This window comes from Astyanax mexicanus, chromosome 2 (genome assembly GCF_023375975.1).
Source record: "Astyanax mexicanus isolate ESR-SI-001 chromosome 2, AstMex3_surface, whole genome shotgun sequence".
Classification (NCBI taxonomy): Eukaryota; Metazoa; Chordata; class Actinopteri; order Characiformes; family Acestrorhamphidae; genus Astyanax; species Astyanax mexicanus.
Genome location: NC_064409.1, coordinates 71,987,591 through 72,273,870, shown reverse-complemented (window position 1 = coordinate 72,273,870; position 286,280 = coordinate 71,987,591). Strand labels below are relative to the sequence as shown.

Sequence of the window (286,280 nt, the reverse complement as noted above, 5' to 3'; positions counted from 1 at the left end):
CCACCGGACCGACAGCTCCGCTCTCGACTTCTTCACCAGCAGGAGCCCCTCCCACCTCCCTCCACCATAAGGGAAGAGGCCGCCACAAGTAATCCAGCAAACTGATATCTTTTGGGTCCGTGCTGCTACAACGGTGAAGTCAGCAGTACATGTTTTCAAATAAGTACGGACCCTGTGTGCCAGTTATCTCCCCATTCCAGTTCTTATCAGAAGCAGAAAGAACAGGGAGTATAGGTCAGATAATGTGAATATATCCAACTTGCAGTATGTAAATTGTAACCCACAGGCTTTGGAACAAAACGCACAGGTTATTAAGTTAGCTCTACTAAATATCAGATCTCTTACAAACAAGTCCTATCTAATTAATGATTTTATTACAAATTATGGGCTTGATTTTCTGTTTTTAACAGAGACATGGTTAAATTCTTGTAGTGCTGAAAGTGTATTAATTGAGTCGGCTCCACCAAACTTTAACTTTTTAAATGTCTCACGTACCGGCAAGAAAGGTGGAGGTGTAGCTATGCTGTTTGATGATACTTTCCAATGCAAGCAGTTATCACTTGGTGACTTCACATCTTTTGAATATTTAGGCGCAGTTTTAAAAGGGACACCAAGAATATTACTAGTAATTGTCTATAGGCCTCCAAGGTACAATGCTGATTTTATTGATGATTTTACAGATATGCTGTATTTTATTTCTACTGAATTTGATCATTTTATTGTTGCTGGTGATTTTAACATTCACATTGACAATCCCAATGATAATTATGCCAGAGAACTCTACGATGTATTTGACTCTTTTGAACTCTCTCAGCATGTGACTGGAAGCACACACTGTCATGGTCACACTTTGGATTTGGTTATTTCGAAGGGTCTCAACATATCAGCCTCTATTAAGGATGTTGCACTGTCAGATCACTACTGTGTATTCTTTGAAATGTGGACTTCAATACACAGTGAAACCAGACAGATTAGGTACAAGAAAAGGCAGATAAATGACATGACAGCTGAACTTTTTGTGAGCAAAGTGTGCTCTGCACCATGCAAACCATCAGACTCTGTAGATACTCTGCTGGATAGTTTTAACTCAAAAACTGCTAGAGTTTTAGATGAGATTGCACCAGTTAGAGTTAAAACCATGCCATGCAAGCAGAAAGCTCCATGGAGAAATGATGCTGCAGTTCAGCTCCAAAAGAGAGAATGCAGAAAGGCTGAGCGCAGATGGCGTAAAACCAAGCTTCACATTCACAAAGAAATTTTTAAAGATAGACTGCGTGATTACAATAAAATAATGTGCACATGTAGACAATCCTACTTCTCTAGCATTATTAACAATAATATTAACAATAGCAAAGTTCTTTTCACTGTGGTTGACAGACTAACTAACTCACCTACATACATGACCCCTGAGCTAGTTTCAACTAGAGAGATGTAATGAGTTTGCTAAATTTTTTAATACTAAAATCCACAATATCAGAGAAGCCATCAGTACATCTATATCCTCCAACGAGCCCATGTGCTCTCCAAAACCATGCAAAATCATCATAGTCAGCATGTCCCAGTTTAGCACTATTAATGAAGTTTTAATTGATACAGTGAGTCACCTCAAATCATCCACTTGCAGTCTTGATACATTACCAACCAAGTTTTTAAAGAATGTTTTTTACTCAATATCAGCAGACATTCGTCAAATAGTAAATACCTCACTGATGTCGGGTGTTTTTCCAAATGCATTAAAAACTGCCGTTGTGAAGCCTCTCTTAAAAAAGAAAAATTTAGATACAAACTTATTAAACAATTACAGACCAATCTCTAATCTACCATTCATTGGAAAAATAATTGAAAAAATTGTCTTCAAGCAAGTTATGCACTTTCTGTCCACAAATAACTGTCTAGACCAATTTCAGTCAGGTTTCCGGCCCAATCATAGTACTGAGACTGCGCTAATTAAGGTTATCAATGACATTCGCTTAAACACAGACTCAGGAAAAATGTCTATTCTACTACTGCTTGATCTCAGTGCTGCCTTTGACACCATTGACCACAACATTCTCATAGATAGACTAGAGAACTGCGTTGGACTTTCTGGAACTGTCCTAAAATGGTTCAGTTCATACCTTCAAGGAAGGAAATACTTTGTGGAAATGGAAAATAATGTTTCTGAGACTGTGCCAGTGACCTGTGGTGTACCCCAGGGTTCAATTCTTGGGCCACTCTTATTTAATTTATATATGATTCCTCTGGGTGAAATTTTCTGTCTAAATCAGACCTGGAGAAACTTATCCACGCCTTTATTTCTAGTAGGATTGATTACTGTAATGAACTCCTAACTGGACTCCCAAAAAAGACCATCAAACAGCTTCAGCTGATTCAGAATGCAGCAGCTAGAGTTCTGACTAGAAGTAAAAGAAGGGAGCACATCACCCCCATCCTTAAATCCCTACACTGGATACCAGTCTGTTACAGAATAGAATTTAAGGTACTGTTACTGGTCTATAAATGTCTTAATGGTGCAGGACCAGCATATTTATCTGATGTGCTCCAGCAGTATGAGCCGAGCAGAACTCTCAGATCATCAGGAACTGGTCAGTTAGAGCTGCCTAAAGTAAAAACTAAACACGGAGAGGAAGCTTTTAGCTAGTATGCTGCTCTTAAATGGAACCAGTTAACAGAGAGTGTTAGAAGAGCCCCAACAATAAACACTTTTAAATCCAGACTAAAAACCTATGTTTGATCAGGCCTTTAGCTCAGCTTAAAACACTGCAGCTCCGCCCACTTTTATTCTGTAACGGCACTTTTATATCATGTTTTATTCATGCTTTATTCTTTTTTTTTAATGATTTTTAATTCCTTGTTGTTCTTTTACATGATTTTAATTTTACTTCTCTTTGTTTTAATCATGTTTGAATCAATCATGCTTTAATCTTATTTTAGTTTTTATTTCCATTTTTACTGTTATTCTTTTACATGTTTTTTTAATTTGAGTTCTCTGTGTATTTTCTAATTTGTAAAGCACTTTGAATGACCGTTGTGCATGAAAGGTGCTATATAAATAAACTTGCCTTGCCTTATATGCAGATGATTTATTGTTATATGTGACCGATCCTATCCGTAGTCTTCCTTCAGTTTTTTCACTTTTAAAGAAATTTGGTCCATACCTGCCATACCTTTTTCACTCTTCTCGCCTTTGCTTAATAAATTTAAATCAGATTTGGAGAGATGGAGATTTCTTCCCCTTTCATTGGTTGGGAGGATAAATGTAATAAAGTTGAATGTTTTACCTAGGTTTCTTTTTTGTCTCAAACAATCCCCCTATATTTACCCAAAAAGTTTTTTAAATCACTTGACCAGCTTATCTCCACATTTATATGGGATGGGAAATCACCCAGAGTGAAGAAGGCTCTTTTACAAAGATTCAAATTCGATGGTGGGCTTGCTTTTCCCTATTTTTTATATTATTATTGGTCAGCTCATATTCATAAGATGCTTTACTGGCTTCACTCTCCTGAACTATTCTGGTGTAAATTGGAGAATTGGACTTGCTTTACTTACTGCCCCGATTCCTGTTAAATGTAAAACACTTACAAATAATCCAATGGTTCTTTCATCTATTCGTATCTGTTCTCAATTTAGGTCCCATTTTAAATTTACATTAGGTTCTACAAAGATGCCCATTTTAAATAATCACTTATTTCTTCCTGGTCTAAAGGATACAGCTTTTAAATTATGGCATGGGAAAGGCATTAGGTCCTTTGTTGACCTTTATGAGGAAGGTTCCTTCTGTAGTTTCACCCAATTATCAGAAACCTTTAGCTTACCTTCCTCACATTTGTTTTGCTATTTTCAAATTAGGCACTGTACATCTTCATTATTCATAAATTTTACCCATATTCCACTGAATCAGACTTGGGAAGATCTGTTGGATTTAGATCCTTTCCAGAGGTCACTTATATCAAAGATATATTCCTACCTCATGGATATAAACATACATTCCCTTACTAAAATCAAACAGACGTGGGAGGCTGAACTGGGTTTCCAATTATCTGAGAAATGTTGGGACAGGCCAGTTAAGGGGGTGCGCTTTGTTGCACCTTGTGCCAGATTACAGTTAATTCAGTTTAAAGTACTCTATAGAATTCATCATTCTAGATCTCAATTATCTAAATTCTATCCTGGATCAGTTATTGACGAATGTGAGAGGTGCTCCACTTCTCCATGTGATCTAACGCATATGTTTTTTTCGTGTCCCAGTATTCATACATTTTGGTCAGATTACTCTGAGAAGTTATTGGTGCCAGTGTCGCTATTTGTCCACTCATAGCAATGTTTGGTCTTTCCTCACGGTTGCCTACAATTTCACAGGCTCAGTCAGAGGTTATTGGTTTTTCATCATTAATAGCAAGACTCTGTATTCTTTTGCTTTGGAGGTCTTCAAAACCTCCCTCAATTTCAATATGGCTTCGTGATATGATTCATTTTCTTAAATTGGAGAAAATTTGACTCACTCTGAGAGGTAACATTTCGACATTTTTTAATAAGTGGGATTCCTTTTTGACCTATTTTGAATCACTAAAATCTTTGCCATCAGATTAATCCCCCCCGCCCCCCTTTTTTTTATTTTTTTTTTATTATTATTTATTTATTTTTAGTTTTTTGTTTGTGTGGGTTAGTGTGAGTAAATTGAGAATATGGGAGAGAGGGTAAGGGTTAAAAGACCAAGAAAAAAAAAATAAGTTGAGGTTGTTTCTGTTCAGCGATTTATAATTTGCATTGTGTCTTATGGCAACGCATGTATAAATTTTTTTTATTTAGTCTTTCTTCTGTAAAGAACTCCTTACTACAATTATAATAAAAAAAATAAATAAATAAACAAGACTCTGCCACTGGTGTTTCTTAAGTAACTGTATCAGTTTTTTAATTTAAGTTATTTATTTTACTGTAATAATAAATATTATGATAATGCGTGTTAGCAAATTATTATTTTATTAAGAAATACACTTAAAACCATTACTGTGCAATACAGTTTTCAGCTTGTCCTTAACTGATACATTCAGTCGTAATAATAATAATAAAAATAATAATATAATTCTTCTTCTTCTTCTTCTTATTATTATTATTATTATTATTATTATTATTATTATTATTATTATTACGACTGAATGTATCAGCCCTCTGAGTTTGTGAAGTAAGTCTTTCTTCAGTTAAAATAAAAGCCCCAAGTGCTTCAATTCTCTGCTTCAATGCCTTTTAATAAATCAAAAATAGGGAAAAGCACTCTCCCGGCGGCCGAGAAAGGTTATAACCAAATTTTATGTGATAAAAAATCAATAAATATTTTACATTTTGTAGTCAGATCATTTATTATTTGTTATTTGTCCACCCTGTTACGTCTGCCCTGTTACAAATAAGTTTTCTGTTTATAATGTAATCAAGATAATACAAATGATTTTATTTGTAAGGGAGGCCAAATCATGCATCCTTAAAAATAAACAAAATACTTATAGAATCCATTTTTATCTAAATATAAAAAGTGAAATCATGTACTGCTGAGAATTCAGACACAAATTTCATAAAATATCTGTAAACAATAAATAAAAAAAATACTTCAAAGCTAAAAAGGGACATGCTGGCTCTTCATCATTAATGTGTTGTACATTTACATAAACAGTTATGCATATGTCTGTAACACAGTGGACATACTAGGTCAAAGACTTCATACAAATGTTTAAATAAATGCTACAAATTGTATGCCTGAGCTTCACCAATAAAGTAATAAAATAAAATGTATTAAAAAATGAAAATAATAAAAAAAATAATTAGTAAAATATAATAATATTTAATTTTAAAAAGGTTTAAGGTGGGTTGATGGTGTGTCACCCAAAGAACGCCGAGCCTCGCGGAAGCAGCTTGATGTTTCCGCCTTGTGAAGCGAGGAACCATGGATTGGTCTGAGGTGCCGGAGGATGGTGCGGTGTTTGAGTCAGGAAGTGAACCTGAAAGTTTGAGTGGGAAAGCTGCGGCTGCTTCTGAGTGGAAGAAAGTTGAAAATAGGACTGCTAAACGGAAGAAAAGTTGGGGATCAGCCTCAGATGGGACTAATGACCAGGAACTTAATCAGAGAGGTGACAAAGAGTTCAAAGTGGTGATCAAGGTTTTGTCTGAGAGTTGTACAAGTTTGAACCCTATTAAACTGACAAAGGATCTGAAGAAAGCACTAGGAGATGTAATCTGGGCAAAGCCGTTAAGGGATGGGAGGGTCCTGCTAATGTGTAAAGACAAAAGACAACAAGATTTAGCTTTAAAGATTAAGATGTTGGCAGGGCAGAAGGTAATGTGCTCTATTTTTTCCACTAGAACATGGATTAGAGGAGTTATCAGTGGGGTTTCTACTGACCTGACAGAAGGCATGATTAAATCTGGAGTGCAAGGGGCCAAGGTGAGAGAGGTGAAACGTCTCAAGATAGGTAAAGCTGGGGAAAAGGTTGACAGTTTGTCTGTGATGATATTGTTTGATGAAGCTCAATTACCTGATCGCGTTTATTTGGGTTGTTTGAGTTATGCAGTGAGGGCGTATATTCCTCCACCCCTTAGATGTTATAAATGTCAAGCATATGGTCATGTTGCTGCAGTTTGCAAAGGGAAATTGAGATGTGCTAGATGTGGGGGAGAACACGAGTATGGGAAATGTGGAAAAGGAGTAAAACCCAAATGCTGTAACTGTGGAGGTGAGCATAGTGCAGGATTTGGAGGATGTGAGGTTTATCAATCTGCCCAAACCATCCAACGTGTAAGGATTACTAAGGGTTTGTCATATGCTGAGGCTGCAAAGGAGGTCAAGTTAGGTACAGAGCATAAGTCAGCACAGGAACAGTTGAAGAGGAGGGAACCTCAGGATGGGCAGAGCTTGGTCCGTAGGGACGTACTAGTCCTGGACAAAGTTAAATTTCTTGCGTTTATGGTGGAAGTAGTTAACTGTTCAGCGCAAACAGATAGCAGAACTGAAAGGATTAGGATTATTCTTAGGGCAGCCGAGAAACATCTGGCTATGGAAGGTGTAACAGTTGACCAACTAAATGAGTCCTTAATGTCCCAGTTTGCTACTTCACAGTCTATAAGTGGCATGTGATGGTGGCCCTTACTCTCCTGCAATGGAATGCGAGAAGTTTGATTGCAAATGGTTTGGATTTTAAGCAATATATTAATAGTAGCAATGAACGACCTAGTGTTATATGTGTTCAGGAAACGTGGTTAAACCCACGTCTGGATTTTAGGATACAAGGATATGAGGTTGTCCGACGGGACAGGGTGACGGGCTCTGGAGGGGGGGTTGCAATGTTTATTAAACAAGATTTGAGTTATAAAATAGTAGAGGTGAATGCAGAATTTGAAAGTGTGATGGTGGATGTATGGGTCGGTTCCTGTTTTGTGCGGATTGTAAATTTTTATAATCCTTGTGACAAACTGAGTTTGGATATTCTTGAAAAAGTGAGTGGCCAAGGGTATCATAGATTTATATGGTGTGGTGATTTTAATGCACACAGTACTTTGTGGGGTTGCAAGGAGTCTGATCATAATGGTAGGGTGGTGGAAGAAATGTTAGAATGTACTGGCCTGGTGTGTCTTAATACAGGTGAGGGGACGAGGTTTGATGTGGCACGGGGGCAATTTTCTGCATTAGATTTGACCTTGACGTCTGGTGATTTGGCTGGGATAGCTGATTGGATGGTTAGGCAGGATGTCCTGGTGGGTAGTGACCATTCTCCAATTTGGTGTAGAATAGGTCTGGACCTAGTTCATGATATAGAGAAGGAAAAACGTTGGAATTTTAGGAAAGCAAATTGGGGTATGTTTTTGGATTTATGTGAGGCTGGGGTTAATGAGATTTCTTTTGAGGATGATGTGGAGATTTTTAATAATAAGATTCAGAATCTTCTGTGTAAGTCTGCAGTCCAGGCTATTGGGAAAACGAACAGTGGGAAGGGAAAGAAAGTTGTTCCGTGGTGGACGTCTGAGTGCTCAGCGAGTGTTAAAAGTCGACGTAAAGCGTTTCGAGCTCTGAAGTCCCTTCATACCTTTCAAATGTTAATTGAATTTCAAAAGGCAAGAGCAGTAGCTCGGAATGTTATTCGGAAGGCTAAAAGAAAGTATTGGAGGGATTTTTGTTCTTCTTTAGGACGACAAACATCTGTTGCTGATGTGTGGAGTATGATTAAGAAAATGGGGGGTAAACGGGTTGACTGTAGTATCCCTGTTCTGAAGAGTGGGGCTGAGATAGCAGTGTCAGATCGAGAAAAAGCTGAGATTTTTGCGAAGACTTTTATTGCGGTTCATAGTAATAATAATTTAACTGAAGAAGCAAGGTTGTACAGGGAACAGCAGAATAGGCTAAATCAGTGTATTATTACGAGATGTGAGGATGGTGGACACCCTTTGGACGTCGAATTTAGTCTACTGGAACTGAAACAGGCATTAGAGTCAGCTAGGCAGACTGCACCTGGGAAAGATGAGGTCTGCTACATTATGTTGAGGAATGTATCAGATACAGTTCTTCAGTGTGTTTTAGCTTTATTTAACAAAGTATGGAAGGAAGGAAGCCTACCCAATTCTTGGAAGCATGGTGTGGTAGTTCCTATAGTTAAACCAGGGAAAGACAAATCAAATGCATCTAGTTATAGGCCTATTGCTCTGACTTCAAATCTGTGCAAACTTATGGAGAAAATGATTGTTAGACGTTTGTTGTATGAACTAGAGAGAAGGGGATTATTGTCTCCTTACCAGAGTGGATTTCGGAAAGGTCGTAGCACTATAGATGCTGTATTATACCTGGAATCAGACATAAGGAAGGCTCAGGTATCCAAAGAGTTTGTCATGGCAGTATTCTTTGACATTGAAAAAGCGTATGACATGATCTGGAAAGAAGGTCTTTTAGTTAAGCTGTATAACATGGGAATTGGTGGTAGACTATTCAATTGGATTCGGGATTTTCTTTTTGGGAGGACTATCCAAGTTAGAGTAGGTGCTAGTTACTCTGCAATTTATTCTGTGGACAATGGTACACCGCAAGGTAGTGTATGTAGTCCTGTATTATTTAATATAATGATTAACAATATTTTTTCTATGGTTGATCCAGGAATTGGAAAGTCATTATATGCAGATGACGGGGCTTTGTGGAAAAGAGGCCGTAATGTAGGGCAGGTCCAGAAGAAAATGCAATTGGCCATCAATGCGGTAGAAAACTGGGCATTTAAATGGGGTTTCAAATTTTCAGTGAATAAAACTCAGGCAATTTGTTTCACTAAAATGAGAAATGTTCCGAATGTTCAACTACAGATGTATGGACAGACTTTGACACAGGTCTCAGAAGTTAAGTATTTGGGGGTATGGATGGATGGTAAACTAACTTTTCAGTCTCACATTAATAGATTGGTATCAAGATGTAAACATAGTATTAATGTAATGAGATGTCTAGCTGGACTGGACTGGGGTGCAAGTAGGAAGGCGCTAATGCAGATATATTTCTCTCTCATTCGCGCAGCAATAGACTATGGTAGTGTTGTTTATGGGTCTGCCTCAAAAACTGTGTTGCAGAAGGTAGATAAAGTTCAGTTACAAGCATTGAGGGTATGCTGTGGGGCTTTTAGATCTTCCTCAAACCCAGCGATTTTAGTGGAAATGGGTGAACCACCGCTGGATATTAGACGTCAGCAGTTAGCCATGTCCTACTGGGTGGGAATAAAAGGGCATGATATAGATCATCCTGCTAATATAGTTTTAAGGGATTGCTGGGAACATGGTGATAGCAGAGGTAAAAGTTTTGGGTGGATAGCGGGTGAATTGGCTCAGCAAATGAATCTGGAAAGTCTCAGTTTATGTAAAACTGTGATTGCTGCACCAATTTCTCCTTGGCTATTTCCGATGCCGGAAGTTGACTTAAAATTGCAAAATGAGTTTAAGAAACATGGGAAGCAGGTGATGAAAGATCAGGTAACACTATCATATTTAGATCTCTATTATAAATATGACCTCAAAATTTATACAGACGCATCTGTGGATCCAGATTCAGGAAGAGCTGGAGTATCAGTGTATGTTCCTGCCTTTAAGACGGAACTTATTAGGAGAGTGTCAGATTATGTGGCAGTGTTTACAGCTGAATTGGTGGCCATTATGATGGCCTTGCTCTGGGTCGAGGATGTACGGCCCTTGAGAACAGTAATATGTTCTGACTCTCAGTCTGTTTTGAAAAGCCTAACGAACAGTCAAAAGTCATCAAGGATAGACATTATTTATGACGTCCTCATGATCCTTCTCAGATTACAGCATTTGGGTTTATCAGTTGGCTTTCTGTGGGTACCAGCTCATGTGGGGGTGGAGGGCAATGAATGTGCTGATATGTTGGCAAAGCGAGCCCTTACGCTGGACTTTATTAATGTTTCAGTGCCCTTAAGCAGGCAGGAGGCTAAGCTGCTCATTAAAAAATATGTAACTAGGACTTGGCAAGGTATGTGGGATGGGGAACAAAAAGGAAGGCATCTTTATAAGTTTCAAAGGTTAGTAGGACAGAGAATAATTGGAGGTAAAAATAGACAGGAAGAGTTGGCTCTTACCAGGGTACGTATAGGACATTGTGGACTGAATCAGAGTCTGTTCAGAATTGGTAAACATCCGGATGGCAATTGTCTGTATTGCTCTCAACCAGAGACTATAGAACATGTCTTAATACAGTGTGTGGCCTATGATATACAAAGGGAAGAGGTGTTTGGAGGAGTTCGGGCAGTAGGGAATCTATCTATACATAGTATGATTCAGGACACATATAAGTTGATTAAATTTCTTAAATTATCTGGGCTGATTAATAGGATTTAGAATTCAGCATTTCATGTTCTATCCAGTAAGTGGCAGTAATGCACCAATGACAGGAGTGCTGGCTGCCATTAATTCGACAGAAGAAGAAGAAGAAGAAGGTTTAAGGTCGAAATGGCACCCAATCTCAGGCCGCTTAGTCTTTTCGCTCCGTCCCTACGCCTCTTTTTATTTACTTTTCACCTCGGTTTAATTTCTTTAATACAGTCTCAACATCGATGTAATTATGGCTGATACCCCTGGGGACAAAGATTTTACAATTTTTTCATCTACGCGGTCCCAGAGACTCAAAGAAAAGAAAAAGCAAGTTCCGGAATCTGCTGAGGAGGACGAAGCTAGCGACCATGCTAACACTCAAACAAACATGGCCACTCTCCTCGCTGAACTCAGATCTATCGACTGGATAATATCGAGGGCCGTCTTCAAGATATCGCTGGCTCCGACTCCTCGGTGGAGGATTCGTTTTCCACTTTAGTGTCACGAGTTACTGCCACCGAGGGCAGACTGGAGGAAGCTGAAAACCGACTCTGGGTGGCGGAGGACTCGCTCAACAACCACGATGCCCAAGTCACTAAACTGTCCAAGATAGCGGAGTTCCTACAGGCGAAGGTCGACGACCTGGAAAACCGTGGAAGAAGGAAAAACCTTAAAATCGTCGGCTTACCGGAAAATGCAGAGGGGAAACGTCCCTCTGGCAGAGTTTCTTCAACTCCAGATTCCCTCCTGGATGGATCTTCCCATGGGCGCCCCACCCATTGAAATTGAACGGGCTCATAGATCTCCAGCTTCGGCATCCCGGTCCAGAAGCACACCTCGGAGCGTGCTGGTCCGCTTTCTTCGGTTCACTACCAAAGAGGTCATCCTACGAGCTGCGTTGAAGAAACGCTCAATATCTCACAATGGGCCAACCCTGCGCTTCTACACTGATCTCTCGGCTTAAGTTCTACGCAGACGGCGCGAATTCGAGGCTGAAGTGAAAGCCCTGGCTCAGCGAGGCATGTACCGCGGATTCGCCTACCCAGCCAAGCTCCGGTGTGTTCGCGATGGGAAGGTGCAGCTGTTTGATAATCCAGAATCAGCACGCAAGTTCGTTGCTTCCCTTGATCACAACACGGACTGAACTCATTTTAATGCAAATTTCTTCTTTATAGAGGTGGAATGCTTATTTAACTGGTGGGATTTATTTGGATTTAGATGCAGCGAGTCAATGCTAATTGTGGCCAGGTTTTGGCCGTATTCAGAACTCGTTATTTGTTTGACTTAGTTATATATATATATATATTTCTCTTTCTCTCTCTTCCCCCCTATTTTACGTTTTTTTAACGGTTTCTCGTATTTATTTTACATTCACCATTGAGTTTACATGCGGGTGTAGGGGACTGTAAGCCCTGAGCGGCGGTTGTGACTCTGAGGTTGCCAAATACGTTGATTTTCGGCACCATCCAGCTTCCACACCATATCGATTGTGTCTTTGCTGCACGTACCTCATAATCCCTAGAAGGAAATCAACTCCCTTTTTTATTACTCCAGCAACAAAGACAAAAAATCTTATTGTTTTTGCTGTAGTTATAAGTCTGTCCGCAATTTTATTTCCTAAACTTGTTGCTCTTCCGATGGCGTCTGATATCATTCGTAGACTCTCCATTACTAAAATCCGTTAAAATTATGGCATTTAAAAATTAACAGCTTAAAAATAAACAAGACTCTGCCACTGGTGTTTCTGAAGTAACTGTATTAGTTTTTTTAATTTAACAGTTATTTATTTTACTGTAATAATAAATATTATGATAAAGCGTGTTAGCAAATTATTTTTTTTTAAAGAAATACACTTAAAACCATTACTGTGCAATACAGTTTTCAGCTTGTCCTTAACTGATACATTCAGTCATAATAATAATATTCTTCTTCTTCTTCCTCTTCTTCTTCTTCTTATTATTATTATGACTTAGTGTATCAGTTAAGGACAAGCTGGAAACTGCATTACACAGTAATGGTTGTAAGTGTATTTCTTAATAAAATAATAATTTGCTAACACGCTTTATCATAGTAATAATAATAATTTCTCACCTCATGAGCTGTTACTTTAGAGCAATGGATTATATATAATCATAAATGGGGAACCGAAAGTTGGTTCTGGATAAGGCACTACATGAACAATGTGTGGTGTCTTTACATTTCATCATGAAAATACAATTATAAATCTTTAGAACAATTAATAAAGAAGATTAACAATTAGAATATTAACAATTAACAATTAAGAAGATTAACAATTAGGTCCCTGCACAAGCTCCATCAGCTCCCGATCTATTGTCTTCTTTAGCTCCCGCTCCATCCACTCACTCAGCTCCCGCTCCAACTTCTCCCAGTTCTCCAGCTCCAACCTCTCCCTCATCTCCTCCTCCAACCTCTCCGTCAGTTCCCTCTCAAACCTCTCATTTCTCTCCCGCTGGTTCCTCTCCTGACTAATCCTGTTCCACTCAAGCCACAGAATCATATCCTCCACCACACCAAGCCTTTCTCTGATCTGCTGCTCCATCTTCTGCGTCAGCACTCTAGCCTTTCACGTGAAGTACTGCGCCCTTTAATAGACATTTTGGTCATAGCCATAGGTTTATTAAGCTCATTAGCACCTCCTAACTAAATTGCTGCACGTACCTGATAATCACAAGAAGGAGATCGATTCCCTTTTTTTACAATTCCAGCAACGAAGACAACAAATCTAATTGTTTTTGCTGTAGTTATCAGTCTGTCTGCAATTTCATTTCCGAAACTTGCTGCTCTTCCTAACGCGTCTGAGAAAACTTGTAGGCTCTCCATTTCTAAAATCCGTTAACATTATGACATTTAAAAATAAACAGCTTAAAAATAAACAAGACTCTACCACTGGTGTTTCTCAAGTATAACATAATAATAATAATAATAATAATAATAATACAATTCTTCTTCTTCTCATTATTATTATTATTATTACGCCTGAATGTACTATCACATTATATTATATTATATTATATTATATTATATTATATTATATTATATTATATTATATAAAAGTCTACATCGTAAGGCAGGGAGACCTCACTCAACACAGCTCAATTTCTCTGCCGAATGCCAGAAAAAAAAGTCCTCCGTGATTAAAAAGCTCATGGATGTCAATAAATATATTAGTCAACAATTAATGATTATTTATATTTCTTAAATGTCAATATAATAAAATACGTGTAGTGTGTATGTATTTATAATATTATTGGCTATGAATAAACAACTGCCTTTATTATTTAGATCTTTACTATTTTATAATTTAAAAAAATCGCTACTAAGCAACAGACAGACGCAGAAACGGAGCGGACAGTGAGCCATCATGGTTGCCAGATTGTTAGTGTAATTCAGATAAAACCAATTCACTGGGTAAAAAACGTGTTTTAAATCCGCCAAAATCCTGAGAAAACCACCCAAACAGCTGATGTTCGTCATATTAACAATATTACAGGGTTTATTCCAACATGACCTTAACTAAAATACCTTCAATATGTGACGAATCACTGATTACAAAAAAATATCTTTAAATTAGTTTATCTGCATGCTTGTATTATGTGTTTTTTGCCTTGTATCACAGGACACACGAACCAAAAAAGTAAACAGTACATAAACATAACCTTGCAGCGTTTCCTACAGACAATTTCAGACACAACTCGACATTTGGCATGAAACCACCCAATCTGGCAACACTGCGAGCCGGTGTACGCTGTTAATTTCAGTTTTTCTTCATGTAGTTCAATAATATTAATATTTTGATCAGCGCAAATATAACAGGCATATAAATTACTTCATGATCAGCTCAGAGCTTCACTATCTTTAATTCAGAGCTCAGTTGCTTTATGGAGTTTTAAACGCGGCTAAACCCCTCTCTCACCTGTGTGTGTTTATGCGACCAGTGCTGGCGCATGACAATGATGAGTTAGTGTCCGAATTCACTCCTGTTTTACCACTAGTTAGTGAACTACATAGTGTCTCCCTAAATAGCGCAACACTTATGAGGGAGTATTAAGCCATTTTGGTCATAGCCATAGTTTTATTAAGCTCATTAGCACCACCTACCTACATTGCTGCACGTACCTGAGAAAGAGATCGATTCCCTTTTTTACTATTCCAAAAATGAAGACTACAAATCGAATTTTTTTTGCAGCACTTATGAGTCTGTCGGCAATGCTGCTCTTCCTAACACGTCTGATACCATTTGTATGCTCTCCATTTCTAAATCCGTTAACATTATGACATTTAAAAATAAACAGCTTAAAAATAAACAAGACTCTACCACCGGTGTTTCTCAAGTATAACATAATAATAATAATAATACAATTCTTCTTCTTCTTCTTCTTCTTCTTCTTCTTCTTCTTCTTCTTCTTCTTCTTCTTCTTCTTCTTACGCCTGAATGTATCAGTTAAGGACAAGCTGAAAATTACTGTTACACAGTAATGGTTTTAAGTGTATTTCTTAATAATACTAATAATAATAAAATAATAATTTGCTAACACGCTTTATCATAGTAATAATAATAATTTCTCACCTCATGAGCTGTTACTTTAGAGCAATGGATTATATATAATCATAAATGGGGAACCGAAAGTTGGTTCTGGATAAGGCACTACATGAACAATGTGTGGTGTCTTTACATTTCATCATGAAAATACAATTATAAATCTTTAGAACAATTAATAAAGAAGATTAACAATTATTAAATCAAATTGAATTTATCAATCCAAGTGATTTTCCTTAACCCTTTTATCTTCTCTTTATTTTCTCTTAGATAAAGTCACCACGTTTCAAATGAAAAAAACTGAGAAATCACTTACGCCCTCTTTCTCCAAGCAGTTCAGCCATAAGTTCAGCCCTCTGAGTTTGTGAAGTAAGTCTTTCTTCAGTTAAAATAAAAGCCCCAAGTGCTTCAATTGTCTGCTGTGTAAAATGCCTTTTAATAAATCAAGAATAGGGAAGAGCACTCTCCCGGCAGCAGAGAAAGGTTATATATTTTGTTAAACTACATATTCATGAGATTTTCTGTGATAGATAATATATTTATTGTTGCAGAGTAACAGCTCATGAGGTGAAAAATTAGGTTTGTAAATCAGTAATCATTATAACAGTGCTTGTCTGTGAAAGGCTGATAATTTTATATATTTTTTATTTTATTTACTATTTTATTATATTTTCACATTCATATTTTTGCTACATTGTATAACACTACTACTACTACTACTAATTATTATTATTATTATTAGTATTATTATTATTATTATTATTATTATTATATGATAATAATAAGAATAATTGGTTTATTAAAATTGTTTGACATTTAAAATATACAACTCAACTAAATGTATCAGTTAAGGACAAGCTGGAAACTCTATTACGCTGATCTACTCTATATTAGAAATGGGGTCACCAGTTTGGTAGAAACTTTAAATAACATCGCTAGGAGGCTTAACATTGTTTTAGTATTCACAGATGAAATAATTAACTCATTTAATTTTATTGAGTCACATCATATTAAAAAAACATTTTAAAGGCTGTCCTTCAATGTGAAACTCATTTACAATAATAGGCTGCCTGACTGGTGAGTTTTTGTGTGTACTTAATGTTTTGGCTCCTCTGGCGTACTGTCGTCATATAAATGAGTGATATTTGTTGAATGCCTGTACTTGTAGGAAAATTAAGCATTGATTGCTGGGTATATTATATATTTTTGTGGTTTGTAGCTGTATTTGTGGGCTGTTTATGTGTATTAAATTCATGTAACTCGGGCAACACAGAGAATATGTATTGTAATGTTTATCTATATGTTGCTTCATGGCTGCTTCAATGTGGTGTGGCATGGAGGCAATCATCCTGTGGCACTGCTGAGGCGTTATGGAGGCCCGTTTGCACACTCCGTTTTTATTGTGGTTTCACTCTGTTTTATTGTGGCCGTTACGCACTTTTCTTACTGCTTTTGTCAGAAACTAGTCGAGATCTTGCTTCTCTGTGTTACTGAAGTAGTGCTTTATTCACAAGCTCTGTTTTTGTTCAGTCCTGAATTTTATGTCTTTCTCCCCCTCAGATTGAGAACAGGTTAGACTGTGCACGCACCTACATTCCACCACGTAGGTAATTCATTGTATAAACACATTAGATTAAAAGGGCGGGTACCAACATATGTATTTTTGTATTATAAGACTAGTGTAGCTAGACAGGTTTTTGTTTGTTTATTCCTTTTCTTTTGGGTAGTTAGGCTAGTGTCTTAAAAGAGCTTAGTGTGATTTTGTTTTGTTCTGTTCTTTTCTTTGGTACCGTTCATCTTCTCTTTCTGAGGTGAGGTTAATCCAAATCATGTCTGTCTCTGATGTTTCCCCTGTTTGTTGCTGCATAAATGTAAAGTAAAGAAAAGCCTAAATAAATCTAAATTACTTGTTCTGCTTTAAGCTGCCTGCTCTCCAGTCAATTCACTCCTTAGATACCAGTTTCAAGTTCCACCTTAAGCGATCCATATCTTAATAATGTTACTGGTTCCGCTCTACACCCCTAGACCATGGCCTATTAAGTATTGGGACAGTAACACAGGCCAATTGAGCACAGTAATACCATGGTCAGTAAACCATTTACCAGTGGTTTTGGCACTGTGAGCAGGTGCCAGATCGTGCTGAAAAATGAAATCTTCATCTCCCTAAAGCTTTTCAGCAGATGCAGAACAATGTTAAAAGAAAGTTACGAGGCATAATTAAAACAATATACAAGTAATGACAATGGCAATACAAAAATAAAGTACTAAGTTTTATTTACTACAGTTTTATGTATTTCTGACTAGATTATATAGATTATATTTTCAAAGATGCTGGGTTTCACCTCATTTGCTGATTTATAGGTCAAGAAAGAAATCACACAGTGTTGTACGGAGGCGAGTCATCCTCTGCTGGTTCATGTTATACCCTAACAAAGAAACCAAGATCAGGGATGAGTTTGCCAGTCATTTGTACTGGTCCTAATAATATGCAAAAAAAATAGTATTCGTTGCATTATTAACATGTGGAAGGCTAAGAAGTAAAGTAATCTATATAAATAACTACACATTACATGACTAGGTGATGACGTGTGTGTGTGTGTGCATCAACATCTTATACGTAGACGCTGCATAACCTGCCTCCTGGCGTGTCAGCATGGCTGCCATATTGGCGGAGGCAACTCTGCGCTCCCAGTGCATTAATTTACACTGAGGAAGGTGATTAATACACCCATAATAATCACAACTCTACCAATTTTTACCCGATTTACACGGTTTTGTTTGTTACAAACAGCAGAGATGGAGTAATGATTCAGGACACTGTTATACATTAGAAATACCTGCTTTCATGCTGAAATACTTTGTTTTATGCTTTTTAACAAAGACAGACATATGGAATGGCACCTTAATAAGTGTATAAATTAATGAATTTTATGTAGGAGTTATTTATGTATCTTTACAATTTGTTTATTTTGACACTTTCCACTTACAGTGGTGTGAAAAAGTGTCTGCCCGCTTCCTGATTTCCTGATTTTTTGCATGTTTGTCGCACTTAAATGTTTCGGAACATCAAACCAATTTAACTGTTAGTCAAAGACAACACAGGTAAACACAAAATGATATTTTCAAATGAAGGTGTTTATTATTAAGGAAGAAAAAAAATCCAAACCTACATGGCCCTGTGTGAAAAAGTGATTGCCCCCTTGTTAAAACATACCGTCACTGTGGTTTCTGACACATAAGTACACTGTCTCTAGCCACACCCAGGCCTAAAAATTGCCACGCCTGTTCTCAATCAAGACATCACTTACATAGGACCTGCCTGACAAAGTAAAGTCCACCAAAAGATCCTTAAAAGCTACACATCATGCCGAGATCCAAAGAAATTCAGGAACAATTGAGAAAGAAGGTAATTGAGATCTATCAGTCTGGAATGGGTTATAGAGCCATTTCCAAAGCTTTGGGAATCCAGCGAACCACAGTCAGAGCCATTGTCCACAAATGGCAAAGACATGGATCAGTGGAGAACCTTCCCAGGAGTGGCCAGACGCCCAAAATTACCGCAAGAGTGCAGCGACAACTCATCCAAGAGGTCACAAAAGACCCCACAACAACATCCAACAAGAACTGCAGCCCTCACTTGCCTCAGTTAAGGTCAGTGTTCATGCCTCCACCATCAGAAAGAGACTGAGCAAAAATGGACGAAAAACCACTGCTGAGCAAAAAAAAACATTAAAGCTCGTCTCAATTTTTCCAGAACACATCTTGATTATCCCCAAGACTTTTGGGAAAACGTTCTGTGGACCGATGAGACAAAGGTGTGTGTCCAAGTACATGTGGCGTAAAAGAAACACTGCATTCCAGAAAAAGAACATTATAGCAACAGAAAAATATGGTGGCGGTAGTGTGATGCTCTGGGGACTTGCTGTGATAAATGGAACTATGAATTCTGCTGTCTACCAAAAGATCCTGAAGGAGAATATCGACCATCTGTTTGTGACCTCAAGCTGAAATGAACTTGGGTTCTGCAGCAGGACAGTGCTCCAAAACACACCAGCAAGTCAGGGCAGTCCAGAATGGCTGAAGAAAAACAAAATGAACACTGGAGTGTCCTAGTCAAAGTCCTGCCCTGAATCCGATTTGAGATGCTGTGGCATGGCCTTAAAAAGGCTGTTCATGCTCAAAAACCCTCCAATGTGGCTGAATTACAACAATTCTACAAAGATGAGTGGAGCCAAAAGACTCATTACAAGTTATCGCAAACACTTGGTTGCAGTTGTTGCTGCTAAGGGTGGCCCGACCATCTATTAGGTTTAGGGGGCAATCACTTTTTCACACAGAGCCATGTAGGTTTGGATTTTTTTTCTCCTTTAATAATAAACACCATAATTTAAAAATAGCACTTTGTGTTTACCTGTGTTGTCTTTGACTAATATTTAAATTGGTTTGATGTTCCTAAACATTTAAGTGTGACAAACATGCAAAAAATCAGGAAATCAGGAAGGGGGCAAACACTTTTTCACACCACTGTATATAGTTATAAATATAACAGCTAGCCAATGCCAATGTTAAATGGGGAATCTGGAAATAGCATGGTGTACTAACCTTGATAGCTACATACACAAGATATCTAACTAACTAGTATAAAACAGAACTAAATTGATTTTGTCAGTGAATAATAAACCACTGAGAGAACACTCTACATAGCCATTAAATAGCTCATTTACCCACTGTTTATTTTTCGTCACCCTGTCTCAATGCCAGCTACTTAACATCACATAAACCAAGCTAAGCTTACATAATCTTACCTCTTCAAAGCTAAACTAGGCTAAACTAGACTGAGATAACGTAACTTCACCTTACCTCACATCACCTAACCTAAACTAAGCTAAACTAGGCTAAACTAGACTGAGATAACGTAACTTCACCTTACCTCACATCACCTAACCTAAACTAAGCTAAACTAGGCTAAACTAGACTGAGATAACGTAACTTCACCTTACCTCACATCACCTAACCTAAACTAAGCTAAACTAGGCTAAACTAGACTGAGATAACGTAACTTCACCTTACCTCACATCACCTAACCTAAACTAAGCTAAACTAGGCTAAACTAGACTGAGATAACGTAACTTCACCTTACCTCACATCACCTAACCTAAACTAACCTAAACTAAGGTAAACTAGACTAAGATAACATAACTTCACCTTACCTCATCTAATCTAAGATAGACTAGTCTAAACTAACGTAACCTCACCTTACCTCACATCATTTCACCTAAACTAAGCTAATCTACACCAAGATAATGTAACCTCACCTTACCTCACCTAAACTAAAATAATCAAATCAAATCAAATTTATTTGTATAGCGCTTTTTACAACTGGTGTTGGCACAAAGCAGCTTTACAGAAACATGATTACAGGACAAAGAATCAGGCAAAACATTACACATAGAAAATACAGAATACAGAACCCCCAGTGAGCGCGGAGGCAAGGAAAAACTCCCTCAGAGCTGCAGGAGGAGGAAGAAACCTTGGGAGGACCAAGACTCACATTAAAGGGGGACCAAATGGCTTTTAAATTAATTTTAAAAAGTCTTTCATACATCCACATAGGTTTTATATATTCAGGTGTATAGCAGCTCCACTAATGGCTTATAGAGTAAGATGGATGATGAGCAGCTGATCTGTGGTGGTGGATGGAGAAGAGCTGACTTCAGAAACTTCCAGTCTGGCCAGACAGAGGACATGAGAGCCTGAGGGTCCAACATCCCTCGGTATCGGGTCAGACAGGTGGGCAGTCAGTAACTCGGAGGAAGGCAGAGAGATGGAATTAGTTTTGACTGGATTTATGTAAAACAGAGAATATAAAACATTATCAGAGTGTGGCAAATGACTCCGGCAGATCTAAATAAAACAGCCTAACTAAAGGCAGAGAGCCAGAAGGTAACATAGACATGGAGGCACCCTGAAACACTGGCATCCACCCACTCCACCGTCCACAAACCTGAGTGACCGTGTGCAGTGGGAGAACAACAGCACCAGCATCTCAGTTTACCACAATTTCCTCTATCCATGAACCCCTGAATCTGCAGCCTTATCTAAAGGGAAAAACATTATTTTTTTCCCTTTATAATCTAGACTAAGATCAGGGCCGCCGCTCTGCATACGCAGACAACGCAGCCAGCGTTAGGCCTCAACCATTTTGCAGTTGCAGGGAGCCAAATTGACTGAGAATGAAATGTGTTGAAATTATGACATTATTAAATTTAAAACCCAATGTGAATTATTTATGATACGCTCATCTTTTTTTGTCTTTAAACATTGCATGGGGCACCTACTCTACTACTTAAAAGCGGCACGTTATTATTTTTGTGCATAATATAATGCCCCCACCCCTATTGCCTGAAATGGCACGGCTCGGTTTGCTCTGTTGGTTGTTGCCAGATGTGACATTTTCCAGTCAAATAAATAATCAAAAAATGCATGGAGGCGCTAAATCTTGCACATGTTTAACCATTTTTAAAGTGTATGTGGCCATTCTATACAAAAACTTGTCCAGTGCAATATTTGTGTAAGTTAAAAACTTAAAATAAAATAAACAAATAGGATGAAAAATCGTAACTTATCTGGCAACCTTAGTCCTAACTAAAGTAGCAACGCTACTTGAGTTTGGCAGGAGACAAGTTCACCGCGCGAAGTTGCTACTAAATGGTAATTCAACTATGAAGCGACGGTTTGAGTCTGGAGCTGAGAAGAAGAAAAAGAAGCAGAAAGATGAGGCCCATGCATCCCTTTCTGGTGAGTAACTTCGATGATAAAGGTTTAAATAGTTTTGATTACTTCATGTTCAGTGGTGTTGCCTGAGCTAGTTACGTTGGCTTTGCTGATTTGGTAGCTTTAAACGCTTAACTAGAAACTAATCTGGGTATTGCAAGGCACGTGGCACGTTTGCAAATAGTAGTAGTGTAGTTTGAAGATTTTTAGTGACTGACCAGTTATGCTTAGGGCCTCCAAAACCTTAGCAGCGGCCCTGACTAAGATAACGTAACCTCACCTTACCTCACGAAAACTAAGACAATCTAGACTAAGATAACGTAACCTCACATCACCTCACCTAAACTAAGCTAAAATAGGCTAAACTAACATAACCTCACCCTACATCACTTAAACTAAACTAGACTAAGATAATGCAACCTCGCCTTACCTCTGATCATCTCACGTAAACTAAGCTAAACTAGACTAAGCTTACCTAACTTAACCTCACCTAACCTAACAATATTTTTCCGCTCTGAGCCACTTCCATTTATGAACAAGCAACCATTTCAAAAAAGATGCTGCTCCCATAGGCTTCAGAGCTGTGTTGTGATTGGCCAGCTGTGAGCCCGATTAGATCTGTGCTGGATTGGTCATTCTGTGTACCCCGGATGTTTCCCTGAAGTTTTTCGACCTGAGTTTTTACAATCTGAATTTTTACAACCTGAATTTTTAATCCCTGATTTTTTTTGCTACAATGTAATGTAATGTAATGTACCTGAATTAGTTTATTTAGCTGAAATTTGGTCTATCATTTTAAAACCGTTCTAAACTGAAGTAGAGCTGGAGCCCCCACCCCCATCATGACCACCTTCTACAGAGGGGCCATCTAGAGCATCCTGACCAGCTGTTTCACCGTGTGGTACGGGGCCTGCACAGCATCCTGCCGCAGGACCCTTCAGCGCATTGTGAGAGCAGCTGAGAAGATTGTTGGCACCTCTCTCCCCTCCCTTCAGGACTTGTACAGCTCCCGCCTCACACGGAAAGCCCTCCGTCTGGCAGGAGATCCCTCCCACCCACTACACAGCTTCTTCAGCCTGCTGCCATCAGGGGGGAGACTGCGGAGTCTCGGGGCGAGGACCAGCAGACTGCGAGACAGCCCCATCCATCAGGCTGTGAGGATGCTGAACTCTCTTTCTGCTCTACCCCCCATCCCACACACTCACTCAGCATCCAGACCCCCCCCCCCCCCAACACACCCCCACCCCCCCAACACACCCCCACCAATACAGTACTGAAACTCTGCACTACAATACACAAAGTATTGGTCCCTTCCAATGGACCTGCACTACTGATATACTTGCACTGTCAATACTCACTTTAATTCCCCAAAAACTGTGAACTTTTAAGAACTTTACCACTCATTCACTTTACCAGCCTTAAGCTATATACCATATTTGCACTACTGTTATATACTATTTATACTGTCATCCCATCTCAATCACCATCAATATTGCACTATTGTCTTCCGTCTTACGTATGTTTATTGTGTCTTGTTGTATTGTACATATATAGAGAGTCCCAATAATGTGTCTTATAAGGCTGGATGGCGGTTAGAACGCTGTCTAGTTAAACAGCTGTCTACGTAGTCAGTGCCTACATAGAGAGCTCACTAGTTTTTGGGACAGACCCATAGTGTCTCCCACTCTTTTATATTATATTTCTTTTTTACTCATATTTATATATCTATTTCTCCCCCTCACTACTGCACCTTGTTTTTTGTCTCATGTATGTCTATTGTGTCCCTGCTGTATTGTACCCATAGTGTCTCCCATTCTCTTTTATTATATCTATTATCTGTACTTGCTGTAAAATTGGGAAGGAGAGTAACGTAATTTAAATTCTCTGTATGTCCTGTACATATGCAGTATTGACAATAAAACTACTTGACTTGACTTGACTTAATGCTTAGCAGTTACTTACAAAACAGTGCCTGCCAGTAAAACTCTTTGCAACATTGTCTTGTATAATGGAACGTTCTGTACTTGTGACACAGAGGTGAGGGAGTCAGTCAAGGGTATAACATTAAATTGCCTTTATAAAATGTGAGCTCAATGTTTTCTAATAACTATCAGAGATATGCTGTGACTTAAAGTAGCAGTAGCAGAAGTTTTATAACTTTTCAGTAAATAGGCTCATTGGGTTTGTGTAAGGGGTACTTTTTAAACATGCTTTTTATAAGTCACATGAGTTTTGTAAGCATCCTTGGCTTAAAACCCTTGTAATAAATTAAGTGAAGCTGCCAAAGCTGCCTGAGATTGACCAGTACATGTTTTGAGTATTTAAATACATGTGTTATTAGATTCAGAGTTGTAAAATGTTACAAATATTTGGTGGCATGGCTAGTCCTTTGTAATTATGTAAAACCATATGTTATTTAACCTAATATTTATCTACTTTACCATATCATCAATACATTTGACAATAATTGCAAAAATGCTTTGTGTGTGATGATTGATATTCAGATGTCATTTTGAGAGTAAATTTTACTGAATTTTAGAATTACAGAGTAAAGTATGTGAAGTGTGGAAGTTTTCCGACTGGTGAAAATAATATCTCCAAGTCATTTGCTTCCAATTACAGAAGACACATTTGCTAGTATGAATCAAAGCCCACCCTATAATGACTTTTTGTGTAATTACTTTTAATTACAAATACATTTTTTCTGTACTTCTGTTTATTATTAGTTACATCCAAGTAAAGGTTACTTTACAACCTAAACATGTTACTCCACATTACATTCAAAAATTATGTATGCAATGTCTGAATTATATGCATACATTACAAAAGCTGAGTAAAATGAAGTTAAGTTTTTTTTATTCAGTAGTATCATTAGTTTTTACTAAAGGAGGATATATTCCATCAGTGAATCCACTCCTCAATAAAGTATGCAAAACAGTATGTCAACAATGGATTTCATGTAAGAATGTAAACAATTCACTTGTTATGGTTGCGCCTTGCTTTAGCATTATTAGTGTGATTGCAGTATGCAATCACAGTACTGTTATTCTTAAGTCTTATTAGTGTGATTGCAGTAATGCAATCACAGTATTGTTCTTCTTAAGTCTTATTCTTCTTCTTCTTCTTCTTCTTATTATTAGTGTGATTGCAGTAATGCAATCACAGTACTGATCTTCTTAAGTCTTATTCTTCTTCTTATTATTATTTTTATTATTATTATTATTAGTGTGATTGCAGTAATGCAATCACAGTATTGATCTTCTTAAGTCTTATTCTTCTTCTTCTTCTTATTATTATTATTATTATTATTATTCCACCTGTTTTTTGTCCGGTTAACTAGTGCCGCAGTTTTCGAAATATCGACTTCGTTCAAAAGAGAAAACGTGCGTCCATATCGGGAATGGTGGGCTTGTATACAGCTTTCCGATCGGACTTACGTTTTTCGTAAAAACTTCGTAAGTACGCGTTTTTTTGCCCATTGAAAATGAATGGGCAGAACTTTGCACGCCCGTGGACGTCGCAATTTTTGAAATATGAAGATGAAACCAATTGAGGACCTGTAGAACTTATTGAGCTCTTTCCGAAAATATGCGTTACGAAAAGTTACGACGTACGGATTTCGTACGAATGTCGTACGAAGTGGCCCCATTGGAATGAATGGGGCCAATCGGAGGACGGCAGCTAGATCGAAGGACAGGTAGCTAGAACTCCAGTACTGTGTGTAATGGAGCAGCTATGGGATTAATCAGCGTTAGGTCAAAAGTTTGGACACCCTGGCCCCCCCCAGTACTGTGTGTAATGGAGCCATGGGTCAAAAGTTTGGACACCCCGGCCCCCCAGTACTGTGTGTAATGGAGCCACGGGTCAAAAGTTTGGACACCCCCGAACGGCCAGAGCAACCTAGCGTGCATAGCTGATTGATGTATTTGCACGTTGCGTAGCAACGTGCAAACACCATTTAATCTAATTTATGCATATAAATCACCTAGCAACCACCTAGAAACAGCATAGCAACCACCACAGATACCATAGCAACACCTTAGCAACCGCCTAGCAACACCTTAGCAACCACCTAGCAACCACCTAGCAACACCTTAGCAACCTCCCCGGATACCATAGCAACACCTTAGCAACCGCCTAGCAACACCTTAGCAACCGCATAGCAACCACTTAGCAACACCTTAGCAACCACCCCGGATACCATAGCAACACCTTAGCAACCGCCTAGCAACCACCTAGCAACACCTTAGCAACCACCCCGGATACCATAGCAACACCTTAGCAACCGCCTAGCAACACCTTAGCAACCACCTAGCAACCACCTAGCAACACCTTAGCAACCACCCCGGATACCATAGCAACACCTTAGCAACCGCCTAGCAACACCCTAGCAACAACCTAGCAACCACCTAGCAACACCTTAGCAACCACCCTGGATACCATAGCAACACCTTAGCAACCGCCTAGCAACACCCTAGCAACCACCTAGCAACCACCTAGCAACACCTTAGCAACCACCCCGGATACCATAGCAACACCTTAGCATCTGCCTAGCAACACCCTAGCAACCACCTAGCAACACCTTAGCAACCACCCCGGATACCATAGCAACACCTTAGCAACCGCCTAGCAACACCCTAGCAACACCTTAGCAACCACCCCGGATACCATAGCAACACCTTAGCAACCGCCTAGCAACACCCTAGCAACCACCTAGCAACCACCTAGCAACACCTTAGCAACCACCCCGGATACCATAGCAACACCTTAGCAACCGCCTAGCAACACCTTAGCAACCACCTAGCAACCACCTAGCAACACCTTAGCAACCACCCCGGATACCATAGCAACACCTTAGCAACCGCCTAGCAACACCCTAGCAACAACCTAGCAACCACCTAGCAACACCTTAGCAACCACCCTGGATACCATAGCAACACCTTAGCAACCGCCTAGCAACACCCTAGCAACCACCTAGCAACCACCTAGCAACACCTTAGCAACCACCCCGGATACCATAGCAACACCTTAGCAACTGCCTAGCAACACCCTAGCAACCACCTAGCAACACCTTAGCAACCACCCTGGATACCATAGCAACACCTTAGCAACCGCCTAGCAACACCTTAGCAACCACCTAGCAACCACTTAGCAACACCTTAGCAACCACCCCGGACACCATAGCAACACCTTAGCAACCGCCTAGCAACCACCTAGCAACCACCTAGCAACACCTTAGCAACCACCCCGGATACCATAGCAACACCTTAGCAACCACCTAGCAACACCCTAGCAACCACCTAGCAACCACCTAGCAACACCTTAGCAACCACCCCGGATACCATAGCAACACCTTAGCAACCACCTAGCAACAACTTAGCAACCACCCCGGATACCATAGCAACACCTTAGCAACCGCCTAGCAACACCTTAGCAACCACCTAGCAACCACCTAGCAACACCTTAGCAACCACCCCGGATACCATAGCAACACCTTAGCAACCGCCTAGCAACACCCTAGCAACCACCTAGCAACCACCTAGCAACACCTTAGAAACCACCCCGGATACCATAGCAACACCTTAGCAACCGCCTAGCAACAACTTAGCAACCACCTAGCAACCACCTAGCAACACCTTAGCAACCACCCCGGATACCATTGCAACAGCTTAGCAACCACCTAGCAACACCTCAGCAACCACCTAGCAACCACTTAGCAACACCTTAGCAACACCATAGCAGATACCAGCCAGCACTGCAATCACACTCGCAGTTTCTGTAGGAACTGCAATCTAGTTATTATTATTATTCCACCTGTTTTTTGTCCGGTTAACTAGTGCCGCAGTTTTCGAAATATCGACTTCGTTCAAAAGAGAAAACGTGCGTCCATATCGGGAATGGTGGGCTTGTATACAGCTTTCCGATCGGACTTACGTTTTTCGTAAAAACTTCGTAAGTACGCGTTTTTTTGACCATTGAAAATGAATGGGCAGAACTTTGCACGCCCGTGGACGTCGCAATTTTTGAAATACTAAGATGAAACCAATTGAGGACCTGTAGAACTTATTGAGCTCTTTCCGAAAATGTGCGTTACGAAAAGTTACGTCGTACGGATTTCGTACGAATGTCGTACGAAGTGGCCCCATTGGAATGAATGGGGCCAATCGGAGGACGGCAGCTAGATCGAAGGACAGGTAGCTAGAACTCCAGTACTGTGAGTGTATGGAGCAGCTATGAGATAAATCAGCGTTAGGTCAAAAGTTTGGACACCCCGGCCCCCCCCCCAGTACTGTGTGTAATGGAGCCATGGGTCAAAAGTTTGGACACCCCGGCCCCCCAGTACTGTGTGTAATGGAGCCACGGGTCAAAAGTTTGGACACCCCCGAACGGCCAGAGCAACCTAGCGTGCATAGCTGATTGATGTATTTGCACGTTGCGTAGCAACGTGCAAACACCATTTAATCTAATTTATGCATATAAATCACCTAGCAACCACCTAGAAACACCATAGCAACCACCCCGGATACCCTAGCAACACCTTAGCAACCGCCTAGCAACACCCTAGCAACCACCTAGCAACCACCTAGCAACACCTTAGCAACCATCCCGGATACCATAGCAACACCTTAGCAACCGCCTAGCTACACCCTAGCAACCACCTAGCAACCACCTAGCAACACCTTAGCAACCACCCCGGATACCATAGCAACACCTTAGCAACCGCCTAGCAACACCTTAGCAACCACCTAGCAAACACCTAGCAACACCTTAGCAACCACCCCGGATACCATAGCAACACCTTAGCAACCGCCTAGCAACACCTTAGCAACCACCTAGCAACCACCTAGCAACACCTTAGCAACCACCCCGGATACCATAGCAACACCTTAGCAACCGCCTAGCAACACCTTAGCAACCACCTAGCAACCACCTAGCAACACCTTAGCAACCACCCCGGATACCATAGCAACACCTTAGCAACCGCCTAGCAACACCCTAGCAACCACCTAGCAACCACCTAGCAACACCTTAGCAACCACCCCGGATACCATAGCAACACCTTAGCAACCGCCTAGCAACACCCTAGCAACCACCTAGCAACCACCTAGCAACACCTTAGCAACCACCCCGGATACCATAGCAACACCTTAGCAACCGCCTAGCAACACCCTAGCAAACACCTAGCAACCACCTAGCAACACCTTAGCAACCACCCAAGATACCATAGCAACACCTTAGCAACCGCCTAGCAACACCCTAGCAACCACCTAGCAACCACCTAGCAACACCTTAGCAACCACCCCGGATACCATAGCAACACCTTAGCAACCGCCTAGCAACACCCTAGCAACCACCTAGCAACCACCTAGCAACACCTTAGCAACCACCCTGGATACCATAGCAACACCTTAGCAACCGCCTAGCAACACCCTAGCAACCACCTAGCAACCACCTAGCAACACCTTAGCAACCACCCCGGATACCATAGCAACACCTTAGCAACCGCCTAGCAACACCCTAGCAACCACCTAGCAACCAACTAGCAACACCTTAGCAACCACCCAAGATACCATAGCAACACCTTAGCAACCGCCTAGCAACACCCTAGCAACCACCTAGCAACCACCTAGCAACACCTTAGCAACCACCCCGGATACCATAGCAACACCTTAGCAACCGCCTAGCAACACCTTAGCAACCACCTAGCAACCACCTAGCAACCACCTAGCAACACCTTAGCAACCACCCCGGATACCATAGCAACACCCTAGCAACCACCTAGCAACCACCTAGCAACACCTTAGCAACCACCCCAGATACCATAGCAACACATTAGCAACCGCCTAGCAACACCCTAGCAACCACCTAGCAACCACCTAGCAACACCTTAGCAACCACCCCGGATACCATAGCAACACCTTAGCAACCGCCTAGCAAAACCCTAGCAACCACCTAGCAACCACCTAGCAACACCTTAGCAACCACCCCGGATACCATAGCAACACCTTAGCAACCGCCTAGCAACACCCTAGCAACCGCCTAGCAACCACCTAGCAACACCTTAGCAACCACCCCGGATACCATAGCAACACCTTAGCAACCGCCTAGCAACACCCTAGCAACCACCTAGCAACACCTTAGCAACCTTCCCGGATCACATAGCAACACCTTAGCAACCGCCTAGCAACACCCTAGCAACCACCTAGCAACCACCTAGCAACACCTTAGCAACCACCCCGGATACCATAGCAACACCTTAGCAACCGCCTAGCAACACCCTAGCAACCACCTAGCAACCACCTAGCAACACCTTAGCAACCACCCCGGATACCATAGCAACACCTTAGCAACCACCTAGCAACACCCTAGCAACCACCTAGCAACCACCTAGCAACACCTTAGCAACCACCCCGGATACCATAGCAACACCTTAGCAACCGCCTAGCAACACCCTAGCAACCACCTAGCAACACCTTAGCAACCACCCCGGATACCATAGCAACACCTTAGCAACCGGATAGCAACACCTTAGCAACCACCTAGCAACACCTTAGCAACCACCCCGGATACCATAGCAACACCTTAGCAACCGCCTAGCAACACCCTAGCAACACCTTAGCAACCACCCCGGATACCATAGCAACACCTTAGCAACCGCCTAGCAACACCCTAGCAACCACCTAGCAACACCTTAGCAACCACCCCGGATACTATAGCAACACCTTAGCAACCGCCTAGCAACACCCTAGCAACCACCTAGCAACCACCTAGCAACACCTTAGCAACCACCCCGGATACCATAGCAACACCTTAGCAACCGCCTAGCAACACCTTAGCAACCACCTAGCAACCACCTAGCAACACCTTAGCAACCACCCCGGATACCATAGCAACACCTTAGCAACCGCCTAGCAACACCTTAGCAACCACCTAGCAACACCTTAGCAACCACCCCGGATACCATAGCAACACCTTAGCAACCGCCTAGCAACACCTTAGCTACCACCTAGCAACCACCTAGCAACACATTAGCAACCTCCCCGGATACCATAGCAACACCTTAGCAACCGCCTAGCAACACTTTAGCAACCGCATAGCAACCACTTAGCAACACCTTAGCAACCACCCCGGATACCATAGCAACACCTTAGCAACCGCCTAGCAACACCGTAGCAACCACCTAGCAACCACCTAGCAACCACCTAGCAACCACCTAGCAACACCTTAGCAACCACCCCGGATACCATAGCAACACCTTAGCAACCGCCTAGCAACCACCTAGCAACCACCTAGCAACACCTTAGCAACCACCCCGGATACCATAGCAACACCTTAGCAACCGCCTAGCAACACCTTAGCAACCACCTAGCAACCACCTAGCAACACCTTAGCAACCACCCCAAATACCATAGCAACACCTTAGCAACCGCCTAGCAACACCTTAGCAACCGCCTAGCAACACCTTAGCAACCACCTAGTAACCACCTAGCAACACCTTAGCAACCACCCCATATACCATAGCAACACCTTAGCAACCGCCTAGGAACACCTTAGCAACCACCTAGCAACCACCTAGCAACACCTTAGCAACCACCCCGGATACCATTGCAACACCTTAGCAACACCTTAGCAGATACCAGCCAGCACTGCAATCACACTCGCAGTTTCTGCAGGAACTGCAATCTAGTTATTATTATTATTCCACCTGTTTTTTGTCCGGTTAACTAGTGCCGCAGTTTTCGAAATATCGACTTCGTTCAAAAGAGAAAACGTGCGTCCATATCGGGAATGGTGGGCTTGTATACAGCTTTCCGATCGGACTTACGTTTTTCGTAAAAACTTCGTAAGTACGCGTTTTTTTGACCATTGAAAATGAATTGGCAGAACTTTGCACGCCCGTGGACGTCGCAATTTTTGAAATACGAAGATGAAACCAATTGAGGACCTGTAGAACTTATTGAGCTCTTTCCGAAAATATGCGTTACGAAAAGTTACGACGTACGAATTTCGTACGAATGTCGTACGAAGTGGCCCCATTGGAATGAATGGGGCCAATCGGAGGACGGCAGCTAGATCGAAGGACAGGTAGCTAGAACTCCAGTACTGTGTGTAATGGAGCAGCTATGGGATAAAACAGCATTAGGTCAAAAGTTTGGACACCCCGGCCCCCCAGTACTGTGTGTAATGGAGCCACGGGTCAAAAGTTTGGACACCCCGGCCCCCCAGTACTGTGTGTAATGGAGCCACGGGTCAAAAGTTTGGACACCCCCGAACGGCCAGAGCAACCTAGCGTGCATAGCTGATTGATGTATTTGCACGTTGCGTAGCAACGTGCAAACACCATTTAATCTAATTTATGCATATAAATCACCTAGCAACCACCTAGAAACACCATAGCAACCACCCCGGATACCATAGCAACACCTTAGCAACCGCCTAGCAACACCCTAGCAACCACCTAGCAACCACCTAGCAACACCTTAGCAACCATCCCGGATACCATAGCAACACCTTAGCAACCGCCTAGCAACACCCTAGCAACCACCTAGCAACCACCTAGCAACACCTTAGCAACCACCCCGGATACCATAGCAACACCTTAGCAACCGCCTGGCAACACCTTAGCAACCACCTAGCAACAACCTAGCAACACCTTAGCAACCACCCCGGATACCATAGCAACACCTTAGCAACCGCCTAGCAACACCTTAGCAACCACCTAGCAACCACCTAGCAACACCTTAGCAACCACCCCGGATACCATAGCAACACCTTAGCAACCGCCTAGCAACACCTTAGCAACCACCTAGCAACCACCTAGCAACACCTTAGCAACCACCCCGGATACCATAGCAACACCTTAGCAACCACCTAGCAACACCCTAGCAACCACCTAGCAACACCTTAGCAACCACCCCGGATACCATAGCAACACCTTAGCAACCGCCTAGCAACACCTTAGCAACCACCTAGCAACCACCTAGCAACACCTTAGCAACCACCCCGGATACCATAGCAACACCTTAGCAACCGCCTAGCAACACCTTAGCAACCACCTAGCAACCACCTAGCAACACCTTAGCAACCACCCCGGATACCATAGCAACACCTTAGCAACCGCCTAGCAACACCTTAGCAACCACCTAGCAACCACCTAGCAACACCTTAGCAACCACCCCGCATACCATAGCAACACCTTAGCAACCGCCTAGCAACACCTTAGCAACCACCTAGCAACCACCTAGCAACACCTTAGCAACCACCCCGGATACCATAGCAACACCTTAGCAACCGCCTAGCAACACCCTAGCAACCACCTAGCAACCACCTAGCAACACCTTAGCAACCACCCCGGATACCATAGCAACACCTTAGCAACCACCTAGCAACACCTTAGCAACCACCTAGCAACCACCTAGCAACACCTTAGCAACCACCCCGGATACCATAGCAACACCTTAGCAACCGCCTAGCAACACCCTAGCAACCACCTAGCAACCACCTAGCAACACCTTAGCAACCACCCCGGATACCATAGCAACACCTTAGCAACCGCCTAGCAACACCCTAGCAACCACCTAGCAACACCTTAGCAACCACCCCGGATACCATAGCAACACCTTAGCAACCGCCTAGCAACACCTTAGCAACCACCTAGCAACCACCTAGCAACACCTTAGCAACCACCCCGGAAACCATAGCAACACCTTAGCAACCGCCTAGCAACACCTTAGCAACCACCCCAGATACCATAGCAACACCTTAGCAACCGCCTAGCAACACCTTAGCAACCACCTAGCAACCACTTAGCAACACCTTAGCAACCACCCCGGATACCATAGCCACACCTTAGCAACCACTTAGCAACACCTTAGCAACACCACAGCAGATACCAGCCAGCACTGCAATCACACTCGCAGTTTCTGTAGGAACTGCAATCTAGTTATTATTATTATTATTATTATTCCACCTGTTTTTTGTCCGGTTAACTAGTGCCGCAGTTTTCGAAATATCGACTTCGTTCAAAAGAGAAAACGTGCGTCTATATCGGGAATGGTGGGCTTGTATACAGCTTTCCGATCGGACTTACGTTTTTCGTAAAAACTTCGTAAGTACGCGTTTTTTTGCCCATTGACAATGAATGGGCAGAACTTTGCACGCCCGTGGACGTCGCAATTTTTGAAATACGAAGATGAAACCAATTGAGGACCTGTAGAACTTATTGAGCTCTTTCCGAAAATATGCGTTACGAAAAGTTACGACGTACGGATTTCGTACGAATGTCGTACGAAGTGGCCCCATTGGAATGAATGGGGCCAATCGGAGGACGGCAGCTAGATCGAAGGACAGGTAGCTAGAACTCCAGTACTGTGAGTGTATGGAGCAGCTATGGGATAAAACAGCATTAGGTCAAAAGTTTGGACACCCCGGCCCCCCAGTACTGTGTGTAATGGAGCCATGGGTCAAAAGTTTGGACACCCCGGCCCCCCAGTACTGTGTGTAATGGAGCCACGGGTCAAAAGTTTGGACACCCCCGAACGGCCAGAGCAACCTAGCGTGCATAGCTAATTGATGTATTTGCACGTTGCGTAGCAACGTGCAAACACCATTTAATCTAATTTATGCATATAAATCACCTAGCAACCACCTAGAAACACCATAGCAACCACCACAGATACCATAGCAACACCTTAGCAACCGCCTAGCAACACCTTAGCAACCACCTAGCAACCACCTAGCAACACCTTAGCAACCTCCCCGGATACCATAGCAACACCTTAGCAACCGCCTAGCAACACCTTAGCAACAGCATAGCAACCACTTAGCAACACCTTAGCAACCACCCCGGATACCATAGCAACACCTTAGCAACCGCCTAGCAACCACCTAGCAACCACCTAGCAACCACCTAGCAACACCTTAGCAACCACCCCGGATACCATAGCAACACCTTAGCAACCGCCTAGCAACACCTTAGCAACCACCTAGCAACCACCTAGCAACACCTTAGCAACCACCCCGGATACCATAGCAACACCTTAGCAACCGCCTAGCAACACCCTAGCAACAACCTAGCAACCACCTAGCAACACCTTAGCAACCACCCTGGATACCATAGCAACACCTTAGCAACCGCCTAGCAACACCCTAGCAACCACCTAGCAACCACCTAGCAACACCTTAGCAACCACCCCGGATACCGTAGCAACACCTTAGCAACCGCCTAGCAACACCCTAGCAACCACCTAGCAACACCTTAGCAACCACCCTGGATACCATAGCAACACCTTAGCAACCGCCTAGCAACACTCTAGCAACCACCTAGCAACCACCTAGCAACACCTTAGCAACCACCCCGGATACCATAGCAACACCTTAGCAACCGCCTAGCAACACCTTAGCAACCACCTAGCAACCACTTAGCAACACCTTAGCAACCACCACGGATACCATAGCAACACCTTAGCAACCGCCTAGCAACACCCTAGCAACCACCTAGCAACCACCTAGCAACACCTTAGCAACCACCCCGGATACCATAGCAACACCTTAGCAACCGCCTAGCAACACCCTAGCAACCACCTAGCAACCACCTAGCAACACCTTAGCAACCACCCCAGATACCATAGCAACACCTTAGCAACCGCCTAGCAACACCCTAGCAACCACCTAGCAACACCTTAGTAACCACCCCGGATACCATAGCAACACCTTAGCAACCGGCTAGCAACACCTTAGCAACCACCTAGCAACCACCTAGCAACACCTTAGCAACCACCCCGGATACCATAGCAACACCTTAGCAACCGCCTAGCAACACCCTAGCAACCACCTAGCAACCACCTAGCAACAGCTTAGCAACTACCCCGGATACCATAGCAACACCTTAGCAACCGCCTAGCAACACCCTAGCAACCACCTAGCAACCACCTAGCAACACCTTAGCAACCGCCTAGCAACACCCTAGCAACCACCTAGCAACCACCTAGCAACACCTTAGCAACCACCCCGCATACCATAGCAACACCTTAGCAACCGCCTAGCAACACCTTAGCAACCACCTAGCAACCACCTAGCAACACCTTAGCAACCACCCCAGATACCATAGCAACACCTTAGCAACCGCCTAGCAACACCCTAGCAACCACCTAGCAACACCTTAGCAACCACCCCGGATACCATAGCAACACCTTAGCAACACCATAGCAGATACCAGCCAGCACTGCAATCACACTCGCAGTTTCTGTAGGAACTGCAATCTAGTTCTTATTATTATTCCACCTGTTTTTTGTCCGGTTAACTAGTGCCGCAGTTTTCGAAATATCGACTTCGTTCAAAAGAGAAAACGTGCGTCCATATCGGGAATGGTGGGCTTGTATACAGCTTTCCGATCGGACTTACGTTTTTCGTAAAAACTTCGTAAGTACGCGTTTTTTTGCCCATTGAAAATGAATGGGCAGAACTTTGCACGCCCGTGGACGTCGCAATTTTTGAAATACGAAGATGAAACCAATTGAGGACCTGTAGAACTTATTGAGCTCTTTCCGAAAATATGCGTTACGAAAAGTTACGACGTACGGATTTCGTACGATTGTCGTACGAAGTGGCCCCATTGGAATGAATGGGGCCAATCGGAGGACGGCAGCTAGATCGAAGGACAGGTAGCTAGAACTCCAGTACTGTGTGTAATGGAGCAGCTATGGGATAAAACAGCGTTAGGTCAAAAGTTTGGACACCCCGGCCCCCCAGTACTGTGTGTAATGAAGCCACGGGTCAAAAGTTTGGACACCCCAGAGCCCCAGTACTGTGTGTAATGGAGCCACGGGTCAAAAGTTTGGACACCCCCGAACGGCCAGAGCAACCTAGCGTGCATAGCTGATTGATGTATTTGCACGTTGCGTAGCAACGTGCAAACACCATTTAATCTAATTTATGCATATACATCACCTAGCAACCACCTAGCAACACCTTAGCAACCACCTAGCAACCACCTAGCAACACCTTAGCAACCACCCCGGATACCATAGCAACACCTTAGCAACCGCCTAGCAACAGCTTAGGAGTGACCTACCAACCACTTAGCAACACCATAGCAACCACCCTGGATACCTTAGCAACCGCCTAGCAACACCCTAGCAACCACCTAGCAACCACCTAGCAACACCTTAGCAACCACCCCGGATACCATAGCAACACCTTAGCAACCGCCTAGCCACACCCTAGCAACCACCTAGCAACACCTTAGCAACCACCCCGGATACCCTAGCAACACCTTAGCAACCGCCTAGCAACACCTTAGCAACCACCTAGCAACCACCTAGCAACACCTTAGCAACCACCCCGGATACCATAGCAACACCTTAGCAACCGCCTAGCAACACCTTAGCAACCACCTAGCAACCACCTAGCAACACCTTAGCAACCACCCCGGATACCATAGCAACACCTTAGCAACCGCCTAGCAACACCCTAGCAACCACCTAGCAACACCTTAGCAACCACCCCGGATACCATAGCAACACCTTAGCAACCGCCTAGCAACACCTTAGCAACCACCTAGCAACCACCTAGCAACACCTTAGCAACCACCCCGGATACCATAGCAACACCTTAGCAACCGCCTAGCAACACCTTAGCAACCACCTAGCAACCACCTAGCAACACCTTAGCAACCACCCCGGATACCATAGCAACACCTTAGCAACCGCCTAGCAACACCTTAGCAACCACCTAGCAACACCTTAGCAACCACCCCAGATACCATAGCAACACCTTAGCAACCGCCTAGCAACACCTTAGCAACCACCTAGCAACCACTTAGCAACACCTTAGCAACCACCACGGATACCATAGCCACACCTTAGCAACCACTTAGCAACACCTTAGCAACACCACAGCAGATACCAGCCAGCACTGCAATCACACTCGCAGTTTCTGTAGGAACTGCAATCTAGTTATTATTATTATTATTATTTGCACTTTTATCGCTGTGCTTCTTCTCACGCAGTTTTCGAGATTTCGACACCATTCCAACTCCAGATTGTGCAGCCTGATGGTGTTATGCGTGCTTGTATACAGGTTTTTGATCGGACGTACAGTTTTCATAAAAACTTCGTAAACTTACGCATTTTTTCCCATTTAAAATGAATGGGGAGATTTTTGAAAGCTCGTGTACTTCACATTTTTGGAGATATGAAGATAAAAATCAGCCTATAGAACTTATTGAGTTCTTTCCAAAAATATGCTTTACAAAACGATACGTCGTACGGTTTTCGTACAAATGTCGTACAAAGTTTTCCCATAGAAATGAATGGGGGGCCCAGAGTTCCATCTCACACACGAGCAGCTCTGCGCACGGAACCCCTTCTCTCCCCTGCTCCTCCAGTACTGTGAGTGTATGGAGGAGCTGCTGTATGGAGCAGCTATCAGTCAAAAGTTTGGACACCCCGGCACCCCAGCCAGGGCTTCAGTATAGTGAGTGTATGGAGGAGCTATTGGATAAATCGGTCAAAAGTTTGGACACCTCGCACGCCCAGAGCATCCTAGCGTCCATATCTGAGCAATGTGACACCTTTAAATCTCATTTATGCAAATACATTGCCTAGTAACCACCCAGGAACAGCTTAGCAACCACCTACCAACTACTTAGCAACACCATAGCAACCACTACAGATACCATAGCAACAGCTTTGCAACCACCTAGCAACTGTTTCGCAACATCATAGCAACTACCACAGACATCAAAGCAACACCCTAGCAACCATCTAGCAACGCTTTAGCAACCCCCTAGCAACTCCTTAGCAACCACCTAGCAACTGCTTAGCAACACCATAGCAACCACATGGATACCATAGCAACGCCTTAGCAACCACCTAGCAACACCTTAGCAACCACCACAGACACCATAGCAAGCACCTCGCAATATCATAGCAATGACCATAGTGAGCCATGGTGGGAGCCATTTTAGCTGCGCAACCATCCTGCGTTTCCTACAGGAAATGCACTTTTCTAGTTTATAAATTGTTCTTTTACCTTTTATGACACGCTGAAAAAAAAGAGATATTAATAATTATTAGTCCTAAGAGAGCTACACTGCTAATACTCTTTAAGAATCGACTCATACATCTTGTACATACATTCATCTTGCTTCTCTTAACCTGTTCATTCTTTTGATTAGTTCATTTCAGTCCTCTCCACATTTTCTTTCTCCAGCTCAACCATATCTTCTACCCTTTCTCAATAATACATTTCACCAAAATACTTGAGAACAAACTCTAACAGACCCTAAAACTAACCCTGAACTATTAAAATAAATACAATGGTGTGGAAAGTCCCAAGTTCCTGATCAAGTATTCTGTTTCAGTGATTGCTGTCAGAAGGCCCTTATTTCAACAACCTTTCATTGAGAATACACATATCATCCCACCGGTCACAATTGTGACCAGTAATAAAACACACTTTTTCATCTACTTTTCTTAGTTTTTTGGTGGAAATAATTCTTGATTATTTCAAAGGGTTGCTAATTACACATGATTTGCATGTCTGGGAAAAATTTGGGCATAAATGGGTTAAGAGAGTTTAATAGTGTTTTTCGTTTTTTACTGTGGTCCGTAATTGTGCCACGGTCCCTAAGAGAGCAGCACGCTGTTGGGAAGAGAAGCGGGGTGAGAGCGCTCTCGTTGCGGCTGTATTTTTGTTAAATATGATGTAAAACATAACATCTTCAGTAAAAACTGTGCTTGTAGTTTGTTGTGTTCCCTCATTATAGCAAGAAACCACAATTACATTGATGAATCTCCGTTTTGATTAACGGGGAGGAAGTCCGGAATTCCGAATCTCTCACGAATGTCAAACATAAAACTAACCTTACCGCAGTATTTTACTGAAGGCATAAAGAGCGGTAACACACCCTGTAGCTTTCAGTGTCCTCCTAAGGTGTTGTTCTTGTCACTCCCCGATCTGTACCCCCTGCCCGATTTGTGCCGCGCATGCGCACGCATGCGCACTGCAAACTGAGCGAGATGAGCAGGGGCACAGATCGGGTAGGTAATGCCAAGGTGTACTTCCGCCCACACTGTCGCAAACAGCTCGTACACTGTGGTGTCAAAATTAAGGATTTTAAGTTTTACAGAGCTGTGCAGAGTACATTTTCGTTAAATTCAGCATTCACGCCATCCTCCAACGAAGGAATGGGCAAGGAAAGTGTGTGTGTGTGTGTGTGTGTGCGTGTGCGTGTGTGTGTGTGTGTGTGTGTGTTGAGAGAGATATGGGTTCGCTCTCATGCTTTTTCTGAGAGTAAAATAAACTGATATTTTGATGAATGTGTTGTACCTGTTATTTATAATAATTTGCTGTGTATTTTAAGAATAAAAAGAATTTTTAAATGTGAAGTAATTTACAGACTTGGTATATGTAATAAAAAATAAATAAAAACACAGCAGGCTCACACATTTTAACAGATTATTTTCGATTTTTAATTATTTTAAACACCTATCTGTCTATCTAGAATTCAGAAAACGGAAGTTAAGCTTGATCAGCGATCTCACAGCGCCGACAACTGTTGACAGCCGTGGCTGCCCGATCTGCGCCCCCTGCTCAGTGTGCAGTGCGCATGCGCGGCACAAATCGGGCAGGGGGTACAGATCGGGGAGTGACAGTTCTTCCTCCTGAAAGAAGGACAACCCCCACTCCCCAAAGATCTCCAAACAATTGCCCGTTTAAAAAAAGGAGTATAGAGCGTCACACCATGTTTTAGTTAATGGTGGCTTCAAAATATTCTGCCCAATTTTTTTAGCCAAGCAGACTCACAAGTAGACATCTTGGTTGTAAATATACGATTAATTATCTTAGAATAAATTTATTCTAATAAAATTAGGGACTTTATTAAACAATTCTTGGACTAGTGGGAAATTATAGCATAAGAAACCTAACACACCACAAAAAGCAATATGGGCGGAACAATTTAAAAGCCATTCCTTGTGACTACTCTGCTTCTTTAGTTTCTCTCTCTCTGCCCTCTCCTGCTGTAGCTCATGTCTCAACTCACTAATTTCCCTCTCTGCCCTCTCCTGCTGTAGCTCATGTCTCAACTCACTAATTTCCCTCTCTGCCCTCTCCTGCTGTAGCTCATGTCTCAGCTCACTAATAGCAGTTTTCCTCTCTGCCCTCTCCTGCTGTAGCTCATGTCTCAGCTCACTAATAGCAGTTTTCAGCTCGCAAATAGCCTTTTCTTCCTCATGCTGTAGCTCCAGTCTCAGCTCACTAATAGCAGTTTTCAGCTCAAAATTAGCCTTTTCTCTCTCATGCTGTAGCGCCAGTCTCAGCTCACTAATAGTCGTTTCCACGTTCGTGCTCTCCCGCTGTACGGGCAGTTCCATTCTGTACCTAGACTGCAGCACACGTGAAGGAATGCGCCTTTTATAAGGGCTCGCGCCGATGACGTCACTCGCTGCCACGTGACGTCACGGTCGAGATGCCGCGTGACCTTAAAGCAGTGTCCTGCGTTTGTGGCAGCAGGCCCCCAGCTGCTGAGAGATGAGAGGAGATGAGAGGACCATTTGAGCGGAGCTGTCCATTCACTTCCATTCATTTCGGGGTGTCTTTGAACCAATAATAAATGTATTTCCTAGCCGTTTTCGATTATGACACGGCCCGTGTTCTTTTTTTTTACAAAGAGCGGATTTTCTGTCATTTGATCCATAAAATTAATAATCTGTTAATAGCTTTAGAAAATAACGTTTTTATACAAAAAAGGCTAACAATGACGTGAAAAAGAATGCGACCCAAAATACCGTGCTGTAATGTTTGTAGAAGTTGCTCCTTATAATTCAAAAGTACGGAGCTGGGTCAAAGTAACCTCTTATTATGCAAATATAATACTACTACTAACAGTGATAATACATTGTAGATAGTAAGTAGTAAATAGAAGTAAGATAGGCCATGAGAATTATAATGTATAGATAGAACTATAGTTTATATTACACATTTATTATTATCATTACAGAGGTTCTAAATGCTTGCTGTATAGACAAACTATGAATATTCTTCAGTAAATCCGTGGACATTTAGGTAATCAGTAATTCTAAATGAAAGACCATCCTTTTATATATAATTTTTTCTAATGTCTTTGAGAAAAATGTTTTTGGCAAAATTGGTATAGGTCTATAATTGTTAAAACAACATGAATCATCTGCTTTAAACATTAGAGTAACTATGGCTAATCTGTTACTAAATCTGCTGGCACATTACCAGTTTTCAAAGATAATGAAAAAATATGTGGTAGCAATATTTCGTGCTTCACCTGTTTAACAAGACATGCAGAAATATTGTCATGACCAGCTGAAGATACTTTTAATTCATCAATTATATCACTTATTTCTTGGATATCGACAGATTTAAAAGATGATATAACAGGAGATGTTCTGGTTATAAAGTCCAGTGGGTTACCATGTGTTACTATGTGTTAAAGGAGTAGGATTTACAACATATTTTCTATACAAACCATTTTTGTTCCTCAACATCCTCAGTAAATCTTTGGTGAACCAAGGCTTGTTTAAACCATTACTGTTTTTCTTAGTAAAAGTGCAGATTAGAAAACATTAAAACTAATACTAATCACATAAACTTTTGATATGCAAGTTCAGCACTGATTTCATTATATAAATCACACCATGATGTACTAGTAAGCACGTCCCTAAATTTACAAATGTTTGACTCACTCATAATTCGTTTATTAATTTTCTTCTTAGCATCTTTAACTTTATTAGAATTAGTTAAAGAATACTGAAATATCGGAACATTATCAGATAGATCTGCAAACAAAACCCCTGATTTTATTCCTTCATTAAGAGAATTTGTTAAGATATTATCTATCAAAGTTGCTGAATTTCCTTTCACTCGTGTGCGTTTATAAATAAGAGGAAAAAAAAATTGAATAAAGAACATTAAGAAAATCCTCTACTTGAGTATCTAATTTATTAAAAAAAAAGATTTATGTTAAAATCACTTAATATACACTGCTCAAAAAAATAAAGGGAACACTCAAATAACACAATAAAACTCCAAGTAAATCAAACTTCTGTGAAATTAAATTGTCCACTTAGGAAGCAACACTGATTGACAATCAATTTCACCTGCTGTTGTGCAAATGGAATAGACAACAGGTGGAAATTATTGGCAATTAGCAAGACACACTCAATAAAGGAGTGGTTCTGCAGGTGGGGACCACAGACCACTTCTCAGAACCTATGCTGTCTGGCTGATGTTTTGGTCAGTTTTGAATGTTGGTGGTGCTTTCACACTCGTGGTAGCATGAGACGGACTCTACAACCCACACAAGTGGCTCAGGTAGTGAAGCTCATGCAGGATGGCACATCAATGCGAGCTGTGGCAAGAAGGTTTGCTGTGTCTGTCAGCGTAGTGTCTAGAGGCTGGAGGCGCTACCAGGAGACAGGCCAGTACACCAGGAGACGTGGAGGAGGCCGTAGGAGGGCAACAACCCAGCAGCAGGACCGCTACCTCCGCCTTTGTGCAAGAAGGAACAGGAGGAGCACTGCCAGAGCCCTGCAAAATGACCTCCAGCAGGCCACAAATGTGCATGTGTCTGCACAAACGGTTAGAAACCGACTCCATGAGGATGGTATGAGGGCCCGACGTCCACAGATGGGGGTTGTGCTCACAGCCCAACACCGTACAGGACGCTTGGCATTTGCCAGAGAACACCAGGATTGGCAAATTCGCCACTGGCGCCTTGTGCTCTTCACAGATGAAAGCAGGTTCACACTGAGCACATGACAGACGTGACAGAGTCTGGAGACGCCGTGGAGAGCGGTCTGCTGCCTGCAACATCCTTCAGCATGACCGGTTTGGCAGTGGGTCAGTAATGGTGTGGGGTGGCATTTCTTTGGAGGGCCGCACAGTCCTCCATGTGCTCACCAGAGGTAGCCTGACTGCCATTAGGTACCGAGATGAGATCCTCAGACCCCCTGTGAGACCATATGCTGGTGCGGTTGGCCCTGGGTTCCTCCTAATGCAGGACAATGCTAGACCTCATGTGGCTGGAGTGTGTCAGCAGTTCCTGCAAGATGAAGGCATTGAAGCTATGGACTGGCCCGCCCGTTCCCCAGACCTGAATCCGATTGAGCACATCTGGGACATCATGTCTCGCTCCATCCACCAACGTCACGTTGCACCACAGACTGTCCAGGAGTTGGTGGATGCTTTAGTCCAGGTCTGGGAGGAGATCCCTCAGGAGACCATCCGCCACCTCATCAGGAGCATGCCCAGGTGTTGTAGGGAGGTCATACAGGCACGTGGAGGCCACACACAATACTGAGCCTCATTTTGACTTGTTTTAAGGACGTTACATTAAAGTTGGATCAGCCTGTAGTGTGTTTTTTCACTTTAATTTTGTGTGTGGCTCCAAATCCAGGCCTCCATTGGTTAATAAATTTGATTTCCATTGATGATTTTTGTGTGATTTTGTTGTCAGCACATTCAACTTTGTACAGAACAAAGTATTTAATGAGAATATTTCATTCATTTATATCTAGGATGTGTTATTTGAGTGTTCCCTTTATTTTTTTGAGCAGTGTATAACAAATTTTGCCATCTACATTTTTATAGTCAAGTCACCTCGACAAACTTCCATTAAAATCTTTAACAGCTGTATCAGGCGATCTATAAACACCAATAATTACATTTTTCCCATTAAAGGCACCAGGAAGTAAAAAAAAAAAAAACATCTGACTTTAAAATAAGATAATTCCTAATTTTAACAGAGATACTCCACTTCCAGACCTTTTTTCTCTTATATAATGAACATAATTTTAACTGGGAAGTTTAAATGTATCTTTAAGATCCTGAGTAAGCCATGTTTCTGATAAAGCAATAACAGAAAATGTATGTTTAAGAGAAGATAGGTAATGAATAAATTTGTCATAGCTACTGGAAAGACTCCTTATATTCAAATGAAAAGTAGAAAATACACTAGAGGACATGGAAGAACATAAATCTCTAAACTGGATTTCATTATAAAAACTGCAGAGGTTAGAAACATCAACTGATGAAAAAAATTAAATCTGGACAAGATTTAAAGTATAAGAATCAACTGTAGCATGATCAAAAAGTTCAAAGATCTGATTTTTTCAAGATAGTAATTAAAATTTGTGTTGTAAATGTGTAAATAAGATAAGTAACTGGCCAAATCTAATGAAGAATCAGTGGACTAATTTCTTCTTATTCGCTGTGATGGATTTTAAGGTGGATGGAAAATAAGGATTCAAGGAGATTTTATTGTCATTCGCATCACATGAAGTGGAACGAAATTGTTCCAAATAAGCCTGTTGTATCTCAAGTACGCAATGCCACCTCTTTCTCGAGCTGCCTTCATTTCTGGAGCCAGTTCTTTTCTTCTTTGCCAAACAGCTTCAGGAAAATCCTCATTGATAAAGATGTTGGAGCCTTTTAAGTTCTTGGCTTTATCCAGAACAGCAAGTTTGTCCTTCAGGAAAAGACAGAGGTTTCACTAATCTGCAGTGTGAAACCAAAACTAACCATACCAAATGTACACAATGTAAGAAAGACATGACCCATGGTGCGGATTCTGGTCCGGACTTACAGGTCTGAAAAGTTGTTATTGACCACCGTTTGAAGGAGAAATTCAGCGCGAAATGGAAATGGTGTAGTAAAACAAGATAACGCGTTTGAGCTTTTGCTGACTAGCCCAGTTCTGTTTACCACCAGCATTCAGAAAAACAGAACTTGCTGCTTCCAACAGGCTTACGATGCTATTGATAGGGGTATTGTGTTGCCCATGCAAATAAATAGCTATTTTTACACATCTAACAAGCTCAAAGTATTCCAGCTATAGCTGAAAATATCTCTATGATATCATGCATTTCCATTACCTGAAGGTACTGTCTGTATAAACAGTGTTTTTAATAAACTATGTGTGCACTTTCAAAGCTCTCATTGCTTTGTTTTAAATTTCAGGGCCCTCAGAATTCTACTAATTAAGTTTGAAGCTACTTTGAGTTTGTTAATGGTGTAAAAATAGCCTTCATTTTGCATGGGCAACACTATGTCCCTATCACTAGCATTGTAACTGTTCAGAGCATAGACTGAAAGCGCTGGGAGTAAATAGAGGTGGGCTATTCAACAAAAGTTTGTACTTATCATGTTTCACTGGAACCCAAGTCCATTTTACACCAGACTTCTACTTTACTGTGGAAGAAGAAAGTTCCAACAAAAAGCTAACATTACCAGATTTAAACATAAAGCACATTTACTGACTATTAACAACTAAACTTAAGATTTGTTTTAAATAAACTTGAAAAACAGTTGTAAGCTAGCCAGTTAGCTATTAAGCTAGTTAGACATAGCTAACTTTACAGTTGCAAAAGCGTAAATTAGCTAGCTACTTACTGAACCAAGACGGACTAACTCCCTAACTAACTAACCCCAGACTGCATACTAGCTAATGAGCTACCTTGTTAGCTAAATGTTTAGCTTGTGTTTACAGAGCAACATATAAGAATAATAGACTGTTTTTAATTTTTACCTTTAATGAACAAACTATCATTTTGAGCAATAAAACAACTAGATAACTAGCTTGGAGAAAACGCAAAATAAATTACTTGCTATGCTAGCTAGATAAAAAAAAAAACTAGATCAGTAGCTAACTTTAGCAACTTTCAACTTTAATTAGCTAACGATACATATGCATTTGCATGGTCATTCTGCCCCAAATTATACCAGTATTGTTTACTCAATATTATAATATATACAGAAAAATAGAATACAAGTAAACATGTTTGTAATATACTTTTCATAAAATGCATTGGGGAAACTTTGAATAAGGCTGTGCAACATTTTTAGAGCGTTCCATTAACGCTATCGTAAGAACGTCTTATATTAATATTGCTGGAACTTTGAACAAGGCTGTATAATGTTTTTTTTTTTCCATCAACGTTACTGTGGTAAAGATTTCTCCATACAATATGGCAGCATTTAGAGAACGTTTGCCAAAGTACAACAAATGCACAACTTCTGTCCAGAGAGCTGCACTTCAAACAGAAAAGCAGAGCTGAGGTTTAAACTAGATTCTATGAGCAACAGATCTCACTCATGACATTGTTCCCTGTATTAGGATTACAGGTAGCACACAGGTCATTCACACTAGTGCAACTTGGTTTAAGTCAAGCGTTCCACAGTTTTGCACAAGTACAAATATTATATTTTAATGCCCCATCTACTCTTAAAGAACACAGTACAAGCTAAAATAACACAAAACAAACAAGATATGTAAGTTATATATATTTAATATTTGTTAGTAAAGTTTAAAGTATACAATGCATGTAAAACCACAGGATAAACAAGGTAAATATAACATTGAATCAATAATGAAATCAACCTAAAATCAATGTTCAATAATAAATCAATTCTGACAATGGGGATTAACATTTTTCTATGTATTAGAATCTGATAAAATGGGCGTTGATTCAAGGTACTTGTGTTTCTTAAACCTGATCCTGGGGCAATCTGCCCTGCACATTTTAGCACTTTTTCTGTTTTTTATACACCCACTTCAGCTCAAGAAATTGTCTCTTAATGGGCTGATAAAATAAAATTAAATTAAAGCATGCAGGTCAGTGTGCCTCCATTATTAGAGTTGAGAAATACTGCTCTAAACTATCTGTTCATCTGTTAAAGCTGAGAGACAAAGAACCATCACTGAGAGTGAAAGAAGCACGTGGACTGAGGTGGTAAAGTTATATCACTTATAAGACTCAGACTAATACGGTTCTCATGAGCGTTGTGGCGCCCACTTCACCAAAGTTTCATAGTAGTTGGAGCCGTGCTGATCCTGCAGTAGAAACTCTCCCTATTACAGTCAGTGAAGCATCTATTTGATTTTGAAACTTTAATTTTAAGGTAAAAATACTAACTACACAGTGCTGCCCTAATTAAACACAAACTTGGAAAAAATACTGAACAATCTGTTCAGTATTCCCATTTTAATCCATATACAGGAAAGGGGCTCTAAAGAAAATACAGTACAGTCCAATAGTTTGGACACACCTTCTCATTCAATGTGTTTTCTTTATTTTCATGACTACTTACATTGTAGATTCTCACTGAAGCATCAAAACTATGAATGAACACATGTGGAGTTTTATGTGCTTAACAAAAAAAGGTGAAATAAATAAAAACATGTTTTAGATTCTAGGTTCTTCAAAATATTCACCCTTTGCTCTGATTACTGCTTTGCACACTCTTGGCATCATTCTCTCAATGAGCTTCAAGAGGTGGTCACCTAAAATGGTTTTCCAACAGTTTTGAAGGAAGGAGTTCCCAGAGGTGTTTATTAGCACTTGTTGCCCCTTTGCCTTCTTCACTCTGTGGTCCAGCTCACCCCAAACCATCTGGATTGGGTTCAGGTTCTGTGACTGTGGAGGCCAGGTCATCTGCCGCAGCACTCCATCACTCTCCTTCATGGTCAAATAGCCCTTACACAGCCTGGAGGTGGGTTTGGGTTCATTGTCCTGTTGAAAAATAAATGATCGTCCAACTAAACGCAAACCAGATGGGATGGCATGTCACTGCAGGATGCGGTGGTAGCCATGTTGGTTTAGTGTGCCTTTAATTTTGAATAAATCCCCAACAGTGTCACCAGCAAAACACCCCCACACCTTCACAGCTCCTCCTCCACCATGCTTCACAGTGGGAACCAGGCATGTGGAATCCATCCGTTCACCTTTTCTGCGTCTCACAAAGACACGTCAGTTGAAACCAAAGATCTCAAATTTGGACTCATCAGACCAAAGCACAGATTTCCACTGGTCTAAAGTCCATTCCTTGTGTTTCTTGTCCCCTAAAAATCTCTTCTGCTTGTTGGCTCTCCTTAGCAGTGGTTTCCTAGCAGCTATTTGAGCATGAAGGCCTGATTTGTGCAGTCTCCTCTTAACAGTTGTTCTAGAGATGGGTCTGCTGCTAGAACTCTGTGTGGCATTCGACTGGTCTCTGATCTGAGCTGCTGTTAACTTGCGATTTCTGAGGCTGGTGAAAAGCAGAGGTGACTCTTGGTCTTCCTTTTCTGGGTCAGTCCTCATGTGTGTCAGTTTCGTTGTAGCGTTTGATGGTTTTTGCGACTCCACTTGGGGACACATTTAAAATTTTTGCAATTTTCCGGAATGACTGACCTTAATTTCTTAAAGTCATGATGGCCACTCGTTTTTCTTTAGTTAGCTGATTGGTTCTTTCCATAATATAAATGTTAACAGTTGTACAATAGGGCTGTCGGCTGTGTAGTAACCTGACTTCTGCACACCACAACTGATGGTTTCAATCCTATTGATAAAGCAAGAAATTTTACTAATTAACTCTGATAAGGCACACCTGAAAACCTTTTTTTTAGGTGACTACCTCTTGAAGCTCATTGAGAGAATGCAAAGCAGGAATCAGAGCAAAGGGTGGTTATTTTGAAGAAACTAGAATATAAAACATGTTTTCAGTTATTTCACCTTTTTTGTTAAATACATAAAACTCCACATTTTTTATAGTTTTGATGCCTTCAGTGAGAATCTACAATGTAAATAGTCATGAAAATAAAGGAAACGCATTGAATGAGAAGGTGTGTCCAAACTTTTGGTCTGTACTGTCCACTAAAGTAGCAGAAAGCACACCATCAAAAAGTACAAAACACAGACGACTTTAGACATGTTTAAACTACAATTCTTCCTCAGTTCCTTATTAGAAATCCTGAGTAAGTCTCAGTCTCTGTAGTAAAACATTGCACTTAACGAAATACAAACACATTAAAATCAGCATGCACAACATAAAAAACACCACAAATCGGAAGATATAAAATGTTTAAAACAATATAAAATTTTCTGTATCAGTACATAATACATTAATTAAAATGCTTCTTTTCTAACAGGCTTCATGATTGCAGAAAGATGCAAATACTAACAAATCCACTTCTCAGTTATGCTCTCACACCAGACCTGTGAATAAAAAAGAGCATTAACCAGGACAGCAATGTGCAAAATGAATGTGATCAAGAGCCCAACAAAAGCAGCTTGGCGAGCCCAGGTTGGTTGGTTGGTTGTTGGGGCTTTATTGCCACTCCAGCACAAATTTGGCTATTTGTGGCATACACTTGGTTTTAAATGTGGAGATATAGTACAGTTGATTCAAATATTACATAAGCCTCTACATGTGTGTCAAATTTGATGTTTAAGATTAAGATCCGATAAAAACTTTAAAATCTTCCCTGTTGGGTTTTTCCCAAAAAGGTCCTTTATGTTCTGTTCTTGATAGTAAAATTTTCTTATATGGTTATGGGCTGGACAGTCGATGAGGATGTGTTTTTTAGTTAGTGGGGTGTTTTGACAAGATGGTATTTCAGTGTTTGTTAAAAGGTGTCCATGTGTTATTTTTGAGTGGCGAGCCCTGGTATAAAAACCCACAGCCTTGTTATTAATAACCCGGTGCTCTAACCAGTGGGCCACCTGCACCTGCCTCTGGCCACACATAGCTGTGGCATAACATGGAACTGGGGCCAGCACTTAGACAGTTGTTGCATTTGAGAGAATAAACCACATTATTGAGGCCCGGCATGCTTTAACTAGTTAAACTAGTGGTGTTATTCTCTATCTCTCTATCAAACTGGAATCAGATCTTATGGTGTGTTTATTATATAAACAGTATGCATAATCTGATCTTGTATCAGCATGGCTAATAATAGGAAATTCTTACCTGCTGCCACTCTGCCTCTCACAGGCTTACTGTGCTGTTTCACTCTGTGAGTCAGTGGCTCTTCGTCCGAGCTGTCTGCCTCACTTTTCACATCTGTAACAGACAATGCAGGTGGAGGCAATGAGAGGAGCCGAAGAGCTCTCTGAGGCCTTCAGAAAGAAGAGTGTAGATGCAGAGGAGTCTGAGAGGAGATCTCAGATTAATCAGCACTTCCAACGTCTACTAAATAACTGGAGAATATTTTAAACAACTGCCAACATGATTAGTTCAGGATGTCCTGGTAAGTTTAGCCCGATAGTAGAGTGTTGCAGCAGTGTCCAGTTTCAGGATATACCATGGTATGTAAATGCACAGTTATCATATGGTGGACCTTTACTTATTAGCTGTATTGGGGGTAAAAAAACAAGCAGACATAAGTATTTCATGTACACTCAGATGCTCAAAATAAAGAGAGCTAACCCATAATAATTATGATTATCTTAAATGATAGATAGTTCTAGGTAATGTTCATGATACCACTTAAATCTGTATTTACTGATCTTTAATGAGTGCTACAAATAAATGTACAAAATAATTTGTATTTATAAGATACAGGCACTTGCCCTTTTAATCATATTTATAATCCTATTATCATTATCATTCTGTTAATGTGTTTGGGTAATACCAAGGTACAGTGGCTTGCAAAAGTATTCACGCCCCCTGAACTTTTCCACATTTTGTCACCTTACAAGCACTAAAACTAAAATGTATTTCATTGATATTTTAAGTGATAGACAAACACAACAAATTGCATAAGAGTGAAGGATGTATACTTATACATCCGCCCGATGTATACAGTATACATCCAGGATGTATACTGCCATCCGCCCGATGCTGGCTGGGATAGGCCCCAGCCCCCCCTCAACCTTTGATGGATAAAGTGGTCGATGAGTGAGTGAGTGAGTGAAGTGGAACGAAAATGATACATGGTTTTCAACATTTCTATCCAAAAAAAAGAAAAGAAAAGTGTGACGTGCAAAAGTATATCAATACTTAGTAGAGCAACCATTCACTGCAACTACAGCTGTAAGTGTTTTGGGGTTTGTCTCTGCCAGCTTTGCTCATCTAGAAACTGAGACTTTTGGCTGGATGGAGAGCTTCTGTGAACAGCAATTTTCACATCTCGCCACAGAAGCTTAATGTGATTTAAGATAGGCCATTCTAACACATGAATATTCTTTGATTAAACCATTCCACTGTAGCTCAGGCTGTATGTTTAGAGTCACTGTCTTGCTTGAAGGTGAATCTCTTTTCCTGTCTCAAGCCTTTTGTTGCCTTCAACAGGTTTTCTTCCAGGATTTTTCTGTTTTTATCTCCATCCATCAGCTCTGACTAACTTCTCTGTCCCTGCTGAGGAGAAGCATCATCTCATCTACAGCATGATGCTGTCACCACCATGTTTCACAGTGGGGATAGTATGTTTAGGGTGATGAGCATTGTAACTTTTCCTCCCCACATAGCAATAATCTCATTCTGTTGCCATTTTCAATTTCTCTAACAGGAGTCAGACCTTCCAGTGTGTTGATTAAACAACAAACATAATCTGACCTTATTCATTCTTACCTGTGGTTGCTCTGCCTCTCACAGGTTTACTGTGCTGTTTCAGTCTCTTCACTTTGTGACTCAGCGGCTCCTCGTCTGAACTTTCTGCTTTACTCTTCTCATCTGCAGAAGACCATGCACGGTGTTATTACTCTATCATAACAATGCAGTCACTAGGCAACAACCATTAGCCCTGCACTTCACACACTTTCAGAGAACGCTTATTTATTTCTCTACATTTTGCAGAATAAAAATAAAAAGTCTATTGGATTATTATAGTGATTATGTGTTGCACACATATGTAGTTGTTTATAATATTGCTTATTAACCCTATGTTTATTATTTTGACAGTAATTATAATGCAACACTCTAAATAAATAATCTGGTTCAGCCTATTTTGTGCCACAAGATTCTGCTGGCACTCTGTCTATTGGTACTTTACACGGTAGGTTAAGGTAGCCTAAATGTGTTTTCCTATGTGACACATACAGTGCATCCGGAAAGTATTCACAGTGCTTCACTTTTTCCACATTTTGTTACGTTACAGCCTTATTCTAAATTGTATTAAATTAATCTCTTTCCTCAAAATTTTACACAAAATACCCCATCCTTATGACCATGTGAAGAAAGTTTTCTTGAGAGTTATGAAAATATATTAAAATGAAAAAACAAAGAAATCTTATTTAAGTATTCACACCTTTGGCAGCAACTACAGCCTCAAGTCTTTTTGAATATGATGCCACAAGCTTGGCACACCTCTCTTTAGGCAGTTTTGCCCATTCTTCTTTGCAGTAGCTCTGAAGCTCCATCAGGCTGGATGGTAGACGTCTGTGCACAGCCATTTTCAGATCTCTCCAAAGATGTTCAATCGGATTCAAGTCTGGGCTCTGGCTTGGCCACTCCTGGACATTCACAGAGTGGTCCTGAAGCCACTCCTTTGAGACCTTGGCTGTGTGCTTCGGATCGTTGTCCTGCTGAAAAATGAACCGTCGCCCCAGTCTGGTCAAGAGCGCTCTGGAGCAGGTTTTCATCCAGGATGTCTCGGTACATTGCTGCATTCATCTTTCCCTCTATCCTGACTAGTCTACCAGTTCCTGCTGCTGAAAAACATCCCCATAGCGTGATGCTGCCACCACCATGCTTGACTGTAGGGATGGTATTGGCCTCGTGATGAGCAGTGCCTGGTTTCCTCCAAACATGACACCTGGCATTCACACCAAAGGGTTCAATCTTTGACAGGCAGGCTGCTTTGTGCCTTTTACTAAGGAGTGGCTTTTCCCTGGCCACTCTGCCATACAGGTCTGATTGGTGGATTGCTGCAGAGATGGTTGTCCTTCTGCAAGGTTCTCCTCTCTCCACGGAGGAACGCTGGAGCTCTGACAGAGTGACAATCAGATTCTTGGTCACCTCCCTGACCAAGGCCCTTCTCCCCCGATCGCTCAATTTAGACGACCGGCCAGCTCTAGGAAGAGTCCTGATGGTTCCAAACTTCTTTCATTTACAAATGATGGAGGCCACTGTGCTGATTGGGACCTTCAAAGCAGCAGAATTTTTTCTGTATCCTTCCCCAGATTTGTGCCTCGAGACAATTTTGTCTCGGAGGTCTACAGACAATTCCTTTGACTTCATGCTTGGTGTTTGCGCTCTGACATGCAGTCAACTGTGGGACCTTATATAGACCGGTGTGTGTCTTTCCAAATCAAGTCAAATAACATGGATTTACCACAGGTGGACTCCATTTAAGCTGTAGAAACATCTTAAGGATGATCAGTGGAAACAGGATGCACCTGAGCTCAATTTTAAACTTCATGGCAAAGGCTATGAATACTTACGTAAATGTGATTTCTTATTTTTTTTATTTTAATACATTTTCAGAACTCTCACGAAAACTTTTTTCACATGGTCATAATGGGGTATTTTGTGTAGATGTTTGAGGATAGAGATTAATATAATACAATTTGGAATAAGGCTGTAATGTAACAACGTGGAAAAAGTGAAGCGCTGTGAATTCTTTCCGGATGCAGTGTATATGTTGTATGTGTGTCAGTGTAAATAACAAAAAAAAAAAAAAACATTGAATCTGACATTTTCATTTGTACTATTTGTATTTATTCCTAACTAATTCTTGCAACTTTCACATCAATATATTTGGTGAGGAAAAAGGAAAATGGATGACAGCAGTGAGGGAGGTTTTCAGGGGTGGGATGGCAAAGCAAGACTTCATAAATACTTGGGAACAAGTAAATCAGTTTAGAAACATAAACTGCTGAAGCAAATGTCATATGTGGGCCATTCCCCTGAATCAGTGGCATTTCGGTCCTCAGGAAATTACATGTATAAATGTGCACACAAAATAGCTTTAAAATACATTTTATTATTAAGCATAGTGTCTTGTATATTTACCTAATTGCAAAAGTAAGATATGTCGTTAAAAACATTAATAACTATTTAGAACACTGAAAAAAATAGCATTTGTTACCTGTCCCCACTCTCTTACTATAAACTTTACTATGAAATTTAATTATTAAAATCCCTCAGAGATGTATTTTTTTGCATCGTTTGGACTCCAAATCCCATTTGTTTTAAAAATATTTATTTCATAATAAATTCAGTTAAAATTCATTTTTGTTGTGTCCCTGGGTTTTACTCAGTCCTGTTACCTTAAAACATTACTCCATTTGAAACATCAGGAACATTCTACAAGTCACATCTAGAACAGGAAGTGACATCAGCTGGTTCTTCTGAAGGTCATGGGAAGACCACAATTAAGTTCCCTCATTAGTTTTTCTGTATATTTGATCTCATTGTAACTCTGACTGATGAGGTCAATCTCAACACTCATTCCTGTTACCTAAATACATTTTTTTATATGTTATTTGGTTATTTTTAAAATAGAAAAATTTGGGTAAATCACTAGATGTGCTCAGTGTCCTCATGCTATTAGCAAAAAAGTAACAGGAACGAGTTCCAGTGACAAGAGTGATTTTTTTTTGTTATAAATATCAGTTATTTGAACATGCAGTCAACCATTTCTTGAAAATGAAGGAATTAGTAGACTTGCTTTTAAACATGCTGTTTATAAGTCACATGAGTTTTGTAAGCATCCTCGGCTTGCAAACCTTATAGAAAACTGAACTGTGGGTAAATGTAGAGGGTTTCAGTAGTAAAGTGAGATCTTAGTCCAGTGTAAATGAGCTTATTGGAGCTGCTGTGGTTCTTACCCACTTTGACTGTGCTCTTCTGCACTTGGCTGCATTCGTGTCCCTGTGTAATCATGTTAATAATGTCTCTGTTAGACATCCGCTTCAGCAGCACCACCGCCCGCTTCATCTCCGGCTGCCTCTTCTTCTTCACCAGCTCAACCAAAGGCTCATTATCAGAGCTGTCACAAGAGGGCGCTGTGAGACAGTGAGATGTTAATGATGTGTATATACTGTATGGACAAGAAAAATGGAGAACTTAAAACTAAATTAAAAGTAACTGTCTCTTCTCTCCAGAAAAGGCTATCCATTAGATTGTGAAGCACTGCTGTGAGCATTTGATTGTTCTTAGGGACAAAATGTGTTAGTGAGCTCAGGATGTTAGATTGATCACCACCTTAACTCATTCCATCCTAACTCATCCCAAAAGTCTTCGCAAAGGGATGGTGCTTTATCTTTATGTTTGTATGGAACACAGTTTCACTGCTCTACAGCTCAATGCTGGGGGGGATTTATATATCTAGCCCACGCTTGGCAGTCAGCATGGTGAGAATAGGTTCATGTTTATCTGCCACAGAGGGTCTTATTCTATTGGCAGTATGTTTTTACAGGGTCAAGTAGATTACATTGAAAGGTATGAGTAACATACTGTACCTTGTCTCTGTGTGTCCTTTTGTTTAGCACACCCTCTTTTTTTAGGTGGTGCTGATGCCGTTTTCCTTGTTTCCCGTTTACCTAAAATAAAAAATATACTGTTTATTTATTTCCATTACAAATAGCTCAATAATTTGCCAATTAACATAAGCTAAACCGAGTTTCCTAAAAGCCAACTAACTACCTGACAACCTACCATAGTTAGCAATGGGTACATCACAAGCAGATCTATTCTCTCAACAGAACAAATACCTGATTACTTTTTTCTGATCCTCAATGTAAATGTTTCATCCATTACCTTTTCTTGATCTTTTTTGGGAGGTCTTTTGTGATGGTGATGCCTGTCTGTGCTTTTCGGTCTTTACTTCTGTTTTTTGCTTTCTTGGACTTCTTGTCTTGTTGGAATCTGCAGGGTGGAAGCATGCCAAAAAACTAACTACAAGGAAAAATATTCTTCCTACTAGCAACATAAACAAATGCATGAAGACTTTCTAGGCATGCACTGAAAACCTGGCAAATGGAAAATGACACAAAAAAATCATGAATAAATGAAAAGGCTTAACAATGATTTTTTAAGGGGAGAGGCAAAAACTGTTAACACATTGTTTTATTTTATTTGCAAAAATTAAATGAAATAAAGCTTTTATTAAAAGCTTTATGAATGCTTAGTATCAGTTTACTACCTCTTCACAAACTGGCTTTTCCCAGCTGAAAGACATGAACAGAACTGTACAGGGCAAGGATAGTGATAATGCTAACTGAGCTAACTTAGTCTTAGTTTTTTTTTTATTACTAAAAGAACAAAAACTGATTCTTTCTATCTTCCTGTGTAAATTTTACACACATTTGTAATCAAAGATAAAGGCGGTCCTACCAAATATTAGTGTGTGACCTTTTCTTTGGTGGTGTCTTTTTTTTTGGCCAGACAGTGTATGTTGGGATACTAAAATGTGTTTAATAGTTAATATTGGTGCATCCCTATAACTTACCTAGCACTGCTGTCTCCTCTGTGCCTGTTTTTTTGTTCTTCCTCTTCATCAGCGTCAGGAGCGATTCATCATCCTCTGATTTGGAGAGCTCTTTTTTATCTGGTAAAAAAACATTTATTTGATTATTTTTTTACATTTGTTTTTGATTTTGTTGCACAACCTTTTGAGGCAATCACTGCAATCAAACGATTTCTGTAACTGTCAACAAAACTTCTGCAGGTATTTTTTCCCCACTCCTCATGATCAAACTGCTTCAGCTCTCTCAGGTTGCTCAATAGGATTTAGGTCAGGGCTCATAGAAGACCACTTCAGAATAGTCTGATGTTTTCCTCTTAGCCATTGGGTGTTTTTATAGCTGTGTGTTTCAAGTCATTGTCCTGATGCAAGACCCATGACCTGCGACTGCGACCAAGCTTTTTGACACTGGGCATCAAATTTCTCTCTACAATCCCTTGATAATCTTGACATTTCATTGAACCCTGCACAGTTTCAAGACTCCCTGTGCCATATGCAGCAAAGCAGCCCGAGAACATAACAGAGCCTCATCCATGTTTCACAGTATACGGACAGTGTTCTTTTCTTGCTTTGCTTAATTCTTCCGTCTGTAAACAGGGAGCTGATGCGCCTTGGCAAAAAGTTTTTGTTTCATTTGTCCATATGACATTCTCCCACAAGCTTTGTGGCTTGTCAAAATGTAGTTTGGAAAATTCCAGTTATTTCTTGTTTTCAACAATGGTGTCCTCCTTGGCCATCTCCCATTAAGTAAGTAAGTAAGTAAGTAAGAAAGAGAAAGAAAGTGCAATGACATTAATTATGAAAGTGACTGATGTGCCATAAAAATATAATATAAATATGCATCTGTAACAAATATAGTTCTAAAAAGAGAATGTGAATATGTGAACACCCAATCATGAGTAAAGTGTACTTGAATGTAAGTGAGGTTGGGGAAGTGTTAGAATGTGTGATAGTGTGATAGAATAGAGCCATTTCAGTGATTTGAATGGAGCTGCTCGACCATGTAAACCCATTCCCTGAGTCTCTCTATTGTTCTCTACTGTCCTTGCTCTAATCTGAAGCTACATGAAGTTTGGAGGTCTTTAGTGCTGCAGTGACTCTGCAGAAAGTTGGTGACCTCTGCGCACTATGCTCCTCAGCATCCGCTGACCCTGCTCTTTTACTTGTTTAGTGTTTACGGTGAAATACCCAGCCAGTATTAATTACCACTCGAAGCTCCACTACAATCTCAACTTGGTCTTACGTGCTTCCTCTGAATATTGAGTCTTCTCGGGTGCCTTTTTCCTCTTCGCCATTTCACTCAAAGGTTCATCATCGTCTGAGCTGTTTCCAGCTGACCCTACACACAGAGTTACACACATTAACAAAGTAAAGATCTGCTCCAAACAATGCATTCATGGTTAATAATACAAGCAGGTAATAACTGGCATGATCTATTTTAGGTTATAATAAATTGGACCTACAAGCTTTTGTTCAGTATACTGTTCTGCTTGATGACAATTTTTATAAAATTTTCATATTTTATTTTTACTTAAATAGTTACTACAAAGTCATTTTAGAGTAGTTGGTGTAAAATGGCTTATTTTAAAGAAACTTAAAATCAGAATTGTTAGTGGTTACAGTGGAAGCCATTTAATTCTAGTACCCTCAATTATAGAACTACTACACTGTCGAGGTTGGCCAACCAGTAGCACATTTGCCCAAAGATGTTGCAGCTGGGCCTGTAAACCCTGCACACATGTAGGCTTTCAGGTGGTGCCATAAATGCTCGATCGGTGATAAATCTGAGGACCAGGCCAATAAAGAATGAGCTGTAATCTGGTGGAAACATTCCTGAGAAACCCTGTCTGTGTGTGGGTGAGCATTATCCTGCTGAAAGATTGCTGTTGACAGCCCTGCCATGAGAGGCAATTAATGGGCAGGTGTTTAACGCTTCTTGCAAGAGTTATGCACAGGTAACCAAAACAAATGTTTGATCACTATGTAGCTGCCTGATGGGTGGTGTAGATGGTGGGCAATTTATTGAAATATAAAGAGTATATATTCTCTCACCAAGAGGTACACTACCTAAAAGTAGCCTCTGGGAGAGTCTATTTCTATAACAAAGTAATGGAAGATTGCTACACTCTCTTGTGGCATCAGATCCACGTATGTGGAGTTTTTCACCAATCTGGGGTATGCTATTTTAGTTTTGTCAATTAATATATTTAGAGGGATGTGTTTCTTTAACCCAGAAAAACACAAGAGGCCTGGTATGACGTAGGCTTCTAACTACAGTGCAATGTACAGTGACGTAAGAGCAGGCCTATGCAGATGACATGAGCTATCATCCTATAATGTAAACACTGGGATTATAGGAATAAACATATTTTAAAGCCGTTTTCAGATGAATTCGCGTTAAAAACAGCTGTATATGTCAAAACGCAGAGCTGAAACAGTGTGATACAGTCAGCAGCACATTATTACCATCTCTGGGCTGAGTGTCAGTCATGGCAGCAGCTCCTGCTCTGGGACCTACAGCTGGTCACCTAGGCTGGGGTTCCTCAGAAGCTCCTCTCGGTTTAAAAACACAGATGATTAAAGATGGATCAGCTGAGCCACAGCATCCTCCAGCCCAGCTCAGGCCATCAGTGCAGCAGCTGTGCGGGTAATAAACACAGCTGTAGTAAAGCAGGAGATGTACAGAAGACCCCACAGCCTGACCCGGAGCTCCGGAGCGGAGTTAGGGCAGCGGGGGGCCGGCGGCTCTGTGGCCGGGGTGAAGTGTCTGCAGTCCGGCCTGATGCAGATGTAGCAGCCGGCTAGTCACTTAGCCTCTCCCCAAACATGCTCCTGCGCGTATACGCCGCCGCCGCTGCAGGTTAAACCCGGGCTTTAACCCAGAACCAGAACCGCGGCCGAGACCCGGAACCCCGCCTCTACCCCAGACCCGCACACCCCGAACCCCGCCTCTCCCCCAGACCCGCACACCTTACTGCAGCCAAACACCGGGCCACGTGCTCAAACAGCGCGCTGCTGCGCGAGACACTCCGCACCATTTGCGCAGCTTAATATTTTTATAATAAAAAACGCTAAATAAACAAATAAATAAATAAATAAATATAAGTATTAAATATTAAAGAACGTTTCTGTTATGTCAGCCAAAAAGGGAAAAAACTACAAATTATAATAATAATAATTTAAGTGAATTTATAATTTACTTACTTAAAGGCAGCATGACAAAAACAAGATACTATATAAAATAGATATAAAAAAGAAAATAGCAAAAACACTTTTAATACTAAATATTAAAACATTTTTTTAAATAAACAGCTGTATATACAGCTGTATATATATATATATATATATATATATTTATTATTATTAAGCAGAGTGTCTTGTACTTTGACCTAATTGCAAATGTAATTAAATGTAGTGTAATTTAAAAAAAAATAATAAAAACTACTTAGAACACTGAAAAACTGCATTTGGTACTTGTCCCCACTCTCTAACTACAAACTTTACCATGAAATATAATTATTAAAATCCTTTAGAGATTAATTTATCAGTGTGAATATTAGTAAATGTAAACCAATACATTTGACCAAGTTCAGGTTTGGGTCTTCTTGAAAAGATAAAAATAGTTTGCATTTTTTTTTTTTTTAGAAAAATACAACATGCATGCATATATAGTGATGTTTTGTCATAAATATCAATTATTTGAACATGCAGTCAACCATTTCTTTACAATAAAGACTTTTTGAGAGAAAATCAAAGGAATTATTGGACTTGCTTTTAAACATACTTTTTAAATGTCACATGAGTTTTAGTAACAGGACTGATAAAATGTAGATTCAGATTAGAAACCTTGTAAAACATTAAGTAAAGCTACCTGAGTTTGACCAGTACATGTTTTGAATAGATAAATACATGTTATTAGATTCAGAGTTGAACAAATCTGATAAAATAAAAACAATACACGTTTTTTTTTGTTCAGATAATTTATGTAGGAAAAAAAGTAAAGTCAATGTAAGACAAATACTTGTATAATTTACAGTATGCATATATTACATTTGTTTTTTATGTTTTTTTTCACCATAAAGAAAAAAATGTCCTCATGATTAGAGCAGGTAGAGTAAATTACTGAACTTGTCTTCTTGCACTCTGAATACAGAATGATACTTTAATGCGGATCCCACCATCACTACAGTGCTTTAAGTTAATAAATCAAATCCATGCAGAGTGCTTTCATAATTCATACCAAAGTTTCCCTCAAAGTCACGGTGAGGGATGAACAACAATACGTTTTAGCCTTCAGAGGAACATCATCATACTTAACGTTCATACTAAGACTTGTCCTGACACTTTTCTCTTAGGACAACGCTCCCAGTGTGGACCAAAGCAAAATCTTCTAGGACCTTTAGGGGACCAAAAGAAAGAGAACACAGTAGAGAACACACATACACACATAATTCACTAAAGAATCATGAATGAGTGAACCATCCTTACATCATAGCATCGCTGTCCAAAGAAAACTCTCTCTCCAAAATGGCAGCTTTACATTTTCAACACAAGTTATTATTAGTGAATTATTATTATTATTTTTTTTTCCGATGTTATGCTAATTCATTTTGGAGCATTTCTACTGGTCTTTTCATTAAGAAATGTGGAGAACCTGTGAATGACATCTTCAAAAGGTGCATGAAGCTAAACATCTAACATCAACATAAATGGAGGTACATGTTTTTTTTCAGATAGCAATAACAGAATCCATCATACTACAGTGGGAGGTCCTGGTTAACACAGTATCAGACAGCTCAAAAACCTAGTTTGGATTTATCCTTCTATATCTTCTACATCTTCACCAGCTAACAATACGAACATGCAGTACCCAAACAACACAAGCTTAGGTGTCTTTAATTCCTGATAGGTGGTTTTTAACACATGATCCAACATGTCATGGAAGCCCCGACTTGACGTTCCAATCCATTCGTTCGTCCATCCATCAGTCTGTCACCTGCCCGGAGCCTTACAGTGCTGCGATTTTACTGGCTTCCCGTACTCCGCTCAAATAAGCACCCGTTACTGTCTGAGGAAAGTGCCGGTTTGTGGCCTGGAGTAAAAGAAATGCAAGCACAGAGGTACAGACCATATCATGGAAGTATTTTAACTTCAGCAGAATCAAAAATCTGTTAAAGGGAAAGTAATACATTATTGAATCCTTAAGATGTGAACAGTAAGAGTGGGCAATATAGCCCTAAAACAGTATAACACACATATATATATATATATATATATATATATATATATATATATATATATATATATATATATATATATATATATATATATATATATATATATTTTTTTTTTTGTATATACTGTATATATATATATATATTTGAATAATTTCAAGAATAGGGCATCTCACGATATGATATCACGGTACGTTGACCACAATAACAATATCACATCACAATACTGTGATTTAGTGATACTTGATATATCACAAGACAATTCTCTTTAATACTTTACAGCATCTGTGTTACTGAAGAGGATAAAACAAAAAAAAATATGGATAGAGTGGTGTCAGTTTTTTTAGAATTTAACAACCAATATTTTTATTTGCAGGAGATTTGATTTGATACGACACCAAGAATATACAAGTGCAACAAAATCAATAACAAAAATACCAGGAAGGTCAGGGCAAGCAAATGTCTGCAGAATCCAGAAAGTGCCTGATAACCAGCTCTGATACTTCCGCTAACAGACGCCTGCGTCGGACAGCTTCACAACAGGAGTTATGGAAGGAGAGAGAGAGAGCATAGCCAACTGTGCTCTCTCACATTCTGGCTGCCGATGGAGGTGTAAGTTAATTGGCAACAATAAAATGTATTTGTGTGGCATTAATTTCATCATCATCCAAACCAACTTTTGTTTCCGAGGCTTCACTTACTTTTTTCCCCACTATCATTCTCAGTGCTGAAAAGGTGTGATCAATAAAGACCTGTTGTTGTTGTTATTATTTAAGGCACACTGTATTTGTCAATAACCTTGACCTGGATGAAGATCAGATCAAATTTTATGACAAATTCATGCAGAATAAAATTCCAAAGGGTTCACACATACTTTTTCTTGGCACTTTAGTTTGAAATAGAATCATTTAATTTTCAGGGGGTTAACGGAGAATAAATTAGCCTTATTCTGATGAATCAGGATTACCTCGCCGGCGAAGAAAACTTTGCCCTGCACATCTTCAGCGATGATGTCATAGGCCTCTCCACTGCCTCCAGTCTTCACAAAGCTGTAGGACATCTGAGACCACACGTCTTTACTCCAATGAGTCATGAAGAACTTTAACGGATCTGGAACCTCCTACAGTTGAACATTACACAAACTAAATGTATCAGAGTTTGATTCTTATATTATCGCACATTCTGATGGCCTCATTATAATGAATTAATGAATCACTTTCAATAAAAAAATAATTAAATAGTTCTGTCTTTATCATCATGATTATGTTAATTTTATGATACAAATAAACAGTAATTATGTAAAACATAGAATGTGTTACTGTAGAGAATGTAGACGAACTTATTAGCACTTAGAAAACAAACACCAAACTTATGAACTGAAACGTATGTGACTGTGTTTAGAATTCTGGTGCGTCGCTAGTAAAATAAGTCAGTGTTACTAAAGCTGCTGTGTTCGGGCACCAAATAAATGTTTTGCACATCACTAATTGTGACTTTATTTTGTTTTATTGAAATATAAAACTTAAGTCCTCATATGTGGACATCCTTTTTCTGAGAAACTACATCATGTAAAAAGATAATTTTTGTTTTCACACTAATCAGGTGCCAATTAGCCCAAACAGCAAAGACAAATAAAAATGAATGCCATGCAAGAGTTCGGGTCTTAGGAGGATATTATAGTCAGTGTACCTGTTCCTTGAAGAGTTCCCTGAGGACATTCATGCAGAGCTGAACCACTGCTTTCTCCTCCAGATCCTTCACTAATGCCACCGCTTCTCCCGTTATCACAGACATTAGCACACACTGCCCTCCCTATGGAGACAAGCCACACACACACACACGTATTGGTTTGAAACACATGATCCAAACTGTCACAGAAGTTTAGATTTGATGCTCCAGTATACAGATATTACACTTATCAGCACAAAAATTATTCACTGCCTCCTCGTTTCTACAAAATGTCCAAAGTATTAGCTCAAACAGAGCAGCTATTATTATTATTATTATTATTTGGGTCATGGTTATTCTTAGCACTGCAGTGATTAGCAGTGATTAGCATGGCGGTGGTGGTGTATGAGGTGTTCGTGTGTGTTGAGCTGTTGGTACAGTGAGTGGATCAGATACAGCAGTGCTGCTGGAGGTTTTAAACACTGTGTTTAATCACCACTCACTCTCCTCCACTCCTATTACACACGCCTACCTAATAATAGCTGCTCTGAATGACAGGGTGAAAGTAGGACAATGAAGTATATAGAGAAAACAGATACAGGAACACGGTCTGTAATTATAGAACTATAGAGAGATCCTGTATGGTCGGTAAAGCTAATACAATGGACAGGGAGTGTATATGTATGTGTGTGTGTGTGTGTTTGTGTATCCTATGATTGAAGGAATGATGAATGAACAGATTTAGTTAAAAAAGCACAAAAAGAAGCACAAGGGAGTCTAACCTTTGGAGTCATGTCATAAAACACGCTGAACAACCCTCTCTTCTCTGGACTCGGGGGAACATGACCAAAATAATCTGCACCCTTCACTTTACTGTCCCAGAATCTGTAAGGGAACTGCAGAGCGATCTGAAAGAGAAGATCAATCATCTCAACCTAGTACAGTGAGGCCTACTGGTAAAACATCATGCAACATGTTTAGTTTTATGCAGCAACTAAATCCAGTCATAAAATTTCACTACTTACTATATTCCACAGCCAACTGTCAGTGATATTATAACACAGTGGAAGAGACTGAGAACAACAGCGACTCTGTGCTCTGTCAGTGTAAAATAACAGAACCGGGTCAGCGGATGCTAAGGAGCATAGTGCACAGAGTTCATCAACTTTCTGCAGAGTCACTACACCAATCACTACACACCTCCAAACTTCATGTAGCTTCAGCAGAGTTTATCACTACACACCTCCAAACTTCATGTAGCTTCAGAGTTCATCACTACACACCTCCAAACTTCATGCAGATTCAGATTAGATCATCACTACACACCTCCAAACTTCATCTAGCTTCAGATTAGATCATCACTACACACCTCCAAACTTCATGTAGCTTCAGCTTAGTTCATCACTACAAACCTCCAAACTTTATGTAGCTTCAGAGTTCATCACTACACACCTCCAAACTTCATGTAGATTCAGAGTTCATCACTACACACCTCCAAACTTCATGTAGCTTCAGATTAGTTCATCACTACACACCTCCAAACTTCATGTAGATTCAGATTAGATAATCACTACACACCTACAAACTTCATCTAGCTTCAGATTAGATCATCACTACACACCTCCAAACTTCATCTAGCTTCAGAGTGGATCATCACTACACACCTCCAAACTTCATGTAGCTTCAGATTAGTTCATCACTACACACCTCCAAACTTCATGTAGCTTCAGATTAGTTCATCACTACACACCTCCAAACGTCATGTAGCTTCAGATTAGTTCATCACTACACACCTCCAAACTTCATGTAGACTCAGATTAGATCATCACTACACACTTCCAAACTTCATCTAGCTTCAGATTAGATCATCACTACACACTTCCAAACTTCATCTAGCTTCAGATTAGATCATCACTACACACCTCCAAACTTCATGTAGCTTCAGATTAGTTCATCACTACAAACCTCCAAACTTTATGTAGCTTCAGAGTTCATCACTACACACCTCCAAACTTCATGTAGCTTCAGATTAGTTCATCACTACACACCTCCAAACTTCATGTAGATTCAGATTAGATAATCACTACACACCTCCAAACTTCATCTAGCTTCAGATTAGATCATCACTACACACCTCCAAACTTCATCTAGCTTCAGATTAGATCATCACTACACACCTCCAAACTTCATGTAGCTTCAGAGTGGATCATCACTACACACCTCCAAACTTCATGTAGCTTCAGATTAGTTCATCACTACACACCTCCAAACTTAATGTAGCTTCAGAGGTCATCACTACACACCTCCAAACTTCATGTAGCTTCAGAGTGGATCATCACTACACACCTCCAAACTTCATGTAGCTTCAGATTAGTTCATCACTACACACCTCCAAACTTAATGTAGCTTCAGAGGTCATCACTACACACCTCCAAACTTCATGTAGCTTCAGATTAGTTCATCACTACACACCTCCAAACTTCATGTAGCTTCAGATTAGTTCATCACTACACACCTCCAAACTTCATGTAGCTTCAGATTAGTTCATCACTACAAACCTCCAAACTTTATGTAGCTTCAGAGTTCATCACTACACACCTCCAAACTTCATGTAGATTCAGATTAGATCATCACTACACACCTCCAAACTTCATGTAGCTTCAGATTAGTTCATCACTACACACCTCCAAACTTCATGTAGCTTCAGAGGTCATCACTACACACCTCCAAACTTCATGTAGCTTCAGATTACAGTTCATCACTACACACCTCCAAACTTCATGTAGCTTCAGATTAGTTCATCACTACACACCTCCAAACTTCATGTAGCTTCAGAGGTCATCACTACACACCTCCAAACTTCATGTAGCTTCAGATTAGTTCATCACTACACACCTCCAAACTTCATGTAGCTTCAGAGTTCATCACTACACACCTCCAAACTTCATGTAGCTTCAGAGTTCATCACTACACACCTCCAAACTTCATGTAGCTTCAGATTAGTTCATCACTACACACCTCCAAACTTCATGTAGCTTCAGATTAGTTAATCACTACACACCTCCAAACTTAATGTAGCTTCAGATTAGATCAAGAACAGTAGAGTGTAGAGAGACTCATGGAATGGAGAGTTTCCATGGCCAAGCAGCTCCATCCGCAATGCAGGCGGGCGGATACTTTTGGCAACAATGTCTCTCTTGTTTGGTTCCTAATACACTTATGCAATTCAGTTCTGATTCACACAGAACCTACATGGAAATGGTAGATGTCATGGGGCAGGAAATAGTCTCTTGTCCCATGACTTTTGCCATGTGCTATGTAAGCTAAAATGCACTCAATTAGGATGTGATTTGCGCCACAGAAATGACTTCTCTGCTCGCAATATTAGCAAGACACTGCATGTCACAATCCAACTGCACAGTCTACTGTGGGTGATAATATTAGCCTTCTATGATGTATTCCCTGTACACAACACACAGTATGTATATTGATATATTCTACAGCCATAAGCCAGAACAGGTTATGTGTCACCATTAACACTTCATCGGATGTCAATTTGAAAGAGCAGAAACAGTCTGGTTAGAAATTATCCTTTACCTTCTCTATGATGCCTGCTCCCAGGCTGTGAATGGCTTTGAGCTTCCTCTCTGGGAGAGAAGGGTTGAACTGGATAATGTTCTTCTGCAGAAGAGCTAAAGGAGCAGTCACCAACACCTGCAAAAACAACTGCATTTCATCAAATAGGGCTAAACTGTTTGTAGAAGACATGTGGATGTATAAAAGGCTTTTTAAAATTAATTTAAAAGCATTTTGACCAGTGGTAGGATGGTCCCCCCTTATATGTAAGTCTTGGACCTCCCAAGGTTTCTTTCTCCTCCTGCAGCTCTGAGGAAGTTTTTTCTTGCGTCCGCGCTCACTGGGGGTTCTGTATTCTGTATTTTCTATGTTTAATGTTTTTTCCTGATTCTTTGTCCTGTGATCATGTTTCTGCAAAGCTGTAAAAAGCGCTATACAAACAAATTTGATTTAATTTGATTTGATTTCAGTATAAAACAGACATTTAAAAACTCTGATTTTGCTCAGTTGCTTCATATGAACTCACTCATTTTGGATCCACTGCAAGTGCGTATTCTCCTATATAGAGATTCTCCGGCACGGCATCGCTAGTTTTCATGTGCGCTTAGTTCAGGTGTGTTCTCTTGACGAAACGTGTTTCTGGAGAGCTGTGCCATTTCCCACGACGAGAAATCATGTAATTTGTGACCCCGTGTCGCCGATCATTCATGTAATGTGAAAGTCTCAACAACTAAAGGACTTATGATTACAGCCCAACCAGTCGTGTAGTGTGAACAGCCACCTTCAGACAGCCTGTACCAGTTTTACTTATTATTATTTATTCTTAGCTTTTATTTCTTGTTTTAGTACTTTTCTTAGTTCTTTATTTCCTTTTTATTTCTTCATTATTTTATCGTTTTGTATTGTTGCTTTTCAACTTTTAATATTGTTATGATTACTATATTCATTATTTTTAATACATTATTTCTTTTTTCATTCATGTATCTATTTGTATTTGGATTGTCATCTTTTGATTTTAATATCTTAATTAAACCAAGTTTTATAATTTATTCTGTTATTATCTATTTTTTTATATTTTATTAACTGTTATTTTAAAACGATTAAATGTAGTTATCATTTTCTTTATCATGTCAATCCCTGTGTTTGTAAATGCTCGGCTACACTGAAAATTAGTCAAAATAAAGGTTGATTGATTCTTGCCTTTTAATACTTCATAACTGATTTCTGTATACTGCATTACAGTTGTATGTTGATGTGAAGTGGTGTTCTGTACCTTCTGCGCAGTAAACTTTGTTCCACCTGAGGTTGTGACCACCACAAGATTTCCTGAGTAATCAATAGACTGCACCTATAAAGAGAGACTGAGTTTAGTTAATCTGCCAACAGTGGAAAAATGCAGAATCTGGGTCCCAACAGATATCAACTAAAACTCAGAAAACTCAAAGTTTGAACCAAGGGCATCATATCTATATTTCTGTTTAATCAATTTGCACAGGAAACTTGCCGGGCTGTTGAGGTGGATGTCGAGCCCTTGGGCCAGTTTGTGCAGCAAAGTGGAATAGCCCTCGGTCAGAAGTGTGTGGTCTCCAGAGAACTGCGCAAAGAACTCGTTATGATCCCAGGACTGAGCAGACACCTCCAAAAACAAGAATAAACAGCATTAAAACAGTGGGAAGGAGTTCAGTGCCACACTGACATCATTTTATTGCTTAACACAAATGGTTTTAGAGATACTATATAGTTAGCTACTATATACTACAGGTGCTGGTCAACGAATTAGAATAATTTGAAATAGTGCTATCATGAAATTCTTTGAATGCATTTTTTGTGCAGAAAGCAGATCAGGTGTTCACCGCACCTGTCCTACTCGTTAGACTAATCACAGAACTAGTTACCTGGAAAAAAATTTGCTCAGCTGAGCTTTCCAAAAGGCCCATTTAGGCCATTTAACTGTGACACTGTTGTTTTATTGAATTAGAATAATGGAGAAACCGTTTCATTGAATTAGAATAAATGCTCGAATTTTTGTTTTCTGTGAAGAGTGTTCACTGTGCAGTATAAAGTCAGGGTTGAGTAGAATTTCTAAGTTGTAAAATCAATCATGGGTAAGCAGCGCGACCTCTCAACCGGAATAGTGGCTCAAATTCAAGCCCTTGCCAACAAGGCTTGACCCAAACTAAAATTGCTGAGCAGCTCGGCATCAGCCAGTCTTCCGTCTGCAAAGCTCTCAAGAAAAACTGCAGCAAGCGCACCAACTGTTCCGGCGTCCGAAAAACTTCTGCTCGCGACAACAAGCAGCTGAGAAAGATCGCAGTCAGCAACCGGTTCAAGTCCACTTCCGAGCTCACCGACTTGTGGAACAAGCAGACCGGCGCTGACGTCTCCAGATCAACCACTTACCGTCGTCTGCGCGAACTCTGCTTCAAATCTCGCGTTCCAGCAGTAAAACCGATGCTGAACAAGAAACAAATGGAGAAATGGCTGAAGTGGGCCAAAGAACACGGCGAGTGGACTGCTGAAGACTGGCAGAAAGTGGTCTTCAGTGACGAATCACGCTTCTGCATCTCCTTCGGTGACCAAGGTCCTCGTGTCTGGCGTCGTGGTGGCGAAACCTACAATCACGAGTGCGTGAAAAGATCCGTCAAGTTTCCCCAGAGCGTTATGGTCTGGGGATGCATGTCCGCTCGAGGTGTAGGGAAACTCTGCTTCCTCAAGAAGACTGTCAATGCTGCCGTATATCAAGAGGAACAGTTCGGCGAAGACTTCATAGGATCTTGCACCGGCTCATGCGGCAAAGTCGACCAAAGATTGGTTCACAAAAAAACTGCTTGAAGTTTTGGCATGGCCGGCAAACTCGCCTGACCTCAATGTCATTGAAAACCTTTGGGCCATCGTCAAGCGGAAAATTCGCGACAGAAAGCCTACTACGCTGGACCAACTGAAGCAGAACATCGCCACTGCCTGGGAAGCTGTGAGTGCGGAAACTTGCGACAAGCTGGTCAAATCGATGCCGCGGAGACTTCAGGCAGTCATACAAGCCAAGGGGGCAGCCACAAAATACTGAGAAAGTGATGATTGTAATTATAATAAAAATTATTCTAATTCAATGAAACAGTTTCTCCATTATTCTAATTTAATAAAACAACAGTGTCACAGTTAAATGGCCTAAATGGGCCTTTTGGAAAGCTCAGCTGAGCAAATTTTTTTCCAGGTAACGAGTTCTGTAATTAGTCTAACGAGTAGGACAGGTGCGGTGAACACCTGATTTGCTTTCTACACAAAAAATGCATTCAAAGAATTTCATGATTGCACTATTTCAAATTATTCTAATTCGTTGACCAGCACCTGTATAGTCAAAGGCCCAATCCCATTTCTATTTTGTATCCCTACCCCTTGTTTGAGTGTAATCCTTTCCCTAAAAAACAGAGTTACAAGGGGAAAGGGTTAAATCTTCCCCCTAAGAATTGGCACAACCCTTTAAGATCCCAATACAGATATAGCGTTACAGCAGTGGAGCGCTAAACTTGCTGGTTAACTAATTAACTTTAGGGCATTGTATGTCCTCAGAAAGGGGGCAGGTGGTGCAGCAATTCATTATTATTGTTCATTCCTTAATTTCTCTGTAATATGGAGCTGAAATGAGCTTTTAATAAGTTTTATTTAATTTTTCCCATTTCACCTTAAATCCTGCAGCCTCTGTTGCACCATTTATGGTGGAATGGGAAAGTTACCTAACAAATCAGCTACTGGGATAAACTACTAGAGACTTTATATCATTGTTATGAAGAAAAAGTCCATAAAACATTGAAACTACACATTGAACTACGGAAATATAGCGTTTATTGTAATTTTCCACAAGAAAAATACTCCTGATAGTGATTCTCAAGCTGTTTGGAGTGTGCATCTACCCCTACAACTTCCCCCTCCTTCCTGCCTTATAATAATTAGGACACCCTACCCCTAGACGTGCACGCACAAAACAGAGGGGGGAGGGCTGAGGGGTAGGGTCAAAGGGGTGAAATGAGATTGGGTCTCATAATGAGTTTGAAGTGATCAGAAAGGTGACATAATAATGGAATTTCAGTACTTTCAGACTGGTTTGCATTTTCAAAAACGCAGGTCACTTAAGAAATCAAATGACATCCATCTGACATCCACTGTCAGGCCTCACTCAAACATCCATAATTTACACTGCCTTGCCATGAGCATGCTGGCCAGTGTTTAGCAGCACTCACAAGATAACACCTCACAACTTATACAGGTTTGTGTGTTTTAAAGCCTTTCCGAGGCTCACACTCACCTGGTCCAGGGTGCTGGCGCAGGCATACTCCAGATTGCTGAGATGGAACTGAAGTACTTTTTCTTCCAGCTCGCTGAACTGAATGGTTGATTCCTGCAGAAACGTCTTGCACACCTCCTGGATCTTCTCTGAAAAGGAGAACGAAGATAAAATAACAAAGTGACCTGACAGTTTTTCCAGAAGCTGATAAGAAACTTACTTAATAGGAAATAAAGTCAGAAAACACTGCAATGTTCTTAGATTAACTATTAGTAAATGCCTATATCAATAAAGGCATGAGAACAGATATCTTGAGAAGAAAGGCAGTATAAGCAGCAGCAAGCTCCACTTGTTTTAGTTAGGAACTGGTGTTTTTATGTTGAGTGAACTTAACTTCAATTTGAATATCTCTGTTTCTATATAAAAAAGGGTTTTGAACAACTTAAACAACTTTTAGTAAACTATGCATGTTCCAAGGCTCTTTCAACAATGATGCTTCATAAAATATACATCTTTCCCGTATATTTACATATTGGGCTTGTCTTTTCCCTGGCGCTTGAGTGATCATCTGATTTTCTATATTGGGGAGCTGTCAGGTCTTAGTGTTGCAGGCTGTAAGAGCAAGTTACTTTCATTTGTGTTGCTGATGTGGTGCTGTGTGTTGGCCTGGGTCTACAGTGTTCACTGTTGTGTTATCACAAGGTTATCATAGGATTATTCTGTCAGTGTTAGCAGTTTATAAAATATAAAAAATATATATTTTGATCTGTTTGTGATTAAGCCAATTTTCCTCTCAGCACAGCAAACTAAAGACTCTGTGACACTTTTTCATTCCAGCCATTCAATGGTCACTCAATGGACACACTTGCCAAGATGCCCTATTTTAATATTTTTATAGTTTTTACAGTATTCTACACTAGTAGTTTATTTATAGTCCAATGTTGACGAATTTGCACTGCTAAATTATTATATAACTGTGTATTTGCACTGTTTGTACGGTTGACATAGGTCATCAAAAGACTCTACTTTTATACTTTATATTAACTGTATATTTATCTGTATTATTAGACCTTATCCCTGTGTACTATGTATACCTGCTACTGGACGTCCAGAATTTCCCTTTGGGATCAATAAACTGTCTATCTGTCTGTCTGTATATGAAAATGAGCCATGTTAAGTGAATTTACTGCACTGTTGCAAAAACTGAAAAAAAAAAATGAAAGTATTAACTAAATAACTAACTAAATTATTTAAACCCACAACATTTAAAAAAATAGTTGAGTACATTTACAGATTGTTGTATGAAAAAACAGTATTAAATAAAAATAGTATTAAATAAAATTAACATGTTATGTCTTTAAAACTTAATTGAGAACGTTTTCTGAGTTAAGTTGAATCAACATTTTTTTCCCCAGTGAGGACACTTCAGCTTCTATCAGACAAACCTGAACTGTGGCTTAAATAATAAGACAATATGAGAATCAATGTGTTTCTGATACTGGTACCTAAAGATCTGCATTTAGTTTGGTTCTACAGATTTGTCTAGAGATTGCTTTTCTCTTTGAAAGGCCAAGTACCCCCAAGAGGAGCATCCATGTGCTGCGACTTGTCCTTCCTCCAATCAGAGACAACGTCCAGTATAGCGTTAAAGTGGAAGTCCATGCGCTTGTCTATGGCAGGGTCAGTGATGTGGCCACCCTCCTGGATCAGGTCACATCGATCACGTAACTTATGCATCTTCACACCCAGCTAAAGACAGAGGCAAAACACATGAGTGTCAAAAGGGTATATATATATATATATATATATATATATATATATATATATATATATATATATAGTAACAGCATAATTTAGGGTTATTAAATATGCTATCTTGTTTCGTTTACATTTGTTTTCAAGGGAGTCAAAACAGTGCAGCATAAACCCAATATAAACGCAAAGTATTACAGTAATCTACAGAATTTGTATATATACAGGCCGCACCTGACTATACGCCGAAGTTGTTCACGTTATATAACAACATGATATATTTACACAGAAAGATGTTACAGAAAATTTGAATTAAATAGGCTGTGTACACGGTACTGCTGAATTTTAAGCATCATGTGAACATGTGGGCGCTAGATGTCTGTTATAATGTTTTGCTAAATTATTTAATCCAAGTCTTTCACTCAGCCGGGAGCGCCACTTTAAATGCACGGTTCAAACCGATGTCGAGTAGCTGCAAATACTTCGTTGTCCTGACGAGCCCTGGATTAATGTTCACACTTTTATCTCCTAAAAAGGTTTATTTAGGTGAGTAAAGCACTTTAGTTTATTTAAAGAAAATTTTCCAATGCTTAAATTAAACTAGCGTATTTTGGCAGCATGAAGCTGATTAGCCCGTTTAAAATAAAATAAATGAATGAATTAATGAATTAATTAATATCTATATCTATATATATCTAGCGGCTTATATCCCAGAAATTACTGTAATGTAGTTATTTTTTATGAATAGCAAGCAGCTCCTTTCAACCTTAAAAACAGCTTTTATATTAAACACGGAGCAAAAATAACCTCCTTACATTAAAGTTAAGGACAATTTCTTTATAGGTTTCTGACAAAAACACAAGCCTATCTACTGAGAATAAAACAATGAACAAAGTCATAAGCACTGTCAGTGCTATTACAGACTTGTTTTCGCGCAAGGGCGAATATAAAGAGCATACAGCTCTGGAAAAAAATAAGAGACCACTTAAAAAAAATGAATTTCTTTGATTTTACCAAGTTGAAAACCTCTGGAATATAATCAAGAGGAAGATGGATGATCACAAGCCATCAAACCAAACTGAACTGTTTGATGTTTTGCAGCAGGAGTAAAGGCATAAAGTTATCCAAAAGCAGTGTGTAAGACTGGTGGAAAAGAACATGCCAAGATGCATGAACACTGTGTAAAACCAGGGTTATTCCACCAAATATTGATTTCTGAACTCTTAAAACTTTATGAATATGAACTTGTTTTCTTTGCATTATTTGAGGTCTGAAAGCTCTGCATCATTTTTGTTATTTCAGCCATTTCTCATTTTCTGCAAATAAATGCTCAATAAATTACAATATTTGTATTTGGGATTTTGGAGAAATGTCTGTTGTTTATAGAATAAAACAACAATGTTTATTTTACTCAAACATATACCTATAAATAGAAACTGAAGTGGTCTCTTAATTTTTTCCAGAGCTGTTTATAAAAATAAAATCAGTACACTTCTTCCATGCTGATGCTCAACTGACAGGATGATGCGTCTCTCTCACCTGTTCACACATCAGAGCGATGGGATTGTTCACACAGCCATTAACAATCTGAGCACCTCGTCCCACAGTGACACCAAGTGACTTGTCGTCCCAAACTCGTCCTCCTATTCGATCCCTGGACTCCAACACCACCACCTAACAGCCAATCACAGCAGTGCAAAGCTCAAACAGGAGAGTCTTTCATTGTTTATATAGTACTTTATATTTGTGCATCATGCAGTACCACTATACTAGATCTTGCACTACTGGTAAAATCAGTCATGTTTGCTGATCACAACACTGCTCACTTTGTTTTTCTGTTTTCTTAAGCAAGGAGAGATCATTTAACTTGTGTACTTTTATATCAACTTTGTTTGCATAGCATTATTATGCTATGCCTTTTTTTTTAAAGCTTTGCTTATCGAGTTTTTAAAGTACTTGGCATTTACATTAATATGTTAATAACTTGCACAGTAAAAATGCATAACCATACATCAAGAATTAGTGATAAACTACTATTACTACTATTACTACTACTACTACTAATAATAATAATAATAATAATAGGCCAAAGTGCAAAGGACCAAGTATCGCAAAGGCTAACAAACAACTAAAAATGTGGAAAGAAGAAAAAAGGAAGTAGGTCAACTAAACCAAAAACAATTTCCTAAACAAATGTCAAATATCTTCTCCACCCATTAACTTTCCATTATCCAATTATGCGTCCAGACTCTGATATTAAGAACAAAACCCAAATCATTTAAAAGAAATATTAGTTATGAATAAAGAACCTTTTACATTCTGGAATTGCAGACAGGTCCAGGTGTTTTATATAAGAGAAAAAAAGTGGGCCCACACTGCTCATTTTCTTGTAGACCCTTTAATATCATTGGTTGATTTAGAGGTTTTTCAAACCTGTAGTTTGTTTTCTGGTCCGTATCAGTTGATGAGTTTGTTTACTTGGAGCATTTTCTCCCTCTGTTTGGTTTGGTTTCACAAAGACATAAATGTAATGCACAAAAATGCGCACCAATAAACACGCGAGCAGGCTGTGTCCTCTGATTGGTCAGAGCTGTCTGGTTTGGGAGTAAATATACATAAGTAAATATAGCAAAAGGATTCTGTGTTCCAGCGTGAATATTTGTGCTCTAACACTGAACGCTGAAATGCTCCGCTTTCAAACACAGTGATTGGACATGTAGCGCAGATATAAACATAGTAAACCGAGTCACACAGCTGTGAGCAGTGAATGCAGCACATACCATGCGTGAGCATGAACACAGCGTTTGTTCATAGCTGTGGTAACTGGTGTTATCTGGCTGATATATATATCAGATTAAACTGCGCCTGATCAGCAGGTTAGCTCAAATAAATGGACTATATTTAATAGCTGGGTCGGACCGAGACCGCATTACATATTTAATTATTTAATGACAATTAGCAACATCTACTGCACTGTTCTGTTTACAGATATATCTTTACCATTTATAGTAAGTTTTTTATAGCCTTATATATTTTATAGCCTTATGTATTTATTTATCTATCTATCTATCTATCTATCTATCTATCTATCTATCTAACTATCTATCTAACTATCTATCTAACTATCTATCTAACTATCTATCTAACTAACTAACATTCCTCACCCGAGTGCGATTACTGTTTTCACACCTGCTCAATCGAACCACACTAAAATTACAAACGGACCACAGTTCTTTTAACCGGACCAAACAGTGCTGGTCTGAAAACGCTCTTAGTCAACTGTAGAAAAGAATCCAGATTATTTTATAATGCAATAAAAGAATCTGGAATAATCAATTTATCACTTACAGCTGATAGCGTACTAAAATTTCAGTTAGGATTTACGTTATTATAAATTTTGGATAATCTTCCTTCGGTCCAGTAAGCCCTGTGTATAGCTGTAAGCTTTAACTGACCTGCATGCCGAAGTTCTGCAGCTGTCTGGCAGCAGCAAGGCCTGAAGGTCCTGCTCCAACCACCAACACCTTCTTCTACAGACAGAGAAAACACAGAGAGAAAAGTCTGGGGTTGAACAAAAATATCCTACAAAGCGTTTAAGAATTACAACCATTTTTCTACAAAGTCTCCTCGTTTCAGAGGCTCAAAAGTAAGTGTAAAAAATATCACCAAAGCTGTTTTATGGTCTGAGCTATTTCCTACGGTGGCCGAGAAAGCCCAGCGCAGTGCAAATTGAAAAGCGCTGCAAAAGCACAAAACACATCCATCAAAATTACAACACAGGCGCAGCAAATAGAAAAACGCGCTGCAAAAAGAAAAACGCGCTGCAACTAGAAAAACGCGCTGCAAATAGAACCACAACACAACGGAAGTGAGTCACAACACAACGGAATTTTCCCGGGGGACCTTAAAAGATGCTGTACCAGCTGTATACAAAGGACAATAAGTGGCAAACAAGCTTCTGAAAAGTAAGTTATGTTTATTACCTGTGATTACCACGGTTGTGTGCATATTATTAAAAGTTCTGCTTCACAAAACGCCTTGTTTTCCACTTATTGTCCTTTGCACACATAGTGAAGTCCGAGACGTTACTGAAGATGCAGCTTAGCTGGTACAGTATCTTTCAAGGTCCCCCGGGAAAATTCCGTTGTGTTGTGACTCACTTCCGTTGTGTTGTGGTTCTATTTGCAGCGCGTTTTTCTAGTTGCGGCGCCTGTGTTGTAATTTTGATGGATGTGTTTTGTGCTTTTGCAGCGCTTTTCAATTTGCACTGCGTTGGGCTTTCTCGGCCACCGTAATTTCCTCATTAATCAATCATCAGTTAAGCAGGTAAAATATCTGGAGATGATTCCAAGTGTGGAAATTGCATTTGGAAACTGTCAAAGTGAACTCACAACATGCAGTTGAAGATGCTCTCAATAAAAAAGAGAAACAGAGCATCATTAGCCTAAAGAAATAAGGAATTCATCAGAGAAATAGCATAAATTTGATCAACAGTGGCCAAATCAACAGTTTGGTGCATTCTGTAAAAAAAAAAAGCACAGTGTTGAGCTCAGGTACTTAAAAAAGTCCTGGACCTTTACAGAAGACAACAAGTGGGGGATAATCGCAGAATCCTTTCCATGGTGAAGAAAAAGCCTTTCACAACATCTACCCACGTGAAGAACACTCTCCAGAAAGAGGGGTATTAATTTTTCAGTCTACCATACAGAGAAAATACTTAATGAGAGCAAATACAGAGGGATTACCACAAGCTACAGATCATTAACAAAAAGGCCAGAATAGACTTTACCAAAAAAACATCTAAAGAAGTCAGCCCAATTCTGGAACAGGGTTCTTTAGACAAGTGAATCTAAGATCACCCTGTACTGAAATGATGGGCAAACGAAAGTGTAATAAAGGCTTCTAACAACTGGTGGTGGTGGTATGGGTGTGCATGGCTGTCAGTGGCACTGGGTCGGTAGTGTTTATTAAAGATGTCAAAGAAGACAGAAGCAGAAGGAGGAATTCTGAGATGTACAGGGATTTTAATTCTGCTCAGATTAAACCAAACGCAGCAAGGTTTATTGGACAGGGCTGAACAGTACAGATGGGCAATGAGAGAAAGAAACCCAGGAGTTTTTTTAAAGGTAAAGAAGTGGAATATTGTGCTGTGGCCGAGTCAATCACCAGATCTTAACCTGGTCTTAAGTATTAATAGTATTAAGACAAAACCAAAGGTAGAAAGACCCACAACTAGCAACACCTGAAGCCAGCTGCAGTAAAGACCTGGGAAAACATCATAAAAGGAGGAAACCAAAGGACTTTGGTGATGCTGATGGGTTCTAGACTCCAGACTTTAATTGCCTGCAAATGATTCTCATCAAAGTACCATAAAAAATGATAATTTTTAATAAAATTAATTTGTCCAATTACTTCTGAGCCCTTGAAATTAGGAGGCTTTGCAGAAAAATGGTTGTAGATTATAAATGCATCATAGAATATTTTTGTTCAACCACCTGAATTAAACCTAAGTCTAAACTTTAGTAACATCTCATTTGTTTCATTTTAAATCCAGTGTAGTGGAACACAGACACCAGAATTGGTTATTTAACTGTCCAAATATTTATGGGACTAACTGTTTATAGCAATACTGTAAGCAAGGTATATTTAAACTATTTTTTTTATTATATTTAATAAAAAAATATCATGGTATAAGCACTATTGTTTTAAAATAATCTAAGTAAAAGGAAATTTACTTTCTATGTAATCAGACAACAACAATGCAACACTGCTATCTAGTGGGCAGGGTTCAAACACAACACCAAATCAACCACTTGATTAAAAATCAATACATTATCGCAAAACAATAAAATACAACACAATATCTATATTTTCTTACACCCCGACCACTTATACCTGGTCACTTCATTAATTTTAAGTATCCTGCTAAAATGAGTCTGAACTATTTGTTACATAAACCTTTGAGAACTAGTGGTGTTAATTGTTAAAAAAAACAGATGAATCACAATTTTCTGTGATGTATCATGATTAATTACATCTTTTCCATCTTTTTAAGATGTAGAATTATATTCATAATTTAAAAAAAAAGATTGTACTACATCACAATAATAGTCTGTAAATAATAATTACAATTATGATAAAAAAATTGTATTCTCATTTTCTTAATCAGGCTTCACTGCTTCTTTCTTAAAGCAATGCAGAAACTCCAGCAACTCTCTCTGATAAGGATAAACTGGTTTCTGATGCGATGTGCGTGTCCTTTGTGATTTCTTGAGTGTCTATTGGTCAGTTTCACACAAAACATAGACTGAAAGCATCAATTATAGAGAGAAGACAGGCGACAGACACGTGACACCACCAGTCAGACCCAGTGACCCAGTATGTGGAGACTAGAGCCTTTTATATTAAAGTTTAAATGTTAAGGTTATAAGATTAATGTCATGCATTAATACTGTTGGTGCTGATGGCACTACTGAGAATATCATAATGGACTTGCTATTGGTTAGTGGTTGCTAGTGCTTACATTACGGTAGGGCTCAGGCAGGAGAGGCTGCTTGGCCAGCAGAGCTCCGGTGTTGATTAAACCTTTCCGGGTCATGAAATGCAGAACTCTGTCCAACTCCTGCACGCAGCGTATTCTCACCAATCCGCGCACAATCACATGAGGGGCACACTTCTGAGGGGTTAACGCCTCCTGAAGAGGGAAAACAGAACAGCAAACACTTTACTTTAACTGTATTTAATTATTTATTGTACATAAATTGTATTTATTGACATTATGAGCCATCATTATTTTCCATCATCTATACCGTTGCAAAATACACGCTTTACAGCAGGCTTTTTGTTACCTGGGTGATGCGCTAACAATGTGTGTCCACTAGCAATTTAGCCCTGATGTATCCTATCTATTTCAATAATAATTATTTTAATATTATATATACATATATATATATATATATATATATACATATATATATATATATATATATATATATATATATATATATATATATATATATATATATATATATACATATACATATACATATACATATACATATATATATATATATATATACATAACCTTTTATAATCTTAATTTATCTTATTTTACCTTTTATGTTATTTGCCCCTTTTTGTAGTTTTACATTTCAATTATAATTTTTTATTTTCATGTTATTATATTTTTATTGTTTCTTATCTTAATGATAAATTCCTTAATTTGAATCTTAGTTGTTTTAATTCACTTTTTTTTCTAAACTTTATTGGTGTTCAGTTCACTTGTTTGTATGTATAGTGCTTTGAGCTGCATTTAAATGTATGAATAATAAAAAACTATATTATTATTATTATTAAAATTGTCATCATTTTTATTTCTTGAGTGTAATTTAAAACAAGAAATAGGTCTCACATGGTTACTTTATTTTAAAAATAACTGAATTTACAGATAATAGAATATGCCCATGCCACCAGGGAAAAAAATCCATTAATGGAATAACCTGGTCATTTAGAACATTTTGGTCATTCAGTATATATATATTTTTAGTATGTTTTCTCTGCTTGATGCATGCCAATGATTCGACCCTTCTCAAATAGATTGACATATTTTGAACGACCCCGGCATGTGTCGTTCCATATGGTTGTTTAAGAAATAAAAAGCAAGTTGGGGTTAAATGCCAGCTGAAAGATAATTGCCCATGCAGTGATTATCCAAAAGGAGGCTCCTACCTATTTGCTTAGTTAAATCCAGGTGGCTACTTTTTTTTTTGGCCAGGCAGTGTATATCACTGAAAAAACACCAGGAACCACTGCTTTAGCATGACTGCCATGTAATATAACTGCATAATGTTGCCAGATGGTTTGTTCCCTGAGGGTAAAACCATGGCATAGAGGGTTAAATTTTCTCTGTAAAAGCCAAAAAAATGCCCACAATCATTTTAAAAAAAAAGCACCAATAAAAAATTAAAGCTCCATTTTGAGCATTTTAAATCCATTCTAGGCAATACAACTTGAAATAATCAACATTTAACCAAATGCCAACAAAATTGGCTACGTTTTCCAAGCAATCTCACTTTACCGTACTATATATTGCAAGAGCAAGTCTGGGTGGGTGACTGACATCATAGCCACAGTGTAAGTGCAGATGCCAGTCTTGCTAATGAGACTTTTCCACTTTTGGAGAGTCCCAGGAGCTCACACCCACTCCTCTCCTGCACAGGCCCGGTCCTGTACCCGCCCGCACCTCAGGGGCCCTGCAGGGAACATGCGTTTGGAATTGCATGCATCTGCACTTTCCACTGAGCTTAACAGTCAGTGGAGTTCAGCGTGAGCTCTGGGGAACATGTTAAGGGAAAATATACCTTCTGCTGTCAGAAACCTACGCAAAAGTTTAGTCCCACCGCTACTCTCAATTAGCTTATGATTGCGCAGTAACAGCTGGAAAATGCAGAGTCATAAGGCGCATTCAGACAAGCAGAGTGCTTATTGAATTCATCCTTCAGCTCTTTTGCTCGAGTTGTTGGAAAGGAATAAAACATATAAATGCAATGATGATTTACATAATAACAATATTAAAGTGAAATGATAAGTTTACTGGACTGAAAACTGTACTGTAACAGAAAGGAAGCCCTAGGTCCCTGTTAGAAACCTCTAGCCTGAAAACAAGATGCGACACAGTTGGGTATGGCGATGTACAGGTTCTGTATGGCATCCTCCAGCACATTTACATTTATTTTATTTACATTTATTTATGTTGCTGCAGCTGGGCCTGTAAATTTTGCACTCCACTTGTAGGTTGTCGAAGCTGGCATCTCAGCTGGTCTATTAAATGTTTGATTGATGATAAACCTGGCGACTGCTGTGTGTGAGCGAGCATTATCCTGTTGAAATATGCAAGTTGGAGGCCCTGCCATAAGAGGATAAGATCTCTGAGCTTTTTGTGTTCTTTATCCTACTACCAGGGTTCATACACTTTTCAACTTTTCCATGCTTTCACAACTGTACGTCAGTACAGACATGTCAAAAAATAAAACTTAAAATCCAAGTCAAAACTACTTAAATATGCCTATATCTCACCTAAAAATAAATTGGAAACACTTTAAAATGTCACGTTTTACTAGCTGGAAAATGTTTGCACATCTTTGCCTTGTATGTGTCTGAATGAAGCCAGACAGCATTAAATCAGCATTTTTCTCTCACGGCGTGAATTTACAGTTATAGTTGAAGCTGAAACTCCAGTCTGAATAGGACCCACAGAGATAGCTAATGTGACGCGATGTGACGAATTTACCCAAACATTAAATTATTTTTTAAAACCAAAACAGTCAATAAATGGAAACAAATGTTACAAATGTCCATGCCTTTTCAAAAAATTACTGGGATTTTTTTTTTCCAAAACGTATCCAGGCCTGGAAACTACCGGTACTCATTTCAAACTTCATGACCTTTCCAGGTTTTTCATGACCGTATGAACCCTGTATTACGGTACGCACCTGTTGTATGTGATTGCTCCCCAGATCATTACAAATCAGTTGGGGCACTATGTCTCTACACAGCAAAGGCAGGATTGAAGCGCTCTCCTCTAGGCCTCCATACTTTATAAACTATAGACTGTATATAAGTATGAGGAGGACAACAGTAGTTGAACGTCTCTTACGCCCTCTAGTGGCTGGCTCCAGTACAATTTTTAACCCCGCCTATTTCTATTTATTTGTAGGGAGATGACAGAATTTTTTATCTAAAATGTCAAGCAAAATAAAATATTTTCACTAAAAACGTCCGTTAAAGGATGGCCAAGGAGGCAGGCAATTACTTGAAACAAGCATTCTGCTTCTCTCAGTAAAGTGATGTGCCCCCTCTCAAGTTATGTTAGCCAGGCAAGATGTGTTCGAGAGAGTCATAGAGACATGTGTAAAAAATCTACGAGATTTCACTAAGAGGTACAGAGATACCCGAGAGTATCTGAGAGCCTCTTTACAGGGCAGTGGTGGAAGAACTATTTTGCCCTTTTGTGGCAATACTCAGTTTTACATCTAGAATGCATTTTTTTTGTTAATGATTGTTATATACAAGTTAGGGGTGGGCGATATGGCCCTAAAATAATATCACAATATTTCAAGGTATTTTTTCGTGATAACGATAGTCTTGGCGATATGACAAAACACTGAATGAAAGAAAAATAATAATAATCAAGAATGCATTACTGCAACTGGAAAAAATCTATACAATTGTTAATGCATACGATATGATATGGCACAACCCTTAACTGAGATATTAAAAAATAAAAGAATTTTATCAGATTTGTAACAGAAGTCAAAGATTCAGAATGTCATGATACTAATAATGCACTCAATATATCTCTATATATCCAGGAATAAAGTAAAATAAAATATACTGAACTGGAAATAAATGATAATCTGTCTCTTTTTTCTTTTGCTAAAACAACGTTGTTTTTTTATACTAAAATAGCGCAAACATGAGCAGAAACCACATAAAAATGTGGCATGGTTTTGGCAGATCAATTCCATTTAGCTTAAGTTTTACAAACATATATTATTACTATTATTATTTTAGATTATGCTATATGATATGTTCTCATCCTAAATATTCTCCACCAGACTAATTTCTGGTTTCATATGTACAATAAACGGTACATTCATTCATTTATTGTGTCTTCTGAAATCAAGGGGATTAAATAGTTCATCCTGTTTCTGTTTAGTAACCTGTAAGTGGATGTTAGTACCTTGCAGTCTCTGTGCCAGGCAGCCAGGATGAGGTTACGTAAAGCGAGGTACATGGTGGGATCCCTGGAGAATTCTGGGAATTCATAGAGCTCATCCAACTCCATCATGTCCGGCCGCACGCAGAGGGCTTTTCCGCACTCGTTGGGCTGGTAGAACGGCTGGAAGTATGGGCACAACCCTGGAACTAAACACACATATCCCTGAAAACCTTTTTTTAGCACTGATGATGTTACATTCACATACAAGATGAAGCAACATCAGTTAGTGATGTAGAAAAAACTGCTAGAGCCTAGTTCAAATCATGAGCAAGAGCAGGATATGCGGAGTGGTCGAGACTTGTGACAGACCAGTCAAGTCTTTTTTTTTTCTTTTTTTTATTAAAAGAAGACAAAAGAAGTGAAATTAACTAGTTCTTAAGTCATTGTGCAGTCATTATTATTCATTACACATTAAATATAATAATGCATATATTTAATACTATTTTTTTTTATAATATAACATAAAGTAAAGTTATATTTTCATTTTGGCTGGTCTCAGCAACAATTTACAAACTCAATTCACCTCAATCAAGTCCAAATAAGGTTGAGACCGAACCACTTGTTTGTGATTTTGAGACTCAAGTACCAAAACGGAAAAGCTATTTTTGTAGATCTGTACAGTTAAATGAATATTTTTATATTTGTATGGATGCACAGCAGATGGTTCTTCTGTACTAACTCTGAGGCTGGATATTGCGGCGTTGCTCGGGCCGTAGGTCACCATGAGAACTGGATGGACTCATGCCAACGCAGTCGGGGTAGTAAGCAGTGAGGAAAGGGCTAGCTGGACTCTCCTTAAACAGCGGCGGCAGAATCAACATGGAGTACCACCAGCTGTCTCCTATACTAGCCACTCTCTAAAGAAAGAGAAAAACAGAAAGCAATAGCAAGAGAGAGATAGAGAGAGAGAGAGAGAGAGAAAGAGAGAGAGAAAGATTATTCTACTATACAATTTGAAAATCACATATAAATAAATGTAAGCAATAATATATTCACAATTATAAATCCTCAGGATTATAATCCAATTTAACTGATTGGAAAATCCTCTCTGGAAATTAAGTGGACTCACCATGTCTTCAGGCTGAGAACACTGATCCGGTCCTTCAGTCTGCAATAAAACATAACAGCATTTCATATAGGACAAAATAGTTATGGCACACCACAGACCTCAGAAAATAAAGGTTCTTAAAAACAAACCACAAATAAATTAGATTACTGTATGTAAGCCTGTCGACGGGGTGACCGTGGTAGAGAAGTGAAGACACAACATCTCTTATGCCCTCTGGTGTCTGACTGTATCCAACTTATAAGGATGTTGAGTTTAAGATTAAGATTAAGATTAAGGTCCAATCCTATTTCACTACTTGGGGGAGTGGAAAGGGCTTGTTAGCCCTCCATTAAGAGGATTTCCAGATACACACTTCAAACCGAGGGGTATGAGAATCACTGGTAAGATGGTCGAAAAAGCGAATAAAGAAACCCACAAATATAAGCTAAAACAAGCTAAAAAAAAAGATTGCTAGTAGTTTGTCTCAGTATTTATCTAGCTAGCGTCCTTTCCCGTTCAACCTTAAATGGTGCAACAGATGGCAGGAGCTGCAGCATTTAAGGAATTGGAATTGAAAAAGAAAATTAAATAAAAGCTAATCAAGGATAATTTTAGCTCCCCATCACAGAGAAATTAAAGAATGGACAATAACAATTAATTTCTGCACCATTTTACACCCTTTCTGAAGACATACAATGCCCAAAAGTTAACAAGTTAAGCAGCAGCAGCTACGTCACTGAACTTTAGCGCTCCACTGCTAAAGTGATAAAAAAAAATAATAATAAAGTATTAGAAAAAAAAATCTAAAGAAATTTAAAGGATAAGATAATTGGTTTCTTACTTTAACATTGTTGAGCTTCATTCCACAGCGGTACGATGCAGCAAGTGAAGCCGTTAGCTGGATATCTTTAGTTAGCTGCCTCCATTTCCCACAGTCTGGCTTTGTACACTGAACCTACAAATGAGGCCAAATTCAAGAGAAAAGGAGAAAAAACAGATGGGGGGGGGAAAAGCACACTTTCAGTATGAGTGTGAGAGAAGTTCAAAATGTCCAGAGTGAGTGAATTAATGATGAAAACACACCTACAGAGATACAACTGTCAAAGGCCTTCAAACATTTTACATACTTCACTAAAGGGCATGCGTTCAGGGTTTTACTGTGTTGCAGCTGGACTCACAGCTGACACTGTGCGATACAACAAACACTAAATATCACAGAACAGTGCCTTAGGCATCTCTCACCCAGTAAGGGAGCTGCTGGTCAGCCATGAAGGCCTTCAGACTGGGCTCACTCTTTCCATTTCCCGTCCACAACCTCTTCCATGAGGTGAACTTCTCATAACCGTCCTTGTGACTTACAGAACATGCAGATACACAGAAATAAAAGCAGAATAAAAGAAGTGTAAATGTCAAAGCTCATTATCATTTGTTTTAAATATGACTGTTTAGTACAGGTGAAAGAAAACATCTATATTTGATTGAGTATTGATTGTTAATTAATACTTTTATAGTAGACAGTGATTCATTTAGTGTTGTGTTTAAACCTAATGTATAGATAGCAGTGTTTTACTCTTGTGTCTTCACTGCAGACAGTAATAGATATTTTGTTTTATCTAGTTCTAGTGTCTAGTAACTTCATTTAACTTAACATAATTTATTAAAATACAATAATTCCTGCAGTTTAGGTGATCTCCTGCATTGTTCAACAAAGACAATGCAAAATCATATTTTGCACAAATTACATAGACATGGATGTAAAGGAAGAGAGTTTTGGTACCAGACTTTCCTGCCTGCAGTCCTGTCTTATCTGCAGTGGACATTGTTGTGAGAAATTTCAAACAAAAATGTGATGAAGCTCAAGACATGTTTGAAAAGCAATATTACAAAGTGGTAACCAATTTATTGTCCGAACATTTTTGGAAATCACAGGAAAATTACTTACAAACTACATGACTAAATGCTTATTTGCCCCACTGTACAATATATGTTTACATACTGAATCACCCCCCCTGTATTCTGATTACGGCATTCCATCAGGTCCTCACCAGTGCACAACCATATTGTTTATTGTGAAAAATATGAGTCTATACTCAGCATTATAATTGATTATAACCAATTTATAAAATTCAAAAGTTGCTGAAGAAAAAACACCAACTTTTTTCTGCACACCTGCAAACTGCCTCCAGTTATAACTTTTCCAATAACATAAAACAAATGCTGATAGAAGACTCTTATCATCTCTACTCAAACCTCACCTTCTGTAATAGTGGTCGAAGCACTCATTACAGAAGTGCTCTCCACAGGATAAATGGTACCAGCGGGACGTGTAGCCATTTTTTGCACACCTTTAGAAGAGAAGCATTAAAAAAGATCAGACGTCCAGGTGATATCAAACTAAAACCAATTTAATTTAAACATTTGAGGTGAGTTAAGGTGCAGCACCTTTCTGATGCACTGGCGAAACACACGGGGTATGTGGCGGGACAGCCAGCCTTCTCACACTTCCGGAACTTCTTCTCCATCTGGTCCTCCTCCTCCTCCTCCTCTGGCTCTGGGGCTTTTCTTTTGGTCTGAAAGTACAAAGAAATGGAGAGTGACAGTGCTGGGTCTGGAGTGCCCCTCAGTGCCCCAGTGTTTTACAAAGCATTTTCAATCACTTTTCAAACATAAATCACACAATATAAGCGTATTTAAAAGCCTCTTTGTATAAAGTGGTTTTCCATAATGAGCATACTACTTAACATTTGGTACTTCACACAATGTGTATTTGTGCTGTTTAAGCTCTTTATGTCAAGCGAATAACCTGAAATGGTACAAATCCAAAAGCTCACTGTAAACTGACAGGATATTTAAGGACATTTCAGAAGAAAATGAAATAAAATAAGACAACGCCTTCAGTTCAGCTTAACGTTTTACTACTTCTCAGTTTCAGAAGTGAAGAGGAGAATTAGAGATCTCACAGGTGAATTGCCGTAATAAAGTAACTGCTAAGATGACAAACTAAAAAAAAAAGCATTTGGTAAACTTACAGAATATAGAATTCAAACCTATCATAACAATGTACAATAACTAGATGTGCAATGAAAATAATCTTAATGTCTTTCTGTTTAATGTAAAAATTCTTCAAAGATTTTGCATACATGTATTGTGTTTATAGCAATAAAAACTTAGTTTGTTACCTCTTTCCTATTTTGAGTTCACTGCTGGAACACTGTACATTTAGTCACTGTAGAATTATCTTTTATTTTGTAGGAATGTTAAAATCTGATATAACAAGGTATGCTGTATTGATTGATGGATCCAATATCTTTTTTAATTATTAGTTCACATGTAAAAGTTGGTGTCAGATCGTGGTTCATTTTGTGTTGCAATATAATCTACTACAATATTTTGAATAACAAGCCCTGTATCATGATGTGTATCACACTGACAGCTTGACTCTTACTGTCAAACTGTGTTTTCTCTTTGCCTCATCAGATAAAATTCTGTAAATGTGAAACATAAACATGATCATATCGAGATAATTTCAGGATCATATCACCCTTTAAGTCTGATCAAAGCTGTTAGAAAACAGGCAAACAGTGTCATATTGTCATTATCTTGGTTATCTATTGGTTGTACAGTTATTGATGCATGCCTTCTGTGGTGACTTCCATGTGCGTGTTTAGTAGGGATTGGAAATATGGCCCCAATTTAATATCACAATATTATATCAGGTATTGTTCAAGACCAGACATTGAGAAAAAGCAGAATAAAAGTGCAGATTGTGTGGAATAATGGTACATACACTGGCCTGTGCCACTGGAGGGTTGGTGCCCCTTTTAGCCCGAGCATTCGGAGCCTGTCTTCCTGACGGCACGGAGCTCCCCTCCCCTTTTGAAGGATCCACCGTCACCGCTGATCCAACTCTCTTCTTTCCCCTCGAACGGCTACCGGGAGCCGTCCCACCATAATCTGTTGTTAAGAGATGATTACAGTAATAAACCACAGCACTCTTTTGCTAGCTGCTGATGTGTAAAAAGAACACATTCAACACAGCCAACACTGAAAAACAGCCTTACAATTACTTTTAATCACAAATATACTACTAATACTAACATTTTACTTTCATCCTTTGATATACTTACATTATCACGTATGATACAGAATAAATACTGACCCAAAAACAGAGATAATTTATAAGGAGACAGGCCCCTGACTTCTTCGCTGTGGAGATCTGCACGGGCGCAGCAGCCATAATAAAAATAAATAAGTTTTCGTGCATTATTGAGTCGAACTCACATTTTTGGATTAGCCAACTGTTTCTTTCATAGACTGTTCACAGCATTAAAACATCTTTCTTAAATTAAAAGGTTAAGTAAAAAAATAGATCTATTGAATGTAATAAAAATAAAAAAAACTTGCTTAACCCTCTTGTTATATTAAAGTTTGAAGATCTAGGAAAAATAGTTAAAAGTATTTTTTCACTATAAAACTTCTTCTGCTTGGCTAATTTAATGTAATCAGCATATAACATGAAAATTGTTCATCTCATATATTTGCAACCAGCCCCTACAAAAACTATCTAAAACTATTGTTTTATATGTTGGTCTTTTAAAAGTAACAAAATAAGGAAACATTAAAAAAAAGTTTGAACATGTATTTTTTAATGAAAAACGAGTGAATTATCATAATTGAACTATTACCTGTTAGAGGTAAGGAACACAATTGCACTAAAAATTGATAGAATAATTAGCAATGGAGTTAAAATATAAAATATTAAAATATATTTACACTGCTTGTAAGTATTTTTGGGGGTTTCAGACATCTTTTGGATAATTAAACATGAACCGTGTCAAATTAACCCCAGAACACCATTGCTGTTCCTGACAAATGAACATAACAACAGGGTTAAATCAATAGATTTTGCAGTAGTGCGGCCAGTGTCGGCCAATTGTAGATGCGCGGCCAGCATCGCTTGGATTTTTTCCGCTATACAATAACATACTTCAGCAAGTATCAGTTAGAGATATCATCCAAATGGCCTCATGCCAATATAATTCATCATGCATCTCTAGTTTTATTTTGGATCATACTACATTACCAGTAAAAGTTTGTACACCCTCTTCTCATTCAATGTGTTTTCTTTCCTTGTATATTTTTTTACATTGTAAATTTAATATTGAAGACATTAAATCTGTACAAGGACACATGCAGAATTATTTTGTTAACGAAGTGTTAAACAAACCAGAACATGTTTAATACTTTGATCCTCTTCTAAGTAGCACATTTATCTTTGAGGAAAGATCTGCACACTGTTGGTCTTTAAATCTCAGTGTCTTTATCAGGGAGAGTCACCTGGAATAGTTTTCTCAGCGTCTTGAAGGAAGAAGTTCCTGGAGGTGCTGAACAATAGTTGCAGCTTTTCCATCACACTGTGAAGCTCCAGCTCATCCCAATTAAATCACCTCAAATCACCATCTCAGTTTATCAGGTTTAGATCAGGGAATTAATTAGTACGTCTTTCTACTGTTTACTACATACTTTCATATGTGTCCTTTACTTGTTTTGATGGGTTTAATATTAATCTACAATGAAAAAAAAAATTTAATAAAGAAATAAAGGTAAACATTAAATGAGAAGGTGTTTCCAAATTTCTGACTGGTACTGTATGTCTGTAGTAAATGGTTATACTGGTCCATTTCTACAGGATGTTTCAGGTGGCGCATTGAGGAAATTATTTATTTAATATAGGGATTTTTTTATTATAGAAAACTGCTTATTGAATCTAGTGAACAGTTTTTTTTTTTTCATATCACCAAATTCGTCACAAACGGCTCCCTCTTTGACCAGTGTTTTCTTTTGAGTTGTGCTACATTGTCAAACCGTGCTTCCCTAGTGTATATTTAAGGACTCTATAAAGCGCTGAATCCACCGGAGATCCAATTCAAACCTATAGTTACTTATGCAAGCTAGCTAACGCTAACTAGCCTGCTGTAAACAGAGCTGTAAGCTCCTTCTTAGCTAACGAGACAGTGTCAGTTCTGCTGCAGCCCGGCTTCAGCTCTGTCTGTGGGCCGTCCTGAGCCAAGGTGAGTGAGGCCATGAACTCATAAATTGACTTAGCTACGGTGCCTTTCCTGATCTGAGTATTTTGCTCCAAACATCCAGAAAAACTAGACAATGTTCTTATTCAGAATATTTTTAAAAAATCTTAAAAAGCTCTTGCTAAATACTTTTCTAATAAAGCAAATTACATAGTGGATAAAAAATGTAAAAATGTTATTTTTGGTTTTAACTGTAATGTCTCTAAATGTATTATTTTAAATCTGATGATTCTCTTTGGGAAACATCATTTACACAAATTAAAATTTGGCATGGGTAAATGTTTTTTTTTTTTAAATGTGTTTCTTGTTCAATTTAATTTGTATATTGGGTCTCTTAACTGCCTTAGCAACATAAACGCTGTGTATAGGGTTGGGCAATATTATATTGTATACAATATATCGTGACACAGAAATATCATGATATTAAAAACCCATATTGTGATAATAGGGCTGTTCTGTCTTAAAAGTAGTCTATTATTTACTGTGAAGCTTTAGGTGTATTTAGTTTATAATTGCTTTAGTTTGCAGTTTATATGCATGCACTAAATATTTTGCAATATTATTTGCTGCATTATATTATTTTATGCTATATTATTTATTTTGCCACATTATGATTATTCTGTTATACTATTATATAGTATAGTCCTGAAATGAATTAATTATTTTATTTTTTCTATATCGCCAAGTATATCGTTATCGCAAAAATACCCTGAAATATCGTGATATTATTTTAGAGCCATATCGCCCACCCCTCCACTAGCTATAAAGTACATGAAGGAGTTAAATTTGCTGGTTGATGAATGAAATAGTTTTCAGTATAAACGTTTTGTTTAACTTGTAAAACCTTTCTGGGTTGTATGTTTTTTTAAATTATTATTATTTTGGATGTGGATGTATTGTGATGTTTTGTGAAACTTAATTTAAAGAATCATTTTTCTGAGTATTTTCCAAAGAACAAGAAAAGGTGGATTTTAGCGGAAAGAGACCTTTAAATAGACGGAGATACTTTAACAGGACTTCATTACCCAGCAGCTATCTGCCTAGTTTTGTGGGTTACAGTGAATAAAGCACTCAGGAGATATTCCCTATATAACTAAAGAGTACTGTAGGTGGTCTGTATGCTGTTGTTGTTGGTTATAATAATAATAATAATAAGCAGCAGCTGTAAGTGAGAGTACAGGTTATAAACCGAAAACAAACCAGCAGCTATCAACTAACCTGCGCCCGACATCACCGCCCTCCTCCGCTTCTAAATCACAGCTCCGCGGCTCCTCTGAGAGCAGCTCAGCGCTCCGCTGGGGTAAAGAGGTGGGAGATTATTTATAAACGGCTATATTTAATATTTTAATACAAATAAAGAAAAGCTCGCCGTCTCGAGGCATTTAATCCAGCTTCCGTTTTAGCTCGCTGGACGAAGTGTCAAAATAGAAGTCCTCACGGATTTGTTGCATTGCAGTGTACGCTCATTCCACGAAACTCAGGTAGAAAAATAATATTTATGGACCAAAACCGCTGTTTCAGTTTAATAAATAATTGCTTTAATTTGAATCAATATTTTTATTTTTTTATTGAATGAATAAATCACTCTCTCGACTTAAATTAAATGGAGGGAACTATTTATTAAATCTAGAGAACAGAGCTTTATCTGGGGAATTATTTTTTTAAAGAAATTATTTATTAATTCTAGGGAACAAATATATATAGATATAACATATATACCTATCTATTATTTTATCCTAATTTTTTTACAATGTTTTTATCATACAATGTTTTTGTACTGGATGTTTTTTTAATTGAGGACATTAAGAAGTTTTTTATTAACTGGAGGAATGATTTAATAAACTGATGAAATTTTAATTGTATTTTTTAAATCTATACAATGGCAATGGATTGCTTAACTGTTATTAAGTTATTAATGTATAAATAAATAAATAAATAAATATTTTTAAATATATATATTTTATTAAAAAATATATTTGTTTTATAATATATATATATATATATATATATATATATATATATATATATATATATATATATATATATATATATATATTTTTTTTTTTTTTTTTTTTTTTTTTTTTTTTTGGCTCTTTGGCCCGTTTTCTGACACCTAGCGTTCAAACTTTGAATTATTATATGATTATAAAAATCTTTTTAATAGCAGGCCGTAGTTTGGACGAAGATTAATAATGGGAAATGAGTGTGAATTTTTCTTTTGCTAAATACGGCAAAAAATTAGTACCCTGATGTAATTCAAATCGATATTCAAATATTTTGCCAATATTATTGGCTGTGTAAATTGGGGAGGAAATGGGATAAAAAATTGAAATAAATTAGAAAAAAATATTAAATATTTTAGTTAATTTAATTTATTTGCTATATAAATTTTACAGTAGAATATAAGAGCCTTATTTTATGTGCACTACAGACAGAAAACAGCATTTCTTACCTATTTTTCCATCATTGGAGATAATTCAGGTGTGTAAGGGTGGAGATATTTCAGGTGTAAGGGTTCAGAGATGGAGATATTTCAGGTGTGTAAGGGTTTAGAGATGGAGATAATTCAGGTGTGTAAGGGTTTAGAGATGGAGATTTTTCAGGTGTGTAAGGGTTCAGAGATGGAGATATTTCAGGTGTAAGGGTTCAGAAATGGAGATATTTCAGATGTGTAAGGGTTTAGAGATGGAGATAATTCAGGTGTGTAAGGGTGGAGATATTTCAGGTGTGTAAGGGTTCAGAAATGGAGATATTTCAGATGTGTAAGGGTTTAGAGATGGAGATAATTCAGGTGTGTAAGGGTTTAGAGATGGAGATTTTTCAGGTGTGTAAGGGTTTAGAGATGGAGATTTTTCAGGTGTGTAAGGGTTCAGAGATGGAGATATTTCAGGTGTAAGGGTTCAGAAATGGAGATATTTCAGGTGTGTAAGGGTTCAGAAATGGAGATATTTCAGGAGTGTAAGGGTTCAGGGATGGAGATTTTTTAGGTGTGTAAGGGTTCAGAAATGGAGATATTTCAGGTGTGTAAGGGTTCAGGGATGGAGATTTTTTAGGTGTGTAAGGGTTCAGGGATAACGCGGTGTGGACCGCGCGGGGCTCCGTAGGCTGGTGCAGGTTGCTAGGTTACTGTTGTGTATATGGGTTGTATCTAGCGGTATAAAGCGGTACTCGGACAGAGAGCTGTGTTTTAACTCCGGTTTAACTCGGTTATCTTCGTTACTGCGGGTTTTTAATGCGGTTTAAAGTGAGAACAGCGCTGTCGGGATGTTCTCGGTGGAGGCGCGGGTGACGGGCAGAGCGCAGAAAGGCTTCAGGACCGGGAGAGCCGCGCCACACTTCCCCTCCATAACCCAGCTCCACACCCACACCTCCCCCGAGCAGCCGGAGGTGAGCCTCACACTGGGGGGCTCTCTCAGTGTGGAGCAGCTTCAGTTTATTTATCCTGAATTAAATCAAATCTGATCTGATCTGATCGGCTGTGTGTTTACAGGCTGCTAGGCATCCAGACCTGCCTCGTGTGATTCGCCTGCTGGAAGAGCCAGTTTCAGTAAGTAGCTAAAACCTCAGATCAAACCAACTTTAGCACAAAGTTTATGTACACACCTCTTCTCATTCAGTGCTTTATTTAATTATTTTTTACATTGTAGTTTAATATTAAATAGATGGAAACAATTAAGGGATGCATGTGGAATTTTGTAGTAAACAGTAAATAAAAGTGTTCATCTTTCACAGTCCCCTGATCTAAACCTGATCAACTGAGATGATTCAATTCAATTCAATTCAATTCAATTTTATTTATATAGCGCTTTTTACAACAAAGTTTTTCACAAAGCAGCTTTACAGAGAAAAACAGGTCTACACCTCTTATGAGCAGCACCACAGAGATGCCAATTTTATGGTGACACAGTGGCAAAGAAAAAAAACTCACTTTAAGAGGAAGAAACCTTGGAAGGAACCAAGACTCAGTCAGAGGAACCCATCCTACTGGGGTTGACCCGCTCAGTACAAACAAATAACAAACAACAAACAAATAACAGAACAAAACAGTACAGAGAATTAATGTGAACTATGGGTAATATAACAGGTACTAATTTATGAATATAAAAATGTGACAAACTATAGAGCTATGGCTAATACAGAAGCAGATTCTGAGTGTGTTAATGGTAATCAGTGCAGGGTTGCAGAGCCGGAGAACAACACAGCAGGCAGTGGAGAGCCAGGCTGGGAACATCAGGAACAGGGCATCTCCATACATGTAAAAGAGATAGATAGAGAAAACAGAAAGGAAAGAAAGAGAGAGAAAAAAGCAGGAGTTAGAAGGGTTGTGTAATAATTCTGATGAGTAGAAGGACAGGGCTGATTCCGGAAAGCTGGAACCACAAACGGACACATCCAGGCAGGCAGGCCGGCCGGCCAGGCATCTCAGCACATGTGAGAGAGATAGAGAGAGAGAGAACAGAGAGGGGAGGGAAGAAAAATGGGTTAGAATGGTTTTATAAAACTCTAGGGCTGCAAGGATTAGTCGATATAATCAACAGTGTCAATTATTTAAATTTATCGACTACAAATTTCACTGTTGACTAATCATTAATTTGTAACAGTAACTGTTACTGCATTACACAAAGTGCAGGGGACAGGAGTGCAATGGGAGATGGGTAAATGACTCACTCACACAGTTTACACTTAGACTTAGACAACTTAGACACTCAAGTCTGTGTCTCCAAAAGTGCCCAAACACAACAGATAATTATCAAAAATATCAGTACCTTTTCATGTTAAACAACATCTAGACGTTTAAATAGCATTTCAAGTCTTATGTTCAGCTGTTTCTATCGTTTTTAGAGATGGAGAACATGGCTGAAATAATCACTGACTAATCGACTAATCGAAAAAAAATAATCATCAGAGTAGTCGACTACCAAAATAATCATTAGTTGCAGCCCTAGAAGGAAAAGCAGCAACTATTGTTCAGCACCTCCAGGATCTCCAGCACCTCATTAAAGACTCTGAGAAAACTATTCCAGGTGACTCTCCCTCATGAAGATACTGAGATTAAAATCACACCAAGAGTGTGTAGATCTGTCCTCAAAGATAAATGTGCTACTTTGAAGAATCTAAAATATAAAACATATTCTGGTTTGATTAACACTCTTTGTTTACTATATAGTTTTACATGTGATCCTGTGCAGCTTTAACGTCTTCAATATTAAATTTACAATGTAGAAAATTATACCAAGATGCTGTTTTTGCATTGTGTAACAAATTTCGACCGTGTAACATTTATCTGACACATCCATATCAGAATCTAAATTTCATAAAAAAAAGAATAAAAAAAAAATCTAATTAGAGAATTTATTAGAGAATATCTGAAATTCTGGTTGTGAGGGGAAGAAATAAAACCACATATAAAACAACTGTCAGGCAGTGGTGGACAGTAACAGATTAAATGTGTGACTATTCATACAAAAATGGTGGAATGTTATTAAATATATGGATGCAAAATGGAAAAAAAAAATGTATTGATGAACCAGTGATTATAGCATTAAATTTAAATCTTAAACTAAAACATTGCTTGCTAACAAAAAAGTTATTTATAGCTATCTGGTTGTGCCTAATGGAAACGGTTTTCCTTCAGTGTTTTATGTTTATGTCAACAGTGCACAAATGATTACTTATAGTCTATTACGAGATCAAGATTTTTAATGCAGGAGTGACACTGGAGTCTATTTATCTAAAATAAGCGGAATAACCTGAAAAAAATCTTTTTTTTAAATAGAAAAATCATAGTAGAACATTATAGAGCCATAATCCATAATAACTCATGATTCTTTTACTTTTGATATTTAACTGCATTTGAAGGTAAATACTTTTCTACTCCCCACTCAAGTGGAGTGGACTTTTTCTTGAGTAATATTTAACCCTGACTAAATCTATTTAACTCAACTGCATGTTTTTTTTTTGAGTAGCATTTATTATCTTGTTACAGTGGTGTGTCTACAAGGTGTGGAATCTGCAAGTGAACAGTCAGTTCTTAAAGGTGATTTGAATCAGCAAAACTTGTTAAGCATAAGAATCTTAGCCACTTTTACAAGAGCCAAACTATAGTGGTTAATCGAATGGGTCAGGACATCTGCAGAACATCAGGCAGGTCTGGTGTGATGTTCCTGGTATGCAGTGGTCAGTACCTGAGACGGACAACTGGTGAACTGGCAACAGGTTCAACTTACAGGCCTTGCTCCTACTAAATAACGTATCCTCCTGCTAACATCTTAGTACCAGATACCACAGGACACCTTTAGAGGTCTTGTGGAATTCATGTTTTGATTGTAGGGCATATTAGGCAGATGGTTTTAATGTTATGGCTCATTGATGTATTGGTGTAACCGAGAACTCTGCTGAGTATAACCCTGTGTATTGTCTGTTTATTTTACAGAGCTCACTAAAGGAGAGGCACATATTTGCGTTGAAGAAAGTGGTGAAAAGATGTCAAACAGGATTTGTATCCTCACTGAACTGATGAAGTCTGGTAAAATTAGATAATAATCCTGATCGGAGCTGAAATTCTTATTTAAAAAGTGTGCTCCTTGTACCAGCCTGTGGATCTAATGATGTCAGTTGTGATAAAGGTACGGTAGGTATTATGCCAAGCCCTGTGGGAACCCAAGCTGCCGAGCTGGTTCTCTTGAGCCTAATTACAGCCAATTTGCCTTCTTATGCTGATTCTTTTTAATATTCCTGTATAATGGATATTGTCAATGCTTAAAAAACACTGACCCAACTGTACATGTAATTACACAGAGTGTAATTAGTGCAGTTTAAATCAGACAAAGTGCTATATATTTTGAAAAAAAAAGAAAGATACAGTACTCAGCATGTGTAAGTATTTAAATAGCATTTTTATCTAGTCAAATCAGTGAAATCTACAACACTGTTATCTAGTCGGTGGGGTTTTATACACAACTCTAACTAAACTGCTGTCTGACACCAATCTTTACATGTAAACTAATAATAAAAAAGCAATACTGTGTTTTTGAAAATCAGTACAGTAATTGCAAAGCAGATTTTTGTGATACAATATGATATCATACATTTCCATATTTCCTACAGCCACAATGTGCACGGCGATAAATATTATGTATTGTGAAAATGTCTTCAAATATTTTGATACAATTTGTTTTTATATTAATATTTTTATATTTTATTAACATTGCCCTATTTGACTTCTACCTTCTTGTATAGTTCAGATGAACAAAAAGCCATCCAGAGATTTTATTTAGTGTGTAATGCTAGTGTGAAAAAGCCATTCCTAAAGAACCATTGATTGTTGATCATAATTTGAGTTTTTACAGAGGTTCTATAGCATTATTCCAATTAAGCCATAAGTGTCCCTTCATCATTTACTGTTCTTGTTGTACTTCTTGTTTTACATGGATGTTGAACATGATTGTGAGAGTAATAAAGGCTTCTTAAACACTTTCCTTAACTCATCTGTCCAAAGCTTCTGAAAGATCTGGCAGATCTTTTCAGAATTCTGAACATCTGTGCTGAAAGATCTAAAGATCATCCTGAGTATGCTCCTGTACTGTGTGACCTGCTACATATATGCAGGTAGGACCTTCTTCACAGTGTAAATAATTAATACTTTGAATCCAGTGGTGTATCAAAGTTATTTAATACATTATTTTCTTCCAGGCTTCCTTTCTTGAAGGAGAAGGCTTCTGATGAGCCGAACTATGCCAGCGTTGTGACAGACTCTCTGTCTCAGCTGGGTAAGTGAAAACTCTCTAAAACTCTGGCTGAATGTATTTTATAACAATGCTGCTGATTAGTTTGATACAAATAATTTGGTAAAAAGCAGGATCCTTAGAGCAGGTATTACTATTTAAGTGGTGGGTCATTATTCTCAGCACTGCAGTGATTAGCATGGTGGTGGTGTATGAGGTGTTAGTGTGTGTTGGGCTGGTACAGTGGATCAGATACAGCAGTGCTGCTGGAGCTTTTAAACACCTCAGTGTCACTGCTGGACTAAGAATAGTCCACCAACAGTGTCCTGTGGGCAGCATCCTGTAAGCACTAATGAAGGACTGGAGGACGACCAACACAAACTGTGCAGCAACAGATTCAGAGCTTCTGTCTCTGACTTTACAGTTTTTTAAAACTCCAGCAGCATTGCTGTATGTAGATCAAAAGAGTAATCAACAGAGAAATAAAGAAAGAGGTGAACTCTAAAGAACACATTATAAGACCAATCATACCATGACGGATTTAATAACTTTGTGATAATGGAAAATTGTGCATATTTGAAATGTATAAATTGGTAAAATTGTTGCTTGTATACCTTGTGGGAGTCTGCTGATAATTGTTTTTTCATGGTAGGTTTATTCATGAGGGTGCCAGACTGTAAAATCAGAGAGCAGATCTGCACTTCCATCATATCCCTGTACAGCACAGACAAGGCAAGACAATATGATGGTGAGTCTTTACAATACACCGTAATATTGAGGATTTTGAAAAGGATATTTTTTGAGTGAGAACCACCAACTGCTACATACTAATTCACATTAACAGATGCACACACGTCCATTAAAACATGATATTTAATGGAGCTAAAAGTGGTTCTTCTGTGGCATTAAACAATTCTGTTTTCTTACACAGCACTAATATCTATATGCATGTTCCACTTTCTTCATATATCAGGTGTGTGTCCCATAAGCCTGGGTTACAGGCAAGAGCTGGTGGAGTGCAGTGGTCTGGCAGAGACTTTGACGATGTCTCTGGCTCTTCTGGAGAACCAGCTGCCTGCCAAACATCAGGTCCTAAGGGCTCTACAGATGCTCTCCAGCTCCTCTTGTGAGTTCTGCATCTATCTAAATTCATATGCTTACTGTTTTTTTCTAATGAATCTAATTATTCATACAAAATTGCCCTTGTAGCAATTATTCTTAGGACAGTTCCTGGGTTTTGTTTCCTTAGAGCTTTGAAGCTAATGAAGCTAATAAATAAAGAATGCCTGCTGTTGTGGGTCTCACATGGGTGTAAAATGGGCTAGGTAGAAGGTGCAGACTTCAGACAGCAAACATATCTTGGCCATTAACTCCACTTGGTCTAATGAAGCTTACACAACTGATGGACATGGTTTATTATGTTAATGTCCTGCATTATGTGGCTTTTTTGGCAGTCAACTGTAGCTTGATCCTGAAGGCAGAAGGAGCCCAGAAAATCTGCTTCCACATGAACGAGCCGGACCCATCCGGGCAGGTGTTGTTTCGCTCCTCCGAGATCTTGTGGAACCTTCTGGAGAATGGCTCCAGGGAGGAGGTCACTAGCCAGCTCAGCAACATGGACTGCATCATGTAGGTTTACGTTACTATTGTTTATTGATGATTTCTCCAAGAAACTGGGGTCCTACAGGAGCTCCACCACAGCTCCACCACTTTTAATTTTTTGTGTTTCTTGCAAATACTGTGAGTGTGATTGCAGTTCAGAAATGTTGCTGTCAAATAGATGTTTGCTGCTAAGGTGTTGCTACATGGTTGATAAGATTTTAGTATAGAGTTTTTTTTGTTTGTTTGTTTTATACTAAAACTTTTGTGTAAATGTTGGAGTCTGCCAGCATTTGACTAAATTGTGGAATGTAAATACATCTGCAAATGAAACTCTCAGCTAAAAACGGGTTGCCAATGTTTTTATTTTTATTGGATAGCACTGCTAACTGCGGCTGGATAGCACTGCTAACCAGGGCTGGCTAGCACTGCTAACCGTGGCTGGATAGCACTGCTAACCGCGGCTGGATAGTACTGCTAACCGCGGCTGGGTAGCACTGCTAACAGCAGCTGGCTATGCTGCTAACCATGGCTAGCACTCACCTCTAGACAAAATACTGGAAATCTAAGCTTGATGTAAATGAACAGAAGTGCTTTATTTACCCATATAAACAGTTTTCATTTGACTTTGAAAGAAAATGTGTTCTTTTTTTAAACAGTTACAGTTTTGTTTACTTAGGCACTTCCCCCAGGATCCCCATTAAAAGGGAAACATGGCGACACCCTTGCTCACTTCGATGTAGGCATTCTTACTAGTTTTGCTTAATGTGCCTTATAATCTGGTGTGCCTTATGTATTAAAATAGAAAATAGACGTTCATTGATAGTGCACCTTATAATCTGGTGCGCCTTATAGTGGGAAAAATACAGTAATGTTTGGACAGTGCAGTACATTACAAAGTGTATGTCATATGTTTTTATATAGGTTTATGTTTTAACGCCAGTCTTGTTGTTTACTACTTTTTTATATACCAGAGGTTTATAAGTGGAACTGCTTGTTGATTAAGTGTTTTAAATGACAGTTTCTTGAAAGAGGCTTTTTTGCATCATCTTCTTGATGGCTACCGTCATTATGACCAGCAGCTCCGAAATGACCTTCTAGTGATTATAACCCTGATTGCTGAAAACCCCAGTGCCCCACTAATTGTAAGTACGCTGGATTGAGATGATGTCCTTCTAATTCAGTCATTATCCTCAGTGCTTTCAGTACTGATTGTTTTATTCTCTCTTCATATTTAATCAACTTTAATGTCCTTTTAACAGGAGAGTGGATTTGCCAAGCAACTTATTCTTTTTGTCACTTTTCCTGAACGTAAGTTTATTTATTTTCTTTAGATTGTAATTTTTGAGATGTTTGCAGAATTTACTGACTTATTTTCTTGTTCTGCAGTGAAGAGCCACAACCCACTGATCCGAAAACTCAAGCTGGCCTTCACCAATGAGGACTTTGAGATGAAGAAGTTACTGCTGAATCTGGTTGTGGTTCTGTCCAGAGACCTTTCAGCGGTTCAGGTGAGGAGAACGTCAAGTGTAACAGATGTGCGCAATGAAGCTGAAACTCTTTTTATATGTATTTACCTGTGCATGTCTGTGTTTTTGCTGAGTAGCTGTTTAAAGAGAGCCGTGTGATGCTGGCCCTGATGCTACTGGTGCGGCCCAGTTCGTCTGACAGCCGGCCCAGTGGAAAGGGCAGACGCAGCTGGACTCCTGTTCAGCAGGAGGAGCTGCAGCTGCAGGCTTTAGCCACCTTGGCTACGGTGGCACCGCTCATGATAGAGGAGTATATATCGTGCCAAGCCAACGTCTGCCTGCTGATGCTGCTGGAGTGGTGCACTCAGCAAGGTAACACACCTGACTACAGCAAGTTTACTTGGATGTGCGCAGTTTTAACTGTTATATACCGTTTTTTTTTATTACAGTACGGGTGTGAGAGAGAGACAAGTCATGGGCCTAATCTATGGCAAGCTGTTATCTACAATGGTTAAAAACCCCAAATCAGATTCTCTTAAATGCATGTTTTGCTACTAACAATTGTCAAGTGTAAAATTACTGCTAGTAAAAAGAGTATTATCTTACATTTTTTACAGATTAATAAACACAATCGCTAAATTGTCTTAAAAAGTCTTAACAGTCGTTAGCCTTCTAGTGGTTAGAGTTCTAGCGATTAACCTGCTAGCCTTCCAGCGGTTAGCCTGTTAGTTTTGTAATGGTTCGCTTGTTAGCGGTTAGTGTGTTCACCTTGTAGTGGTTAGATTGTTAGTGGTTAGCCTGTTAAGCTTTTAGCGGTTAGCCTTCTAGTGATTAGCCGGTAATCCTTTTAGCGATAAGCCTTGTAGCATTTAGCTTTTAGCGGTTAGTCTGTTAGCCTCTTAGCGATTAGCTTTTTAGCGGTTAGCCTTCTAGTGGGAAGCCCTGTAGCGGTTAGCCTGTTAGCGTTGTAGTGGTTAGCTTGTTAGCGGTTAGCCTGTTAAGCTTTTAGCGGTTAGCCTACTAGTTATTAGCCGGTAATCCTTTCAGCAATTAGGCTTGTAGCATTTAGCTTGTTAGCGGTTTAGCCTTTAGAGGTTAGCCTACTAGTGATTAGCCTGTAATCCTTTTAGCGATTTGCCTTGTAGCATTTAGCTTGTTAGCGGTTAGCCTGTTAGCCTCTTAGTGATTAGCTTTTTAGCGGTTAGCCTTCTAGTGAGAAGACTTGTAGCGGTTAGCCTGTTAGCGTTGTAGTGGTTAGCTTGTTAGCGGTTAGCCTGTTTTAGCAGTTCGCTTTTTAGCAGTTAACCTTCTTCCGGTTTGCCTGTTAGTGTTTTAGCGGTTAGCCTTCTAGTGGGAAGACCTGTAGCGGTTAGCCTGTTAGCGTTGTAGTGGTTAGCTTGTTAGCAGTTAGCCTGTTTTAGCAGTTCGCTTTTTAGCAGTTAACATTCTTGCGGTTTGCCTGTTAGTCTTTTAGCGGTTAGCCTTCTAGTGGTTAGTCTGTTGGCAGTCAGCCTTTTAGCATTTTAGCAGTTAGCTTATTAGCCTTTTAGCAGTTAGCCTTCTAGAGGTAAGTCTGTAGCAGTTAGCCTTCTAGCAGTTAGCCCGTTAGCCTTTTAGCAGTTAGCCTTCTATTGGCTAGCATTTTAGTGGTTAGTCTTTTCCAGTTCTCAAGGATATGAGCATGTCTGAAGACAATAAAGGCAACAAAACATTGTTATTTTTTTCTCTATGCACAAATATAGATGGTTTGTCAAGACTTGTTTGGATTGCTTACAGTTTTGCTATGACGCTAAAACGAGTAGAAAATTTTTAATTAAATTTTGTTTATTTTTTTAAATAACAGTAAGCTAGAAACCTCATGTATGTGAATATATTCGATTATTTACAGCTTAATTCAGTTTAAGGTAAAGGTGTCATGATTTGGGCAGGCAGTTTGTACAGTGCTAATTGCTTAAGTGTAGGGCTGCACAATATTGGAAAATATTGACATCCCGCATGCCATAATATTCATAATTCAATCTGCCTTAGATGATTGGAGTGACAAATATTCAAACACCTTTTAAAATTGTAATTTAACATTGCATAAAATGTTGCATGTCAAGTGATGTGAGTATCGCACTAATGTTCACAGTGATGCAGGCATTGCTGAGAGGATGTATTGTGCAGCCATAATCGAGTATAAGCTTTCTTTACTTGTTGGCTGCATTAGCCTCATCACTTTTTTTTTTACACCTGTGCAGTCATTATTGCATTCCTTTCGCTGTGTTTGGAACAGATGGTTATTTTGGCCAGGGTCATGCTTTCCACGGGGCTGGAGGACGGGGTGGGAAGAAGGCTCAGATGAGGTACTGCGTTCGCCTCCTCAGGTGCATGACATCCCTTAGCAACAACATCATCAACCAGGATCTCTGTGACCAAGGAGCCATCAGCCAACTTCTTGGTAAATGTTGCAGGATATTTTATAGACCTTATAAGTTTATTATACCTAATCAGTCATGTAAAAAAAAATATTTGAGTATCTGTGCATTAACTTGTGTTTTGCTTAGGGTTGCTAAGGCGATTCCAGGAAAGAGAGGAAGAGGAAGATGCAGTGTGTGTTGAGATTCAGACAGACGTGCTTCTCACCCTGACTACCCTCTGTGAGGAAGACATGCACAGGAAGGTGAGACACCCGGAGGGTTCTTTTCCTCCAGTGAAGTTCAGCTGCTGACGCACTCAGTTCTGGGCTGTTCCAGGTTTTAAAGAGCCCATGTCATGGATTTTCAGAATTTTAGAATTTTCAGAATGGTTACCACATTAATTACATGTAACCTTTTAAAATAGCATCTACAGCGTCCAATAATGCTGAACACAATTCCACTGCTCCACAGCTCTAACCCACACCATAGTGTCATTAGGTTCATGATTATGTCCTGTGTGGACTTGCACATATGTGTCAGCTATGGATGCAAATTAAAGTAGATTAATGTATTCATTAGAAGCAAAGTCCACAAGCATTTGCACATGGTGTACATAGTGTATTTGCACCTTTTAACAGTAGCAGCCAACTATATTCTTGGCCAGTAGATGGTGCGATAATACTAAACCAAAGTATCAAATAAACTCTAAATGTAAGCCATATGTAATTGCTTAAATAACCAAGGGGGTGACAATTTGTGCAGTGATTTGTATCATTGTTTTTTTTGTGTAAATTCTTGTTTAAAAAAATAATTATATTAACCAAAATTTAATGTATAAAATCAATAAAAGGTAAAATAAAAAATCCAGTTGGGTGAATACTGTTGACAGATATTGTTTCTGATAATAATATATCTGTGTTTGTGTGATGTATGTGCAGGAGCTGTTTGGTTCTGAGGGAGTGGAGATGGTGATCCGCTATCTGAAAATGAACCCGGCTCAACTCCAAAGCGGCCTGGGACACAACAGACTGTTTGCATCCACAGTGGACTGTGTGTGGTGAGTTACTCACAAGCTCTACACATCCAGTATTCAGACAGTATTATCACCTCGGTCTAACTGAGGCAGTTTAAGTGAGGGTTTTTTTTCCACTTTATTTCAATCTTTTCCCATTTTTTCCCCAATTAACATGGCCAATTATTCAACCCACTCATTAGGACTCCCACTGTCACTAATAATGTCCCAACACCAGGAGCGTGAAGACTACTAGCACATGTCTTCTCTGATACATGTGAAGTGAGCAACCTCCTCTTTTCGAACTGCTGCTGATGCAGCATGGCCGAGTAGCATCACAGTGCACTCGGAGGAAAGTGCAGCGACATGGTTCTGATACATCAGCTCACACATGCCTTGTGCTGATCGACATCACCCTTTGAAGTGATAAGGGAAGAAAACCCCATCTACCCACCCATAGAGAGCAAGGCCTATTGTGCTCTCTCAGTGCTGCAGTAGCTGATGACAAGCTACATGAAGAGGATTCGAACTGGCGATCTCCTGGCAGTTTAAGTTTGAATTTACTAAGCTTTGGTGTTTCTTACCCTTTGCCTGAGGAGACATTATTAGAAAATTTAGTAGTGCATTTAGTAACACTTACCTCACTGTATGTGTTAAATCATACACAAATATATTACATGACTCCACCCTGTCCTGTAAGCAACACTTAAAAACACAGAGGCAAGTAGCTTGTACTAAAGATGAATACTGTGTTCACAAATGTTTTTTAGCAGCTTGTGTTACTGATCTGAGGTTGTCTTACCCACTACAAACTATTGACATTATTTTAAACATTTATCTCAGAAATAAGAGCTTTTACTGAAAAACTCCATATCACATTCCAAAGCAAGTTGTTGGTATATTCTAGATTTCTCCTGGAAGTGTGTGTGCATTAGTGAAAGCCTAAAAGACTCTAACTATGCTTGTTTTTCTTGTTTTGCTCACTCATGTAAAAATCTACAGGTCCTGCATTGTTGGCTGTTACTTAACAGAGGATTTATTTCTGGAGAAGGAAGGAGCTTTTCTCTTACTTGACTTTCTCCATGTAAGTAACACCAAAAAAATAACCATAAAGATTCTTGTATGTGTCTGGTCTCTACTGTTTAAAGAGACTTTCTACTAGATTTGGAGCATTCCCTTGTAAAAGAAACATGTTTTAAGTATTTTGTTTAATTAAAATATGTACTTCAATACATACTAAATGTACTATTTTGGAACAACCTATGGCAACTATGGTATATTTCAGTTGTAATTAAGTTGTCTTTAAACACAACATTAAATTGTGCTTTTTAACTTCTTTGAACTTGAGCAGATTTAAGTATGTGTTTTTGAACACCTTTTTTAATACACCTAAAGTATATTGTGAATGTACTACTTTGCGTATTGATGCACATACTGTGTACACCTTAATGATACTGGGAAAAAAATACACTAAACAGAATTTAATGCCTGTATATATACTCCATCAACACAATGTCCAATTTAAAGCACATTGCTTAAAAATATAATTCATGGAAATACAGAGAAAGTATATTAAATTGAAAATGCACTTTTAGTATTCTTTACCTAATTTGACTGTATTTTTAATGCTCTTAAGTATACTTTCTTTTTACAAGGGTTGCTGTGTTGATTTGATTGCATGAAGTGACAAAAATGCTTTATTAAGCATCCTAGCCCTTCAACTCAGCCAAAAGTATTGGCTGGAACTCCATCATTCCAGAGAACACAGTTCCACTGCTCCACAGCTCAATACTGGGAGCCCTTCACCCCACTAGCCCACACTTGGCATTAGGCATAGTGCCGATAGGTTCATGTGCATATGCTTCAGATAGTCTTATTTTATCAGCAGGAGTCTCTACAGGGACTACAGGTGCTGGTCAACGAATTAGAATAATTTGAAATAGTGCAATCATGAAATTCTTTGAATGCATTTTTTGTGCAGAAAGCAAATCAGGTGTTCACCGCACCTGTCCTACTCGTTAGACTAATCACAGAACTCGTTACCTGGAAAAAAATTTGCTCAGCTGAGCTTTCCAAAAGGCCCATTTAGGCCATTTAACTGTGACACTGTTGTTTTATTGAATTAGAATAATGGAGAAACCGTTTCATTGAATTAGAATAATTTTTATTATAATTACAATCATCACTTTCTAAGTATTTTGTGGCTGCCCTCTTGGCTTGTATGACTGCCTGAAGTCTCCGCGGCATCGATTTGACCAGCTTGTCGCAAGTTTCCGCACTCACAGCTTCCCAGGCAGTGGAGATGTTCTGCTTCAGTTGGTCCAGCGTAGTAGGCTTTCTGTCGCGAATTTTCCGCTTGACGATGGCCCAAAGGTTTTCAATGACATTGAGGTCAGGCGAGTTGGCCGGCCATGCCAAAACTTCAAGCTGTTTTTTAGTGAACCAATCTTTGGTCGACTTTGCCGCATGAGCCGGTGCAAGATCCTGTTGAAATATGAAGTCTTCTTCGCCGAACTGTTACTCAACAGTCGGAATCAGGAACGTTTCCAGAACATCTTGATATACGGCAGCATTGACAGTCTTCTTGAGGAAGCAGAGTTTCCCTACACCTCGAGCGGACATGCATCCCCAGACCATAACGCTCTGGGGAAACTTGACGGATCTTTTCACGCACTCGTGGTTGTAGGTTTCGCCACCACGACGCCAGACACGAGGACCTTGGTCACCGAAGGAGATGCAGAAGCGTGATTCGTCACTGAAGACCACACTTTCTGCCAGTCTTCAGCAGTCCACTCGCCGTGTTCTTTGGCCCACTTCAGCCGTTTCTCCATTTGTTTCTTGTTCAGCATCGGTTTTACTGCTGGAACGCGAGATTTGAAGCCGAGTTCGCGCAGACGACGGTAAGTGGTTGATCTGGAGACGTCAGCGCCGGTCTGCTTGTTCCACAAGTCGGTGAGCTCGGAAGTGGACTTGAACAGGTTGCTGACTGCGATCTTTCTCAGCTGCTTGTTATCGCGAGCAGAAGTTTTTCGGACGCCGGAACAGTCGGTTGCTTGCTGCAGTTTTTCTTGAGAGCTTTGCAGACGGAAGACTGGCTGATGCCGAGCTGCTCAGCAATTTTAGTTTGGGTCAAGCCTTGTTGGCGAAGGTCTTGAATTTGAGCCACTATTCCGGTTGAGAGGTCGCGCTGCTTACCCCTGATTGATTTTACAACTTAGAAATTCTACTCAACCCTGACTTTATACTGCACAGTGAACACTCTTCACAGAAAACAAAAATTCGAGCATTTATTCTAATTCAATGAAACGGTTTCTCCATTATTCTAATTCAATAAAACAACAGTGTCACAGTTAAATGGCCTAAATGGGCCTTTTGGAAAGCTCAGCTGAGCAAATTTTTTTCCAGGTAACGAGTTCTGTGATTAGTCTAACGAGTAGGACAGGTGCGGTGAACACCTGATTTGCTTTCTGCACAAAAAATGCATTCAAAGAATTTCATGATTGCACTATTTCAAATTATTCTAATTCGTTGACCAGCACCTGTAGATGAGGGGTGTGTGTGTGTGTGTGTGTGTGTGTGTGTGTGTGTGTGTGTGTCAGCAATGGCTGCCACTAAAAGTAGATGAATGCATTCATTAAAAGGTGTGTCCACAAATATTTGAACATATAGTGTATTTACAGCATTTACAAACAACAGCCTAGTTTTTGTTTGCTTGACCAGCAGATAACACTGAAGCAAAATGTCAAGTGAAATTAAGCTAGGTGTGGTGCCAAGCAATAAAAAACACTGCTTCACTGTAACATCACAACATGAGCTTAGATAACCATAGCTTCACCACTAACCTCTGCCTCGCTCCACTTAAATTCACAGTTAAGCCCCAGGAGCATGAAGGGGGTGCTGCTGGGGACCCTGCTGGAGCTGTGTGACAACCCCAAGACCCTAGCACATGTCACAGCCTGGAGGGGAGAGAAGGAGCTCACTGCCCCTGCACTGCTGCTTCAGATGTGGCGGCAGGAGGAGGCAGAGCTTGGAGTTAAAAGAGACCAGCACAGCAGAATCACTGGTAAAACTTCACAGAGTTGATTGAGGATTGATCTTGGTCTGGAAATCGTTTCCAGTGCAGGGGCAAAAGTAGGGCACCTGATGCACAATCAAGGGGCTGCATAATCTAGAGAGGGTGTGGCTAAAACTGAAAACATAAATGGATGCAGTAAACCTTTAACAATGAGAGTGATGTTTTTAAACTTTGTACCATCATTTACTCTGTCTTATACCATCAGTTTATCCCATTTTGAGAGCACCTATTGGATACCAGATCACATTTAATTTACTGGGATGGAACCTGAATGAGAAATACAACTATACAGCACCGCATCCCATTTTGTCTACTGTAGAGGGCACCCTGTGGACACTGTATAGTAGGGGTGGCATAGAATGCACTTGAAACTCAAATACAAAAATACAACAGACAATGACACAACAGACAATTAAAAGAATATCAGGCAATATCAGACCTGCGACAACAGCATTTCTCATTTAAAATGTCTGTGACAGTTTTCTTAAAACTGACTTGGGGATAAAACGATCCAGCTTTAGTTTTTTGCAGTGAATTCCAGTGTTTGACTGCAGCAGCTTGGAATGCGGTCAAACCTTTCATGAGGGGTAAACCAGCATCCACAGATGGGCACTCATTAAGTCACATTATCAAAGTTTATAAAGTCTGGTGATTTATTAGCACATTTTTATTCTAAAATTTATGCTTTCTCCTTATCATTCACGTGCACACACCCAAACACACGCAGAGCTGCAGGCACATTTTATGTTTGCAAGTTGTTGAAGGTGCAATATAGAGCTACACTATTGTTTATTTTCTCCATTAAGGTTCTCATTTATACTGTTCTCAGTAACTGATTTAAAAATATTTTTAAAAATTTAGAATAAAAAATACAGCATATTGTTGTAATTAATATCATTATTTCTTTAACCGATTGGCACCACTTATACAGCTCTGAAAAAAAGAGACCACCTAAAAATTTAGTTTCTTTGATTTTACCAAACTGAAAACCTCTGGAATTTAATCAGGTGGAAGATGGATGATCACAAGCCATCAAACCAAACTGAACTGATTGAATTTTGCACCAAGTGTGGCATGAAGTTATCCAAAAGCAGTGTGTAAGACTGGTGGAGGAGAACATGCCAAGATGCCTGAAAACTGTGATTGAAAGCTCTGCATCTTTTTTTTTTTTGTTATTTCAGCCGTTTCTCATTTTCTGCAAATAAATGCTCTAAATGACAATATTTTAAATGTTGTCCACAGTTTATAGAATAAAACAACAATGTTCATTTTACTCAAACATGTATACCTATAAATAGCAAAATCTAAAACAACTGATTCAAAAAACTGAAGTGGTCTCAGAAAGTGGTCACAAAGCTGTATTACACCACTTATACTTTATTCTGGCCATTCTAACATTGATTTTTTTATTTACATTTAAATACCCATTAATAAAAGCTTACTCTTAAGGAGAGGAAAAGGTGCAATGGATAATTTTTTTAAAGGATTAGAAAATTGCTTAGGAAAGTAAAGGAACAAGCACTTACAGTAATACTAAGATACTGCTGTGTTGAAAGATTAGTGTGTGGTAAATAGTGTTTGGTGTTTTTTGTGTAATCTGCAGATGTGAAGAAGCCTATTCTTACACGGTATCAGGAGGAGGAGCCACTAGTGTCTGTACCTGCGAACACACCAAGTTCCGCGGTTATCGATGTGTCCGAGAACCTCCGCTCAAAAATCTACGCTCTGTTCCTCAGACTGGGTAAGATGAGAGTATTTAGGAGGAATTGGGCAGGGAGTGTGAGACTAAAAGAGAAAGAGAGAGATTAGATTTGATGCACTCATTCTAATGAGAAATAAATGCGTTCCAGGCTTTCAGGACCTGCAAGGTTTAACTGCAGAGGACTACATCACCTTAAGCATAGTGAGCAGATACTTGGACTTTAAGGTAATAATGGCAAATTTTAACTTTAACCCTTTCAGACCTGATTTATGTTTCAGTGATGAAAAAATATAAGAATACTGTTTTCTGTATGTAAAGCATTCTAAAAAGACACTAATATTATAATATAAAATCCAATAAACTAAAATATTTAAATGCTTTTTTGAAGTGTTTAACATTATTTTATATCTAACCTTTCTATCTCATAAATAATCTCTAAAATAATCTCTAAACAGTAAAATAAATACAATTCAAAAAGCGTGCTAAGCCGCTGTTTCAGTGGCTTGTAAACTTGTTTTTTTCAAAATGGAATACTATGATGACATTCCAATAGCTATTTAGTTACTATGCAGTTATTGTACACTGGTTTATGTTTGTATTTGTCTGTGTTCAGATAGGAGAGGTGTGGGCTGAGATTTCAGCTGAGCTGGAGTTGGAAGGGGTCAGGCCCATTACTCCGGATGCAGAGGCTCTCAGAACCATCATCCAGGCCAGTGAAGACACGGCCAAACATGTCTGCTCACTGCAGCAAAGCATTCTGGGCCAACAGGAACAGGAGGAGCTCAAAGAAGAGAAACGTGCATACGAAGAGGTAAATATTTCATCTAATATCCAGTTTCTGAAATGCACAATTCCTGCCTGCACAAACTGTTTTTAGTACTACTCTAAATCACATGGTCTTTGTTAAGTACTTGAAGATGACAGAGAATAAATGTATTTAGTATTTCAATATGTAGAAACAGTAAATATGTCACTTTATTATTTGACATCAGAATGAAACTTTTTTTTTTTAGGTTTTGATAAAAATAACATCTGCTTTTATTAACTGATAGAGCCCAGTGTGAGTTTGCCTTCTGTGGACACATATCTCCATAACTAGCACAGTCTAGAGGGTATTAGCTGTACTCCAGTAATCAGCTAGCATTATCTTGTATCACATTGGATTAGGACTTTCTCTAGTGTGCTAGGTGAATTCAATATTGAGAGTGTAAATACAGTATAATCAGTCAGGATTGTTTCATAACAGTTTTGGAATTGTGGAATTGGTCTGTTTTACAACTCGGCCTGTTTTTGTTTGCTGTATTTTAAATTAAAGAGGCAACAATGTAAACTATTGTTTAACCGTGCCAATAAAAATATACAGTTTCACAATCTATCAATATACTATTTCATTATTCTATTCTAACTTCAAATGCCATAAATATCTTTCATAAACTATCTGACTGTACCCTAACATTTAATTGACTATAGGTCTATCGTATTGTACACAATAATATCGCCAACTTTTTTTAATATTGTGAACGATATTATAACCTGAAATATCTTGCCCGATCACCCACCCCTAATTATTACATCAGGGTGCTACTATTTTACTGTTTTTAGCAAATCAAAAATTCACTGTTCACTGTTCTCAAGTATCATTATATATCTACTAGAGACAGATTATATCTGTCCAGTATCATTTATTTTACTTTAATCCTGGATATATGGCGATATTTGGAGTGCATTATTAGTATCATGACATTTTGCAACATTGACTTCTGTTACAAATCTTGTATTTTTTTTTTACTCAGTTAGGGGTGTGCCATATCATATATGCAATAGTAAAATGTAATTTTCATTTTGTTGCAGTAGTGTAAATATTTTTTTTTAATTCAATGTTTTGTCAGATTGCCAAGAGTATTGTTATCAAGAACATACCATGAAATATAGTGATATTATTTTAGGGTCATATCACCCCCTCCTAATGAACTATTCTGGTGATTATGTTGAACATACAGATGAGCCTAAACCGCAAGCAACATGAGCTGACCATGAAGTCCAGGCAGCATTATATCGCTAAGACATCAGACTATGAGATCTTAAAGGTGTGTGTGTTTTTTTTTATTTTTTATAATTTTAATTATTTTGTATGGTCAATACAGAATAAACATAATATCAATTAATTTCAAAGCAACATATTTAGCAAAACGTTACTTCATTTCCAACACTGAACTCTTTTTGGTTTCCCTCAGGAGTCGAAGCGACTGCAAGAAAGGTCTATTGAATCTTCACGGCCGAAGGACAGACCAGAGGGATTTATTTTTCACTCCACTCAAATCCAAGGCCTGCAGACCACTGTAAGAGCTGTGTGAGATATAATGACCTTTCACCCTCTTTCATTCGCTATAACAGATCAGCTACTCTTCCCAGGCTCTTCGTGTTTATCTGAGTATATGTCTGATTAGTTGGTGAGGCAGTTTGGATGATCAAGGGTGCTGGACATGTTGCCTGTTTAAAACATTGCTTATTAAATGATGAAATAAAATAAGTGTTTCTTTTAATGTCAGTCACTAGCGCAACCTTAACTCAAAGCAGCCTGTCTATTTTGGAATGTCTGTTGATTAGATGCAAAGAGCATGAAATGTAACACCACAGATGAACATGACTCAAATCTGAGTTTCTCATCAAATCCAATGTTTATCTTTGGCTGTTTACACTATGTTTTAAATGTGACCCATATCTGACATTCGTCTAAACAGTCCACACTGTGTAACTGATGTTCGTTCTCTAAACAGCTATGCTTCACGTTAAGTTTCGGTTTTATCCTTGCCAGAATCACAGGAGATATAACATTTTTTTCATGATAGTTTTTCCTGCTTTAAACACACCCATTTAACTCAGTAATGGGTTGTTAATGAGCTGACTAGTTGTATCAGGTGTGTTGGGAGCAGGAATAAAATTAAAAAAGTACAGAACAGTAATCCTCAAAGACCAGGGATGAGAAAAAATGCTTTAAAGAGCTTTTCTATAACACAATGACTCTTCTCACTACTATATAGTCTTCTTATTTTCTTAATAGATAATGTGAAGTTGAGATGGCAGTTTTACAATCCAAACTAATTTGTAATTCTGTCATAAAAAACTTCATTATTTGTATGATAATTGTACTGTAAAATATTTGTTGAATATTGTCTAATGCATATTTATGTGTTTGTGTGTGTTTGTGTTTTTTATAACAGAATTTCTACAGTCGTGTGGTGACGATAGAGAGCACCCCTGCAGCTCTGACTGGAGGACCTCTGGCAAATACAGATTTAGCCCTGGAGAGGGTCCCTATTCAGGGAGGTGCACTGAGAAAAGTTAACCCTACAAATGCTGAGCATGAGCTTCCCAATTCAGTCACTGTCAAATAAACACCATAGTAAAGACTATTAACCTCAAATACCCAATCCATCAGCTATGAAGCCTCCTGGGAGCAGAGTGTACTCCTGTGCACTCTGACTGACTGACTGTGTGTAGAATGATTGTAAGTAACTGTGAGTAGATCCTATAGAGATTATGCTCATCTCTCAGGTGTAGCCCAGCATTCCTAAAATAGATTATATATATTTTTGTTAAGCTCAAAAAGTGTCCAGTGAAACTGTTCATGTTTATTTTATGTAATAAGCTTTTTTCTTTATGCTTTAGTCTTGCAAATACCCATCTCCATTTTTGTCATGTTTTGCTTGTTGACATCATTTGAATCTGTAAATTGTGTGGAAATTTAATAATACATTGAATTATTTTTATTTAGTTGTAATAAAATATTTTATAATATAATATAATATAATAGAAACCCATCAGATTCGCGTTATGTCAAAATGTGAAAATCAGCTAAATGGAGTTACAAGGTTTTTGTCTGACAGGGTCATTATGTACACTGTGGCACAGCTCATCTATAATTAAAGTAAAATGTGACATAGAACTGTTGTAGCTGTCCTTGTAAAGACCGAATTGTCTGAACAGATTTAGTACTGAAATAACAAAAAAATCATTTTAATGGTATTTTACTACTACTACTACATATTTTCCTGTGTGACATGACATTTTATGACAAGATGGATACTGGAGTGCACCCATTGTTTCTGCCTAAACTCCTGAATAATGTACACTACAGTGCCCAATCCCATTTAGTTAATTTTTTTTGCCAGTATACACTTAAATTTTCTTTGCTTTTTGTTAGGGTTCCCCTTATGAAAGATACATTTTAAATGAAATTAATAACAGCACAATAAAACAATTATAAGAGGGTCTGCATTTTTACCATGTACAGATATGAAGGATATTTGCCCAAAAGAATAATGATAATGACTTTATTTTTATATTTAATTATTTTACATTAACATATGTGGCTGTAGATTTTGCCATTAAATTCAAAATAATATTTGATATTCAATACATAATTAGAGACAAACAACTGTGTACACTGCTAAACCTAATATATTCATTCTAAAAACTGGGGTCGGGTTGCTTTTCACGGGAGTTCTGGTCACGTCACAGGTCTTCACGTGCTTACATTACATATACAGCCTGTAAAAGAGGATCCAGCTCAGCTCATGTTAGAATGACCCAGTCAAAGTCCTGATCTAAATCCCACTGAGCTTCTGTGGACATGAAATTACATGAAAATTGCAGTTCACAGACGCTCTTCATCCAACTTGGTTGAGGTTGAGCTGTTTTATAAAAAAGAATGTGCACAAATCTCAGTCTTTAGATGCACAAAGCTGGTAGAGATAAACCCCAAAAGACTTACAGTTGTAATTGCAGCGAATGGTAGATGAATACTTTTGCACGTCACCCTTTTTTTTAGATTTTTATAAGAAACACATTTTGAAAACCATGTATCATTTTCGTTTCACTTCACACATATGCAATACTTTGTGTTTGTCTATAAAATACATTTAAGTTTGTGGTTGTAAAGTGACAAAATGTGGAGAAGTTCTATAAATAAAATTATATATTAATTTTAGGCATGTGCCCAAGAAGTCCAGGTCCAGGTAAGGAGGCAACTCAATAAAATAAATTTTTGCAACTTGGGATTAGGTGTGGGCGATATGGCTCTAAAATAATATCACAGTATTTCAGGGTATTTTTGCGATAACGATATACCTGGCGATATAGGAAACAGAAAAGTAATTAATTAATTTCAGGAATATAGTATAAAAGTATAACAGCATAAACATAATGTGGCAAAATAAATAATATAGCATAAAATAATATAATGCAGCAAAAAATATTGCAGAATATTTAGTGCATGCATATAAACTGCAAACTAAAACAATTATACAATCAATACACATAAAGCTTCACAGTAAATAATAGACTACTTTTAAAACAGAACATCTCTATTATCACGATATGAATTTTTAATATCACGATATTTCTGTGTCACGATATATTGTATACGATATAATATTGCCCACCCCTACTTAGGATGTCTTGGATTAAATGAACACGTGAAAGTGCGGCGTATGGGCTCTTTAAGGGACTCTTAGTTTGAAAAGTGGTGCTTCTCCTTTCGTGTATGAATATTCAATGAGCTGGGGAGCAGCTGGAGTCAGTGGCAGGGCTGTGATTGGGAGGACTGGGTGTGCTGGACTGGTACTGTAGGTGAGTGAGCTGCTGGATTTGGTTTGATACTGGTTTTATATGGTCTGTTACTGTGAAGCTGGGTCCGCAGGGGTTATTACAGAGAGGGTCTGCTGGGGTACAGGTTGCCCTCCTGTGGCTGAATGTGTGTGTGTGTGTGTGTGCGCGCGTGTGTGTGTGCGCGTGCGTGCGCGCGCGTGCACGCTCGTGGCTGCACAGCTGCACAGCTGCAGATTGTGTGGTTAAATGCTGAGGGCTCAGGGTGGGCGCGCGCTGCAGTGTTATTATTAATGATGCGTGGGTTACATACACGTGGGTGTCCAGTGGATCTGCTGCTGCTGCTGTCAATGTCTCTCCATTCAGCTGCAGCTCCTCCAGTGCTGTAGCTCTGTAACCAGTACTGACTGGTTTGGGGCCAACCTCCATTGCTATGTGCAGACGGAATGATGCAACTGGCGTGGACGGATTGCACACGACGGCTCGTGCGGATGCACAGCTGACTGTTCATCTTTATCTGCTTTATGTTGATCTGACAGCCAGAGATGCAGCGAATAGATCACACCGGTTATAATTAGCCCCTGTTAATCGATACCTTGTGGGGAGGGGGGTTGTGTGCATGCTCCTTCTCTCTCTTTCTCTCTCTCTCTCTCTCTCTCTCTCTCTCTCTCTCTCTCTCTCTCTCTCTCTCTCTCTCTTTTTCTGTCTGTGTATGTAAGCAATATAAGCCACTCTGAACATCTTTCTGATCAAAGTTCATCCTGTCCTCAGACACCACCACCACGGTCATTGGCTGATCTCTGCACCCATAATGAATGATCCAATAAAATATTTAGCCAAAATTATACAATTATGCAATGCATGGATTGAGTGTAGATTGCATGAACTCAGCATTTTTCATAAATAGGTTCTGTTGTATGTCAGTGGTAATATCAGCTCAGCTCCTCCAGACATCTTTAGTGCATTTGGGTTCAGGAGTATAATCTGTGGTGTTACACAAGACTAGCTCAAAAGATTGTTTTACATGTGCTGACAAGTGTATGCTAGGGGTTGGACAATACAGCTCTGGAAAAAAATAAGTGACTACTTCAGTTTCTGAATCAGTTTCTCTGATTTTGTTATTTATAGGTTTATGTTGGAGTAAAATGATCATTGTTGCTTTTTTTTAGACAACATTCTTGTCATTGTCATTATTTTCATTGTTATTATAGTCTCAATTTTACAAGGCCAATTACCCAACCCACTCATTAGGACTCCCCCTATCACAAGTGATTCCCCAACACCAGGAGGGTAAAGACTAGCACATGCCTTCTCCGATACATGTGAAGTCAGCCACCGCCTTTTGAACTGCTGCTGATGCAGCATTGCCAAGTGGCATCACAGCGCGCTCGGAGGAAAGCACAGCGACTTTGTTCTGATACATCAGCTCACAGACACCTCGTACTTAGCGACATCACCCTTTGGAGTGATGTAGGGAGAGAGCGCCATCTACGCACTCAAAGAGAGCAAGGCAAATTGTGCTCTCTCAGGGCTCCGGCAGCTGATGGTAAGCTGCATGAACAGGATTCGAACCCTGTGAATTCTAAATTTGATTTTGTAATAGAAGAGTAGTTGCATTTGTTTATGTGTGGACACCTTAAATCTAGTGCTATCTGTGTGTAAGTGTTGTAGTTTTATTACTTGTAGTTCACTATAAAGCTAGTACAGATGTATCGGCGTCAGCGTTTTCATGAAGCTCAGTTTTTACCATCCACACGAGAAATCTCCACATTGGAGAGCTCTGTTTTTTGTAGCCAAGAATGTTAAATTTGGGTGGGTCATCAGTTCCAACCCAAGTATGACACATTCCATTCAGCCAATGAAAGGCTTCTGAAGGCAGTAATTAGTCAGGATCAGTTTGTGCAAAATAAGGTTGAGTTCAAAGCTTGCTTGAAGTTTTTAACCCCTCGTTCACAGGCTGTTTTGAGCGAGTGTTGAAAGACGGAGACATGAACTTAGTTCCATAACTTAACTCAAATCAGCTGAATATTTAATCAAATTAGCTCCTCAGCTTTCAGAGACACAAAGGAGGCATTTTGCTTTCGGGTGCAGTCGTTCCTGACATCATGTGATGTATGTGATTGCAGTAGTTAAATAATAAGGAAATGTAGAGTCTGTAATGCTTTCTTATTATTCAACTTATATAGAAGTCAGTCTAGTTGCCTTAATAGTGGCCTAGATAATCAAACAGGATTTCCCTTGGCAAAGTTGAATAATGAGAGTTCAGTAAATGAGGTGAGAAACCATGAATTTAAACGCTTTTGTAGCAGAAGCTGTAAAATGGTCCAACTTTAATTTACTTTAAATCCCTTACATTAACCCATTATACGAGCAAAAGCTAGATTGTTTTTGGTAGATTTATGTTGTCACATTTCTTTGTTAAGTTACTGTTTATGAGCAAGGCATACATGTTAAAACCCTGAAATATTGTGATATTTTGTTATGGCCTTTTCACCCATCCATAAAAACATTACACAACCTTGTTCCTGATAACTAAAGAGCTTACTAAAAGTAACAACACTATATATTTTTACTATTTTAAGTGGCGGTTGTGTTTTACCATGTTACCAGCTTTGATCTTTTGATTTGGCTTGATGATGACTATACTGACATATAGTTATGAGGAACTAGACAGACTCGTGTCTTCTGAGAGGAGCTTCAACTGGTTTTGGGATGCTCTGATACAAGTTGTCTCAAAGTAAAAGCTTTCAGTAAAGCTTTTGTCAGCTTAGTGTGAAATCTGACCAGATCCTCTCAAACACACAGTAAAGAGAGACAGAGAGAGAGAGAGAGAGAGAGAGAAAATACACAAATTCACACAGAGTACACCTAAAAAGGTCCAAAGTCTGGAAGAACTTTTCACAAAAAGGTCAAAACAGCAGCACACTGCTTCAAACAGTCACTGGAAATACAAAACTATTAACCTCAAAGTTATTTTACCTCAGAAATAAACATGCTGTTTTCCCTCACTATAATGAGGGGCTACTCTCTAGTTATCTAGGTCTATCTGCCTTACTTGAATAGTGTGTTCTCTTGTTTTTACCATGTTTAAGAGTGAGTAAGAGAAATAGGCCTCTGTGTAACGCCATATTTATACCCCAGGGGTACAGGAAGTGGTGAATTACTAATTAAAGGTTCCTAGATACTTTGAGCCACTTTATCCACTACAGTAGAAATGACATGAATGATTCAAATACATTTATTTCCAAGAAATTGTTAAGAATGGCAATAATTGTGGACCAGGTCATTTTATGAAAAATAATTATTTCTTAGTCAGAATTTTTTTTGTTGAAGGTTGCTTTTTTCAGGCTGAGATTATGCTTCTAAAATAGAATTAAACTTATTTTAAGGCTTTTAACACATTAAATTAAATTAAATAGGGCTGCCAGTAATTATGGGGGCACTGTATGTAGGCATACGTAATGTCAGCTTATAACATACATTATAGCACAGCTTAGAATACAACAGTATATCAGCAGTACAGGTAGAGACTAGGAGCATAAAGGAGCATACATTTGTTGTGCAAAATCCTTTGTAATTCCATTTTTGTTGTTCTCTTTTTGACATAATGGGAATTGTGCAGTTTTTCTTGTTGTTGTTGTTTACATTGTATCCAAATGTCATGGTGAGTGGACCAATATGAATGCAGCAAACAAACTGGATTATGGGTCAGTTGCTCCAAGACCAAGACCACCTCTTTTGATTGGCTATAATTTTGGTCCTTTGGCCCAAATCGTGGTTTTCATTTTTTTTACTTTTAATCAGGGTGGAACAAAATAACAGTATTGAGATTTATATCATTTTTAATTATTTACATTTTAATTCATTATCATATAGCACAGTAGCATTAAATCTTAATATATATTTTTTTAAATACATAGGAGCTCGAAGCTCCATAACACAAGCCCCCAATTTGACTTAATGACTTATTGAAACCTGTGGTGAAGCATATTGGTTGGTAAATTCTTTTAGTTTAACACCAATATTCCTTGTATTTGCTTATATAGGAGTATTTTATCCTCTTCGGTAACACAGATGCTGTGATTAAGAGTGATTGTAGAGAATCACTGTATCGTTGTAATATCGATATCGTTTGCTATCCCTAGCTTTCATATTTCCTACTCTCAATATGCAGGTGGTTTTGTTGGATTTAGGGCTTCAACTATTGATTGTTTTGGTAGTCGACTAATCTGATAATTTTTTTTCTGAAGTGTCGATTATTTCTGCTATGTCCTCAATATCTAAAACAACAGAAAAACAGCTGAACTTGAGATTTAAAAAGCATTTAAATATCCAGATGTTTTTAAATGTGGAATATACTGATATTTGGTGATAAAATATGTAATCTGTTGTGTTTGGGCACAGAATAAGTTGAGTGTAATCTGTGTGAGTGAGCCATTTACCCATCTCCTATTGCGCTTCTGTCTAGAGCACTTTGTGTAATGCAGTACTGTTACAAATGAACAATTAGTTGACAATGAAATTTGTAGTCAACAAACATTGTCGATTATATCGACTAATCGTTGCAGCCCTAGTTGGCTTCTGAGTCCCTCCGTCAGGCTCCAGGCTGCTCGTCCTTCCTTCTGCTGGTCATGTTTGCTGCTCTGCTGCAGTAGCGTGGTGTTCTTGGCCTGCTGCCCGTGTTTCTGCGTTTCCCCGTGTAGATCAGAGCAGCTGTTCACGTGAGAGAACACAGCCTGGTTAAAAACTGAGCTGTCTGCTGCTCCACCGAAGCGCTTCAGAGGCGGTGAAGCCGAATCCGCCGTGATTGGCTGGTCAGCTGTTTCCATAGCAGCTTGGTGCTGATTCAGCAGCGGCTTGATCCGGGGAAGAGGTTCCTGTGAGCATTGTTCTGTAGGAGGAAAAAAAACACGTTCATGTCCCTTCCTCCAGTGTTAGTTTAGGACACGGACGGTCAGCATGGTCATCAAAAGGGCAAAAAGTCCACCGTCATGAGACACAGCCCTGTGACAGACTGTAAGAAGCCCCAGGTTTCCCACATGAGCTCATTTAGCATTTGACCCCAAGCTCTGTATTTGATTGCATGTGACTCGTGTACGAAACGTGTTTAACCTGCTAAACCCCCACTGAGCTCCAACCTCCAACTTCTCTCCTGGTTTTTGATCTCCTGTAGACACCATGGCTGCTGAGATCTCCACCTCCATAAACATCAAAGAGCCTCGCTGGGATCAGGGAACCTTCATAGGCCGAGCGAAGCATTTCTTCACCGTCACAGACCCCCGCAACATCCTCCTGACCAATGAACAGCTGGAGAAAGCACACAGGATCATTCAGGATTACAGGTAACTAAGCAAAACCTCTGGGCATATCTCGAAACAAGGCAGTGAACCATCAAATCCACATGATTGAATGTTGACCTCACTTCAGCTTTACAGGTCTTTTCAGATTATTATAGCATTTTGGGATATTGTAGGATTATATATTTTTGTAATAATACATAAAGGTGGTGAAATAAACATTAGTTAAACAAGTTGTTTATACATGGTTTGTATTGGACCATATACTGGCCTAAAATGTTCATGATGAACAATATTATGGTCATTTAAAGACCAATTGATTCCACTGATATAATAATGATGTTCAGTGGCTTGCAAAATTATTTATACCCCTTGAACTTTTTTTTGTCACCTTACAACCACAAACTTAAATGGATTTTATTGAGATTTTAAGTGATGGACCAACACAAAGTATTGCATAATTGCGATGTGGAACAAAAAGGAGACATGCAATTTTCATGTCTCGTCACAGAAGCTCAATGTGATTTAAGACTGGGCCATTCTAACACATAAATATCATTGGCTCTAACCATTCAATTGTAGCTCTGACTGTATGTTTAGGGTCATCGTCTGGTGACTCTCCTTTCCAGTCTCAAGTCTTTTGTTGCCTCCAACAGGTTTTCTTTTAGATTTGCCCTGTATTTATCTCCTTCTCCCCTCTTCCCATTCACTCTGACCAGCTTTTCTGTTCCCGCTGAAGAAAAGCATCTCTACAGCATGATGCTGCCACCACCATGTTTCACAGTGGGAATGGTGTTATCAGGGTGATGAGCAGTGTTACTTTTCCTCCCCATGTGCTTGGGCAGTTTCACCACATCAAAGCCCCAGAGTCTGCTCTACATCATAAAATCCTAAAGCTTTTATTTTACTAGCTACTACAGACAAGGGAGACTGAAGAACAGTTTCATGTGCAGCATCATATACAACTCAGAAGGACCTATGGTATTTCACAAAGAACAAGAAAAAATTGTTTTAGCGGAAGGAGACCTTTTAAGTTAAACGGCTGTTCAGGTGCAGTTTAATTTGATTTATTACCCAGATCATTTCTACAGCTATTAACTATTCCCCTTTCTGCCACTGCTCCATGCTATGCTAAACGTTTACACACTAAACGCGGTATGTGTATAGCTTACTGATTCAGATTATGTTTTTTTCCATAGAAAGGGGGTGGTGTCTCCAGGTCTGACGGAAGATGAACTCTGGAGGGCGAAGTATATTTTTGACTCTGCGTTCCACCCGGACACAGGGGAGAAGATGCTGGTGATCGGCCGCATGTCTGCTCAGGTCCCCATGAACATGACCATCACTGGCTGCATGATGACCTTCTACAGGTGAGGAGCAGAAAGACCCAGCAGTCAGGGATCACTGCAGCAACCTGAGTCTTTCAGTAAAACTCTGTATTCACTAAAACCAAACGTGTCAACTCAGCAATGAGCAAATAGATGGATAAAAGAGAAAAAGGATGGATTGATTCCTGTAAGGGTTCTGAAATAAAAATGATACGAACTGTCATGGTACGGGGTTACGGTTCAGTTCACACAAATGCATGCAGAATAAACGGTACAGGCAGTCTACAGGAGATTTGTGGAACCAATGAACGTAATGCGGAACTAATGTTCTGAGGAGTGTTGCAACCGAGAAGTATAGCTGTAACATTGTTGTTATTAGCAACTTTCTACTTTTAGCCATCCATGAGAAGTAAAGCTCTGAGCACACGGGCTGAGAGTGTGTAGTTGAAGTGAAGTTTCTGACTGAGCTCTCTCTCTCTCTCTCTCTCTCTCTCTCCCCCTCTCCCTCTCTACTGTCACTCGTTCTCCCTCTCTACTGTCACTCGTTCTCCATCTCTCACTCGAGCTGTCTCTCTCTCTCTCTCGTTCTCACTCTCTCTGTCTCTCAACCTCTCTCTCTCTCTCTCTCTCTCTCTCTCGTGGGTGCTCTCTCTCTCTTTCTCTCTCTTTCTCTCAACCACTCTCTCTCTCTCTCTCTACTGTCTCTCGTTTTCTCCCTCTCTCACTTGCTCTGTCTCTCAACCACTCTCTCTCTCTCCCTCTCTGTACTGTCTCTTGTTCTCCCTCTCTCACTCGCTCTGTCTCTCAACCACTCTCCCCCTCTCACTCTCTCTGTCTCTCAACCACTATCTCTCTATCTCTCTCTATCTCTCTCTCTTTCTCTTTCTCTCATGGGCGCTCTCTCTCTCTCTTTTTCTCTCTTTCTCTCTCCTCTCTCTCTCCTCTCTTTCTCTTGTGGGCGCTCTCTCTCTCTTTTTTTCTCTCTCTCTCTCTCTCTCTCTCTCTCTGAGATATTATAGCATGTAGTACAGCACAAAATGATCTAGTCTGCTAGACCTAAAACACACTACACTATTCGTACTGTCCCCTCACAATAATACAGGGAAATTCCAGCATAAAAAAATAATGATTTTAATTCATAACCCTAAAATTGATTGACACCAATAATATAATTTAATTTTGACAATCTAATGCTGATATTTATTTTTTTTAAATATGCTTAAAAAAATTTGTAGTTTAAACAGTTAAAATAATGCTATTGTTCTTAATAAAGCACCACAGTTATACTCATTGTTTTAAGATTCAAGATATATATTGTCACATCACAGAGTACAGGTGTACAGGTGAGTGAGAACTTGGGTGCAGGTTCCTACTAGTATGAAAAGAATTATATTTGTTCCAACAAGATCCAAAAGATGGAGCCTTTCATGTTGGCAGTAGGAGAGAATACATTTGATTTCAGAAGAAACAGTGCAGGTGTTCCAATGCTTTGTCTGTATAGTGTATGCCAACTATGTAAACTGACCATGTTCATATATATATATATATATCTGTCTGTTTGAGTTGAACTGTTTGTAATGTTAAAAATCTATAAGACTGTAATAGTAGTTCACTTCCCTCAATGATAGACTGCATGTGTTTTTTTTTCTTTCTTTCTATAACTTCAGGACAACCCCAGCTGTTCTGTTCTGGCAGTGGATCAATCAGTCCTTCAATGCAATAGTCAATTACACAAACCGTAGTGGGGACGCTCCCATTACAGTAAAGTAAGTGGATTAGTCCTTTCAATTCTAGAATTCAGATTTTTTTTCTCATCCAAAACTGCATTGCTAATCGTCTTTAATGTCTTCTTGTTCAGTCAGCTCTGCACAGCGTACGTATCAGCCACGACAGGAGCTGTGGCCACAGCTTTAGGACTGAACGCTCTAGCAAAGGTAACAGATTCCACATTCACGCTAATATTTACCCAGTCACCTTCTCTTCTAGTAGTGAATCAGTGACTGCCACATTGCATAAGCACTCCAAGGCCACAGTTTATCTGTTTCTGTGTATCTGTGTTTTTTTAAAACCACTTATCTTTTAACCTCATGACAGTGTTCTTAATATTTACAGTAAAAATATCTGTGGTGAAAGGCCGGAGAAAAATGAGCAATTCTTGATTATATTTATATATGATATTTTTTGTTTATACATTTTCATTTTTTTTATATTTTTTATTATATATATATATATATATATATATATATATATATATATATATATATATATATATATATATATATATATATATATATATAAAATATAGCAATTTTAATGGCACAGCTACCTGGAAGTGTTCAACGCTTCTCAGCGCACCTGTGTTGCCAAGATAGCACTGTTGACCACCACACTCATCAGCATAGATACAGCTCTAGAAAACAATGAGACCACTTAAAAATGAGTTTGATTTTAACAAATTAAAAACTCTGGAATATAATCAAGAGGAAGATGGATGATAACAATCCATAAAACCAAGCTGAACTGCTTAAATGTTTGCACCAGGAGTGGCATAAAGTTATCCAAAAGTAGTGTGTAAGACTGGTGGAGGAGAACTGTGATTAAAAAACAGGGTTTTTCGACCAAATATTGATGTCTGAACTCTTAATACTTTATGAATATGCATTATTTGAGGTCTAAAAGCTTTGCATTTGCTTTGCTCTATATTTTTTTACTTTTCTAAAGAAGTTTATTTGAAAGAAATTAAGCTTAGATAAAGAGTTTTACTTTAAGGACTGATATTAATTTCCCCAGCGTCATCATGTGATGTCAGGGAAATTAATTAATCAGATTAATTCAGATAATCTCCATTTGTTGTAGAGATCCAATAGTATGTTTAAACTTTCCATTGCAGGATGGACATTGATTTTCTTATGTATTAACATTAAGATGTGTCTTTTCTCTAGCATGTCTCTCCACTTCTGGGCCGCTTTGTGCCATTTGCTGCTGTAGCTGCTGCTAACTGTATCAATATTCCTCTGATGAGGCAAAGGTAAGTGACAGGAACTTTTAAACCCCTACATGGTTGCTTGTTAACTTATTAAAGTAGTTTGTTCTGTGTGTATCTGGTCTGATTGTGTTGAAAGAATAGTGAATTTGAGTATCTGTGTTGTATCTCTCTGACAGGGAGCTGAAGCACGGTATTCCAGTAACAGATGAGAATGATAATCGGTTAGGAGAGTCGACGAACGCAGCACAACAGGCTATCTCACAAGTGGTCATCTCCAGAATCCTCATGGCCTCTCCTGGAATGGGTCAGTGTTTCAGTTTAAATAGATAAATCCATAAATGGGCTGATAAATAGATAGCATAGCAGAAATATGTCAGATGGCAATATTATATCATGTTGAATTCCTCATGATGTATGTAAAATGTTATATTTATAGTGGCATTCTGTATTATTTTGTTTATAAACTGAAAGCAGAAGTATTTCTGAGTGAAAAAGAGAGAAATGTTGTGTTTAATGGTACCAGTGTTCTGGAACGACCATCCCTGCTAAGCCTGATATATTCATTCACAAAAAGTGGGGTGTCTGGTTGCTTTTCGCGAGGGTTCTTCTGGCCACGTCACACGTCTTTGCGTACCTACATCACACGTACAGCCTCTAAAAGAGGATCCGGCTCGATTTTACTGAACGCGAGCGGCTGGTGGAGCAATGGAGACTTCAGAAGAGGAAACTCAGAGTTCAGTAGCTCATTTACTCAAAGTAAAATCAGAGTGTGTAGTTGAAGTGAAGTTTCTGACTGAGCTCTCTCTCTCTCTCATCAGATTCATCCACTCTGAAAGGAGAACGCATCACACCCGCCTAGTTTAAAATAATTCCTCTGCATGCTCGGTGCAATTACCCATTCTCACCAGAGAGGGCCATAAATCCTCCAAATCCCAAAACGTATAGATATCTTTAGCTTTAAGTACATATAAAATGATACATATTATTGTACTCGCCTGTACCGATACCTACTTAGAATTATGCAGTCAGGAGCATTATGTAATAATATAATAATTGATGTGTAGTGGCAGTTAATTTGTTAATGTGACAGTATATAAATATAAAAAGAAAAAGCTAAATCCATTGAGATAAGCTGATAATAAATTAATAAATGGATAGATAGATAAACCTCCAGCTAGATAGTTAGATAGTAAAATGGCTGGCTAGATAGATAAATAGATAAATAATTAATCCATAGGTAGTTCGATAGTAGGCTTAAATCATAGCTTGATGGATGGATGGATGTTATATATAAATAAATGAATGGCTTGATGGATAAATTTGTTGATAAACTGATGGATACTGATGTATGGATCAATAAAAAATGTATGGATGGATGATAGGTTGGATGGCTTAAACTATAGATGGATAAATTGATGGATTGATGGTTGGATGGATGATATATAGTAGTGCCTCTCAAAAAATGTAAATGTCATTGAAAAGTTACTTTATTTCAGTAATTCATTCAAAAATGTAAAACTCATATATGCTCATATTTTATATAGATGTATTGCTCACAAATCATGTATTTCTTATATTTTTGATGATTATGGCTTACAGCCAATGAAAACCCAAAAATCAATGTCTCAGAAAATTAGAATATTATGTAAGACCAATTGGTACTTTTGGCAGTGTGGGCAGTGTGCCAAGTCCTGCTGGAAAATGAAATCCTCATCTCTAAAAGTTGTCAGCAGAGGGAAGCATGAAGTGCAGTAAGATTTTGTGGGAAAACAAAACTGCACTGACTTTAGACTTGGTAATAAAACACAATGGATCAACACCAGCAGATGACATGTCTCTCCAAACCATCACTGACCATCAGTAAATTGTACATTACATTTAAAACAAATCAAGAGAGCAGAGTCTGGAGGAAGAGTGGAGTTGGGAAGTATTGTAAAAGAAAATTCTGTATCTAATATTTTTTGTGTTTTATCTTGTAGCTATTCCTCCGTTTTTAATGAACTCATTGGAAAAGAAAGCGTTCCTGAAGGTGAGCGTTCCTCCAGGTCTGGTTTGTCAGGCCAGTGTTTTACACTGTAGTTGAGCAGTTTGGACTGAGCATGCTCAGTAAGACCCTCAGTGTTTCACATCTCACTGCGTACATTACTACTCACAATAGCCCCACAGAAGCGCTGCCGTAGTTGCTGGGCTGATTTCTGTTTCTGCTCTTTTCAGAGGTTCCCATGGATGAGTGCACCCATTCAAGTCGGCTTGGTGGGATTTTGGTGAGTTGCCAAAAATGGATTGGTGGTGAACTAAACAGCTATTTACAGTGTTTCTTACGGCCTGTGTACGACAACTGTGTGTGACTTTGTGTCTTTTTGCTGCTGTTTAGTTTGGTGTTTGCCACTCCACTGTGCTGTGCACTGTTCCCACAGAAGAGGTAAGAACTGCTCCAAAGAACTGTTCCATACATAAACTCTGCACTGTTGAATGAGCTTTGAAGTGCCTCCTCAATGCAGAATATTAAAGAAATACTGTATTTAGGATGGGCAGTGGTGCAGCTGCGCAACGGAGGGGAAAAATAAGTGAAAAAAAAAGAGTTGGGTCCCAAAACTCCAATTTCCAGAATCCCCAGCGGTGATCAGTGGCAACCAGCTACACCTGTGCAGCACTCTATATAAACCCCAGTCAAACCACTCATTCTCGTCGCACCTTTATAGAGGGGTGACCAGTAACAGAGGGTGAAAATAAAAGGAAAGAAAAGATCTTAGAAGAAGCAAAAGGCTCACAAAAAGAAGCAAAGAGGTCTAAAACTAAAGCCAAAGAAAAAAAAAAATATATATAATATCTCAAAAAACAGCAACAAAAAAGTTTCGCACCCACCCATTTTTCAGTCTCCTCTGTGGAGAACCAAACCAACAAGCACACCCTTTTTAATATAAACACTATTAAAACATATTTACAAATAATTAATCAAATAAACATATATAATTTAAAAAAAAAAAAAAATTGTAAATAAATATAAAATGTCCAAAATAAATGTCCATTTTGTTCTGCACCTCCCTCTCCCATAACAGTATTGACCTCAAAGGAAATTACAGTATTTACTGAACATTGTTACAGTAGATACTAGGGTTGCAACGGTATGAGATTTTCACGGTATGATAACCGTCTCGGAAAATACCGCGGTATCACGGTTATCACGGTATCACAGTTTGTTACATATATTATTAAACTGACCCTTAAAGAAATTACAACAAAGTTTTTTTGTTCAATTAACTATTTATTGTAGAAACTACACCATCAGGTGAAGGAAACCATGTTTTTCCACTACTCTTAAGGGCATTAAGAGTGTATATATATATAAAAAAAGTTGGTATATAACCAGATACTGCAGAAAGAGGGGATTTATTTCTGACATGATCCTCACAATAGAGATTTCTATTTTAAGGCTTTCACACCTTAAAACCTTCAACATATGAAAAACAGGCACGTCAGAATTTGAAAATTAACGCATGTAAATGAATGGCGTCTTTCACATCCAGTCCGGCCAGGACCTTTACACGGACACGTGAATCCATCGTAGCACGCACTTCACGCCTGTACCTGCGTGCCCAAATTTCGGATAACTCAGCGCTTTTGCGGGCGCTTACCGCATGGGTTGTGCACGACTACAAAGAAGTTTTATTTAGGTTATTTAGGTAAAATTATAAACTGAACACATAATTTGCGCTGCACAGCGGGGTGGTGTTCTCGGAGATGGGAGAACAGGTTTGATGTATTTCCTCCTTTAGCTGTGACTACGGCCACATTGATTACAAGCTTGTTGATTACAAGATTACAAGTCTGTTTTCAGGCTGTTTGAATGAGCGAAATATGATCAGAATTATGTTAATTAACACTAACATAGAAGCATAGAACTATTATTTAATAAAAATGATTTTTAAGAACAGCTAAACACAGTGCGGAGAAGTTCACGTGCGAGAGAGAGAGAGAGATTTGCGTGTTCTGATGTGAGCTACTCACAGGTAAAGGTTCTCTTTTATCTCCTCGTGGTCATTTTAGTCCAATTCATAATTCTGCAGTTTCTCAGTGTTTTCTGTTGTATTTTGCGGCTAGCGCGAGCGCTTACAACTAACACCGCGGACCGCGAGGTGCAGCCGCGCTGCCGCTGTTATGCCGAATCCGACTCCCTGCTCAATCCGACTCCCGCTTCGTGGACAGAATCGGCACAACACCTCCCGCTGTAGAACTGCGGGAGTGAAAACAGCGCTTATAAATAAGTTAGTTAAGTTTCACTTTCAGTTTTCGTTATTTGGTTCGTTTTCATTAACAATAATAATTGGTTACTTAGCATTAACATTGTGATTATCACACCAGAGCTTTATTTAAAAATAAAATATATAATTAAAAAACAGATGCCTACATCTCAGACTATTTTCTGGAGCCCAACCCGACCCAGCCCGAGGAATGTGGTGGGAAATCTCGGCCCGAACGGACCCGATTTCGGGTCGGTCCTCGGGTCAGGTCTGGTTCGGGCAGAGAATCTAAGCTCTAGTCTGATGCACTTTCTGCCATTCTCACCGCTGTGTGCTGAGTAGCTGAAGCGGAGCAGAGTTGCGCATGCGCGGGTGACTTTCTCCGCTGGCTTGCGTTTTACCGGTAATAAGCAAACACACACGGTATGATAACCGTGCATTTTAATACCACGGTATACCGTGAAACCGGTTACCGCTGCAACCCTAGTAGATACATATACTTTTACATAAGCAGAAACATTTTAGACAGATAGAGGAAAAGGACAGAGTTGAGCACACAGTCTGAACTCTGTACATATAATATGCCTTTATAATTAACATCAGTTTTATAGACTCTAAAATAGAAGTCTTCATCTGCAGTGGCCTCATTTAAAACCCTCTGAAAGCCACTGACTCATTTCACAGCATTGAATGGTCAGGTAGATCCTTTATGTATGATGTGAGTTTGAGAATTAGCTGTGTTTAACTCCTCTGTCCGTGTGATCACCCACAGCTCCATGGCCCTGAGCCGCCTGGAGCCCGAGCTTCAGGAGAAGATCCGTGCCAGTCATCCAGGAGTGGAGAGAGTCTACTTCAATAAAGGACTATGAGAGGAAAAGCCCCATGGCCATGGCCACACTGCCATGGCCATCCCACTCTCCGCCATTATAAAGCCACCTTCAGTGTGCCAAAGTTAAGTTTCTCCACCTCATCTCAAGGACATCCCAACTCAGTCGTTTTTTTGTAAGACGTTTTACCTAGTGACTTTTTTTATCATGAAAGATTTGTTGGTTTTCTTTGATGTCGTTCGTGTTAGGAGAAGACTTGTCATGAAGGTGCTCTTTCAGTATTTTTTGTCATTTGTTGAAAACAGTGCAGTCCAGAAGCAGTTGGACAGTGATGTGATTGGGGTTGGTGTTGTTTTATTAAGAATAAAATAATAACAAAGGCAATGATTTAATCAGCAGACAGTTTGGTGCCATGAAACTACTTACATTTGTGAGGTAGGGCCAAGTGAAGAAATGGAATTGGGCCTTTTTCACCAAAAAAAAACGGTAGAACAGTAGGTTCTTCAGCATGAACAGAGAGCCAGTCTGCAACTCCATTTATTGATGATGTATTCTGTGATATATTTACTCACTGTTCAGCTACGTCAGGACTGCGCTGTTATTGTGTTGGCTGCCAAACCATTTCATCATGTGCCATACAGAATCATATTCAGTGAGGAACAAAGATGGGGGAATGATCCTGTACTTTCTGTTAGTGTTTTTATTGCATTGCTGTATTTTTTGTGATCAGTGTTAGTGTGACTCGAAGGCTGCTTCTGACACAAAACTGCCAAATACGTAAAGTTCACGTTGAAGGTATGCTAAGCAGGGCTTTCCAGTAATCCTGGCAGTGTGAAGGTAAGCATGGTACTTTGTGATAGGTGGTACGCAGTAAATTGGTAGTCCAGGTATAGAACATTTTATAAAACATCCAATATGGGGGTTAACGGTTCGGTTCACAGTTCGGTTGACACCACAGTTTAGACCTCATGGTTTGGTACTATGAAAGAGGAAAATGCTATTTCCCTCTTAGGATACTATTGAGTAAGTCTAGACTGGATAGCACTGATTCTGGTGACTAACTGCCTTTCTAATAAATGCAAGTGATGGTTTTAAGCCACTGGATGCCATTTATTTCAGATAGTTTCCCATGTGGCTTTCTAACAGTAGGTATAGGTTGCTTAGCAACATGACTACTACTTATTATTTGACTAACAGCATGATAAATAGAGAGATAGATAGGTAGATAGAGAGATAGGTAGATAGAGAGATAGGTAGAGAGATAGGTAGATAGAGAGATAGGTAGATAGAGAGATAGGTATTGATTGATTGATTTGATAGACCGGTTTGACGATAAACCACAGTGTGAAAATGCACAGCTACCTTACTGTGGCCATTTGTGGGAAAGGCAAGCAAGCAGAGAATAAAAAATATAAATTTTAAGGGAAAAGACCCAATCCCAATTCACCCCTTGGCCCTACCACTTACTCCTATCCTTGTTTTCGAGTGTAATCTAGCTGCTGCTGGTTAACTAGTTAACTTTAGGGCTTTATTGTATGTCTTTAGAAAGGGGGGAGATGGTGCAGAAATTAATTATTTTTGTCCTTTCATTAATCCCTCTGTTGAAGGGGAGCTGAAATTAGCTTTGATTAGCTTTTATTTGATTTGATTTTATTTTGCCATTCCCCCTTAAATGCTGCAGCCCCTGCCATCTGTTGCACCATTTAAGGTTGAACAGGAAAGTAAGATAGCTAGCTATCTAGCTACTGAGACAACCTACTAACGACTTTTATATGCTTGTTATGAAGAATTCGGCCATAAAACATTGAAACTACACATTAAACTATGGTAATATAGTTCTAATCATCACTTTTAACAAGGAAACTACTTACATTTGTGAGGTAGGGCCAAGTGAAGAAATGGGATTGGGCCTTTTTCACCAAAAAAAAAAACGGTAGAACAGCAGGTTCTTCAGCATGAACAGAGAGCCAGTCTGCAACTCCATTTATTGATGATGTATTCTATGATACATCTTTTTTTCTCTCTAAAACTGGTGCAAATAAAAAAGCAAGAAGCTTCTTACCATTCTGAGTGGAACCAGGTCAGGAACTAATGTTATTTAGGTAAAAAAGTGGTAAACCGGGAAGAAAAAGGATCTCCACTGATCTTCATCTGTTACCGAAACAAACATGGGGTTACTATGGAGTCAATATAATAATAATAATAATAATAATAATAATAATAATAATAATAATAATAATAATAATAATAATGTATAATTCTGTTTATTGTAAGAATAAAATTATGAGACTCCTAAAATCTCATACTCCTCCTTAAATAGTGTGCAAATCCAGCTTTTACTTCAACAATAAACAAAATATTACTAAATAAAATAACATTGCTGTTCCCATAAATTACTTTAAATTACTGGTGTACCTTCACAGCATTAACACTATGTGCAAAGAGCTGCGCTGTTAAGATACCAATGCGCCAAAGCCAGAGTGCACCTGGCTTTTTTTAAAGGTAATGGCAACTGGCACACTGATTGGTTTATTTCCTGTTCTGCCCAAAACACACCCACGATTAATTAAGAGAATTAGTTAATGCTTTTTTGTGCATTTCAAGCTGCACAAGGCATACTTTTTGAGCCCTCACGATACAAAAGACACATGGACATGCCCTAAATTCAGCTGCGTGATGCGCGGGTCACTGCTCGCATATAGATTGCTAAAATAGGGCCCTCAGTCTCAGTTTTTAAATCAATTTTAACCATTTTATCCCAGTGAGTAAGCTTAGTTTAGCTTAAGTCAGCAGATTAGCTATTTGGTGCTTTACTGTAGGCTAAAGTCTACAATTCAGACAGGGACAAGTCCTGTTCCACTGCCAGGATTATCATTACTCTGGACATTAGCTCCTGCTCTAAAACCCTCCAGGTCACTGTTCTCCTCTCAAACCAGCAATAAATGACTTATAAGCACAGTGGAGGAGCTGCTTAGTGTACCTTTAACGCTGAACCACGTCTACGGGACCTCTAAACGAGAGCAGTGCAATTAGTCTGAAACGTTGCCAAATGAGTTCTGACCTCTCTGTTCTAGACCAGCCTGCCGAGGCAAATCCGAGCTGCTCAGTTCTGAAATAAAACTGTACTAGTAAAGAGAGGGAGGGAGGCTGCAGTGTGTGGGTACAGTAGTTACAGTATACACAGTGTTTGGATAAAAATGAGATGTGAAAAGTGAAATGTGTTTTCATTCTGCTTGTCAACCATGCATGAACAAACTGTTATGTCGAGGGGAAAAAGAGTCTTGCGTAAGATCTTATCCCCATGTGTTCCCATTACGTGTGATAAAGTCCATTCAGATAAGCAGAGCCAGTGATAATCACTGATAGCTCACCGCTCATCACAACGAAGGACTTGGAGTGCTGTTCTGTCTCTGTCCCAACAAAACCTCACAGCTTTTTTTCAAGGAGGTGTGGTTTATTTTATTAACTAGTTCAGTGTTTCTCAACCAGGGTGCCGCGGCACCCTGGGGTGCCGTCTGGCTTCATCGGGGGTGCCGTCAAAATATTGCGCCTCACGTGCATATTTCCTTTCCAGAGTCATCTCGTGTCGGGGTGTGTCCCAATTCACAGGCAGCATACTCTGAAGGATGCGACCCACAGAGGCGGTGTATTACTGCGCAGCTGTGACGCAATCTGTCTTCGAATACAGCCTCTGAAGGATGCAGCCCCTAAATTGGGACACACTGTAAAGTTTTTGTCCCCCACGCGATGCACGCGCTATTTTATTTCATATTCCGCCAGCAACACCCCTCGTTCTCACCTGAAGTACTGCGCCAGCACCCCCCGTCCGTACACTGGGGTGCCTTGACATCTCGCATATATTTAAAGGGTGCCGTGATAGAAAAAAGGTTGAGAAACGCTGAACTAGTTTATTAACTAGTTTATTCACTGTATTAAAACCAGAAATTTCATAACGAGACAATTAAACTTAATCTTTACTTTTACAAATTTTATTTTCCACAGTTCACTGTTTAGATGTCATTTCTGCAATATGATGTTTTATTTTGGTTCACATCATTTACTTAAAATCTATAGCAACGTTTAAGGCTAGTACTAATTTAATTTTAGGTAAAAGCACAGTAGGGCTGGGTATCAGAATTCGTATACTCAAAGTTGTATTATTAAAAGATTTAAAGATTAATTTTCTTGTTGTAAAACAGAATACTAGAAAATAATCTAGTATATACTATTATCCTAGTAGAATATTTAAAAAATGTTTTCAATTATAGATCTATATGCAACATGCTTATATACAGTTCTGGAAAAAATAAGAGCGCACCTAAAAATGATCATTTCTTGGATTTTACCTAATTAAAAATTTCTGGAATATAATTAGGAGGAATATGGATGATCACAAGCCTTTAAACCAAGCTGAACTGGTTGAAGTTTTATCAAAAAGCAGTGTATAAGACTGGTGGAGGAGAACATGCCAAGATGCATAAAAAATGTGATTAAAAACCAGGGTTATTCCACCACATATTGATTTCTGAACTCTTAAAACTTTATGAATTATTTAAGGTCTGAAAGCTCTGCATCTTTTTTGTTATTTCAGCCATTTCTCATTTTCTGCAAATAAATGCTCTAAATGAAAATATTTTTTTAATTTGGAATTTGGGAGAAATGTTTTCTGTAGTTTATAGAATAAAACAATAATGTTCATTTTACTCAAACATATACCTATAAATAGCAAAATCAGAGAAACTGATTCAGAAACTAACTTGCTCGCTTAACTTTTTACAGAGCTGTATATAAGATATATTAACAATTTGTTTTTATTACATTTACTAGATTCAATAGTAGTGTGATTATTAAATGTTTGATTCACCTTAAGTATAGAATCTTAAACTAGCATTGTAAATCTAGTTGATTTAGCTTATGTCACATTCTGAGATTGTTGTTGGTCATTTAATCTGTTTTTATTTGTTTAGCTTGTTTTACATTTGATAAAAAAATTGACTGCAATTTATTGTGCACTATAACTAAATATTCACTTCAAAATCAATGTCTTTTTAAAAACCTAAATTCTTAAAAATCATGGTATCAGAATAGGTGTTAATGATACCCAGCCCTAGATAGATGTCAGATAAAACAGTGTTGATTTAAAACATGAATTATTACCTCAGAAATCTAGAGAAAGTATCATGCAGCCTGAAACTAAACTTCATAATAATTTAATGCTGTTCATTTCACTTTTTCTCTACTCATTTAAACAAACTGCAGCTGGTATGCTAGTACTTTTATCATTCTGGTAATAAAGTAATAAATAAAGTACAGAAAACTGTATTGAAGTATTTTTATTTTTATTTTATTTACTTTTTTGATAGTATGACCTGCTGTATTTTTTTTTTTTTAATTTTGCAAAAATTGTACCCTGACTACTTTATTTCAGAATCCAGTCAGTCTGTATATCTGTGATTGTAAATGGTGTTTTTTTTCCAGCAGTGCTCATTTTTGTGCCCATTCCAGTTGATTGACAGTGTGATATTTTATTAATTGTTTTACTGTATTGAGCCTTGTGTGTTACATTGTACTTCAGTGGTTCTGTATGACCTGTTCCAGCATATGTACTTTATATGTAAGTCCCTCAGGCTGTTTGATACTGTAAGTGAGGGAGGGGGACTTGGTGTAAAGTGTGCTCTGTAGTTTTGGAAGCTCTAATTGTGGCTCTAATTTGTGTTTAAACTCAGTAAACATACAGAGAAAGAAAAATGCTTTTGTTTAGTTTAGTTAGTCTGGACTCAGGGCCAAAATACCTTTTTCTAGAATCACAGCATTTATTATGTATTACAATACATTTTGGTGAGCACTCTTAAGAGTGCAGAAGGAATACCCCATGATTATTCTACATAATATTTCTCTATCTTTCTTTGTCATATTGCTAAGTTTGTGCTTTGGACTAGCTGGACTTGGTAAAGTGATAGATGCTGCTTTATTGTCTCTGAGTGGCTCAGTAAAACAAAAAAAAAATTATAACACCAGCAAGGATTGCAAGTTTGAATCACAGATCATTCCGCTTCAGCTTCAGCAGCCAGAGTCAGAGCGAGCACAGTTGGTTGTTCTGTTTCTCTCTGGATGGGTAGTTAGTGCACTTTCCCATTAACCCTTCCACTGTGATGCTGGCTGGTACATGCTTCTGTTAGCTAATATATCAGAGCTGGGGATCTGGCACTTTCCTCAGACTGCACACTGGCTGCTGAGCGAAACTGCATTCACATGTATCAAAAGTGTCTGTAGCATTGCTACAAAAAAGTAATGGGTGAGTCCTAGGCTTAGTCTCATTCTCGCTGGCTAATGATCAAAACAGAGCTAATTAAAAGATATTAGATTAGATACCCAATTGCAAAATAATAAAATAAATTGTGTGGTTTTCATGCCAACTACCAGCCTTTCCCCACATTAACACTGGCATTATCTTGCTTATATGGCATTTATTAACATGCCAGTGACTGGGCACGTCAAAAAAAGCGAGTGCAGTGTTTGCATGCCGGTGATGTGCCGAATTTAGCACCCCCGCCAGGAACGGCACCCAATTTCAAAGCGTATTTCTAAGTAAAGTTAAAGTGCTTTTATCAAGAAGGTGGTGCGTATGCGCTACCAAGAGGGGGTGCTTTTCATGGCGGGGGTGCAGATTTCAGACCTCCGCCAGAAAAAACACTCCCCCTCAGGAGTGGCTGCAGGTGACTTGACTATTTTTTCATTATTTCTTAGGAGTCAGCATAGCTTAGAACAGCATCTTGGGTATTTTTTTTATTTTCTAAAAAAAGTTAAAGCCAAGAGAGGGGGTGCTTTTCGTGGCGGGGGGTGCTGGCAACCAGGCTTTTCCAATATCATTCATTTCTAAATTATTATTCCTCTGAATTAATCTTTCAAAACAGATCCCAGTTTCCCCAAAAGCGTAAAAGAACCCAAAAGAACATCTGATTTCCCAAAGAACATCTTTACAAGGAGAGAGACTATTTAGTGTGGAGCTTGCACAACCATTTATAAATCATCTTAGTGCTAAGAACCTTGTGGGTAAAAGGAATCAGAAACAGTTAAATAGTTAAATGTGTTTCTTAGCCCAGACCCGCATCAGAATGAACTTGTAAAACCCTTTTATCACACACTGAACTGGAAATATTCCCATTAATTTTAGCAGCTCAAAAAGTGTTATAAGTATTTTCCAAAGCTGGATTTTTTAGCCAGCTCTGCTCTTTGTTTTTCTTTGTTTAAATGTAATTTTATGTGTGTTTTGTTTGTTTGTTCTGTAACTTCAGATTGTGATCAATATGGAAAGAAAGGCATATTACAGAACAAAACCAGCACATTTAAGAACTGTAGATGAGGGATGTACTTTGTCGGTTAATCAATTAATTACGTCATCGGTACGATAAGCAGTGTATCCATGGATACAAATAAATAAAAGAATAAATAAATATAGAAATAAATCCAGAATTAATCACTACTATAATTGTTGTTTACAGTAAAGGAGGTGGGTCAGCTATTTTTGAGGAAGTTGTTATTATTATTTTTTACATTTAATGAGGGTGTTGTAATGTGTCGGTTACCTAGAAGAAATAAAGGCTGTTTGAAAAGACGCTCTGTCTGTATCCTTTTTTATATGTTTGATCTGAAAGACGAAAATGGCAATGTTTTAATATACCTTATATGGTTATATGGTCCCAATAAACTTATTGATTTATACAGATGTAACAAATAATTAATCAAATACACACAACAAAAGATACAGATCTTTTTAATACATAATCTTCAGAAACACAGTGTTATCCAGTGTGTGTTGTGTTAAACAGTGAGCCAGTGCTGGGTTGTGGTTCAGAATGGTACAAATTGGAGTTTTGTTTGAAGTCCTACCAAGGCCTGAACTCAATTATATAGGGAGGTAGGACCTCTAGAGGTTTATTGTTGCAACAGCAGTATCAGTATGTATTTTTTTAGCATGTGTAATATTCCTTTAATGCTGTATTAATCTGTAATTATTCATAGTAGCTGTGAAAAATAGTAATTTACCATATGATTCCAGTATAGACCATAAAGTCCTACATTTCCTGTGATACAGCTATAATTTATTTGCAAATAGGGTAAATTAAACGTATAAATTCCTGCAAGACCACACTAGATGATCAGCATTACATACAATGCTCTGGTTAAGCACTGGTTAACCAGTTAGCTTACCAGTATACGGCATGTTTCCTCCTGAAAAAAAAAAAAACAGCTTATAATCGTATTGACCATCAAAGTGCAACTTGGCCGATTTAAAACCAGCTCCCAGCTAAAGCTAATCTTGAGCTAAACGTTACAGCGGACATATGCAGTCTTTTCTGAAAAGATTAAGACAGTAAGGTTATTTTTGCTGTAGACTGAAAACATTTGAATTTGGCATTAAAAGATCAGCATTTCAGCTTTTATTTCCAGGTATCTACGTCTGAATTTGATACACAGTTCAGAAGATATCACCTTCTGTGAGAAGAAGTATTGGAACATGTGACTCTCAGGTCTGTTATGTTGCCTAGGTGTATCCTGATATATTGATTATTTAAATAATAAACAGCCATGAATAACTATGTCCAGTTTCAGATTATTGTTTTACCTGTTAAGACGAGAGAGCTATAAATCTATGGCTAAAAAACAAGCACATATATTGGCCATAGCCTCTACAACATTTTGGTATGTCCTGAAGAAGAAAGTTGTCACTGGTGTACTACAGTGTTATTGAGTATACACTGTTACAGATGTCCCAAGTCTCCTGGAAGACGCAGGTCAGGTAAAATGTCCTGGAATCTAGCATGCAAAACAGAGAGGTTTCTGATTGGCCTGTTCTTTGCAAAGAGTCTGTGAGTCAGCCAATCAGTTTTTAGTGTAGGTCTGCAGTCTTTTGTTTCCCCTCCTGGACAGGATGATGGGATACGTTCAGTAGCATCATGGCTCCTATCAGAACTCATTTCACCTCTGACTACTAAGTATATCCATGTCTGGAAAAAGGAAAAAAAAAATTAACAATAAAAGTTTTGCAAAAGGCATTATATTTATATATACAGGATTAAACACAAGGTAACCGCATGGCCTCTATCCACATGGCTGGGCACGTGTTTGTAAACGCACGTGTCGAAAGCTTTGCATACCTCAGGCGACTGTTTGTGGCGTGCTTGCAGAAATGGCTTCTTTCGCATCACTCTTCCATACAGCTACTCCTTGTGCAAAGTGCGCTGTATTGTTGACCGATGCACAGAGACACCATCTGCAGCAAGATGATGCTGCAGCTCTTTGGAGGTGGTCTGTGGATTGTCCTTTACTGTTCTCACCATTCTTCTTCTCTGCCTTTCTGATATTTTTCTTGGCCTGCCACTTCTGGGCTTAACAAGAACTGTCCCTGTGATCTTCCATTTCCTTACTATGTTCCTCACAGTGGAAACTGACAGGTTTTTGTATCCTTCCCCTGAACAACTATGTTGAACAATCTTTGTTTTTTAGATCATTTGAGAGTTGTTTTGATGAGCCCATGATGCCACTCTTCAGAGGAGATTCAAATAGGAGAACAACTGGCAATTGGCCACCTTAAATACCTTTTCTCATGATTGGATACACCTGGCTATGAAGTTCAAAGCTCAATGAGGTTACCAAACCAATTTTGTGCTTCAGTAAGTCAGTAAAAAGTAGTTAGGAGTATTCAAATAAATAAAATGATAAGGGTGCCCATACTTTTGCACCGGTCAAATTTTGGTTTAATGCATATTGCACATTTTCTGTTAGTACAATAAACCTCATTTCAATCCTGAAATATTACTGTGTCCATCAGTTATTAGATATATCAAACTGAAATGGCTGTCGCAAACACCCAAATATTTAGAACTAAAAATGATTAAGATTAATAGGGGTGCCCAAACTTTTTCATATGACTGTATGTTGTCCAAAAAAGAACATTTGCAATGTTCATTTTTTTTTTCAATATGGTGTAGCTCTAGCCCTAAATCTCAGTGTCCTTTAAAGCGTATGCTTCATTCTAAAATTAAACATTTCACACCAAACACTTTGAAGGAACTTTTCACATCTCATCATAATGTAATTGAATTGTGCATACTTTTTAAATGTTGTTGGACTTCTCTTAAAGTGAGTTCAGAGTGCAGATCTCTTCAGTGTGAGGAAAAGTGGAGCTGCCAAGTTTGTGGAGGATGGCATGTAAACTGCCTGATCTGCATTCTAATTCAGAGGGTGGTGCCATCGAGCGGCTGCAGTGAGCGACACAGAGAGAGTTTCAGTAGCAGGACAGATAGAAACCTCCACCTCCCGTCACTGACAGCTGACTGTCCTGCATCAGAATGGCTGCACTGGACGTGGGCCTGCTCCCTGTAAGTGACCTCTGATTTTTATCTCTGTGTACAGTGGCGCTGGTACAGTGTATTTAGTCTGTGAGTCTGTGTTTATTGCCTGGAGACGGATTTCTGATTCTTCACAACATTTCTACCTGTTCAGAACAGCTGACCCACTTTGAACTTTGTGTTTAAAGAAAGAAAAAAATACTTTTTTATATATTTTGTGTTTTAGGGACCACCTAAAAATAATGAGTTTCTTTAATTTACCAAATTGAAAATCTCTGGAATGTAATCAAGAGGAAGATGGATGATTACAAGCCATCAAACCAAACTGAACTGCTTGAAAACTGTGATTAAAAAAACAGGGTTATTCCACCAAATGTTTATATTATAGATAATATTAATATTAATAATAATAATAATAATAATAATAATAACTTTATAGCACTTTTCATGCATAGAAAGCAGCTCAGAGTGCTTTACATCATAATAAATAATGAAATAAACAATTATCACTAATAAAAACAGCAAGATCTATCTGGCAACATTGTCTGATTAATTTAGTTTTGTTTGTTAATATATTGTACTTATATTCCTGCATTTTAGATCTGCAAAAGATAAAAGATAAAAAATCGGGATGGAAACAATTTAAGGCTCAAAATGGTCTGATTTTAAACAGGTGATGCCAACAGATAATTGTTATCATGATCTGATACAAGAGCACTATCCACTGCTAAGGAGCAAAGATAGGGATAGGATTTTCAGGATAAGAAGAAGATGAGAAAAAAGTATATAAACAACTGTATAATGTAAAAAAAAATATGAAATATTATAGCATATAAAAACCCCAGTAAACAAGCTGTAAGTGACAGTAGCAAGGAAAACTTCCTCAAAATCACCAAGCTGGAAGATGAAATCATTAGAGAAACCCATCCTCCTCTTTTCAAAACTGCTTTTAAATAAATAAATAAATAATATATATATATATATATATATATATATATATATATATATATATATATATATATATATATATATAACAGCATGTTTAATTAACGTCTCAATGTATTATTATTTACAACATTCTTTAGCATTAAAATGCTTAATGTATTAACTAGTGTCAAATAATAATTAGTTAAGACATTAATTAACCATTTATCAATATCTATGTTGTAAGTACTGTATTGTGATTTGTGTTAAATGTTACATTAAAAGCTTCTCAACTTTCAGCAGAAGTTAGTGTAAAAAAAGGTATTTTTAAATATTTCTATTAATCTATTCGTTAACAAATTGTGAAGCAGTGTAAAAAGTGTAAAAAGCAACTTTTGTGGGACAGAAACAATAAACCTATGAACATGGTATATGTTTCCTATATAACCTGACTTTTACAGCAGGGCAGCTGTAGCCTTTCTTCCTAAATACACTTTTCAATCACAATTTACACACAATTATTTACACTCAGCACTTAACCACACACACACACACAGGAGAGAAGCAACATCCGATCACACACAGTATACTCTCAACCGGAAACCACCGTCCACCTAGAGGACTGCATTATGCACTGAGAAGTGGACCCAGCACAGAATGCCAGTCCATATCTGTTATATATCCATATATTTAATACTCACATTTTTCACATAGATATATACTTACACACACACACACACACACTAAAATAATACAGAGAGGGGGGCCGGCAATAGGCGACCCACAGGCCAGATGTGGCCCGCAAGCATGAAACATCAGGCCTGTGAGGTTGTTTAAACTATAATGAACAATAATGTAAAACAATAAAAAATAAAATTCTTCCCTGGTGAGCTTTTGTTTACATTCCTCTCCTGTCTCTCTCTTTTGCCTAGTTTCCACCCGTTCTCGTTTTTCCTCCCGTTCTTGGGCTCCCTATCTTCTTATAAGGGCGCTTTTTCCCAGCCGTGTCCCAATTCACTAGCTGGGGCAGCGATAGTGTATTGGACCACGACCTTGACGACAAGGGTTCGATCCCGTGTGAGGAGTGGCGTGTTTATTAAATTATTTATTTATTTCCTTTCTTCCTGGGTTTACCTGCTTTGAGATCAACTGTTCTGCAATTGGGTTCAACAACCCTCTGGGCTGGAGAGCTACTAGTCTGTAGCACTCCATCCTATTACACTTCATTTTCCAACACAGAATGTTTTTTCATATTTAGTTCATTTATTTCATATTTATTTACCTTTCTCCTTCATGCCTGTGTGTTTTCCCCCACATGAAGGCATGGCTGTGGAAGAAGAGAGTATGCTGTAGGTACTGGACTGGTCTGCTGATGACTTCATGCTGTTGCACAGCTTGTCTGTAGGAATAATGGTAGAAAATAAGACCTGATACACTTTAGCGCTTTGTATCCTCTTTGCCAAAACATCTTTTCTGTGTTGTAAGAAGGAATTGCACCATTACAAAGTGGTAAATGCTTTACTGTCCCAACATTTTATGGAACGTGTTCCAGGGCTGAAAGGCAAGAAAGGGGGTATGTAATAAATTAAACGTTGAACAGAAAAAGCATGAAATACAGGGGTTGGACAATGAAACTAAAACACCTGTCATTTTAGTGTGGGAGGTTTCATGGCTAAATTGGAGCAGCCTGGTGGCCAATCTTCATTAATTGCACATTGCACCAGTAAGAGCAGAGTGTGAAGGTTCAATTAGCAGGGTAAGAGCACAGTTCTGCTCTAAATATTGCAATGCACACAACATTATGGGTGACATACCAGAGTTCAAAAGAGGACAAATTGTTGGTGCACGTCTTGCTGCCGCATCTGTGACTGAGACAGCAAGTCTTTGTGATGCATCAAGAGCCACGGTATCCAGGGTAATGTCAGCATACCACCAAGAAGCACAAACCACATCCAACAGGATTAACTGTGGACGCTGTAAGAGGAAGCTATCTGAAAGGGATGTTCGGGTGCTAACCCGGATTGTATCCAAAAAACATAAAACCACGGCCGATCAAATCACGGCAGAATTCAATGTGCACCTCAACTCTCCTGTTTCCACCAGAACTGTCCGTCACCACAATAAATTATTGTGGTCTAAAACCAGGTGTTTCAGTTTCATTGTCGAAACCCTGTATACTGGCATGAGATCATATTTTCTGCAATCAAAATAAATACAAGAAACATTTTTTTTGCATTATTTATTTGCAATTTTCATGCTCTCTCAACCTTTTCTGATTAGATGTTGCAGTAGCTTAGAAAGCTACTGATGGGTTAGGGCAGTTAAGCGAGGGGCAGCGAGTGGGGGAGGGTGTATGGGAGTAATAAAGAGGCCTTTATTCCCTTTGTATGTGTGTTAAGAGCAGTGGGACAGCGCAGCAGATGACGGCTGTGTGTGAAACGCTGTGTTTGTACAGAGGCTGGTGCTGTGAAGCCCTCAGCATGCTGTGTGTTTATAGGGCTGGTCACATCACTGCAATGAGCCATGCATCTCAATACAGCCAGCTCACTGCCAGCTTCACTGGCCTGCAGTCCTGATTGGGTCTAAATGCTGCCTTTATGGGTTGACAGTGGAGAATTTCACCAGAGTTGTGGTGTAGTAGTGTGGGTGGTGCTTGTTTGAGTGTATGAGACACAGTGGTGTTTCTGTAATGTTTACACAGTTAGTTTTGCTGTGTCGTCAGGAAACCGACCATCAACAAGGACTAGATGCACAATTAGACATTACCTACCTTTCTACCCAGCAAACAGAGAGCGTTATGAGAACATTTTGCAATGTTTTATAAAGCAACATGTTCCAGGAACATATTGAAAGCATGTGAAATAATAACTGTCTGCATCAAAATGTAATTATTAGAAAGTTTCTCATGTAACCTTCCCAGATAGAGGAATACTAACATCGTGTAAACGTTAAAAGTAACATTGCCAAAACAAAAATAATTTAATTTTGAGACGAGTGACGTTGCAGTGATGTTGCCAGAATGGGTTCCACTTTAAAATAAGACTACCTTTATAAAGGGTTTATAAATGTTTACAATTAGTTTGTTAATGGTTACTAATTAGGTTGTAAATGCCTTAAAAATCATTAATAATCAGTTATAACACATACGTAGAAAGGGCAACAATATAGAAGGCTGTGGATTCAGTATTTGCCAAACAACAGGTCATTGTTGCCCTTTCTACGTATGTTACAACTGATTATTAATGATTTTTAAGGCATTCACAACCTAATTAGTAAACATTAATAAACTAATTGTAAACCATTTATAAACCCTTTATAAAGGTAGTCTTATTTTAAAGGTACCCCAGAATGTTTAAAAGCATTTTAATTTAAAACATTCCAGAAAACTTGACTGATTGTAAAGTTCAGAAAATTGTTAGCTGGGTACCTCTGGGTCTCTGACATCAACTGGGAGAAGGTTTTTGCCAACTCCTCCTTGCAGAATTCTTTCAGCTGAGTGATATTTGTGTTGGATTTATGGGATTATTTTAGGTCACTGTCATGTTGCATGGTCTACTTCCAATCTCGCTTCAAACGGCTTCATATTTTCTCAGATTTAGTTACAGATGACAATATCTCTGTCACTGCTGTTCAAAGAATGTTCAATATTCACAATGTTCACCTGTGAGGTAGGTGTTTCAGGTAAAATAACCTGAATATGTGTAGAAGGTATGAGCTTAAAGAACTAAACAAAGCTGGAATCTCAGTGTTAGAGAGTTGTATCATAAATATGCACGTTATTTTGTGTTTAATATTATATTTTTCACTCAGACTGAAGAGAAGAGGACGCTGACCCTCTGTGGCCATGTTGGTTTTGACAGCCTTCCTGACCAGCTAGTGAGCAAATCAGTGTCCCAGGGCTTCTGCTTCAACATCCTCTGTGTAGGTGAGCATTGCAACTTGAGGTGGAATAACACAGAATAAACATGTTGCACAATATTTATTCAGTGTAATCAAGTTTGAGGATCAACTCAGTATGTATTGATGACCAAACCGAGACGCAGAATTAAAACGTTTGGAGAACATTTACTTAACCAAGACCACAAGGTCTCATTCCATTGTTTTTTATTTTTATTTTAAACAGTCTAGTTGTGGTCTCTAGTATGAATGAATGCCATGTGAACTGTTTTTGTGGAAAAAATAGTGCTCAGGTGTTTCTACTTAGCCCTGTTTTAGATCACTGACTTAGAGGTCCCTGAAGAAAGACAGCATTTTGGCTCTTGCTCATGAATATTCATACATGCAAATATATCACCTCTGATTGGCTAACAGCACTGCAGCAGAGGACGCCTACCTGCTGTCTTCCCCCTACAGTAAATTTTACAGCTCTAAAACTCAAAGGACACAATGTTTTTTAAAGAAACAGCCTTAGTTGTAAAGAAATAGCATACAGTGCTATATAGGTAAAGTTAACCCTTAAACTTCACTTAACGTCAGATTCTCATCGTCGCTCGGCTGCGATGCTGAGAAGAAATGTTATCATGTTAGGTTTCTTTTAGATAAACTAACGCTACTAAACTCTTACCTCAGACTTGGTCCGCTCTATATCATAAAATCTGACGCAAATGGCGCCTGCTTTGACCGGTGTTCTGTCGAGTTGTGCTGCCTTGCCAAACTGTGCTTCCCTAGTGTATATTTAAGATCTCAGTAAAACACGGAATCCACCGGACTAACTAGCTCTGTAAACAGAGCTGTAAGCTCCTCCTTAGCTAATGAGACAGTGTCTGCTCTGCTGCAGCCCAGCTTCAGCTCTGTCTGTGGGTGGTCATGAACTCACAAGTTGACATAGACTTCAGAGCCTTTCCTGATCGACTTGTTTTTTTATGCTTTTCTATACATAGCTACTGCAGACAAAACATGCTGAGAAACAGTTTCATTTGCAGCATGCATATACAAAGTGGATTTTAGCCTACGAGTGCTATTTTAAAACAGTTTCAGTGTAATCCTGCAGGTAATCACACTGTTTCTATGACTGTCCTGATTTCATTATGCCTGTTAACACCCATGCTTGATGTTTTGGTACTTGTTTCCATTCAGGTGAAACAGGGATCGGTAAATCCACGCTGATGAACACGCTCTTCAACACAACCTTTGAGAACGAAGAGGCCAGCCACCACCAGAACACTGTGTATTTACGACCCAGGACCTACAACCTGCAGGAGAGCAATGTGGACCTCAAGCTGACCATAGTGGATACCGTGGGGTTCGGTGATCAGATCAATAAAGAGGAGAGGTGGTGCTTCTAATGAATTTTCCATTCAGCTACATTGTGTTGCGCCCATTGTTAACTAGAACCTTCTAGTCCCTGTGGCGAAGTATTGCCAACAATAGAGCTCTCTAGAGCACTTAAAAAAACTTGAACATATTGGCACCAATGGGCTAGAGGGATATACACTGAAAAAATGATGAGTAAAATTGAATAAGTGAACTGAACTTTATTCAATCCTTTCTTTTAGTAACCTTTACTTAATTTCTGCATACAATATTACCTAATTTCAATTACTTAATTTATACAATATTACTCAAATAATGTATGATACATACTATATTATAATTCCTGAAATGTAAATATATTTAGTTAAAACACACATATTACACTGTCTCAACACATGGATGGCATGTAATATTTTTTTTAGTATAGTTATGTATCATTTTTTAGTAATTTATGTATCATAAATTATTTGAGTAATATTGTATAAATTAAGTAATTGAATTAGGTAATACTGTATGCAGAAATTAAGTAAAGGTTACTAAAAGAAAGGATTGATTCAGCAAAAATAAATGAAGTAAAGGATTTACTTATTTACTCTATGTAAAATTTAAGTCTTGAAACCGAGTTGAAGTTCCTTAAATTTATCTGAAATTAAATTTACTTAAAAAAAAGCAAATGCAGAAAGTTGTGAAACATTTTTTAAGTAAAAAATGGGGTGGTAATCATCCAATATCCTTTAGTCTTTAATGCTTTTGTGCCTGGATGTAATCAAATCCTCACAGCATTGACACAACAAAACTTATAAACAGTATAAACAGTTACTCAAACAAAAGCAGAATAAACACATTTTAATACATTTCATTTAAGTAGAAATGAACAAGAGTCCCTGTACTTTTTTGTCCTTATAGAGTATAATCTGTATTTCTTCTCTTATGCAGCTACAAGCCCATACTGGACTACATTGATAACCAGTTTGAAAACTTCCTCCAAGAGGAGCTGAAAATTAAACGTTCGCTGCATAATTACCACGACACCAGGATTCACATCTGCCTGTACTTCATCTCCCCTACGGGCCATTCACTGAGGTCTCTCGATCTCGTCACCATGAAGAAGCTGGACAGTAAGGTAATATTAATATTATAGCAAATGCATCCTTTAACATACTGCAAACAAAAAAATTAAGATTAATATTCTGTTGTTAGTGTTAAAGGAGCTAAGGTTTATAGGTTTGATCATGCTGACAGATCAGCTAATTACATTTACAATTACAATCACATTAATCTCCTGCGACCTGGACTTTTTCTTGATGTGCATTTTTAATTTCTCCTAGCTATTTGCGATTAATAGGACCTAGCAAGTATAAAAACTAAACTTTGTTTAAACTTTGTACAGGAATGTCCTCATATGGTGATAAAAGGCCCCAATTAGTCAAAAAACTAAATTTTAGCTTTTTATAGTAAGTAAATAAACTCAATCAAACAAAAAATTGGATGAAAATCTTTACATAGTCCCTGTTTTTGACTGGACTGGCTGTAGAAACTTTTGACTGGGATTCCTAAGTATTAGAAAAATTCAGGTGTAGAGAAGCAGAAATGTAATATCCCCATCTGAGCACATGTTAAAGTATGCCTTCTTTATTTATATTTTTTTGTATTCTAAATGTCTACAGAATAACAATGAAAAAAGTAAAGTATTACAAACTCTATAACCCTGCTCTTCTTCTTTATTCCTGCTAGGTGAACCTTATTCCCCTGATCGCGAAGGCAGATACCATCTCCAAGTGTGAGCTTCACAAGTTTAAGATTAAAGTCATGAGTGAGCTGGTCAGTAACGGCGTTCAGATTTATCAGTTTCCAACAGACGATGAAGCTGTGACGGAAATCAACTCCACTATGAATGTGAGTACACTCAAGCACAGGTTATGCTATATATTTATACAGTGGCGTGCACAGACATTTTGGGGGGCAAGTGCTCAGGGGAGAAAAAGGGCACCTAAACATGTTACTCCACTTTACATTTACTGTTGATAAAAAAATATGCGTGCAATGATTGAACTATACATAAATATATGAAAAAAAACTGATGAGGTATCACCTAATGTTTAAAAGAATATAACAGATAATATTATTATTACTATTATTATTATGTATTGGCATGTCAATTCTGTTATATATTCTGTTCATATTTGTATATTTACATTTACGCCACACGTTTTTTTCGACTAAAAGTACCTATGAATGTGGTCTTTTACGTTAAAAATGTAACCTTATGTTTCATAGAGATTTTTGGCAGATGTTAATATAAACTTTAGATGACCCAAACCCTCCTAGTCTGTTAGTTTCATGAGCTTTTACTAAAGGACCAGATATATTCCATCAGTAAATCTAAGGGGATTTTAACAGGTAAACTCAATAAATGAGAGTTTATTAGCTGATCATATGGATGGGTTAAGAAACTGCTTTAAACTACCTACATGAAGTATTGTACTAAATTCTGTCTATCCACTACATACATCTTCTAGCTAACTAGATAAGCTAGCTAAAATAATTTTCCTTTATTATTATTTACAGTAATCCTAGTCTACAAGTCACAATGACTATCACAAGCTCACAGACGGTTTGATCTGTGGGTTTTGAGTCGTTTATTTTTAACCAGCTATCAGAAATAATCTCATAACAGTGTACATGGTAAGCTCCGTTACCTTTTAGAAAAATCGCCGTACATCCAGATCTGTTTTAACGTCGGCTCGCTGCACCCCGCTGCTGAATCTAAAAAAAAAAACTTTACAAATCCTCCACGGCGAAGGGGGGGCTTCCCCAATCTCCTCCGAGCTACGCAAAACCAGCGAGCTGATTGGCTGTTTCTATTGAGAGGCGGGACTTTCTTCCTGAACCGGCTTCGTGATTGGCCTATGCTTGCACGACCGCGTGGGGTCACGTGATAGAGGAAGAGAGAGGTGTCTTGTGTGTGAGCTGATTTCAGGGCATTCTGTTTTCACTCGCTTTTAATCGCACAGGTTTTCAAAAGATCATTTCAACACGGCTTCAGTAAAATCTTAATAATAATAATAATAATAATAATAATAATAATAATAATAATAATAATAATAATAATATTTAAACAAAAAAAACCCCGTAATTTCAAAAGGGCACTTTGGTTAATAAAGAGCAGAGTTGGTGGTGCCACCTGATGTCTATGTGTGCACACCTATGTATTTATATCTATATTACATTGATTATTGGTGTCAGAAAATTTAGTCTACTTGGTTCCACAGGGGTTTTTTTTGTATTTTTTTAGGCTGTGATTAAATGACTGTAGTGGGAAACCCTTGTGTTTTCTTTAGCAAGTTATGCTATTCTGTGGAATAAGACCCAGCAGGCTAGTCAGGTTGTTAGTCCAGGTTACTGAAGCACATATGATAGGTTCTAAATATTGCAGTATGATAACACCCCACAACACCTGCCTGAAGTTTTGAAAATGTTACAACCCAATCGTCTAACCACCCAGCCTATGTTTAAGTATGTATGGTCCTTGCACTTGTCCGTTTTTCCTACTTCCAACACATCCGCTTTAAGAACTGACTGTGCACTTGCTGCCTAATATGTAGCTCCTACACACTAAAAAACACTGGTACCATACAAGTAATTTAATGTATTTAAATGTACATTTTTCATAATTGTACCCTTACAGGTATAATGTTGGTCTTTAGAGTGTCAAATGTCAGAGGTGTTCCTTCTGAAGCACAGTAAGTCTTAGAAAGTACAGATTTGTACCATTTAACCAGCCAAAAGGTACATTTAGTATTCTGTATCACTGCATTAATAAACAATATATATTTTAAATTATACATTTTTCATTTGAAAGCTAGACCATTTTGAATCATCATGTTCTTGACACATATTCAGCTGATGATAAAGTTTATAATCTTTATAATATTTACTGGTACAAAAACATGGGTACAAAAAAGTTACTCTATTGTATCTCAACAGAAGGTGCAGCCCCAGCAACAAGCTTTGTACTCAACAAACTTTGTACAAATCTGTATTATTTTTCTTCGTGTGCACCCAATCAGTTTTACAGTCACTTCACGTCAGTGGTTTTATTGTTATGGCTGTTCAGTGTTATAAACAATGGATGGAGCCTGTAAAGGTGAGTAGGTGGTTTCAGTGAGTGGATCTGAGTATCTCTGTATTATAGGCACATCTGCCGTTTGCTGTGGTGGGGAGCAGTGAGGAGGTTAAAGTTGGGAATAAGATGGTTCGAGCCAGACAGTTCCCGTGGGGAGTGGTGCAGGGTGAGTAGCTGCTGTATGTGCTGTCAATCACTGTCAATAACTGTCAGTTACTTTTAATATATGAGGTAAAATTTATTTCTATAACATTTACAAAAGTGTACAGCTCTGGAAAAAAATAACAGACCACTTAAGACTGATGAGTTTCTTTGATTTTACCCATTTGAAAACCTCTTGGAGATGGATGATCACAAGCCATCAAACCAATCTGAACTGCTTGAATTTTTGCACCAGGAGTGGCATAAAGTTATCCAAAAGCAGTGTGTAAGACTGGTGGAGGAGAACGTTCCAAGATGAAAACTGTGATTCAATCCAGGATTATTCCACCAAATAATGATTTCTAAACTCTTAAAACTTTATGAATATGAACTCGTTTTCTTTGCATTGTTTGAGGTCTGATAGTTCTTCATCTTTTTATTATTTCAGACATGTCTCATTTGCTGCAAATAAATGCTCTAAATGACAATCATTTTAAATTTGGAATTTGGGAGAAATGTTGTCCGTAGTTTATAGAATAAAACAACAATGTTAATTTTACTTAAACATATTCCTATAAATAGCAAAATCAGAGAAACTGATTTAGAACTGAAGTGGCCTCTTACTTTTTTCCAGAGTTGTATAATTTAAAAAGGCATTGCCAAATACCTTTAATATTACTGTGGAATTCAGTCTGGCCCTCATGAAGCCTCTCAGTTGTGTTGTATTCCAGCTTTCAGCACAGAGCAGCCAAAACACTGGGGGCCTTGATAATTTCAGAAACAACAGAACAATGAGTTGTGCGAGTACTCAGGGGCTGCATTGTGATTCGTGTCCTTCAGATTGTAAGTATTTTGTGTGTGTGTATGTGTGTGTGTTTGCGTGCCTGAACACAGTGGAGAACGAGAGCCACTGTGATTTTGTAAAGCTGAGAGAGATGCTGCTTCGGGTGAATATGGAAGATCTGCGGGAGCAGACGCACACACGCCATTATGAGCTGTACCGCCGCTGCAAGCTGGAGGAGATGGGCTTTAAAGACTCGAACACTGATGCACAGCCATTCAGGTACAGATGCAGGGTTTCCACACTTCCTCCAGTTTGAAGGAAGCATTAGTTATCAGTCTTAGCTTAAATTTTCATGTTGATGCTCCACTGACTGAGAAAGAAGTCTGTTACTGCACTATGTAACTTTGGTGGACCTGCACAACAATCAGTAACATTGCATACTGGGGTCGGGTGGTATGTGTAAAGTAATACAGTAAAGCTTGGTATTAAAACATTTTAACACTATCTCCAATGAGGACAGCCTGTCATAAATATGGCCTGTCTGACGTGCCAGATTTCTGCACTGTCTCAGTAACACAGGCCAAAATACCTCATTCATTCACATGCATTTAAAATGGCTACAGTATGAAAGTACTCACTCAATTTGATGTCACTCTCTGAAAACAGGTGGAGGAAAAACACAGCACCACCTTAGTATAGCAATGTGCTCTTTTCAAATAAAAGGAAAGCCATGAACCCTGGACCCAGGACCCTATTAAAAGCAATGTACATTAAGTATATATTTTTTTAAATATACTTAACTTTTAAGTTATAACTTATCCTGGAAAAGTGCATACTTTTTCAAATTAAAATACGTACTTAAACACATACTAAATGTACTATTTTGGAACAATTTTTGGCAACTTAAATATATTTCAGTTCACAACATAAAAGTGTCACACCTTAGCCTGTGTCTGTCCAGTGTCTTTCCTTTTTTGGTTCCTTCCTGCTCCTTTCCTCTGTTCTCTTGTTTTGTTTACCTGTCATGTTTCCCAGCCATGTGCTACTGTGTTTTGGTCCTGTCTCCTCCTTAGCCCCGCCTTGTCATCTGTAACCCCTCCTGTCTCATTTGTAACTCCGCCCCCTCATTACCTCCACAGGTGTCCCTAGTGTGTGCCTGTGTATAAATACCTCATGTGCTCCTTTGTTGTTTGTCGTGCTTTTTGTTTGAACTTATCTTGTTACTCTGTTTGGATCTGCCGTGTTTTTTTTGTCTACAGTGTTCTGGTTGGTTTTCTTGAATTTGTTTATTTGTTTGCTTGTTTAAGTCTTTTAGTTACCCTTTGTTTTTTTAGTGTTTGTTTCAGTAACCTTTTTTCTTTATAGTTCTTCCTTAGTGTTTTGTTGTTAATTTATTTAGTAACAATGGAGAATAAACCTGACTTGCGTTTACATCCTGCCTCCTCCGTGTTACAAAAGCCTTAAATTGTGCTTTTTTTTAAACTTCTGCGAACTTAGAAAGTAGATTTATTATGTATTTTTTAAACACCTTTTTTATATATTTGAAGTATATTGTAAATTGTAAATTCCTTTGCATATTGATGGACATATTGTGTACATCCTAATGCTATTGGAAAAAATACACTAAAGTGCACTTTAAGCAGTATTTAATGTCAATATATTTATTTCGTTCAACACAACATTATGGAAATACAGAGAAAGTATATTTAACGTGTATTTTCCTAATGTATTAAATCGAAATTACCTAACTTAACATACTTTTAATGCTCTTAAGTATACTTTCTTTTCACAAGTGGAGTCTAGAAGGTGTGCCTCAAAACACTCCTAAGATCATTTATTCAACTGTTTGTGCAGCTTTAAAGCTTTATCTTCTAAACATATGTGATATAAGCCTCGTTTAGCTGGAACATGGTGTGTGCTGTGGTGTCAGCTGTTAGCCTGTTAGCTACAAAGGTGTCAAAAGTATCTCCATTCATTACTCTGTAGGTAGAAGTATAGATACTAGGGTTTAAAATAAGGTGAAGTATGAACTCAAGCTTTTTACTCTTTAAGTAAAAGTGTAAAAATACTGGTTTCAAAACTACTTAAAGTATAAAGTTAAATAAAGTAATGTAAGGGGGAAAATGCTGCTAAGGACAAAAGCTTAGTCCTATAGTGCACTAACCCTGTGTACTTTGTTACTTGACACCTTTGCTGGTGAATTTCAACAAAATAGTACACTAAAAGGAGAAATTTTATACCTTTGCTCATCTGATTGCTCTCCCTCAGTCTGCAGGATGTTTACGTGGCCAAGAGAAGGGAGTTTGTGGCTGAACTGCAGCGCAGCGAGGAGGACATGCGGCAGATGTTTGTCAATAAAGTGAAGGAGACGGAGGCGGAGTTAAAAGAGAGAGAAAGAGAGGTCAGAGGTCGGGGAGGGTATTGTCCTTCTCCTGTTAAGTTATAATTTTGGATATACGTCGATCAAGCATAACTTTATGACCACCTCATTGTTTCTACACATACTTTGTAGTTTTATAATTACAGACTGTAGTCCTGTATCTGTTTCTCTGTATACTTTATTACTATCCTCCGTTCACCCTGTTCTTCAGTGGTCAGAGAACACTCCAAAGAGCAGCTATTATTATTATTTGGGTGGATCATTATTATTCTCAGCACTGCAGTGATTAGCGCTGATTAGCATGGTGGTGGTGTATGAGCTGTTAGTGTGTGTGTGTTGTGCTGCTGGTACAGTGAGTGAATCAGATATAGCAGTGCTGCTGGAGTTTTTAAACACCTCAGTACCACAGCTGCTTTGAGAATAATCCAGCAATACCATACAATTCTGCTCTGTGTCTCAGTAACACAGGCCAAAATAGCTCATTCATTCACATGCATTTAAAATGACCATAGTATGATGAAAGTACTCACTAAATTTGATGTCACTCTCTGAAAACAGGTGGGGGGAAAACAAAGGACCACCTTAGTTGTATGTTTAGCACTGTGCTCTTTTTACATAAAAGGAAAATCCATGAACCCTGGATATGGGAGTCTACAATGGATGCCTCAAAACACTCCTGAGATCATTCATTCAACTATTTGTGCAGCCTTGAAGCTTCATCTTCTAAACGTGTGTGATATGAGCCTCATTTAGCTGGAACATGGTCTGTGCTGTGGTGTTAGCTGTTAGCCTGTTAGCTACAAAGGTGCCGAAAGTATTGACACTTATTACTCCAACAGTGTCCAGCGTGTAGTGTCCTGTGGGCAGCGTCTTGTGGGCAGTGTCCTGTGGGCAATGATAAAGGACTAGAGGAAAACACAACACCAACTGTCCAGCAACAGATTCAGAGTTTCTGCCTCTGACTTTACTTTATAAGGTGGAGCAGCTGTAGGTAGGAGTGTGTAATAGAGTGGAGGACAGTGTTCAAAAACTCCAGCAGCACTGCTGAACCTGAACCACGCATTGGTGTAGGAACCGGGGGGGGGGGGGGGGGGTGAGAGGGTGGGGGGTGTTTAGAAATGTCCTGCAGCAGCTTCACTGACTTGAGCTTTTGCCTCATTAGGCGGCAGGAGTTCACGTCAGCTTCACACGCGAGGTAAATATTAGGCTATAACTGATCATTTTTTTGTCATATATGTATTTGTCATATTTATATAATTCAGACATTGCACGCATATTTTTTGGGATTAACTGTAATTCCACAAATATATATATATATATATATATATATATATATATATATATATATATATATACTTCTTTACGGTGGGCTTTGATTTATATGGATCATATGGACCTTTGGATCCACTCATACCACTGCAACACACACTAACACCTCATACACCTAATCAGTGCTAATCAATGCAGTGCCGAGAATAACCATGACCCACCACCCAAATAATATTAATAATAATAATAATAATAGCTGCTCTGTGGGGTCCTGACTATTGAAGAAAATAGGATAATAGGGTAAAAAAGGATAATAATAAAGTAAAAAATGAAACAGGTACATTACACTACAGTAGAATCATGCATGTTTAGCGAGCTAACAAAAAGTTTAATGGGTGTTGAAACAAGGTTATGGTTTATTGTTACATATTGTACAATACATAAAAGACCCAAATGTCCACACATTTTGCCATACTGTGTTTTGTGTGTGTATTTGTGTGTATATACACAGCTGCATGAGCGTTTTGAGCAGCTGAAGCGTCTGCATCAGGAGGAGAAGCGTAGTCAGGAGCAGAAGCGGCGAGAGCTGGAGGAGGAGATGAACTCGTTCAGCAGGAGGAAGGTGGCGGCGGAGGCGCTGCAGGCCTGCACACTGCAGAGCTCCATCACACACACCATCAAAAAGGAGAAAGACAAGAGAAAGTGAGTTGTCTCCCCTCCTCCAGTGCTGGCCTGTCTGCTCCTATCTGTGTTAGGCTCTGTCTGCCTCTCTGAGAGTATATGTGTGTGTGTGTGTGTGTGTGTGTGTGTGTCGGGGTGTCTCTGTGTCCTTGCCTCCTCTCTCTGTGGCTCTCTCAGTGTGCTCAGTGCGTCTCTGTGGGCTTTCTGTTGTCTCTGCGTGCTGCTGCTACTGTTGTTTGTATGTGCTGTGCAGGGAGAAGCGCTATGACAGCACCTTGCCACTCAGGGCTCTGGCACACTGCCCCCACACACTGCATCATGCTACAGGCTGCCTAGGGCAGCTGTGTGTGTGTGTGTGTGTGTGTGTGTTTAAAGCTCTGGAAAAAATTAAGGGACCACTTCAGTTTCTAAATCAGTTTCTCTGATTTTGCTATTTATAAGTTTGTGTTTGAGTAAAATTAACATTGTTGTCTTATTCTATAAACTACAGACAATATTTCTTCCAGAATAAAAAAAAAGAGAAATGGTTAAAATAACAACAAAGATGCAGAGCTTTCAGACCTCAAATAATTAAAAAAAAGTTCATATTAATAAAGTTAATAATTAATAAAGAGTACAGAAATCAATATTTGGTGAAATAATCACAGTTTTATGCATCTTGGCATGTTCTCCTCCACCAGTCTTACACACTGCTTTTAAATAACTTTGGTTTGATGGCTTGTGATCGTTCATTTTCCTCTTGATTATAATCCAGAGATTTTCAATGTGGTAAAATCAAAGAAACTCATCGTTTTTAAGTGGTCTCTTATTTTATTTTCAGAGCTGTATATATATACATGAGATAAAAAACTACTTTGTGTATTTCAGAACAAAATTAATGATATCTTTAAGAAATATTCAAATGAATGTAGTCAAATTATAAATATAAAAAAGTCATTTTATGGACATGGATATTCGGTCTATGTCAGATGTATTGATTAATACTTAATAGTTAAGGGCTTGGTACAATAAATATTTTTCTATAAAAATTATATTGTAGATTTTGTCATTATAAACTACACATTAAAGTCTATTTATAAAGTGCTTTAATGTACTTTTTCAATCGTTAAAAAAGTATTTTTATCTATTTTATGTCACATACTATTTATTTAAATATAATCCACATACACTGTTGCTGTCTTTTGCTATCTTGTCATGTGTCTCAGTGTATCTCTGTAACCCTCTGTCTGTCTCTGCGTGGTTTCCTTGTTTGTCTGACTGATGATGTCAGTGCTGGGGGACGCAGTATTGGCAGTTACACAGCCGCAACAGCACTGCAACAAGTTTACTAGCCCAGAAGAATGCTTGTATATGTATCTCTAGCACAAAAAGGTGTTTCACACCTAAAAGCCCGAAGCAGAGTCTGCCCCATTGTCTGCACTAGCTAATAAAAAGAAAATATTCAGGTAAATGAGTCAGGCATTTTGTCTATGTCAATCCTGTGAAATATTATTCATGGCCTCACCCACCTTAGCACGGGACCGCCCACAGGCAGCGCTAAACCCGGGCTGCAGCAGAGCCGACACTGTCTACAGCTCTGTTCTTACCAGCTGGTTACCATTAGCTATCTTTTGTAAGTAACTATTGGTTTAAATCGGATCTCCAGTTGATTCTGCGTTTTACAGAGACCTTAAACATACACTAGGGAAGCACGGTTTGACAAGGTAGCACAACTCTACAGAACACCGGTCAAAGCGGGCACAGTTCGCATCAGATTTTATGGTATAGAGCGGACTCTGGGGCTTGGACGTGGTGAAACTGCCCACCAAGTCTGACGTAAAAGTTTAGGAGCATTAGTTTCGCTGAAAGAAATGTAATCAGTGCCGCTCGGTCGTGGGGAGTGGTGTCGCACCGTGACGTCGATCTAATTGCTCGCTGACACTGAGAGTCTGACATGAAGTGAAGTTTAAGGGTTACCTTAACCGAGCACTCAGTGCTGTATCTTTATAACTATGTCTCTGAAAACATTTTGTCCTTTGAGTTTTAGAGGCGAAGGCAGATTGTGTTCTCTGCTGCAGTGCTGTTAGCCCATCAGAGGTGATATGTTTGCATGTATGAATATTCATGAGCAAGACCCCAAAACCTTCTTTAGAGACCTCTAATTCAGTGAAATAAAGCAGGGCTATACAGAAACACCGGAGCATTTTTTTTCACAAAAACGTCATACATGGCATTCATTCATACTAGAGACCACAATTAGACATTTTTAAATGAATAAAAAAACTTTGGAATGAGACCTTTAAACAATAAATGAAAGAAAATAACTGGTGTCGATGTGGTCCCGCTAGGTTCAGTGTTGAGCGCATATGTTAAAGAAGAGGCAGTGTCGAGAAACAGAACCGCCAGAAAGGGGTGCAGAAAAGTTTGTGAAGTTTGTGGCTTGTGACAGAGAAACCGAGGGACAGACTGAGCAGGAAAGTGTAGTACATAAACAGGTAATGTTAGTATTATTGGGATTACACAGGGACTTTGGATGTTGTTGGATGAGCAGCAAGTGTCCATTTTAGGCTAAATCATAGCATTTTAGATATTTAGGTTAAATGTGTGTTAAAGGCTGCATAGTAGTTTGAATTTGTAGCCTCTATGCTGTGGTTCAACATGTTTTAAAAATCACTTAAACAAGTGAAATAACAGATTTTAAAACTGATAAATGATCAGTAAAAGCTTTGCAATTTAAGCATGACTAAAGTAAGTGTAAAAAAGTATAAAAGTAATATTAGCAAAAGGTATGCCCACACTGAATAAGAGTAAAACAGTGTCATACACATAGTTGCGTTGCATGAATTCATAGAGCAGCCCTGTTTGTAGCCTGATACAAATACATGTTATAGCTGTTTAAGGAAGGAAGCACCTTTAACCTGAAGAATTAGAGTTGAGTTATATCATAGAAATTTAGAAAATACATATTAGAGATGAATTTAATAAAAAGAATTAAAAAATCTATTGAATTACGCAGAGCAGACAAAAATGGTGGAGTTAACAATAGACACTAAACCTTTTATATTTAACATGTTGATGATACATTATGCTTCTCTGTAACCTCATCCCAAGTTGCCCCGGCCAAAAAAAAACAGAACAAAAAAAACTTGCACACACACCAAAGGATAACGAACCTTTACTTTTATTTTAATTAATTTTACTTTTTTTAATTAAATTTAGAGTACCTCTTTTTGGAAGGCCCTGCCTCTGCTTTCCCTGCCTCCGCCATGATCTGCTTTCTCTCACTCACTGAACAAATCCCGTCCGGGAGGGGGGGAAAAACACTGCCCGCCCACACTAAAAACTGATCAGAACCCTCTCTGTTTTCTCTCTCATTCCCACACGCAATTAGAGAAAAAAGTCTGTGGCCTGTGTGCACGTTTGGGGCACTCGTTCTGAATTCCGGGAGATTATATGTGACTCGCGGGCATCAGGGAGCCTCTACTGAAATGCGGGAGACTCCCACAGCTTCAGGGAGGCTTGGTTTGTCTGCTCACATACATAAATTACAAGTCGGTTGTGCTCCGCTAATTTTGAGGGGCCGGTCTGAACCAAAAATGCCAGGATCATTTTTTGTCCCAGTCAAGCCCTGATCTACTGTAACTGTAGATTAGCTCATATTTATAAATAAAATGTATGAAATCAGAGGGGAATCTGTTGCAAGTTGCCAAACTGACTACACTGTACAAACTGATCAGCATCAAGTACAGAGACACACAGCTCATGTAGGTGATTATAACAGGGTGGGTGTAGTAAAGTTTTTTAGTGTGCTAGCTAAACTGCAGTGTAACACCAAAACTAACCTGAACAAATATATAAAATACAATATAACACACACACGTGAATCTTGAGGCCAGAGCTTTAGGTGTATATTCACTGTTTCGGTGTGGTTCTCTCTCTCCTGTGCTTTAAATGCGAAAAATGTTCATTTTGGGCTCAGGCTGCCATAATGCTGCCATACAGGTTTGTTCATAGAGATGACAGTGATGAAGAGAAAAATAACACTTCACATAACATCACTGAACTTAAACACACTGCATTTATACAATGGAAAAAAGAGAGTTTCTTGTTTGACCTTTTTATGTTATTCTGAGTGATTTTCAATAGTATCAGCTCCTTATCTCTGCTGGCTGTTGAATGTAGAGCCCTCTGCTGAAGAACAGAAACATTAGCCGAGAGAAAGGGTTATTTTAAAGGAAAGATTCTATGAAAAATCCCAAATTGATCCTGGATGAATTATTTATTTATTCTTGTTAAGTGATTTGCTTTAAAGCTACGAGAATAAATGCAAGTAAAATGTGCAGCTTTATGTCTGTCATTAATCAATCTTTTTTTCGTTCTTTTAATGATTGTTTTTTGCCTGTGTAATTTAACACTGTGTCAACTGTCTTTTCTTTTTTCTGTTTTGTCTTTCAGTTGATTTTTGCACGCTTTCTAAGCCCTGCTTGAAGCACTCCACACACACTCACGTGGTTTACAGTGACACCAGCACACAATGGACCAGCTTCTGAGAGGGCAGCGGATGGGTCGTCATTAAAAATGGAATTTAAATATGGAATTTAGTTACTTTAGTATGGACAGGCTTACAATTCAGCGTACACATCAGGTCTGTGGTGCCGCTATGCCATCAGTACATTAACACAGTGTTTACAAGGCCACATTTGCTGTAAAGAAGTCATAGGACTCGTTATCAGGGGCATTTCTTATTTACCTATATAATAAACCTTCATGCTAGTGGAACAGACAGCAGTGAGCAAAAGACCATCCTTCATCTATTTCATTTACAGTCTGAATTTATTCATTTTTGTTTTAATAACATAGACAGTTGTACACTAAGAGCCCTCAGCAATACCTGGTAGACCAGGCCACTTGCTCCACTTACAGCGTAATCAGCAAGCTAATTGGTTCTTTTTGTTGAAGGGTGGGAGTTTGTCTGTAAACAGATCCCATGTTGAGTGTTATACAGCTTTGGAAAAAAATGAAGAGACCACTTCAGTTTCTGAATCAGTTTCTCTGATTTTGCTATTTATAGGTTTATGTTTGAGTGAAACAAACATTGTTGTTTTATTCTATAAACTACAGACAACATTTCTCCCAAATCCCTTATAAAAATATTGTCATTTAGAGCATTTATTTACAGAAAATGAGAAATGGCTGAAATAGCAAAAAAGATGCAGAGCTTTCAGACCTCAAATAAAAAATAAAACAACAACTTCATATTCATAAGGATTTAAGAGTTCAGAAATCAATATTTGGTAGAATAAACCCTGATCACAGTTTTCATGCATCTTGGCATGTTCTCCTCCACCAGTCTTACACACTGCTTTTGGATAACTTTATGCCTTTACTCCTGGGGCAAAAATTCAAGCAGTTCAGCTTGGTTTGATGGCTTGTGACCATCTATCTTCCTCTTGATTATATTCCAGAGGTTTTCAATTTGGTAAAATCAAATAAACTCAACATTTTTAAGTGCTCTCTTATATTTTTCAGAGCTGTATATCAAAGAAAGTGATCGGTCTCCATGCCACTTCACGCTAAGCTAGGTTTGTGTATGTTGTTTTTCCACTGTAAGAAGATGACCTAAAGCCGTACATCTGAAATTATGTTCTGGATGTGAGGAGCGGATCAGGATTCTCTTACTGAGAAACAAATACAGTGATAGTGAGTCAGGTAGACCTAGGAGACGACACCAAGATCATCCTTTAACCTTTACACAGACATGCCAAAAAATCATGGGATAGAAGTATTTAAATTTGTGTTAGCTCAAGGGACGACTTGGGAATGCCCAAACTTGTATACGTTGTGAGATGTTATCTTGTGAGTGAGTTTGAACACGGGCCAAAAGTTTGAAAGATAAAAAATCTACTGGCAAAAACCTCACAAAATATATACAAAAAAATATGATGTATATGTAAATTTTCTAAGGAAGATTCTTAAAATAATATACAAATCTGTAAATGCTTGAAGTGAGACTTGAATCAAGTAAAAGTTCTTGATTTTATATTTAAATTTTTAACACAAGAATCAGAATAACCTGGTGAATTTGTTTTTATTTTAAGTTGTGACAATTCTAAGTGAGACTGCTTAAGGGCATTCTTCCTAAAATAAGCAAAAAATATTTTTTTGCATACAATACATGGTATGAAAAAAATACTTATCCCACAAATGTATTGACTTAAAATGGTGATAATTTCACTTTCTTTTTTCAAATTAAGTTTCAAATACCTTCTTACTCCCTAAATAGTAAACTACATTATCACATTAAACTACAGCATCTTCACACAGATAGCACCATATTTCAAAATATTAAGAAACTGTTTTATTACACTGCCTGGGAAAAAAAAAGTTCACACACTCTAATATTTTGTTGGAGCGCCTTTATCTTTGATTGGTTTGACGCGTTCACTGTGGCTTTGTTTCAATAAGCTTCTGCAACGTCACAAGATTTATTTCAATTCAGTGTTGCTGGATTAATTTTTCACCAAGATCTTGCAGCAGCATTGATGATGGTAGAGTCTGACCAACCGCTGCACAAAGTCTTCTCCATCCAGCACATCTCAAAGATTCTCAATGAGGTTAAGATCTGGACTCTTTGGTGAACTCTCTCAATCCATGTGTGAAAATGATGATCTCATGCTCCCTGAATCACTCTTTCACAATTCCAGACCCATGAATCCTGATATTGTGATCTTGTAATATGTTCGTGTTCATCAGGGAAGAAATATAAAATCCATTGATGGAATAACCTGGTCTATATTCAGTATATTCAGGTAGTCAGCTGACCTCATTCTTTCAGCACATACTGTTGCTGAACCTAAACCTGCAGACCAACTGCAGCATCAACCCCACATCATTTACTTACTTAAATCCAAGTGGAGACTTTTTTTTTTTGGGGGGGGGGGGGGGGGGGGGCAGAGTATAATACTCTATTCAGAATCTGTAATTTTGTGACTTGTGCAATGCACTAAAGTAAAATGTGGAGCTCTAAACACTCTGATATTAAAGTTATTGGTAAGGATTCTCTGCTGTTTTCTGGTATATAAATACAGTATGTTTTTCTGCTTTTCTTTGATTTGAAATGAAGTAAATGGAGGATGGTCTCTGACATTTTCACAGTATTACACATAATGTTTTATTCCTTTTTTTGATGCCAGTTACAGAACATTAATTCATAGTGAGAAAATACAACATTAACACAAATCAGGTTTTAAGACACAGTGGCTCAGTTCACAGTGCAATGAGTGAACTATCAGTGTCACAGTGATGTACTGTATGATGTTGCATGTTATTGTGTTTAATACTGAATGTCACATTTTGAAGTTTTGAATCATTCAATGTAGTGTTATAACTATGTCTAACTATTTTATACAACAAGAGGGAGCAGAACATCTCTATTATATATTAATATTTCTGTATTTTTTATGCTTAATTCAATAAAACTTCATTTATTTGGAGAAACCAAGTGACGAATTCCTGTGATTTTAAACTACATAAAGTATAATATTGTAATGTTATGACCACCTCTTGTTTCTACACCTATTAGTGTGTGTTGTAGTGCTGGAGTAGAGTGGATCAGACACAGCATTGCTGCTGGAGTTTATAAACACCATAGTGTCACATGCTGCACTGAGAATAGTCCATCAACAGAGGCTACATTCACATTACTAAAATCACATTGCTCTAATCAGATTTCGTGCTCAGATTAGATTTGTCTATGTAAGTGAGCTGTATCTGTGCCTAGACTGTCTGACAAAATATGTTCCATTTGTCCTTTGCACATCATGTCAAGACATACGTGCATTGAAATGCTTAGGGTGAGGCTCAGATAATCACTTTACAGTAATAAAAACAGTGCAACATAAGTGCAAATCAGTCCAATAAAATAAATATATTTAAAGTGACTAAGTGGTGTTAACCATTGCAGCAATATATAATTAATATCAATATATTTTTTTTATTGCCGGTAATGGTCAAATAAAAGGTGTGGGGATCATTTAATGTTACAATCTTACAGTTTAAGATCATCAGGAGCTGCTTTACTGAATATTCCCAGAATGAAGCACAAAAAAGACGGGTGAAGCAGCTTTCTGTTTTCACACTCCAAAAATCTGACACTCTTACTCTCATTATGATTCGTCAGTCTTTACTTAAAATCTTTACTTTTTACTTTTTAATTGTTTTTATTACTCATTGTTTAATATTACTCATTGTTTTGCATTTTCCTGTTTTATTTAATTTTATTGTGATGCATTTGAGCTGCATTTTTTGTATGAAAGGTGTTATATCATAGACTGTGTCTAGCTGGATCCATTATTTAAATGCAACAGCTAGTGTAACCTCTGCTTATATTGTTAAATTTTTGTATCCCCACTGAACTCATTTTTTAAAACGTTATTCAGCTCTATTCAAAAGGGTGTGGTTATTGTAAAAGGGCTGGTTATGGGCGGGACCAATAACAGACCGTCAGCTCCGCTCCACTCCACTCTGCAGCCTGTGACCTCGAGGCAGCCCTCGAGGGGCGGGGTTATTCAAATGAGTAGTCTGTCTCTCCACAGTCTTTCTCCCTCCTCTGGTCTCTACTGCGCTCTACAGACTCGTGTTTCAGGATCGGCAACATGGCGGAAGATTTTGGCTTCATTTTCATTGAATTAATGGGAACAGCGACACGGCGTCCATCTTTTTTTACAGTCTCTGTGTTATATAAATAAAGTTATTATTATTATTATTATTATTATTATTATTATTAATATTATTATTATATTAGTTGGACATCCATAGTGAAGGCTTAAAATACGTTTTTGCTCGTTCGGAACACGTCATCAGCTGAGTGATTATTGTGAGGAGAAGAGAACTCAGAGAACATTTTGGGCTGGAGTTCAGGCAGTAGGAAGCCTGCCCCCCTCTCTGATAGTCAGTTAAGAGAGATAACAGAGGGTCATGAACATGTGAATTAGGTAACAATCCTATTTTAAAGGATGTTTGATGAAAAGGTGGGGCTTCAGCATGTTCCTTCTTCCAAAATGTAGTTATTTTCATAGCGCTGCCTTTTTGGCATTTTGATGTCTACGTTGAACATTGAAAAGACTTTCACAGAGAATCTGGAATAAACATTTTTGTGATATCACAAATAGATTTTTAAAAAACACTCAAAAAAAGAAAACTCAGTGATAAAACTCATCCCAACTGTAATTAAAAAACAGGAGAAGCAGTGAGTTTTTTGGCTTTCTCGGTCACATGACATCGCGTTCAGTAGCTCCTCCATTTCCACTCGCTGTTGTGGTTACGTGAATCTCCGTGGAAACGTGCTCTCAAAGTGTAATTACGGTGTGCTGCAGTGGACAAATAGCTTATTTATTAAACGCAAGGTAATAAAACTCAGAGATGTGCGTCCGGACAGGACTAAAATTACCGGAGGACCACAGAGTTCAGCGAAAAACAGATAGATAATTCAGTCTGTCATTTTCTCAGAGGACATCTGAGAAAAGCACATACATGGTCGTTCCGGACGGTAATAAAATCACAGAGGACCCCCATAAAAGAGAAAATTACCCCAGGACCCCCTGCAAAACTAATCCCATCCAGATAGGGCTTTTGTCTTTAAAACATGATGTGGATATCAAAATGATGTCTTTTTGATGTGTCTGCTCGCTGGGTTAGTAGTAATGTTAGGTCATAATGTTATGGCTGATCAGTAAATTTCACAATTTAATCCCCAACAGAAGAGATTATTAACAACATTTATCTTCTTTGTCTTTCTTATTGTTTGTCTGTTCCTCTGTTTTCCTGTCTGTTTGTCTATGTTCTTCTTTTCTTCCTTCTTTTCTTTTGTGTTCCTCTTTCTCTCTCAATCTGTCCCCTTTTCTTTTCCTTTCTTCCCTTATTTCTTCTCCTCTTTCACAGCTTCTTTAGTCTTCCGTCAGCTCTCTCCTTCACCACAGAGAGGAATGTGAATTAGGATCTGAATCTGAATCAGGATTGTTGTGTGATGTGTAACTAACAGGCTGGTGTGGAGTCTGGTCTCATTCAATCGTTTTGACCTTTTTTTAATCTATTTTAATCTATTATTATTTATTTTTTTATGAATTGTGATCTTCTTATTTCATGTTATGATATTTTTATTTGCATTGTTTGTTAGAATTGTAAACATTCAAATCTAAATATTTCAATTTTAACTTCAGTTGATTTATACACTTATATTTAACATTATTGCATTTTCTGCTTTTGTATTCGGTAGCCCCAGGTTTTAATGTTTGTGTCATTTTTTCTTTGTTGTAATTTTTTATACGGACTTGTTTTAATTTCCCTGCTCTACTTTTGAATCTTATTTTTTAACTCACTACTATCAATCCCTTCTTCTAAATGTGAGGGTTTTCATCAATCTATTCAGAGTGTGAATAAAAAAATGGATTTAATAATCGATTAACTGATTCATTTATTAATTTAGTCATTCATAGATTATATCAAACAATTCTAACAAATTCAAAGGTTCTACACTCTACAAGCCGTAGATTTCTTCATTATTATTATTATGAATAATCCTACTTATTCATGTATTTAATTAGTTAGTCTGATAGTTAGTTTTATCTGTTATTATGCAAAATATAGAGTGATATATAAAAAGATTATACCTTTATAATTATAAAATTATGTATAATTATTTCAGGCTATTTTTGCTAGAACAATATTCTAGGTGGTATGCTAGTTTTTTATCATATAATATAATACTGTTCTTAATAAACATTTAATTTACTGTAACATGCAGTGAAATCAAAATAACTGTAACAATGTAACAAAAAAAACACAAATTAGAATACCGCAGTTGTTACAATATACAGCTCTGGAAAAAAATAACAGACCACTTAAAAATTATAAGCTTCTTTGATTTTACCAAATTGAAAACCTCTGGAATATTATCAAGAGGAAGATAGATGATAACAAGCCATCAAACCAAACTGAACTGCTTGAATTTTTGCAACAGGAGTAAAAGCATAGAGTTATCCAAAAGCAGTGTGTAAGACTGCTGGAGGAGAACAGGCCAAGATGCATGAAAACTGTGATTAAAAAACAGGTTTATTCCACCAAATATTGATTTCTGAACTCTTAAAACTTTATGAATATGATCTTGTTTTCTTTGCATTATTGAGGTCTGAAAGCTCTGAAATGCTGTTTGTAGTTTATAGAATAACACAACAATGTTCATTTTATTCAAACATAAACCTATAAATAGCAAAATCAGAGAAACTGATTCAAAACCTGGTCTTTCAGAGCTGTATATCTGAAAGCTGAAAGTCACTGTGTGGATGGGCCTGGTCTGTTGTGGCTGTAATTCTCTGAACCACAGTGTGGCGCTGGTGCCGCTTTAGACTTTAGACTACACTCCACACTGGAGATTTGATTTGTTTATTAACTCTATTTATTTATTTATTTATCCAGAAATTGCTTTCTGGTGTGATCCTGATCATCATGTGGATTCCCTTTAAATATTAAATATTCCCCTGATAAGCTGCAGTATTTGGTTATAAATAAACTGCCCTTGGAAATTTCTCATAGCTCACTCTGTTGTGGAAAGCATATAATCTTATTTTAAGTTTGTTTACGGTTAATAAAATCCCCCCAAAAGAACAATTTAAGATATATTTATATAGCAATTAGGGTGTTCATTTAAAAGGCCATACTGTACTTCCAGTTTTATGACATGTCATTCTCTTCTTAGTCTATCCATCAGGACTCCAGACTAACTGTCCCACTGTCCCAGGGTTAATAAAAAAGCACATGGTACTAGACTAAAGCTCTTTTGGGACACTTTAGAGACGAAAAAATTGTGATTATAAGCCGTTTTAGAGGAGACCGCCTGCTGATTTAAATATGATTGGGAGTTTCCTGTTGCTAAGCATATAGTCTGTTTACATATAATGTAAATAATGTCCCACCATTTACCATAGAGCCAATCAGCTTGCTGGTACCAAAAAATAAACCATATAAAGTTAAAATAATCTGCTTGATTGCGTCAGTGTGTATTAGATTAGGATATGTTACTTAACTCTCATTTTATCCCACATCCCACATTAGAGCAGCCACATGCTTTTATTTTTTCTTTATACCAGAAGACATTAAGCTGCTCAAAAATGTCATCATTTGAGATGTAAATGCTTCCAGAATTTATGAATCCTTTTTTTTTTACCCTTTTTTATGTACAGACATCAAATCAATTCACACAGGAGTTTACTTTTTTCAGTAATAGGTAGATTAGAGTTTATATTAGTTGAAAGCAGGGCCGGATTAAAAGAATGGGCTGAAAGGGCTGCAGTCCCGGGCCTCGCCACTAGGGGGGCCTCCGGTCGCTGAATGTCAAATGACAAAAATTAATTAAAAAAACGAAAATTACAAGCAATAAAAAAGGAAAGAGCCACATAATTATTACAGAAAACACCCAAATTAACCAACGTGGAGTAGTCAGCCTGCTGTAGCAGTATGGAGTCAAAAAAGGGTCATAAAGATTTTGAGTTTGTAAAACAGAAGTCACAAATGTACTGAAACTTGTAACTGCGTTTAAACAACTGCATGCACGAAAATCCAAATCCACAAATTAACTGGAATGTGCAAACTTGAAACAGAAAGTAATATTAATAATAATTCAAATGTACAAATGTGAAAAAAATATTTTAATTATATATAAATATATATTTTTTAATTTGTAAATCCAATCTCTTGAATGTGTGAATCAGTACTGCTCAAATGGCTTAAGCTGGATCAGACCAAAAATCACATGGAATTTGTGAGGTTGTAAATGTGACAGTGGGTGTTTTTCACTGTGGAGCTAAAAATCCTCTCATTCATCTTCTCTGCTGCGTGTGCGAAGCTCTAGCTGCAGTTGCGAATTTTGACCCTGTTTTGACGCCTGATTGATGGACCAATAGGAAAGCTTTATCCGGACCAATCAGATTACGGGGTTTGTTTAACCAATCAGAACAATGGATGGGTCTCTGCAGGTCGGAGTACTGGGCGTGTGGAAAGGTGTGGGCGTGTCGAAAGTGTGGCCGCCATTTTGGGGTCGGCCACCATGCGCCCCCCAGTGGATCAATTTACACTGAGGAAGGAGTTTAATAAAACAATAATATTCATAACTCTACCAATTTTTACCCGATTTACACACGGTTTGGTTTGTTACAAACAGCAGAGATGTAGTAATGACACAGGACGCTGTCACACATTACAAATATGTGCTTTCATGCTGAAATACTTTATATTATGTTCTAATAATATGAATTAATTTTATATTACACACACACACACACACACACACACACACACACATATATATATATATATATATATATATATATATATATATATATATATATATATATATATATATAAAAATTAATTAATTAATTTATGTACTTATTAATATGCTATACCATATGTCTGTCTTTGATAAAGAGCATAATATAAAGTATGAAAGCACATATTTGTAATGTGTGACAGCGTCCTGTGTCATTACTACATCTCTGCTGTTTGTAACAAACCAAACCGTGTGTAAATCGGGTAAAAATTGGTAGAGTTATGAATATTATTGTTTTATTAAACTCCTTCCTCAGTGTAAATTGATCCACTGGGGGGCGCATGGTGGCCGACCCCAAAATGGCGGCCACACTTTCGACACGCCCACACCTTTCGACACACCCAGTACTCCGAGCTGCAGAGACCCATCCATTGTTCTGATTGGTTAAACAAACCCCGTAATCTGATTGGTCCGGATAAAGCTTTCCTATTGGTCCATCAATCAGGCGTCAAAACAGGGTCAAAATTCGCAACTGCAGCTAGAGCTTCGCACACGCAGCAGAGAAGATGAATGAGAGGATTTTTAGCTCCACAGTGAAAAACACCCACTGTCACATTTACAACCTCACAAATTCCATGTGATTTTTGGTCTGACCCAGCTTAAGCCATTTGAGCAGTACTGATTCACACATTCAAGAGATTGGATTTACAAATTAAAAAATATATATTTATATATAATTAAAATATTTTTTTCACATTTGTACATTTGAATTATTATTAATATTACTTTCTGTTTCAAGTTTGCACATTCCAGTTAATTTGTGGATTTGGATTTTCGTGCATGCAGTTGTTTAAACGCAGTTACAAGTTTCAGTACATTTGTGACTTCTGTTTTACAAACTCAAAATCTTTATGACCCTTTTTTGACTCCATATAGCAGCTACCACCAGCAAAGATGCGCTGCGCGCTCTCTCTCTCGCTGTCTCGCTCTTCCGCAGCGCGGAGCCGAATTCAGCGCGAGGCTACAAATATTAAACACAGTTTAGTTAAATAAATGAAGATGAGTAAGGACCTGTAAATTTAATCGAATATTGTCAAATATAAAGGAAAGGTTGAGGTTTTGATAAGCTATTTCAATGACTTGAAACTGAAACTAACTGAAACTGAAACATTTATTATTCTGCGCACTATCAAAAAGCCTTTGATTGTGTTTTAAATGAGTTTTTATTTCATATTAATTATTGTTTTATTCATTTGAAATATTTTTTATTATTTTATTGAATATTTTTTTTTCTTCATAAGATATACATTATTTATTTTTTATGTATTTTAATGATCTTTTTAAAGTGTCCTATTTTTCCTTTTTTGCGTATATATTTTATTCGTCTATAGTAAATGCCAGTTTTTAGTTATTTCTAATCAACCCACAACCCACACAATATCATAGTCCATCGCGATGTTTCCCACCTGTAGGATGCAGATTGCTAAAACCTTGACAGTCATAGCAGGCTTAGAGTTTGAGTAATTTGGGTAAATATGGCCAATATTCCTACTTAATGAAAGTTAGTGATTTAGTACACTGGATATTTACTATCAGCTGCTTATAATGAAAGAATAAAGCATGGGAATATGAATGTTAGCCTATTCTTTAGTTGTGTTTCACAATAGATTTATTAAAAAATGCTTCAGATCAGTGCAAGGTCAATGATATATTTGAAACAATAGGGTTCCCTTTTTGTCACAATATATGAATTATGTTAGTGCGTTGACGCATTCCTGAGTAATTAAGCTGTATAAACAATGCACGATTTTGGACGCAATTTGCGTCAATGGGTTTTTAGGGTTAATGGGGTTAACAGGATCCTGGAGAACAGGTGTAATGTGTTCAGCAACTATTACTGAACAATAGTTGCTCATACCAAGTCACCATCTCCGTTGATCAGGTTTAGATTAGGGGATTTTATACTGTAAAATGAATTAGCAACATTACATGCGAGCCATAATGCACCAAAAATGTAATATAAAGTTAATGTTCCAGTATGATTTTAAAGGATTTTTTTCATCTTGGCCAGACCAAATACGCATGATTTGAAGAGTTCTAGTCTTCTACTTTAAGAAAAACATGAAATTAGCCTGAGCGGATTTTAGACTTTAAAATGACCTGGCAACATGGCATATGAGCCATAATACACAAAAAGTGAATATAAAGCCAGTAATTCCATTGTGATTTTGACAGACTTTTTCATCTTGGGCCAGACCAAATACACATGAGATGAAGAGTTGTAGTCTCCCACTTTAAGGAAAACCTTGAATTAGCCTGGCCTGTGCCGATTTTAGACTTTACAATTAATTGGCAACATGGCATACGAGCCATTTTGTACTAAAATAATGACTATAAAGCTAATGTTCCAATGTGATTTTGAAATATTTTTTATCTTGGGCCAGACCACATACACATGATCTGAAGAGTCTTCTACTTTAAGAGTACTAGTCTTCTTCTACTTTAAGGAAAACCTGGAATTAGCCTGGCCCGAAATTACTGTATGTGAGTCTTGGTCCTCCTAAGGTTTCTTCCTCCTCCAGCACTGAGGGAGATTTTCCTTGCCTCCGTGCTCACTGGAGGTTCTGTTCTTGTCTGATTCTTTGTTCTGTCTGATTCTTTATTCTGTAAAGCTTCTTTGTGACAACATCAGTTATAAAAAGTGCTACATAAATATATAAATTTGATTTGATTTGTGGAGGACAGACATTTTTTTTTACTGTTTAGTACATAATTCTTTATGTGTCCATTAATTGTTTTCATGCCTTCAATATTAACCCTCCTATTATTTTTGGGGTCAATTTGACCCCATTTAATGTTTAGCGCCTTTAAATAAGCAGTTAATATAATTTTTTATTTAATTCATATTTAGTGGCTTTCCCTTATTTAATGGGGACAACTGGGTAAACATAAAATTAATCTGATGGTATGTTTTTAGTTTCCTGTACACATTTTGTATACATCTGTGTTGTTTGGCTATTTTAGCTTTATAAAACATATTAAAAATATTAGAATTTTAGAACACATTTATGTTGAATGATGTAAAAAATGTTATTTTAAGTAGTCAACAAACAAATAAAGCATGTGGCATAAACTTGGGTAACAATTTAATTATTATATAATCATTTTCTGGAGTTTAAAATTGCTGGGGTCAAACTGACCCCAAACATAATACATGTTACTATTGTTGATAACATAAAATATGTTTAATTCTAAAGGTTTTAGATTACAAAAAGTTTTACTTAGAAATAATATAAAGACAATAAAATACCAATAAGATCTCTATTTGTAATTATGTTAAAATTACTATTTAAGTAGTCAACTAACAAATATAGCATGCTACATAAACGTGGGTAAAAATGCTATTATTATATAACAATTTTCTGTAGTTTAAAGTGGAAACAAACATAAAATGTAAATTTGAAGGTAACAGGAGGGTTAATCTGCAATGTAGAAAATAAGTAATTAAATAAATAAAAAGACTGAATGAGAAGAGGTGTTTCTAAACTTTTGACTGGTACTGTATACTGTGTTTAAGTGAAGCTTAAGGGTGAAGCTGCTCGGTTTACACTGCAGTGTCCAGCCCACCAGAGGTTAGTATGTCTCTGACTACATAAGGATAAGAAAAGCAACAGATCCAATGGATCCCGCTGATGGGCGTGGCTTAGAGCTTGGGGGTCGTTATGGAAAGATGCTTCAACCAATGTGAACGCAGAAAGAAGGATCAAGCCCCAACGCCGCCCTCCTGTTGACCAATTGAAACGTATCCTGGGTGTTCGGGCGGAGCTTTATCTGGTATAAAAGCCGCCGAGGGCGGCCGCTCGGTCGCCTGAAACGCCGTGGGTTGGGGTGTGCAGGGCGGACGTTTTTAACACTGACTTTGAACATACGTACAGTTACTTTTTCACTTATTTTAAGCTTGTTTAAACTTTTTTTTTTTGCTTTTTTAAGCTTCTGCGCTTTCAGCTAAGCTAATACGTTACTTCAACTTAACAAGGTAAGTTCGCTCTTCTGTTAGCTTAAGCTAGCTTAGCTGAGCTAAGTGGGCTGATTTCGGTTATTTATGGTTATTTTTTTGTCGTTTAAAACGTGTTTTATGTGATGTGGCTGGATATTTAGGTTTAAGGAAAGGTTAGTTATAACTGTCGACTGTTTTAAGGGTTCAGTTATGTGACTTTTTGTACAGAAAACAGTAACAGTTAAGCTAGTTGGTGGCTAAAGCTACAATCTAGGCCTTAACCTATAACGTTAATCCTTTATTTAAAACCATGAAAACTGACTGTAACACTCGCTTATTAGCAGTATAGCTATGTTTATTCAATGAGTTGTAAGTGATTTTCTTGTTAAGACCTTTATTAATACCCTAGCTATATAAATCATGTGACAGTTATTTACTAAGGCAGGAACATGTCCAGACATGACCCCATATAGTTTATCTAGGTTAGTCCAGCTGGTAGTTAACTAGTATTGTAGGCCTGTTTAATCCAGTATGTCCTTAGGCATTTATTTAACCTAACTAAAACTGTTATTTTTTTGGAAGTTAGATTAATAACTTACGTTTTAATTTTGGAGTCTAGCTATTCTAAACATTTTAGGGAACTATAAAGCTCACTTATTAGCAAAATATACACCCCTGGAATATGAAGAGACTATTTCAGTGTCTGAATCGGTTTCTCTGATTTTGCTATTTATAGGTATATGTTTGAGTAAAATTAACATTATTGTTTTATACTATAAACTACGTACAACAATTCTCCCAATTTCCAAAAAAAGTCATTTACAGCATTTATTCCAGATGTTTTCAGTTTGTTAAAATCAAAGACTCATCCGTTTTAGGTTCTCTTATTTTTTTCCCAGAGCTGTAGTTATGTTTATTTAATGTATTGTAAGAGATTTGCTTATAAATACCTTAAAATTAATACCATAGTTACCTATACAATTCACATAGCTTTAGCTTTTCAATAAGGCAAAAACATGTCCAGACGTGACTCCAACTAGGTTAGTAGGTTAGTTGATGATTATATTGTGGGCTACTTAAGTCGTTAAGTACGTTTCTGCTGTATTTATTAAACAGAACACTCCTAAACAATAGAGAGAAAATAGATTTCTCTTAATTGTAGCGTGTTTAGTGTTGTCAGCATTTTTTTCCTATAGTTAAACAGCCCATTGACAAAAGGATTGACATGCCCAGGCATGTTAGTTAGCCAGGGACCCTCCCCTTATTTCCCCTTCCCACCCACCCTCTCTCGCTCTTACCATAACTTTCTATAAGGTCTTAAGACCTTAGCTACCGTGATTACCTATATAGTTAGGAGTAATTAATCAACTATTTTTATGTAGAAATTCTGCTTATGCTGTAGTGTTTAAGATTTGCTGTTGCATTAGTTTAATAGGTTGTGTCTTTGTCTTTTGAACCATGACACTAATACACATTTTAGGGGCTCTTAACACATTTAGCACACTATTTTAACACTTTTAGAGCTAGGGCTGTGTGATATACATTATTTAAAAAAAAGAGTGATTCTCAATTACCATTTATATTTTTATATAACAGCTTCAGTTGGTCTGTAAACAAACAGCATCAATTAAAGTGATGCATGCTCATTTCCTTTACATTTATTTTCATGTTTATTTTTTATAAGAATTGTAAGCGGCCCCCCAACAACCTTACATTCAGCTTTTTATAATAAAAACTGTATGAGTATCATACATGCATTTCGGCAGAGTTAAAAAAAAAAAAAATGAACAGTATTTCATATATATGAAAACAGGTTTCTGGAAGCTTCTATATGAAAATAGATACCATCTCGATTATTCTGCCTTGAAATGAACAGTGATTTAATTCATCAAATTAATTAAATGTAACTTTCCAGCCCTAGTTGGAGCTTAATGTATTGAAAACCTAGCTGTAAATTGTATTACAAATAGTGTACAAAATCCTAATAAAGTGAATCATGCAGCAGGAAAATTATAGATCAGTCTACTTATGCACTAAATGCACTACTGTATGCATAAATGCCTATTATAAAAAAATGTTAAGAACCTGCCACTCTTGGGTCATTTTAGTCTAAACATGATAAATACTGTGCATCGTAAAAATCTTTAAAACAGATAATTTGCCATATCCCCCAAATTCACAAAGTGGTGGCTTTAATAATGTTTGGTTTGATATTGGAATTAACTAATTGACCGGTGTTATGACCCGTATGGTCCAGCACTACTTTAGATATGGTAAAAAAAAAATCAACGTCATTTTTATAAAATGTTTGCTGTTTTGCATCCAGTTAAATAGATTTGTAGTTAATTTGTAATAAATTCAGTAGTATAAGAATATGATGGTTTTAATCACTGACAATATCAAATAGTATTAGAATTTGGCATCTTCCTTAATACTAATTTTCTAATGGTACAGTAGTATATTTTCTTTGCATGCCTACAATCATATTAGTCTTTATGTTCCTGGTTAGCTAATGTTATGCTGACAGATTTATGCTGACAGAATTGGTCATTTTATTGTAGTTTTATGGAAAATTTATTTAATTCATGTTATGTGCCCTGTAATGAGTCAGTTGGACATATTTTATATAATGTATATTTAAATATTGAAAGTGTTTGAGTCATTTCACGGTTATTGAAACATTTGTGCTGTTGCTCACCTAATGAGTCATCCTTCTTTTTTAGATGCTTGACAAAGTGACCGGATCAGAGGCCTTGCCTTTTGCTGTCCAGCTGAAGGGTCTTCTGGAGAAGGAGGCTCGTTACCAGCCCAAGCTTTGTGGCCTCCGCATCCTTGAGTCTGCCAATGACAACGGCCTCAGGATGACTGCCAAGCTGAGGGATTTTGAGGTGAAGGATCTGCTGTCTCTGACCCGGTTCTTCGGGTTCAGCGCAGAGACATTCTCCCTTGCAGTGAGCCTCCTGGATCGCTTTCTGGCTGCGATGAAGGTAGGTAGTAGACCCTTATGGATCACTGTAGGATTTATAGCATATGTTAAACCCATGTCTCTGCATCATTTGTCTTGGAATAGGTAGGGCTTTATGTAGTGGTTTATGTATGATCTTCAAAGACCGGGAAAAGTCATGGAATTTGAAAATGGCAATTTCCAGGCCTGGATAAGCTACGGAAAAATAAAAATACCAGGAAAGCTTTGGAAAGTCATGAAAATCTGGTGTACAAATCTTTCATTTATTGATGGAGAAAATCTATTTTAAACTTAACAAAAATCCATCAGCTCAGAGATAATTCAGTAATTTAGCCCTACATGATGGCACTCTCTGGATCTGACACATTTTATTAACTGTCAACCTTTTTATTAGATTAATTTTAGGCCTACTATAATCAATTTTGATTATAGTTTTAGTTGATTTTCAGTTTTATTGTCCATGTCTGATGTTTTAAAAATCGTATGGTCAGGAAAATTTGCCTTGAAGGCATGGAAAAGTCATGGAAATATCAGACATTTATGAGTAAAAAGTGTATGAACCCTGTCTGTAGATCAGCTATCGGGTATTTTACTGTTTTGGTTGGTTATAATCTCGTTAGATGGTTTAGACACAAACACATTGTTTTTCTCTTAAATATACAGATTCAACCAAAGCATCTCTCCTGTGTTGGCCTCTGCTGCTTCTACATCGCAATAAAGACCTCAGAGGAGGAGAAGAATGTTCCTCTGGCAAATGATCTGATCCGTATCAGCCAGAACCGCTTCACAGTTTCAGATATGATGAGGATGGAAAAGATCATTTTGGAAAAGCTCTACTGGAAGGTCAGGGCACCCACAGCACTGCACTTCCTCAGGCTGTTTCACTCCCACATCCAGGAGAAGGTCGATGCTGACAGGTGAGCAACATGACTGCCATTAAACGCCTGCAGTGTTTAAATTCTAACCAAAATGCTTAATTCTGTGCTTCCCAACTCTGGTCCCGGAGGACCTCCTGCCAAGTTCACATTTTAGGGTAATTTCACGCATACCTTGTTTGGAATGGACCTTTGGACTTAAGTCTGGTTGGAATTAAAATGGTAGGTGAAAGGGGCTGCAAAGCACAGTTTGGAGCAAAGAACCAAAATATATGGTCCGATGAAAAAAAGGAAGCTTAATGTCAGATCTACAGGAATGTGGTCCAGTTGCAGTATAAACTCCTTTGTGGTAGTTTGTAGGACAAGCTTTTGGACCAATTACAGGACCAGGGCAAGGGCACATTGGTTTAGACGATTAGATTTGAAAATACCCTATTTTTTTGCATCTGATCAAGATGATCAGATAATTAAAATGCCTTTTCTTATTTAGATGATTTTGATTATAACTTAAAACAGGCAATTATAATGTGCAGGGCAGGTGGTCCTCTATGACCACAGTTGGGAACTTCTGGCCTAATTTGTTTCTTAACTGGTTAGGATTGTTAATGACCCTGTGATTTAATGTATTAACTCCTAATTTCTTGCAGCAAGAAGATTCTGAACATCGACAGGCTTGAGGCTCAGCTGAAGGCCTGCCACTGCTCCTTCACCTTTACAAAAATGAAGGTGAGTTGTCAGTTCAGTTATTTTTTGAAGGTTTTGTAATTCACAAATGGCAATTTCCACTGGGCCCTGTGGTTTTATTATGGGTACTATTTAGAATCTGGAATCTCTGTACCCTGGTTCAGAGAAAAATGTTAGTCACATAAGGAGTAGGAGGGGCTTTGTAATCTGATGGCTTAAAGTCTATGCTGCCAAATCTGGAACCCTCTGTTCCAGAAAAACTAATTCCACATTTCAGGGACTTATTCCATATTTTTATTGAGAAATGACAAAGATATTGGGTTAAACGTGCAGGAGGATGGTTGGTGTCTAAATTGAGTGGTGCTCTGAAAACTCAACTGTCTATTTTGTGCTAATTAATGAGAAAAGCTCAAGTTTTGTGTTTTTTGCAAATAAAAAGACAAGGATGCACTTTGAAAAACTTTCTTTTGCATTCATATGCTGTAAAAATCGGACTTATTAAATAAAAGGCCTTAATTCCTAGTTTTTATAATTCATATTTTGATTTTAGAGTTGTTAACAAATGTCGTCTGACTTGTTCCATCAGCCTTCCTTGCTTGCCCTGGCTCTGCTAGCACTTGAGATTGAGGAGCAGCATGAATTTGAGTCTGTAGAAGCCCTGAGAGAGACTCTGCAGGAACTTCAGCATCAGCTTTCTGTGAGTAGATGCATCTTCTGGTCTGCTGTGGGCTGTTCTTAATAATGGGGTTATTTATTAATTTGGGCTGCATTTTAATCATGCCTCCCAGTCTTGGTCAGGACTTCTGAATTAATTTTTATTTTTGTTCTTTCCTAGATTAAAGATGGAGATTTGGCATGTGTGAGGGAGCTGGTTGCCAAGTGCCTGATTGAGTATTCCACCACCAAGTGTTCAAAGCCCAACGGCCAGAGGCTGCGCTGGGTCATCTCTGGTAGAACAGCCAGACAGTTGAAACACAGCTACTACAAGATCGCCCATCTGCCTACGATTCCTGAAACTGCCTCTTAAAAGGTCTTGGTTAGCTGGCCATAATTCAGATGAAAGGTTGTGAATTGTGGCCCCCTAACGGTGCATTGGGTTTCCTTACAGAACTTCTGAGTGAAGATCTGTAAGGAAATTTAATTAATAATTGCTTTTTTTGTTTTGTTTTAAACTTTCCTCCCTTTTTTTGCTATTTATTTTGTCTGCTTTGACTTTGGATATTCCAGGTCAAGGGTGGGTTTGATGGCAGTCGGCCAGTGAGGGTCTTTCTGACCAGCCTGGCTTTGACTAGCTTGCTCATGTACGTGTACAGTATGTTCATTTGAATCGGCGCTTTCACTGGTGCTGGTTATTTAAAGCAGTGAAGTATTGAACCACCTAGGTCCTCAGTCCACCATGTGGAAGAGGAGGGAGAAGGGTTTTGCGAATCATAAAATCAATGGAACCAAGAAATCGGGCCCAAAACCCTTAACTCCCACCCTAGGTTGCTGAACAGTCCAAAAAGCACACTCCTACCCAAGGTGAATTAAAAGATAGTTAATTTTCTTTCATTTCTTACGTTAGGGAAGTTTGTTTCTGTGAGGTGATGAAACCGAATGATGCTTAAAACATGTAGGTTTTAATCTTGCTGAGTAACTTGGTCCTAACTGAAATGCTTCTTTATAACTAACAGTTAGCAAGTCATGTTTACATGGCTTTGTGAAACTACAAACTTTGCAGGGTCCAAATTGCTTTAAAAATGATGCCACCTTTTTTTGACTGTGCAAGTCTTCCCCCTCTCTGTCTTAGGTTTTCTGGAGTAATGAAATGTTAGAAGGCTTGTACTAGAACCCCATATGATTTTGCTACTAATTGAATAATAACATACCCTGTAAACAAAGTTGGACCTTTCAATAAAACGTTATTGAAATGCTACACTGTCTCAATCGTCTCTTTAAATAATAAAGGAACAATGATGCTTCTGCTTAACCTGAACAAATGATTTATTACAAATTATGTCCACAGTTCAAACTATGGCATTACAGCATCTCGCTGAAAAATAATGGCATCTGTAAACCTAAAGAAACAACTCTGACTCAAAGGCTTCTTGTGAGTTAGTCGTTAGTTAGTTCAAGAATGGGAGGAAGAAAAACAAGTTGTCCCCACTGAACAAAAAACAACCCACAAAATGTCTGTCAGTTTAAAGTCCTCATGCTCTTCTGGATCACTGCAGCTTTATTTCTGCAAACTGGAGAAATCTGGTCCACCACCATGGAAGTTTCCAGAGATTTCTGCACCACTGAAGTCAAATCCTGGATTCTGTTGAGACAAGGAAAAACGTGCATGGATTAATCTCACTGCACATTTCTGTATAGCACAATTATGAGACTTAGCCACCCATTAACCTGTTAACATATTATGATTTGTACCAGTGTCTGTACCTACCTACCTACCTACCCAACCCTGCGTATGTGCACAAGCCTTAAGATCCCCTTCTAGTTATCAGGCCACAGTACCACACATTAACTACAGGAAATGATCGTACAGTCCCCACATATCTAAAAAATACCATAAAATCCAGACCTCAACATGAGCATTTGTGTCAATGTTATTTGCTTAATCCAAGTCCTATAAATGTCCCATAGATCATTTTTAGACCAGACCTTGAAGATTGCTGGGTTTGAGGAGTCTTGCTGCCGTTTAAATAACTTGTCTGAACTGTTTTAAGCTATGAAACAATAACGGTCTAGGGTACTTTCGAATGTTTTGCACAGTGAATGTTTTGGTGGCACACAGCACGCATATTGTCTTAGAGGGTTCCAGCTGGTTCTTAAAATGTCTTAAATTTAAATATGAATAATAAAGGTCTTACATTTACTGTAAATTAGCTGTAGGTATTAAATTTTGAGATGCATTTGAGGTGCATTTAATGCTGGTGGAAAAACAGTGGCTCACATCTAATCAGGGGAGCTAACATTAACGACGAGTTAGCTAACATACTAACTTTAGCTAGCTTAAATGAGCTAGCTAACATTACCAGGGATAGAACTAAGGTTAGCGGAGAGCTAGCTAACATTTTAACGTCAGTGGAAAGTTGGCTATCGTTAATGGGGGAGAGAACTAAAGAAATTATGACTACATTTTTGGGTCTTGAAATTATATTTATTGAGGTCTTAAAAAGGTCTTAAAAAGCATTAAATTTGCTTTTTAAAATGGTGCAAGAACCATGTCTTAATGTTATGACTAATTGATGTGTATCAATTATTTCCAATCCAGAGCCTGATGATTTGGTGTTTTCCCCAACACACCTGTTTTAACTCCTCAGCTAATTTGACGTCTTTAAAGTAAAGAAAACACTAAAATATGCAGAGCAGGGATACTTGAGGACAGGAATTAAGAAGCACTGCATTAACATCAAGCATTCCAAGCAGTGCATTAATTACTCGTGCTTCATTACAAGTTAAAGACAGGAGCTCTTTACACAGCTTGATTTTTTTATATCTCAGCAGAAAAAAAGGAAAACAGCAATGTCAGCTTATGACTGTCCAACTACTTCAGTTGATTGAACTGCATAGGGTATATATGTTTTAGTCTGTTTGACTGATTAGCTGGTCTATAAGCTGATTAACCAGCATGGACAAAATCCAATGTAAAATACACTTTAAAATGGTTAAGACCTGGTTAACCAGCTTGAATTTAAGTATAGGGCATGTTTTCATTTGGTTGACTAGCTTTTTAACCATCTTCACCATTAAAGACGAGCTTAGACCATTTAAAACCAGCTACCAGCAAAAGACTGATTGTACTGAGCTATTCTTTTTAGCAGGGATAGCAGTTTTATTCCAATACAATACAATTCAATACAACCACTGAACCGACTTGTGTCTTCTGAGTTCTCAGTGTGATGCTGGTGGAAGTAAAATAGTACAAAATGTGGGGGAAAACATCTTTGAGTGCTATGTTAGTTCCCCAGACCAGCATTTCTCAATACTTAAGCTGCATTATTTAGCACTGTCCTCAACCCACCTTAAAAGCTATTCACCAAGATCTTCCTAAGCTTAACAAAAATACTCATTAGTGCAAGGTAACTCCAGGACATGGCAAAGCACAGCACAGTCTGTTCCAGTGCAGCATTTAGGTTTTGCTCAATCATTTTAAGAAACACTTGTGCAAGTTTACAATACATTTTTGAGCAGTTGTTCCTATCCCAAATCATACCGTGGTGGTTTTTGTGCCAAATCAGCTTTTAAATCTACCTAAATGTAGAAACTTTTACAGTGCTTTTACAATATCTAGTGGTGATGAACTGATTTCTTTGTTTTAATGTTTTAATAAATGTGGTAGAATGTGGTTTTAACAACAAATTAATCTCTGGGTAATTTTCCCAGACAAGAATTAAGCCTAGTCTTGGAATAAACATAATTTTGAATGGAGATTTCACACTGAAAGGGAAATTTTGTATAGGACTAGCCTTACCCTATATATAATGATATAATCATGCATAAGTAACATTAGAGGACAAAAGAAAGTAAGAAGAAAGAAGTAATAAGAAAGTAATAAATACATTTTAAATATTTGTGAAGAAGCCAAGTATGTGAAGCACATGAATTCTGTGTTATTGTGCTACACAATCATCCATCTTCCTCTTGATTATATTCCAGAGGTTTTTAATTTTGTTAAAATCAAAGAAGCTCATCATTTTAAAGTGGTCTCTTTATTTTTTCCAGAGCTATATATTTAAATGCATGCTTTGTGTTTATTAAAATTAAACAGACTAGCCTGCTGACTATAAAAATACCTATATTATTTCAGAAGATATTTAGTAATTTGGAACTATGGAAAGGACTGGGATGAAATGTCAACATCACAAGAGGGAAAAGAAAAAATACTGCCAATTTTTCTCTGTAAATTTACACACTAGTATGTGGATTTGCATTTTACCTCTCTCTGGAACCTCTCTAGTGTGAGTTTTCTCTGCATCTGGTCCTGCACCCATGGATCTGCAGCGTACTGGCCCTCTAGCAGCGAAGCCCAGCAGTTTCCAGCCTCCCGGTTCGTCTTCATCAGAACTATCCTGATCAGCTTTTTGTCTTCTGCAAACCATTTTAAGGACAGTAACAAACAGGACCTCTTTTAATTTAGTATGCACACTTTATCAGTTTTCTCATGCAGTTTACAGTGTTGGGAAAAAACTCACCTAATGTCCACGTCGCCTCGTCTCCCACTGTTGTTCCAAACAGCTTTCCCTGTGGTGATAAATCACAAGTCATTTACACCAGGGACAACAATTCACATCCTGCAAAGTACTTTGTTCTAAAGTTTGCAGAGACCTGCTTATTCTGGGTAGTAAAGTTAAATTTGGCCTCATGCAGTAACAGTCTCTAAACTAGATGTTGCTGTAAAAATGTTTATTAAACAAAAAATATCTTATTAAGGGAAAAAATGAACACAGAATACATACTTGTTTCTACCCTCAGTGTCCATTTGATAATAAAGGAGCACTTTGTATTCTATTGTCCCACAGATATTGCAGCTGGGCTTGTATATCCTACCCATATAGATCCCACTAATGCTTTTAGGGCATAATTACGAGATAGTAAGTCATAATTATTAGAATTGAAGTCATTATTGTGAGATTTGAACTCATAATTTTGAGATGGTAAGGCATAATTACGAGATTACATTACATTACATTACATTACATTTGGCAGACGCTTTTGTCCAAAGCGACTTACAATAGTCAAGTACAATGTAAAATAAGTTTAAAGGTAAAACATCTTTGGATAGGGATAAAAGGAGGTAAAAGGGGAATAATAGGATAGAGGAGTGAAGGAGGGGAAGAAGGAAATGAGGTTAGAAGTAGTTAGTGGTAAGTGGTAAGTAGTGATGGGTCGCGAATGATCCGGCTTCTGTGATTGAGCCGATTCTTCTTTTTTTTTTTGCTGATTGGTGTGTCTACACTGAGTAAGAGTGGAATGGGAAGGGGAGTGCTCTTTTTTTAAAATGCTGAACAAACATGGTTTACTAGTTACAGTTACACGGTGTGAATCTCAATCAGTTATAAAGTGTGTATATATATACATATATATACAAACTTCCTTCCACTACCAGATCAGGAGAATCTCTCGCTATCTTTAAGAAACTCCTGAAGACAGAGCTCTTCAAAGAGCACTTACTCTCCTAACACCTCTAACTAACTACCTTCCACTACCAGATCAGGAGACTCTCTCACTATCTTTAATAAACTCCTGAAGACAGAGCTCTTCAAAGATCACTTACTCTCCTAACACCTCTAACACACTAACTACTTCTAACCTCATTTTTCCCCACCTTCACTTTTCTATCCCCTTACTTCCCTTCGACCTCCTTTAAGCCCTATCTAAAAAATGTTTTACCTTTGACTTCTATTACTTTTGACTTGACTATTGTACGTCGCTTTGGACAAAAGCATCTGCCAAATGTAATGTAATGTAATGTAATTTACATATATGTACATTAATGTAATGTACATATATATACATTATATATATATAATCAGCTATCAGTTTGTGAGGATAAATGATATGTCTTCCAGTTATACCAAGGTAAGATATGGAATTCCACAAGGCTCTATATTAGGACCGTTATTATTTACATTATATATGCTCCCACTGGGCAAAGTTATTAGAAAACACAATGTGAATTTTCATTGTTATGCGGATGACACGCAGCTCTTCATATCAGCCAAACCTGACGACAGAGTGAGATTAAAGAAAATCGAAGATTGTGTAGAAGATGTAAAATCATGGATGTCGCACAACTTCCTCCTATTAAATAGTGATAAAACAGAAGTTCTCCTATTAGGCCCCAAAGCTGCTAGAAATAAATTATCAGACTTAATGCTAAATCTGGCTGACTTCTCAGCCACCCCTGGTTCAGCAGCTAAAAACCTTGGAGTTATCATAGATTCAGATCTAGCATTCGATAAACACATATCTAATGTTACTAGAACAGCTTTTCTACACCTCCGTAATATTGCCAAGCTAAGAAACGCCCTATCACTGCATGACGCAGAAAAATTAGTACATGCCTTTATTACCTCAAGGCTAGATTATTGTAATGCGCTACTGTCTGGATGTTCCGGCAGTAACTTAAATAAACTTCAGCTAGTTCAAAATGCTGCAGCCAGGGTCCTTACTAAAACTAGAAAATTTGACCATATTAGTCCAGTACTATCAGCACTGCACTGGCTTCCAGTCAAATTCCGCATAGACTATAAAATTCTCCTGTTAACGTATAAAGCCCTACACGGACTCGCTCCTGAGTATTTACAAGACCTCATCTCCTGTTATGAACCACCGCGATTACTCAGATCTCAGGGTGCTGGTTTATTAGTAGTGCCTAAAATTCAGAGGAGCTCTGCAGGAGGAAGAGCTTTCTCTTATAAAGCGCCTCAACTCTGGAATAATCTCCCCGAATATGTTCGGGACTCAGACACAGTCTCAATCTTTAAGTCTAGACTGAAAACTTACTTGTTTAGTTTAGCTTTTGGTAATTAATGTTTTTCCCTTTAGATAAGGCTGAAGATTCAGGGGTTCATGGACAGAGGAAATTGTGGTAAACTGAGATGCTGGTGCTGTTGTTCTCCCACTGCACGCGGTCACTCAGGTTTGTGGACGGTGGAGTGGGTGGATGCTGGTGTTTCAGGGTGCCTCCATGTCTATGTTACCTTCTGGCTCTCTGTCTTTAGTTAGGCTGTTTTATTCAGTTCTGCCGGAGTCATTTGCCACACTCTGATAATGTTTTAATATTCTCAGTTTTGCATAAATCCAGTCAAAACTAATTCCATCTCTCTGCCTTCCTCCGAGTTACTGACTGCCCACCTGTCTGACCCGATACCGATGTTGGACCCTCAGGCTCTCGCGTCTCCTGTCCGGCCAGACTGATGGAAGTTTCTGAAGTCAGCTCTTCTCCACCACCACCACAGATCAGCTGCTCATCGACCATCTTACTCTCCACTACAGATTACATCCAAGCCATTAGTGGCGCTATTACACTCCTGAGTACACAAAACCTATATAGATGTATAAAAGACTTTTTAAATTTCTATTTAAAAGCCGTTTGACCAGTGGTAGGATGGTCCCCCCTTTAATGTGAGTCTTGGTCCTCCCAAGGTTTCTTCCTCCTCCTGCAGCTCTGAGGGAGTTTTTCCTTGCCTCCGCGCTCACTGGGGGTTCTGTATTCTGTATTTTCTATGTGTAATGTTTTGCCTGATTCTTTGTCCTGTAATCATGTTTCTGTAAAGCTGCTTTGTGCCAACACCTGTTGTAAAAAGCGCTATACAAATAAATTTGATTTGATTTGATTTGATTATATACACATTCGATGTATATATAAAAATATACATTAAAGAAGAAAAAAACCTATAAACATAGAGAAATATTAACAAGAGGCCAGTGAAAGCCTGAATTTAGATCATAACAGAAACAGAATCAACCTCTTTAAAGATGAGCTCCTGCTTTACTTATTTATTTATTTTTTGAATCGCACATTTATTTTTAATTTTGTTGACTGACACTTTATGGTGTTCAGTGCTGTTTGTTTTACTGTATATAGTTGCAAATTTACAAATAATATACACTTTCAGAGATTTGACATTTTGTTTACTTGAGATGGGCCTTTGTTTTTGTATTTCAGCATTTATTTTTGTATAAATAAAGCCATATAAATTCATTCATATAATGTATGTTTTTACACTAGAAATTCATTTTTTCACATTATTTGGTAATAAATTGAATTAAGCCACCAAAAAGTCTAAGGAGCCACTTGGGAGCCGAAAGAGCCAGCTCTACTTAGTAAGCTAAGCCAGAAGTACCAGCTCGCTTTATCAGATTTGTAACAGAAGTCAATGATCCAGAATGTCATGATACTAATAATAATGAACTCCAAATATCTCCATATATCCAGGATTAAAGTAAAGTAAATGATACTGGACAGATATAATCTGTCTCTAGTAGATATGAAAATGAGAACAGTGTGAATTTTTCTTTTGCTAAAAACAGCAAAAAATTAATACACTGATGTGATAATTAGGGGTGGGTGATATGGCACAATATTTCAGGGAATAATTATGTTTAAGATATTGAAAAATATAAGATATTGTTGCGTACGATATAATATGGCACACTCCTACTGATAAAATTGAACCCCAGTCTCCCACATGATGTGGTAGCTCACTGGCAGGTGGTGGTGTTATCCACTGCACCACACCGTTTGAACCTGAGACGGCGCTGCTGAGGCGGAAGTTATCACAATATAAAAACGTTTTTTAAAAATTAGGATTTCTTTTTAAGTTTATACGATTTTAAGCAAGACTGGTGTGTTTTATTACTTCACAGGAACACATTTCAGTTATTAATGAAAGAGAAATACGGTTTAGGGTTTAGTTGTTACCTCTTTAACCCCTTAACATGCCTTGTTGTCCTGTATAAGGGCTACAGGTGTAGGTGATACAAAACCCTTTTTTCCTGCAATAAAATAATAAACTGTTATTGACATTCTGAAAATTTGAGGGCTTTAAAATCTCATACAGGACACTTGGAGAAGCTGCCTGCTCACTTTCTACTCCACTTTATAATAATAATAATAATAATAATAATAATAATAATAATAATAATAATAATAATAATAATAATTTAAGATTAGTACCAGGAATCAACCTAAATTCTGCATGTTTAAACATAGATGTTAAAACTAGACAAACATAACGAAACTAAAGGTTTGGAGAACATGATTTGCATTTGTTTGATTTGTATATTTAGGAAAATATGGATTTCAAAATGAAGTTCAGGAAAAAGCCAATTTTTTTATTTTATTCATAATATTTTGATATTAGCAGATTTACTAAAATATTTTTTTTATATTTTCTATTACAATTACAATTATGCTTTTCAGTAAGTTCATGTTTATCAAACATGTAAGTTTTTTTATGAAATGAGAATTGACTAAACAAATCCTGGCCTGTTAAAGGGTTAAAACGCGTGACAATACAGTGAAACCTTTTAGCTGAGCTAGTTAATAAATAATATAGATCAACCTACCTCTCAGATATTCTCATCTGAACACTTTCAGGAGAGGAAAATTCAACAATAAACACAAACATAAGCACAGAGCAGCTGAGATGAACCTACCTTAAATATCTCCTGTCCTCTCACACTCAGCTCCACCTCTCTGCTCCCCAGTTTACACCTGATTTCTTTACTGGATGTTCCAGGAGGGACATTTATCTCGATGAAGATCTCCTCCATGGTCTGATACCAGGAGCCCCAGGGGGTTTTACAGGGGATGACCCCGCTCCTCTCCTCGAAATGCACCGACATGCTGTGTTATTACTGTAGTTAGCTGGGCTAGTGTTATAGTTACTGCAGCCTGGCCGGGCTAACAGACTGAACCCTGTGCTGTAGTGTAACCAGCTCTGATCTGATCTAATAAAAAAGCAGAGGAGACCTACAGCTGAAGAATAACAGCAGAGGAACGCTGATACTGAACTGAACTGATCTCTCAATCTTCTCCTACATTCCTGCAGTTTCTATTAGCAGCTCTCTCTCTCTCTGATTCTGATTCTGCAGAGCTGGAGCTCCAGAGAGCCACACTGACACCCAGCGGATACAGGAGGAACTGCCGGTGCTGTGTGAGTTAAACTACCCATCAAAATATGCTACTTTTATTTTATTTTTTTATTCTTCTTTTTAAAGCACTTTTTGGCCATACGCCACCTTACATCACACAAATGCTCATTAAAAATAATACAACCTATCAGAGACTCGCTCCAGTGACTGGATCACCCTTCAGGTACCAAGAGTTTTTAGCCACTGTTTTAGCTGATTTTAGTGTTTTTTTTTTAAACCAAATAATCTTTGGTATATTTTTAATAGTTTTTTAAATTTAATTATTTTATTTAACTTGTATATTTAACTTTATTTAACTTGGTTTGTTTTAGCTGTTTTTTTTCCACATTTCTTTCATTTTTCATTTTTTCTATTTTCTTTTATTGTTTTTAGTTATTGTTTTTGTATGCTTTACTTCATACATTCTATGTGATTAATTTTATTTATTCATCTGTAGTTGCATTTTATTCGTTTTATTACCTTTTTGTTATTACATGTTTTTATAATATCTTATCTTATTAAAATGCTGTTTTTTTATTATTTATTTATTTATTTTTTATTATGTTATTTTGTCAATCCCTTCCCTATGTAATTGCTCGGCTACATTGTAAATGAGGGCCACCGTCAATGTACTCCGAGTTTTCAGGTATTTTTTCCTTGAGGTGGTTAACCCAGGTCCAGAAAATAAAAATCCATCCCAGGGTTTTGTACCAACTGCCTCAGCTGCAGCAGAGCCGCCCAGGCATTTGGTACAAAACCCTGGGGTGTTTTTTTACTTTCTGAACCTTGGTTACCCACCTCTAGTTTCCTGATAATTTAGTTTTTTTTTTTCACAGGTACATTGGACAATCTGGATTCAGTCATCGTTTGTTACAACCGTGTAAAAAAGTAGTAAAATATAATGAAATATATATACATTGTTTTTTAAATCACCTATATTGCCTTAACTGCACGGCTTGATAAGGTAGCATAACTGGACAGAACCAAGGTTGCCAGGTCCAACAAAAATTTTTTGCCTAAAAGCCTTTTCTGGATGGGATAAATTTCTCAGGTGAGGTGAGTTTTTAAGGCTTTCTCGGTCACGTGACATCACGTTCAGTAGCTCCTCCATTTCCATGTATTCAGTGGAATGGCTCACATGTTTTTAGGTTATTTAACGCACAAATTTGATCCCAGTTTGTTTACCTGTTGTAACGTGATGTGCAAGTTGTAAGTGATGACAGTAAGTAAAAAAAAAAATATATAAGATGCGGTTGAGATAATGATGTTCTCTAGACATAAAATAATTTTAAAAAAGATGACATTTAGGGCACTTCCGCAAACATGATATATACTATACGACAGACAGGTACTTCACACTTTTGATTGGCCAATGCAAGAAATGATGGACAGTTGATCTCTGTTGTACAATTGGCTGATGCACAAAATGATTGACAGTATCTGCACCCATTTTCCACGTCCATTGGTTCTCCGTGCTGCTTTTACACACCTAATACAAATTTAGCTCCCCTGCCAGGAAAGTACCCCCTCTCTGGAGTGCGTGTGCACTCTCTAATTAAAAAAATACAGAGCTCATGTTGGGTAAGAGCAGAGCTGAAGCCTGGCAACGACGGTGTCTCTTTCTACAATCTAATGATTATCTAAGAAATCCTGTATATAATTGCAAGTCTTTTTGTTCTTTATTGAAATAAGAAGAGCTGAAGAAACTTTGTCACCTGAAATTGTGGACATTGCAAGCGTTTTTTGTGTAAATTTAGACCTTTGTTTGTGTGGAACTTTGGGCCTACTAGGCCTTGAAGGCTGAGTGCCAAACCATGCCACCTAAAGCCTCTAACAACACTGAGGAATACGTCACAATGGCTCAAGTGCGTGAATTACTGGATCAGCAGAAGGATTTCTACAGAACCTTGCTTGAACAACAGGAAAGAACCTTCAAAGCTTGTGTACAGATCATAGTTGATTCTTCAAACAGGAGGATTGATGATCTATCAAAGCAAGTTTATGATTTCAAGGTGAGTCTAGAAATGACTCAAAAGGAGTTTGATGATTTTAAAATTTTGTGTAAGACTTGGTCTAAAAACAGTGATGAAACCAGAGCAGATTTGGATACAGTATGCAAAAGCATGATCTCGCTCTCAGATAAGACAGATTCTTTAGAGGGCCAATCAAAGCAACACAATATTGTTGTCCATGGCATCAAAGAGTCGATTAAAGAGAAGGCATCTGAATCTGAAGAAAAAGTGAGAAAGCTCTTCAGAGAAAAATTACAGTTGGATCAGCTGAAGATAGAACTGGATTGTGCACGTAGAACAGGGAAACTACTGTCCTCGTCAGAAAAACCTCGACCTATTATGGTCAGATTCCTGCGGCTGAAGGATAAACTTGCTGTTCTGGATAAAGCAAAGAACTTGAAAGGTTCCAACATCTTTATCAATGAGGATTTTTCTGAAGCTGTTCGACAAAGAAGAAAAGAACTGGTTCCAGAAATGAAGGCAGCTCGAGAAAGAGGTGACATTGCATACTTGAGATATGACAGACTCATTGTCCATCCACCTCAAAATCCATCACAGCAAAAAAGAAGAAATTAGCTTACTGATTCTTCACTAAATATTGACAGTAACTTTTTTAATTTACATATTTATATCATAATTTTTAATTATGAACTGTAAATGTGACTTTGAAAATCAGATCTTTGAACCTTTTGATCATGCTACAGTTGATTCTTATACTTTGAATCTTGATCCAGATTTAATTTTTTTTTTCATCAGTTGATGTTTCTAATCTCTGCAGTTTTTATAATGAAATACAATTTAATGATTTATGTTTTTCTATGTCCTCTAGGGTATTTTCTACTTTTCATCTGAATATAAGGAGTCTTTCTAGTAACTATGATAATTTTATTCATTACCTATCTTCGCTTAAACACAAATTTTCTGTTATTGCTTTATCAGAAACATGGCTTACTCAGGATCTTAAAGATATTTTTAAATTTCCTAGTTATAATTATATGCATTATATTAGAGATAATAGGTCTGGAGGTGGAGTATCTCTGTTCATTCATGAAAATTATGAATTTAAAATTAGGAATGATCTTAATTTAAAGTCAGATGGGTTTGAGGCGGAATCTGTTTTTTTGGAACTTTTAGATGCTTTTAATGGGAAAAATGTAATTATTGGTGCTATTTATAGACCACCTGATACAGCTATCAAAGATTTCAATGAAAGTTTGTCGAGGTCACTTGACTTGATTAATGTAGAAGGCAAAATTTGTTATATATTAGGGGATTTCAACATAAATCTTTTAAAAAATAAATTAGATACTCAAGTAGAGGATTTTCTTAGTGTTCTCTATTCAAATTATTTTTTTCCTCTTATTTATAAATCCACACGAGTTAACGAAAATTCAGCAACCTTGATAGATAATATTTTAACAAATTCTCTTAATGAAGGAATAAAATCTGGGGTTTTGTTGGCAGATCTATCTGACCATTTTCCGATATTTCAGTGTTCTTTAGTTAATTCTATTAAAGTTAAAGATACTAAGAACAATATTAATAAACGAATTATGAGTAAGTCAAACATTTGTAAATTTAGGAACATGCTCACTAGTACATCATGGTGTGATTTATATTATGAAAACAATGTTGAATTTGCATATCAAAAGTTTATGAATGTGATTAGTTTTAGTTTTAATGACTGTTTTCCAATTTGTACTTCTACTAAGAAAAACAGTAATGATTTTAATAAGCCTTGGTTTACTAAAGATTTACTGAGGATGTTGAGGAAAAAAAATGGTTTGTATAGAAAATATGTTGTAAATCCTACTCCTTTAACACATAGTACTTATAAAAACTATAGAAACAAGTATACTCATTTTATTAGATATGCGAAAAATAAATATTTCAGTAAAAAAAGTATGACTAATTCACAAGATACTAAAGCAACATGGAAAGTGATAAATCAGATGTTACAAAGGAAGAAAGCTGCTATAGAGGTACCATCAGTTATGTCAGATGGTGAAAATCATTTCAATAATCCATCTGATATTGCTAATCATTTTAACAGTTTTTTTGCAAATATTGGTTGTGAATTAGTAAATAACATTCCCTATTGTTATGGTAACCCACTGGACTTTATAACCAGAACGTTTCCTGTTATATCTTCTTTTAAATCTGTTGATATCCAAGAAATAAGTGATATAATTGATGAATTAAAGATATCTTCAGCTGGTCATGACAATATTTCTGCATTTCTTGTTAAACAGGTGAAGCATGAAATATTGCAGCCACTAGCTTATATTTTTTCATTATCTTTAAAAACTGGTATTGTGCCATCAGATTTAAAAGTTGCCAAAGTTATTCCAATGTTTAAAGCAGATAACCCATGTTGTTTTAACAATTATAGACCTATATCAATTTTGCCATGTTTTTCAAAAATATTAGAAAAAATAATATATAAAAGGATTATTTTTCATTTAGATTCTAATTCAGTTTTTTACAAACATCAGTATGGTTTTCGGAAACATCATTCTACTTATATGGCTCTGCTTCATCTGACTGACAAAATTACCTCTGCACTAGAAAAAAGTAAATTTGTTTGTAGTATTTTTTTAGACCTTTCAAAGGCATTTGATACAGTTAACCATCATATATTATTAGAAAAGTTACATAAATATGGTTTTCAGGATACTACATATAATCTTTTAAAAAGCTATATCTCAGATAGAAGGCAGTTTGTTTGTGTAAATGGTTGTTATTCTAGTAGAGCTGAATTGCTTTGTGGTGTCCCACAGGGTTCTATTCTAGGACCATTGTTATTTCTTATTTATATTAATGACTTGTCTAATGCTTCATATTTTTCCCCAATAATGTTTGCAGATGATGTAACTCTAATAAATAGCCATTCAAATTTTGATACATTGATTAAGGATGCAAATACTGGTTTAGCTGCTTATGTAACCTGGTTTAAATTAAATAAACTTGTTTTAAATATAAAAAAGTCAAATTATATAATTTTTAGTGGAAGAAAAATGTATTCTAAAAGCTTATCAAAAATTACAATTGAATCTATGGTGTTGCCTAAAGTGTCAAGTTCTAAGTTTTTGGGAATCATTATTGATGAAAACTTAAGTTGGAAAGAGCAAATAGACTGGGTTAGTAGAAAAATAAATAAATCTATTGGTATAATAAGGAGGGTTAGTTATCTGGTTAACACAAAATGTCTTCTTACTCTTTATTATAGTCTTATTTATCCATATCTTTCATATTGTAATATAGTTTGGGGGAGTACATATTCTACTAGTCTTAGTAAAATTCTGGTTCTTCAGAAACGATTTGTCCGTATTGCAACACGATCACATCTATACACTTCATCTGCTCCTTTATTTCAGAAACTTCAAATTCTCTCTATTTATAATATTAATATATTCCAAATATGTATCTTTATTTTTAAAATTTATTCGAATCAGGAAAATTTTCCAGAACAATTTATAAATTATTTTATTACAAATGCAGAAATACATAAGTATTCAACCCGTCAGTCTTTAGATCTCCATCTTCCTAAATTTCTCTCTTGTAGAGGTCAGTATTCAATAAGATATAGGGGGACAAAACTGTGGAATAATTTTAATCATTTGGCAAAAAAATGTACATCTGTAAAACATTATAAAAGATGTTTAAAAGATCATCTGTTGAATGTATTGTGAATATATTTTTTTGTTACATGTTTAAATTGTGATATTTTTTTTTTTTTTGATGTTATATTTGTTATAATAGATTTTGATATCATTTAGGTAGAGGCATTTTTTAAGCTCATGTTAGGTTTTTGCCTCTACCTGCACTATTTTGTTTATTGCTATTTGCAGTTTGTGTTTATTGTTTTTATTGGTGCAAAAAATAAAATAAATAAAAAATGTGAGGAAGGGTGAGGATGGTGTTGGGTATGAAAGGATTTGGTGAGGAAGATATTGTTTAATGTGAGGATAGCGTGGTGAAAATGTTGGGTAATGTTAGGATTGGGTGGGGATGGTGATGGGTATGGCAGGGATTTGGTGAAGATGGTGTTGTGTAATGCCTTCATGAAGTGAGCACAGTGTTGGGCAATGTGAGGAATTGGTAGGGATGGTGTTGGGCAGTGATGTGGTGAGACTGTGTTTGGTATTGCTGGAAGACCAAACATCTAGTATAATGTCTTCCCAGATGAAAAAAGAAAAAGCTGTTACTGCAGCATACACAAACAACAGATGTTTCCAAACTTTTGGACAGTGTGTGGATGGCAGCAGCTCAAGTAGGCCATGGATTTGAGGGCTCTGGAGGGACCATATGAAGATCTCTGAATTTAGATGGAGTGATAATGATCCAGCATTAATTATGGATGCCATTATGGTTTTTAAATGCTGTTTGTTTCCTTTTTATCACTTGGGTGAGCCCAGGCCTACTTGTTTCCAAACCCAGTCACTTAGAGGATTTCCTTAATCCCTTAACTCGATTATTCCCAAAGATCTCACCCCAGACAGCTCCACACACTGAGAGTCACACACTGCAGGAAAACACAGCCTTACACTCGCGTTATGGAGTTCTGTCATTGAACGGCCGGGAGTGAAAACAATGGACAATATTTTAACATTATTATGTTTGATTAGGTGAGTAGAACCATCCTATCTGATAGATAGTCCACATCTCTAACTGTCTATATTTTTTATTATTAATGTGGTAAACTATGTTAAAGTATATAGTTTATGCTTATATATACAGCTCTGGAAAAAATAAAAGACCACTTCAGTTTCTGAATCAGTTTCTCTGATTTTGCTTTTTATAGGTTTATGTTTGAGTAAAATGACCATTGTTATTTTATTCTGTAAACTACGGACTACATTTCTTCCAAATTCCAAATAAAAATATTGTCATTTAGAGCATTTATTTGCAGAAAATGAGAAATGGGTTAAATAACAAAAAAGATGCAGAGCTTTCAGACCTCAAATAATGGAAAAAAAAAGTTTATATTCATAAAGTTTTAAGAGTTCAGAAATCAATATTTGGTGGAATAACCCTGGCTTTTAATCACAGTTTTAATGCATCTTGGCATCATGTCCTCCTCCTCCTGTCTTACACACTGCTTTTGGATAACTTTATGCCTTTACTCCTGGTGCACAAATTCAAGCAGTTCAGCTTAGTTTGGTGGCTTGTGATCATCCATCTTCCTCTTGATTATATTCCAGAGGTTTTCAAGTTTGGTGAAATCAAAGAAACTCATCATTTTTAAGTGTTTAAGAGCTGTATTTGTAGCTGAGCTATAAACAATACAAAACTAGAGAGGCTGCACCCAGATACCTAGGTTACTAGTCACTGATAATCTTGATAACGTATTATAGTGGCTGCTATAACAGTAAAGGCCCTCTAGTTTTTAAATGTCAATAGAGTCTCTAAATCTGTCCCTTGATACTGTATAGAAATGATTGCCCAACTATATATTTCCTACCCAGTATTAGCACTTATACGGGAAGCCAGAAGATCAGCTCAGAGAATATCACGCGCATTCTGGACCGACTTCTGGAGGGCTATGACAACCGGCTGCGTCCCGGATCAGGAGGTAAGGACTCCTCAGAAAAACCCTTATAAGCAGAGTTTACATGGACTGGTGTTGATGGTTCTGATATTTGGACACACCTTTTCATTCAATGTTTTTTATTTATTTTTCCTACATTGTATTTTAATGCTGAAGTCATCCAGACTATAAAGGAACACATAATAGGCTGGTCTGAGGCTGGTCACTCTTATGAACTTATCCTGTACAACAGAGCTAATTGCTCTTCCTTTTCTTTGCAGTCCTGATGAGAGCCAGTTTCATCATAAAGTTTTGATTTTCATTACTTAAAATATTTCTTTTCTTTACTTAGTTGAGTAGTTCTTTCCATAATATAGATTAGAACATTTTTCAAATAGAGCTATTCACTGTATACCTGTAACTCTACCTCTTCACAACTTTACAACTGATGCTCTCAAACACATTGAAAGAAAGTAAGTAACTCTTGACAAGTTCAGCACAGCTGTTAACTGAAGGACATTCCAAGCAGAGCTGTCATCTAGGCAAGAGATGCTACTTTTGAAGAATTTAAAATATAAAACATATTCTGGATTACTTCTTTTTTATGTTTGCTAAATTATTTCATATGTTTTTCTTCTTAGTTCAGAGAACTTTAGTATTAATCTACAATGCAAATCATTTAAAATAATGAAAAAATAAATAATGAAAAAACTCTGAATTTAAGGTGTCTCCAAACTTTTTTTTTTTATTATTACTATTACTTCTGATGTCATTGTTTTTTTGCTCTGCAGTGTCAGTAACTGAAGTGAAAACAGACATATTCGTCACCAGCTTTGGCCCGGTGTCAGATGTTGAAATGGTGAGAATCACAGCTCATTTTAATTTAGTGTTCTCTAAAATATGTAGAAAATCAGAGACTTATAATAGATCAAATATAATAGATTATTATTATTTCTTATTATTACTGTCCTAGAATTAAATCATATACACTAGCATCACACCATATTTATATTTATTGACCATAGGAGCAGTTTTAGTGGCAGGCTCCTGTCACAGAGCTGCTCTACAGACAGACTCAGGAGATCCTTCGTCCCAAGAGCCATCAGACTCTTCAGCTCCTCCCATCGCAGTCGAAAGTGTTAAAAGGACAGTTGAAGAGCTAGTTTCATATGTTTTTTTTCTTGCTGCACACCCTTTACATTTACCTTCCGGGACTCTATTTGACACTTTACTGTATTTTTGCACTCTTTTACACTACATTCTGTACATTTGCACTCCTGGACACTTTTACATTCTACATACAATACTTACACAGGTTTTTCATTTTTCAGTATAGTAGTTTCAGTATATGCCAATACCTGCTTTTCTGTCCGTCCATCCATCTATGCCCAAAAGTCATGGGAGAGCTGAATACAGTGCCCTCCATAATTATTGGCACCCCTGGTTCAGATGTGTTCTTTAGCTTCTCATAAATTAAGTTTTGTTCAAAATAATATAGGACCATGATGGAAAAAGAGAGTAAAATACAACCTTTAACTCAAGTGAATTTATTCAGTAGGAAAAAAATCCCACATTAAGAAATAATTATTTAACATCAAATCATGTGTGCCACAATTATTAGCACCCCTGATGTTAATACTTTGTACAACCCCCTTTTGCCAACAAAACAGCACCTAATCTTCTCCTGTAATGTTTCACAAGATGGGAGAATACAGAAAGAGGGAACTTTGACCATTCCTCTTTGCACATTCTCTCTAAATCATCCAACGACCTGGGTCCTCTCCTCTGCACTCTCCTCTTCAGCTCACCCCACAGGTTTTCAATGGGGTTGAGGTCTGGGGACTGAGATGGCCATGGGAGGAGCTTGATTCTGTGTGCGGTGAACCATTTCTGTGTAGATTTGGCCACATGTTTAGGGTCATTATCTTGCTGAAAGACCCAGTGACGACCCATCTTCAGCTTTCGGGCAGAAGCCACCAGATTTTGTTTTAAAATGTCCTGGTATTTTAGAGCATTCAGGATGCCATGCACCCTAACAAGGTTCCCAGGGCCTTTAGAAGAGAAACAGGCCCACAGCATCACTGATCCCCCGCCGTATTTCACAGTGGGCATGAGGTGCTTTTCTGCATACTCAGCTCTTGTGTTACGCCAGACCCACTTAGAGCATTTGTTGCCAAAAAGCTCTATCTTGGTTTCATCTGACCAAAGCACACGGTCCCAGTTGAAGTCCCAGTACCGCTTAGCAAACTCCAAACGTTTGCGTTTATGATTGTGAGTGAGAAATGGTTTCTTCCGTGCATGCCTCCCAAACAGCTTGTTGGCATGTAGATAGCGCCGGATGGTTGTTTTGGAGACTTTGTGACCCCAAGAAGCTACTATTTGTTGCAATTCTGTAACAGTGAGCTTTGGAGAACTTTTTATTTCTCTTATCATCCTCCTCACTGTGCGTGGTGGCAAAATAAACTTGCGTCCGCATCCAGGCTTGTTTACCACTGTTCCAGTTGTTTTAAACTTCTTAATAATTCCTCTGACAGTAGATATGGACAGGTGTAGGCGAGTAGCGATTTTCTTGTAGCCATTGCCTGACTTGTGAAGGTCAACACACATCTGCCTCACTTGAATGGTATGTTCCTTTGTCTTTCCCATGTTGAAGATAAATGGCCTCTGTGTCACGTCATATTTATACCCCAGGGAAACAGGAAGTTGTGAATTACTAATTAAATGTTCCTACATACTCTGATCAACTTCGTAAACTACTGTAGAAGTGACAGAAATACGTTTATTAAATTTATTTCCTAAGAATTGTTAGGGGTGCCAATAATTGTGGAACAGGTGATTTTATGAAGAATAATTATTTCTTAGTCAGGGATTTTATTTCCCCCTTAAAATTCACTTGAGTTAAAGGTTGGACTTTACTCTTTTTTTCCATCGTGGTCCTATATTATTTTGAACAAAACTCAATTTATGAGAAGCTAAAGAACACATCTTAACCAGGGGTGCCAATAATTATGGAGGGCACTGTATGAATTGATTATGAGGTGTTGCCTCAGGGGACGGCTTAGAAATGCCTACACCTGTAAAAGTTGTGAGGCCTGCTAACGAAAGCATCCAGCTACTAAAAGTTGCAATAATTACTGATATAGATTTGAAAATGCTTGTCCACTCCAATAGAATTGCCAACAGAATAGAATAGAATAGACTTTCTGGAGCAGATAAACATCATTCTATTGACACCAAGTTTAGCAATGTTTAGCGTCAGGCATGGGCTAAAGGAGTCAGGGGTCTTCAAAGAGTTGAACTGTGTTACAATAAATGTGTTTCTGTCACACAGGAGTTCACTTTGGACATGTTCTTCCGTCAAATGTGGGTGGACAAGAGGTTGGCTTTCGAGGGTCCCATTGAGATCTTACGCCTGAACAACCGCATGCTGGACAAGATCTGGACGCCTGACACTTTTTTCCGCAACGCGAAGAAATCTCTGGCACACAACATGACCTCACCCAACAAGATGTTCCGCATCATGCAGAACGGCACCGTTTTCTACACCATGAGGTACATCAAAAAGAACGAGATCAACCTCTGCGGTGTAAATATCAGCTGAAACTCAATTAAGAGCTCGTCGAGAGACAGTAAGCATATGGAGAGGACGTCTTAAAAATTTCAGAGGCTATTCTTAGATTCTCTAAATATCAAACTCCATGTGCCTCTTATTCCATTCATTCTAGGTTGCTTTTATAAATCTGTCATATACTAACTAGTGTCATAATTTATACTGTACACACAAAATTCTCCAAAATCTCTGTTATATATTCAAAATGTACAATTTACTCCACAGTCCACAGTATAGTGCTTTAGAAGTGTGTTGCCTTTTTATATGGTTCTTCAAATATAAGGAAATTCACTTGAATATGGTTTTAAGGAACATATTAAAGAAAATGTTTACAATATTTGAATAAAGGATTTGTTTGCTGGTGAAAAGTGTAAAATTGAAAGGCAGCTCTAGTACCCTATTGGATTTTTGCTGAATACAGAATAGGATACAGTTGGGCGTGGAGGCATACAAGCACATTTACCGCACTTGTGCTGTAGGCTACCAAAGGTGTCATCTCAGCTGGTCTCATGAATGCTTAATTAATTATATTTTAAATCTGGCAACCAGGTAGGCCAAGGATGTGTAAAAAAAAACATTGTTATCCTGCTTAAAATTTCCAGTTGGAAGCCCTGCCATGAGTGGCAACACATATTGCTGAGCTGTTATTGTCCCACATATCGCTACTAGGGGTGACTGACTGTTGTATACAATGGCTTCCCATATTATCATAAAATATACACACATGTTTTTTATGTGTTATAAAACAAATTGACACATACAAAGTAAAGAATGTATAAACTATAAAATAGTAAAATGATCAAACTAATAATAATGAACAATATAATAAGAAAAAAACACATTAGAATAAATAAAAAATAACTAAATAGTAATAAATAAATGAAAAAAATTAAAAATGAACATTATAAGAAAAAGATAAAAAAAACTAATTTAAAACAGTCACAGACTTTCTGGTGATTAGAAAATAAAAGTTTAAAATGATTGAGTGACACCAGTGAGCTGAGCTTTAGAGTTTCCTGTAGTGAATTCCAGCTCACTGATGCTGTTCTGTAACTAAAAGAGTAAAACTAGATTTTTTTTTTTTACCAGTTTACTAAAAATCCTCGGTACCTGACAGGTGATCCAGCCACTGGAGCCAGTCTGATAATTACTGTTATTAATTCAGATCATAGAAGAGATATAAGATGGAAAATGACCAGAAATTGATTTATAAATAAAAATTACCCAATGAGGTTAGAGGATCAGAGGCAGAGGATATGTAATCATTTACATATCTGCCTGAGACACAACTGCATGCACTATATATTTTTTTATTTTGTGAGAGTTCCATTATATTGCAGTACTGGCACTCACAGAAAATCTCTCAGCCAATCACATCAAACTGTGGCCTAAATAGTTTTTAGCTTTAGCTATACCTATAACTGATGAGTGTTTCTTTTTTGTTGTTTTTTTATTCCAGGCTGACCATCAGTGCAGAATGCCCAATGAAACTGATGGACTTCCCTATGGATGGACACATTTGTCCTCTCCGGTTTGGAAGCTGTAAGCACCCCTCTCTCTTTCTCTCTCTTTTATCAACACTAAGAGATGCTTTATTCGGATTTGATTGTTCTACCTTTTTCTTTCTGTGTGTAGATGCCTACACAAACCGTGAGATCATTTACACCTGGAGGAAGGGTCTGGAGGCGTCTGTGGACATCCCACCCGAGTCCTCTAATCTACTGCAGTATGATCTAACCGGACATACGCTGTCCAGTGAAACATTTAAGATCAGCACAGGTAGGCAATGGTGTATCTAATAGTAGGATTATTGGCTTTTATTAATGTACATCACTAACAGCGGTTAGTTAATAACTCTGATTATCTGGTTACAATAATACCTGTTAATGGGTGGGATCTAAACATTACGCATAAGATAATGTGGAGTGGGAAAAATGGTCAAGTACATTTTCATGGTATGCAATTTTCAGTACCTACCAAAAGTGCTCCAAGGGTAGACAACCTGTCACATGGTCATGGGTGCCCAAGGCTTATTGATTAATTTAATATACAATATACATGGTTTCAGAGAGGTCTTATTGAACCCATGACTCAATGACCCATGATTTGGAGGCATGAGGGGGACAGACACAATAATACATCCATTTTTAGGTTATAATTTTATGTTTAAACATATTTCTTAAAATAGTGTTATTTCAGAAAAAAGTACCAGCTAGAGATAAACTGTCAGAGTGATTGTTGTTTAACCCTTGCTGTGATTTACAGCTGGAAAAAATTAAGAGATCACTTCAGTTTCTGAATCAGTTTCTCTGATTTTATTATTTATAGGTATATATTTGAGTAAAATGAACGAAAACAGGTATCCCAAATTCCAAATAAGAAAAATTGTCATTTAGAGGTTTTTTTTTTCCAGAAAAAAATTATAAAGAGTTTAGAAATCAATATTTGGTGTAATAACCCTGGTTTGTAATTACAGTTTTCCTGTATCTTGGCATGTTCTCCTCCACCAGTCTTACACACTGCTTTTGGATAACTATATGGCAATCCTGGTGCAAAAATTCAAGCAGTTCAGCTTATTTGTCTGCTTTTGATTATCCATCTTCCTCTTGATTATATTCCAGAGGTTTTCAATTTGGTCAAATCAAAGAAACTCATCATTTTTAAGTGGTTTCTTATTTTTTCCTGTGCTGTAGGTGTTGGTTGCTAAAATGCTTTTAGATGGTTGCTAAGATGTTATGATAGTTGCAGTGGTGTTTCTAAGGGCTTGTAGGTGGTTGGTAAGGTGTTGCTTTTTTGCCCTAATACTTTTGTTTAAATGCTGGAGTTAAACATATCATATAGTATAGATAACATTTTATATATTACATTTACATATTATACAAATATATAAAAAATAAAAGCACCAAGGTGGTGTTATTATGTAGCTGTTGTGGCTAACTATGCTCTTTGGCTAACTGAGCACTGTTGGAGCAGTATTAGCATTACCCGCTAACTATGCTCTTTGGCCGTTCAGAGGTGAGTATATTGGACTGTGGCCTGTGTGTTTACCGTGTTAAAACAAGCTATGTGGGACAAACTTCTAGCTAAATATGGCCTGGGTTTACCAGAACACTCAGGGTTCCCCAGTGTAGCTCTGTCGGGTGGCATTAGCTGCTAACTGCGGCTAGCCTTAATGGAAATCTGGAAATCTAAGCTTACAGTAAGTAATCGGAAGCACTTTACTCACCCAAATAAAGAGTTTTCAGGAGAGAAATCTGTGTAGATTAACATCCAGCACTCGTTTTTTTTTTTTTTTTTTTTTTTTAAGAATTACAGGTTTGTTTACCCAGCGGCAGGACGGCTGAATTAGAAGGAAAACATGGCGACACCTCTGTTCCTTACTAGCTTACTACCTTATATATAAAAATAGACCAGAAAATAGATAATCATTGATAATGCGCCTTATAATCCGGTGCCCCTTATACTGTGAAAAATACTGTAAATGTTGGGGACCAAGAAAATTTGTATACTAGTTAGCAGCTGAATGAGTGAGTGCTAGGGCATACCTGGATGATGTAACAGGTGAGCACACTGCATGCCAAACACCTCCCTGATTGGCAGTGTAAGATGCTTAACTGTTCAGAGCTAATTTGATCTGTTGTGTGTCTTTAAAAAGAAGCATGTGGGCTAACGCTGCACTGAGGCCGTGTGGGGCCGGCGAGAAGGAGATTTATAGACAGGCAAAAAAGCAGAATCCCCCTGCTGAGGACCCATCAGATCAGAGAGGCACAGAGACAGTGGATCAGGCACATGCCCAAAACGCCAGGACAGTGTCCCAGTTACAGCAGCACAGAGAGAGAGAGAGAGAGAGAGAGGATCTCAAGCTCCACCGTCCTACTCTTATTCTCCTCACTCACTTACTCACTCACTCACTCACTCACTCACTCACTCACTCACTCACTCACTTAAGATAAGATAATATAAGATAGACTTTTATTATTCCACTCAGGGAAATTTGCATTGTTACTGCATCAAATACAGTAGGATAAAAAGTGCAAAGAGTTTAAAAAAGATACATAGACAGCTCAAAAGAGTATATACACATCTGTTATCTGAACAAGATAAATAAAAAAATACAGGCAATAAAATAGAAATGGAAAAGAAATAATACTTAAAATGGAAAATGAAATAAAAAAATACAATTAACAAGTTCGCATTGATGAGAGATTGCACATATCCCAGGTATTACACATACAGTACAGGCCAAAAGTTTGGCACACCTTCTCTTTTTCAATGCGTTTTCTTTATTCTCATGACTATTTACATTGTAGATTCTCACTGACGGCATCAAAACTATGAATGAACACATGCAGTTTTATGTACTTAACAAAAATGAGCTGTCCTCCACAGTCACCGGACCTGAACCCAATCCAGATGGTTTGGGTTGAGCTGGACCGCAGAGTGAAGGCAAAGGAGCAACAAGTGCTAATAAACACCTCTGGGAACTCCTTCCTTCAAGAGTGTTGGAAAACCATTTCAGGTGGCCACCTCTTGAAGCTCATTGAGAGAATGATGCCAAGAGTGTGCAAAGCAGTAATCAGAGCAAAGGGCGGCTATTTTGAAGAAACTAGAATATAAAACATGTTTTCAGTTATTTCACCATTTTTTGTTAAGTACATAAAACTCCACATGTGTTCATTCATAGTTTTGATGCCTTCAGTGAGAATCTACAATGTAAATAGTTTTTATTTCTGAGAAAAAAGCGCTGAAATTATATAGAATGCAAAGCCTCACTGTCCTGTGTGTGTTTGATATCCCTGGAATTTTACATAATAAATGGCTGTTTCAATACATTAAATTTGACTTCAAATTTAAACTTTCACAGGTAGATGGTCTTAGATGGGATCAGAATTTGAGATTAAACAGTTCAGGAGTTATATTGCCAGGTTCACAGTAAACAAGCAATTACCTTGTACCTTGTACCAGGTGTGTACATTAATTATATAAACAAAAAACAGAGCTGAATGTCTATGCTCAGTTTCAGATTTGAGCAGTGCAGACTGTGCATTTATAGTTAGAGTAATAACCAACATGAAAGTCAGCGAGCTGTCTATGGGTAAAAGAACAAGCAACTGTGAAGAAGAACAAGCTGAGAGAAGATGGAAAATCAGTCAGAGCCATTAGAGCACAAATATTGTCCATATTGCCAAAACAGCCGTTTGGAATATCCTGAAGAAGAAAGTCATCATTGGTGTACTACGTAACAGATGTTGAAGAGGTAGACCAAGGAAAACCTCAGCATTTCTGTTGATAACAGAAACATTGTGAGTGGTGTAAAGGCAAACCCTAAAACAACTGTTTAAAGCAACAGAGGGCAGGAGAGAAGGTATCACAATCTACAGTTTACGGAACACTTCATGAACAAAAGTAGCTACACAGAAGCTACACCAGAAGATGAAAACCACTATTAACGAGGTGAACAGGAAGATCAGGCTGGAATTTACCAAAAAAAGTTACAGAGAAAAACCTGTGGACTGATTATGGCCTGAAGAGACAAAGATTAACCTTTACCAATGTGATGGAAAGGTAATAGTTTGAAAAAAAAGAAAGGAACTGTTCATGAATCTAAACATACCGGCTCATCTGTGAAACACAGTGGAGGTAGTGTCATGGCTTAAGCTTGCATGGCTTATTCCAATGGGAAAAAAAATAGAAACAAATTTAACTTATTTAAAAACTGATTAAAGATTACAGCCAGGTCAGTGGTGTCTGTTTCTGTTCTGCAGTTTTCTGTATTTTCTGTGCTTTTTCTTTCCTGCTAACTTAACTTAGGAACTATATTAAATTCAGGACAATAAAATGTGACTCACACTTTCTTTCCCAGTTCTATGCCTGCTTGGGTTAAAAATATTAAGTCAATTGTTTGGAAGGTTTAAAAGGGTCTTTGCTGAACGTCTATGCCGTCTGCTAACAGCCTTCTCCTCAAATAGCTGGGGTTATTTTTAAAGTGGGGATGTCTGCAGTGAACACTGCTGTTTAAAGATATAGATATAGCCGTATTTGCATTTGCTAGATGCAAAAAAATGTATTTCCCTGCGTTTTTGGCACTGTGTTGTTTATTTTTAGTGTGTTACTGTCTTTGTCTTTGACAGGCCTTTTTTATGGTTTGGGTTTAAAAAATAATGTGTAAACCATTCAATTACTAATGAAATGGACTGAAATTGTTAGTGACAGCACTAATATGCAGTATATGCTGAAGGATTCTCTCTCTTTCAGTCTCTTAGTACACTGTGTTTTAACTGAATAACTATAAATAGTTGTAGCAGAGCCTCCTCCTTAAGCTCAACGTGTCCTCCTTTGCCCTTACTGGCACTCTCCTCTCTCTCTCTCTCTCTCTCTCTCTCTCTCTCTCTCTCTTATGCAGGCCATTATTCCGTCAAAGTTGTTCATTTTGTCCTCCAGAGGAAACTGGGATACCATTTGATCCAAACCTACATTCCCCTCATCATGGTGGTGGTGCTGTCACAAGTGGCCTTCTGGATCAACAAGGAGTCGGTCCCTGCTCGCACTGTTGCCGGTAGGAAGGAGCTGGTGGTCGTTCTGCATCAGACCACCATGTGCTGTACTTACAGGGGTTGGACAATAAAACTGAAACACCTGGTTTTAGACCACAATAATTTATTGTCTCGACAGACAGTTCTGGTGGAAACAGGAGAGTTGAGGTGCACATTGAATTCTGCCGTGATTTGGGCAGCCGTGGTTTTATGTTTTTTGCATATGATCCGGGTTAGCACCCGAACATCCCTTTCAGACAGCTTCCTCTTACAGCGTCCACAGTTAATCCTGTTGGATGTGGTTGCTGACATTACCCTGGATACCGTGGCTCTTGATGCATCACAAAGACTTGCTGTCTTGGTCACAGATGCTCCAGAAAGACGTGCACCAACAATTTGTCCTCTTTTGAACTCTGGTATGTCACCCATAATGTTGTGTGCATTGCAATATTTTGAGCAGAACTGTGCTCTTACCCTGCTAACTCAACCTTCACACTCTGCTCTTACTGGTGCAATGTGCAATTAATGAAGATTGGCCACCAGGCTGCTCCAATTTAGCCATGAAACCTCCCACACTAAACAGTTTTTTTAGACAGGTGTTTCAGTTTTATTGTCCAACCCCTGTACATACAAATGAATTTAACACTTAGAACCCCATTGATGCAAATTGCGTCAAAAATCGTGCATTGTTTATACAGCTTAATTGCTCAGGAATATGTTAACGCACCGACACTAAAAATAGCACTGACCTCGCTCTGAACTGAACTGTTTTTGAAAAATCTATTGTAAAATACACCTAAAGAATAGACTTACCTTCATATTTCCATGTTGCCATGCATATTCTGTCATTATAACGGCATTTATTGTCTCAAAACACCATAATCCACTTCCGTTTACTTTCATTCTGGGTCTTTGAGGTAAATCTCATGATGTCATTGCTGCTGTTGATTTGTCAAAAAAAAAAATAAATCAGCCAGTATATTCAGCCAACCAGTACTTCTAAAATATTTATATGAGGTATGAAATCAAATAACAGTTAAATAACCCCAATAGTGTCCAGAAAAACAGCTTAGAAACTGCCAGCTCTCAAACAGAACTTAGAGGTTGGAAAATCAAGAAAAATAAATCTGCCTGGTGCTGCTCATGTGTTCTATCATAGTAAAAAGCCATGAAATGAACTATCATCAAAAACCTTAATCTTTCAACTAATATAAACTCTAATCTAACTATAACATAAAAGAAAACTCTTATGTGAATTGATTTAAAGTCTGTAAATTCAAAAATAAGTAAAAAAAAGAAAAAAAAAACAGGCGCTGGGTTATGTAGTCTCGGGAGTGAGCAGTTTAAATGTGGACCCACATACAGGCCCTTAGGCTATGTTCATACTTCCAGCCTGAATCAGATTTTTGGCATATCTAGATTGTATCCAGATTGATTTTGAAATCCATAAAATTCGATTTTTGAGAATCAGACCAAAGCCACTGTTCAATGTGTCTTTAGTGCAAGGTTCATACGGTCATGAAAAACCTGAAAAAAGTAATGGTATTTGTAAATAACAATTTCCAGGTCTAAATAAGTTTTGGAAAAGTTTTTAGAAAAGTCATGGAAATTCGCTCTACAAATCTTTGGGTTTCTGTTAAAAAAAAAAAAAAAGAGATCAATTTGATTCTTAGATTTTCTTAGATTTTACCAAATTGAAAACCTCTAGAATATAATAAAGAAGAAGATGGATGATCACAAACCATCAAACCAAACTGAACTGCTTATATGTTTGCACCAGGAGTGGCATTATCCAAAAGCAGTGTGTAAGACTGGTGGAGGAGAACATTAAGCATGAAAACAGGGTTATTCCACCAAATATTGATTTCTGAACTGAAACTGAAACTTTAAAAAAATTAACTTGTTTTTTTTTTGCATTATTTGAGGTCTGAAAGCTCTGCATCTTTTTTGTTATTTCAGCCATTTCTCATTTTCTGCAAATAAATGCTCTAAATAACAATATTTTACACTATATTGTAACATATACCTATAAATAGCAAAATCAGAGAAACTAATTCAGAAACTGAGTTGGTCTCTTGATGTCATATTGTACATAGTTGCTGCATTTAATCACATATTTTTTTATAATAATTTACAACTATTGATTGCTTTAAAATAAATACATGGTCCGTGTCAATAAGGGGACTTTTTAGAGTCTCTGCAGCCCCTTTTTGCAAGACCCTTCATCCACCTGCCTGCAGAGGGTGCACTCACCCCTTTCTACACTGTATGGATCAGACTGATCACCCTGCTTTGAGCATATTAAGCACAGAGAGATACTGATCACAGTGTAAACCAGGGTTTCTTAATGTGTTTAGAAGTGGCTTAATATCCCCTGAACTGCATTTTAGGAATACTGCCTTAAATCACTGAAATATTTATAGGTACAGACACAATTTCTGAAAATATTTCATTATAATACTGAGACATAATACACTGTCTGGCCTAAAAAGATTGTTTTGACGTATTCACTGTGGCATTGTTTTAATAAGCTTCTGTAATGTCACAAGATTTATTTTAATCAAGTGTTGCATTAAGTTTTCACCAAGATCTTGCAGCAGCATTGATGATGGTAGAGTCTGACCAACCGCTGCACAAAGTCTTCTCCATCCAGCACATCCCAAAGATTCTGGACTCTGTGGTGAACTCTCTCAATCCATGTGTGAAAATGATGATCTCATGCTCCCTGAATCACTCTTTCACAATTCCAGACCCATGAATCCTGATATTGTTATCTTGGGAAGAAAAAATCCATTGATGGAATAACCTGGTCTATATTCAGTATATTCAGGTAGTCAGCTGACCTCATTCTTTCAGCACATACTGTTGCTGAACCTAAACCTGCAGACCAACTGCAGCATCAACCCCACATCATTTACTTACTTAAAACCAGGTGGAGACTTTTTTTTTGGTCAGGCAGCGCATAAGTATTATTCAAAAATACTACTTATAGTAGAATTAATACTAATAACATTATTAATTTTATCTCATGAGATTTGAGTATTAGTTATAGTTATTATCATTCATCACTAACTTTCTGTAAAATGAGAAATTATTAGCTTTTTTTTTTTTTAACTATATCTATGTTTACCTGCATCTGTTCTAATGTGATCTGTAGTTTCTATAGTTAAAACCATCTTATTGCTAAAAGAAATTATTTGTAATAATAATAAAAAAATAAATCAGCACAGTAATGTTACGAGGTCTTCAGGGTGACACATACTTTTCAGGGAAAACATCCTTCAAGGGTTTATGCCAAAGGTTTAACCTGTATATACAGCACCAGTCAAAAGTTTGGACACACCTTATATTCAGTGTTTTTTTTTTTTTAGTTCCTCTTGCTTAGATTAGACAGTTTTGCACATCTTGTCTGGATTTTCTGAGTCAGCTTTATGAGGTAGAGTCACCAGGAATTAAGGCTTTCAGTTAACAGCTGTGCTGAAATCATCAAGAGTTACTTGAATTTCTTGCCTCTTAATATTAATGTGTTTGAGAGCATCAGTTGTAAAGTAGTGAAGAGGTAGAGTTACAGGTATACAGTGAATGGCTCTATTTGAGTAATGTTCTAATCCATATTATGAGAAGCAAGAACTACTCAACTAAGTAAAGAAACAAATACTTTAAGAAATGAAGTTCAGTCAGTTCGATGTATGCTCATCAATGTATGATGTTCCACCTGTAATGTGCTCTGACCTGCAGGAATCACCACAGTTCTGACCATGACCACCCTGAGCATCAGCGCCCGCTCCTCCCTGCCCAAGGTATCGTACGCCACGGCCATGGACTGGTTCATTGCGGTCTGCTTTGCGTTCGTAGCCTCTGCTCTGGTGGAGTTTGCTGCAGTTAACTACTTTTCTACTCTGGAGGCCAACAGAATGAGACGCAGAGTCTCCAGAGGATCCGTGTTGGAGTCCATTGCTGAGGGCAGCGATGATGAAGAAGACTCGGTAACTATTGTATATCATTCATAAATGGTTGATCAATATCATGATAGGTTATACAGTATTTTTCCTGATTATATTATGAAGTATTTCCAATAGTAGACTAATAGCATCTCACCTATACCATCATCTATCATACGTATGCTGTGCAGAGCTGACTAAACATAAGCCTAAAGCATAAAGACTAAACAAGCCTAATATATATTTATTTTAAAAACTGGGGTGTCGGGTTGCTTTTCGCAAGAGTTCTTCTTCTGGCAGCGTCAGACGTCTTTACATACTTACGTCACATGTACAGCCTCTAAAAGAGGATCTGGCTCAGTTTTACTGAACGTGAGCGGCTGGTGGAGCAATGGAGACTTCAGAAGAGGAAACTCAGAGCTCAGTAGCTCATTCACTCATAGTAAAAACAAAGAAACAAAGGAGTACATTTTCTGACTGAGTGCTCTCTCGCTCTCTCTCTTTCTCTCTCTCTCACTTTGACTGAACATAACCTGGAATTGGATTAATCCGCTCTGCTCTTTACATATTCTCACCAGAGAGGGCCTTAAATCCCCTAAATCACAATCACTTACGGACATTAGCTTTAAGATGCTAAAGGCTTTTAGTGATGTATTTTTAAATCAGAATAAAGAAATAGAATTGTAAATTTAAATTACTTTATAGTAATAGTGACACGTCCGCTGCAGTTTGTGTAACTGCATGCATCATCTTGGCTCAAATGGACTGTAAGAAAACTGCATTCATTTGAGATAGATGTTTGGCTACAAATTGGCTACAGTCTGTAAAGGTATGTTTGGAGCAAATTGATGCATTGTTGTGATGTTATTTGTGCAAATGACACATCAGTGTTATATCCTTTGCCCAGTATTTCAGAGCTAAGGAACAAATGGTTAGAATTTGTCTATGGAACACCACCAGCTTAGTGCAATTGAGATAGGTAGGTGTATGTTTAGAACAGTTTTGTTTACACTAGTTAAAAGTAAAAATCCACGCCAGGATTTGGACTTTTACTTTATGGACCTGGACTATCCGTCTATGTGTGTAAGTAACTATAGGTTTAAATAGGATCTCCGGTGGATTTTGCGCTTTACAGAGACTCTAAGACTTGGTCAGTGGCTGAACTGCACTTAGCAGGGCATTGCACATGTTGTAAAGTAACATATGACATTGCAAAGACTGTTATTTTAAAATACAGAAATTTTTAAACATTTAATGTTTCTAACTGTTGTCCATCTCGCTGCCTCACGGTGTCGCAGTGCTGTCAATCAGTCAAACAGAGGCGATATGTTTGCATGTATAAATATATTCATGAGCAAGAGCTGAAATCCTATTGTTTCTCACTGCCCACTCCTCCACTGGACTAAAGTAGCGATATACCAGATCACCGGAGCACAAACAGCTCACATGGCATTTATTCTAGAGACCACAACTAGACATTTTAAAATGAATGTTTAAAAAACAATGGAATTACACCTTTAACTACCAATAATACCACGATTTCTACAGCAGGACAACGATCCTAAACACACCTCAAAATCCCAAAAAGACCTTCTCAAGAGATGCAAACTGAAGGATTTGCTATGGCAAATCTTACAGTTTCAAACATTCAGCAGAAATTTTTTTTTTATTATTATTTCTGTATAAAATAAATAACAAATAATTTAACATGAATACATACAAACACAACAATATTTGGTACCACTTTAAAATAAGACTACCTTTATAAAGAGTTTATAAATGGTTTACAATTAGTTTATTAATGGTTACCAATTAGGTTGTAAATTCCTTAAAAATCATTAATAATCAGTTATAATACATAACACATGTAGAAAGGGCAACAATATAGATGGCTATGGGTTCACTATTTGGCAAACAACAGGCCACTGTTGCCCTTTCTACGTATGTGTTATAACTGAATATTAATTATTTTTAAGGCATTTACAACCTAATTAGTAACCATTAATAAACTAATTGTACACCATTTATAAACCCTTTATGAAGGTAGTCTTATTTTAAAGTGGTACCCAATATATATACATAAAAATAAATATATATAAAAACAGATCCAACACCTACCCCAACCGTAACATAACCTATACATAGAACCCTTCTTTCCCTATGGCCCTACATGCAGCTGAGTGATAATAGTTTTATGATGAGTTTTGAGTATGATGAGGTTAAAATCACTGCGTCCGCAGAAGCATACACACGCAGGCGTGGTCAGAGTGATAGATTCCGTTCCCCAGTGTTGCCCCTCAGCCGGAGCAGTGATTGACGTGGTTTGTGGTGAGTGTGATGAGGGTGACAGCTCTTTTAGCAGGCGGAGAGGCTCTGCGCCACAGTTCTATTTATATAGCTCTTCTCACACTACAGCTTGTCAGAAAGCAGCTTTATAGACATCTGGGCCTAGACCCCAGTGACTAATCCAAAGGTTACTGTGGCATGGAAAATACTCCGGGATGGGGTAAGGAGGCAGCTCTGAGAGACGCCAGCGCTCAGAAGGAGTTGTGCCCACCTTCTGGACTGCACCATTTGTTTGCATGTGAACTGTGAACTGTAGCGTGACACACGTCAAAGCTGCTCATAAAAATAACCCCGGAGTTATTATTAGCATCCTGATATACGCTCACACAGTTTACTTTACAATAAGAGTACATTAATTAACAGTACCTGTTTATTAAAATGAATGAACTAATTAATAATTGCCACAAGTTAATGCATTAATAAAAAATAACATTTTATAGTAATGTCTCAATTTTTTTTATTATGTACACCATTCTTAATCATTTAAATTTAATGATGTTTTAATATCTTAACTATTGTCCGTTAATATAAAGTTAAGACATTACTTAATAATTTAACAATGTTAATTACTGTGTTAAGTACTGTGTTATTTGTGACCCTAATTGTAGTTACTAACGTGTTTTTATATTCAGAGTTGGAATGGAAAAATATAATAATGCTGTTTTCTGCCTGTAATGCACACAAAAGAATAATCTAATACTCTAATATAAAGTCCAGTTGAATCCAATTAACTAAAATATTGAATTGTTTTTGTACATTGTATTGGAAGCCTAACATGCCAAGATGCATGAAAACTGTGATAAAAAAAACAGGTTTATTCCACCAAATACTGATTTCTGAACTCTTAAAACTTTATAAATATGAACTTGTTTTCTTTGCATTATTTGAGGTCTGAAAGCTCTGCATCTTTATAGTTATTTCAGCCGTTTCTCATTTTCTGCAAATAAATGCTTTAAATTACATTATTTAATTTGGAATTTGGGAGAAATATTGTCTGTAGTTTATAGAATAAAAGAACAAAGTTCATTTTACAAAAAATATACCTATTGTTGTAGAAAAGAAAATGAAAGGTGGGCTACTCCCACCTCTCGTCCGGGGTACAACTCCCCTGCGTGTTCGTTTGATAGAGAGAGTCAGACAGGTGGAGTGAAGCTGAAAGCAAACCAGGTATTTATTACAAAGTACTGAATATTCAGGAGAACCAATACATATAAGACAGTGTTACAGCCGTCTCAGTAAGAGTTCTGACCCCCTCTGATCTGACTCCATGTTTTATACCCAAAATGACGTAAGCCTGTTGATGAGGCGTTGTTAAAATCATCTCATGTTAGCATGCACGTGTCTAACTGGACCACTAGTGTTTGACCTTGACTGTGTTCTTCCATCCTGGCACTATCTGTGTGTGTGCGTCACCCCCCGCTTTGAAGCAGAGGTTTTTTAGGGAGGCACTCACTCACCAAAAGGCTGCTTTGATCTAATAGCCTTTTTGTAGCAAATTAGCCCCGTACCAGTCGAATTGATGACCGTTAGTTAGGGTCATGCAGTAAAACAAAATACTTCAAGCCTGAGCTACATCTCATATGTTATATGTTAATGTGGGTTAATCTGTCATATAATAAAGTCTGTGTTAGTCACATGCCATATCAAACAATGTTTTACTATATGTGTAAAGGATATATTGTGATTATTGGTTAATCTTTTATATAAATGCGTGTAAAATACACTGTGAGTAAAAATGATCAAATATAATGTGAGTATTGGTTAATGCCTATAAAATACAAGGTTTCACACAATAATTATGTAATTATAGATACTAAGATAAGTAATCATTATTGAAAGATATTTGTCAATACACTCAAGGTAAAATAAACAGTTACTCTTTACTATAAATAGCTATTTTTTTTGCTTTGTTTATTATATATTTTTAACTTTGAACACAGATTGTTATTTGTGAACTGTGTTCCAAAAAAAGTGTTCCAGCTGAAATTTTAAAAGATAGTAACTTAATATATTTAATCCATATTTCAGCATAAATAAAAAAGTAATCTACCTTCTGAACTCAGTGCTTTGGAAGCTGGTAAATTGTGTGTTAACATTTAAAGGTTTGTAAAAATAAAATAAAATAAAAAGGACACCATGCGGTTAAAAATGAGGTAAAATGAGGTAAAATGACTCTGTCAGCCAGCCTCCATCCTGGTCTGGCAGTGTGTTGTGAGAGTGGTCTCTGAATAAGGACATGTGTGATGATATGTGTAGCGCTGAGGCTGGATATGCTAATGGTGCAGGCATGCAGTGTCTCCAGAGAGCGCTCCCATGTGGCCAGCTCACGCCTGCCGCTTTAAAAATAGCCTCCGTATTAGAACCGCACTCCGTGAGCTCTTCAGTAATCTCTGCTACCTGTGGGTGTGTGTGTGCTGCAGAGATGCTACCGACTATCCTCCTGTTCCTCCACACTGGGAGGGGGATGTGCAGCTCTGCACTCTGTCCTCACACATAAATATATGATATGATTTAGTGTTTGCTCCAAACAATTATTATTATTCATAAAATATCCTCAAATTTGTGCACAGACATAAAATACCATGTAAAAATACCTTTTAAATACCATCAGTTGTAAACAGCTCTAGAATAAATAAGAGAAAAAAAGAGACCACTTAAAAATGATGAGTTTCTTTGAAAACCTCTGGAATATAATCAAGAAGAAGATGGATGATCACAAGCCATCAAACCAAGGAGTTGCATAAAGTTATCCAAAAGCAGTGTGTAAGACTGGTGGAGGAGAACATGCCAAGATGCATGAAAACTGTGATTAAAAACCAGTGTTATTCCACCAGATATTGATTTCTGAACTCTTAAATCTTTGTCAATATGAGCTTGTTTTCTTTGCATTGTTTTTTTTTTTCTTTTGTTATTTCAGCCATTTCTCATTTTATGCAAATAAATGCTCTAAATGACAATATTTTTATTAGGAATTTGGGAAAAAAGTTGTCTGTAGTTTATAAAATAAAACAACAATGTTTATTTTACTCAAATATATACCTATAAATAGCAAAATCAGAGAAACTGATTCAGAAACTAAAGTGTAGCTGTATATAGGAATATAAGGAATATAAGTTTTTTATTAGCCTATTATAAATAATACATAACTTAATTCATGAACAATGTAAACATTCATACAATTTCAAAATGTAGTGATATTTTTGTTTTTTTTGTTTGTTCATAGAATTCCTATATCTGTAAAATCAGCCTGTATTGAATTCATATTGGTGGTGATGTCACAGCCACAATTATAATTATAAAGCTGCTTCAAATGATTTTGATTAAGCAACATCATAGATCCTCTTTTAGATTCATGCAGAAGCATTCTTTAAATTAATATGCACGATTCTGAGGACCTTTTGAAGGTTTTAAGAACTATCACCCAATTTTAAGGTTCTTTAAGGAATAATATGTCCTGTAAATTCCATTACTTGAATGAAGATATAAAATATAAATGCTAGTCAAGGCCATAAAATGTTGATAGTGGTTTGAGGAATGATCCAGGGCATTAAGGAAAAATCATTTGGGCATCACTTAAATATGTCAAGTACATGCATCTTCCTTATCTGATGATGACTTATCACCGATAGTAGGTACAGATCCCACCGTCAGATGAAGTCTGCTGGCTCATCTTGGTGTGTAACTGAGGTTTGTGTGGTGGTGTGGTGTATGTTTAGTGCTTAAATTATACAGCTCTGGAAAAAATTAAGAGACCACTTCAGTTTCTGAATCAGATTCTCTGATTTTGCTATTTATAGGTATATGTTTGAGCAAAATGAACATTGGTGTTTTATTCTATAAACTACGGACAACATTTCTCCCAAATTCCTAATAAAATATGGTCATTTAGAGCATTTATTTGCAGAAAATGAGAAATGGCTGAAATAACAAAAAAGATGCAGAGCTTTCAGACCTCAGATAATGCAAAGAAAACAAGTTCATATTCATAAAGTTTTAAGAGTTCAGAAATCAATATTTGGTGGAATAACCCTGTTTTTTAATCACAGTTTTCATGCATCTTGACATGTTCTCCTCCACCAGTCTTACACACTGCTTTTGGATAACTTTATGTCACTCCTGGTGAAAAACTTCAAGCAGTTCAGTTTGGTTTGATGGTTTGTGTTCATCCATCTTCCTCTTGATCATATTCCAGAGGTTTTCAATTTGGTAAAATCAAAGAAACTCATCATTTTTTGAGTGCTCTCATGTTTTCTGTAGAGCTGTATTTAACTTTGTAACTTTGTGTAAGCCCATAATTCAGTTCTTTACTATAATAACCATAGTGCTATCATTATCAACATGATCAGTTTGATAGGCCCTACAATAGAACCCTGTGGGACTTCATGACATATGCTTTTGTGCATTAGGGTCGTTAGTGAATAATAAACCAAGGGTTTATAGTGATACCATGTCGATGCTGTAGTTCACTACCCTGCACGCCTTTTATTTTAGATGTGTCAGACATGTTTTATATAAAGTTATTCATAGTTATATATATATATATATATATACTTTTTTTTTTTTTTTTTGAGAAGCTGTATAACTCTTGGTCTTTAGCATGGACACACAGGACCACCAGTCATTTTTATTTCCATGAAGACACAGTAACAAAAAAACAGCTGCTTTAAAATAGTGAGCTATTACTCAATTAACAGCCAGAAAGTGCAGGACAAAAGCAGAATATGCAGCCATTTATGCCACGAAGGCACGTATTGCTGCAGTTGGCAACAAAAAGTGCTTCAAGGTGCACCTTCTAGGAAGTGCAACAGTGTGTATGTAGAGGCATGTTCTCCGTTAGCAGACTCGCTGGTAATCTCGGGCTTGCCGTTGAGTTGTTTCAGCACTTTCTGAGCTTTAAACGTCACCTGTAATGCAGGAAAAGATGCACGTAAGCAGCTTTTTCACACCGCAAAGTTGCTACTGAGTCACAGGCACTTCCTTTCCTCCAGATCTTCTTCTATAGAGTCACCCTCATTTACAGTATCCTTCCTATCCTGGGTACTGTACTGTATTCACACGCCAGCTTAGGCATACATACACTGCCCATATAAAGATTGGGGATATTTTGGAGAGGTTTTGCTATAAATACGCGTGTTTGGGAAGTAGAGATGTACAACTCAGATATATGATAATGCTGTTGTATATTCTGATACTGATATAAAGCATAACCATAAATTAATATCCTAAATGACTCTAATTTAATAAATACTTTACCTCACTCTACCTTCATCTACCGCACTCTACCTTTCTCTGCATCACTTTCCTTTTCCCCTGCTCTACCTCACTCTGCCTTATTCTACTGTGTTCTACTGTATCTCACTCTACTTTACTCTCTCTACCTCACTCTACTATACCTCACTCTGCTTTAACTCACTCTACCTCTCTCTACACCTCACTTAACCTTGCTCTATTCTACCTCACTCTTGCGTACCTCACTCTACTCTACTCTCTCTACCTCACTTTATCTTGCTCTACCTCACTCTAGCATACTTTACTCTAGCGTACCTCACTCTGCTTTAACTCACTCTACCTCTCTCTACACCTCACTTAACCTTGCTCTACTCTACCTCACTCTATCCCACTCTGTCCTGCTCTACCTCACTCTGCCTTACTTTACTTTGTTCTACTGTACCTCACTCTACTTTACTCCCTCTTCCTTACTTTATCTTGCTCTACCTCACTCTAGCGTACCTCACTCTGCTTTAACTCACTCTACCTCTCTCTACACCTCACTTAACCTTGCTCTACTCTACCTCACTCTTGCGTACCTCACTCTACTCTACTCTCTCTACCTCACTTTATCTTGCTCTACCTCACTCTAGCATACTTTACTCTAGTGTACCTCACTCTGCTTTAACTCACTCTACCTCTCTCTACCTCACTTAACCATGCTCTGCTCTTCCTCACTTTATCTTGCTTTACCTCACTCTAGCGTACCTCACTCTGCTTTAACTCACTCTACCTCTCTCTACTTCACTTAACCTTGCTCTGCTCTACCTCACTTTAGCGTACCTCACTCTAGCGTACCTCACTCTGCTTTTACTCACTCTACCTCTCTCTACCTCACTTAACCTTGCTCTGCTCTACCTCACTCTAGCGTACCTCACTCTAGCGTACCTCACTCTGCTTTAACTCACTCTACCTCTCTCTACTTCACTTAACCTTGCTCTGCTCTACCTCACTTTAGCGTACCTCACTCTAGCGTACCTCACTCTGCTTTTACTCACTCTACCTCTCTCTACCTCACTTAACCTTGCTCTACTCTACCTCACTCTATCCCACTCAGCCCTGCTCTACCTCACTGTACTTTACCTTGCTCTACCTCACTCTGCCTTACTTTACTTTGTTCTACTGTACCTCACTCTACTTTACTCCCTCTTCCTTACTTTATCTTGCTCTACCTCACTCTAGCGTACCTCACTCTGCTTTAACTCACTCTACCTCTCTCTACACCTCACTTAACCTTGCTCTACTCTACCTCACTCTATCCCACTCTGTCCTGCTCTACCTCACTCTGCCTTACTTTACTTTGTTCTACTCTACCTCACTCTACTTTACTCTCTCTACCTCACTTTAACTTGCTCTACCTCACTCTGCCTCGCTCTGCCATGCATTGCGTTACTTTAATTTACTCTACTTCACTTAATCTTGCCTACTTCTACCTCACTCTACCATACCTCGCTCTACTTTAACTCACTCTACCTCTCTTTATCTTACCTAACCTTGCTCTACTCTGCCTCACTATACTCTACCTCACTCTGCCTCGCTCTACTTTAACTCACTCTACCTCTCTCTCGTCACTTAACCTTGCTCTACCCTATCTCCCTCGCCTTGTTCTAGCTTGCTCTACCCCACTCTTCCTTACTCTGTCTACCTCACTCTACTTTGTTCTACCGCTCTCTACGTCTGTGTTATTCCAGCTTTCTGTGTTAATTACACATCTCTACCTCACTCTTCTCTAGCTCACTCTACTATAGCTCACTCTACCTTTCTCTGCCTCACTCTACATCGCTCCACTGTACCTCACTCTACTTTTCCTCACTCTTCCTCTCTCTACCTCAATTTATCTTGCTCTACTCTAACTCATCTATCATACTCTGCCTTGCTTAACCTCACTCTACCTGACTTTACTCTGTTCTACCTCACTCTCAGTGTTATTGCTGCTCTTTCTATGTGTTTATCGTAAAAACTCACATTGTAATAATGATAAAAATCTGATTTATCATGGAGCCCTAGGCTACACTGTGCGTCTATCTATATTTTAAAATAAGCTTTAAACCAATATATTTTCAATATGTGCTTTTGGCAATAGTTCAGGAGAGAAAAGTGTCAAATATCCTCGACATGCCAAGGAAGACACTTTGATTCAATTCAGCTCAAATTGTCACAAAGCAGCTTTACAGAAATCCTGGCCTCCAGCAATTCCAGCACAGACAAAATCAGGGGAAACTCCCTCAGAGCAGCATGCAGAAATCTGTAGAGGAACCCATCTCAGAAGAAGAGACCATCTTCACAAAATATTAGCACATTGTTATTTTTCACTTTTTAACATAATTATAATGTGGCAGTTTTTCAGTTTTTTTTTTTTAACTTTTCATGCACTTTCTGACCATTTTAATCATTTTAATACATCATTTATGGGTATGTTTCCTTAATATGTTCTTCTACAGGTGTCACAGACCAGTGTTGGAGGCCGGGTAAGAAAGAGGATGGGCTCCATCTCTGAACCCCCCAAAACCCGCCTACCCATCTTCCTCCAGCAGGGCTCGGCCGTACCCCAAAACATGTCGCTGGCAGGGACCAGCCCCATTGACCAGTACTCCCGCATCCTCTTCCCACTGGCCTTTGCCATTTTCAACATCATCTACTGGTACATTTACCTCAGCAAGGACACCATAGAGAAATCCAGGTGTGTTTCTGAAGTTCTCTTTGTTTAGTTTTGACTCTGGAAGCGAATGAGGCTAAATTGTCTCAAACTGGCCTCAGAATACTGTTTTAAGATGTTTAGGAGTTATAAAATAATCTCTAATAGACTTACTTATGTAGTTGCTGGCACTGCTGTCTACATTTAAAGCCAGTGATTCTGAATCATTCACATTCCTCAATAAACAAATGAGTGGAGATTTTTTTAGATATTTTCCACCAACCTTCTAAAAGAGATGAACCCCCTGTTTACACCTGTTATTAACATGCATTCTGGGTGGTTCTATTACAAATCATTGCCAACATGAATAGCTGTTCACACCTGGCATTTTAAGTGTGTCTCCTGTGATGTCTCTTTGTTTCCGCTGGAGATGGACGGGGTAGTTTCTGATACAGTCTAACGAAAAATTAACCTCTTATCAGGCCAGAATTTTTTGTCAATTTTCTGCATGACATCACACCACTAAATCTTGAGGATTTATATTCAAGCATTACATATAAAAAAAAGGTTTCATGTTTGATACGGAACAATACTAAAAGCACAATTGTAATTGTAATAGAAAGTATAGAAATATAGTCAAGTAAATCTGCTACTGTCAAAATATAATGCTAAACTTGTAAAATTGGCTCTTTCCTGAACTTTATTTTAAAATCAATACAAATCCTGAATACAAATCAAACAGTTTGTGTCCTCCAAACCTTTAGTTTTGTTATGTTTTCTAGTTTTTACGTCTATTTTCAAACTTGCAGAATTTGGGTTGATTCCTGTTACTGATCTGGAATTATTAAGTGGAGTAGAGAGACAACAGGCAGCTCCTCAAAGTGTCTCCTGTAGGATAATTCAAAGCCCTCACATTTTCAGAATGTAATTTTTTTTTTTTACTGCAGAAAATAAGGGTTTTGTATCACCTACACCTGTAGCCTGTATACAGGACAATGCATTTTAATAGGTTAAACCTGGTTGTTGGTTGACCTCAAACACTTTGTGTGACACAATGTGATGTCAGCGTTTTCAAAAAGCTGCGTTTTGCCTGTCCACACAGAGAACAGAGGCTAAAACACAGAGAAAATCTCCTGTATGCTTATAAAAAATAAATGTGTGGAAATGTGGAAATGTGTGGAGGCCTAAGTCTCCCCCACGCAACTCGCTGATCTGCTCACATTCCTCTAAAACAATAGCAGCATGCTGTCCTCAGCTGTGCGTTTTGGATTAACTGTAAATGCAGCCGACGACTGACTGACTGCGCAAAACCAGAGGAGCCAAGGGAGCTCCTCAAAAACAGTAATGCATATTTAAATATGCATATATAATATTACCTCCTTGCTTCTGCACTCATTGACCATTGTATCAGCTCCACTGAGCATATAGAAACACTTTGTAGTTCTATAATTACAGACTGTAGTGCTTCTGTATCTGTTTCTGTGCATACTTTATTATTATTATCCTTCTTTCACCCTGTTCTTCAATGCTCAGAACCCCACAGGAGAGAAAACACCACAGAGCAGCTATTTTTTTGGGTGGTGCATCTTCTTTTTGGTCAGTGTCCTGTGGGCACTGATGAAGGACTAGAGAATGACTAACACTGTAAACTGTGCAGCAACAGATTCAGATATTCTGTCTCTGACTTTTCTTTATCTACAAGGTGTTTCAGCTGTAGGTAGGAGTGCGTAATAGAGTGAAGGACAGTGATTGATGATTGAACACAGTGTTTAAAAACTCCAGCAGCACTGCTTCTTCTGATCCACTCACTGTACCACCAGCTCAACACACACATCAGTGCTAATCACTGCAGTGCTGAGAATAATAATGATCCACCACCCAAATAATAATAATAATAATAATAATAATAATAATAATAATAATAGCTGTTCTGTGGTCACTTTCTTGCCTGTGGGGTCCTGAGCTTTTAAAAACAGGGTGAAAAGAGAATAATATAAAGTATGCAGAGAAACAGAAACAGTGAAATGGTGTGTAATTATAGAATTATTGTACATACAAAACTGTGCAAAGGTTTAGGCACCTAAGCAAACTACACTAATTCATTTTTCTCAGCAATTTGAGTGTTTTTGCCTAAATAAAATAGAAAAACTGAAAAAAAAAAACAGATAAAAAGTAAATGAAAAAGCACCAAATATGATTTAAACAGATGCAAATAAACATAAATACAGTAAAAAGTAACAATAATGTCTCATTTTTAACTAAGTATGTTATATCCTAAAGCCAAGCTTTAGAACAAAGTTTAGTTCCAGATTTCTCCTGGATGCCCTCAGTCTGCATGTGTATATGTTCAGTTCCGTCAGCAGCTCACCTGATTTAACATCAGTAAGATTTGATTTACCAAAACAGGTGTTAATAGGATGAGAACAAGTAATAACACTACTAAACTCAGATGAGGAGAGAAAAATGATGTAACTGGATCCATATCTCTCAGCTTGTCCAGAAATGCATGTGTATAGCATGTCTTTATTAGTTGCTCAAAGCATGAATTCCACTTCCTGGCTGTAGGGGGAGCCAACAAGCAAGAAATACTATAAGCACCTCTGTAATGGTGCTATCTGGTTCTGTGGAGTGGTTTTGCTGCTAGGCCTCTGTTGTTCCTCTCCTAGCAGTAGCAGCACTTCCTGATTGGGGGCTTGAATAGCTAGTCGAGTCCAAAATAGTGCGAGAAAAGCAGCACACTCACTCTGAGCTGACTCACTTATCACACCCAAAGCCCCGTGCTCCGGTGCGCTCGTACGTGAGAGCAGCAAATGGTAGTTTTGTCGGAGGTTTCTTGCTGCTTGAATAAAATTGCACAATGGCGCGGCTGAGAATGGCTGGAGAGAGGAGCCGCTCAGCACGGCACAGCACAGCTCGCTCTCTCTGCGCCACCAACCATCATTTCACACTCAGAACAAATGATTTTCATTAAACATTAATCACTGACGTCACCGGGCAGAGCCACGCTCGCTCGCAGAGGTGCAATCTTTGCTCATCTCGTGTTTTGTGTCTTTGTGTGTTTTTATCTCTACAGGGAGATCGACTGAGTTTCTCAGGCACGCGGTTCAGCTCGGCAAGCTCATGCACTGCTGCAGAACAAGCATCTGCATCTGAAAGTCTACAATAATTATTTAAACATTTATATAATTATTAATCTGAATACATTTAGCACTAATTATTAGAACATAAACTCTGTTTGGTAAGCTTATTGACCCTTGACCTACATTTACACAGTTGAATCCAATTATGAGAAAGGGTTAAGGAGCCAATTGCAAGTTTTTCTCCTCTTTTCTCATCTTCTCTGAAGAGTGGCAACATGGGAGCCTCAAAACACTTAAATTCACAAATGTCCTGAAAACAAAGACTCTTCAGCATGATAATTTAGAGGAAGGATACAAAAAGCTCAATAATCTCAGAGATTTCAGCTTCAGTTTCCACTGTGAGGAACAGAGTGAGGAAATAGAAGATCACAGACACAGTTCTAGTTAAGACCTGAAGTGGCAGAACAAGAAAAATCTCAGATAATCAGAGGAGAAGGATGGTGAGAACAGTCACAGTCAACCTACAGACCACCAGAGCTCCAAACACCTACATCATCATCTTACTGCAGATGGAGTCACTGTGCATCGTTCACTATTCACTATTCAGCTCACTTTACACAAGGAGAGGCTGTATGGAGGAGTAATTAATGCAGAAGAAGTCTTTTCTGAGCACACGCCACAAACAGAGTCACTTGAGGTATGCTAAAGCAAAAACACATTTAGACAAGCCAGCTTCATTTTGGAATAAGGTTCTGTGGACTGATGAATCTAAACTTGAGTTATTTGGAAGGCGGTTATTTATGCATTGAGGAAAAAGAACACAGCATTCCAACATTAACACTTTACTGCTCCCCACAGCAAAATTGGGTGGTGGTTCATCATGCTGTGGGGCTGTGTGACCAGTGCAGGTACTGGGAATCTTGTTAAAGTTGAGGGTCTCATGGATTCCAGTCAATATCAGCATATTCTTGCAAACAATGTTCGAGAATCAGTGAGAAAGTTTGAAGTTAAAGCGCCGGGGCTGGATCATTCAACAAGACAACGACCCTAAACACTAAACACTAAACACTGCTCAAAATCTACTAAAGCATTCATGCAGAGGAACAAATACAACACTCTGGAATGATCATCTCAGATCATCTCAGTCCACAGACCTGAATATTATTGAAAATCTGTGGTGTGATTTTAATGCGGCTGTTCATAATCAGAAACCATCAAACCTGACTGAACTGGAGATGTTTTGTAAAGAAGAATGATCCAAAATACCTTCAGCCAGAAGCCAGACTCTCATTGTAAGCTATAGGAAGCATTTAGAGGCTGTGATTTCCTCAAAAGGAGGATCTACTAAATATTAAATGTATACACCTGCCTGATTCTGTTTAAAGAATTATTGTACACTTTCTGTAAATTCTATAAACTTTATTTTACTTCTCAAATATCACTCTGTTCGTTTGTTATAAGATATATTTAACTGAAATTGCTGAACTCAACAACCAATGATTTATAAAGGAGAAGCTACAGAAAAACTGCTGCAACAGATGTCTGTACCTATAGACTCCTGAAAAATCTATTTGTTAATTTATGTAATAATATATATTGAAATATTGGAAATATAGAAATGTAATATCATAGAATGGTTATATTATGAAATATTACAATACTTTAAGCAAGTCTATATACTGATTAATATTTAAAAAATGATAAGTACTCTAAAAACTGAAAAAAAAAACACAGAGAACACATAGACAGAGGTTGCATTTACGGTAAAACTTTTCTGCATTATTTTAGTTTTTGAAGTCACGTTAAAGTTTACATTGTATGAATAATGGTTCACAGTTTTATTATATAATTTCCCAATTACATTAAAGAGCCCATATCATGGAAACTCAATGACCCTGGGTATTTTTTAAAAGAAAGTAGTGTGGGATGCAGTTTATTGACAAATAAAAACCATTAAATTCCCTCTCTAGTAGATACAGTCTTCACATGCAAACTAAACCATAAAATGTTCTGATTTGAATTCATTATGTGTGTGATAGCAGAGAAGCAAACAACAAGTCAAACAATTAATATAACAGTTAATATAATCAGTATAGATGTTTTGGATACAGTCATGTCTTGTTTTATGTATTATATTTTATTTTTATTTTTTTAATACCAGCATATGCATTTGTATGGTCTTCCAGATCTCACCTTGACTGCCACACTTCCCCTGAATATCCAGTCCCTTATAACAGTCCACTATGTTGAAACCACCAGCCTTCTTATAGCCTTCTTTGCCTTGTGGCAGTTGTTTTTTTTTTCAGTTTCTTTAGTTTTTTGACAGTTGTTTAGATGAGCCTGTGTTTGGTGAAAGTTAATACAAGGTTAGTACAACGCAGGACAGCCAATCAGTCTACAGATCATTGACACAATGCAGTTTTAAAGGTACAGAAACAAAAACAGCCAGTTTAGGTTTAAACAGTAGGGATAAAAAGATGATTTATGGCTGTTCTGGGTAAATGAACCCAAACATATGGTATAAATGGACCTGAGGGGAACCTGAATAAACTGAAAGAAATATGAACCTATATAAGGCAGATTAAACTGTATTTATATTCTGACAATCTCTTTTTTATTTTATCATTATTTCTTTGTTCATTCATTGTCTCTCATCTCTCACCCTTTCATTCTGTTCAGTCTCTTCTCTCTTTTCTCTCTTGTACTTTTTCTACAGTATCTTTCTCTCTCATTCTCTCTGATTTATCTAGTCTTTATTATTTCTCCCCATTATTTTTACTTAATTCTTTTCAACACTCTGTTTTCTTTATCTCTTCTTTTTTATCTCTTGTCACTTAAATTCTTTTTGGAGTACATTTACTCTTTCTTTTCTTTTTCTCGCATTCCTTTTTTCTTTTCTTACTTATTTATTCCATCTCACTCTGTAGTCACACCTTTTTTCGTTCTGTTTCTTATTTCTCTCTCATTTTCTTTGATTCGTCTAGTATTTCTTTCCACTCTTTCTCAGTTTATTGTCTCTCTTGTCTCTCTCACTCTTTCACTCTCATTTTCTCTGATTTAACTAGTCTTTATTTCTCCCCATTGTTTTTCTTTCTTTCTTTCTTTCTCACACTGTTTTTTTTTCTCTTTTCTTTTTCTATCTCTTGTCACCTACATTCTCTATGGAGTCTCCTCTCTCTTTCTTTTTCACTCTGTTTAGTTTATGTTCTCTCACCCTCATACTCTATTTTTCTGCTTCTTAGTTTTTCTCTTGTTCTCTTTTGGATTTGTCTAGTCTTTCTCTCTTTTCTCCACTCATTTTCTCAATTCAATGTCTCTCATCTCTCTCACTCTTTCTCATTCACTCTTTTCTCACTTTTTTCTCTCTTGTACTTTTTCTACAGTATCTTTCCCTCTCGTTCTCTTTGATTTATTTAGTCTTTATTATTTCCCACCTTTATTTTTATTTTCTTCATTATCACATGTTGTTCTTCTTTTTCTTTCTCTTATCACTTAGATTCTCTTTGCAGTCTCCTCTCTTTCTATTTCACTCTGTTCATTTTATTTCATTTTATTACATTCAGGCTCTCTTTTTTCTCACTCACTGTTTTTTTTCTTCTCTCTCTCTCTTTCTTATTCTAGGATTAGTCTTGTCTTTCTTTCTTTTCTCTCATATTTTTCTTTCTCTATCTCACACTGTTCAGTCTCTTTTCTCACTATTTTCATTCTTTTTTTTCTATTCTCTTTTCTCTCCCAACATTCCTTTTTTCTCTCAAAATCTCTCTCTCTCTCTCTCTATCTCTCTCTCTCACTCTGAGCAGAGTGTGATGGCACACAGGCCTGGGTGACACCGCCTGACAAGCATGTGTTCCCACTCCTCTGTTTTCCTGTCAGCCATATGCGCCTCTTTTTCCATCCGTTGGCTCCATCACTCAGACCTGTGTCCCTCACTTTGGCTCAACTCATGCAGCCCACCATAGAACTGCTCCGTTTATATAGATACGTGTGTGTGTGTGTGTGTGTGTGTGTGTGTGAGAGAGAGAAGGAGAGTGTAAGAAACACTCCATGAGAAAAAAAGTTGATGATATAATCTGCAGCTCTAACTGGTGATGCAACATTGAACCAATGCTGTCAGATGTGTGCCCTCTATAGAGAGCCAGGCTTCACTGCACTGCTGAGGAGCAGCCAGCGGTGGGGGCTCACATTCTTCAGCAGCTTCAAACACTCCTCCAGCTCTCCATCTGAGAGCACAACAGAAAGAACCCCAAAACAGCACAGGAGAGAACAATCCCAGCAGTCAGTCTGAAATCGCACTAATCTGGTGTGTGAACAGCGCTAATTTTACTCTTTTAGATTATGTTGGGATCTGACTGAATGTTTCAGAATTTTCTACACACACATTCACTGATCGTGCTCAGGGCTTTCACTGGATCCTGAGAGTCTTGTGGATTCTTTAAATTATGTTTATTTACAGAGGATTCAAATGAGACCGGATCACAGTTAATCATTAAAGAAATCGTTTGCTTAAAAAGGAAACAAATTTTACCCCAGATGAGGTCGATCATCTGAGATACTATGAAGAAAAACATGGAATTATTTGGATTTTTTTAGTAAACATAAAGTGTTAAACCAACCAGAATATGTTTTAGATTTTAGATTTTTCAAAGTAGCTCCTCTTGCTTAGATTAGACAGCTTTACACATCTTTACTTTGGTTTGCTCAGCAGCTTCATGAAGCCGAGTCACCTGGAATTTCAGGCTTTCAGTTAACAGCTGTGCTGAACCCTACTTGAATTTCTTGTCCTCTTAATGTGTTTGAGAGCATCAGTTATCTACCCTCTGCCCTCGTGAAGAGGTAGAGTTTTAATTTAAAAAAATCCTATAACAAATGAAACTAGTCAATCTGAAAAAAATCAAGAACTTTGAAGACCATCAAACCATCAAAGACCATCAAAAACGTGAATGAAACTGGCTCTCATCAGGACCGCTTCAAGTACTAAGACCATTCTAAGACATTCCACTGTAGCTCTGGCTGTATGTTTAGAGTCATCGTCTTGAATCTCCTTCCCAGTCTCAAGTCTTTTGCAGCCTCCACCAGGTTTTCTTCAAGGATTGCTCTGTTTTTAGCCCCATCCATCTTTTCATCATCTCTGTCCAGCTTATCTGTCCCTTCTGAAGAAAAGCATCTCTACAGCATGATGCTGCCACCACCATGTTTCACAGTGGGGATGGTGTGTTCAGGATGATAAGCAGTGTTACTTTTCTGCCACACAAAGCACTTTGTATTTAGGCCAAAAGGCCAAAAAGAGTGGTCTCATCTGACCACAGATCAGCACCTTCTAACACATGATTGCTGTACAAACAGCACTTCTTATGCATTTCTTTTAACAGTGGCTTTCTTCTTGTCACTCATTCATAAAGGTCAGATTTGTGAAGTACACAACTAATAGTTGTCCTGTATACAGATTCTCCCACCTGATCTGTGACCATGTGCCTCTTGGCTGCTTCTCTGACCAGTGCTCTGTCAGTTTGGGTGAATGGCCGTAACTTGGTAGGTTTGCAGGTGTAGAATACATTTCTATGTTTGGATGATGCATTGAACAGTGCTTAAAGCTTGGGATATGTTTTTATAACCTAACCCTGCTTTACACTTCTCCACAACTTTATCTCTAACCTGAGTTCCTTGGTCTTCATGATGCTGTTTGTTCACTAGTGTTCTCTAACTAACCGCTGAGGTCAATACAGAACAGCTGTATTTATACTGAGACTAAATTACACACAGCTGGATTATCTATTTTAAGCTATTTATTTAGGGGGTTCAGAGTAAAGGGGCTAAATACTTTTGCACATCACACATTTCAGATTTTTATTATATAAAAAAAATGAAAATTATATATCATTTTCATTTTCACTTAACAATTATGTGCTACTTTGTGTTGGTTTATTACTTAAAATCTCTATAATCTCTAAATGTAAAAAAAGAGGTATGAATACTTTTGCAAGCCACTGTATTATACTGTATTAAGCTAACATACATCTTTACAGATCTGTGTATTTCTCCACTGGTTTAAATAATAGCAAAGTACAATACAATTTAATTGGTTGGGTTTGGGGGATGGTATGTGGTTTGATTTGCCTTGAAACAGCCCTTTGTAGGATCCATCAGATTTATATATGAATACATTAATACATTTATGAATACATTTATAAATACATTAAATATATTTTACTGAAATATACTTAAATCAATGCTCTCCACTGTATTTGCCTTACCCTAATCCCAGTCCCCATCTGTAGGGGGAGCACAGGAGCAAACATATCAATTCTCATATAATACTGCTTTAAGGATGTCCAGGCTTGATAATGCAGTTAGGATCACCTAATGACTTGCTAAAACCCAATACTCTCATTGGCTGATGCATTGGAGGGTATAGAGTACAGATGCTGTTCTGGGAGTTAAGAACTCAACAGTGATTTTAAGTGATGTAATAGGATATATTATGTTTAATACCATCAGAGAAATTTTTAAGATGCTTTAAAATGCTTTTACACATCATACAGCGTCCACCAGACTACAGGTCACACACTGTCTTACACTGTGGTCCTGAGTAAAATACTTTTCCCCTATATTCCTCGCATATATATGGATGCACTGTGTGTTCTACTTGTGTTTGATTAGCTTTTGTGTGTCAGATCTGGCACGTCTGTCTACGTGATGCCAACGGAGTGTAAATGTTTGATGTCCTTCATTGTAAATTAACCACATCTCAGCCTCTGTCACAATAAACGCATCCTCAGAGCAACATTAATGACACATCCATGACAAGCCATTCATAATTTAAATTAGACTGTGCTCACCTCGTCTGTTCCTGATATCTTTATTATTTTAAGATGTTATTATTCAGTAATAATATCAACAGTTTTACTTAAAGATGAGTTTCTTTAATTTTACCAAATTGAATAAACCTCTGGAATATAATCAAGAGGAAGATGGATGCTCACAAGCCATCAAACCAAACTGAACTGCTTGAATTTTTGCACCAGGAGTGGCATAAAATTGTCCAAAAGCAGTGTGTAAGACTGGTGGAGGAGAATGTGCCAAGATGCATGCAAACGGTGATATAAAAAAACAGGGTTATTCCATCAAATATTGATTTCTGAACTCTTAAAACTTTATTAAAATGAACAGAATTGTTTTCTTTGCATTATTGGAGGTCTGAATATTATTTCAGCCATTTCTCATTTTCTGCAAATAAATGCTCTAAATGACAATCTTTTTATTTTGAATTTGGGATAAATGTTGTCTGTAGTTTATAAAAAAAAAAAACAATGTTCAATTTACTTAAACATATACCTATAAATAGCAAAATCAGAGAAACTGATTCACAAACTGAAGTCATTTTTTTTTTTCTAGAGCTGTATATATGCCAAGTAGTACCACGCCAGATCAAAGTTTATCTGTTATATACATGGTACAACCAGTAGAGAAATGCTTTACTAACTGCATGCTCATATGATACTATGTAACATAGTGTATAAAAAGAATATCACAAATGTTACGCAAACCAGATCATGCTGCCATCAGCAGCCAGAGTCAGAGAGAGTGTGGTGGGTTGATGGCAACTTTTCCCCACATTTGACTTTTCTCCCATTGTAACGCTATCTATAAAAGGCACCTGATGTACAAGTCTTCATTTGGTGTAGGGGCATTGCTAGTGATATAGGGGGAGATAAACTAGACAACGTTTCTTCCAAATTCCAAATAAAAATATTGTCATTTAGAGCATTTATTTGTAGAAAATGAGAAATGGCTTAAATAACAAAAAAAGATGCAGAGCTTTCAAACCTCAAATAATGCAAAGAAAACATGTTCATTTTCATAAAGTTTTAAGAGTTCAGAAATCAATATTTGGTGGAATAAACCTGTTTTTTAATCACAGTTTTCATGCATCTTGGCATGTTCTCCTCCACCAGTCTTTTTTTTTTTTTTAATTTTATTTCTAATTTTTTCCCATTTTCTCCCCAATTTACACGGCCAATTACCCAACCCATTCATTAGGACTCCCCCTATCACTAGTGATACCTCAACACACCAGGAGGGTGAAGACTAGCACATGCTTCCTCCGATACATGTGAAGTCAGCCACCGCTTCTTTTCGAGCTGCTGCTGATGCAGCATTACCGAGCAGCCAGCGCGCTTGGAGGAAAGCGCAGCGGCTCGGCTCCAGTACATCAGCTCACAGACGCCCTGTGCTGCAGGCATCCCCGTGGGAGTGATGTGGGGAGAGAGCGCCATCTACCCACCCAGAGGGAGCAGGGCCAATTTTGCTCCCTCTGACGCCGGCAGCTTGATGGCAAAGCTGCATGAGCTGGGGTTCGAACCGGCGACCTCCTGCTCATAGTGGCAGCGCTTTAGACCGCTGGACCACTCGGCGCCCTCCTCCACCAGTCTTACACGCTGCTTTTGAATAACTTTATGCCTTTACTCCTGGTGCAAAAATTCAAGGAGTTCAGTTTGGTTTGATGTCTTGTGATCATCCATCTTCCTATTGGTTATATTTCAGAAGCTTTCAATTTCGTAAAATAAAAAAATGCATAATTTTAAGAGGTCTCTTATTTTTTACAGAGCTGTATATAAATATTATTATAATAATATTTTTATTTTTGTAAAATTGTGTGGTCTGAACATAACGTGTAATAATATATAATGCAAAAATATGTATTCTTATCCTTGTTGTTATTAGTTATTGTTGTTATTGCGCTGTGAGCTGTGTACTGAAGTTGTGTGTGAGGAGTATGATCAGTAGTCAGTAGTTACTGAAGATGCTCTTTAATCATCCGGCTGATTTAAGGCTGATCACGTTTGCGCTCCTGTGCTCGGTGTCTTTACGCACTTCACCCCCCTTCACCCCCCGCAATGCAAACTGCTCATCTTCCTGCTCCTCATCCTCTTCCTCCTCCTCTTCCTCCACCACCACCACCTCCAACTCCACCACCACCACCATCATCATCATCATCATCATCGTCAGTCGCTGCTCTTTGATCTGGAGGCGCAGTGTGCGCATGCGCGCCTCATTGCCTCCACTGCGCTGGACTAAGTTGGACGTGCGCTGCCTTCGCCAGGTCCGCGAGCCCCGTTCAGCAGAACTGTTGCGATGGAGCGGCAGAGGAAAACACAGTGCATCTTCCTGCTGTGTCCCCTCATCATGACGGCCGTGTGCGCGCAAAGGTAACCGGAGCGCGATCGGAGAACGCCTTGGAAAAAAATGTCATGTTTTTTTGCAGCTCTGCATGCCTGAGGAATTTACGGCACTCTTCTTGCGCGCGCCGCTTCTCGTGTAACGATGATTTTTTTTGTGTTGTAGCAACAGAGACCCCAGCAACATGCCCGTGGTGAAAGACACGGTGGATAGACTCATGAAGGGATACGACATTCGGCTGAGGCCAGATTTCGGAGGTAAGGCGTCCGTCCTGGATTCAGACACAGCAGCATCCCTCAGCATCCCTAACATCCCTCAGCATCCCTAACATCCTCAGCATCCCTAACATCCCCCAGCATCTCCAGCATCAGCAGCCCTGACGTGCATCCCATACCCAATGACTTATGCAAACCTTATTCATTCATGACAGTCACGCATGCAGCCCGCGCGCACCTCGTTTCAGCCCAAAATTGCGTTTTCTTTTCCCACGGTACAAAACTTGCTCTTTTTGCAACTCGCGCTTATAAAACGTGCGCGATTATCCGTCGATTATTCATTATCAACGAATCGCCAGCCAGCCAGCCAGCTGATCAACAGTTTAACCCATAGCTCGATACGCATATAACCTGTTCGGCTGCAGCCGAGGAGCTGCGTTTAACTCTTAATACTCGCGGATTCACAGTTTGGGTTCTATTCCCACCCGTATTCCGCCACGCCACGCCCCCCGCCGCTCCCATTGGCTGGTAGTAGGCCGCCTACCGCTCCGATTGGCTGTTAGTTTGTAACTTACAAGCAGGCTTTCGCTTTAGAGTGCTGGGACAGCTTGTGACTAAAAACTCCTGGCCAATCATAGAGCTGGAAGGCGGGGCTTGACGTCTGGGAAGTGTTTGAGAACGTGAGCCAGCTTGTTAGTGAGGACTACAATAGTTATGATGATGGCAATAATAATATTCTCTCTATATATATAACAGTAACAACAATATGTGTTAAAAAAAAAAAAAAAAAAATCATTATTGCTATTACTGTTATTTTTAATTATTAGACTCTTACTAGTCAAGGAATCACAGTTTTGTTTCATTATTCTCACCCATATTTCGCCATGCCACACCCTTTTCTCGCTCCCATTGGCTGGTAGTAGGCCGCCTACCGCTCTGATTGGCTGGTAGTTTGTAACTTACATGCAGGCTTTTACTTTAGAGTGCTGGGACACCTTGTGGCTAAAAACTCCTGGCCAACAACAATAGGTATTAAAAACAAACAAACAAAAAAAAAACAATAAGAATGAAAAAAATTGTACCATTGTTGCTTTGTTGCATTGTTACTGTCAATGTCTTATTATTTGACTCTTTCTAGCCAAGAAATCAAGTTTTGTTTCATTATTTTAGGAAATATCGTATTTACGAGATGAGAGCACATGAACGCCACCACAAACTCTTATTTACCAGTAGGAACTTGGGGCTTATCTAAAAATCTGAGTTTCCCATTGGTAAATACGAGTTTGTGGTGGGGTGGGGGCGTGCCAGTAGCAAGAGGTCTATAAATTAATCAAATGTATTTAAATTGATAAATAAATTCAATAAATTGATGTAGACAGTTTGTATTCTAAACTGTTTATCATTTAAACACTTGCAGGTTGTTATTAGTTAACTAATACAATCACTGGAAATCCTTGAAAAAACAGGAAAGTCTAGTATAACTCACGGTTCAAATTGGAATAAAACATTACTCAAATAATGTGTGTCCTTTTTCGCTTTATTCTCTAAAAGTAGGACAAAATAAACCTCGTATGTTGGAATTTCCGAGAATTACTTGAAGGCAGCATTAGCCATGCCACACCCTCTTCTCGTTGCCATTGGCTGGTAGTTTGTAACTCACAAGTTGTCAAGCTAGAGGTTGGAGTTTACCATCTGAAGAACCATTCTTAGAACTGCAGGACATTTTCTTTAAGTAGAACTGTCCCTAAAGACAGGCCATTTGTAAGCCGGGAGAGAGCGGGATTTGTTGTCTAGGAAGTGTTTTAGAATGGTGGAGCAGTTTTCTAGAGAGAACTAGTCATTCATAAAGCTGGAGGGCGGAACATAGTTTTTTTCTTTGTATTTTGTAATATTTTTTTCCTTTTTTATCTGATTGACAACAAATTAAACTATAAATGGGAAACTACTACTCGGTAGCCAATAGTACAGCTGGAGGGTGGAGCTTGGCTGTTTTGTGGAAATAGTTTGTTCTTTGTATTTAATTAATTTTTTTGCAAATAGAAAACTGGAGGGCGGAGGCTTGTCTGTAGAACCATTATTGAATGGTAGGACAACTTATTAGTTAGAACTAGTATAGTATAGAGCTAGGGGGCGGGGCTTGTCATATGGGATGTGTTTTAGAACTACAGGACAGCTTGTGGGTAAGACCTACTGGCCAATCCAATAGTAGAGCTGCAGGTTGGGACTTGTCTTCTGGGTAGTGTTCTTGAGCAGATGTATAGCTTGTAAAGGAGAATAATTGGCCTGATAAAAAGAGGTTGAGGGCGGGATTTGTCGCCTGGGACGAGTTTTAGTGTGTGTTTGATTTATTGTTGGGAAATTTCAGGAGAGGCAGGGCTGGTCCACAATGCTCTAAAATTCTTAAAACTTTGCACTCTAAAATGGTGGATGTTTTGTAAGTATAAGCAGTCAGCCAATCATAGTACAGAAGGGGCGAAGCTTGTTGCAGGCAGTGATGTAGGATGTTTGAATTGTTTCAACTTATAGTAGCGCAAAAACTTTGCCACCAACCTTTTGTGTCTTCCAGATAAACCTTTTTTAACAAAAAATTAATTAATATTGCTTGATGTATATTTTTAGCAGAATCTATACACAAGGTCCCACTACTCACTTTAATGACTGTCCCTGCCTATATTTCAGTTTTATGCATACTCTATATAAATATATACTCTATTTTGTCTATTGTCTTATCTTATTTTAGTGTTCTGGTCAACTTGCTTATTCCTAAAAATTACAGGGCAGTATTCATCCAGTCGTATCGCAGGAGGGCGTGGCTTGTTGAAGACAGCTCTCTTTGAATGTTTGGAACGTTTTGAAATTTAATAGAGCAGAATTCTTCCCAGAATAAGCAATGAGCCAATCGTGGTGCAAGATGGGCGGGGCTTGGTGAAAATCGCGCTCTTTGAACATTTGAAATGTTCTGAATATTAATAGAGCAAAATTCTTTCCAAAACAAGTAATCAACCAATCGTATCGGAGGAGGGGCGGAGCTTGTTGAAGACAGCACTCTTTGAATGTTTAAAACGTTTTGAATATTACTAGAGCAGATTTATTTCCAAATAAACAAACAGCCAATCGTATCGTAGGAGGGGCGGGGCTTGTCGAAGACAGTGCTCTTTTAACTTTTGGAACGTTTTAACTATTAAAAGAGCAGAAGTCTTCCAAAATAAGAAATCAGCCAATCGTAGCGCAGGAGGGGCGGGGCGTGTTGAAGACAGCGCTCTTTAAGTGTTTGAAATGTTTTGAATATTAATAGAGTAGAATTATTTCCGAAATAAACAATCAGCCAATCGTATCGCCGGAGGGGCGGGGCTTGTTGAAGACAGCGCTCTTTAATCGTTTAAAACGTTTTAAATATTAATAGAGCAGAATTCTTCCAAAATAAGAAATCAGCCAATCGTAGCGCAGGAGGGGCGGGGCGTGTTGAAGACAGCGCTCTTTAAGTGTTTGAAATGTTTTGAATATTAATAGAGTAGAATTATTTCCGAAATAAACAATCAGCCAATCGTATCGCCGGAGGGGCGGGGCTTGTTGAAGACAGCGCTCTTTAATCGTTTAAAACGTTTTAAATATTAATAGAGCAGAATTCTTCCTAAAATAAGGAATCAGCCAATCGTAGAGCAGGAGGGGCGGGGCTTGCTGAATATACTGCTTTAGAACGTTGGAACTGTTTTGTATTCTGGAACATTGGAGTTCTTGCGAGTAACAGCAAGCAGCCAATCCCAGCGCAGGAGGGGCGGGGCTTGGCGGAAAACGGGTGGGAAAAACAAGCGAAACGCCGTATTTGTTCACCTCCAGCCGAATTGGGGTTTGTAGCAAAATCAACAGTTTTCATGCGCAGTGCCACGTGAATGTGGGGTGCTGGGGTTTAGCCAGAGTCTAATGAGATGGGTTCATTTGGCTAAGGCTCGCTTTTACTCTGACACTCACTGTGCTCAGACCCGGCGGCATGGGCGGGCATTGACGGGCAGTGCCCCCCCACAGAGTCAGCTATGCCCCCCCTGACTGGACTGGAAGCCGTATATGTTTTTTTTTTTTGTTTTGTTTTGTTTTCACCTCTGAGTGACCATCTTTCTATTTTTCCTATCTCAGTTTGTCAGTCATACAATTCAACCAATCAGTGAAGGAAGGCAACGTTCTAGCCAATTACAGTTGGAGGGGGGCGGGTCACTGACTAAAGTTCATACTTGAGAAACAGCTACGCTCACCGTTGTTCGTGTGGCATGGATATTCGGAATTATTTCCAAACAAATAAGAGGACAACAAGTGACACTGGAGTACATGAGAATGGACAGGAAGCAGCACCATTCATTTCAGTTGGAAACGTAAGCGTTGAAGTCAACACTGGAGTAAACACAAACGCCGTCTGCCACTCTACTAAAAGTGGAGTAAACCTCTTTCTGCTCACCACACCTCCTCCCTCACATGCACAAACTTAGGTTTCTTGCAGGCAGAACAGTTCTCTGTTCTGCTCCTTGTACTCCCTAGCTGTTGTAGTTAACCCTCCTAGCATGAATGTTTACTTCAGTCAGTGTTCTGACATCAGTGCTTATGTTTTTCACTGCATGTGTTTTTGCATATATTTGACTTTTAATTTAATTGAATGAACAAAGCACTGCACTATTGTTTTTTGTTTGTTTGTTTGTTTAGATTTTGGGATTTTATTGACAGATTGTTGTTTCTCGGCACTGGAGTCGCCATAGAGCCGCTGTTCAATTTGAAGCAAATAAAAGGCTTTTTGAAAAAAATGTGCCCCCCTGAAAAAATACAATGCCCCCCCTTTAAAATGTTTCTGCAGCCGGGTCTGACTGTGCTGCTGGTTTGATTATTTCTGTGGTTCATTTGTGGGCTTCTCTCGTTTAGGGGCTCCGGTGGCGGTGGGGATGAACATAGACATTGCCAGCATTGACATGGTGTCCGAGGTGAACATGGTATGTAACACACAGCAGTGTTTTCCTTTCCTCCATCTCTGTTCTTGTTCATAAAGGACAAATCTTGTTGTAATGATGCTGAGAACTGATCTCCAGCCACATACATGTCCTGGGCTTACATCTCTGAAAACAAATGAAGAGACCACTTCAGTTTCTGAATCAGTTTCTCTGATTTTGCCTTTATAGGTATATGTTTGACAAATCTCCCAAATTCCAAATAACAATATTGTCATTTAGAGCATTTTTTGCGGAAAATTAAAAATGGCTAAAATAACAAAAAATAGGCAGGTTTAAAATAATAAAGTTCAGAAATCTGTATTTGGTGGAATAACCCCGGTTTTCAGGGTTTCAGGTTGTCATGTTCTCCTCCACCAGACTTACACATTACTTTTGGATAAATTTATTCCACTCCTGGTGAAAAAATTCAAGCAGTTCAGTTTGGTTTGATGGCTTGTGATCATCCATCTTCCTCTTGATTATATTTAAGAGGTCTCTTATTTTTTTCCAGAGCTGTATATATCTAATAAATGTGACACAATGTGATCTGTTCATAAAGGTTTCATACAAATGCGTTTCCTAATGTTGACATAATCATTTGATTTAATGATTTGATTAGTGTATTTTATCATATGGCTTAAGATGATGGATCAACACAGCTGGAAGCGAGAAACTATGTCTTATCATAAGGATGTCATAATGATGTCATGAAGATGTTTTCACAGTGTTTTGTGTTCAGTGTGGTTAAAATAGCTGATAACAAATGTCATAACATATTGTCATAAGTATGTAGACAAGATGTCCTGAGATATGCTGTCATAAAGATGTCTAATAGAATGTCCTAAGGCTGTCATACATACAGCTGTGATAATGTTCAATGTCATGTGTTCAAGATGATGGATCATTTGAATAGTGTTCATAAAGATAAGGAGTCAAAAGGACCTTTTGTGGGTGTCATAAAAGTGTCATAAGCTTTAGCAATGTACTTTGGTTTTAAAAACATAGACAAGAATTTGCTATTTGTCATATATGTCATAAGAATGTCTGGAGATGTGCTGTGGCTGTCCAAAGACTGGAGTTTGTACTAAGAATGTATGGAATCCTCCTAATTCTGTTCAAATCTGTCTTAAGGTTGTTATAAGGCTGTCATATGCTTTAGCGCTGGGGTTTAGGTCTGAAGCACTTTGCTCTCTGGCTTCTTAGCAAGATAATAAATCATACTAATTAATGGTAAATAATTATGATAAGAATGTCAAGAGATTTTCTTTGATATGTCATACAGATGTCATTAGTTTTAGCAGTGTTTTTGCTTTTTTGTACTAGGAGTGTTTGAAATCATCCAAATTCTGTTCAAAGCTGTCTTAAGGTTGATATAAGGCTGTCATATGCTTTATCACTGGGGGTTGTTCCAAAACACTGTGCTTTATGTCTTCTGACTAAGATGATGCTTTATAATAGCTCATCCTAAATGATCTTTTGCTATAAGAATGTCAAAAAGATGTCAGAAGGTTGTCGGAAATATGTCATGAATGTGTTATAAGCTTTAGAATTGTTTTTTTCGTTTAAAAACCAAAACACAATGTGCCCTTTTCTCTTTGGTTTGATTTAAAATGTGTATCCTAGGAATGTCTAAGGGATGCCCTAAGGCTGTCCTAAGCATTAGCATTTGTGTTTTGTTTGTGGTTTTAAACACACGTCTAAAGGATGTTCTAAGGATTTTGTAAGGCTGTCGTAAGTTTTATTGGAGTTGGAAGATGCCAAAAGGATATTGTAATGGTGTGTCCGTGTCAAAAGATTGTCGTAAAGTTGTCATATGCATGACATAAGCAATGTTACTTGATTTAAAAACACAGTGATATCTGTCATTGTGTTCAATGAAGTCAAAATTGTTGAAGGAAAAAAAAAACACTGTGCTCTCTCTTCTCTGTCTAAGATGTCATAAGTTGTCATAAGAATTAACATTGATTTTTTTCAGTTTATTAAAATAACTTGATGGATCAATATAGCTGATCAAAAACCATCTCCTACCACAAAGATTATAAGTGACAAAATGTTGTTGTATGGTTGTCATAAGGATGTCATAAGCTTTGACATCATTTTTCGTTTTCTTTAGGCCGTCATAGGGCTGTTATAGGAATTGTGATTTTGTTCCCATATATCCTGGTTGATTAATCAAATCGGCTAGTCCAAAAGATCTTGTACCATACGTATATCAAAAAGATGTTTTAAGGTTATTATAAAGATGACAAAATGACATAATGATCTCGTAAGGATGTCATTAGTTTTGGCAGTGTTTTTTTGGTTCCAAATTGGCTTATCCAAAAAGATCTCTTATTACTAAGATGTTAAAAGGATGTTGTAAGGTTATCACAAGGCTGTCATATGGCTGTTGTAAGAATTAGCATTGAGTTTTTGTTCCAAATCAAAATAAGATCTTATTATGAAGATTGCAAAAAGATGTTTTTTAAGGTTGTTGTAAAGATGTCTGTATGGTTGTCATAAGGATGTCATAAGCTTTGGTGTTTTTCTAATCTAATCTTGAAAACTGTTTGCTTGCTTAAGGCTCCTTGAGATTTTCCCGAGGTGGTCCTGAGACTGTCATAAGACTGTCATAAAGATGTCCTTAGGCAGTCATATGGAAGGCATGAGCTTTAACAGAGTGTTATTAAAGCAGATATCTCTATCATTTGATGATGATGATGTTGTTGTAAGAATTAACATTGAGGTTTTGTTCTAAAATGTCCATATGGATCAAATTCAGATTATATTATGAAGATTTCAAAAAGATGTTTTATAAGGTTGTCATAAAGATGTCAAATGTCTATGTATGGTTGTCATAAGGATGTCATAAGCTTTGGTGTTTTTTTTAATGATGTGGTTCCAAAAAACACTCTCTATTCTCTATTCTCTGTTCAGTGCAGTGTTTGGTTACTTTAGTCTCCTTGAGACTGTCCTGAGGTGGTCCTGAGGCTGTCATAGGGATGTCATATGGATGTTATGAGCTTTAACAGAGTGTTATCAAAGCAGATTGCTCTCTATCCTTCGATGATGTCCAGAACAGCTGATTCTTGACTGATCAGGAATCATCATGTAGTTGTAACAGATAGCTTTAAGGGTTTGTTCCAAATTGTCCAAGAGGATGGATCAAAATCCAAGGTGTTGTAAGATTGTCGTGAAGATGTCATAAGCTTTGGTGGTTTTCTCTCTATTCTCTGATGAGTGCAGTCAGAACAGCTGCTCTTGAAACTAGCCCGAGGTTGCCCTGAGACTGTCATAAGCATGTCCTAAGGTTGTCATAAGGATATCCTAAGGCAATCCTAGAGATGTCATATGGATGGCATGAGCTTTAACTGAGTGTTATTAAAGCAGATAGCTCTCTATCCTCCGATAATAATGATGATGATAATGTCCAGAACAGCTGATCCTTTACTGACCAGGAGTCAAGGAGTTAATTCATATGGTTGTTATTAGAATCAGCTTTGAGGTTTTGTTCCAAAATGTCCAAGTGCATGGATCAAAATCCAAGGTGTTGTAAGATTGTCGTAAAGATGTCATAAGCTTTGGTGGTTTTCTAATTATGTGGTTCCAAAAAACAACGTATTCTCTATTCTCTGATGAGTGCAGTCAGAATAGCGGATCTTGAAAACTGCTTGCTTACTTTATGCTCCTCAAGACATGTCTTAAAACTGTCATAAAGATGTCCTAAGGCAGTCCTAAAGATTTCATATTGATGGCATGAGCTTGAACAGAGTGTTATTAAAGCAGATAGCTCTTTATCCATTTAAGAGAATGTTCATAAGGCTATCATATGGTTGTTGTAAGACTTAGCTTTGAGGTTTTCTTGCAGAATGTCCAAGAGGATGGATCCAAATCCAATCTTATTATGAAGATTTCAAAAAGGTATTGTAAGATTGTGGTAAAGATGTCATAAGCTTTGGGGGGTTTCTAATTATGTGGTGTTCTCTATTCTCTGATGAGTGCAGTCAGAATAGCTGATCTTCAAAACTTTCCGCTTGCTTAAGGCTCCTTAAGACAGTCCTGAGGTTGTCCTGAGGTGGTCCTGAGGCGGTCCTAAGGCTGTCATAAGAATGTCCTAAGGCAGTGCTAGAGATGCCATATGAATGCCATAAGCTTTAACAGTGTTTTCAAAGCAGATAGCTCTCTATCCATTGATGATGACCGCCAATGATGATGATGATGATGTCCACAACAGCTGATCCTTTACTGATCAGGTGTCGTAAGGCTGTCATAAGCTTTTGCATAAAGCTGGGTGGTATTCCGTTCACGCCGACCCTGGAGGCGCGTGCTGGCGCGGTGCGCGGGGCTCGCTCTACATGATGATTTTGCAAAACTGCAGAAGTTCATTGGCATGCCTGTGCGGAGAGTCTCCTCTCTGCGATTCTCTGCCACGGTGTGTGTGTGTGTGTGTGTGTGTGTTTGAGAGAGTGTGTGTGTTTGAGAGTGTGTGTGTGTGTGTGTGTGTGTCTGAAGGCTCCATTTGAATTCAAAACACACTCACACACACACACACACACTGACGCACTCACACTCTCTCACACTCGCTCACATGCACTGGCTACTGCATGTCTGTCAGCGTTAGTGATATGGACACAGCAGCAGGACGACCTGCGCCTGAGCGCACAGACAGGACAGACAGGACCGGGCACTGCTCGACGATGCCCTCCTCAAAAAAACACACAACATTTTGTAGTTCAAGGTGATTCTTCCTTCCTCAAGGAGAGCCTCTTCACGTGGCAGAGCCCAGCAGCCCACGTGGTCCTTTTATAAAGGATGTATATTGTTTGGCTGTTTACTGACACATGTCATTCAGTGTCTCTGAACGGGTCCCGAGCCTTTACAGACCCCCCCACCCCCGCCACTGCCACCCTCTGTCAACATCCTCCCCTCCATCCCACGTACCGAAGCGTCTGATTTAATTTAGCAGCGTCTGTAAAGAGGACAGGGAGGAAAGCGGACTCGCCCGGCAGCACCCCCTGTCGGCCGCAGAGCGCCTCATCTCTGTAATCATAAGGAAATATGTATGGCTGAGGAATGAAAGATTTATGTGTCCCACTGATTCCGGCTTTATCATTGCAGTGAGCTGATGAAGCAGTTTAATCTCCGAGAGAGCCAGAGCTTCACGTTTCATTTACTAATAAATGAGCTGGAGGCCTGGGCTTATTTCTTAATAATGCCACAGAGGGGTAAACACGGTGGGAAAAGGCCCAATTAAAAAGCATGTGCCTCTTTCATATATATATATATATATATATATATATATATATATATATATATATATATATATATATATATATATATATATTTATATGTAATAGTTTCTTTTGAATGTTTTCATTAATGCAAGTGTTTGTCAGGAATATACACTATACACTAAAAAAGGGGGTTGAGTGATGCACTTCTAATAGTGAAAAAAAAATGCTTTTTGGTGCTATAGATTCAATTATTTTAAATAACCATACATCCTCTTGAACCAGGTTATTTGAGTTGTTGTGAGTCTAAACATGAAACCAGTATATTTTAGATGTGGGCAGTATATTGTAAATATTGATGTATTTGAAACAATGTATACAATACGTTAACAATGACTGTTAAATAAACATTACAAAAAAAAAGTGCCAATTATGCTGCAGGAACATTGTGAATTGCAACGCAGCAGCATGATGACGTTTTTTTTTTATTTCACCATATCCAATATTATCATAAAGTGATGTTTATATATATATATATATATATATATATATATATATATATATATATATTAACGGATCACCTCAGTTTCTGAATGAGTTTGGTAAAATCAAAGAAAATCATCATTATTAAGTGGTCTCTTATTTTTCTCCAGAGCTGTATATTGTAAATATTAATGTATTTGAATCAATGTATACAAAGTGTAAACAATGACTGTATTAAAGTGTTTGCACAGGTTTCCACTGTGTGAAACGATTGCAGAAATAATGTGCAAAAAGACTTTATTTCACCATATCTAATATAATCATAAGAGGGCACTTTTCTTAGTGTATAAAAAAGATACATATATGATATTATGTTATATTGATACTTTAACAGTACACTTTGTTTACTTTGTTATGGTTTAATCATATCGTATTGCTTATCACTATTTTCTTAAACAATTCTTAAACTGAAGTGCAGCATATTCGTTTTCTACAAGCAAATGTTTAAAAGTAAATAAAGGAAATATATTTAACAAAATGGATTTTTGTTTTGTATCAAACAGCAAAATTGCTGTGATAGACAGGTATTGATTATATTAGAGAAATGCTTGTTAAACAGTGCTGTCCCTGTTATAGACTGGTTTACATTTAGTTTGTTTAACTGCAGTGAATGTATATTTGCTAAGTACTGCAGAAAAATAAATATGAAAGAATCAGTCAGTTTCTGGATTGGTATTGTTTATTTTTTTCTCTGGTTAAAAAGCAATTCACTCCTCATTCAGAGTGTTTCGAGAGGTGAAGTGGTGCACTGTACACTGACAGTAAAAACAAAGAAGAGGATAGATACTCTACATATAAATATCTATCCACTGTGTGTGTAGGTGAGGAATTATGCGTGGGCATCAGACTTCATTCAGCGTTTACTGATTAAATTTACTGATGATTAAGGAACTGTTTTTGCATCCCATTACTTTTGTCATGTCCCATTCTTTCAGCATATACTGTTGCTGAACCTAAACCTGCAGACCAACTGCAGCATCAACCAACCCCACATCATTTACTTACTTACATCCAGGTGGAGCCTGTTTTTTTATTTGGGCAGGCAGTGTATAAGCAGTGTAATTAATTGAGATTGTTTAAATATATAATACAATTAAAGCAAAACTATTGTAGTATAAAAACACACTTGTGTTTATAACGCACTTATGTTTATGACACACTGCTGTTTGTAAAATCAGAGTAAAAGAAAAGTTAGCTTTTCATCCAATCAGAACAATATGTTAATTAAAGACAGACTACAACATTGAAATCTAGTAGGCGGGGTTTAACTCCTTAACAGACAATTTTCTACCTAGTATTTCTCGCCTATATCTTACATAAAAAGGTTTCATGTTTGATAAGAAACATTACTTTAAATCCTAGCTGCAATTGTAATAGAAAATATTTAAAATATTTAAAATTAAGTAAATCTGCAACTGTCAAAATATAATGAATAAAAAGAATAAAACTTAATTAAATAAAAATTAGCTTTTTTTTTTTTTTACTTAAGATCAATTATTTTCCTGAATATCAATCAAACATTTCATGTCCCCCAAACTATTTTGTTTTTCTACAGCTGTTTAGTTTAATGTATATATTTTTAAATATGCAAAATTTTGAGTATATTCCTTGAAAAACGTGTCATTCAACATATTAAGAGAATGAGGAAAAGGGTTTTATATAACCTTTTATTTCACCTAGCCTGTACACATACCAATGTCTCTTAAGGGGTTAAACAAACCACTGTCTAATACCGATCTTTACATGTAAACTAATATTAAAAATCAATAATATGTGTTTAAAAACTGGCACAGTATTGCAAAACAAAATATTACAATACTTTGATCTCTCGATACATTCTCACACCTCTTATTGCTCAGAGTTGAACAGAAGGTGAGAATAAAGCTGGTGTCAGTGACGCTCTGTGGTTATTATGGTTTGCTGTAGCTGTGGATTATGGACTGAGGTTTATTCAGCAGTGTGGAGCTGATGTCGATGGACTGAGCGCATCATGAGGCCCCTGTAGCTGTTTCAGCTTCATAGCACAGATCTCACAATAACCCATAACCTCAACCCCCGGGTTATGAGAGAGAGAGAGAGAGAGAGAGAGAGAGAGTAGAGAGAGAGAAAGAGAGAGAGAGTAGAGGTGTTCTTTTGACCTTTATTTCTCTGTGTCTGCTGAGAATACAATTTAAAGATCATAAATCATTGTTATTTTCACAACAGTATACTCTATCAATTGTGTAAAAAACAGCCAGATGTCATGGGACAGGAACGAGTATATAAGGTAAAGAACACTGCACTGACCTGTGGGATATGTGTGTGTGTGTGTGTGTGTGTGTGTGTGTGGTCTCCTGTATTGAATGTGGATGTGATTTCTGCCAGTATTGCATGTCTGTTGTGTTTTATTAGTGCGATATGAAGATAAATATCGTGGGGACGATAAAAAAAAGTCTATCGTGCTACTTACCTTCTATCCGCCCTATCATTTTTACAGTAATTTCATCAATTATTCATGCAAATATATAAAGTAGGCTTACGATTAAATGTATTTAGCGTGATCACTTTGCATAAACTCGGTTTATATAACCTTTAAAGACCCCGTGTCCTCATATGTGGACGTTACATTCTGCACTGTGATACTTAATTTTTTAAAACATTGACCCTTTGGCATCATATGGAGACACTGCCTATACCATCATGTGGTCACATGACAACATTACACTTGTTACATTGATTGTAAACAAGATGACGGGAATCCCAGTCAAAGGTTTCTACAGCCAGTTCAGTCAGAAACATTTTTTTTTGGACTAATTGGGTCCTACTTACCCAAATGGCAAGAATAATGTTTAAAAAAAGTTAATTTAGGTCCTTCTATTTAGAAAATAGCTAGGAAAAAATGAAATGCACAGCCTGCAAAAGTCTGGGTCTTAAGAGGATAAGTGATAATAAAGTAATCTTCGCAAAAAAAGCTTCATAATGTGGTTTTGCAACATGGCACTGCTTTACGTTATTTGACGGATACTCTAAAAAATGTTAATTGAGTTTATTTTGATAACTCAAATAAAATACCTGTATAATTAAGAAAACATTAGCTACTGCATCTACCTCATCTGTTTTTATTTGATACACACACAATATATAAATAAATATATATAAATAAATATATATAAATAAATATATATATATATATATATATATATATATATATATATATATATATATATATATATATATATATATATAGCTGCACTACAAGGTAGTAATTCTCATTTGTGAAAGTTTGGTTTAATGTCACTTTGAAATAAAGTATGCAAAGATATTATTTTGTCATTTTTTGAAGAATATCTAATAGCATACTTAAATGTGATATATCAGGATATATATAATTATGATTTTTCCCATATCGCCCAGCACTATGCTCTTTGATGCATTCTCTGTACACTCTGGACACAATTAACAAATTACTTTATACAACACATTATAGTACATTATTGGATACACTAGGGCTGCAACTAATGATTATTTTGGTATTCGAATAATCTGGTGATTATTTTTCCGATTAGTCGACTAGTCAATGATTATTTCTTCCATGCCCTCCGTCTCTGCTTGCTGTGGGTACGGCTCCTGTTTCTAGCTTTCTCTATCTTCGCCTCAAATCTATAGAAACGTCTGAACAAGGGATTTAAATACCTGTTACAGATGAGGAAGGGATGGACGTAAGTGCAGAAATATATATGTAGTTTTATTAAATTAACAAACTAAAACAAACCATCAAACAAAATTAACCAAAGTTACACTAAATACAAAACTACAGAAGACTTAAACTAGAAAACAGGAAACTAAAACAGCATGAGACAAGAACCAAACCTGACAAGACTACGGACAGCAAACAAACTAACAAAAGACTAGACAAAGAAGGCTTGAAACAAAGGGGCTTATATACACATGGAGGGAACAGGAAACTGGAAACACCTGAGGATCAATCAAGAGGGGGCGGGGTTACAAATAACTGATGACAGGGTGGGGCTAGGGCGGAGACAGGACCAAAACACAACAATAGCACATGGCTGGGAAACACATGACAGGAAAACAGAGGGCAGGAGACCAAATGAGGGAGAAACATGACAGACATGGGCTAAACTGTGACAATACCCTTCAAATGTCTAGAACATTGCCTTTTAAATGTGATATTTTAAGTGCTGATATTTAGTGAGGAAATGTGTAATCTGGTGTATTTGGGCACTTCTGGAGACACAGGTCAGGTTGAATGTGAACTGTGTGAGTGTCCCCAGTATTTTGTGTACACTAGAAATGAACGATTAATCAACAATGAACATTTGGAGTCGACAAAAACTAGTGAGTTTTGTCTTTCTTGGTCACATGACATCACGTTCAGTAGCTCCTCCATTTCCACTCACAGTTATTTAGCTATTTTAATAAACTCAAAACAGTAAGTAATTCAGCCTGTAATTTTCTTAGAGGATGCTGAAAAAAACACATACATGATCGTTCCGGACAGGAATAAAATCACAGAGGACCCCCCCCCCCCCCCCCCCCCCATTAAACAGAAAATGACCCCAGGACCCCCTGAGAAACTGAGCTTTAGTCCAATCATTTTAATCTGAGCTAAAGGTGCTGTTTCCATGTGGGTCAGCCACTGGTCTTCCTGTACCAGTTTTCTCCAGTTTTAGGTTTCTCCAGTTTAAATGTGTAGAAAACAGGACTCATCACTCTCTCACTTCATCTGTAATTTCTCTAAACAAAACAAATTATAATACTGTTATTAGTTACAGAGTTCTCTGTGTTTCTTTGTCTCTTGTTCTAGTTATTATTATAAAAGTGTGAATGTGCTGTGTGTAAATGTGTAAATGCTGCAGTACAGAGTACATTAACACAGCCAAAATACAACAACTACTACTATTTATTCTACTGTGGCTATTATACATAAATATTATATTTAAAAAAGAATAATAGTTTATTTGCACTTCTCTTTCATTTTAATAATATGTTAAATTATATAGTAAAGTTTTTGTGAAATTGAAGATAGCATCACCACCTCTTCTGTGCCAGAATAAGATTCAGTTCCCCTGCAATCATCCTATGCAGTTTTTAGGCAAGACTCCATGTATGACGTGGTTTTACTTATTTTTGTATTGTCATTATTTATATTTTGTTTTATTTTTAATTGTAGTACTTTTATAGTTCAGGAAAAGTAAAGCAAGTCAGTAAGCATTTGATCACACTGGTATGTGTGTGTTGAGCCATCAGGCCTGGCTGAGGTGTTGAAGGTGTGTGTTGGTCTGATTACAGTGTGTTGTAGAAGCTCTGATGAACTTCAGGAAGCTCACTGAGTGTAGAAGGTGGGAGATTTGATTAGGCAGTAGATACAGATTTAAACCTATTTAGGAATAAAGCTGATTCCTGAGCTCCTGCTTTCTATAAACACTAAAACTCTCTCTCACTCGCTCTGAACACTGGAGGGACTGACAGGGCTTACCGTCAAAAACTGATGGGGTCAAACGTTCAGGTTTGCCCCTTTCTCTTCTTTCTCTCTGTTTCTCTCTCTCTCTCTCTCTCTCTCTTCCTTTCTAAACATTTCTTATGTGCAAGAAATGTTCAAGAAAGACACTAGAAATTGTTGGGACATTGCTGTGAGAATTTGATTGCAGCCATTAACAAAGAGGGGCCCTTTCAGTAAATAGATGCCATTTGCTTGTTGTAAATCTTCCAAATTAAACATATTTTTTAAATCTCTTTTTTCAACTCCGAATCCAACAACACATGTATTTAACTATTCAAAACATGTACTGGTCAAACTCAGGCAGCTTTACTTATTTTTTTACAAGGTTTCTAATCTGAATATGGTAACAAAACTCATGTCACATCTAATGCCCACTAATTCCTTTAATTTTCTGTTAAGAAAGTCTTCATTTTAAATAAATGGTTGACCACATGTTCAAATAACTGATATTTATGACAAAAAAAATCATTCCTGTTACTGGAACTCATTCCTGTTACTTTTTATGCTTTGAGTAACAGGACTGAAAGTAACAGGACTGAGTTTTTATCATAGAATTAGTAAAAACATGAAAAATAAGCTAAATGGTGGCTATGGTAAAAGCATGAGGACACTGAGCACATTCTAGTGATTTTCCCAAAGTTTGTATTTTAAAAATGAACCAATAAGATCTAAGAATTAATTTAGGTAACAGAAATGAGTGTTGAGATTGACCCCCTCAGTTATCGTTGCAATAAGATTAAATATACAGAAAAACTAATGAGGGAACTTCATTTTGGTCTTCCCATGATCTACAGAAGAACCAGCTGATGTCACTTCCTGTTGTAGATGTGACTTGTAGAATGTTCCAAATGTTTCAGATGGGGTAATGTGTTACAGTTACAGAACTGAGTGAAACCCAGGGACACAACTAAAATGTGTATTTAACTTAAATATTATGGATTTATTATTATAAATATATATATTTTTGTTTATTTTTATATAAAAATGCGAAAAAAATTACATCCCTGAATGATTTTAATAATTATATTTCATAGTAATGTTTATATTAATGTTTTTAACTATTTTATTTATGTTTTTAACTACATAGCTTATTTTTGCAATTAGGTCAATGTAAAAGACAATATACTTAATAATAAAATGTATTTTAAAGTTATTTTGTGAGCACATTTAAACATGTAATTTTCATGAGGACAGAAATGGCAACCATTCGGTGGAATATGCCCAAAACAATCCACTTACAGGTACTGGATGGAGCTTCATCAGCCTCAAGAACCCATGTGTTAATAGCAGCTGAATTCTAGAACGTGTGGAAATTCTACTTTTGGGCATGTTTTGCATCTCTCTCTCTCTCTCTCTCTCTCCCTCTCTCTCTCTCTCTCTCTCTCTCTCTCTCTCTCTCTCTCTCTCTCTGAGTGGATCTCATTAGTCCAGTGTGGTGCTTTAGCTGGAGACAGCTGGATGGCCTCCCAATTAAGAGCAGAACAAATGCCGCAGGTGGAGGGAGAGCTGCAGGCCGTGCTGCTTCTGATACACTTCCTCTGGGGGCTGCCTTTATTCACTATAGCTCTCTCTCTCTCTCTCTCTCTCTCTCTCTCTCTCTCTATTTCTCTCATGGTATCTCCCTTTTGTTATTTTCTTTCTCCATCCATCCGTTCATCCCTCTCTCCCTTTTCGATCTCTCTCTCTCTATCTCTCTCTCTCTCTTTTACTGTATCTCTCTTTTGTTATTTTCTTTCTCCATCCATCCGTTCATCCCTCTCTCTCTTTTTCAATCTCTCTCTCTATCTCTATCTCTCTTTTACTGTATCCCTCTTTTGTTATTTTCTTTCTCCACCCCTCTGTTTATACGTCTCTCTGTTCTACTCTTTTTCATTTCTCTCTCTTTTGCTTGTTTTCTCTCTCTCTCTGAATCTCTCTCAAAACGCTCTATTTCTTTCTCTCCATCTCGTTTATTCTCTTAGTCGTTTACTCTTTCTATTTTCTCTCTCCATCCTTCGGTTCATCCTGATCTCTCCTTTCTTCTCTCACCCTTTCCTCTCTTTTGCCCTCTGTTTACTATCTCTCTCTTTTCCTCTTTCTCTCGTTTTCTTTCTCTGTGTCTCACTGTCCCCTCTCCTTCTTACACACATACTCTTTTTATCTGTTTTTCTATCATTCTTTTTCTCCCCAGCTCTTTTTTGCTCTGTGCATCTTGTTTTTCTCTCCCGCTCTTTCAGTCTCTCTTTCTCTCTGTTTTATATCCCTCGTTTACTCTATCCCCTGCTCTTTTCATTTTATCTTCGTCTCTTTCTTATTGTTTTATTACCTCTCCATCCTTCTGTTTATCCCTCTCTCTCTATTTGTCTCACACTATCTCTCTTTTGTTATTTTCTTTCTCCACCCCTCTGTTTATCAGTCTCTCTGTTCTGCTCTCTTTCATTTCTCTCTCTTTTGCTTGTTTTATCTTTCTCCCTCCCAATCTCTTGCATATACTCTCTTTTCCTTTCTCTCCATTTCTTTTTTTCTCTGTATCTGTCTTTTCCTCTATGCCTCTGTCGTTTACTCTTTCCTTTTTCTCTTTTCATCCTTCGGTTTATCCCTCTGTCTCCTTCCCTCTCTTTTAGCCCTTTCTTTTCTTTTGTCCTCTACCACGCTATCTCTCTCTTTTCCTCTTTCTTTCGTTGTTTTTTCTCTCTGTCTCACTGTCCCCTCTCTTTCTTATACACACACACTCTCTTTTTTCTCTATTTTCTCTGTTATTCTCTTTTTCTCTTGCTCTTTATCACTCTGTGCATCTCTTGTATTTTTCTCTTACTCTATCCTCCTCTATCGCTTCCACTCTTTTCATTTTATCTTTATCTCTCTCTTATTGTTTATCTCTCTGAATCTCTCTTATATACTCTCTTTTTCTTTCTCTTCAACTTGTTTTTTTCGTCTTTCATCTTGTCTCTCTCTGTCACTGTAGATATATCCTCTGTATCTGTCTCTTCCTCTGTCATTTACTCTTTCTATTTTCTCTCTCCATCTTTCGGTTTAACCCTCTCTCGCCCCTTCTTCTCTTTCGTCCTCTGTCCCACTCTCTCTCTCTTTTCCTCTTTCTCTTTTCGTTTGTTTCTCTCTGTGTCTCACTGCCCCTCTCTTTCTTACACACACACACACACTCTTTTTTTCTCTGTTTTCTCTTGCTCTTTATCTCTCTGTGTATCTCTTGTTTTACTCTCTCCCACTCTTTCAGTCTCTCTCTCTCTGTTGATCCTTCTCTCTATCTCATTTTTTCTCTCAGTCACTCTCTGTCACTGAAGATATAGTCCTCTGTATCTCTCTCTTCCTCTGTGCCTCTGTCCATTCCTCTGTTTACTCTTTCTATTTTCTCTCTCCATCCTTCGGTTCATCCTCTATCCTTCTCTCTCTCTATCTCTCTTTTCATCTTTCTTTTGTTGTTTTTTCTCTCTCTGTGTCTCACTGTCCCCTCTCTTTCTTAGACACAATCTTTTTCTTTTTCTCTCTTGCTCTTTTATCGCTCTGTGCATCTCTTCTTTTTCTCTCTCCCACTTTTACAGTCTCTCTGTTAATCTTTCATCTCTATCGCTTCCACTCTTTTCATTTTATCTTCATCTCTTTCTTGTTGTTTTATCTGTTTTTATTATTGTCTCCTTCACTCTTTCTATTTATCACTTTTCTCTTTCTCTCTCTCTCTCTCTCTTCCTCTCTCTTTCTCTCTCCCCCTCCCCCTCTCTCTGATGTCATCATGCTGTTCCGTTTTGGTGAAGGTAGCCCTGTATGACCAAAGGTCAGCCGTGGTGTCGGGCGATGTGAATCCTTGGGCCATCCTGCGTTCTCTCTGCCGTCGAGTCTTGACATTAAAATGGAGGCTATTTTTGGAGAAGGCAAAGGCAAGAGTGCTCCTTCTCTCTCTCTCTCTCTCTCTATCCCTCCATTTCCTCTCTCTCTCTCTCTTCGTGGTGAGCGTCTCTGCTGACTCACAGGAGTTTGGTAACGCAAATGGGACATTATGATAATATCCTAATCGATCTCCTCACGCTCCTCACCATGGATCTGCCGCTGGGCCCGGGTCCAAACGTCTTAACAGCGGGCCAGCCCTCCCTCAGTATCTCCTCCAGCTCCATCCAGACCAGCTTTCAGAGATTCAATAATCACCCACAGTATCATCACTACAACATAACATCTTAAACTCAACATATTGATGCTTTTATTTTTATATAGTTGAACATTAAGTAAGAAAACATCAATCCCATTGATCCCAGATTCAGATCTAGAGCCTCTAGTCTTTTTACAGCGTTTCAGATTATAAGAGACCGGCCACACACTGATCCGACATCCAACACCAATAAACACCATCATCCCTGTTTTATAAAAAAACTGACGGACAAATAAATCAGTATAAATGAAGGAGAAACATTTTGAATTGATGCTAGAGCAGTGTGAACAGAAACATTCCAGAGCAATCAGAAGAAGTAGAGTAAAATAGCCTTGTTAAACTAAAAAAATGGTCAGAATTAGGGGTGGGCGATATGGCTTTAAAATAATATCACGATATTTCAGGGTATTTTTGCGATAACGATATACTTGGCGATATAGGAAAACAGAAAAATAATTCATTAATTTCAGGAATATAGTATAATAGTATAACAGCATAAACATAATGTGGCAAAATAAATAATATAGCATAAAATAATATAATGCAGCAGAAAATATTGCAGAATATTTAGTGCATGCATATAAACTGCAAACTAAAACAATTATACAATAAATACACCTAAAGCTTCACAGTAAATAATAGACTACTTTTAAGACAGTACAGCCCTGTTATCACGATAAGGATTTTTAATATCACGATATTTCTGTGTCACGATATATTGTATACAATATAATATTGTATATAGTCAGAATACATCCAGTTGCAGAACAATAATGGGTGGTGAACTGTAAGTGAGATGGTAAATGTAGAGACTGTTTTAGAGAATAGTCTCTAGAAAAACATTTTAGAACACTTGATTTTTGAGAATGTTCTCTAGAACTGTGTAAATAGGTAGGGTATATTCTACAGCTCTGTGAATGGGTAGAGAACACTCTAGAACACTGTAAATGTATTGGAAAGTTTGAGAACCTTCTCTAGAGGAACATTTTAGAGCACTGGATTTGGGAGAACATAGAGTAGAACTGTATAAATATGTTGGGTATATTCTATAGCTCTATTAATGGGTAGAGAACATCCTAGAACACCGTGAATGAATATATTATTCTAGAACACTGAATTGTAAAGACATTCTTTTAAGAAACACCATCTAGAATTATTTGAAGGTTCTGAGGGTATTATAGGAAGAGGTAGAGTATATTCTAGAACACTGTAAATGCATTGGAATGTTCTTGGACACTGTCCATTGTTAAAACATTATCTAAAGCCATTTTCAAGAACCTTTGGATTCTGAGAAAATGTTCTAGAACTGTGTGAATGGGTAGAGAACATTCTAGAACACTGTAAATGGATAGAATGTTCTGGAACACTGAATTGTAAAAACATTCTTTAAAGAAACATTATCTAAAATTATTTGAATGTTCTGAGGGTATTATAGAACTGCGTGAAGAGGTAGAGTACATTCTAGAACACTGTAAATGCATGGGGAATGTTTGAGGACACTGTCTGTTGTTTGAATATTGTCTAGAGGAACTTTCAAGAACCTTGCGGTTCTAAAAACATTTTCTAGAACTGTGTGAATGGGTAGAGAACATTCCAGAACTGTGTGATGATAAACATTCTGTGAGTGAGATTGTGATTTTAGAGACTGTTTTTAGAGAATATTCTCTAGAAAAACATTTTAGAACACTGGATTTGTGAGAACATTTTGTAGAACTGTGTAAATAGATAGAGTTTATTCTAGAACACTTTAAATGGCAAAAGAACATTCTAGAACAATTAAAATGGATAAAGTGTTCTAGAACACTGAATTGTAAAAGCATTCTTTAAAGAAACATTATCTAGCATTATTTGAATGGTCTCAGGGTATTCTAGAATGGCGTGAAGGGGTAGAGTACATTCTAGAACACTGTAAATGCATTGGAATGTTCGAGGACACTGTCCATTGTTAGAACGTTATCTAGATGAACTTTCAAGAACCTTGGGATTCTGAGAACATTTAGAACTATGTGAATGGGTAGAGGATATTCTAGAGCAGTATAAAGAGGTAGTAGAGGATATCCTAGCACAGTATAAATGGGCACATGGTATTCTAGAAGCGTGTAAATTGATAGATAACATTCTAGAACATGGATGAGGAATGTTCTTGGACACTGCCCGTTGTTAGAGCATTATCTAGAGGAACTTTTAAGGAACCTTGTGATTCTAAGAACATTTTTAGAACTATGTGAATGGGTAGAGAATATTCCAGAGCACTATAAATGGATAAAGTGTTCTACAACACTGAACCGTAAAAAACACTCTCTAAAGAAACATTATCTAGAATTATTTGAATGATGTAAGGGTATTCTAGAACTGTGTGAACTTTCTGTGTTTGAGAATGTGAATGTAGACTGTTGTAAAAAAAACTTCTCTAGAGGAACATTTTAGAACACTGGATTTGTGAGAACATTGACTAGAACTGTGTAAATAGGTTGGGTATATTCTAGAGCTCTGTGAATCGGTAGAGAACATTCTAGAACACTGTAAATGGATAGATTGTTCTGGTTCTGGAGCACTGAATTGTATAACCATTCTTTAAATAACGTTATCTAGAATTATTTTTAATGGTCTGAGGGTATTCTAGAACTTCGTGAAGGGGTAGAGTACTTTCTAGAACACTGTAAATGGATAGCTTGTTCTGGAACAATGTATTGTATAACCATTCTTTAAATAACATTATCTAGAATTATTTGAATGGTCTGAGGGTATTCTAGAACTGCGTGAAGGAGTAGACCACATTCTAGAACACTGTAAATAATATAATAATTTGTAGTGTAATATTATTGCGTATGATATGATATGGCACACCACTACTTTAGATTTTGTGAAATAAAACAATGGTGGATCAGATGTCCCAATTTTTTTTCTTTTTTTTTTGTCAGTGTACTGTAAGTTTCAGAAAGTTGTGTAAGTCAGTGTTGAGTGTTTGTTGGAGAAGGTTGGGTGTACGTGCTGTAGGCTCTGTAGAACTCTGTAGTGCAGTGTTCTCCTGGCCTCGCTCTGCTGTTGTGATGAGCCGAGCAGGAGCTTCTGAAAGCGTAATTAGTCCCTTTTAAAGAAAGAAAGGTCCAAATAGACTTGTCCTGGCTCAGCGTGGGGTAAATAATTACCGGGGCGGAAGTGTTGCCGTTATAATGATCATTATCGTGAAGAGCATTAATTCCTTATGTGAATGAGAGGTGTGGCTGTCCGTGCAGAGGGCAGCAGGCCGGGGGTTCTGTGTACGTTCTGGACGGAGTAGCGGTTAATTGCTGACGAGGACGAGCTCGCCTCGCGCTTTTATCAGATGCCGAGTTTGTTCGATTCCAGATGAAAAAAGTCTTGTGTTATTTTTACTTATTGTTGCTATGACAACGTCTCTGGGCTCAGTAAGCGTGAGGGTTTAAGATGGCTCGTCTCTCTCACTCTTTTTCTCTCTCTCTCTCTCTCTCTCTTTCTCTCTCTCTCTCTCAGATGCATTTTTGAGTGTATAGATATTGATTCTCCTGCTTTTGCCTTGGGTTTATCTCCCTGACTTTGCCCTCTGCGTGACCTTTGCTCTCCACTCTATCATGTTGTGTAACCCCTCTTTACGCTTATGTTTGACACTGGTGTATATGAAGACCGTGTGTATATATATGCGTGTGTTTGTGTGTGTGTGTGTGTATGAGAGAGAGACAGATTTATGCTGTACTGTATTGATTGAATGTTATTTATTACAACATTTCGCGAGAGCTCGGAGCATCCCTGCTGCTCTGCTGTCAGCTGATGTACGAGGATTTTGGTGTCCAGTGTGTACAAACAGGAGCAGTTGGAGATTCAGCAGTTGGAGAACAAGCTATTCTCGTTACTGGCTGTGAGATCTTGTGAAGCTTCATTCTTTAACCCTTTAAGCTCTTATGTAATGCTTTAAACCCTGTTTGCAGGCCTGTAACTCATTACTATTGTATTACAAGTTGTAACGAGAATTTCATAGACCCTAAAATAGAACCCTGTGACACTCCAAAAAAAACCCCAACAAATTCTGTAAATAATGTATATTAAAATAGGTGGGTGGGTAGGTAGCTGTATATTTGGGTAGGTAGGTAGGTAGGTAGGTGTATATTTAGGTAGGTAGGTGTAGATTTAGGTAGGTAGGTGTATATTAAGGTAGGTAGGTGTAAATTTCATAGACCCTAAAATAGAACCCTGTGACACTCCAAAAAAACCCCCAACAAATTCTGTAAATAATGTATATTAAAATAGGTGGGTGGGTAGGTAGCTGTATATTTGGGTAGGTAGGTAGGTAGGTAGGTGTATATTTAGGTAGGTAGGTGTAGATTTAGGTAGGTAGGTGTATATTTAGGTAGGTAGGTGTAAATTTCATAGACCCTAAAATAGAACCCTGTGACACTCCAAAAAAAAACCCAACAAATTCTGTAAATAATGTATATTAAAATAGGTGGGTGGGTAGGTAGCTGTATATTTGGGTAGGTAGGTAGGTAGGTGTATATTTAGGTAGGTAGGTGTAGATTTAGGTAGGTAGGTGTATATTTAGGTAGGTAGGTGTAAATTTAGGTAGGTAGGTGGGCAGGTAGGTACGTGTTTATTTAGGTAGGTAGGTAGGTAGGTAGGTAGGTAGGTGTATATTTAGGTAGGTAGGTAGTTAGGTAGGTAGGTGTATATTTAGGTAGGTAGGTGTAGATTTAGGTAGGTAGGTGTATATTTAGGTAGGTAGGTGTAAATTTAGGTAGGTAGGTGGGCAGGTAGGTACGTGTTTATTTAGGTAGGTAGGTAGGTAGGTAGGTAGGTAGGTGTATATTTAGGTAGGTAGGTAGTTAGGTAGGTAGGTGTATATTTAGGTAGGTAGGTAGGTAGGTGTATATTTAGGTAGGTAGGTAGGTAGGTAGGTGTGTATTTGGGTAGGTATGTAGTTAGGTTTATATTTAGGTAGGTAGATGTGTTTTTAGGTAGGTATGTAGTTAGGTAGGTAGGTAGGTGTATATTTAGGTAGGTAGGTGGGTAGGTAGGTGAGTAGGTAGATAGGAGGGTAGGTTAATAGATAGTTAGGTAGGTAGGTGGGTAGGTAGGTAAGTAGATATTTAGGTAGGTAGGTATGTAGGTAGATAAGTAGGAAGGTAGGTGAGCAGATAGAAGGGTAGGTAGGTAGGTAGGTGGGTATGTGGGTAGGTAGGTATGTAGGTAGATACAAGGGAAGGTAGGGAAGTAGGAAGGTGGGTAGGTAGGTAAGTGAGTAGGTAGGTAGATAAGTAGGTAGGAATGTAGTTAGGTAGGTAAGTAAGTAGGTATATAGTTAGTTAGGTAGGTAGATAGTTGTAGTTATACATTGTATACTGTATATTTTTTCCGGTAAGTTTTGATTTCACACTGTGGTTTAGTGAGATCCCTAAAGAGCTCTAATACATTCTGTCATCACCTATGTAAAAATAAATAATACATACATAAATAGGTTAATAAAATAAAGGGTTAATCACAGTTCTACAGTTACAGTAGATACAGGAGTCACCAGTGTAATCTGTTGTACACCTACTACTGTGTGATGGATGTACGTGCGAAGGGCAAACGAAGGGTTTGGCACATCACCAGTTCTTTTTCTTACATTACATCACATTTAGCGATAATAATGTATATTAGCAATAGAGGACATTCAAGAAGTGCATTTTCGACAGGGTATAAAGGAGGCCAATAGGGATTGGTAGGATAGAGGAGGAAAGGAGATGGAGCAAGAAACTAATTTAGAATTAATTTGTTTGTTAGAGGTGTTAACATAGTATTCTTCTAGAAAAGCTCTAGAAAGGTGTTTACACACCACAGACATAACAGAACATGATTATTTTAATCAGTTGAGACCACCTACTTTGATCAAACCAAATTGTGTTCCTTCGGTATGTGCCAAACTAATAAATCTGAAGATCTGGGCCAAACAAGGCAGGTGTGAAAGCACCCTAAATAGCTATACTATATTTATTTTGGATCAAAGGTTAAAGGGGTTAATGTGAGTGGTGAACACATTTTTAACCAGCTGTTCTCTGGGTTTATTGCAGATAATAGACAGACAGGCATGCTACCACAGTATTCTACACACACTGCATCACTGTACTGTAATCTAATGGTTTTGTTCCAATCATCTGAAACTGTGTATTAAATCCTGGAAGGAGTTTGGGATAAAAGGGCCTACATACTACAGAAAAGTTTCTGCTTTAGTATGAGGTGGTAAAACAGGGTTTTGGAATAATTGATGACATGGCAGGAACTGAAGTCACTGCATCTTCTCGTTTTCCTCTGTTTGCTGTGGGGTTCCCTGGGGTTCTACAGTGAAGTGGGACAGTGAATTTAGTCCTCATTTAATGGACCACTGCTTGCTCCACCTGCAGTCTGAGAGCTGTTAGTGCGCCAGCCGTGAAGAACCGACAGAGAACTGTCAAACCTGCTCTACCAACAGCTCATAAAGATACATGCGTCACAAATACATCTTCAGGAAGTTGTGTGACAGTGTAGTGGATGGAAATACTGAAATTTTGATCATTCATTTAAAGTTGTTTAAATGTTTGAATAAGAACTTGCAATAACTACTATACTTAATTCAGTAAATACAAAAATAATTCAGTATCTAATAAAAAATATTCATTAAGTAGTATAAATTAATAACAAACTACTATATTCAGGATTTGTTATAGTTAGGAAATACTTTAAAGTATTTAATAAAAACTTTAATGCATTGAGTAAGTACCAAATGATTTATTATCTTCTCTAACACTAATCTAATCCTTTACTAAGTACTACAGATTAGTCTGTAACTAATTAGGTTTTCAGTAATTACTAAAGTTACTCATTGACTAGTAAAATTACTCAATAACTACTCTAAATTACTCAGTAACTGCAAATTGTTTTCACTACAGAGTCATTCAGTATCTACTACAAATTATTAAGGAACTAGTATAGATTAATAAACAATTACTGTAATTTTTAGTATTTAGTAAATACTATAAAGTACTACAGATTAATAAGTAACAAATTAGGTTCTCAGTAATTACCAAAGTTATTCATTGACTAGTAAAATTACTTAGTAACTATTCTAAATTGGCCAGTAACTACTTTAAATTATTCAATAACAACTGCAAAGTATTGTGACTACAAAATCATTCAGTGCCAACTATTCTAGAAAATTAAGTGACTATTACAAATATAAACAAAACCATTATTTATTGTCTGATACTTATCTTATTTAGTAACGACTCTAAATTATTCAGCAATATTCAGTGAAAAATGTGATATCAGCTAATGTGAATCTGAATAAAACAATGAAACAACAATAAAACTACTATAGTATTCAGTAATTAGTAGAATTATTTGTAGCTACAGTGAATTGTATGGTATCTACTTCAAATCATAGTTATAATAGTTTTGAATATATAATTATAGTTTAAATTAATTTTGTTTTGATCTTTCCTCCTCCAATTCAGTTAGTTTTAATTAGTTTTTAGATACGGTTTGCTAGTTTGTATTAGTTTTTTATTTTTGATTAATGCTTAGTTTTCATTAGCTTTAGTATTAGTTTTAGTTTTTTTCCATACTTTACCATTAAAAAAAAAAAAAAAAAAAAAATATATATATATATATATATATATATATATATATATATATATATATATATATATATATATATATATATATATATATATTCAGTTACTGTTAAACCACCAACTGTCCACAAATACTGTTTGTAATACTGCTACTTAAAATAGCCATGATCCACACTATAGCTATGATACACACTTTATCACAGCATCATCACACTAGGAAGAAAAACATAATCAAACTCAGAAACCAAATTAACTTAACAGGTTTTACTCATTTTTACCAAAATTACCAACTCAAAAAGGCTTATAAATAAATTAACAAAGAACACAAAGCATATTCTACCTGTAATATCAGTTAGTTTTAGTTTTGTAAACCCTTAATAAAGTTCCAGTTAGTTACCATTTTTTCTTTTAATTACCGTTTTTATTAGTTTCAGTTTTTTTACTGGTAAATGTAACATTTATAGAAGGTTATGAATAATGCAAGGCTAGTATTGTTAACAAAACAAACGAAATAACAAATAACTGAAAGTGAAAAAACATTTTGTTTTGTTAACGATACTAGCCTTGCATTATTCAGAACCTTCTATAAATGTTACATTTACCAGTAAAAAAGTTCAGTATCTACTATCATTTATTCAGTAGTATATTACAAGTGTAAATTTAAAGGAACCCTTTATTCAGTACAGGCTGAACAAACATTTCCAAACATACTGACTAGAGGAAGAGTGACACACACTCACACACTCACTCACTCTCTCACTCACTCAGGCTAATTAACACTACTAAAGCAGCAGCTTTTAGATCATTACAGAGCTTTGCTGAGGCTTATGAGCATGCAAATATACCAAACAAACACCACAGTGTGGTATAAGGATATAGTACACAGTGGCTGAATTCAGACACATTAAATCTTAAACACCTGGCCTTTCCCTCTGATTCAGCAAAACTCAGAGAGTAAGCCGGGCTGTAAACGTCAGATATTCAGCTTCAGACCGGTCCTAGCCCACATTAGCGCACTGTCATGTATTATCTTTAAAACTAGCAGAGATAATGAGACGCCGCTCTGTTTCCAGTCTGTTAATGTGCCATCTCTATTAGGGCAATTAGGCCATTTTATCAGAATGCGTTAAAGCAGCTGTAAAACTCCGAGCTCTCTGGGGGCTGGACTGGGGGGCTAATGCATCCGCTACCCTGCAGTACAACCATCAGCTTTCACCCCCTCCTCCCTGCTGCCTGCTCTAGAACCAGTGATATTAAGAAGCAGTCCACTGCAGCTATTTACAGCACTTATACACAGAGCAAGCATAACTTTATGACCACCTCCCTGTTTCTACACCAATTATCCATTATGGATGATCAGCTTCACTGATCATACAGTCTATAATTACAGACTGTAGTATCTGTTTCTTTTTCTCTGTATACTTTATTATTATTATCTTCTTTTCACCGTGTTCTTCAATATTCAGGACCCCCAACAGGAGAGAAAACCACCACAGAACACCTATTATTATTATTATTATTATTATTATTATTATTATTATTATTATTATTATTATTATTAGGGTGGTTGGTCATGGTTATTCTCAGCACTGCAGTGATTAGCAGTGATTAGCATGGTGGTGGTGTATGTGGTGTTAGTGAGTGTTGAGCTGGTGGTACAGTGAGTGGATCAGATACAGCAGTGATTAGCAGTGATTAGCATGGTGGTGGTGTATGAGGTGTTAGTGTGTGTTGAGCTGGTGGTACAGTGAGTGGATCAGATACAGCAGTGATTAGCAGTGATTAGCATGGTGGTGGTGTGTGAGGTGTTAGTGTGTGTTGAGCTGGTGGTACAGTGAGTGGATCAGATACAGCAGTGATTAGCAGTGATTAGCATGGTGGTGGTGTATGAGGTGTTAGTGTGTGTTGAGCTGGTGGTACAGTGAGTGGATCAGATACAGCAGTGATTAGCAGTGATTAGCATGGTGGTGGTGTATGAGGTGTTAGTGTGTGTTGAGCTGGTGGTACAGTGAGTGGATCAGATACAGCAGTGATTAGCAGTGATTAGCATGGTGGTGGTGTATGAGGTGTTAGTGAGTGTTGAGCTGGTGGTACAGTGAGTGGATCAGATACAGCAGTGATTAGCATGGTGGTGGTGTATGAGGTGTTAGTGTGTGTTGTGCTGTTGGTACAGTGAGTGGATCAGATACTGCAGTGCTGCTGGAGTTTTTAAACACTGTTTAATCTCTCACTCACTGTCCTCCACTCTATTACACACTCCTACCTACAGCTGAAACACCTTGTAGATAAAGTAAAGTCAGAGACAGAAGATCTAAATCTATTGCTGCACAGTTTACAGTGTTGGTTGATTGTCTTTTCCCTTATCAGTGCTCACAGAACTGATTTTGCTGTTTATAGGTATCTGTTAAAGTAAAATAAACATTGTTGTTTTATTCTATAAACTACAGACATTTCTTCCAAATTCCAAATAAAAATATTGCCATTTAGAGCCTTTATTTGCAGAAAATGAGAAATGGCTAAAATAACAAAGATGCAGAGCTTTTAGACCTCCAATAATGCAAAGAAAAATCAAAATTTGGTGGAATAACCCTGTTTTTTTAATCACAGTTTTCATGCATCTTGGCATGTTCTCTTCCACCAGTCTTACACACTGCTTTTGGATAACTTTATGCCTGCACTCCTGGTGCAAAAATTCAAGCAGTTCAGTTTGGTTTGATGGCTTGTGATCATCCATCTTCCTCTTGATCATATTCCAGAGGTTTTTAATTTGGTAAAATCAAAGAAACTCAAAGGCCCCTTTTATTCAAGACCTGTATATTTATTAGGGAGAGGGAAAGAAAGAAAGAGAGAGAGAGAGAGAGAGAGAGAGAGAGAGAGAGAGAGAGAGAGAGATGGAGACAGTTAAGTCATAACTGCATTCTACGATCTCGCCACCAAGTCCTCAGTTATCGCATTCCTGGATCAAATACTCCAAAAAAGACCTGCTTTATTTATTTCATTTCTTTAATTAGCCGGAGTCCCGCAGAGATGAGAATAAATAATGACTTATTTGAGGTTTGAGAAAGTAAATGTTTTGAAGGGGAGATGGCATGACGTTCCACGCTTACGCGCCGCGCGCTCAGCCGGCATAATTGCCACTGGATTCGGTTCCTGACGCCCCGAGCGGAGTTGTCCCTGTATGCACACAGCGTGTCAGTCTTCAGCAGGACCATCTTGACAAATTACGCTGTCATCCTGTTACAATCTCAGTTTGAGATATTGATCTGGAGGCCTGTAGGAACGACTGGCACGCGTAGTTCTGGGATACTGCTCAGGACTGCTGGCTGCCCCTCATGCCCTGGCATTTTCAAAATGAGGCCGTACGCTGGAGAGGTATCGATGTACACTGACCGGACGTTTTATTAGAAACATCTACCTTGCAGCTCCTCGCAGTGTGCTGATATAGAGTTTGATTTAGGGCTGTCAGGATTATTTGATTGCACTTTATATACTAGATAAAATCAATGAAAAAAAAGATTAAATTGTCAATTATTTTGTGGATTTGTTACTTGACTTGTTCATTGTAAAGTATTTTATAGTTTTTTTGGTTGTATGTGCATGGTATGTAGGGCTATATCATGTGTATTGGCAAGATTATGGTAAAATTATGGATCATGGTGACAATACAGGGGTTACAAATCAATATGTCATGATATGTTCTGATACTGTCAGCAAGTCACTATATACAGCTCTATTGGAAACCTCTGGAATATAATCAAGAGGAAGGTGGATGATCACAAGCCATCAAACCAAACTGAACTTCTTGAATTTTTGCACCAGGAGTGGCACAAACTCATCCAAAAGCAGTGTGTAAGACTGGTGGAGGAGAACATGCCAAGATGCATGAAGTAACTGAAGTGGTCTCTTAATTTTTTTTTCCAGAGCTGTATATATTGTAATTGTCTAAATCATTTTTTAAAAACTGTCATAGTATAAAAAAAAACATCATATTTATTAAATCTCAATAAAGAAAGGGTTTCCTTTTTTTCAGTTATTACAGTGGGATCTAACACTGTACAGCATTGTTATCTAGTGGGTGGGGTTTAAGCACAATACTAAATGAACCACTTCTGACACCAATCTTTTCATGTACACTGTTAATTATAAATCAATACTGTGATTTAAAAAATGTATACAGTATTACAGTAAAAATTGCACAATACAGTATCAATAACAATATTGTATTTAACCCCTAATGGTGTGTACCTGTTCAGTTTACCTCATTCAGCAGGGCCTTTAGTGGCCATTCCACAAGCAGACCAGAAATCAACTGGTTTAAATAAATCCAGCTCTGGAAAAAAATAAGAGTTTCTCATAAAAAATGATGAGTTTCTTTGATTTTACCAAATTGAAAACCTCTGGAATATAATCAAGAGGAAGATGGATGATCACAAGCCATCAAACCAAGCTGAACTGCTTGAATTTTTGCACCAGGAGTAAAAGCATAAAGTTATCCAAAAGCAGTGTGTAAGACTGGTGGAGGAGAACATGCCAAGATGCATGAAAACTGTGATTAAAAATCATATTCCACCAAATATTGATTTCTGAACTCTTAAAACTTTATGAATATAAACTTGTTTTCTTTGCATTATTTGAGGTCTGAAAGCTCTGCATCTTTTTTGTTATTTTAGCCATTTCTCATTTTCTGCAAATAAATGCACTAAATAACAATATTTGTAGTTAGAATTTTACTCAAACATATACCTATAAATAGCTAAATGAGAGTCTCATCATTTTTTTCCAGAGCTGTATATGACTTTAATATAGTCAATAAAGTGGCCAGTGAGTGAATGCACAAGGTAGTATAGTAGGTGTTTCTAATAAAGTGGCCAGAGTGTAAGGACAAGTTGGTATAGTAGGTGTTTCTAATAAAGTGGCCAGTGAGTGAACGCACAAGGTAGTATAGTAGATGTTTTCAATGAAGTGGCCAGTGAGTGGAAGCATAAGGTTTTGGTAGGTGTTTCTAATAAAGTGGCCAAAGAGTGGAAACACAGAATGTAGTAGAAAAGTGGCCAGTGAGACGGTGTAAACACAAATGAAATTACTGGTGCGGGTTGTAGAAATGGTGCTTTGGTGCCACTCTAACGAAGCCCTTAGTCATCTGTCTTAAACGAGCGACGCCCCGCTGATGGCAGCAGATGGCAGAAAGCTCGGCGCCCGTGTCCGAGTCCTTGCATAACTCTACCGGTTAAAGAGGAGAGAGGGGAAAAACAGAGGCCAAATCCACTCGTTTGAGCGCGAGCCGGCAGACTTAGTGTGTTTGCGCCCCTGTTTGGAATCCATTGATGTCAAAGGAGAGTAAACAGAGCCCAAAGAGGCATCTGCTACCATCTGTGACCAGAGTAATTATTCAGCCATTCTGCACCAAAGCCAGGAGGCAAGTTCCAGACCCAGGTGTTCGCCAGTGTGGCATATGCACTCGCAAACAAAACACAAAACACAACAACTATATTCAGCCTCTGTTTCCCCAAACGCTGAAGAAGCTCTGCTTTTCGCTGCCGTTCCCCATTTCCGCTTTATTATTATCTGCTGCGGCAGGTTTATTTATTTCTTTATTCTGATTCTGTAGTTAATAACAGTTGCGTGGCATATGGTATGTGTAATTTTCTTGCTGGTTCTGTTTTATATTTGCTCCCTGGTGAACTCCGGGATGTAGAAATGAACGGAGGCGGAAAGCTGTGCATGTAGATGTATTAAAAGTTATCAGAAATGCGCATACATAAGGCATTGCATTCTGTTGTTTTTCATTTTCTGCTGAAAGAATGGTCTGACTTATGCTTTCTTAACCAAGAGTGGACAAAGGTACAGGACAAACTCAGAATTTAGGGTGTCTTCTACTGCTGTACTTCAACTTTTATTACTGTAGATTTGTAGTGTGCTCATTCATGTTAGAATGTTATTTCTAATTTTAATCTAAATACCCAACCCACTCATTAGGACTCCCCCTGTCACTAGTGATGCCCCAACACCATGTTGCTGATGCAGCATTGCCGAGTAGCATCACAGCGCACTCGGAGGAAAGCGCAGCGACTCGGTTCTGATACATCAGCTCACAGACGCAGCCTTGTGCTGATTGACATCACCCTTTGGAGTGATGTGGGGAAAGAGCGTCATCTACTGTACCCACCCAGAGAGAGCAAGGCAAGCATTTGTGCTCTCTCAGGGCTCCGGCAGCTGATGGCAAGCTGCATGAGCAGCATTCGAACCGCTGGAACCGAAGGATTAGACCGCTGGACCACTCGGAGCCCATGGTGTGCTCATTTATGTGCTCATAAAGTTGATAACACAGTATGTCTTTTACAGTGTGTAACTGTGTGGTGGGTTTCTCAAAATCTTATCATAACAATAAGTACTTCATAATGCTGTATGAGTTAATAAGGATTCTTAAAATTATGGGTATAGGTTTTCCTAAACTTTTTCCCATAACTATTATAATGATAAATTAGGCTAATTTAGGCGAATTAATTAATTTAAAAGTATACAAGTTGGTTTCCCAGACAGAGATTAAGCCTAGTACTAGATTACATATTTTCATTTTTAAGTGAAGTAAATCATCTCCATTCAAAGTACTGCAAATTTCAGCACTAAGCCTAATCCCTGTCTGGGAAATCAGTGCTAAGAGTTTATCTTTCATTATCAGGGTGAAAGATACACAGGGTCCATTTTGTTTTGAACCACAAAAAGTAATTCTTTTCTAAAGCCCCATCAACAGTATTTTTAGAATAAAGTTAATGCTCCACTGGCTGTTATTGGGGAGAAGGCTACTCTAGGCTGGAATGCTGTACGACACAGCTTAACACTGTGTAAACTCTGTGTAATTTTACTCTAATGCCTCAGTTGTCACACTTCTTCTACTTGTCAACAAATGCATGTGTAAAGCTGCCCATTAATTAAAGCTCAATGTGTGATTTGTATTTACTGAGGGGATGAATACTAATCCAATGCTCCAGGGGGCACCAAGTAACAAAACATGCAACAAACGTGTTTTGCAGTCATAAAAAAAAAAACCTTGTGTCTCCAAAATAAGAACTTTACTGAAAAAAAAAAAACGTTTAATGCAAGTCAATGTAAAATATATATAGGTAATTCTGGACCATTTCTATTTGTCTATTCATCATGAGGTTTGGATAAAATGTAAAAAAAAAAAAAACATCTGCCAGATTCACCTCATGACAAAAAAAAAACAAAGAAAAAAAAAAACAAAGATGGAGATACAAGGCTTTTTGTGGTTAGGGACAAAATATATATATTATTTAAACGCTTAAGTGGTTCTTTAAGGGTTTTTTTAAATTATACTAGGGTTCTGCATAGGGGTGGGCGATATGGCTCTAAAATAATATCACGATATTTCAGGGTATTTTTGCGATAATGATATACTTGGCGATATAGGAAAACTAAAATAATTCATTCATTTCAGGAATATTGTATAATAGTATAACAGCATAATCATAATGTGGCAAAATAAATAATATATCATAAAATAATATAATGCAGCAAAAAATATTGCAGAATATTTAGTGCATGCATATAAACTGCAAACTAAAACAATTATACAATAAATACACCTAAAGCTTCACAGTAAATAATAGACTACTTTTAAAACAGAACAGCCCTATTATCACAATATGGATTTTTTTATATCATGATATTTCTTTGTCACGATATATTGTATATGATATAATATTGCCCACCCCTAGTTCTGCATCACTATTACAATTCTTATTACAATTACTTTTCATCTGTTATAATATAATCTTATATAGTCTGATTAGAGGTAACACAAATACTGCTTTGCTTTGACTAAAGCAAAATGACCATTTCTATGCTTAAGTGATTCCCCAATGTTTTCTGTTATTAAAGCTTGGGTTATGAGTCACTATTCAAATGCTTTTTTTGGTTATCATGATTATATGGATGTTTACCATATTTGTGCTGAACATAGATGGAATTTGGCATCTTTATTTGCATTTTATTTGACTTTGCAAACTAAAATGCTGATATTTTTGTCTAGATTATGGTTATAGTCTGAAGCCTGCATCCTGGTTTTCCATTTTTATTTCCATTTAAGCCGTTTTTTTTTTTTTTATTGTTTTTGTTGCATAATTAGAATCTGGAAGTTGTTTTTTTACATTGTTTGAACATTTTATGATGAAAGAACCAATAGAAATGCTCCAGATTAACTTTGAAACAATTTATTTTCCCTTAAATTCCACCGAAAGTTGAGCAGGGCTTTCCCTGCTCCTGTAAAGTTGGGAGGTTTTTGCGTCACAGGGAGGAAGTATTGATCTGCAGCTCTCTGAAAGCCGGATAGAATGGCAGAGCAGCTCGTGTGAGGAGAATCTGTGGATGGTAGAACAGTGTGTTCAGGTGGTACTGAGTGTACTGTGCGGTCGGGGTGGGGGGGATGGAGGGAGGTGTGTGTGTATCCTGTGGAGAGAGAGAGAGTGGAGGCAGGAGAGAGTTTGTTGCCCCAGGGCTGCAGCTGCCCGGACCCCAGGGGACCCCGGCTTGAGAGCTGCACGCGGAGGAGGATGCACTCCTATCACTCGCCGCAAAGCGATGAGAGCAAGTGTTCTCTGCTGTCGTCGTGAGCTTGACTCGAGCGGAGTCTATAAAGGGAAAGCCGTGGTCGACTGCGAGTGTGTGGGCTTTTCATTAAGCATTCATATACTGCGGCTCTTTTTTTAAAAGCACCGCTTCATATTTACATTAAAGCTCATATTATGTGTACTTTTTCCTGCTTTATTGTTTTTCCTGAAAGTGCACTTCCATTACGCATGTGGGGTTTTATCTGTAAAAAAAGCATAATTCATTTTTACACAACATTTTCAGACTCTCTTTGTACCCTAGATTGAAAGAGCATGCACTATTACTGTGCATTTAAAGTTCTATATTGTTAGAGTTGTGCAAAAAAAAAAAAACTAAGAACTTCAATGGAAAGAAAGGAAAAAGGAAACCTTTTTAACTTTTAATGGACGTCAATGTAAAAAAAAAAAATGTATTGGTCATTCTGGACCGTTTCTATTGGTCCATTCATCATGAAAAAAACCCAACTTCCAGATTCACATTATGCTTTTTTGGTTATCATGAATACATTAGTCTGACCGGAGGAGGATGGGCCCCCCCCCTATACATAATTTTTGGTTCCTCCCCGTGTTTCTTCCTCCAACACTGAGAGAGTTGTTTTCTTGCCACTGTTGCTCAATCAGGGTTTTATGTTCAAAGTAACATGTTTATGTTTTGTTTGATTCTCATTGCATTGCATAATGCATTTACAACATGACCTCAAACTCAAACCCAACCCATCCCAAAACAATCCCAAATCCAATCCAATCCAATCCAACCCCAAAACCCACCCCAACCCAACCAAACCAACAAAAACCCAACTCATCCCCACCTAACAAAATCAATCTCAGCCCAAACCCAACCACAAACGCAAACCAAATTCAACCCAACCCTACAAAAACAATCCCAGCCCAAACCCAACACAGTACATTCGCAAACCCAATTCAACCCCAAAACCCAACCAAACCAACAAAAACCCAACTCGTATCCATTACATTACATTACATTTGGCAGACGCTTTTGTCCAAAGCGACTTATAATAGTGAGCCCAAAACCCAACCCAACCCCGAACACAACTCAACCCCAAACCCAATGCAGAACAATTCCAACCTAAACCCAGCCCAGCCCGGCCCAGCCCAGAACAATCGCAACCCAAACCAAACCCAACCCAACCCCAACCAAACCCAACCCCACCCCAACCAAACCAACAAAAACCCAACTCATCCCCACTAAACAAAATCGATCTCAGCCCAAACCCAACCCAACCCCGAACACAACCCAACCCAACCCCAAAGCCAACCAAACCAACAAAAACCCAACTCGTATCCACCAAACAAAATCAATCTCACCCCAAACCCAACCACAAATCCCAAACCAATCTCAACCCAAACCCACAAAAACAATCCCAGCCCAAACCCAACCACAAACCCAAACCAAACTCAACCCCAAACCTAATGCAGAACAATTCCAACCCAAACCCAGCTCAGCCCAGCCCAAAAAAATCGCCAACCAAAACCAAACCCAATCCAACCCAACCGAAACCCAACCTCAAACCAAACCAATCCCAGCCCAAAACCAAACCAAAGGAAAACCCTTCTTTAAATGAATTAAGTGATTCAGTTATGAAAACAGCTTTAGCCTAGTCTTAGCTGAGTTGTGTATATATATTAGAAGAGTGTTAGATCTCATCATTTTATTAATATCTCTCTTCTACATCTGAGAAATCTCTCCACAGTCTGTCAGAGCAGAAGGAGAACGCAGGATTTTCTCATTTGTCTCCAGACCGACTTACAATTAAACGCTGATGTTAATCTGCTGCTTTTGTCTGAGGGTGGGAGTGGGAGGGGGGCTTTAGGGGGATGTGGGAGAAATAAAATAATGAGATCTTCTTCTTTATTTCTCCTGACACAAAGAAAAGTTCGTTTTAAAGACATGATGCCCTTGAGTTGTGTTCATGAGTACCAGTTCAGCCCGTTCGTGGTAATAAAGCATGCAGTTGTTATTAAAATCTCAGCAGTTCATGTGAAAACATACAAAAAGCGCATCGCATGAAACACAGTGGCAGATGTTCTGTGACGTCAAAGAGGCAGTGGTATCACAGTAGTACATTTGCTGGAGCGTAAAGAGGAGTATATTACCATTGTACTGTTTGTGATGTCATTACAGCGGCCATTGAGATGAACCTGACAGATCTTTTGACTAATTTGAGTAAGGTTGTGTTTATCAAAACAGAGCTAGATTGATCATGGATGTCATTGAGAAGAACTTAAATGGCCAATTGTTCCAATCATTCAGTTGCTACTCAGCTGTATATTCCCCATCAGTAGTGATGCCCCAACACCAGGAGGGTGAAGACTAGAACATGCCTCCTCCGATACATGTGAAGTCAGACTCCGCCTCTTTTCGAGCTGCCGCTGATGCAGTATTGCCAAATATAGCATCACAGCGCACTCGGAGGAAAGTGCAGCGGCTCGATTCTGATACATCAGCTCACAGACGCAGCCTTGTGCTGATCGCCATCACCCTTTGGAGTGCTGTGGGAAGAGATCTACCCACCAGCCTACACAAGGAGAGCAAGGTCAATTGTGCTCTCTCAGGGCTCTGGAAGCTGCTGGCAAGCTGCATGACCGAGATTCGAACCAGTGATCATAGTGCCAGCGCTTTAGACTGCTGGACCACTCAAACAGCAGAATAAATGTAACAGATTACTCTTGGATGCCTTTTGTTTCTGATTATAAATCTCCAGATTGAAAGGCTTTTGACAATAGACAATAACAACTCTGATCCCTTACTGGGATTTAAACATATGATCACTATACACTGATGAATGGCAGTTAGACTGTAGGGCCACTCCAGAAATGTGAAATTAAACTAAATAAAAATTCAGTTCTGAGTAAATTTACCATTACCTTCAAGCGTAACCACGGATAGAATATGTACAGTACGTTTTTTTCCAAACTCACCGGTGGCACAACTGTCTAACTGCCTCCTGTTCAAAACTCAGGAGATCAAATCCCATCAACACTATAGCCGTCCATGGTCACTAGTCCATGTTATAGGGAGAAGTTCTAACCTACAGATGGATAGGAATGGATGGATGGAATAAACAGTAAATCATTGAGTGGAGAAACACAGAATAAACATTGTATACATAATATTAATCAATTTCAGCTACAGCTTATTTAATAATATATTTTAAAGCTCAACACAATATGAATTGTGTTAGATTAAAATTAGATTAAAATTAATAAATTAACTCAAAAACTAATTTCCTTTACTTATTTTTTTTGTTTGGACATTGTTGCTATGTTTAATGTCGTATTTATAATGTATATCGTTGCTGTCTAATAAAAAACATGTATCTCCAAAACATCAAATTTACAGAAGAGAGAAAAACCCTTCTAAACTTTCAATGGAAGTCAATGTAAAAAGAGTTTGATTTTATATCATTTTAAGGTATTTCTATTGGTCTATTCATCATGCAATCTTAAAACAGTGTAAGGAACTGTTTGTCTGCTTAAATTATGTAGTAAACTAAAAATCGACAAAAATGAATATACTTGTTTTTCATTGGACATCGATGTGTATTTGTATTTGTTTTTATTCTACTTTTCTTAGAATTCAATGCTCTGATTCTGAGATTCACTGAGAGCTGGTGTTCTTTTATGGCACTATTGTGCTTTTATCTATTAATAAAACTTATGTGAATGAATTTAGGACAGCACTCACAGCTTGACGTCTGCTGTCCGAGGCCCCCTTCCAGGTATAACTAGGATCTTTGAGGTCCCAGCACCAAAAATAACCAAGAATAACCAAATATAACAACATAAATGGATCCCAATATATGAGAAAGTTACATTTATGGCATTTATCAGACAGAAAGCAAGTGTAATAAGCATGTGCTGTAATGTAGGCTAATGGATGAGGAATATTATAATTATGACAGTTTTTATAGCTGCTAAAATTGTGGAAATAACAGTATAAAGCAGTGATGGGGAACTGAGGGCTGGAGTACTGCACAGTGTGCTCATTTCCCTGCTCGAGTACACATACTAAACTGGCAATTAACCAGTGAGTTGAATCAGGTGTGTTTCAGCAGGAAAAGCACGAAACTGCTCAGGGATCCGGGGCTGCAGTTGCGCAATCCTTATATAAAAGCTCAATGTGAGATTTGACGATATGATAACATCTAAAGCACAGTTTAACTGAATGTTAAAAAAAAATAAGGAAGGTTTAATAGATAAAGGTTAATGTAAAAAAAACTTTTTTTTAACATTAAGTAAATAAGCTTCACGTGAGGTTTATCTTCGGCTTTTATTTTTGATTAATCTTCTAAATTCTCAATAAATCAAATGTGTGTTTCTTAAAATAGTAAACAATATAGTGAGATTAGGCATTAAATGTAGAAGGTATGATAACTAGGGGTGTGCCATATCATATCGCACACAATAATATCGCCAACATTTTTTAATATTGTGAACAATATTATACCCTGAAAATCGTGCCATCCCACCCCTAATTATCACATCAGGGTACCTAGCAAAAGAAATATTCACACTGTTCTCATTTCCCATTATATATCTACTATATATCTATATCTGTCCAGTATAATTTATTTTACTTTTAAATCTGAATATATGGAGATATTTAGAGTGTAGTATTAGTATTACGACATTCTCGATCATTGTCTTCTAATTCAAATCTGATAAAATTCTTTTTTTTGTAATATTTTAGTTAGGGGTGTGCCATATCATATCGTATGCATTAATAAAATTTCATTTTTCATATATTCATTTTGTTGCAGTAGTGTAGGGGAGAGCGGGGTAATGTGAGACATCGGGTAATGTGAGACACCCCTTGTATCATGGCAACTGAACACAATTGTGGTCATGTGACCATTATGTTGTCAAGTCCCTCCCATTTCCCACTACTAGGAAGAGGAAGTTGTTGCTGGTGCTGTTAAGTTTTTTTTTTTTCACAAAAAGGTGTTTTATGCATTTAAAAGTAAATTTTCTTGCTTTGAACTTAATCAACTATTTTATCAAAGTAAATTGATTCAGGTATAAAAACTAATATCATACATGCTTATGAACTTTCAACATATCAAACCATGTGATTGATGCTAGTTGAAGATTAGCCTGATTTGCTAGAGATTATGTTTTTTCTAAAATGGTAGCCGTGGGGTAAAGTGAAACACCGTCCCAGCCAATTGGACTGAGAAACATTGTGCAGGTGGGCTAGAGTGTGATTACATAGATTATATGATTATATGATAAGAGATTACATGACTATATGATTCTGTAGGTTAACTTTCCAAAAGCAAAATCTATACTAATGAATGCTGTACTTTTTAGGAAAAGAGTGGTTTGGCAGATTCTTAGGACGTCAACATCTCTCTGTATGAACTCCTGAGGCAACATCCCTGCGAAGGGCTACAACTTTCAATAAAACAACAGTGAGGGAGTTCTTCGAAAATCTCGCTGTAGTAATGGACAGGTGACAGAATCAATTCTTTAGCTGCATAAGTTTTATGGAGACTTTACCTGTAATTTTTGGCTTTGATTTCAATAAGGTTCTTCCCTTGTCTCTCATCTTTAATAGACACGCATTTGTTACGACATGTAATGTTAATGGTAGTTTAAAAGTGGAAAACATAAGTGGAACAGCATCCCCCCAACTGGTTCACTTTACCCCCTTAATTTCTCTGGTCTGTCTTAGTTTACCCCTGAGTTGGGGTAAAGTGAGACACAAGACCACTTTTTTTAAAACAAACATATGTTCATTGCCCTTTGTCTTGAAGACATTCTGAGAACTTTAATAGCTAGGAAACATCCTGAATTAATTGGAAAAATGTAAATTTTACTTATATATCATTGTAGCTCAGCTAGCAAGGGGCAAATGTAAAAAATGGCTCACATTACCCCGCTCTCCCCTATTCTTGAATTTTTTTTTTTTTTTTGCATAAGTGTTTTATCATATCGAGAAGAGTATCGTTATCGCAAAAATACCCTGAAATATCGTGATAATATTTTAGGGCCATATCGCCCACCCCTTATGATAACCATATATTTTTATTTTTGTATATAGGAAATACCTTTCCAAAATCCTAAAACGATCCAGTATTGTTAATTACACTTTTTTTAGTTTGATAACAAAGAAGAACCCTTTTTATGGAATAAAAAAAGAACCTTTATATCATGTGAAGGTTCTTTAAAGGAGATCTCTGGTGTAAAATTGACTTTGGTGTAGTAACACATGATAAAGAGTACTAACCTTTTTTTAAATAGTCCCCCTCCATTCTCCCTCAGCGTTCCAAGATCCAGGAATTTTAGCAGTTGGTTCCAAACAGGTGTAAGAACGGATGATATGGGGCATGATCTGAAATGATATTTTGCAACTGCAGATAAAACACTTTTTACACCATTTAAAGTTCTAAATGCCTTGTTTTAAAAGTCAGGGCTCTCCGGATTCTACCAATGAGATATGGAGCTACTTTGAGCCTGGATAACAATGTAAAAAGTGATTTATCTGCAAAATATTTCCCATATCATCCATTTTAAAGCGTGTTTGGACAAACTGCTGAAAAATTCTGGATGTGTGTTTAACTGTTCATTAGTAGCTCCGCCCCCTCGTTACCTGTCTTAGGTGTTTCCCGTTTCCTGTCTCTTTCTGTGTGTATAAATAGGTCCCTTCTTTCTTATCTCACTCGTCTGTGGTTGTGCGTTTTCACGTCAGCCATGTTCTTGTATATTTTTGTTTTAAAAGTCCGAAGAATTCTCCGTGTTTTATGTTTCGTGTTTTGTTTTGCATTAGTTGTTTGTTTCTTTGGTTATTTTGTTCCTCATTTGTTTGTTTGTTTATTATTCAATAAAACTACTCGAATTTGCGTCCGACTCCACGTCTCCTCCTTTCCCAACCTGACAATTCCAGTAATGTACACATTTAAAAAAGCTTTTTTTCTGTCTGTAATGCACACAAAATAAGACACTACTATCCTAACATAAAATCTATATTAAAATAAATTCAGCTAATTATTTTTTTTTATGCTTAAACATGATAAAATTTGTATTTATCATAAAGAATTAGGGAAAATGAGCTTGTTTTACTTTACCTCATTTGTTCTGTAGTGCTGACATGCCCTAATGTCTGAGTTGCTGATTTTTTTGTGTTCAGTGCAGTGGGTGGGGCTAAGCTACTGTTTAATTGGCTGGTTTATGATCTGTTCTGATGGACAACACGTCTCAATAAGTGTTCTGTACAACAAAACATTTGAATAAAGAAACTACATGATGTCTGTTGTAATTGACGCAGGGTCTGAAAGGGTTAAGGAGAACAGTTTTAAGTTTAGTTTAGTTTTTTACAGTGTACAGTAGATACAGAATCACCAGCACCGTAAAACCATCTGTTTCACCCATACTGCTGTGTGATGCACGTGCACACGTAGAGGAGTGATGATAGATGATATCATAGATGATAGTAGAATGTCTCAGCTTCTTGTAATTGGTCAGACATTGTTATTATCACCTCTGCTCTTTTGGTTTGAATCAAGTTGAGAAGTCTAAAATAAAGAGTTTGATTTTGTACTTTGATAAATTGTGGGTTTTGCGTTTGTCTTATATTCTAAATGTGTGTGTAGTTTTTTGTGCATGTGTCTGTGTGTGTGAGTGTGTGTGTTTGGGGGTGGGTGGGCATGTGCCTGTTCATGCTGAAGTGGATGTGTGTGTGTGTGTGTTGTGGATGTGCACATGTGGCACAGCTGGGGTCCAGCGGGGGCTCGAGTGCAGCACAGCTCTTTGTCCTCTCACCCCCTACAGGATCTGCTCGCTATTTTAGGAAGCAGCCTATCACTGCCTTTAATAGTCCCCCTGCCCAGGAATTAAAGACTGATGAATTAGGGGGTCCTGAACCATCCCAGATCCAACACACACACACACACACACACACACTCACACGTGCACAAGCCCCATTTAGGTCTGGCCTAAGACTGGAAAACCAGCGGATTTCTTCTAAACTGCTTACAGTGCTGCAGGAATGCTGCTAAATGACAGTTAAAAAGTCATAAAATCCATTAAAAATCCAATAAACACACCTTTCTTTTTTAAGAGTGTAATTAATGTGTGTGTATGGGGGGAATAACAATATTGGACCGTTTTAGGGACAGGTACACCACTTTTATAAAATACATATTTTTACATCAACAATTAACTGAATAAAACATGAAATAATAGTAATCATATTACATTAACAAAAAGTCAGTGTTATATTACAAGCCGGTCAGTTTTCTCTGCTGAGAAGTGTTGGACATGTCCATTCTATTAAATTACATTTGGCAGACGCTTTTGTCCAAAGCGACTTACAATATGATGTACATTAAGTAATAGATGTTCAAAAAGGTAAATAGTGGGATAGAGGAGTGAAGGAGGGGAACAAGGAAATGAGGTTAGAAGTAGTTAGTGTGTTAGAGGTGTTAGGAGAGTAAGTGCTCTTTGAAGAGCTCTGTCTTCAGGAGTTTATTAAAGATAGTGAGAGATTCTCCTGATCTGGTAGTAGAAGGTAGTTAGTTAGAGGTGTTAGGAGAGTAAGTGCTCTTTGAAGAGCTCTGTCTTCAGGAGTTTATTAAAGATAGTGAGAGATTCTCCTGATCTGGTAGTGGAAGGTAGTTTGTTCCACCATTGGGGAACTCTGTATGAGACCAGTCTGGATTGCTTTGTGTGAATGTTTGTTTGGTAAAGCGAGGCAACATTGGAGGAGCGCAGCAGCCGGGAGGTAGCGTAAGCCTTCAGGAGTGATCAGTGCAGGTAGGAAGGAGCTGTTCTGTCATCACCTTGTAGGCGAGGGCATTGCAGTAGTCGAGTCGTGAGATGACAGCTGCTTTTACCAGGAGTTGGGTGGCCTGTTGCATCAGAAAGGTTGAATTTTTCTGATGTTATAAAGCGCGAAGCGGCAGGATTGAGCAACTGAGGCCACATGGTGCGTGAAGGAAAGCTGGTCATCAACCAGAACACCCAGGTTCCTAGCAACCTTTGTCGGAAAGATTGAGAGAGAGTCTCTGGTTATGGTGAAGTTGTGTTGGATGGATGGTTTTGCTGGTATAACCAAAAGTTCGATCTTGGTAGCTGCACCCCTGAAATAGCAATCAACCAAAGGCAAGTGTCTCGTCTCTGCTCTGGTGTCTTTTAGAGCGCATAGATGTAGATGCCACCATTGTACTCAGTATGCAAAACCTGATGAGCGTGACAACGTGATGTCATGTGACCAAGAAAGCCAAAAAAACTCACTGGTCCTCCTGTTTTTTCAATTGCAGTCCAAATGCAAGTATTTTTGCAAGAGTAGAAATGTGATTTTTTTTTCACTAATCCCATCCGGATAGGCTTAAGGGCTGATGGGGAAAAGGACATTTTTTACACAACTAGTTACACACTCACACATTATTGCATTTGTGAAAGTATACTCACCCTATTACACACAGGTCAAAATTGACGTTGACACCTGTACAATTACTTAACCTATATACCTTTAATGGATCTTTAACCATGTGTACTACACCAGTAATTACACTGTTATTACATGACTGTTAATGTGTAAGTACACAGTTTTTATAGACAGTGATTATAAAGTGGCACTGATTAATCTGATACTGGTGTTCAGACCCATTCAGAAAAACACTTTACAGAGTGTGTCCTGAACGTCTGCTGCTGCGTTTAGAGCACAGCCAGTGGCAGAAAATAAATTGTCATTCGTTAAAGAGCTGTAGTAACTGGGACACAGCCAACCTGTCATCTTGGTTGTAGTTGTTCCCCAGCAAAAACAATTACACTGCTTGTGTACAGGCCTCCTCCAGCGTGTTCTATGGGAAAAGCCTTCACCCTCTTACAGTTTGTTGCTAAATGCCTCCACTGAGCAGATCTAAGCAGTGATACACAAATCCAGCAGACTTTGTGACTATTGTCAGACTGTTTAATAATGGTGAAATGGTCTATTGTGTTTATTTGAATGTTTTTTTTTTTAAATATAACAGGTAACAGTGGACAGTGACTTTAGCCAGTCATGTTATAACCAACAGAATGTCCATAAACACAGAGTGAGCTGCAGTAGGTGAAAAAAGGTATATACCGCCCTGGAAAAAATAAGAGACTGAAAAATGATATGTTTCTTTAATTTGACCAAATTGAAAACCTCTGGAATATAATCAAGAGAAAGATGGATGATCACAAGCCATCAAACCAAACTGAACTGCTTGAATTTTTGCACCAGGAGTAAAGGCATATATTTATCCAAAAGCAGTGTGTAAGACTGGTGGAGGAGGTGAACATGCCAATATGTATGAAAACTGTGATTAAAAACAGAATTATTCCACCAAATATTGATTTCTGGATTCTTCAAACTTTATGAATATGAACTTGTTTTTTTGTTCAATATTTAGGTCTGAAAGCTCTGCATCTTTTTTTTGTTATTTCAGCCATTTCTTATTTTCTGCATAATTTTATTGATGAAATAACCTGCCGTTTAATCTGTAACAGTAAGATATTTATCTATTGGCAATGACGCATTGTCCCAAAAGCATTGCTCTTTAAAATTTCTAGTGTCATCTTCATGGTTATATAGAGTATTCAGTGTGATGCTCGATCTACTAAGTGAGAATAATCTATCTGCTGATTGGTTCTCAGACCTATTTCTGAATATTTCAGATACCAAATTCATAATTGAATCATTAATAAATTCAGCGAGCAGCTTATTTGTGTTTTTTTCTTATTGTCTGTATAAAAATTGAGTTTAAAATCTTGATAAAACATAAATGATGGAACAACAATTTTATTTTTACTTGTATATTAGTTTTTTTTAGAAATCAGATGATAATTAGTTATATGCAGTGACGTGCACAGGCTTTTTGGGGGGCAAGTGCTCAGGGGGGAAAAAGGGCACTTTTTATAACACTTCATTATAAAACAAAATACACGCACATGTTGAATGAAATTTGACTTTTATTTGTAACATTCTCTAAACGTGAGTTTTCAAAGGAAAAATGTCACACCACCAACTGATAAAATACATAGTAGTTTGGTGCTGTATGAGACATTTTACTGCACAACAAAATGATTTCACGTTGGGCTTAGAGGGCCAACGGTCCGATTTTACTTGATGTGTATGTTACCTGGCTGGTGGAAGAAAAAAGCCTATCTGTTGCCATGCGTGCTGTGCTGAAGACTTGCTAAACTGAACCACTTTCAAAAGGGCACTTTGGTTGATAAAGGGCCTCTGGTTATATGGATCGTAAATCATTTCCTTATATAGATTCAAATGTTAAAATGGTTGGATCAGACCTGTAGAAGCAGAAAATACACTTTTTGGTGCTCTCAGGATGTTCAGTATAAACTCCGACAGTAAGCCCGGATAATTTGAATTTACATAAAAAAATTTAGAAAACTGGTCGCCTTAAAAAAGTTGAGTAATGTGGAATGAAAACTTAAGTTAGCATAAATTAAAACATCAAGTTATTACAACTAAAGGGAAATTTATTTGTAAGATAGCCCCAGGGGGAATCACTACACACTGATGGTGAGTGTTAGTCAGAAACTGTTGGACACACCCATTATGCAAATAGATTGTGAAAGAACAGAAGCCAATGGAAAAGAAGCTGTTAATGACAACAGACTAAACTCAGTTATTATAAGTTGGTTCAACTCAAAGAAGATCTCAGTTTGAATAGTACAGTTTATGTGCCCACAAATGTTCAACTAACTCAAAATAGTTGAGTATTGTTTAGAAATATCCAATTTTATGTAAAACAGACTTAAATCATTTGAGTTAAAACAACGTATGGGTTTACAGTGTACGTCACTTAGTGTCTGCTTGAGTTAAAGTGAAAGATTTACACTCTTTAGGGTTAAAAACACAGCTAATGTTTTTACTAACGGCTGTCTCTTATTGCAGGACTACACCCTGACCATGTACTTCCAGCAAGCCTGGAGGGACAAGCGCCTCTCCTACTCAGAGATCCCCCTGAACCTGACGCTGGACAACCGCGTGGCCGACCAGCTGTGGGTCCCCGACACGTACTTCCTCAACGACAAGAAGTCCTTCGTCCACGGCGTCACCGTCAAGAACCGCATGATCCGCCTGCACCCCGACGGAACCGTGCTGTACGGACTGAGGTGTGTTATTATGTTTCAGCAATTCATCACTCCTGACTCTCACACACACATATACACACACACACACACACACACACACTAATTAAAGCAACCCAATTGATCCTGTTATAATTGTAATTTGCTTCTTGTGCAGTTTAAATGAAGAACAGCAGCGATTTTGCAGGGGTTTTAGCAGCGGTCTGTTATATAATATACAAAAAAAAAAGAATAGCAATATTTCCACTTTTCCTGCTCTATGACGAATGGGCAGTGGGGATTCTCTACTGTGACATACAGTGCTGTGCAAAAGTTTTAGACACCAAAGCAAATTGCATTAATCCATTTATCTCAGCAATATGAGTGTTTTTACCTGAAAAAAAGCACCGCATGTGATTTAAACAGATGCAAATAAACATACATACAGTAAAACGTATTCTCATGTTTAACTATAAGTATGTTATATCCTGTGAGCTGAAACTGAAGATTTCTCCTGGATGCTCTTCAGCCAACATGTGTAACTATATGTTCAGTTCCGTCAGCAGCTCACCTGATTTAACAAATTTACCAAAAATTTACCAAACCAGGTGTTGATTAATATGATGAGAACCGAAAATTAACGCTATTAAACTCTTTTATTAATTGGGAGAGATTAGGAGATGTTTTAAGCCAGGGGTGTCCAAACTTTTTTGTTGGGGGCCAGAAGGAGAAATATATTTGAAGTCACGGACCACAGACTCTGTAATAAAACAAATAATGAAATATACCACTTTAAATAATACATTTTCCTGATTATTTCATTCACACACCATTTTACTTGACTTACTATCTTTATCTTTGACAGTGTTGTGTAAACTAAGATTTTTCAAATTGATGTTTAATTTCATGATGTCTCTTAATATAAAACTCCTTAATTACGGCAACTTTTAGACTCTTTGGGACGTTTTTCTGCGCTAGAAATGCGCACTCTCCCCGCTTTTAGACTCTTTGCCCCGTTTTTCTGAGCTAGAAATGCGCACCCTCTCCGCTTTTAGACTCTTTGGGACGTTTTTCTGCGCTAGAAATGCGCACCCTCTCCGCTTTTAGACTCTTTTGCCCTGTTTTTCTGCGCTAGAAATGTGCACTCTCTCCGCTTTTAGACTCTTTGCCCCGTTTTTCTGCGCTATAAATGAGCACTCTCTCCACTTTTAGACTTTTTGCCCCGTTTTTCTGCGCTATAAATGAGCACTCTCTCCACTTTTAGACTCTTTGCCCCGTTTTTCTGCGCTAGAAATGAGCACTCTCTCCGCTTTTAATCTCAAATTATAAAAACCTGCTTAACAGCGGGCCAACTTTCATTCTATTTCTAAAATACCTTGCGGGCCGCTCCAAAAAAGGAAACGGACCGCAAATGGCTAGTATGGACACCCCTGTTTTAAGCTGTTAAAGATCTGCTTTTAGTAAAATTGCTGTTTGTATTTATTGTAATGCTGGTGTTTTACTGAGCTAATAAACACTTACTTCACAGATAAGAAGCTTTTTCTTTACTGAAATTCCCACAGGTGCCTAAAACGTTTGCACAGTACTGTATGGTGATGGTGATAATGTCCAATTTGTGTGTTATTAGGTGAAACTTTTGTTAACAGTTGTAATAATTGTGTTGACAAAACAGTAAACAGCAATGATATATATATTTTTATTCTGTTAATTGTTGAGTTAAAAGTTGGGTTTGTGCTCTGCAGGGCCTCCATGTTTGTATGTGTGTTTAACAAGCAGGGTGGTATGCACATTGAGGGCGTACCTAAGATAGGATTGGGTGGCTGACTGTTGACTGTTGTCAGGGTTTTAATCAGTTAGTGGTGCATCTGTATTTCCAGCCACCAAGATAGAAACACAGCAGAAATTTAAATAGTGTAAATATATTCCTAAACTCTGACAATATTTTAACAGCAAAGGCGCAAGGTGTGAAAATAGACTGTTGATGGGGTGTAAGATAGCAATTAGTGTTGCGATGCGCCTTGCGCAGTGTGTACAATAAGGCCCAAAGTCTTTATGCTATTAGAAACTTTCAGCGTTGTTGTCTTGGTTACTCTCACAGGAAGATACACTATATCACCATAAGTATTCGCTCACCCATCCAAATCATTGAACTTCCATGTCCACAGGTGTATAATAAAAGCAGCAGCTAGGCATTTATTTGCAGAAAAATGAGAAATGGCTGAAAATAACAAAAAAGATGCAGAGCTTTCAGACCTCAAATAATGTAAAGAAAACAAATCCGTAATCATAAAGTTTTAAGAGGTCAGAAATCAATATTTGGTGAACTAACCCAAGTTTTCATGCATTTTGGCATGTTCTCCTCCACCAGTCTTACACACTGCTTTTGGATAAGCTTTTTGGCCACTCATGGTGCAAAAAAATGGTAAAATCTAAGAAACTTAAGTGGTCTCATATTTTTTACAAAACTGTATATGGTAGTATTAATTGAGAATTATTTTTTGGGGGGATTGTAATTCACCTTTACTCCACTACAGTAAATCACACAAATTACACTATAAGTTCTCCCTCATGTACAGCTGTACACATGCATTTGTTGACAAGCTGAGAGAAAAGGAAGCAGCATCTGAGGTGAAAGAATCACGTGTACTGAGATAGTGGAATAATAGTGTTATAATATTACAGGGTTTAACACTAATATGACTACATATAATATATTACACAGTTCTATATAGAGCTTTATTGTGCTACTGAGCTTATGCAGCTCCACCAGAGTTACATAGTGCAGTAGCAGCATTTGATGTGCTCAAGATGCCAAAGACAGAGGCACTTTTCTTCCTATTACAGTC

At 37.9% G+C, this 286,280-nt stretch overlaps 9 protein-coding genes and 2 long non-coding RNA genes across 15 annotated transcripts in view; 6 read left to right on the top strand and 5 right to left on the bottom strand.

Annotated features, from left to right (window-relative positions):
• Window positions 1–47,474: 47,474 nt before the first annotated feature.
• On the bottom strand, window positions 47,475–60,304 carry LOC103041488 (uncharacterized). The gene is made up of 9 exons (XM_022671990.2): window positions 59,835–60,304; window positions 58,612–58,707; window positions 57,354–57,452; window positions 56,663–56,770; window positions 56,365–56,445; window positions 55,732–55,908; window positions 52,532–52,633; window positions 50,930–51,022; window positions 47,475–50,175 (listed from the first exon to the last, which is right to left on the bottom strand). The coding sequence occupies exons 1-9, from the start codon at window positions 59,857–59,859 to the stop codon at window positions 50,165–50,167; spliced, it is 792 nt and encodes a 263-aa protein (XP_022527711.2). The 5' UTR covers window positions 59,860–60,304; the 3' UTR covers window positions 47,475–50,164.
• Window positions 60,305–61,329: 1,025 nt separating this feature from the next.
• On the bottom strand, window positions 61,330–93,202 carry LOC103045768 (lysine-specific histone demethylase 1B). The gene is made up of 21 exons (XM_049474889.1): window positions 93,010–93,202; window positions 89,493–89,659; window positions 88,148–88,275; window positions 87,961–88,050; window positions 86,948–87,059; window positions 86,547–86,660; window positions 85,727–85,765; window positions 85,337–85,514; window positions 84,619–84,803; window positions 80,401–80,571; window positions 77,333–77,407; window positions 75,417–75,551; window positions 73,703–73,874; window positions 72,147–72,274; window positions 69,351–69,482; window positions 69,120–69,194; window positions 67,868–67,984; window positions 65,053–65,178; window positions 64,292–64,414; window positions 63,570–63,722; window positions 61,330–62,460 (listed from the first exon to the last, which is right to left on the bottom strand). Exons 1-21 carry the CDS (start codon window positions 93,020–93,022, stop codon window positions 62,377–62,379), a joined length of 2,517 nt encoding a protein of 838 aa, XP_049330846.1. The 5' UTR covers window positions 93,023–93,202; the 3' UTR covers window positions 61,330–62,376.
• LOC125799070 (uncharacterized) lies at window positions 65,186–67,318 on the bottom strand. Of its 2 annotated transcripts, none has more exons than XR_007437893.1 (3): window positions 66,491–67,318; window positions 65,597–66,447; window positions 65,186–65,553 (listed from the first exon to the last, which is right to left on the bottom strand). It is a non-coding gene; the product is annotated as an uncharacterized LOC125799070 (long non-coding RNA). The 2 variants fall into 2 exon arrangements; XR_007437894.1 differs by having other exon boundaries at window positions 65,723–66,447.
• Window positions 93,203–94,907: 1,705 nt separating the features above from the next.
• On the top strand, window positions 94,908–115,717 carry LOC103045474 (cilia- and flagella-associated protein 69). Its single transcript, XM_022671992.2, has 23 exons — window positions 94,908–95,178; window positions 95,282–95,338; window positions 98,225–98,290; window positions 99,290–99,399; window positions 99,484–99,560; window positions 100,168–100,263; window positions 100,489–100,641; window positions 100,970–101,144; window positions 102,136–102,259; window positions 102,377–102,425; window positions 102,504–102,625; window positions 102,721–102,955; window positions 104,859–105,023; window positions 105,130–105,245; window positions 105,921–106,039; window positions 106,997–107,078; window positions 109,865–110,057; window positions 111,673–111,810; window positions 111,920–111,996; window positions 112,385–112,582; window positions 113,772–113,858; window positions 114,006–114,110; window positions 114,993–115,717. The coding sequence occupies exons 1-23, from the start codon at window positions 95,056–95,058 to the stop codon at window positions 115,164–115,166; spliced, it is 2,841 nt and encodes a 946-aa protein (XP_022527713.2). The 5' UTR covers window positions 94,908–95,055; the 3' UTR covers window positions 115,167–115,717.
• Window positions 115,718–117,320: 1,603 nt separating this feature from the next.
• On the top strand, window positions 117,321–132,112 carry sfxn1 (sideroflexin 1). The gene is made up of 11 exons (XM_022671993.2): window positions 117,321–117,402; window positions 122,552–122,720; window positions 123,875–124,045; window positions 125,671–125,769; window positions 125,862–125,937; window positions 126,946–127,031; window positions 127,166–127,293; window positions 128,969–129,018; window positions 129,204–129,253; window positions 129,364–129,411; window positions 132,003–132,112. Exons 2-11 carry the CDS (start codon window positions 122,557–122,559, stop codon window positions 132,097–132,099), a joined length of 969 nt encoding a protein of 322 aa, XP_022527714.1. The 5' UTR covers window positions 117,321–117,402; window positions 122,552–122,556; the 3' UTR covers window positions 132,100–132,112.
• A 6,619-nt stretch (window positions 132,113–138,731) lies between these two features.
• On the bottom strand, window positions 138,732–144,727 carry LOC125799069 (uncharacterized). The gene is made up of 2 exons (XR_007437892.1): window positions 144,616–144,727; window positions 138,732–141,065 (listed from the first exon to the last, which is right to left on the bottom strand). It is a non-coding gene; the product is annotated as an uncharacterized LOC125799069 (long non-coding RNA).
• Window positions 141,948–168,376, top strand: LOC103040455 (septin-8-A). 2 transcript variants are annotated; one of them, XM_007253633.3, is made up of 10 exons: window positions 141,948–142,439; window positions 147,144–147,258; window positions 148,410–148,605; window positions 149,523–149,709; window positions 150,321–150,482; window positions 152,782–152,878; window positions 153,748–153,916; window positions 155,906–156,038; window positions 157,798–157,988; window positions 167,886–168,376. In XM_007253633.3, exons 1-10 carry the CDS (start codon window positions 142,410–142,412, stop codon window positions 167,938–167,940), a joined length of 1,335 nt encoding a protein of 444 aa, XP_007253695.3. In that variant the 5' UTR covers window positions 141,948–142,409; the 3' UTR covers window positions 167,941–168,376. The 2 variants fall into 2 exon arrangements, with proteins under 2 accessions (XP_007253695.3, XP_007253696.3); XM_007253634.3 differs by lacking the exon at window positions 167,886–168,376 and adding an exon at window positions 162,402–164,869 and having other exon boundaries at window positions 141,950–142,439.
• Window positions 168,377–175,121: 6,745 nt separating this feature from the next.
• ccng1 (cyclin G1) lies at window positions 175,122–181,703 on the top strand. The gene is made up of 6 exons (XM_007253631.4): window positions 175,122–175,303; window positions 177,988–178,251; window positions 178,893–179,146; window positions 179,752–179,830; window positions 180,375–180,485; window positions 180,624–181,703. The coding sequence occupies exons 2-6, from the start codon at window positions 177,988–177,990 to the stop codon at window positions 180,813–180,815; spliced, it is 900 nt and encodes a 299-aa protein (XP_007253693.1). The 5' UTR covers window positions 175,122–175,303; the 3' UTR covers window positions 180,816–181,703.
• A 50-nt stretch (window positions 181,704–181,753) lies between these two features.
• nudcd2 (NudC domain containing 2) lies at window positions 181,754–190,368 on the bottom strand. Its single transcript, XM_007253632.4, has 4 exons — window positions 189,938–190,368; window positions 184,966–185,014; window positions 184,710–184,861; window positions 181,754–182,087 (listed from the first exon to the last, which is right to left on the bottom strand). The coding sequence occupies exons 1-4, from the start codon at window positions 190,124–190,126 to the stop codon at window positions 182,004–182,006; spliced, it is 474 nt and encodes a 157-aa protein (XP_007253694.1). The 5' UTR covers window positions 190,127–190,368; the 3' UTR covers window positions 181,754–182,003.
• A 6,561-nt stretch (window positions 190,369–196,929) lies between these two features.
• Window positions 196,930–228,029, top strand: gabra6a (gamma-aminobutyric acid type A receptor subunit alpha6a). The gene is made up of 10 exons (XM_007253630.4): window positions 196,930–197,054; window positions 197,895–198,001; window positions 198,748–198,815; window positions 201,288–201,508; window positions 203,026–203,108; window positions 203,202–203,345; window positions 207,970–208,122; window positions 211,838–212,085; window positions 222,096–222,334; window positions 225,363–228,029. The coding sequence occupies exons 1-10, from the start codon at window positions 197,020–197,022 to the stop codon at window positions 225,373–225,375; spliced, it is 1,311 nt and encodes a 436-aa protein (XP_007253692.1). The 5' UTR covers window positions 196,930–197,019; the 3' UTR covers window positions 225,376–228,029.
• Window positions 228,030–234,356: 6,327 nt separating this feature from the next.
• gabrb2a (gamma-aminobutyric acid type A receptor subunit beta2a) overlaps window positions 234,357–286,280 on the top strand; it is a 121,560-nt gene continuing 69,636 nt past the window's right edge. For 2 of the 3 annotated variants that reach the window (XR_007437891.1, XM_022671995.2), the window contains exons 1-4: window positions 234,360–234,575; window positions 234,712–234,803; window positions 239,664–239,731; window positions 283,259–283,479. Coding sequence is in view for 2 of the 3 variants with exons in the window: in XM_022671995.2 (XP_022527716.1) it covers window positions 234,502–234,575; window positions 234,712–234,803; window positions 239,664–239,731; window positions 283,259–283,479 (455 nt within the window). In the remaining variant the exon portion in view is untranslated. Of the gene's footprint in view, window positions 234,576–234,711; window positions 234,804–239,663; window positions 239,732–283,258; window positions 283,480–286,280 lie in introns of all 3 variants that reach the window. The other variant, XM_022671996.2, reaches the window with a different exon arrangement.

What these genes read in the sequence shown, in the direction of transcription:
- LOC103041488 (XM_022671990.2), bottom strand. Translation starts at nt 59,859, where the DNA reads ATGACTGACACTCAGCCCAGAGATG. An exon ending in TGACACTCAGCCCAGAGATG is followed by an intron (nt 58,708 to 59,834) that starts GTAATAATGTGC and finishes CTCTGTGTGTAG; the next exon opens with GGTCAGCTGGAAACAGCTCA. An exon ending in TCAATATTCAGAGGAAGCAC is followed by an intron (nt 57,453 to 58,611) that starts GTAAGACCAAGT and finishes TTTTTTTACCAG; the next exon opens with ATAAAAAAGAGCTCTCCAAA.
- LOC103045768 (XM_049474889.1), bottom strand. An exon ending in CCTGGCACAGAGACTGCAAG is followed by an intron (nt 80,572 to 84,618) that starts GTACTAACATCC and finishes TTCCCTCTTCAG; the next exon opens with GAGGCGTTAACCCCTCAGAA. An exon ending in ACATCCACCTCAACAGCCCG is followed by an intron (nt 69,195 to 69,350) that starts GCAAGTTTCCTG and finishes CTCTCTTTATAG; the next exon opens with GTGCAGTCTATTGATTACTC.
- LOC103045474 (XM_022671992.2), top strand. Translation starts at nt 95,056, where the DNA reads ATGTTCTCGGTGGAGGCGCGGGTGACGGGCAGAGCGCAGAAAGGCTTC. An exon ending in GCAGATACTTGGACTTTAAG is followed by an intron (nt 111,997 to 112,384) that starts GTAATAATGGCA and finishes GTCTGTGTTCAG; the next exon opens with ATAGGAGAGGTGTGGGCTGA. An exon ending in CAGACTATGAGATCTTAAAG is followed by an intron (nt 113,859 to 114,005) that starts GTGTGTGTGTTT and finishes GGTTTCCCTCAG; the next exon opens with GAGTCGAAGCGACTGCAAGA.
- sfxn1 (XM_022671993.2), top strand. Translation starts at nt 122,557, where the DNA reads ATGGCTGCTGAGATCTCCACCTCCATAAACATCAAAGAGCCTCGCTGG. An exon ending in AGGATCATTCAGGATTACAG is followed by an intron (nt 122,721 to 123,874) that starts GTAACTAAGCAA and finishes TTTTTTCCATAG; the next exon opens with AAAGGGGGTGGTGTCTCCAG. An exon ending in CATGGCCTCTCCTGGAATGG is followed by an intron (nt 127,294 to 128,968) that starts GTCAGTGTTTCA and finishes TTTATCTTGTAG; the next exon opens with CTATTCCTCCGTTTTTAATG.
- LOC103040455 (XM_007253633.3), top strand. Translation starts at nt 142,410, where the DNA reads ATGGCTGCACTGGACGTGGGCCTGCTCCCT. An exon ending in CTTCAACATCCTCTGTGTAG is followed by an intron (nt 147,259 to 148,409) that starts GTGAGCATTGCA and finishes GTTTCCATTCAG; the next exon opens with GTGAAACAGGGATCGGTAAA. An exon ending in ACTGATGCACAGCCATTCAG is followed by an intron (nt 153,917 to 155,905) that starts GTACAGATGCAG and finishes GCTCTCCCTCAG; the next exon opens with TCTGCAGGATGTTTACGTGG.
- ccng1 (XM_007253631.4), top strand. Translation starts at nt 177,988, where the DNA reads ATGCTTGACAAAGTGACCGGATCAGAGGCCTTGCCTTTTGCTGTCCAG. An exon ending in GAGAAGGTCGATGCTGACAG is followed by an intron (nt 179,147 to 179,751) that starts GTGAGCAACATG and finishes AATTTCTTGCAG; the next exon opens with CAAGAAGATTCTGAACATCG. An exon ending in AACTTCAGCATCAGCTTTCT is followed by an intron (nt 180,486 to 180,623) that starts GTGAGTAGATGC and finishes GTTCTTTCCTAG; the next exon opens with ATTAAAGATGGAGATTTGGC.
- nudcd2 (XM_007253632.4), bottom strand. Translation starts at nt 190,126, where the DNA reads ATGTCGGTGCATTTCGAGGAGAGGAGCGGGGTCATCCCCTGTAAAACC. An exon ending in CGAGGCGACGTGGACATTAG is followed by an intron (nt 184,862 to 184,965) that starts GTGAGTTTTTTC and finishes AATGGTTTGCAG; the next exon opens with AAGACAAAAAGCTGATCAGG. An exon ending in TAGAGAGGTTCCAGAGAGAG is followed by an intron (nt 182,088 to 184,709) that starts GTAAAATGCAAA and finishes TTGTCTCAACAG; the next exon opens with AATCCAGGATTTGACTTCAG.
- gabra6a (XM_007253630.4), top strand. Translation starts at nt 197,020, where the DNA reads ATGGACAATATTTTAACATTATTATGTTTGATTAG. An exon ending in TCCTCTCCGGTTTGGAAGCT is followed by an intron (nt 203,109 to 203,201) that starts GTAAGCACCCCT and finishes TTCTGTGTGTAG; the next exon opens with ATGCCTACACAAACCGTGAG. An exon ending in GCGATGATGAAGAAGACTCG is followed by an intron (nt 212,086 to 222,095) that starts GTAACTATTGTA and finishes GTTCTTCTACAG; the next exon opens with GTGTCACAGACCAGTGTTGG.